The sequence below is a fragment of the Crinia signifera genome, chromosome 6, assembly GCF_055691185.1.
Source record: "Crinia signifera chromosome 6, ASM5569118v1, whole genome shotgun sequence".
Lineage (NCBI taxonomy): Eukaryota > Metazoa > Chordata > Amphibia > Anura > Myobatrachidae > Crinia > Crinia signifera.
This window is the reverse complement of record NC_139222.1, coordinates 148,945,322-149,178,242: the sequence shown is the minus strand read 5'-3', so window position 1 is coordinate 149,178,242 and position 232,921 is coordinate 148,945,322. Positions and strand designations below refer to the sequence as shown.

The 232,921-nt window shown below is 43.7% G+C and overlaps 1 protein-coding gene across 2 annotated transcripts; it reads right to left on the bottom strand.

Annotated features, from left to right (window-relative positions):
• Positions 1-9,921: 9,921 nt before the first annotated feature.
• LOC146008378 (protein MTSS 1-like) lies at positions 9,922-161,170 on the bottom strand. 2 transcript variants are annotated; one of them, XM_083147586.1, is made up of 14 exons: positions 160,664-161,170; positions 107,756-107,817; positions 98,083-98,156; positions 78,286-78,370; positions 62,770-62,861; positions 57,796-57,870; positions 40,220-40,377; positions 37,883-37,990; positions 30,871-30,968; positions 20,382-20,496; positions 18,048-18,173; positions 16,798-16,948; positions 13,476-13,502; positions 9,922-11,801 (listed from the first exon to the last, which is right to left on the bottom strand). In XM_083147586.1, the coding sequence occupies exons 1-14, from the start codon at positions 160,733-160,735 to the stop codon at positions 11,071-11,073; spliced, it is 1,974 nt and encodes a 657-aa protein (XP_083003712.1). In that variant the 5' UTR covers positions 160,736-161,170; the 3' UTR covers positions 9,922-11,070. The 2 variants fall into 2 exon arrangements, with proteins under 2 accessions (XP_083003712.1, XP_083003713.1); XM_083147587.1 differs by lacking the exon at positions 13,476-13,502 and having other exon boundaries at positions 160,664-161,169.
• Between the last annotated feature and the right edge of the window lie 71,751 nt (positions 161,171-232,921).

The following is a 232,921-nucleotide window of genomic DNA, read 5'->3' as shown; positions in this document are numbered from 1 at the left end:
GAGGTGTACTGCTCTGCAATCAGGGACTGGGATGGGAGGTGTACTGCTCTGCAATCAGGGACCGAGAAGGCAGGTGTACTGCTCTGCAAACGGGGACTGGGATGGGAGGTGTACTGTTCTGCAAACACGGACTGAGAAGGGAGGTGTACTGTTCTGCAAACACGGACAGAGAAGGGAGGTGTATTGTTCTGCAAACACGGACTGAGAAGGGAGGTGTATTGCTCTGCAAACATCGACTGGAATGGGAGGTGTACCGCTCTGCAATCAGGGACTGAGAAGGTGGTGTACCGCTCTGCAAACACGGACTGAGAAATTAGGTGTACAGCGCTGCAAACACGGACTGGGATGGGAGATGTACTGTTCTGCAAACAGGGACTGGGATGGGAGGTGTACTGCTCTGAAAACAGGGACTAAGAAGGAAGGTGTACTGCTCTGAAAACAGGGTCTAAGAAGGAAGGTGTACTGCTCTGCAATCAGGAACTAATAAGGAAGGTGTACTGCTCTGCAAACAAGGAAGGTGTACTGCTCTGCAAACAAGGAAGGTATACTGCTCTGCAAACAGGGACCGAGAAGGAAGGTGTACTGCTCTGCAAATGGACTGAGAAGGAAGGTGTACTGCTCTGCAAACAGGGACTGAAAAGCCAGGTTTACCGCTCTGCAATCAGGGACTGAGATGGGAGGTGTACCGCTCTGCAACCAGGGACTGAGATGGGAGGTGTACCGCTCTGCAACCAGGGACTGAGATGGGAGGTGTACTGCTCTGCAAACAGGGACTGGGATGGGAGGTGTACTGCTCTGCAAACAGGGACTTGGATGGGAGCTGTACTGCTCTGCAAACAGGGACTTGGATGGGAGCTGTACTGCTCTGCAAACAGGGACTGAGAAGGTGGTGTACTGCTCTGCAAACAGGGACTGGGATGGGAGGTGTACTGCTCTGCAAACAGGGACTGAGAAGGAAGGTGTACTGCTCTGCAAACAGGGACTGAGAAGGAAGGTGTACCGCTCTGCAAACACTGACTGGGATGTTAGGTGTACTGATCTGCAAACAGGGACTGGGATGGGAGGTGTACTGCTCTGCAAACGGACTTGGATGGGAGCTGTACTGCTCTGCAAACAGGGACTGAGAAGGTGGTGTACTGCTCTGCAAACAGGGACTGGGATGGGAGATGTACTGCTCTGCAAATAGGGACTGAGAAGGAAGGTGTACAGCTCTGCAAACAGGGACTGAGAAGGAAGGTGTACTGCTCTGTAAACACAGACTGAGAAGGAAGGTGTACTGCTCTGCAAACGGACTGAGAAGGATGTTGTACTGCTCTGCAAACAGGGACTGGGATGGGAAGTGTACTGCTCTGCAAACCAGGACTTGGATGGGAGGTGTATTGCTCTGCAAACAGGAACTGAAAAGGAAGATGTACTGCTCCGCAAACAGGGACTTGGATGGGAGGTGTACTGCTCTGCAAACAGGGACTGAAAAGGAAGGTGTACTGCTCCGCAAACCGGGGCTGAGAAGGAAGGTGTACTGCTCTGCAAATAGGGACTGAGAAGGAAGGTGTACTGCTCTGCAAACAGGGACTGAGAAGGTGGTATACCGCTCTGCAAACACGGACTGAGAAGGAAGGTGTACTGCTCTGCAAACACGGACTGAGAAGGAAGGTATACTGCTCTGCACGCAGGGATTGGAAAATGCTCTGTTCCTGGACTTCCCTGGTAATGTATGATTGCCATCACCTGTGGTAAAACACATTTCTTACTCACTACTTGTTCTTCGAGATCTTTCTACTGGGTTTGACACGGTTGATAACACTCTTCTCATACAAACACTGCACTCCCTAGGTCTTAATGATACAGCCCTTTCCTGGTTCTCATCTTACCTATCTGATCGGTCTTTCAGGGTTCGAGTCTCTGACTACCTCCTATTCACTACCTCGGTCAGTTGGAGTTCTGCAAGGCTCAGTCTTTGGTCCTCTGCTTTTCTCAATCTATACCTCCTCTCTTGGCAAACTAATCAGCTCTTTTGGTTTTCAGTATCACTTGTATGCAGACGATACTCAAATTTATCGATCGACCCCAGAGTGGTCTTGGGCCGAGTATCTAAATGCCTCTATGCCATCTCATCCTGGATGTCTTCTCGCCACCTCAATACTCAATATTTCCAAAACAGAATTACTTATATTCCCATCAGCCAAGAACAGTTACCATCCTGATATCTCCATAACTTAAACATAGAATTTGACAGCAGATAAGAACCACTTGGCCCATCTAGTATGCCCTTTTTAAAATGTTACCTCAAACCATATTTGATCCTTATTTATTTGTAAGGATATCAATATGCTTATACTGAGCATGCTTAAAGTGTTCTACTGAATGTTCCTCTACCACCTCTGATGGGAGAATATTCCACTTATCTACTCTTTCTGTGAGGTAATTCTTCCTAAAATTTCCCGAATCTTCCTCCCTCTAGTTTCAGTGCATGTCCTCATGTTCTACTGCTCCTCTTCCTGTGAAGAATGTCTCCCACCTGTACCTTGTTAAAGCCCTTGATATATTTGAATGTTTCTTTCATGTCCCCCCTATCCCTTCTCTGCTCTAAAGTATACATATTAAGATCTTTTAGTCTTTCCTGGTACGTTTTGTTGGCCATGCAAAATTTTAGTTGCCCTTCTTTGTACAGTCTCTAGGTGAGGTTGCACAAATGACCTATACAGTGGCATTATTACTTCTTTCTTTCTACTGCTGTTGTCAACTCTGCAATCTAGCCTACCCCGCCCCACCCCACCCCACCCCACCCGCTCATTCCATTTTAAATGCTGCTGCTAGGCTGATCTTCCTAGCAAGATGCTCATTGTCTGCTGATCCGCTCTGCCAGTCCTTCCATTGGTTGCCTGTAATTTACTGTATTCAATATAAAATCCTACATCAGTGGTTACCAAACTTTTAAAAATCATGGCACCCCTGAGGGTACTTGTTTAGTTTCACGGCGGCCGCGTAAGACGCTCTAGCTTGAATATTGGCTGCTTGCCAGACTGCCTTAAGCTACGCTTGTAGCGTAGCGACTGTTTGAATTATGACAGCTTGACAGCTGCCTAGCCGCCTTACAGTATCAGGCTTCTTGTTTAGTTTCAGGGTGGCAGCACGTGCCGCCTTACGCTGACTTCTTCGTGGCAGCCCAGCGCTGTTATCCCTAACTTCCTGTCAAGTGAGCGCCTCTCACACAGCGCTTGTGCCTGCATGATATCCTCTCCTGTGGACGCGTAATATATGTGAGGTTATGCACGTCCGCTCGCCACAATATAAATACAACTCCACGCAGACGTGGATGGTATGAAAAGGTTGGTAGGACGCATACCGCTGCACTCGCTGTGCTTCGGGATGGCGTGGGTGTTTCAGGAACACATTCAAACCTGCCATATCATACATCTGAGCAATAGCTACTCAGAGGCAGGAGGGTATCATTGCATTGGTGGTTGAGCGTCTGAGTTGCTCAAACCTATCACAAACATGGAGCTGCTGCTGGAGCGTCTGAGACGCTCCTACGTAACACTAAGGTAGAGCGCCTCTCCACCGGCACCCTCATGATCCCCTCTCCACAGAAGGGCATATCATGCGGGCACAAGCGCTGTGTGAGGCGCTCACTTGACAGGAGGTTAGGGGTAGCAGCACTGGGCTGCCACGGAGAAGTCAGCGTAAGGCGGCACGCACTTCCGCCCTGAAACTAAACAAGTAGCCTGATAGAGTAAGGCGGCTAGGCAGCTGGCAAACTGCCAGAATTCAAATAGTCGCTATGCTGCAAGTGTAGCTTAAGGCAGTCTGGCAAGCTGCCAATATTCAAGCTAGAGCGTCTTGTGCTGCCGCCGTGAAAATAAACAAGTACTCCCATGAGTATCAGAATTTTTTTTTCAGCATCTTCTAGATGACATCAGGATACAAAATTAAATGAAGTAGACTGCTTTTATATCTCGCCCTTAGGGTCAATTATGTGGTAATGGACAAAATTCACTTCTGGTTGTGCATAATTTGCCTATTATATTGGTCATAAATAATTAGAATTGGTCCTGGACCACCAAACCAGAGCACCCGAGCAAGTCCTCCGAGGCACCCCAGGGTGGCATGGCACACAGTTTAGGAACCACTGTTCTACTCAAATATTAAGCTATTAACCATACTGCACCAGCATATATCTCTTTACTTATCACAATCATCTCCCATCTCAAGATCTGCATCTCACTTCTGCACAGATCACTAGCTTACATTCACTATTACAGGACTTTCATCGGGCTGCTCCCACCCTATGGAATGCCCTTCCACGCACAGTAAAGGTGGCCATACACACGGAGATTTATCTGTAGATCTGTCTGGTTGGAACAAAAACATGGTTATGGATGAGAGCAAATGACAGTTGACCATTTGCTTGGAAATGCTGGCAAACTGTCACTCATCCATAACCATGTTTTTGTTCCAACCAGCCAGATCTGAAGATAAATCTTACTAGTGTATGGGCACCTTAAGACTCTCCACTAGCCTTCAAACTTTCAAGCGTTCCCTGAAAACTCACCTCTTCAGGCAAGCCTATCATATTTAAGTTCCATACGCATAGGCACTTATGTATTGTATAGCTTCCCTTCTGGACCTACAAACTATGCTATTACTGGTGCCTGTCCTTGTGTTTCCCCTCCTATATCTCTATAGATTGTAAGCTTGCAGCAGGGCCCTCCAACCTCCAAGTCTGTGTTACCCAGTTTGTTTTATCACAGTATACAATTGTAAAGCGCAACGGAATCTGCTGCGCTATATAAGAAACTGTAAAAAAAAAAAAAAAAAATGGCATGCGACATCGGGTGCTAAAAAAAACACACACTTGGACACCACAAGATGTGATCGGATGAAATGGGATGTTGCATCGCACCCGGTCGCATATGTGTATGGGCACCATTAGAATTCTGAAATGTCCAGAACTTACCTTTTGGTCTTTTGACCCATATTTAATATGTTGTACATCTGCAAAATATGGTACTGTGAAGTTGTAGTCGTGTCTTAAACAACTACACTATCTTCCTTTTTTAAATTACGGCTACAATTAAGATTAATAAAACGGCTACAGAAATCTTTCCCCACCAACTCTGGTAATTAAGATGAATCAATGTCTCAAGGCACGATGTATCTTGGGTTTCAGATTTCCTGTGTAAAAAGTGTGTGGATCAGTTGGTCACCAGTAAGTTGTTACAGTCATTAGGTCTACACCTTAGATTATGCAGGTTGACCTGCATTTAGGTCGACATGGTGTTTTTCAGTTTTTTTTTTTTACCCGTATGTCGACATGGACGCCATACGTCCACGCGTTCACCATGCTATGATTGGCACACTATATTATTCTCCCACCATGCCCTAGTGTATGGTAGGGCATGAAATACCGCCTGTTGGCACATGTGGCTCAAAAAACAGTGAAAAACCCTATGTCGGCCTAATGACCCTGTCGACCTAGACTCATGTGGACCTTCCTGCATGTCGACCTAATGACTGAAACAACTTGCTGGTGACCCAATGAACGTATCCTGAAAAAACCCTCTAAACAACTGTGTAGACAAGACCGTATGGTACAAATGGGCACAGTAACAGTAACCTATTGGTAGGATTCTTTTCCCCCAATGTAACTTATCATCTACATACACTGCAGTATACATGTGGCTGGTCATTATTTCTGTTCTTGACACGACATAGATTTATTGTTTAGAATAAATCTAAGTGAACGGTTACCATAGTGTCAAAAATAAAAATAAGTGGAGCACGGTCTACTAAAAGTGGTTGGTAACTAGAATAGTTTTAGATTTTGACTTAATAGATGTATGTTTGTCCCACACCTTTCATGTGGCTGTTAAGTCTTTGGAGGCAATTCAGATGTTTTCCCCCAGGGACACTGGCTAATGGGGGTTAGGATCATTGTATAGACAGCAACTAGCTGGACAAGAGTGAAGGTTGACATGGCGTGAGGTCAACATGGGGAAGTTCTGCCGTCAAAAGGTCGACATGGAATATTTATTATTTTGCCCTGAATGTCAACAGACAATGAAAAAGTGCACCGCGTCCGCTCGCCATGCTCCAGACACGGTGCCTTGTTACGCTCGGCACACTATTTTATTCTCCCACCACACCCTAGTGGATGGTAGGGTATGAAATACCGCCTGTGGGCACATGTTGCCCCCCCCCCCCAAAAAAAATAATTTGAAAAACCCCATGTCGACCTAATGACCATACCCCCTAATGGGCACCTGATGGAGCAATGGGAAACTTACTTTTCACGGCTTCCTGAGGTTTTGAACAGAAATGTGCAAAAAGTGGCCCTTTGGTCACCCAAATGGCACCTTTTATGTCACACCCAGCACTTTACTTTGGTTTGTCCAATGCTGTTGCACGCGACAAGCGCAAAAATTGGACATGTGTGTGTGTGTATGCATGTATATATGTATAGCTCTGAAAACCCCACTGATTGACATTTACCTAGAAGTTCCCAACTTTACACCATTCTGCCAGTAATCTGGTCACAATGACTGATGGGTCAGTCTGCTTCAAAATAACCATTATCACAATGTTTTTGCAAGTGCATTTGGCAACTGAAAACAGACACACCATTTTTAATCTTCTTTAATTTAAAGCTAAAATTGCAAGACATTCATACAAAATAACAAAAATATACACAATTTACAATGTCCAATTAAAACAGATAGTAATTGTGCCAAATCCTGAATTATTAATAAATGGCTAACTTCAATGTGGTATTTATATAAAGAAATTGAAATTATCATGTGGTTTTGTATTGACTACTGATATACATGAATAATAATAATGTTTAATAATAGTGATCTCTACACCATTTTTTAATTGCAATGTTTATTATTGCCGTACAAGGCAAGTATCTTTTGAATTCTGTTTTGTTGATGTGGCCTGGTTCTGGTTTCTTTTTAATAAATAGTTCACTCCATTAGAAAGGAAAGATGTATTTTAAGATAGCCTTGACTGCTCTAATTGGCTAAAACATTTACTTTTTATTTTTTTACTTTTCTAGCAGTACACCTTTACCTTCTAAAATTGATGTCATACATTTAATGACCTGGCCTAACAATATGCTCTTCAAATTTAAACAGTTAAAACAGCACCCAAAACATAGATGAATAGTTTAAATGGATACCCAGACCTGCTGAGTCCATAATAATAATTATAAAAAACCCTACTTTACAAATATTACCTAAGTTTTTTCCTCCAGCACATTTTCAATTTTTCCAAGTGCACAATTAAAATCAGTTTCCTTTGTACAGTTTCATATATAATTATTTTTTTTTTTTAAATGGCAAATCACAAATAAGAAAAACTTCTAAAAACTAAATTTGGAAATACCAAACTTTGTTATAAAGTAATCAAAATGATCTCTACTCTAGATTATAAAGAAATATTTGTACATCCATTTTTAAAGATTTTTAGCCTTTCCCCTCAAAATAAAAGTTTAACTACAGTAGATGTGTTGCAGAGTTTTTTTCCCCCCACAACTTTTTTTTTTTTATGTTAAATACAATCTTAACAAGCTTAACGCAGAATCATGTGATAGTCATCCAAGTAAACTTTCTTGGAACCCCAAACTATAACAAGTAGTACGGAATCTATTCCCTATGCAGGAATACTTAAAATAAGTCAATAAAAATCACAAGGTCACAAGTATATTTACAAGTCCTTAACAGAGGAGAGAAATAAAAGCAACATACAAATATAAAACTGTAACGATCTGAAAATCCATGCTAGCATCTCTTTCTGCAGGGCATGATTAACACTTTTACAATAGAGAAGATTGGGGAGCTACGTATCAAACATTCTTAAAGTAGTAGTAGTGATTATCCATAACAACCAATTAACCATTAGCTACCATTTTTCAAATATATTCTATAAAATACGTAGAAGCTGATTGGTCGCTATGGGCAAATCCACCACTTGAGAAACTTTTATATAGCTTCTCCAATATTTTATATGTAATTCACAGAAATTACATTTACATCCAGAAATGCATGCCAGATTCCTTACGGAATAGCTTAGGTCACACCAATCTGCTGGTTTCAACCCCTAATGCCTTAAAAAAACGCATTGAAAATGAAAATCAATGGTTTAATACAATTTTTCCCACCATTATATTCTATCACTTTTATACCGTCTTAGGATATTAGAATGGTTATAACCAGGGGAGGCTTCATACTGTAAGTAAAGCTCCAGAACAGTTCAAAATTCCAATAGGGGAGGCATAGCAACTGTCACCAACTTCTCTATTCCAAACGGACTCACTGGCAGTTGGCGTGGCTCCCCTATTTGAATTTTGGACTGTGCTGCAGCCCCCTTTGGGAGCAGCCTGTGGTTATAGCCTATTACTACCAGTACATTATATTGTTAAAAGTGCATCCAGGAGTAAAATGCATCAGTTTCATGCATTTCTACCCATTTACCTAGTGCGTGTGTGTGTGAACAATGCACAATGTTAATTGAGGTGACAATGGAATATGGGATCAGCAGTACATCAGGAAAGGCTTTGACCTAGCTCCTAAATCCACCCTGCATCACAACGCATCCATAGTTGGATAGAACAATCAGTTACATTTTATATTATAACAACTATTCCTTTTAAAGACCATGTAGTGCCACCCATATATGTTTGTACAAGAGGCAAGGATGAAAAAGGGTTTATAAAGGTTTGTTGTTGGGCATTAATTAAGCAACACTCTGAATCAGCATAATGTCCAATATAGAAAGAACTACAGAGATTAACTGTATAGACTACATTTGTTTTGTTTGTTAGGGGGGCGGATATGTAACTTTAGCAAGTGATGGGATTGCAATCATTATAATTGATGAGTCTGAACTTGTGTAAAATGTGTCTTTGGGGAATGAGATGAAATCAACTCCTCAGAGTATTTTCAAGGATTGGTATTGGAAGTATCCCATCTGCAGCATTAGATTTCCCTGACTTGTGCTTAAGTTGGTCACATTCATAACTACAGTTTATAATGGAGCATCTGCTTTTATGACATAACAGACACCAATAAAGGGTCAATGGCCACATATGACCTGTTTGGATCCTACAGTCTAATACAGATTGTTCAGGATGGGTCCTCACATCATGCTACATTCATCTATTTGGTAAAATCAATTAAGCTGTCCAAATTCCTTGATTGTCTAATATAACTGATCGAAAGTAATATGCGGATTCGTGTGTGTGTGTGTGTATCAGTCATGATTTATCACAGAAGCCAGTCAGCTCCTACCTTACTTTTCAAACCCAGTCTGTAACTTGACAGTTAGGAGCTGACCTACTGGTGCATTGTCACCTTCCACTTAATCTCTTCTCCAGGCTTAATACATCTGCCTCTCAGTGATAACCCAATTTGTGAATTGGTCAAAAACTCTTACAAAAAAATCCCCAAACCCCTTATAGCCAAATTAATTTGCTACTATGCCACCCCTTTCATAGAATATCCATACACACGCCACCATCCATACAACTCACCTCTAACATGCCGCTACAATACTGATAGTGCATAGCCTTTACAGGACTGTTACAAAATTCTCCTTTATCCAATTGAACATACTGATCTCTCTAGCTAAATAGAACCGGCAGGGAGAAAGTGTTTATAAACCACTGAAGAGTCAAAAGCTTGCTGTACGCCAGCGGCTCCCAAACTGTTCACGTTTTCCTGGTCACCCGGTAGAGCACTGAGTATCACAAATTGTTACAATTTAAATATCCACAGGTGACCTGGGAACCATGATCAGTGTGGGGACAGATTTCGGGAACCATTGCTTTATACTTTATAATAACTGTTAAATAAATGTAATCTCTGAATGCTACTCAGCTTATATGCAGCTTTGCTGTGTCATAATAAACACACTAACCTCCAAAGGCCAAAAACTTGAATAATTTATAATGCAACGCAGAAAAAAAAAACTTGCGTGAATGCAACAGTGCAAAATAGTGCCATCAGTTTCACGGTTTCAATGTATGAAACTCACAGAAGGTGTTAGTGTACCCTGTGGTTTGCATAAAGAGGATTCTTTGATGTACGGTAGACCCTGTATTTTTGTTAAATAAAAATAAAGCAATTTTTTTTTTCAAATAAATAATTATGTTCTATAAAGTATCTCTGTGCAAACATAGTAACGTTTCTGTAATGCACCGTACTAGCCTCATATGGGAACAAGCTATCAGTCTGCAAACCTGAATTCCAGAGAAACATTTTTCATGTTCTGGAGTTGCGATTTCTAGCAGTAGATTCAAGGTTTTCCCTGTGGACAATACAAAAGCAGCGGTGCATTTCCTCATTATATAATAAATGTGGCCAGTGCTCACAATGCACAGTAACATAAAAATTTTTTGTGTTATAAGCCCAGCCCATTTTAAGCAAGCGGAGAAAGGGGACATTGCGTGGAACGATGGCACGTCAGGAAAGACCCCATGCTCATCATCAACGTACAGCAACCAATCTGGCAACATATGGCTGTAGGAAACTAGCTCTGCAAAATCTAAACTACATCTAGAATAAAGTTGAAAAAAACATAAGAGGAGGTGAGGTGCTGGTATTTAAATATTAGCATTTACTTTGAATTGCTTGTTACAGTTTTAAGTTAAGGATGTAGAGAACCTTTAAGACTTGCCATTACTGAAAAATGCCCCATATACATATGGGAAAACTTCTGGTTGAGCAGAGACAAAGAATGTATATGCTGCTTTACCTGGGCCAAGGCACTTTGCCATCAAAGCACCAACCTGAACTGAAAAAGAAATACACTGACTGAAAGCAAAAGAAACCTAATGCATAGTACGTAATTAAAAGCACACCATTATACACAAAAAATAAAATCCCCTGTAAACCAAAAGATTAGCTATCAAGACCCTGTGTAAGTGTCCGCTAGCTGAGCCAATGGCGATAAACAATGGGAATTTAAAAAATGTACATCTTAAGTCTTAAAAGAATAATAAAATTATTGTCTTTAACTGAAGCAAACAAAAGGCAAGTGTAATGCATAGGGCTGTCCACAGCAACGACCTTATTTGATTTGAGGGGCTGATCTATCATTGCTGATTGTTTTTCTAAGTCTCACTCCGCGTTTAATCAATGACAGCATGTCATCCTGTGAGACAGACTCCGCATTGCCAGCGCTCATGTTTTCTACACCACTCCCAATTTTCCCCTCGCTTGGGGCAGATGTATCATAAGCTGGGGTGCTAGGTACTGTACCAGCACTGTTTGCAAACACTTTTTGTGGGCTCAAGGATTGTGGATTGATACCTTGTGAATAGGTGTATGATTGCTTAGGTATGAAGGCACAATATGTTGTTTGTATGGCGCTGAGGCTCTGAGCGGAGGAACAAAGACCTGGTTTCATTTGTGACATATCTGATCTAGGATCCTGGATATAGGAGAAATGTTCGCTGTTTGTCCTTTCCCCAAATGAGCTTACAGGAGCCTCTGGAAAAGTGGGTGTTTTAACGGGCACCACAGGAGTTCGGATGGGAATTGGAACTCCGCTAATTGTGCCTCTCCTTATTGTCGGCTTGTTGGAGGGCTTTCTCTTTATGGTAGCGGTGTATGGTGATCGGACGAGAGGGTCAGGCTCAGCTAATAGACTGACAGTTGAAGCGGGTCTCTTAGCCTGGAACATTTTTCTGTAATTCTGGCTTATGTCGCTATTTCTGGGAATTGTGGATGACCTGTCGAAATCCAGCTGGTCCGCTTCTTCTTGTTCTCCATGCAGTGATATATAATCATAATCTGCAACTAAACAGAGAGAGGGGAGTTACTTAAAGAAACAGCACCAGCTGAGCCAAGTTACAAAATGAAACCAAAAATATTTAAAAGGGAATACATCATAAAAATAAATTGGTCCAAGCAATACCATAATTAGCACAGCACACATTCCCATTCTCACCTTTATATTAATTGAGTCAATGACTTAGCTTGTTTTTAAAATTACCCTCATTGTCTAATTATGTGTGACAAAACAGTATCCCATGTACCAACACATGTACTGGAAGTGAAGCCCTACTTATACTACATAAATATAAAGCACTTGGGGGGGTTTACAAAGGAGGATTGCCATATCACAGTATGTGATGAAAGTATGTCCTTTACTGCTCAAAACACCAATCCATTTTTACAGGACAGTTTCATTATAATTGTCAAAACCTTTACGGTAGAAAGTGCTGCAGAGAATGTGGAATGGAGCTTACCACTTCCCTAGCCCAGGAGAGAAGGACAAATAGGTAATCCATTTCCCTTCCACTATCATCAGAAGTAAGAAAGAGGAACAACTGGCAGCACAAAGTGTTCACACTGACCGTTCTGAAAGGGGATTTGGTTACCACAGGACTTATCAGGAGTAGCGTACCTGCTACCTTTGTCCCTCTTCTGGCTGACAGATGAAGTGCAGTTTGTTCTTGTAATGGTGTATATTTAACAAAAGTTTAACCTTTTGAGTGCCAATGTTGCTATGGGAGATCCTCAAAATATCCGCTAAAAATGCCAGCACCGCTCACTACGACTGTTCTTAGTTTGGGTGCAATATTTAACTAAACTTCAGTTAATTGACTTGGTTGTATTTGCATTTATTTATAGTAAAAGAACAGTCGCTGTGAGCGATGTTGGCATTTTTAGAGGATATATTGAGGATCTCTCACAGCAACGTTGGCACTCAAAGGGTTAAGTCAGTTATGACAACATTACTTTCTAAAACGGCTGCTTATTCTTTGTTCAGTGTGGATATTAAGCCAAGGAATCCTATCCCCTAAACAGAAGGCATCAACTATCACTTTAAATATTCTGGACTGTTCGGGGTCAGTAAATCCAGCGCTACAACACTGCCTAAAACACACAGCAAATCTTGTTTTTTATTTGAATAATAGCAATAAACCACATCTATCTCAAATAACTGACACACCTCTGTATATCATTAGGCAGGGACTCTCTTTCATTGCCCAGGGTGACTATGGGGTGTATTCAATGCTGCCTGCTCACTGTCACAGCTCGTAGGGTCAGTATTCATAAAACGAGCCCGAAGCGTGGTGAGCGGACCCGGAATACACGTCCAGTAATCCGTGTGCGCTCTCCACGCTTCGGGCTCAGTGGCTCACTGCACTCTCTACACTCTATAAAGTCAACTCCACGCCGATGTGGATAGTGGGGGTATGAACAGGTCAAGAGGACGCATACCACGTCTCCACACTTTGGGGAAGACGTGGATAGTGGGGGTGTGCTAAATAGCATTGCGTATCGAATCGTATGCAAATCGCATGCGATATTTGCATATGCCGCGATCTGCAGGGAACTGCCGCCATGAAACTACACAAGTACCAACTATACTGTAAAGACATGTGACAAGAACACCATATTATATATATATATATATATGATTGGAGCAACCTAGTCCAGGCTAATTAAAAAACAGTGTCTTACCAAAAAGAGAGGGGTCCTTCTTTAAGGCTGTGGAAAGAATGCACATATGTTGGTTGAGAGAGAACCAAGGAACTTATGAAGTAGATTTTTTTTTTTAAACACTAAGTTGACTCCCTTACTACAAAAAACCTCTCTGCTTTAGGATATGTAGATTTGTATCTCTTTTGGTAAACCACTGTGCTATGTGCAATACACAGACAATCCAGTTACTGCTGCAAGTACAAGTAATCTAATCTTTGTAGTAACTTCTTCCCTAACTTGAGGTTGAAAAACTGGATAGATCTATCTATCTTCATTCCAAAAGTATGATTTCTAAAAAGATACAAAAAAAAAAAATGATTTATTTTTAATGCTGGGTTTCTAGGGTCGTTTTTTAACTGTGGTGGAGATTCCAAAGATGCACACAAAACGATGTCCATCATCAAGAACCATGCAGCTTGCACTGGATATTAGATACAATCTACTATGAAGCTCAACCTCCTTAAACCTGTAGAAGTGGCCTGTTAAATGGTTGTAGGTAGTACCAACATGGAGCAATTATCGCCCAGTGGACACATTATTGGGTACACCTAAACAACTTCTGATTAATGCAAATATCTACCGAGCCACACCACATGGCAGCAACTCAATACATGCCAACAATGTCAAGAGGTTCAGTAGTGTTCATTCTAGCACCCGCTATCTTTGAAAACCCATGCAGTTCCTGTTCCCTGCCTGGGGTGTTGCTGTCTGCTGTGGTGTTAGCACAGGTGTCTAGCACAGGTCTGGTTTGCATATCAGTGATTATATACAGACCACACTGTGCTAGAAGCACTACAGCAGACAGGCACGGAAGAGGAACTGCATGGGTTTTCAAAGATAGCGGGTGCTAGAATGAAGGTTTATCGAATCAAGCACGAGAATCTAATGGCCGACTATGGAATGAATGTTGGTGTTTAGAGTACTCCAGAAACGGCTGATCTGCTATATGGAGAATTGAGGAGCAAAAAGCAAACCTCCAGTTATAGTAAATAGAAGCAAATTACCAGGTTAGGTTGGCCATAAAAGGAATAACTATATATTTTTTGAGTTACTGCGAAACCTGGAATGGGTTGCAGCACATCACACAGAGTTCCATCAACAGTTTATGTGAGCCAGTGCCCACTGAGGGAAAGGGGCTGCATTGGGCACAGACTCACCAAAAAAAGGTTCAGCTGAAGAGTGCTAAAGCATTGCCTGGTCTGCAAAATCTTGATTTGTGTTGTGTAAATGGAAGGGTGAGGATTTGGTGTAAACACAAACTCTTGTATTCATACTGCCTTGCCTCAATAGTTGAGGCTGGTACTTGTGGCATAATTGTTTGGATAATGTTAACTTGGCACACATTGGGCCTCTTAATACAAATGGAGCATCATCCCTGACCATGTGTAGCCCCTAACAGCCACAGTCTATCAATCTTTGAATGGCTATTTCCCTCAATAGAAAGTGACATGTGACAAAGCACACGTCATCTCAACTTGTTTTTAGTTTACTCCAACGGCCTCCACAGTAACCAGATATCAATCCGTGGAACATGAGATTTGCAGCATGACAAATGTAGCTAACAAATCTGCAGAAACTGTGTGTTGCCATCATGTCAATAAGAGCAACAATCTATAAAGGATGGTTTCCAGCACAAAGCCATACCATAAATTGAAGGAGCATGTTCTGGGGCAAGTGGTTCCTAATGTGTAGACAGATGTACCTAATAAAGTGGCCACAGAGTGTATCTCCAGTATCAAAAGGTGAACAAACCCCTACATCAAAATAAGTTGTAGGTGCATTTTATTTGCAGTCACTAACCAACAGTAAAAATAAATTCAAAAGGTGGCCATTTTTAAACAGACTTGCAATAGATCTACAATCCTGATGTGTGCCAGGATAGTAAGCAGCGCGATGCAGTAGGTGTGGCAGGCACCTCGTCATTGAGCAAGACTAAAACAAATCAAACTAAATATCGGAGTGAGCAGGTGCAATTTCTGTATACTAAAAAGGTATTCTAAGAATTCCACATTAAAACAAAAAACACTAGAATTTACAATGGTTTGCTAAAACATTTGGTACTTGTGTATTTTGCAGGGCGCCCACTAAGCTATTTGCTTAGTGGGCTATTCTACGTAGTGAAATCGCATCGCACGTTTTCGTGCTGTGCGATGCGATCTCACTAATTAATTTATCACGGCACCCTGGCCGCAGAATCGCATGCAGTTTTGCGTGTGATGCGATTTAGCACAACACCCCCAGTGTACATGTCTATGTGATGCAATGGGATATAGTACACCCCCACTATCCACGTCACCCTGAAGCGTGGAGAGCGCAGCGAGTCCCGCGTAGGGATGCGGAACGCGTCCTCCCGACCTTTTTCATACCCCCACTATCCACGTCGGCATGGAGTTGATTTTATAAAGTGTGGCGAGCCCCACGAGGGGACGCGGATTGCTTTACATGTGTTCCGCGTCCCCTGAAATGGCTCACCACACTTTATAAAATCAACTCCACGCTGATGGGGATAGTGGGGGTATGAAAAGGTGGGGAGGACGCGTAACCGCGTCCGCTCGCCACGCTTCAGGGTGACGTGGATAGTGGGGGTGTGCAAAATAGCACACTATGAAATCGCATGGGTCCTTTTAAAATGAAGTACAATCACATCTCATGGATGCTTATACAATGAAAAATCGCATCGCACCGCAAAGGGCATGTGATGCGCGGGCAGGGGTGCACTAAAAATTAACTATGGAAAATCGCATCGCATTGCACCGCAAAATTGCATGCAATGCGATTTTCCTACGGTGCCGTACGTATGTAAATTGGGCGCCCTGCAAATACACAAGTACCAAACATTTCTTCAGAAAAAAAGGCTACACACCTTGCAGTTTCCTTCAATATATGCTTTTTTTTTTTTTATTGCTCCCTCCATGATGAACCATGCATTCTCACAGTAACAGCCATGTAGCATTCTTGCAGTGCAATCGCCTCACCCCTGACTAGCAGACCGCGAATATCCATGAGAATTGGTTCAACTACAGTGATGTCACTATTTTCATAAATAATGGTTCCTTTTTATAATGTTACCTGTACAACATTGTACAGGTAACAGATGAGCTTCAACATAAGACACATCACACGCTTTATCTTCAAGTATGTGGTTGTGTGCATTCTACACTACTTTTAAGTGGAAGATGTTAGTGGACCTGCGACTACATATAGCACATGTGTATTCTATTTGGTAAACAGAAGTAGATTCCTAATACAGAAGTACCCAAAGAGCAGCTTCAATATGTATTGACTCATTGGCACAACTCACCGTGAGAGGGAATGGTGTCTTCGGAACATGACGGGGTGGTGGTCTGTGTGCTGTATCCACTGGAACAGTGTAGAGAGTCCCGGCTAAGTTGTATTTCTGAACTCAAACCGTGACTTAAAGCCAAGGCCAAGTGATCGCGTGCTAGTTTTGGCTGGAATAACAAATGAGAAAAGGTAGCATTAGCACCAAGATTACTTCTGGTCCTCACAGAATTTGCTGGACTGGTGAAAATTGGCATTCACAATACTAAATACTACAATTTTAAAATCCATTGGGCAAAAAATAGACAAAGAAAAAAACAAAAAAACCAATGACTTAAAGCAGTGGTTCCCAAACTGTGTGCCGTGGCACCCTGGGGTGCCTCAGAGCACTTGCAGGGGTGCCCTGGAATTTTGGTCCAGAACCAATTCATTTCATTTATGGTCAATGTAATAGGGAAAAATCAGTGCTTGTGGCATCCAATCATACAATATGTGAACAAACCGATATGAATACTGTCCCTCACAACATAACTGGACCTATGGATCACATATAAACACTATTTCATTTAATATATATTGCAGGGTTGCCGACTTTTTCTGTCTCCTCTCCGGGAGAAGCCCGGAGAGGAGACTTCCAGCTGCAGTTCGGGGGGCGGGGCTTGAGCTTACATCATTAAGCCCCGCCCCCAGAATGTTAAAAACCCCAATTCACGGATCTCAGTGGAGGGGGCGGGGCTAAAATGTCGCGATTTTAGCTCCGCCCCCTCCCCTGAGACCCACGGATTGACGGTTTTAAATTCAAAGGTATGGGGAAGACGCCACAATCGGGGGGTGGCGTGGGGGTCCCCCGGAATCCGGGAGGGTTGCCCACCTTTCCGGGGGGCCGGGAGGAGGACCCGATTTTCGGGATCCTCCCGGTAATTCCGGGAGGGTCGGCAACCCTGATATATTGTACTCAATAAGAAACTTTTGGCCTTGGGGTGCCACGAAAAAATTTCTGATACTCCAGGGTGCCGTGTTTCCAAGAAGTTTGGGAACCCCTGACTTAAAGGAAAAACCAACTCTTAAATGTCTGCCGCATAGGCACAAATGAAAAGATACTCCAGTATAGGAAATAGGACAGCCTGCATTTTTTTTTTGTTCACTTAATGTAAAATAATATGGTCCATAAACTGTAGTCTTTGTACATAGTTTTCAAATTAGCAAAAAATAATTGAACAGTAACCAAGGTATGCTATTGGATTAATGGTTAGTGTTATTGAAAACTACCTTAGCCATGACTTGTGGTGGTGGAACCCTAAAGCCATCATTGGTCTGTTTTGATTTTAAAGTGCCGTTATTTCCACTGGGTCCACTAGATGGAGACATCTGCTGATTGTTATTCATCTTGGGATCCTGTACAGAGAGTAATGGTTAAAAGATATATGTTGAGCTAACTCTTTTTGTGCATCTAAGCTATAGGGAGAAATGTAAAAGCCTGCAACGTGTAGGCATCGGATCAAATCACTGGGAGCCTACCAGATGTTTTACTGTCACAATTATAAAGGCAAAAAACAGGCAGGTTTGCCATTTGAATGACTGCCACTTTAAAAACATTAGCCAGACTTGTTGAAATCTCGCTGATAACTGCAAGACTGGCTATTACATTTACTCTATGTTTTATAAATACACTTGCTTAGTCAGGAAGGAATAGAAAACTCACAATACTATCAATATACTTATCTACATTTTAAGCCTCTTCTCTGGGTGAAGACATCTGAAAGCAACTTCAGGGGGCAGGGCCAAACGGTCGTCATTGGACCCTGCCCCCAAACAGGGAAGCATCTGTGAGTCAAGGGTGCAGGAACAAAGCTAAAGGACATGAACCATTTAGCCCTGTCCCTTTTTCCATGGGCCCCACAATTATCGTTGATTATTACACAATTTTGGCCACCGTGCAAGATGTAAGAGGACTTTCTAAAAAATCTGGAGCCTCCCGTAACTTTCAGGAGGGTAGAAAGTGTGACTTATGTAGTTAAATACCCTATTCATATAGATGAAAAACTGTAGAGAACAAGTCTAAAGGCCCCCCCATACACTATGCGATTTGGTCCCGATTTCACCCAATTCAGAGGGATCAGGCCGTGAAATCGGCCCAAATCGCATGTCCAGACAACCGGTCCGACCCGATGCGCAGTCCCGTGCACATCGGAGTCAGGAGGTCAGACCGGCTGCACATAAGATTTGCTAAATCTTATGTGCAGCCGGGCAGGGGATGCCGGAGCAGGGAGCTGTGCTCTGGGAAGGTGGAGGGAGAAGGGTGGCGGGGACGCTGCGGGGCGGATGGCGGGGGATGCTGCTAGTATGCTGCGGGTGACAGTGACAGAGGCGGCAGTAATGGAGAGCAGGACAGGGGGAGCTGGGAGCTGTCAGTGCTGGAAAAAAAAAAAAAAGAGCCCATACAATGAATGGGCAGCCTGTGATTGGCTGAGTGCTCTCTTAGCCAGTCAGCAATTGGCTGAGAGAGCGTTCAGCCAATAACAGGCTGCCCATTCATTGTATGGGCTCTTTTTTTTTCTCAGTGCCGAAAGCTCCCGCCTCCCCCTGCCCGGCTCTCCGTTACTGTCACTGTCCCCTGCACGCTGCCTCTGCCCTTCTAGCAGCACACCCCACCAGCAGCCCAGCAGTGTCTCCCGCCGTTACACTAGACCCTGCGGCGAGCGGGAGAAAATAAAAAATCCTATTGAAAAGACTGGATCAGTGGCCGCCCAGTTTTTGAATAGGATTTTTTTTCTATGCTCCCGCCGCTGCTGACTCTCTGGTAACTGCCCCCTGCCACGGACCCTTTCCTGCAGCCCCCCCCCCCCTGCTTTCAGGCTGCTCCCCGGGTTTACATGTGATAAATTGAGCAGATTTATCACATGTAAAAAATGGCACATCAAGTGCCAAATCTTATCAATCTCTCCCGGGGAGCTGCCGGGAGAGCTCAGGACAAGTCGGCCAAATGTATGGGGGCCTTAACTCATTGCAACATTACAGTGAGAAAAATAAATATTTATATACACGGCATTTATATACACGGAATGTCATTACTTCCGCCAATGGGAGATAGAAATGGTAGTAACAGAAGGCACTCTGCACTCAGACGTGCAAGCAGGTCGGATCTGCAACTAGGCGAATGGAACTGCGCATCGGATCCAATGTCAAACACATGCGATTTGGCCACTTTTCACCCAATTTCGCGGCCTGATCCATCGAAATCGAGTGAAAAGTGGCCAAACTTTAGACATAGCCTAGTGCGGAATTTTACGCTGTCCCAAAACCAGCTATTAATTTATCTCACAGGAAATTGCAATTTTCACAAATAAAAAAAGGTACATATCTAAAATGTCCAATAAGTTATTTATGTCTGTGCTATGTAGTTAATAGCCAATGGCATGTTGCTCTGCTCATTCCTTAATATCACATTCTGAAAATGACCTGTGTTTTTTCTTCAAGATTTGAAGAGAAATATGAAAATATAAAAATACAAAGTGTCTTCTTACAACACAACGCTTGGTAAGGTGGTCTGTAAACAAAACGCTCCAATATTTTTGCAAAAACATATAATTTTTTATCTCCTACCTGGAACATGGTCTCCAACATTATGGTAGAAGGAGGACGAATATGTAGGGCTTCCACTGAGCTTGAGATAGAGTCCATAGATGGAACATGCCTTATGGATCCATGTAGATAATTACTGTTGGGAAAAAAAATAGAGAACATCATTCAACAAGCATTGAAAATAAATTAAAATGATTGTCACAAACATTACAGATTGGTATGTTACACTGAACAGAATCTCGGAATACATTAGTTTGTTAAACGGTCCTATAGCACATTTTTCTAAATGTACCTGAGCAGACGTCATCGCTGCAGACTCTGCCAATGCCGGGTGTTTTTTTTACAATGTGATGCAGCTGTGATGCACCAGGAGACTATTCTGATTAATTTAATATGTAACACTTAAGTATACAGAGTCGTCTATGAATCTGCATACAAATAGCTCCGTTGGGTGCCCATTACGTTCGGGCACCCAACAAAAATTGAATCGGACACTAAGGGTCATTCATTTGTTTGCTTTTCCATATAAGCATCTACTTTCTTAAAAGGCAGTTTAGATGCCCAAATGGGCGCAATTTGTGTTTTGCTGTTTATTTCATGTGTGTTCATGTTAAGTGTGATCACTTTACAACTCTCACCTCCTTATGTTGTGCTTTCATTATTTTTTTATTGTATTAATTATGCTTTATGTTGTGCCAACTGTAAAAAAAATTGTAATAGTTTTAAGTTAAAAGGTATTTTTATCAAGAAAGGATTATGAATTGAAATAGCTTATTATTCCACTGAGATGACAAAGAAAAACTGGGACAATAGCCAGAAAATGAAAATCTTCTACAATTGGTACTACTAATGCTCAAAATATAAATAAATTAGTGTAAAGGTGCCCATACACGGAACAATTGCTGGGTGTGATGAGATGCGTGCTCCTGCGCACGTCGCATTGCACAGCTCAAAAAGTATGTGCTTAACATACTTATTGAACTAGATTGCATCGCATGACTGATGTGAGTGTTCAACTATACTCTGTAAAGCGCTGCGGAATATGTATGCGCTATATAAGAAACTGTTAATAAATAAATAAATAAATAAATAATAGTCCAAAATGCATACAATAATTGGACCATGTATGGCCACCCTAAAATATGTCATGTTCCTTTGAAATCCAGATCACCCTAAGTCATCACTAGAGGGAGCCCAGACACATAAGAATTAAACTACTACAGAGCTGGAAACACAAATATGAACTCCGATCTGCAAAAGGTACCAGTTATAAAAAAATAAACAAACAAAACGTTGCCATGGCAACAAGCAGATATGTTCTACAAGAAAAGCTGTACAAATCTGACACATAAGGGCAAGGAAAAAACAAACACATAAAAAAAGCCTTTGAAACATTTAATGTTACTAATATGAAGAACAGGATGAAAGGTAAGTGACTTTTGTTATGCAGTAAAACAAACAATGAAATAATGGAGAGAAGACATGTTTATGTGTTTAGGAGACAAAGTACGTTTTTCGTAGGCTACTGTTGCTTATAGGTTTGTGCTGGATCTATATAATTCACAAGAAATTCACCTCTTTGGTATATTTATGAAATTGCATTATTAGAGAACAGCTAAACTTCAAGTAACATCGAACAAGAAATGTTTTTATTATTTACAGCAAATCCTGACAGCTGTGCCCCTTCCTCATATCACAATAGGTCTTACCTAGTAAATATAACCTTCTATCGGAATGTACAAGCAAATATCACCTGAGAATGGAAGAAATCAGATACACATTGTGCTGACCTATAGTAACCCTCATTGATTAAGCCTCTCTGGTATAGAGGATGGGGGATTCTGGGAAGCGATAAGATATTGATGGCAGTATACAGTTACAAAATGTTAGAACTAAAGAAGAGTTTATTCAGACCATCTGTAAAAGGCTGTGCTGATGTAATTCTGTTCAGTGACAATAGCTGCTGACAAGCCACAAAAAACTGATCATGCCAGGAATGTTTCAATGCACTCATGTAAACTGGTTGGTGACGGTTTATCCACTAGATGTCACACGCATTCTATTCTTACTGATGAATAGGCTACAGGGCAGATATTTGCAACTTGAAGCTCCTCAGCTTCTGTCAGACCGTGACTTTCAGGACATGCAGTGTTCCTAAACATAGGATGCTGTTCCAGATTGGCTTAGAGAACTGTAACACAACCACAATGAGCGCAACAGTATAAGGCACAGCCAAATATCCTGGATTACAACTATTAGAAGAAGTGTTACAATATGGAATAAATGTTCTATACCATATCGAATATAAAAAGTCATTAATGCTCTTAAGGTGCCCATACTCTAGTGCATGGGTCTTCAAACTCTGGCTCTCCAGATGTTGTAAAACTACAAATCTCAGCATGCCTTGCCACAGTTTTGCTATAAGGGAGTGTTAAAACTGTGGCAAGGCATGCTGGGATTTGTAGTTTCACAACATCTGGAGGGCCACAGTTTGAAGACCCATGCTATGCAAAACTTGGCACATCAAGTGCCTAATCGTGTGTGACCCCTCCCGGGAAGCTGCAGGGGAAATCAGGTTCTGGGGGCAATGGGGGCCTTTAATCCTTAATAGCGGTTATACAGGAGGAAGAAAAAAAAAGGCACTGTGCCAACTTGATTCAGTCCAGCAAATGCTTCAACTTCTAATTTATATAATATGAATTAATTGTTGTCCATACATGCTGGGCAAAATCACCCAACATGTATGGACCATTACTGTTGGAGTATGTTTGGGTTGAACAATGAATCCTAAAACAAAGGTAAAGATGAAATACATTGATTGCAACGCTTCAACGTTTCATCAATTTGTGCTACAGCAGCTTCTTTTGTATCGGAATTGACTGGATAGCCTTCGCATTCCCCCATATCTATCAAAGTGAAGGGCACCTGTGACCCTATCTCCAGTTCATCAGTTGTCTTTCCTTGCACCACTTTTGGTAGTTACCTCCACCTAGATTGTAAGCTCCTTGGTGCAGGGCTCTCTTCCCTCTTGTTCTCACAGTACTCTTCTCTCGCACTTTAATTACAGATCTCTCCTACTCAGCTGCCATCTATACCAACATTTCCTCTCTCTTCCAACAGATGCCCGACCCCTAGCAGTACGTGAACAACTCCTTTGCTTCCTAACAGCTTAGCTATATCGTGTACTGAGAACTGTGGCGCTAATTGTTACCTCAGCTCCTCAGAGACAACACATTTACTAGGGGAAACTCAGTATGTTTCTCACACCAGCCAATGATGCATTCAACTTCCTCACGCTAAAGATGGCGGTTTGTTCTTTTACTTGCTTCACTAAAATAGTCACTGCTAAGCTGCCTTTTGTCAAAGATTATTCTCTGTGTTTCTTCTCATCAGCAGCCACCAGCCTTGGAGAGGGGGCACCAGCACAGTAGAGATGGTGGCCGAGGCAGAGAGTTACAGATAGGGAGAGGGGGTTAGAGCTCTGCACTGGCGGTGTCCCAATCCTGAATCAACTTTAGGAGGGGGTTCTGGCATTTGATGGAAATTATTGGGTGCCCTGAAGCTTTCCTCACACTAACTGAATCTCTTTACTTGAGGTTCTTGATGATCCAAGAAGTAATATCTTTGCCTGTGATGCCATTTTGTTCAAATCAGTGTCATGGCAAAGAGGGATTCTGCAGTATATGTAAATTACCAACGTACAAACTGAGACAGAAGTAAAAATACTTATGTAATCCTCAAAACTTTGGCCATGGCTACAAACACACACACATACATATATGGTAGTAGGCAGCGGCACTCAGGAGACTTAGGCTTCAAGTATCCAAAAAACGATTTATTGACCAATTGGTGTCATCTCAGTGTATCCACATTTTGGGTCCTAGCATGCCCTGTTTTCAAGGTGAGAGAAGTGTGTGTAAAGCAAGTCTTACCTTATATCCCATGGAGAATCCCTCCTTCAACACCCGTCCCTTCGACTCCTGCACAGAGTCGGAGCGAAGGGACGGGTGTCGAAGGACGGATTCTCCATGGGATATAAGGTAAGACTTGCTTTACATACAGTTCTCTCACCTTGAAAACAGGGCATGTTCGGCCCCGAAACCTCGGTACACTGAGATGACACCAATTTGTCAATAGTTTTTTGGATACTTGAAGCCTAAGTCTCCTGATTGCCGCTGCTTACAACCCCCTCTATTGTTTACATTGCGGGAGGCACCGGAGCTGTTGTCAACAGAGAGCAACGGTGTCTGACCTATACACAGACATATACACACATTATATATATATATATATATATATATATATTATAATATATATTCCAGGTAGCGGCACTCATCAAAAAATCAGGCAAGAGAACAGCATCAAGACGCCAACGTTTTAAATGTATTTCACATTTTTCGTCAGGGCAAGGATAAAATTGCTTATGTTGGATAATGGTCGGAGGTTAGATCCCAACGCGTTTCAAGGGGTGAAGTCACATTGATAAAACGCAAAGAAGTCACATTAACGAAACGCGTTGGATGATCTAACCTCCTACCATTATGCAAGATAAGCACTTTTATTGATTCTTATATTGCAAATAATCTTGTCTATTTACTATAAGTCCGTTTTTATTATATGTCCATTTTTTACCTTATGTCCTCCTAACTTTATGTTCTTGTTATACCAACGTGTCATCTAATAAATTTCTATATTTTATATATATTTAAAAATATATATATTTTTTTAGATACATAGCCGTAGCTATTAAATTACAATAATTAGTCACCAATATCTTTATTCATCGCTTTATGTTTTTTAAGTAACATAGCATTACTTTAACTTAAAGATTGGCTGACACCCTATATAACTAAGGGAATATTATTGTTCATATTAATATTATCGAAGCACAAGTGGTGCCACTCATCATATATATATATATATATATATATATATATATATATATATACACACACACACACACACCGTATATACTCAAGTATAAGCCGACCCGAATATAAGCCGAGGCACCTAATTTTACAACAAAAAACTGGGAAAACTCATTGACAAGTGGGAGCCGAGGGGGGGCTTTTCAGCATACAAAATGGTCTGAAAAAGTAGGCTTATACATACATATACGCACACACACACACACACACACACACACACACATATATATATATATATAGACACACACAGACATATATGCAAAATTTATTTATTTTTGGAGTTCAACGACTGCTGCAAGCCTCAAGTCACCCTAGCGTACTTTGTACTATGCAGCCATAGGTCTGTATAATATTCTGTTGAGCGTTAACATGTAGTCAGCAGGAAATGTTGAAATTGAAGGCTTAACAGTAAATGTGTGTGAAGAGATCCATTCACGTGTTATTTTTAAGCTTTCATGGTTACCGTGTGTATACCAGAAGGCTGAACGTCTTAATGCACGTGTTTGAGGCCGTATATGGATGAAAACACCTTGACATTTCCTAGCTTCTCTTCAAATAATAGTTGGAGAGCAAAAAGTTAAAACAAAGAATATCCCCCCCCCTCCCCCAATAAAGATAGTGTTGGCCGCCTTCCAAATTTTACTGTAGTAGTGATTAGACTAGGGAGAGGGATGAGCACACTCCAGCTTACCCATACAGATCCCCAGGTTATACAGTACCCTAATTCTGCAATAAATAAATTCTCCAAAGGATAGTTCTACCACACATTGCTTATTAATGCCTGCAAACAAAAATGTTTTAACACCATTATATTTGTACTGTACTTTTATGTTCAATCAGTGATTTCCTTATGCCGCTGTAATTTCTAATGCACACACAACATGCGCAGTCCCCCTATGAGCATTTGCACAGAGGCACTAACCAACTTTATTATATTCTTATCTTCTGTACCATAAGTTAGCAACATTACCACAGATTATGGCGTTATTTATCAAAGCAGGGAGAGAGCTAGAGTGGAGAGACATAAACCACACCAGCTTCTAACTTTTATAGGCTGTGTCTGAAACGGGACAATTCAGAGCTGATGGGTCAGTGCTTTATTCCTTTCCCTGCTTTGATAAATACCTCCCTACATAAAACTACCGCAAGTTACAAAAGTCAATAAATTTCAAATTATATCAATTTAAATATGTAAGGAAATAAACTGTATGGTATTGTCACTTCTAATGTGCCAAATCATTACCTGTGAAAATCCACCATATCACACAACACAAAATGTGAATAGAATCGGAGCCACATGGTTGTTACAGACCATAACAGATGTGTCAATAGATCACTATACACAACACCCAAAAACAGTGTATACAACTAGAAAAAAAGAGAGATATGTGTGGAACAAGTTTCCTGAAGATTCATATACCCAACACTTCAGTCAAACAGCTTTTGCTAACTGAACCAGTTCCCCATTTGCCTTTACTTGCTGTGCAGATCAGAGGCCCTAAGGCAGTATGAAAATATTCATCCTTTATAAACACCCTGTAGGTTTCCTACATAATCCTAACCGCAAGAAGTAGAAAAACTGCTCTGCCAAACACTGCAGTGCTGGTGGATCCTTAAATGGCCATATTGAAACAGGACACTATAGTCAAATGACTGAATCATCCTAAGGGAACAAACTCCACCTTGTTAGAACACGGCTGCAGTTAAAAGATTTGTGAATCCTGGCTCTGTTTCACAGATTGAGGAGAATAGTTAAAGGGGTTAAAAAAGGAGAAGACTACTAATTGTGGAATCACTCTTGCATGTATAAATATTTGTGTGTGTCTATACCTACGGCTTTCCACATATATTTTTTCAATCCTACAGACATTCTCTACATTGATGACAATGCATTACTTACACATATGTATAACGAACTACATACAGTAGGCAGCACTTCGTGCACAGTACTGAAGATGATGGTCATAATGGTAGAACTGCAGACACTGTAGTCCCTGTAATAGAATTTCAATACTTCCCATGTTGATTTAAGTGTGTTTAATCAGACTATGCCACCAAGGTCCAGTTGTTATGCTCATGTGGATGTGCATACAGACACGATGCACTCTGTGTTAGGACACCTTACTATCATAGCCAGCATTAACTTTTTCAGCAGTTTGTGCTACAGTAGGTCTTCTGTGTGATCGGCCAGATGGACCAGCCTTCACTCCCCACATGCATAAATGAGCCTTGGGCGTTCATGATTCTGCCACTGATTCAACAGCAGTATTTGTACCTCTTTGGTACCTACTAAAACTGCATACCAGGAACATCTCCACAAGGCCTGCCATTATGGAGATGGTCTAACCCTGGGGTAGCACCCTAGTCCTCGAGAACTACCAACAGTGCATGTTTTGCAGGTCTCCTCACAGAATCACAAGTGAGCTAATTAGCTCCATCTGTGTATCTTTTAAAATGTGTCAGTGATTAATGAGTGCAGCTAGGTTGTCTGGAAAATGTGAACTGTTGGTAGCTCTCGAGGGCTAGCGTTGGCTACCACTGGTCTAACCCAATCCTCTAGCCATCTGTTTTCTTGCTTCAACACATCAACTTAAAGAACAGGCTGTTGCGGCATAATATATGCCCACCCCTCAACAGGTGCCAAAGTAACGAGATATTAAAATGTTGTTCACGTTAACAGTCAGTGGTTTTAATGCGAAGGATGATGGGTAATATAAATGTTTATTTGCATAAGGAATGCATTCCAAAATGACCCATTCCAGGAGGGATAAAATGCTCTGTTCCTCTACTTCCCTATTAACCTTTGAATGGCATCGCCTGTAGTGAATTAGCGTATTGATAAGAAAAGAGTTTCACCACAGGTGATGGCAATCATAAATTAAGAGGGAAATCGAAGAACAGAGCATTTAGTCTCTCCTAGAATGGGTCATGTTGTTAGGTATGATAAGGCAATAGTGTCAGGCCTCTATAGGACCTTTATATAAATATCTGCCTACCAACAGTCTTAGGTGACACATTAAATAATGTTTGCAAAGCAAAGTGTAGCAGATCTTTCTTTCCTGCCTAGTTCAATCCCCACATCCCCTCATTTCAAAGGGGTTGCACAAATTGTCAGCAAGAGCTACCAAGAGGTCAGGAAACATCTCTCCTCTGATGGAGATCCTGAACTCGTCCCTCCCCTTCAACAGTAGTGACATGCCTACGTGCCCTCAAACAGCATCAGACTATCAATCAGCAACGAGTCTTCCATTGCAGGCCTGTACTGTACATGTGCAGTACACATCTGACGGATGCACAAAGTTCCAAACGTCAGTACAGTACTTTGGGAAAATGTGTTACCCGGTCCGTCAGTACCTGACTAAGACCCACTGGCATATGAAAGGTCGTGTTACATTGAGAGAACTGGTTCATCATCCCCTTACACCTTTCCAGGTTATAAACCTTTCAGCATTTGAAGCTTCCATTTCTAAAACTGAACAAAATTTGTGATTTAAACATTAAAAAGATTTTTAACGCCAGAAACAAACAGTTTGGTGGTGGCTGCGGCTAGCTATCAGCTATTATTTGTGTTCATTCTAACACCCGCTATCTTTGGCAACCCATGCAGTTTTCTCTTCCCTGCCTGGGGTGTCGCTGTCTGCTGTAGTGCTACTAGCACAGTGTGGTCTGTATATTAGCACTGGTATGCAAACCAGACCTGTGCTAGAAACACCACAGCACACACGACAACCCAGGCAGGGAACAGGAACTGCATGGGTTCTCAAAGATAGCGGGTGCTAGAATGAACACTAATTATAAGCACCCTCCCGTAAGCTGTATATATTTGGGCTCAGAAATTGAGATTATTCTGTACTTGCTAGGAAGTGAGAGCATCTTGACCCCTCTCCTCAGCTATGAGATTCCAGCCTATGACAAAAGGGTCAGATGCTATTTTTAACAGCTGCAAGAAAAAAAAAAAAAAAAAAAAAAGGTTTTCCATTTGCTCTGTTACTTTCCAACATCTGTTAAATCTCTTCCTCTCAAAGAGGCTTCCGGCTAATTGGCAGCAAGTCAGAGAGCACGACCATGTGCCTGGATCTATGGGCTTGGTCCCAATTAAAAACAAAACAAAAAAAAAATCTCTGGATACAAAAACATAAAACCTCACAACAAAAACAAAGCGACAAAATCCAGAAGCTGGGAGAAGGGCAGGGTTTGAAAGGGCTGTGCTTTGTTGTAGAGCGGTTGGATAACAAAGGCAGTGTGTGCAGCTCCCAGATCCTCATAGAAAGGCAGGAAGTGAAATACACCCGTTTAGCCTAAATCTCAGTGACAAAGCCCTGCAGATTTAGCTGGCACTACTCAACTGTTAAGTAAAGCCGAGATGTACAAATAACATGAAAAATATATATTTACACCTCACACACAACATTATATGCTGCAGCCTCACTAAACACATCATTTTAATCATTACTCAACTGAAAATAAACTAAATTGTCCAGAAGTTACTGTCTTTAATAAAAAAAAAAATCATATTAGATGCATCTCAGGGCCATACAATTAAACTAATATGAACCATTCTTTACAATATGAGATTTTAGAGGAGTTGTACTACTGTGGCACTGTAAGCTTGTTTCAGCTTCTCCACTTATCCAAGCAAAGCATGGAGCAATAATGCAGAAAACGTGATCCCTTAAGCAATTGCTCTAGTTCCACAGCCCATCAGCCTGGTACTAATGCACCGTGCCTAGCCTCCTGGTTAGCTCCATTGCAGTTGTAAGAGAACTCACAAAAATTGACTGTTCGAAGCCGGACCCCCCCATCGTCTCCTCTGTGAAATATTGATAAGCTACAAAAGTGTGTTGTTCCCCAGCTGCAGAGTGTAGCAGCCTCTCAGGAAATATAAGATCACACAAAGTTCATGTATTCAGAAGTGCTTGATCCACCTGTATCAGACCCTGGATATCGTACTACACTGTTGTTTGTCGTTCATTTTACATGAGAACACTTTAGAGAAGACTACTGATAATACTGGATATCTAGGGTCTGATAAAGGCGAACAAACACTTTCGAAAACATGAACTATGAATGATCTCTCAGAAGAAACTTTGTACATGAAACAGAACTGAGCGCCATCCCTGTCTGCATTGTTATTTGTATGTTCAAAAGGATTTAGTGGTCCTCGTTCTGATAACAAGAGATCGCACCAGTTTTGGTTTTTACCTTGGGACTTACTTTAATTATTTCACCTGCTCCTCCCTGCAGCTGTGGAAATTAAAGTCCCAATAGTGATGTTTCGAAGTTTTACAAAACAATGTTTTAATTTTGATGTAAAATACTTTTATAAAAGAAAATAATAATAAAATAATGTCGGAGCAGTTTTTGGAATTTTTTTTTATCACCAGTTTAGTAGTTAACGCAATGCGTTAAGGACTTAACCAATGTATTATGTGGGATAGTAAATATAATTAACCATTTCAGCAAACATAAGAACAAGTCTGGGTGTGAGTGACAGATTCATGCAACAACGTAACAGGAAAGTAATATCCCCGTGGCTATACACTTTCACACAGACTGAATGCTGGGGATTCTCAGCATAATACCTGTTGGTGCTGGCCTTTCGTGATAAGGTTCCACTTGGTGAAGCGGGTGGGGTTTGGTAAATGAAATTGTAATCTGAGTTCTTCAGATCGTGTATCACCTGTGGAGAAAAAGGAAAAAGCACAGAGTCACTTCTCACGATTCTTCCGATAGATCAGGGTGCAGATAAGGTACTGTTCTGTTAGTGGACAACACAAATAAAAGCACTTTTAATGAAATGATTTTGCTACTTAATGATGTTGCCTACACAGAAATACAGCCTCATCAGCAATTGTCTCAGTAATATTTTCAGGGACTAATGTATCAAGCAGTGAAGAGAGTGGAGAAGCTGCCCATAGTAATCAAACTGCTTATTTCAGGTCAGAAAAGAAAAGCTGATTGGTTGCAATTGGCAACTTCTCCACTGGTCCACTTTTCTTTGCAGAGATTGGGTGGAAGCTATTCATTGGCAGTTTGGAGGTACAAGTTGAGTATCCCTTACCCGAAATGCTCGGGACTAGAATAATGGATAACAGATAATACCATATTTTGTATTATTTTGACATTTTCATACTCACCTGGTTGAAGCTGGGACCTCTCCTGAAGCCAGACACCACGGATGCACAGAGACATCCCTGGTCCCAATGATGCATTGTGCGGGTGACGTCACTGGCGCAATGCTTCATTGGTACCGAAAACCACTGAACAAATAGACAGGCAGTGGCACATACATCATCTTCCGGCAGATAACAGACAGCAAAAAGGGACACTGAACCTGTACTTTGAAAAAGTGAAGGAGAGGTGGGGAAAGTAATGCACAACTAAAGGCAAAAGGGTCAGGAAAAGATCAAGTAAAGGAAAGCCTGTGTATTTTACAAAAGAACTACCAACTATTTAAAAAGCAAAAAAAATTGCCTTAAAGGAAATACAAGCAGACTAACAATAATAAAGACAAAGAGGTGTATCTTGCCAGAAGGAAGGAAGGAGGCTAAGAAATTAATTAGATATGCAAAAACTGAAGACAAAATTGCCCAGTCAGTGAGTAAAGGGGGCAACATTTTTTTAAGAAAATGGTACTTGTGTATTTTGGCGGCGCCCCCGATGTCCGTCGTACGACGAACAGATCGCATCGCATCGCATGCCATGCACCCGATGCGACGCGATTTTGACCCCCTATACGACCAAAAATCGTATAAGCACCCTAAAGGGTGCTTTTGAGCACCCAAATGGGTGCTTACAATGTTAAATGCAGCCCCACGCCACCCCCCACTATAAACGTGAACCCGAAGCGCGGCGAGCGCAGCGAGCCCGCGAGGGGCGGCGGTACGCGTCCTACGACCTTTTCATACCCCCACTATCCACGTCGGCGTGGAGTTGAGAATAGAATAGTGTGGCGAGCGCAGCGAGCCACCGAGCCCGAAGCGTGGCGAGCGCAGCGAGCCCCGCGAGGGGACGCGGATACCTTCACAGTTATACGCGTCCCCTCGCGGGCTTCACAGATGTCCGTGGCGACGCGGACACCTGTGAAGCCCGCGAGGGGACGCGTTTACCTGTGAAGGTATCCGCGTCCCCTCGCCACGCTTCGGGCTCGGTGGCTCGCTGCGCTCGCCACACTATTCTATTCTCAACTCCACGCCGACGTGGATAGTGGGGGTATGAAAAGGTCGTAGGACGCGTACCGCCGCCCCTCGCGGGCTCGCTGCGCTCGCCACGCTTCGGGTTCACGTTTATAGTGGGGGGTGGCGTGGGGGTGCCTTTAACATTGTAAGCACCCATTTGGGTGCTTAACATTGTATAAGCACCCATTAGGGTGCTTATACAATGTTTAATCGCATCGCATCGTATGGCATCGTATGCCATGTACAATGGCATACAATTTCAAAATTGTATGCCATCGTGCACTATCGTACGATATCGCGTCGCATCGCATACCATCGTATGTGTTATGGTATGCGATGCGATGGGCGCCGCCAAAATACACAAGTACCAAGAAAATATAAAGAGAAAGGCGAAAATAAAAATGGAGGAATAAAGAGGCTTAATAGAGATTAAGGGAGGTATTCCATCATGGATTCCGACTGTTGGAACATCCCGACAGTCGCAATCTTGCCCGTTTTCAATGGCTTCCGACAGTAATTCAACTGTTGGTATTCAAAGTACCGACATTGTCGGAAAGTCCTGAAATCTGCAAAAACAGACAAGAATTGTCGGAAAACGGCCGAGTATTTAACAATCCACAGCCATTTCCTACAAAACAGATCCAACTTAAAAAAATGTCGGATTTGACAGCCTTCAATTCTGTCGGCAATGACAGCATTGAATAGGTGAGTGCAGATATTTCCTGTCAAGAAATATCGGCACAGATTGAATACCCCTCTACGTGTCTGACCGATGGAGACAAAGCAATAGCAGATCTAATTAATTTTTGCTCTGTATTAACTACAGAAGTAGAATGGAAGGGGGTCACATTTAAATTACATGGACCTTTATAAAAAATGAGGCCAATAAAACATATTTATACATCTAAAAAACTGAAAGTGTAATCTATGAGACCACATGGGATACATCCCTGGTAGCCCCAGTAACAGAATTACTCAAACCAAATTCTATTTGCAGGAGTAAAGCCAGAATAATGGAAAAGAAACAATGTAATCACACTGCGCAAAAGTGGAAGCAAGGAAGAGGCAAGTGACTACTGACTAGTGAGCCATACATCATTAGTAGGGGAAATAAGGGTAACACTACAAAAGGGAAGAGTTTTGGAATCTATCAAATCACTCAATTTACAGGATCACAAAAAGCATGGATTTACTGAGGGGAGATCATGGCAAACAAATCTTATTGACTGGGTCACTAAAGTAATAGTTCAAGAAGATGTAGCGATGTAGGTTATCTAGACTTTGTAGCGATTTAGACGTGGTGCCGCATTGCTAACTGCTAAACAAACTGGAAAGCTTGATATTGAATTCTAGGATTATCGAATGGATAAGATCTTATTTGCAGGATAGGAAACAGAGTTGGAGCAAACAGAGTATATTCACAGGAAGGAGAGGATACCAGTGGAGTTCCAAAGGGATCTGGGGAAGAGCTTTTATATCTTTGTTAGTAACTCTGAAAATAATATTAAAACGGTAAAGGTTGCATTTTTGCAGGTGAAACAAAAGCATGCAACGTGTTATGCTGTGTACACACGGTGAGATCTGACATTAGATTTTGTCTATATAGTCAAAATCGCATGCAGATCGCACAGGTTTTTTTACCTTGCGATCCCGATGCACACCCCCGGGACACACAAATTGAAACCCAGATAGACAGGGCAGGAATTACGATATAGTGCAAATCAAATGTAGATAGCATGAACTGTATATAAATAGTACAGAGATAGCAAAGATTGCATAGCAATCAAATCTTAAGTCGAATAGCAAGGGAATCTCACCGGGTGTACACACCATTAGACAAAGTAGGAGGGGTAAAACAAATGGTTGAGGATCTCGGAAGACTAGAGGAAAAAAAAAAAATCACGCACTTGGGTCTCAAAAACCCAGTCTATATATAGTATCAATGGCAATAAATGTAAACTACATACGAGGAAAGGAATTTAGGAATCACCTTTGATTTAAAGCCAGGCAAGCAATATAACAAGTCATGTCAGATGCTTTGTTGCCTAGGAATACTCAGCAGAAAAAAATTAATAATGCCACTGTATAGGTCATTGGTACGGCCTCATCTAGAATATTGTGGCAATATGTCCAGAAGGATATAAAAACATTAGAGACCTAACAAGAAAATCAACTAAAATGGTGTATGGCCTACATAAAAAACTTGAATAGGAAAGACTAAAAGATCTTAATGTGTAAAGTTTGGAGAAGAGAAAGGGCGGTTATGATTGAAACTTTCAAATATATCAGGGGTTTTTACAAGGTACAAAAGGGAGACATTAGGAAAGAAAGAAAAGTATTAGAATCTGAGGACATGCATTGAAACTGGAAGGAAAAAAGGTTCAGAGGAAATTTGAGGAAAAGTAGGAAAGCCTCCCACCAGAGGTGGCTGAGTCTAAAGGCCCCCATACACTAGGGCGACTTGTCCTTAGGACAAGTCGCCCCCGACTTCCCCCTGAGCTTCCCCGGCTGCTCCCCGGGGGAGCTTGATTAGATTGGCACTTGATGTGCCATTTTTTACATGTGATAAATCGTCTCGATTTATCACATGTTAAAAACCCGGGGAGCAGGGGGGGGGGGGCTACAGAGGTGGGAGCAGGGGGGCTGGGGACGCTGCGGGGGACAGCGTCTGTGTCCCCCGCTGCTGGGGACAGCGTTTGTGTGCCCCGCTGCTGAGGACGCTGCGGGGGACAGCGTCTGTGTCCCCCGCTGCTGGGGACAGCGTTTGTGTGCCCCGCTGCTGAGGACGCTGCGGGGGACAGCGTCTGTGTCCCCCGCTGCTGGGGACAGCGTTTGTGTGCCCCGCTGCTGAGGACGCTGCGGGGGACAGCGTCTGTGTCCCCCGCTGCTGGAGACAGCGTTTGTGTGCCCCGCTGCTTGGGACGCTGCGGGGGACACAAGCGGCATAGAGCCGGGCAGGGGGAGCTGTCAGTGTTGAATAAAAAAAAAAAGCCCATACAATGCATGGGCGGCCTGTGATTGGCTGAGCGCTCTCTCAGCCAATTGCTGACTGGCTGAGAGAGCGCTCAGCCAATCACAGGCCGCCCATGCATTGTATGGGCTTTTTTTTTTTATTCAACACTGACAGCTCCCGCCGGCTCCCCCTGCCCGGCTCTATGCCGCTTGTGTCCCCCGCAGCGTCCCCAGCCCCCCCTGCTCCCTCTACCGCAGCAGCGCCGCCCCACTAGGTCCCAAGTCGGGTGGTCGGACGTGCAGCAGGTCCGACCACCCGACGCAGATCCGATGCGCACGGGACCGCGCATCGGATCTGAGGGGACATCAAAACTAGCCGATTTTGGTCCGATTTCGGCCAGATCCGACTGATCTGGCTGAAATCTGACCAAAATCGGCTAGTGTATGGGGGCCTTAAGACAGTAGAGCAATTTGCACATGCTTGAGATAGGCATGAGAATATACTGACAAAGACCTAAAGAACTAATAGGGTTGAAGTTGCTAAAAAAAGTAATAAAAAAAAAGAAGAAAAAGCAGCTTCTTATCTGGCAGCAGATGAGACAACAGAGCTATTCAATTGTTGCTCCATCGAGTGCGATCAGCATTCAGCACCGACATTTCAGCTCACACCTCCCAGGGGTGGCGAGGTGAAATAAGTGAGTAGTGACCAGTTTCAGTGCTAAAACAGGATTTTTTTTGTCCCGAGATCATTAGTTTACTTGGGTTTAACTGCCTTATGTGGCTACACCCAACCCTAATGACAGTGATCAGTGTAATAAATAGAATCAATGGACTATTGCTCTGCAATCTCCTGTCACTTTAGATGGAAGCTCTAGGGTCATAAACAAGGGACTATATCACCCTATGTTCAAGTCCAGGGCACAAAAACCCCCAGGTCAGCACACGCCAACTGCACAAGGAATCACACTTGCTCCTGAGGAAGCCGAAGGTGTATATTCCAGGGAAACGCGTTGAGCACATCGAATTCAGATGACTTCATCCATCCACACATCTCTTGTGACCTGTCCATCATCCCTCTGACGTCCCCTACAAATATCTGGATACAATTTTTTTTTGTGTTTCTGCAATATCCCTAATTATTCCAGGAAAGGGGAAGATTGTCAAATGGGAAGCTTGAGCCTTTGAAAATATAGGGCAACCCAGGACTCCCGAGTCACTAATTTCTGGACACTATTCTCACCAGAAGAAATTGGATGGTAATATACTCACTTTACATGTCAGCCTTGTTTATTGATCAAATTATTCATAACGCAAAAAGTATCCCTGGGATATCATTTTAAAGAAGTGCACAATTACTTTTTAAATGTCAAATGATTCACCCATTTATATCTACATTTATTTTATTCTAATTTTTACTTTTAAGAAAATTGTGTATAAGTGTTTATAGAGAACTGTGTTGTCTAATTATTGGGACAGCCAGCGCTGGCACTTATCTTTCTTTTTATGCACAAGGAATCACATTAGTGACCGGCTTAAATGTTAGAAAGTATAACATTATGAAGAAGCAACAGCTATGTGTATCGAGTGGTACACCCTACTCGATATGCTGTCTGGTCCTACCATCATCTTGCTCACTGTGTATACACATCCCTGTCACTCGTGTGGGGCTGGCTTTACACAGGTAAGAGGTAATAAAAAGTGTGTTAAAAAGTGTTACATTGGTAAAAAAATAATTTAAAAAATGAAGTTCTATAAAAGTGCTATATTAAGTGTTTTAATATTATCCCCCAAAGCAGCCAGGCTGCACCAACCCAATAGGCCCTGTGCCCTGAACTTTTTTTATTTTAGGTCAGTTAATATCCTTCAATAACTTTCTTTATAGTCTTAAGTCTTCGGGCAGTAAAAGGAAATATTTTTATGTGTCAGTTTTATACTGTCTTCTATGTGCTTTTGCTGACAAGGTACCAAACGGTTAGTCTCAGAAAATGCCCTTATCTGGTTTGCAGTCACAATGTCAATGATCCCCATATCACCAATGCTATAATGTTGACATTTCCAGGCAAGTTAGGGTCAGAATGAGAACCACAACAGCATGGGGACATATTTACCAATCTCGACATGCCAACGGTGTCAACATGCTGAATCATTAACAGGTCAACTTGTTCAATGTTGACATTACAACCGTGTCAACATTATCATGCCAGCATGATGACGGAGTTTGACAAACATTGAGTTTGTTTGATATATACACTTAACCCTGATAGCTGCAATAGCACCATCAGCAGTGTCCACATCGGTTGCGCAGATGAGACTATGCTCAGATAACAATACAACAGCAATGGTCTAAATCACAGAAAGTTTTACATAGAAATATATTACTGCAAGAAACATCATACAAGAAGTATTTACTATTTACAAATTCCATCAAGATTGAAGAGAAAAAAAAAAAAAAGTTTCACCTCACCTGTTCACTCAAGGGGGGCAGTTTATTTGGTTCAGTCGTCAGATTTGTCAGGTCTTCTAGGATAGTCTGTAAATGTGTTATTTCTCCAAGCATGCCTATCTCCTCATCCTAATAATACATAGATAGAAACTAATCACTGCAACAGTCAACATCTAAAAGGCACTTATTATGATTAATCCCAAACCATGGGCCAAAAAAGTGTAGCAATTAAGCATTGTTGTAAAAATAAAGCTGGCCATACATCAGAACGATTCTAGGCCTGAATGCAAGATTTTGACAGTTTGCGCAATCGATTGTGTGCAACTTGTGTGGTTTTTCTGTGCGATGCGGGTCGAGGGGTCACTCCACTGATCATATGTGCAGCACATATAATCAGTCGGGATGGTTTGCGGTCGTAAACAGATTGTATGTGTTTTATAGCACATACAAATCAATCGATCATACGACCTGCACCGTATGCAGGTCGTTCTAATGTGTGGCCAGTTTAAATGCCAATGAACAGCAGTAAAAGGTAGGCAGGGAATGCTGAGACTTTTAGTGCTATAACAAATGAGGAATTAACACCGAATGGTCAAATTTTCAGCTGTCAAAGCAACTGTTATGTTAAAAGCACTGTGGGATTAACAAATACAACATTAGACACTAAGAGAACATTATGAAAAACACTGAAACATATAAAGTATGCATCAGCTAAGCGGTCATGTGGAGTAATATCTCTCTCCATCTGATCACTACTAGACTGTTTCTTCTGTACCATTTCTTCTATTCAACGTTAGGTGCCTTTTTTTGGTTTTTCTTTTAAAAACTTTTCATATATTTAAAATCTTCTATTATATCTCCCATCTAACATTTACTGTATGCACCAAGCTATACTAATGGATTTATCAGTCTTACCTGATCAGTTTTGTGGTGCACATGCACCATTTTAATTGTCTCAGCTCACCCAGGGGCAGATTTATTAAACTTGGAGAAGAGATAAACTGGAGATAAAGCGGAGAAAAGGTAAAAGGAAATAAAACACCAGCCAATCAACTCCCAACTGTCTTTTTCAAACACAGCTGATTGGCTGGTGCTTTATCTCCTTTTACATTTTCTCTGCTTTATCTCCAGTTTATCTCTTCTCCAAGCTTAATAAATCTGCCCCTCAATCTGTAATTTAAGGGCAGACTTAACAACAAGTGAAAGTCATGTTATCGCTTACTTTGAATGATAAATCATGCCCCAACCAATCAGCTTCTATCATGTGTGAAAAATGACAGGTGGTGATTGGCTGGAGCAGCATTTTTTATTTGTCTTGAGTGATAAGATTATCACTTATTGTGAAATCTGCACCTTATTTCTAAATGTCCTCCTGGATATATGGCTTCCTGAATGGAATTCTAGAATAGGGTAAAATAATGTCCTACATTACTACATAATTGTATGCTATAATTCTTCTCCCCATCCTTCTGGTTTGCTACATTGAGCAGTATCCAGTTATTTACCACACAGTGAAACAGCACATTTTAGCCCAATAGTAATATGGGGATATCCAATTATCGGCCATTTTTATCATGCCTCAAATTACAGATTTTTGGGCATTAACACGTGCGATCCAGAATAGGTTCCATACCATGTGCTCTTGTTGAAAAATAGGTATTTGAATGCCGATTATCGATGATACTGCTTCTCATGCCAAACCCTGATTAATGCCGGCGGTCTTGGCTCATTGGCTAGCCCTTGGGGGATCCATTAGAAGCGGTAATTTACCACAGCTAATAGAATACCCCCACTGTCTACAGTGGCAACACCTAGATCCCCTTTCTTCACAATTTCTATTTCTGTACCATTACACCTATATTCTACCTTTGGGTTTTTGATACACAAGATACACACTAAACTATACTTCCAACCTACCTGGGCAAGTGCTTTTCTTACCCCTGCCCTGTGTGTATAGCCATGAGATATTGTTGTGTCATGTACATAAAGGCTTATCCATCAATACAATTAGTAATTCCACCATCTAAGACAGTGGTTCCAAACCCTGGTCCTCAAGTACCCCCAACAGTGCACGTTTTCCATGTGGCTGAATAATGAGTGCACCTGCTGGGTGACCTGGAAAACCTGCACTGCTGGGTGTACTTGAGGACCAGGGTTGGGAACCACTGATCTAAGTTATCAAGGACTGGTCAAAAAGCAAATTCTTGAGATTCCCATAGTAACATTTCCCATCTATAAAGGTACTTTATTTAATTCATTGTCTGTCTTTCAATCTATAACATTTCATTTATTATTCCTCAGGTGTGTGATTGTGTGATTGTGTCACATGAGAAGAATCTAGATTAGCTAAGCACTTACCAAAACAGGCTTTAGGAAAGACACAAACATACAAAAGCGCCCTCGTTCCTCTACCAGTGCTCGATAAACAGCCCTTTTCTCGGTTTCTTCAAGTAGTATGTACTTGTCATTCACATCCTGCAGAACACTATCTAGCTGCATGCGCGCATCATCTTTGCCTGTGGGAGCAACACAGTGATATCAGATATTGACACCTAAGACAAGACATCAGCAGACAGGTGAAGACCGAAGCGGATGTGCTGAATCCATTATTGCTTGGTCTCCAATTAATTACCTTTAATAAGATTTTTTTATATGCATACAGAAACAAACATAAAAAGTAAAACGGTGTACTATTTTAGAACACCAAAAAAAGTCCACCCTTAATATGTAGGAGTAATGGTTCATCAAAACAATCTGTTAGTAGTCTAACCTCCTTTTAGTTACAGAAGTCAGAGTTTGAACTGCTGTCTGTAGAAAGCATTAGACTGATGGCTAGAATGCTTTGCACAGTACTAAGGGCCAGATTCTCTAAGCTTCAAAAGTTATAGAATGGAGAGTGATAAACAGCCAGCCAATCAGCTCCTACCTGCCATGTCACAGACTGTGTTTGAAAAATGTCAGACAGGAGCTGATTGCCTGGTTGTTTATCGCTCTCTATTTTATCACTTTTGAAGCTTAGAGAATCTGTCCCTTAGCATCGTAAAGTGGGCCACATGCAAGTTATAAAACAAAGGGTGACATATTGGAAATGACAGTGAAAAAATAGTAAGGCAACAATGCTCTCTGATTCTCTTCTACATATCCATATTCAAAGGAAACAATGTTTTGTCAAACACCAATCAAATCCTCCTCAAATAATTTGGAGTAGAATTGCACAAAACATTCTCAGTACAGCGATGGGAGCATTATATACACCACACCAACATAAGTGGAAGTATCAATTATACTGAAATGTAAGTCAAAACTTAAAGAGATTGTTTATTACCCTTGCAGAACTACACAAAATGTGGCCTAACTACTCTAAATTATATCGGCAGAACTGTAATCAGCCCAGCCACACTATGTGGTATCATTAATGGTTTTCCCCTTGAAATGCCTGTACTCCTCGACAACCGATACAGTGTATACAATATTATTCAGCGACCCCACCCAGAAGTATGCTGTCCCGGACTAGTAAGAATTTGGCTGTATTTGCAGACAACAGAGGGGGTCATTAATGGCACTTGTGAGTGCGCATCATTGGTACAGTGAGAACATGCAAGACAATAATATAATTAACTACATAGTTATCTTGCTTATCATTAACAATTGTCGCATAATGTACATGCACCTTTAAATAAGCGGAAATCCAGAGTTCAATTTACTTTTGACATGTTGCCTTATTCCACCTTTACAAAATTATTATATTGGTCAAATTGCTTGAAAATGACACCGATAGAGAGAGCATCATATTATTTGGACTACTGTAAGTCCACACCTCACATCCAAATGAGCACCGATATGCTCAAGTCATACGGTTACTGGGTAGAGGTAGCCTTGAGTGTTATGATAAACTGGTCATGGTCTAGTCCTACAATACAACGCTTTCATATCCCCAGTAATTAAATATCCTCCATTTTCTTTTATAAATCCCTATAAAATAGAAGCTAATAAAAAGGTATAATAGGGAAAGGAATCCTCAACATGTATAAACTGTACACAACCCAGAAAAACAAATAAAATAGAACAAAATAAACTAAAAAAAAAACTTTATTTTTTCCCCAGCATGGGCACTGAAAAGCCCAAACTATTATTCTTCCATTATCTAGCAACTGAATTTAAAGAAACACATGGTTCACAGCTTGCCCTTTAACACAGCTGCCGTGCAGCAGTTGCCTAGTTGTATGTATTACTCAATAGTAAAAAGAGAAGTAAAGAACATTTTTACACAACATCATTTTTTTTCCTGAATATTTATATTCTGACTGCCAACCTTTGAAATTAGACAAAAAAAACCCCAATGCTTATACTTTTACCAAGGAGCACCTGTCGCCTATACACAGTTTAGACAGCAATTAGTGTCCCGAGAATGTAGCCTATCAAGGGAAACCCCAAATACCTCAGTGACGTCTAAGGTTCCTAGGGAATTGAAGGCTTCATGCTCATGAACATTCACAAAATAGGCACATCCAAAGCATGTAAACAGGTGTACCTTACCCCCTATAAACATGCCAAAGCCATGTCCTCTTCCCACATGCAAACATATATAATTTATAGGATGTTTAACGGAAAAATACATTTGAAACAAAGCAAACTACTAATGGGTCTTTACATTAAAAAGTGCATATAAAGGTCTCATGTTACGAAAAAACAAAACGTAGCTGTGTAACATTAGAGTTTAACATATGTTGACAGGTTCAATTATAGCTCTAGTATAGTATAATTTGAATAAACGTTGTTTTATTGTTTTCAATATTTTCATCATAAACAATGTGTACATTTGACAGGGTTCCAACGTCGTGAACAAAATGGACAAACATAACATAATCTTGACATAGTATTGGATGACATATTTGTGGCTTGGGTGGGATACACTGTATCCCCCCCCTGATCTTAGCATTGCCAAGTTAGTATTTATTTAGTATATGGTTCTGACCGATGCTTGTGTGTCAAACTAACAGAAGATAACTACTTCGTCGGTCAGATCCTCCATGTTGTCCATCATGTAACAAACATTCTAATTATACATTATTAATAAGAAATAGAGATAGAGGGAGAAGGGAGGGAGGGTAGGAGGGGGGGAGGAGCAGAAGGGGTTTGGTTACAATTATACACAACTATTTCTCATTATTTATGCGATGTCTAGTGTAATAATACTGTGGTCTGAACAGATAGGAAAATTTTAAAACACTATGAACCTAGCTGAACCTCAAGAGGGGTCGTGGGGCCTGGTCAGGTGATTGGTTTTAGTTGTGGCTCTTTACATCGTGATGAGGGTGTTCTTATAGATCAGGAACTTTGGCTCGGTTAGGGGCAAATGTCCAATTTGTTATTTCTGACATTTGTGTGATTTTTTCCCTATTCTCTGGGTCAAGAGAGTTGATATATGGATCCCATTTTTTGTGGAAATTGCGTGCCGAGCCTTGGGATAATGTGAGGGTTTTTTTGTCAAAATAAATTTGTTGGAGCATCATGGAATGAAGTTGGTCCATAGACGGAGAGGTTTTAACCGTCCAGTTCTTTAAAATTAGTTTCTTTGCCACTGTGAATATCATAATAAACATTGGGATTAAAGGCTTTGCTGGGGGCAGGGCTGCCCATTCATTGAATACAAGGCATAAACTGGCACTAGGTGAGGGTCGTAGGGTGAGGCAGAAGTGATTGTTAATAAACATGTATACCTTATTCCAGAATCTTCTTATCTTCGGACAGTCCCATAGGCAGTGGTATAGATCAGCTCTCGATCTCCCGCACCTGGAGCAGGCACCATCAACTGCGGGATCAAAGTGAGCACGCACGGATGGGGACATATAAGCTCTATGAGTGGTTTTCACATGAACTTCTTGCAAGTATGCTGAACCCAATATTTTGAGGGAGGAAGCGAAATTTGACAGAAATATATCAGGCGAAGGCATAGACGGGATGTCTTTTTTCCAGGCATCGGTTAGTGCCTGAGAAAGGGGCTTCGCCTGGTTGGAGATTAGTATATCATAGACATTTTTCAATTTATGTGGAAGTTTGGTCCATTTGTATATGAGTGATGGTATATGTGAAGATTTAGTGTTGATTGGAAGTGTGAGTGAGAGTGATTGTATGTAGTGGCGCATCTGGAGAAACATAAAGAATTGTGAATTTGGTAGGTGAAATGTGGTTTGTAGGGAGGCGAAAGTCAGTATGTGTCCTCCTGGGTCAAACACTTGGTTTGCAGTATCGAGCCCCTTCATCTTCCACTGTAGGAAGAGTTTGTTGGTCAGAGAAGGTGGGAACGAAGGGTTGCCCCATATGGTGACATAGGGCGAGGTAGTGTGTTGTCCTCCTATCTTTTTGTGGAGTTTTATCCATGAATAATAGGTGTCGTGAAACAGAGGATGATTTAGGACTGTTGGTGGGATTAAATTTTTCTTTGTATGTAGGAGTGCATTTAGGGAGTAGGGATGGAAAATATTCGATTCTAGATCGTAGTCAGTGTATGTGCTTCTTCCTATAATCCAATCTGCGGCATATCTCGATAGGATAGACAGGGAATAACGTGAAAAGTCTGGCATGTTTGTGCCGCCATCATCCTTTTGCATAATAAGTTTATTGTAAGCTATTTTAGGTTTTTTCCCCTGCCATATGAATTTAGTGACTGCCTGTCTTAATCTTTTTTCATCTGTGGGAGAAATAGAGTACGGGAGAGTTTGCATAACGTATAGAAGTTTAGGAAAAATGATTGTTTTTATTACTGCTATCCTACCAAGTAGGGAAAGTGGGAGATCTTGCCAACCTTCTAGTTTTGTGATAAGTTTGGTTATGGTGGGTTTGTAGTTTAAATTATATAGTTGATCTATCTCTCCGGAGATCTGGACGCCTAAGTATTTGAAATGGGAGGTAGTTATTTTAAAGGGAGTGGAGGCTATTGTGTTAGTTAGGAGTGTTTGTGAGAATTGTAGTGGTAGTAATTCGGATTTAGTAATATTAATCTTATATCCCGCCACTGCTCCGAATTCGTCTATAAGGGTAAGTATTTCTTGTATGGAGGATTCCGGTTCAGACACAAATAATAACATATCGTCAGCAAACAATGAGATTTTCAGTTCAGTCTGCCCAATCTGTATTCCTCTGTATACTGTGGAGGCTCTTAAGGCTAGCGCCAATGGCTCCAGAGCTATTGCGAATAATAAGGGCGATAGGGGGCATCCCTGCCTAGTGCCCTTTTCTATTTCGAAAGGCATTGAGAGGAAGCCATTGCATGAAATTTGTGATTGGGGGTGGTGATATAGGAGGCTAATTATTTGAATAAATGTTCCAGGGAAACCGAATTGCGTCAGGGTCTTGTGCAGGTGGGGCCATTCTATTAAGTCAAATGCCTTCTCTGCGTCCAAAGAAAGGATAGCAGAGGAGGCATCTTTGTTGGAATTTTTAGTCTGGGTAAGGGCGGCTATGACTTTGCGGACATTGACTGAGGAGTGACGTCCAGCGATGAACCCCGTTTGGTCCGGGTGTATGATTGAAGGGAGCATGGGTTTGAGCCTGTCGGCAATGAGCTTTGCTAGAATTTTATAGTCCAAATTAAGGAGCGATATTGGCCTGTATGAACCAGGGAGGGATAGATCTCGCCCTGGTTTTGGGAGAATTTTGAGAACTGCCGAATTGAAATGTGGAGGGGGTGTTGTGGAATCGAGAAGAGCATTGAAAACTTGTGTTAGTATTGGGCTAATTTTTGGTGAGAGGAATTTGTAGAATGCACTGCAGTACCCGTCTGGGCCTGGGGCCTTGTTGGGTTTTAGATGTTTGATTGCTGACTCAATCTCTTCTTGTAATATTGGGGTTGATAAGGATTCTGACATAGCAGGGGTGATCTGTGGGTAAGTTATGGAGTCCCATAGAGGGGATTGGGTGTGAGAGTCTGTATGTAGATTTTGCGAGGATGTATTATCCATAGTTATATTAAGCCCATCTAGGTGGGGTGGGGTTGGGATTGGTGTTTCTAAGTTGTTATTTGCTGTGTCTGGGGGAGATTTTAGGGAGGTGGAGTATAGTTCTTTGTAGAACTGTTGCATTGTCTGGGCTATTTCTTTATTGCTTTTTGTGAGAGAGCCATGTGGAGTTTTTAAAGGTTGAACTACTGCTGGTTTCATTGTTCCTCTCAATAGGCTAGTGAGGAGTTTGCCTGATTTATTTCCGAAGCGATGGTATTTATAATTTACTGCAAATAGATGCCTATCTCCCATTTCTGAAATATATTGTTCAAGTTGTGTTTTGGCCGTAGTGTATTTCTGTTTTTTGCAGGGGGAGGGATCGTGTTTATATTCAAGGAAATGTTCCGATAGCGAATTTTGGAGAAGGAGGTATTTTTTTGTGTAATCCCTATTGGAGGCGGCAGTAAACGAGATCAGTGCCCCTCTTATAACGGATTTCATAGACATCCAGAAGAGGACTGGGTTATTGGTTTGATGCTCCCTGTTTGTGTTGCAGAAATCATCCCATGCTGCCTCCAAGAAGGACTGGAATTTTTTTGATTTTAAAAAACGGGAGGGGAATCTCCATAGACGTGAGGTTCCCTGTTCTATGGGGACATGGAGCGTAATAGTGACCAAAGCATGGTCTGAAATGATTATAGGGTTTATATGGGATTCTGTGATTAAAGGAAACAATGAGTGGGATACTAAAATAAAATCAATGCGGGAAAAGGTTCCATGGGCAGCTGACTGGCAAGTATAATCTTTATCTGTCGGATGGGTAGCTCTCCACGTATCGACTACTCTTAGCGTTTTTAGTATAGTATAATTTGATGTCGAGTAAGTAGAAGTTTCCTTCAAAAGATAGTGGTAGGCTTGTACCATCCCATAACAATTTTGTGTTATAATGGAAAAACAACAAAGATCGAACTAAAAATAAGCCTAGTTAGGCAGTTTGAGATTACATCCATCTTTGTGCAAATTTTAACAAAATACACTGTAAAAACTTAATTACTGGTTATCTTTTTGGCTACTGTAAGCAAAATTAGTCGTCAGCAACTTTATGTGAGCTATGTTTTGAGTACACAGCCCTTGGCCATTAGTTACTGCTGGAAATTGTGAAGTAGGGCTTGTCCGGAGCTGCACATAGGTTAGCTGATTTAATTACATTCTGTAACATACATTTCCAATGCTCAGTCAGAAAAAAAAAAAAACGCTTGAAAAGTTCTAACCTACTGTACTTCTCTTATCTTGCTCTGCACTACCTGAAGTAGAAGTATGACATTGCTAACACTGCTATAAGGAAAGAGATCAAACACGGCACCTTAAGGGCTCAGAGAACACGTGTCCACTTGATCTACAGTGGCGGAACAATCCGGAAATGCCAGGCTGTGAAATAGCTTTACTTTATTGCGATATGATCAGGGTGGTTTTTCCTCATGACATTTTATCATAAAGGTGGACAAGGACTCCTGTAATAAAATAAATAAAAAGTGGATACTGCTGATACACCCTCTAATCAGCGTTGGGGTTCCAATGCTATTATTGTGCTAGGCAGCTCCTCTGAACGGGATCACACCAAAGCACACTAGGAAGCCCTGCCTGTCAATATTTAGGTTGTATGTCTATTCAGCATAGTTTTACAGGAAGGCTGGCCACTGCATACACAGCATGCCTGGAAATCTGAACTTTAGAAATCTTGGAGGGATTGCATGATTTATGAAACTGTGCCAAATTCAGGAATGTGCTACATTTTTAGCTTCTGGAACATTTCACAACCATATTACTAGGTTATTTTTCTGAAATTGTTAATTTCAGAAAGATTACCAAACCCAGAGCAATGAAAGTGCATTGTATATTATGTGCTTAAAGGACCATTAAATGTTAACATTTATATATTAAGAAGTCAACCATAGAAATAAAATACACTATCCATTCAGTCCATATTCTGTATAAGAGCAAAGTACATCCTTTAGTCTACCACTATAGAAGCTGAAGCTCCACCCCACACCTTTATAAACAGAGTCCTGATAGCTGTAGTGTCTTGGCCTGTAAGTTCCTATCTCCGTTAGGGCGGGATGTATTAATATACATCACTGCCCGGCCGCCACATATGTACTAACCGCGGCTGGCAACGTGGTGCGGTGACGGAGGTCCCCCGCGACACGAGAACTGTGGTGTGCTGGGGGTCTCCGTCACCTCCCAGCCGCCTACTGCTCCCCTCATGCCAGGACAGCTCGGCGGGGACAGAAGGACGTCCGGCTGCCTTGCTACGGGCAGGATGGGTTTACCTTCCGGGATCCAGGAGGACCTGCTGCAGGAAGGTAAGCCAGGGGGAGGCAAGGCGGTGGAGGCCCAAAGGTGGCAATTCCCTGCCCGGCGGTAACGGTGCGGCCGGGTTTTAGTACATATGAAAATGCGGTAAAACTGGGGTTTTACCGCATTTTCAGCTTAATACATCCCGCCCTTACTGAGACAACATTGGCTCTACTTTTGTAGGAAATTACTAAATCCACAGTCTGTTTCTGGTGTCAGTCACTGTGCACCAGCTTAAGGTCCCCCATACATCTGCCCACACTTGCATGAAACATCTGGACTTGCGGGAACACCATACTTTTGCTAGATGCACACAGATTTGCAGTTCAATTTTGTTAGCTGCCAAAAGTAAAAGTCTCTGTTCATTATACATATATGTACGTAATACTACCACACTGAGTACCATGGACAATATTAATAAAACAAAACAAGGGAAAATGCATTGTGTACTAGTCTGAAGGCCTGTCCAATGGGCGAAAGTTTATGCTTATGCAATTATTGTTCCACCTACCCTTCCCAACCACAACAGGGCAGAAGCTGCTGCAGCAGCCAGATCAAGTATCCACTTACCCTTGCCAACCACAGCAGGGCAGGAGCTGCTACAGCAGGTACAGAAGATCCCGAAAACCCTCAATGAATAAGCAAACAATCAAGAGAAGAAAAAAAAAAAAACTGACTGGGGATCGATTTCACATGGATTTTACAACGATATCTACAGCGTTCGATTCACAATCCACTCTGCCAATGAGACGCTTATTAATTTCAGTTTATCAGAAGTTTTCTAAAGTGAAAATGTTTTTCACATAATTGACCCTTATAGGCCTTTAAGAGTCCAGTTAAGGAAATCTGTTTATTGTGTTGTATTCAGAAAGTCATAAGCTTTCCAACGATATATACAATGCATGAAAACAGAAATAGCATGGACCCTTATGAAAGCACCCTTAAGGGCCATCTTCAAACTTATATCATCCCTTAAGACAGGGGTGGGGAACCTCAGGCCCGGGGGGCCGTATGCGGCCCCAGTAGTTTGTCTTAGTGGCCCGCCCGGCGGCTTTGCCGGGAGTCAAGTACAGGGGAATTCTCGCAAGAGGTTGGAAGTTCTTGTGAGATTCCTCCTAATCAACAGCAGCCGAAGACTGTCAGTCCTAGTCAGCGGCAGCCCCGGGGCGTGGGATGGCTCCAGCAGGACAACTTTTAAGATACATTTTTACATATGGCCCCCGAAGGATATTTTTTCTCATACAAACGGCCCTTGGCATAAAAAAGGTTCCCCACCCCTGCCTTAAGATAAGGTAGTGTGCAAAGTTTGAAGACGATTAGTTAAAGCGTTCCAGAGTTATCATGCAACATCCATACACACAAATATCATTTAATCATACTTACGTAGATATATTACATATTTTTTCCGACTGCCATTCAAAAGCTGTATATGCGATACGAATTAGTTTGGTCTGAAGGACAGATGTTAAGGCCCCCATACATCAGAGCCCTATTTCTCCGACTGGCACCACTGATCGATGATTGGCAATCCATTTAGAAATTGGAGAAGTTCTTATTTATAAAAATCCATGATTTTGCTAGTCTGCTTTCAGTCAGGATTGGGGAATCGAGATTGTTAAACATTCGAAATTCTCCAACACAACTTTTGAGGCTATACGGACACTACAGCAATATATCTGTAATGGTTATGATATAAAGGGTGGACGCTAACAAAGGGACAACATAAGTTTTTCATGTTATGTTGGTGTCCGGTTGTAGATTTCATCACAGGAACTACAAATTAGTGTACTTTGTCCCCTCACCATGCTTTAGGCACTTTACTATTTCCTGTCCACAGGGCCAGTAAAGTATGAAAAAGTCTACCAAAAAAAAGAATATATATATATATTCTTTAAAAAAATGGGGTTATACTCAATGGGGGCAATTACAAAAAAAACTGCTAATAAGTACAAAAGGCCATCTAAAGTAAAACTAAACCCTATAGACTTCAATTTTTCTCTAATATGACAAAGCTATATATGGTGTAAATAAAAAAAAATTCTTCACATATTCTATGATATCGCTAGTGTGACAGCAGTGACTTAGAATGATGGGAAGTATACTGTATTCTAGTGATCTCATTCAGCATAGTAGTATTCTACCGTCACCTTGAGCATGTGCCAGAGACCTGGGTAGGAAAATGCCTTGTGGAGGAGTAGAACGCAAAGTCAATTAACAAGCCATATATTCATGCAAATGGAAACCTACATAGGAAAAGCAGCAGAGTTAACAATGTGGTTTTTAAGAGATGTGTTTTCTAACACAAACTGGGTGGTTGCTAAAGGGATTTTTCTTCCAGTGAAAAACACATTCATCTTTATGCATTTTCTGAAGAACATCTTTGTGTTCATGAACTGGCCGGCACAGTGTTGCCAAGAAAAATCCAACTCCACGACAAAAATCTCTTTCAGGAGAAAGCCCGTGAAGTAATTCCTCAGGATGGCTTTGGAAACACACACTTACTGGCCAAAGAAATAAAAACGGAGGAACACCAGTCAAATCAGCAACCATGCTGAGCTAGTGATAGAAACATTTAATGAGACTTAAAATCAGGATTAGCGGTACATATCTTAACCACCAGCGAGGCCTAGAAAAGACTGGTATTTAGTTTCCGCAATAACGGTCAAGTGGCATTCACTGCCATGGGAACCACAGGGAAACTGCACAGTAATGCACCGATTATTTATAGAATTTATTTAATACATTTTTAATAGTGTTCCCCATCTTAAGAGCTAGATGGAAATTGTTGCTGGATATCAGTCATTAGCATAGTGATCCTTAAACACTGTTACATCACCATTTTAATGCAAGTGCCAAGTACCCAAACAAATGTAGAAATAAATTAGAGAACTTTCAGCACTCAATTAAAATACACCCCTAATTTTAGAATTATATCACAATCATCTGTATCAATATAACTAAAGCAGCTGATAGGGGGATAGTCAACCACCGGCGAGAATCTCCCGTCGGGGAGATGTCCACCGGGCCCTATTCAATGCTATCTTCCCCGACAGCATTGAGCAGGGTATCTCGGCAGAACGAGCCCGACATCACAAGCTGTCGGACTCGTTCTTCCGAGAATGGCCGGAAAGTGACGAGCTGCCGGCTGCAGCTCGCCTTTTCCCGGCCGCAACTCGCGGCCACACCCCTTCTCGCTCCCCGGTAGGCGGGACATTGAATCCCGCCTGCATGTTCTTGGTCGAACTGACCGAGAACGGTACTGGGTCATGGCGGTCGAGCAAGCTCGACTGCCGTGTCCCCCACATTGAATACCCCCCTTAATCAGTTGAGATCTGTGTATTCTGACTGTTAATGCCCCCATGGGCCCGATTTCCCAGGCAGCTCCCCGGGAGGGCTCAAATACAAGTTTTTCATGAGATAAATTGCATGATTCCCGGGAAGCTGCAGGCGGAGGGTGCTGGACTGGGGGTTTCACTGAGAGCTGGGTAGGGGTAGCCAGGAGCTGAGTTGCAAAAATAAAAACCACCATACAAATGAATGAGAAGCTGCTAACTGACGAATCAGAGTCCTCCCATATGTTTGTATAGGTTGGTTTTAGTTTTACAAGTGCCCGCCGCCCAGCTCCCCCTGCCCGCTCACGGCATCCCATGCATAAATACCCTTTCATATCTATATCCATGAATGGTAGAACAGATAAGGGAATCTTCAATACAATATCAATGCAGTGCACTTATGTGGCAATGTATTCCTCCTCTGCTGCTAGTCTGTCCTATCTCTGCAGTGGAAGATATTGAATGTGGTAGTCTCTAAAGTGGAAGAAGAATGTATCCCGCTCACCCATAGATGCTCCAACTCTCACATTACTGTAGGTAGTGGTGAACCAGCCCAAGCTGTGTAGCCTGTGGATGATTCGCACTATAATCAGGGTGATCCACTCTTCTTGTCCCCTGGTTTTACCCCCAGTCTTAGCTGCCTAGTGCTGGCACTGATTGAATAATTTGTTGTATTTAATAGGGTAGTTTCTCCCATTCATTGCAAAAGCTTATTCATTTGAATGCTTTTTTCTATATGTATAGAACATGAAGCAAACCAAATTGAGGTGAATGGCAAATGTTCTGTCACTAGCTTTCTGGAAGCGTTCTTAAAAACATGCAAACTCATCTACTACATATAAACCACATGTATGTGACTCACACCAACACATGTTCAAAAACTTTTCATGTGCAGCAGGTAACAGGCCTAAAATGTGTTTAAGAAACTGGACTAAAAACATGATTGCATTGATATTTAAGATCCAATCATTTATTTTGGTCCCTTGTTAATGTCTTTTTGATAGAAACTAAAATAACTTCTTTGTTACAAAATATTCCAAATACATGGTTCATGTTCTCAGCAAATCTCAGAGAAAGTTTAAATTATATAAATCATTACAAATAAACAGCAGGATTATGCAGATGTCTTTTGATTCAAGTAGTTTCTCTGTATTCATGAATATATACAAGGAACACTGAGCAAACGTGTAACTATGCTCAGCCATCAGTATGAATCTAAAATGTAAATTTGGAGCCAGCAGGCCTTATGTGAACTCTGGGCCTGATTCAGACCTGCACGTTTTGCTGTAAATTCGCAGCACGGATGATCGTCGGATAACCGTACATGCAAATGGTATGCATGCTGTCCATAGACAGCCAGTGAATGCTAGTCTTCACTGGCTTCTGCAGCCTTTTGGGGGCGCTAATCAGTAAACACAGGCAGTCCCCGGCCATTGATGTCATCAGCCTCCTCCTCCTCCCCACGGCCTTTGTAGCGCTGAGTAAGTCTAGACTTTCTATGTGCTTGCAAATGGGGGAATCCATTCTATGGCAAGCGATTCCAAATGGATCTCCCCCTATGAGCATGTGTACATGGGCGGGATTTCAATCGTGTGATGCTGTCTTTACCTGCTCCTGAAAAGTGATGAAATAAAAAATCGGTTGTTTCACGTATACCTATATGCCTTTGGTATATTATAGAAAATTACTAAAACTATGGAGAGAGATATATTATTCCTATTTCTCCAAAGAGTGGCCTTGTAATATGATGGGTTGTTTTGTTATGGTAGGGTACCAACAAATTTTACTATATCTGAATATATCATATACTGTATACCTGCTTTTAAAATACATGTTTAAAAGTGAATACACATGAAGACATGCATTGATCGCACACAAATGTTCACCTTCAATAAACTGATGAATTCTCCTTACATACATTTTTTTTTATCCCTATAGAGGTCTCTGAAAGGCCCACAATTTCCTGCCTTTCCTATTTCCTCTGTCAGACTTCCTTCCCAAAAAAACAACTCTATTAATCTAAGCATATACTAAAAGCAGGAAGTTTAATTTTGAGACATAAATTCTGTGAAATATACTAGGTATTTGTAGGTGCTGCTTTTAACATAAATGAAAGGAAATATACAGTAGTAAAAATGTATATTATATGTATATTAACTAAAACATAGTTACATTTATATCAATGAAAGCTATATATATAGCATAGAGTGTTCCTTTAGCATTTGGTAAAATGCCAATTCCAGTGGTACTTTGAAAACTAATTAATGATTTGGACTTTACTATACTACAGTAATAAATTAATTCTTAGTCTGTGCGGATCTACACCCTCTCGTTTGTATACTACAGTCGATCAGTCAGCATGGGAAATTAATTTATCTCAACCTAAACTTTAAAATAAATAGTATGCATTTATTGTGTCAAAACTGCACTCACACCACAATTAGCTGTGGTAATTTACAAGGGGCCTATAATCTTTTATTGAATTACTGTTTTTTTGTACATATGGGACTATGAAAAAAAACATATATAAGTTAATGTATATGTTTTTGGCTATAAGCATATGCACATCAGGAGCAATAGACTTTAGAGAGGTATGTGATATCACAGTAGGTCATTGCAGTAGTCTGAATTTAACTTGGAAATATCAATATGATCATATTGGCAGGTCACAAGCCGCTTCAAAGTTAATAGGGGAGCAATGACAATTGCACAGTTTGTTATGGTAAGTGGCGAGTCACCCTTAACCCCTTCCCGACATTTGACGTACATGTACGTCATGGTCGGGAAGGACTTCCCGACATTTGACGTACATGTACATCATGACTTCTAACTGTCACTGCGTCTAGAGACGCAGTGACAGTTAGGTGATGTCTGCTGTCCCTGACAGCAGACATCCCCCCTCGCCGCCCAGGGGGGGCAGGGGTGCCCCCCCCGGTCGGCGATCGCTGTGATTGGCTGTTCAAATCTGAACAGCCATTCACAGCGTTTCCTGTGTTACCGGCGGCTAAGCCGCTCGGTAACACAGGGATCGGTGGTGATCGGTGCTGTCAAGTACAGCACCGATCACCACCGATGTGCAGCCCCCCGTCGAAACCGCCGGGCACTCACCCGGCAGCAGCAGCAGCTCCCCCGGCGCGTCTGGAGCGCACGCAGCGCTGCCCTCCCCCCCCTCCCCCCGCAGCAGCAGCAGCAGCAGCATCAAGCTGCAGAAAAAGTAAAAAATGAAATATATGCACTGAAAAATATATTTATATATATATATATATATATATATATATATATATATATATATATACACACACATATATATATATATATATATATATATATATATATATATATATATATATATATATATATATATATATATATATGTGTGTGTATATATATGTATATATATATGTATATATATATATATATATATATACACACATATATATATGTGTGTGTGTGTGTATATACCGCACCGATTACCACCGATCGCCAGCCCCCCCCCCTCCCACCCGGCAGCCCCCCTCCCTCCCACCCACCCGGCTGCCGCAGCGCCAGCACCCCTCCCACCCCCCCGCCAGCCGCAGCGCCAGCCCCCCTCCCAAAGCTGGTGACTAAAATGGGGTCACTTGTGGGGGGGTTCCACTGTATTGGTGCTTCGGGGGTCTTGCTAATGCGACATAGCACCCACCATTCATTCCACCACCAAAAATCACTCCTTCCCTTCTGAGTCCTGCCATGCACCCAACTGGTATAAAAAATTTTGAGCCAGAACTGCATTTTTCTGTAAAAAATTACATTTTTTTACACAAAAATGCAGATCTGGCTCAAAATTTTTCATTTTCACAAGGAATGAAGGAGACAAAGCACCCCAAAATCTGTGCCCCAATTTCTCCCGAGTACGGCAATGCCTCACGTGTGACCAAAAAATACCAGTTGGGTGCATGGCAGGACTCAGAAGGGAAGGAGTGATTTTTGGATTTTGCAGCACAGATTCTGGTTGAATGACCCCCGAAACACCCATACAGTGGAACCCCCCCACAAGTGACCCCATTTTGCAAACTACACCCTTCAGGGAATTCATCAAGGGGTATAGTGTACATTTCAAACCCCCCAGGGTTTCACCAATTTTGATACAACTGAGCTGTGAAAATGAAAAATTAATTTTTTTCATTTTCACTGCCCAGTTGTACCACAATTGGTGAAACCCCTGGGGGTTTGAAATGTACACTATACCCCTAGATGAATTCCCTGAAGGGTGTAGTTTGCAAAATGGGGTCACTTGTGGGGGGGTACCTAACTTTTAGCATCTTATGGTGCCTAGAAACCTACATTGTGCCTAAAAAATAATCTCATAAAAAGGAGGCTCCAAAATCAAGTAGGTGCTCCTTCTATTATGAAGCCTGTGGTTTGGTCACCGTGCACACTAGGGCCACATATAGGATATTTATGAAAACCAAAGAATTGGGGGAATCAATTTTTAGTCACATTTCTCTAGTAAAATCTACTGTGTTCCTTAGAAAAATGTATTAAAATTGCAAATCTGCAAAAAAAATGAAATTTTGAAATTTCACCTACACTTTCTTTTAATTCCTGTGAAACACCTAAAGGGTTAACAAACTTCCAAAATGCTGTTTTGAATACTGTGAGGGGTGCAGTTTTTGAAATGGCATCATTTATGGGGGTGTCTCACATACAAGTCACTCAAAGTCACATCATAACTGACCTGGTCCCTAAAAAAATCAGAGTTTGAAATTTTCTTGAAAATTTGAGAATTTGCTATTCATATTTGAAGCCTCCTAGTGTCCAAAAAAATGAAAAGGAGGTTGAAATAATGATGGAAACATAAAGTAGACATATGGTCTTTGTTAGTTATTAACTATTTTGAGTGGTATGTTTATTTGTCTCACAAGCAGAAAATGTGACATTTTGCAAATTGCTAAATTTTCCATTTTTTCACGACATTTTGGTATTTTTCACAAAAAAACACAGACTGTATCGACCCAAATTTACCACTAACTTGAAGTACAATGTGTCACGAGAAAACAATCTCAAAATCACTGGGATAAGTAAAAGCAAAAAAAAGTTATCCCCACTTAAGTGAAACATGTCAGATTTGAAAAAAATGGCTCTGTCAGGAACGCAAAAACTGGCTCTGTCAGGAAGGGGTTAATGGCCATAAATCCTTCATATCTATAGATTGTAAAACCTGTCTGGGTTAATACCCAATCTCATGTTGTTAATGTTTGTTAAATTGCAAGAGAAAATCCAGCCACAATATAATAAATAATAGCCAATAATATTGCATGTTTGAGCTGTGTACTGATCCCTGCTGTTCAAGGACAGAAGATGATTCTATCTGTTTTTTTTTAAGAGTTGCCAGATACTGAATATATATTTTATACTAACAATTGCAGAAGTAGTAAATACCATAATTTCAATGATACCATTGTTAGGGTAATATTTGTGGGGAAACCACCAAATCATTACCCCTTTAACATTGCTTTGCTGGCTCCGGCCCTTTCACATTGAAACCTGGGTCACCCAATATACAAATCCCCCTTTCACATTGAAAATGCAGGGTCACACCCAGAATTTGGACACACTCTCAGGAGTGACCCGCTATTAGCAATGTTTAGCTCCTCACAGCGAGCCGGAAAAAAGACGAGTCGTTGACATCAGACAGGGGTGAGGGAGGAGGCAGCGTTTGGAGTAGACACGATCTCCAAGCGATGTCCCTCTCCATAGTGTTAACAGGACACGGGTCACTCGACCCGGGTTACCTGTTCACACTACACAAATTAACCCTTCTTTTAACCTGGGTTGAAATGCCAGGTTGGTGGACCCAGGAAATATAAAAAGGCTATATCAGATCACACAGAGACCTGGGCTGATCAGGCAACAACCCGGGATCGACCCAGGTTATTTTTTTGATGATGAAAGGGTATAATTAATATGTTTGGCCTGTTTATCACACTTATACATCATGTTTAACCATTTAATTTGCTTGCAAAATAAAACCTGCTATTTGTACCTAGACAAACATCAACAAACACACTAAAACAAAACAACAAAAAAAAGCGTTGCCTATCAACCGAAGAGATGAAATTCAAAATCAGCCAGAATTTAGAAATTTTAAATCAGCGCCGGGCAGGGGAAAATGGGTCAGTGTGTATGCCCAGAGCAGCTTCCCCCTAGCGATGGCAGAGGTCATCACGGTCCATACACACTAAGCATAATTGCCCAGTGTGTATGGACCTTAACAGTATCAAAACTGAAAGATTTTCACTCGAAAATTATACACAATATCAATTACCTTTCTTCACTTTCTTTTGTAGCTTTATTGTGTCAGAGGACTTCTTTTTTATCTCTGCCCGGGCCTTCTTGTACTCTGCAAGCAGATCGAGAACAGTAAGAAGAAAGGCAGAGGATAGTTCATTAAAGTACAACAACCAATAGTAATGTTATATAGATTTATTTCATATGAATTAACATAATATCCTTTTAAACCAGGATACTGATGAATTACACAGGTTCTGTGGCTGCTGAATTTAAGCATATGGTATTAACCAGCTACAGAACCTGCGTATAATCCATGAGTGTCAGATGTTTGCCCTCTATTGTGTTTGGCATTGGGAGTTGGCGTTCTTGACGCTTTTTATCACCTAGCAAGAGAATCAGGTGGTGTTTCAACCACTAATGTGCTGGAATTACTAATAAATAGGCTATTACTGTTCAATTGTACACACTCTTAATAGCATAATTGTTACACTGTAAATATAGGTGTACAATAATGGGGTAAACTTACTATAAAGCTTCTAAAAATTTAAATAGGTGATGTTGCCCATAGCAACCAGATTCTATCAATTCTCTATTGCATCCTAGAAAATGATAGACCCCATTTGATTGATTGCAGTGGGCAACATCACCTAATTTTTAGAAGCTTTAGTAAATTTACGGCAATGTCTTGACAGACGAGGGGCAAAAGCAATAGCATGCAAACATCAGTGGGTTCCGTGCAAACCTGTCCGATGTTTCAAAATTGAAATATTTAAAATAGCAAAACCATGTCAGAACCCATGGATGCCTGCAGTTTTACAGGCAATTGCATTTACTACCACTGTTACAGTGTTCATAAAGGTCCATACACACTGGGCGACTATACTCAGCGTGTATGGACAGCGATGATCGCGGGGGGGGGAGGAGGAGGACGGCATCGCAAAGCGGAGCACTATGCAAAGCCGTCTTGAAAGCCGCTCATCTGCTGGTATAACAGGTATAATAATAGCAGATGAGCGGCTTTCCCGGCGATGTTGCAGGGCGTGCAGCAGCGCTCACCGCCGGGCCATACACTCTGGGAGGCTTTGAGCTGAAAGCCACTAAAACCTGCTGTTTTGAGCGACTTTAAGCTCAAAGTCATACGGTGTTTATGGGCCTTTAGAAAAGAAAAACACAAAATTATTTTAGTATATGTATATAAACATTTACCATTTCTACTGCTTTTTATTATTATTATCAAATGTGCATACTACCTCTTTTTAAATACGTTAGAGACATTAAATAAAAAACTAAACAACTATATGTAAAGTCAATCCAAACTCATAATTTGACCAATTATTTATATTTTTACATGGTTTAGCGCTGCTTCCACATTCTTGGTTACTGTTCTGCACATGTCTTTCTTCAGCCTTTACAGGTTTGTACATAAACTTATATAATGCACACATAAAAAAAACCCAAAAACGTATGTGTTTTAACCCCTTCAGTGGAGCGTTCCCTTTAAAAAAAAAAAACCACCACAGCCTCCCTGGGTTCGGGCAGCGCCGCTGAACTGTCAATCAGCTGCTGCCCGGCCCTGCACCCCAGCTCCCCGTCCCTACATGCTGCGACCTGGCTTGTCATAAGCCGGCACCTCAGGCTGACTGAGTTCAGCGATGATTACTGGCAATCCCGAGAATTTTCCGTGCTTGCCAGCCTGGGCATTAAGGCATAGCCCGGAAAATTCTCGGGATTAACAGTGAAGGGGGTAATGCCCATAAACACTGGGCGACTTAAAGCTGAAAGCCGCTCAAAACAGCAAGTTTGAGTGGCTTTCAGCTCAATGCCGCCCAGTGTGTATGGCTCGGTGATGGTGCGCTGCACTATGCATGGGCCCGTGCCAGGGGAAAGTCGCTCCGTGTGTATGAGCAGCTTTCTCCCCAGCGATGACAGCGGTCATTGCTGTCCATAGATGCTGGGTATAATCGCCCAGTGTGTATACACTATTACTTCTAAATGAACATTGTTTTCAGTTATTGATAAACATTATAGGAGATAAGAGGACGCCACTATCACCACTTAAGGATGAATTCAATGGTTTTGGCTGTTATATAGACAGTAATGAGGTTGACATTCAATAGGTTGATTACTATTGGTGGACAGGCAAATGGTTAATATTGACAATAGGTCAACACAAAACAATCAGTCGACATGGCAATGATCAACTTAAGTTTTTCTTACTAAGATAACATTTATACTTTACAATACACATAGACTACAATACAGAGTAAAGTGTGCAGAGTGAAGCAAATCAAGGGTATACGTTACACTAATTGGGAGCCCATGTTAACAGATGTTGACATACACACCAAAAACCCACAGAAAACTCATGTTGACCATTTCCAATTCTACCTTTTTTCCTGTCTACCAATAGTGGTTGACCTACTGATTGTCAACTCCCAACTTCAATTAGCCGCCATAAGTCACTGTGGCCAACTGATCCCCCCCAGGGGCTAATTAAGAAGCCCAAGTAGCCAGTGCTACTGGAGATTTTTTTTTGTTGGTCTGCCAGGGTGCAGGAGAACAAACAATCTGTGATAACAGAGGTGTTTATGAGGCAGCCTTAGTACAAAATGCAACACACATTCAAAATATTAGTAAAATAACTAATAAATGAGGAAACTATCCCTAAAAAAAAAGAGAACATCCTTTGTGATCTTTTGGCTTATTTTGACACACTGACCAAACTTTGTTCTAGTAAACAGCACTGATCAAATCATGAGCAAACCTTTGTCTTATGCAACTCTGCAAATATTTATAGAACAGCTCAACCAAACAGAACATCCAAGTTTTTGTGCAACAGTATTTCATTAACTAATATTTGAAATGGAGCAGGCGCTGTAATTACAGGATTAGAAGAGATCACGTGACTGCCATTCTAGCTGACTCATCTAAAGCCAGAAATGCTCTTCTAGGATGTTGATTGGTCAACGGGACTGAATTATTTCAGTCAAATTAGAACTTCAAAACAAAAGCTGTATTAAACAAATCCTGAAAGAGTAAAATGACCCCTGCACCCAAAAACTCAAATTACATATATGAACCATAAAAGGTCAAAGACATTGTTCAGTGTAAATCTGACTTTCCATTGACTACTATGAAAATGTGAAAAAGTTGCCCCAAGTCAACAGTTTTGGGACACTGCTCTAAAGAATCTGACACAGACCTAAAGGCTGCAGAAGTATGTAGGGTGATTTGTTGCCACCATCCAGCCTCGGTGTACTGAATGCAACAATTCTCCCAGTGCATTTCTACAGAGCAAGCCAACCAGACACTGGGCCGTATACAAATATTATCACAGCCCCCTGGGTGGCGAGCTGCAATGCATGAAGAGTCACCTGTCCGAGAGCTAAAATTAGACTTTGCTGCACGTTATGCGTATGTTCGGGTTTAGCCGTTATGTGAAGCAAAATCCGACCGTAATGAGCGAGAACAGAGTACAGAAAAAAATCTATTTAATATCGCTCCATGATCTCCCGTATAATATGGGAGATCGGGCGCAACATATCAATTTAATACAGCCCACTGCGCTTTGCTATTGAAGTACTTTCCATCTACCATGATGAAAATAGGCACGATGTACATACAGTTAGTTGTGCACAACAAAAAATGGAAATCCTTCAAAACATGACACCATCCAAATTAATTAAAGACAAGGGCTTTTGTGTGTGTGTGTGTGTGTGTGTGTGTCTCATTAACTAAGCAGATATCACTAGTAATTCATGCATTAAGGAGGTCTAATGTCATGTAAGCACAGAAAACAGAAATCATGAAGGGAAGTACATGCCCCAGATTTTGGCATCTGTACAGAAGTCAGAATTACAAAGCAAAAACTACAACGCAGTAGGGATATGGTCAAAAGGTCGACATGGTGTTTTTCACTGTTTTTTTGGAGCCGACAGGTGGTATTTCATGCCCTACCATCCACTAGGGCGTGCTGGGAGAATAAAATAGTGTGCCGAGTGTAGCAAGGCATCATGCCCGAAGCGAGGGGATGTGGTGCACTTCAAACTTTGTCCATGTCGACTGTGTCGACATTCGGATAAAAGAAACAGTGAAAAAATTAAACCGCTTGATGCACACCACCGCGGGAGACAGCAGAACAGCTGACACTCCCACAGAGATAAGTGGGAAGGTAGTCTGGAGTCACTGCGAGATGGAGAGGGGATCCCTTGGAAGTTGGGCAGACAGGTACAGGGACCACATGAGAAACTAGCACTAAAAACAAACATTTTTAGTAGCTCTTCAAGCAGTTTAATTTTTCTCGAGTAGCTCACACCCCAAATAAGGTTGACGACCACGGATCTAGTGGCAGCTTTCATGATAGTTTGCAACCGGACAATTCCAAGAAGGTTGAAAATGTTTATAAACACAACATTTTTAAAGACAAATAGCTTTGGAACAAAAAAAAAACATTGCAAAAGCAAATCGTGGGAAATAGAAGTATAGAGCATTGATAAACACCCATTTTATTGTCGTTTTAATATATAGTGAGGATTCCGAATAAGAGATCAGTTTTTGGCTCTAAGTTCTGGGATGTAAAGAACAAGATACAATACCAACTGACAATGGTTAATCACATACACACAGGATGAACATTCTGAAATGATCGCGTAGTGAACGCCTACAATATTTCCATGTTTCTCCTTGTAGGTAAAGAACAAGATACAATACCAACTGACAATGGTTAATCACATACACACAGGATGAACATTCTGAAATGATCGCGTAGTGAACGCCTACAATATTTCCATGTTTCTCCTTGTAGATTCCTATATAAATGAGTTATGGACAAGTTCCCTGATAATTGTGGTTCTCAAAAACCAGACACATACACTACATTAATCTTTAAATTTAGCAGCCACAAAACCAACTTTTTTTTTTTAAATATCACTTTCAACTAAACAATTTATTTTTTGGTTGGACTCTGTAAGCAGTGAGGTCCAGCTGAGAGTAAAGGTACATTTCTTACCTTTTGCATGGTCCTTGTCCAGCTGGCTTGCAATTTTTTTCCATTCCTCAATTTTTACTTCTAAGGGATTTATTAAGCTGTCACTTAGCGCTCTGCAGAAAAAAATAAAATATATTTTTAACATATGAGGGGAAGTTGACATTAGGTGAACTATATACATTCTAAGATTCAATTATATAATATACACAAATAAACACACATCTTTATATTCACATCTCTCTCATATTATATATCTATATATACACACACACACACACACACACATCTATCTATACACACGTACGTACACACACACACACACACACACACACACAGTAACAGAGTGTACTGCGCAGGTCTCCGGAAACATGGCGCCATGTTCTGAAAACTAAATTCACTACCGCTCAAGCATAATGGATGGGACTCTGAAGAGGTGAGTATTAAAATCTGGGTAGAGTGTGGGCCTCGATGGGCTCAGGGGCCCATGTGCACCACACACGTTCCACCCATTATAGAAATGCATATGTGTACTGGCCAGTCTTGTTCTTTTCTACTGTGGTAATTTAGACATAGCCTAGAGATATAGGTTTTGGTCATTATCTTGCTTTAGAAAGAAAAGAAAACTAAAACTAGGGATATAAGACGATATTTCATGGTTCTGCAAATGGCAGCCATTTTGGTTCAGGAGTGCCAGTCACTCTGCACAAGTCAATGACCCCTGATACAGCAAAAGTGCCCCAGTATATTACACATCCTTCTTCAGGGTTTGGCGTCACACAGAAACCATCTGTTGACTGCTCAATGGCATACAAAAACCAAAGATGTTGATAAATAAGACCACCTTTCATCATTCATAGTCCACTGGTGGAGCTTCATGAACCAGACAAGTTTTTTTTATATCATTTTGTCATCTTTTGCAATGGCTTTCTTACGGTCGCTAGACTTGTGAAACCTGCAGCATAATGACTCTTCTTCACAGCTGAAATTGAGACTTTCGTATTTCAACCAGGTTTATCCTGCTGGACTCTGCAGCCTACCTCATTCAAGGGGATGACTCTCAGAAATTTGCCTTGTTATTCTGTTGTGCCTTTAAGGGGGGTAGCAATGTCCTGCTGCTATTTCCGATGGGGGAAATAGCGACAGCATTGAAGAGGGATCACGGCAGAACAAGCCCAACTTTAGATGATGCCGGACCCGTTCTGCTGATAATGGCCATGGATTGTCGTGATCCTGGCAGCAGATTGACAAGCCACGGCGGGTTCCACTGCCAAACCCCTTTTGTGCCGATCGGCAGGCAGGACATTGAGTCCCACCTGCCGATCTGCTGTCGATCAGACCGCAAACGGGCCATGATCTGTCTGTCTGTCAGATCTTTTTCATTCATAGTTTTCAGGTGCATTTTGTTAGTGTAGGAAACTACATATTGACACCTTTGCTTTCCCTGCAATTTATCTTAACAAAATACTTTTAGAGTTAAGCCCCGTACAGACTCGGCCCCGGGTGAACAATATTGTACATACACACTTGGAGATATTGTCAATCGACATCACCTGCGACCACTGAACATGCATGTAGACGACTGCATAGCCAAAATTGAGGTGTTCATTAGCGATACGCAGGAGCACAAATCATTAATTTTTTTGGTACTTGTTTCCTAGCACCGCGCCCAAGATTTCCATCACATGCCATATAGCCGCATACGATGCGATTTTTTAATTGTATAAGCACCCTAATGGGTGCTTACAATGTTAAATGCACCCCCACTATCAACGCGAACCCGAAGCGCGGCGAGCCCGCGAGGGGCGGCGGTACGCGTCCTCCGACCTTTTCATACCCCCACTAGCCACGTCGGCGTGGACATGATTTTAGATAGTGTGGAGAGCGCAGTGAGCCCCGCGAGGGGACGCGTATTACTTTACATGTATTCCGCGTCCGCTCGCCACTCTTCGGGCTCGGTGGCTCGCCACATTATCTAAAGTTAACTCCACGCCGACGTGGATAGTGAGGGTATGAAAAGGTCAGAGGACGCGTACCGCTGCGCACGCCACGCTTCGGGTTAGCGTTGATAGTGGGGGGGCATTTAACATTGTAAGAACCCATCAGGGTGGTTGTACAATAAAAAAAATCATATACCACCGCATTGTATGGCATACGATGCCATACAATTTTTTATTGTACATCATCGCGTCAAATCGCATCGCATACCATATTTCGTCTTATGGTATACCATGCGATGGGTGCCGTGCTAGGAAAGAAGTACCATTTCTTTTTAAATAAAAGATATGGCCCAGAAGGAGCTATATCTTTTTTTAAAAATAATTTAGTGAATGATTTAAAAAAAATCATTGGTTGGTTGGTTGGTTGGTCTGTCTTTTTTTCACTCTAATGATAACTATATATCACATCTTTCTACACAGCAATACAGTCCAAACAATGCCCAGTCTGCCCCTTGATGGAAAGCAGTGGAGCAAGTTAATTGTTGCTCTGTTCCGGGATGCATGCAGCTGGGTGACAGATTTTAGTTTGCAGCCTTATGAGGTGCGGACTGAACTGTGCAAGTCTAAAGCTGGCCATACATCATAAAGATCGATCTTAAGATCGATTGCGCTCATGATTGTGTACAATTTCCCTTGAAATCCCCGGCAGTCCTTGGTGGTTTTTGGACACACAATCTACACACAATCCATCATACAATCCATCTGCTGCATGCTTGTGTACACAAGATGTGCACACAATCTGCATACAATCCATCTTACAATCAGTCATACAATCCATCTTATGATTGATTGTATGATTGTGCACATAAGATGTGCACACAATCTGCATACAATCCATCTTACAATCAATTGAGATTGTATGATTGGGTACAATATATTTCTGATGTATGGCCACCTTAACTGTCCTAGCCTAGACTATAGAAGAGTCTAACTGCTTTGCCAGGCTATACCCAGTGCCAATGGGCGCGCACACACGTTATGCATGCACATGGGGGACGGACACAATTAAATCGATTCGGTGGACACCCATTACATATGGGCATAAAACAACTGAATTCCCACTATGGCATTAAAAAAGAAAAAGCTAACTTGCAAAACACAATAAAAATATAACACAAGTATTTGTTTTACTTTGGTGTGTTTATTATGCCAGATTGCAAGTAAGCTGTCACGAGCTGGGCACTATGTACTGTTTTTGTTATTTACTTGTATATAAAGTCTGTTCACTCTAGGCAAACAAATGACTTCTAAATACTGTGAAATATGAATAGATTTCAGAACGTGTTTATAATTCTTAAGTACCAGATGGTTCAGGAACAGTGTTTCTTGTCTGATTGGTGTATGCCAAGACCACAATTAGTGTATTTACAGCATTTGCCAGAATGAGCTATTATACCTATATTAACAAACACTCCAGCAACATCACAGTTCTTTGGGGGATTACCAGCACCACCTTTAAATTTCAGGCTCTTTGGTTCTGAATAAGGGTGTCCTTTTGTGCGTTACATTAGCTGTGCTATAACTGTTAGTATGTAAGCATGCTGAAACATCCCCAGAAAAAAAGTTGCCATCTCATCAAAAGCTGAAAATGACAGCTTGCTTTATATAGTCAGGCAGGTGTTTTTTTAGGTTGTAATTCAATGGTAAAACGTATAGAAAAGTTTTGACAACTCATATGATGTCAGCAATTAGAAAAAATAACAGAAAACGCCATAAATAAATTCAAGACATTTCCAAGCAGTGAAGTTGTTAAATTGAGAGATTGCCGGCAGGCTCCTAGCAATTACAGAGGGACATGTTGTGAAGAGAGAGTCTTAAGTGGTTAGACACACCAAATATTCAGTTTGCTCTTTACTGCTTCATCTATAAATAACTACAGGAACTACATGTAAAACGGCTGGTTTATGGATTCCCCTCACACTGCACCGTTGTCATGAGAACACAGTGGGGATGTTACATTCCAGTGTGACTGACACACAGTCTTCCACCGTCTGCTGCCTTATATTGCTAAAATCAGAGCAGTCTTCACACTGAGTATAAGCATAAACTGGGTACACACCTAAATATTTATCTGTCCAATCTATCTTGTGGGAACAAATATTTGGTAATGTATAGGAGCATACAGTATATGAGAATAGAGAATTTGTGTGTATGTATAAAATGTACACACACACACACGTACACACACACACACACACACACACGTAAGCCTGCTCAAAACAAATGCTTTAAAAGCTAGTCTGCTACCTTGTTATTGCCTCTGTGTATATTCATGTGTGTGAGATATAGTTCCACCCGCTGCCAACAGATGGCAGTGTTTCGGAGACACACAATCACGCATTAGAGATAGAGATGGTCGAAGTGGGCCGGTATGCTGCGCATACCGGCACTTCTTTTCCAATGATCCGGAAGCCCTGCTGGAAAAGAAGACCTGACACCTGGGAGTGGAATCTGCTGGGGACGCTGCACTGAGGAAAATAAGACCAAGGGAGAAAGAGGAAAACGCGACTCGCGCCGGGGGGAGAGTGTGCAGCAAACCTGGGAGCAGGGGCAGAAAAAATGGTGCTACCATTGCTGTTGACCGTGACAGGAGGTACAAAGTGCCAGCTTGTACTGCTTTCTCCCTTCTCCTCCACATGTCCCCTTCTTCTCATCCTCTCCCCTCTTCTCCCTCCAACTCTCACCCTGCTCCTCCTGTCCACACCTACTCTTTCTCCTCGCCTAAGCTCTCCCACCAACTCCCCCTCCTCTCCCCCCTCCTCTCCCTTCTCCACTCCTCCTCCGCTCCCCCCCTCTCTCAATCTCCTCTTTTTTTCTTCCCTGCTTTATCTTTCTCCTCCCCACCACTTTCCCCATACTTCTCTCTTTCTCTCTGCCGGGGACCCTGCACTGGGGTGCAGGAAGAGAAGACCCGTTGCTGAGAAGAAAATGCATCGCCAGTGAGCGGGAGCTGCTGGGGACCCTGGGCTAGGGTGCAGGAAGAGAAGACCGGGAGCCGGGGCAATGGAGGAGATAACTAGCACCAGGGAGTGAGAGCACAGCAGACACGTGAGCAGGAGCAGAAAACACAGCGATACCGTCGTTGCTGATCATGCAGTGCTGATGACAGGAAGTACACAGCACCCATTTGTACTGCTCTCCCTTCTTCGCTCCTCCTCTTGCAACACACCAACACTCCCCCCTCCTCTTCCACCCTTCCTCTGCTACACCTCCCCTCCTCCTCACCCCCTCTCTTGCTATCCATTTTCTGCTTCTCTTTTCCCTCTCCCCCACCTCTTCCTACTCCGCTCCCCCCCTCTCCTCCACCTCCATCTGATCACCTCTCCTGCTCTCCCTTCTATGCTCTTCTCCTCCACATCTTCCTCCGCTCCCCCTTCACCTTTCTTCCTCCTCCTCCGTTTCCTCAGCTTCCCCTCCTCTCCCCCTTTAGTGTAGTAAGTTCATGGAACTCCCATGCAGGAACAAATAGCTAAATCAGTAAGTTATCCGCTTCTAGCGGAACCGGTCAAGGGTTCTAATACAGGGTGTGAGACTTGCAAGAATATATTTAGAATAAAGAGTGTGTGCCGTCTATTGTCCTGCTAGGAGGGGAAATCAGCCACAAAAGCAATATTGACGGCTTTAAATTAACGGAGTCAAACTCGCAGGGGCAGACTACTTCCATTGCATCCAGGAGTTACACTTCTGGCTATGACACAGAAGGTTAAAATAAATTACATTTTACAAAATTTCAAACAAATATATGCATGCATAAGAATCAACTAAAAATTGATCAGTTCACAACTGTAAGAACAGGTTGAGTCTCCCATATCCAAATGCCTTGGACCAGAAGTATTTTGGATATCTGATTTTTCTGGATATCTTAAGGATAGGACCCAAGTCTAAACATGAAATTAATTTATGCTACATGTACACCTTATACACACACAGCCTGAAGGTAATTTTAAACAATATTTTTAATAACTGCATATGGAACAAAGTTTTTGTACACTTAACCATCAGAATGCAAAGATGTCACTATCTCAAGCATGCTGATTTTTTATTGCTAAATGCTGTAACATTTCCAGAATAAATACAGTAACAGCATTTTGTATGCAGAAGCGAACTGACTACAGTCATGCTGCATATTATTTTAATCAGTAAAGTCTATGGGGTTGATCCTATTAGAGGCGGATGATTTGCACTTGCAAATCATCACAGCATCAGGCGCACTTTACAGCAGACTGAATTCAATTAAAAGTGCTCGCACCACTATAGGGTTGTGAGCATTTGTAAGTGAATTCGGCCCAACTAAGGGTGCAAGATCGGCTTCATTCGGGTGCCGTTTTCAGCATTTAAATGACACCTCGCATCCTTCGGCGCGAATAGGATCAACCCCTGTGTGTCTTATTTGCAAAACAATGCAAAGATGACTAAACTTAGCAAAGTAGAACAAGAGGCGCTAACAAGTCTATAGGAAGTAGCTATGGAGCGCCATTTGATTGCTATTTTAATATGGGCAATGACACCAGATACTAGTAGATGCAATAGGAAGCTGCAAGCTCCAGAGAGACAGTGTGCTTGGTCACATTATCAATGGCCATGTGCACAGCCACTGCTTTTGTGGGCTCTGTACTAAAATAATTATAGAAGCTCAGGTAGATCAGTTTTAAACTATTATACATTTTCTTCCATTTGCTATCAATAATAAACATCCAACCTAACTGCCTTGAGACTTATTTATTCAGAAACAAATGAGGTGTGTCGGATGGAGACTCATAGGAAACACCAATGTAATACGATCATAGGGTGTTCAGATTGAGTAGTTTTATTTATGGTACAGCTATTGTCAAGTCCTAGATACTCCCCTTCCCTGCCCTTAAAGTAGCCGCAACACTAAAAGTAATTTTATCTTGCCACACCAACAAGGAGACATGCTGGGCTATTTTATACTTCCAATGTTGGTTTCAAATTCAATCTTCAATAAAACCACAGTGACCCATCTCATGGGTGAATTATTCTCAACAAATGGAGATACAGTATCTGTTGAGCTTCACTTACCATTCAGAACAGGAACATTCTAGGGAATACGGTAATATATAAATGGATTACGAATTCTTAAGATTGATAAAACAGGTAAGGATATCCCAAGTACAATATGAAAAAATAGGAATTTGGTACTCACCGTTAATTCCCTTTCTCCGAATCCGTAGGGGATACTGAAGACTACGCTGGGGAATAGAGTGGTGTAACGGAGGAGTCGGCACTTTAAGAACTTGAACTGTGGTATGGCTCCTCCCCCTCTATTCCCCCCTCAGACCTCAGTCTTAGTTGACCGTGCCCGAGAGGAGAAAGAGACCAGGGAATCCCCAATAGAGAGAGACATTAAGAAACAAAAAAAAAACGAACAACCATACTACTCAGCAGGCTATCCCAACACCCAGACGCATGCATACCAAACATAACTGCATGCGCTAAAAATAAATCCCCCCTTTAGGCCTGAACAGTGCCGGGAGGGTGTTCAGTGTCCCCTACGGATTCGGAGAAAGGGAATTAACGGTGAGTACCAAATTCCTATTTTCTCCTTCATCCTTGGGGACACTGAAGTCTACGCTGGGGACGTCCCAAAGCCATCCCCACGGGTGGGAAGGCACTGGGCATCCTGAAGCACCGCACGGCCGAAACTGGAGGCAGAGGCCGCAAAGGTGTCAAACCTATAAAACTTAACGAAAGTATTAGGGCCCGACCAGGTGGCCGCCCTACAAAGCTGTGTCAGGGAAACTCCCCTGGCTGCGGCCCAGGAAGGCCCCACCGAACGGGTGGAATGGGCCGAAATCCTGACTGGCGGTGACTGTGAAGCATGAAGGTAAGCCTGCTTAATGGTAAGACAGATCCACCTGGCCAGAGTCTGTTTAGACTGGCCAACCCCGCTTTGCCGAAGAATAAAGGACAAAAAGTGAATCCGACCTTCTAAGCTCCTTGGTCCTATTCACATAGACCTGCAAGGCTCGGACCACGTTTAGCGAGGCGGAATCTCCCGTAAGAGCTGGAACCACGATCGGCTGATTTAGGTGATAAGAGGAAACCACCTTAGGCAAATAATTCAACCTGGTCCGAAGCTCAGCTCTGTCCGGATGAAACACCAGGTAGGGAGACCGGCATGAAAGAGCGCTAAGATCGGACACCCGGCGTGCCGATGCTAACGCGAGCAGTAACACCGTCTTCCAAGTTAACAAACGCAAATCAATATCGTCCAAGGGTTCAAAAACACTCGACTTAAGATAATCCAAAACTAAAGAAAGATCCCAAGGTTCCTCCGGAGCCCGCACTGGGGGCTGAAGCCGGAGAACCCCACTCAGAAACGTCTGCACCTCAGGAATGACGGCAAGACGCCGATGAAAGAAAACTGACAATGCAGACACCTGTACTTTTAGGGACCCTAGACGCAAACCCGCCTTAAACCCGGACTGCAGAAACTGCAGCAACCGAGACAAAGAAAAAACAGCCGTGGGCAAGTTACGGCACTCGCACCACGCTACATAGGCCTTCCAAATACTATAATAATGCCGAGAAGTAACCTCCTTCCTGGCTCTTATCATAGTGGGAATCACTGACTTAGGGATTCCCCGTCTGTTTAACAGTGCGGCCTCAACAGCCATGCCGTCAAACGAAGTTGCCGTAAGCCTTGGTAGGCGAACGGCCCCTGCTGTAGAAGATCATCCCTTAGAGGAAGCTGCCAAGGATGATCTACCAGGAGCCCCTGAAGCTCGGCATACCAAGGACGACGAGGCCAATTCGGGGCCACGAAAATGACCGTGGACCTCTCCCGTTTGATTCTTTTGAGTACTAACTGAATCAAGGGCAACGGAGGGAACAGGTATATGAGGGAATAGTTCCAACTCGCGGTCAGCGCGTCCGTCGCTACCGCTTCTGGATCCCGAGACCTGGAACAGTACAGCCGCACCTTCCGATTGTTTCTGGAGGCCATCATGTCCACCTGAGGCATACCCCACCGGTGGGCGATCTGGGCAAATATCTCCGGATGTAAAGCCCACTCCCCAGGGTGAACATCCTGGCGACTCAAATAATCCGCCTCCCAGTTGTCCACCCCAGGAATGAAGACCGCTGACAAGGCCAGAGCATGCCGCTCTGCCCACTGCAGGATTGGACGCACCTCCTGCATGGCCCCGCGACTGCGCGTTCCGCCCTGCCGGTTCACATAAGCCACAGCCGTGGCATTGTCCGACTGAATGCGAACCGCCCTCCCCCGGAGGATCCCGTCCGCATTGGACAAGGCCAGACGAATCGCGCGAAGCTCCAAGATGTTTATGGATAGCTTCGCCTCCTGAGAAGACCACCGACCCTGAAAGTGCTGTCCCAGCACAACCGCCCCCCAAACCCGGAGGCTGGCCTCGGTCGTGACTATGGTCCAATCCCAGATTCCGAAACGTCGGCCCTCCAGCAAATTTGCCGGCAGCAGCCACCACTGGAGAGAGAGACGGCTGCAAGGTGATAGAATCACCATCTTGTACATATGCAAGTGGGAGCCCGACCACTTCCTGAGAAGGTCTAACTGAAAGGTCCTTGAATGGAATCGGCCGAACTGGAGAGCCTCGAACGAGGCCACCATCTTGCCCAGTAATCAAATACATAAGTGCACCGACACTCTCAGAGTTCGAAGTACCTGCCGAACCAACTCCTGCAGGGACAACATCTTCTCCCGAGGCAAAAAAACCTTTTGAACCTCCGTGTCCAAAATCAATCCCAGGAATACAATCCTTCGCGAAGGATTCAGTTGAGATTTCTGGTAGTTGAGGATCCAGCCATGGAGTAATAACGTCTGGCAGGTCACCTGAATCGCCTGCGTCAACTGATCCCTGGATCCGGCCTTGATCAGTAGATCGTCTAAATAAGGAACGATCTTTACTCCCAGTGAATGAAGTAACTCGACCATCACTGCCATTACCTTGGTGAACAGACGTGGTGCCGATGAAAGGCCAAAGGGCAGAGCCCGAAATTGAAAATGGAGATCCTTTAACGCAAAGCGAAGAAACTTCTGATGAGGAACGTAAATGGAAATATGCAAATAAGCATCTTTGACATCCAAAGATGCTAAAAATTCCCCCGGTTCCAGACCTGCAACCACAGAACGGAGACTCTCCATTTTGAATCTGTGGTACGTGATGTATTCGTTTAAAGCTTTTAAATTCAAGATTGGTCGAAACCGAACCGTCCGGTTTCGGGACCAGGAACAGGGGAGAATAAAACCCCTCCGTGCGTTGTTCGGAAGGAACAGGCATTATAACTCCCACGGCCAACAGCTTCTGAACTGCTTGAAGAAGCAACTGGCGGTCCAATTCCACGTGAGGCAAGCCCATTGTAAAAAAACTGGTGAGGAGGAATACCGGAAAATTCCAGTCTGTACCCCTGCGAAATGACGGACAGAACCTAAATGTCCTTGCAAGACCCCTCCCAAGCCTGCCGGAAGTCCAACAGGCGAGCCCCTACTCTGGGATCCCCCAGGTAGGAGAGCCTGAAGTCATGCTGCGGGCTTTTCTGTTTGCTTGGCTTCTGCGCGACGAGCGCCTGGTCCTGAGGAAGTGGTTGCGCCACCAAACCCTCTGCCTCTGCCCCGAGAAGCGGTAAAGGACCCCCTGGACTTACCCCTGAACTTAGGTGCCCCCCGAAAGGAGCGAAAAGCCGGCCCCTGATAAGGCTTTTTGGTAGGAGGAGCCGCGGAAGGCAAGAAAGTGGATTTGCCTCCTGTGGCCAGCGAAATCAACTTGTCTAATTCCGGCCCAAATAGGACATCTCCCGTAAACGAAGAGCCTCTACCACCTTCTTAATGTCGGCCTCCGCTTGCCAGGACTTAAGCCATAATGACCTCCTGGCCGTAATGGACTGAGCAGAAATCCTCGCCACCAGAGCTGCAGAATCCCTTGCAGCCTCTCCAATATACATCGCAGATTCCCGCATCTGTTCTGCTAACTGAATGAACGCTTCAGACGAACCCTGGTCATTCAGACCCTTTGACAAATCCTCCGCCCATTTCTCCATGGCCCTACTAACCCAGGAGATCACAAGGATGGGGCGAAGTGACACACCAGCAGTCGAAAAAATCTGCTTAAGGCCCGCCTCCAGACGCCTATCTGGCGCTTCCTTAAGGGCCACTGCCCCTGGAATGGGAAGTGCCGCTTTCTTGGAAAGCTTTGACACTGAGGCGTCTGCCAACGGAGGAGTCTCCCATTTTGCTCTTGCCTCCGGAGCAAATGGGTATGAAGCCTTAAACCGTTTAGATAACTGAAACTTTTTTTCTTGAGACCTCCAAATGTCCAGAAGAGGTTTCTCCAATTCCATAGACTCCGGGAAAGTGACTACTGCCTTAGTAACCCTCCCAATAAATAGAAACCTGCGTCGGCGGCTCCTGCTCGCCAACATTGAGGGTAGACTTAATAGCCTGAATGAGGGCCTCTATACCCTGGGCCTCCTCCTGAGAGTCCTCCACAGGAGCGAGAGGATCCTCCTGAAACATATCCCCTTCTAGAGGGTCCCCCGGTTCATCCTCTGAAGTATCTCCCTGCAACACTAAGGGAACACCTCTTTTCCTCGGGGGAGGAGGAGCACTTGCGGACCCCGAAGGCCCCGCAGTGGCTTGTACCAAAGCCTTCACTGACGTAATAAGATCTCTGGCCCAGGTAGGCTCCGCAGCAGACATGGAAGCCAGTTGCAAATGCAATGATTCCCTGTCCCTGCGAGACGCAGCCATCTCTGATGCCAGAGTGGCTAAAACACTGGTAACTCCTTCAGTGTTCAGAATAGGGACCTGGCTCTGCCCAGCCTCCCCTTTAAAGCAATCCTTACACAAGGATACACCCTTCACATGCTGCGTAAACTGTTGTTCACACTTAGTGCAGACAAACAGTTTTGGAGAAGCTTTTGACTGAGCCTTGGTTGCCATACTGCACACACACCCCCCTTACACACCCACAGGTGAAAGGAAGTGAAATAGTTAACAAGGAGAACCAACAAGAACCCCACACCAAGAGCAAAAGCACCACACTAATAGGGGGAGAGGAGCGTACCTTCCCCGAATTAGGCCCACCTGAAATTCTCTCCAGCGGGGAAGTCTCTCAAGAGAAAATCCCCTCCACTCACCCAGCGCAGCATTCAATAATATCCAGGCTGAAGAGGGAGAGAAAGCGTCCTGCTGTCCTGTTCTGGTGAACCATAGAGGCACAGCAACCAAGGGCAGCAGCGTGGCAGGTTATGGCGTCTGAAACGCTGAGGACCGCAGCTAGGAAGCGGCAGCTCAGTGACACGCCCCTTCCGTCCTCATCACAGCGCGCGCTGTACACAGAGGCGCTGATTGGTTAACTGCTCCCAGCTGGACCAGCGTATTAACCCTGGTCCAGCAGTCACCCAGCGCTATGCGCTCACGCGCCCTGCTCTCTCCGGCGGGCGACGAGGCCGCGGCCCCGTAACACAAGCCGCAGGCGGCTGTGGCGGGACCCCGATGCCGATGCATCAGTGGCCGGAGTCAGCAGCGTGCGCCGCAGGCGGTGCCGCTCTGACCCCTCCGGAGAGCTATCCCACGACGCAGGCAGCCAGCACGCGCTGGCTGCCTGTTCCATCATTCAAATTAAAAATAAAAATAAAACAAAGAGCCCCAAACGGAGCCCCTTGCCCAGGTCTGAGGGGGGAATAGAGGGGGAGGAGCCATACCACAGTTCAAGTTCTTAAAGTGCCGACTCCTCCGTTACACCACTCTATTCCCCAGCGTAGACTTCAGTGTCCCCAAGGATGAAGGAGAAAGAATGAATGTATACACAATGCACCCTATGACCACATGCTGCCACATCTTATCCAAAAGTCAGGTTTGTCAGTAATTTGGGCCAGAGACCAGATCTGGTGTCCACTCAGGCCATTGTCCAATGGCGCCCTGTTGGCATTTAGCCTAGTCTGGTGTGGACATATCCGACGAGCAGCTCTAGAAGAAAAGCCTATTATAACCCTTTCACACCGCATAAATAACATGGGTCCAACCCAGGTTATCTCTGTGCAGTGTGAAAGCACCATTTGGAAAAACTCAGGTCCAGCAACTCAGCATTCTGACATGGTTAAAAGAAAAAAGTTTTACCCCGGTCGGACCTGGCTTCCTGGGCAGTGTAAACTGGTAACCTGGATCGAACGACCAGGGTCCCATTTACAATATAGGGAAGCAACAGCATCAGCTCCAAGCTCTGCCTCTCCCCCCACCCCCCCCCACCCCAGATGATGTGCCACTGCTCCGCCCTCATGTGACATCAGTATCCCGGTTTATTACTCACAAATGCCGGGTCGCTCCTGGAAGGGACAGGTGTCCAAATCGTGGGTGCGACCTGGCATTTTTGATGTAAAAGGGTTAGTATTATTGACAACTTTGTACCCAGTAAATCCTGCTTGGCCCATTCCCCCACAAGGTTTGCCAAAGTAAGTGACTTAATTATTGGAAGGTAAGGGCAGTGCTAAAAGGGGGTGGTGGAAAAGGGGGTGGGCGTAGGGATGAAATGGAAAATGGCATGTTGTGTACTGTGGATGAGTGGTTGCTGTGTGGGTACAAAGGACCAATGAGGGAGATCTAGAGGAAATCATTTTATTTCTAGTATTCTGATTAAGGCACAGTGCTGAGAACTAGACAAATCGGGTGTCTTCCTTTAAGGAGCATCTATTATTTAATATAGTGGTAGGTGACCACTATATTCCCCAATTATGAATGTGCTGGAGAGACATCAGAGGATTCTTAGGGAATCCCTTTAGGTATAGCATTGGAGTGTAAATAACTCCCTGACCTGTGGTCTAGGCCTCTTATCTGTGCCCCCTGGAGGTTTCTCTGTGGGAAGTTGGTGTGGGCAGTGCAGGTGCTCATACTTGGAGCATCACGCAACTGCCTACAGAGAAACCTCCAGGGCTGCAGGAGCACAGATCTACCAACAAAGCCTGCTGGTCAGACACAAGTCAGGTGTGGCTGCACAAGTACTGTTAGAGCCGGATCCTTCTTGATAGGGTTAAGTATTTTACCTAATACTGGTTATACTATTTCTAGTGCAGCAAGTAAACTACTTTATATATACACACACACACACACCAATAACATACAACAGGTAGGGAGTAATTTACAGCAGCACCAAAGGGATTCCCTAAAAATGACCACATGACCTGTTTCTCAGCAAATACATAATTGGGTAGTACAGTAGACAGTTACAGCAATATTAAATATAATGATATTAATGGGAAATCATTTTCATTTCATTTGTCTAGATCTCAGCCATGTGTATCAAAATATTACAAACATAGAAAACAAAAAATCCCCCTTACATCTGCCCCATTTGCACCCACACATAAAAACACATAACCACATAATACACAATGATACACACTGCGCGATCCAGCCCATATGTAGTTTCTGACCAACAACATATCGGGCAGAGATCGTTCGATTGTGTACCTGGCTTTACCCATGGTCACGCTTTGTGTGCCCTGTACCATTTGAAACTTGAAACATTTTTAATGTGCCCCCAGTAATTGAAAACCTACCCTGTAATGTGTATTAGATCAACATATTGCTTTATATGTTGAAAGCAATAAATCACTCTATTTGGTTGTATATACAATGTCTCTAAAAACTAGTGATGCTTAACCTGGGACCACAGTATCGTTGCACAATTAACCTTGGACCCATGAATATATAAACTTTATGAAATAATAAATGTTAGTTTACAAAGGTAAAACATAAATTGTGCACTTCAGGAGTGCCAACCCACACAATTTGAACAACTATGCTTAAATTATAATTCCAAACTTAACAGGTGATAGTAATTATTCGATCTGTCTGAGGTACCCCTGGGGGAGCATATGTCAGAGGTGACAGAAAAGGACAGAATTACCCATCCGCAGCTGTTCCTAGGAAAGCTACACATGGGGGTGTATTCAATGCTTTCTGGGAGATGTGACAGCCAGCAGTGCCGCCTGCTCACTGTCACAGCTCGCAGGGTAGGTATTCGCCTCGCTGTTTAGGGGAATCCAGCGAGGATTTCCCCGGTGTGTGAATAGGTTGAGCGGCCAGCGCTGGGGTTAAATGGTGAGGATCGCTTGTTTTCGGCAACCCCCACCATTTACCCCTCTCACTAGCCGCATTAAATAGACCCCATGGTCTTATTTGTGTTTTGCATCAATGAACAAAGAAATCAAGGTTATATTAATATACAAAAGTTGGTACTATATATGGTTAGTAGTTACCAGTCCATCAAAATGACAGATCATAACAGTAACGGATTACAAATCACTTGGGGGTTGATCCTATTTGCAAAGAGTGCGAGGTGCCATTCCAATGCTGGTAATGGTATGTGAATTAACCTATCCCACTTTTTAAAATGCACAAAGACTAGGCCCGTTCATTTGTGACATCATCTCCTTAATTCTTGTGCATAAGTTAGGATGTAAGAAATTGCTTCAATTAATTTTTTATATAAAAAGTGACATTTACAGAACCCGTCTACAGGTAGTAGAAACATAAACCACTTACACTGTTAGATGCTTCAATCGGGATTCAATGTTTCGGTGTCTCATACACATCCTGGTAAGCGCAGACCCAATTTCTTTTGTTGCTCCTAGAATATAGGGGAAAAATTGGACTTTCATTCATGTCCCTTATTTAGATGGGGAAAATCATAAGAATACATAATACACACACACACACACACACGCTTTATTAGCATTCAAATTGTTGATAAAATGCACAACCTAGCATGATCTGCCACAGTTTTAGCATATACAAACCATAGAATTGTGGTAGGGCATGCTTGCACAACAGCTGGAGAGGCATTGTTCCATTAATGACTTTATGGTCATGTGATGATGGCATCTCCTCATTTTAAAGATCCATACACACTGGATGACTATGCCCAGCGTGTATGGACAGCGATGTTCGCGTTCATCGCTGCGGAGAAAGCCACTCAGTGCATACACACCGAGTGGCTTTCCCCCTGCCCAGCGCAGTCAGTGGGGAAAGGACAGCTTTGCATAGAGCAGTGTTATGCAAAGCGGTCCTCAAAGCCGCTCATCTGCTGGTATTACCAGCAGATGAACGCCTTTCCTGGCGATGATGCAGGAGCGCACAGCAGTGCTCACCGCTCATCACCGGGCCATACACACTAGGTGGCTTTGAGCTGAAAGCCGCTCAAACATGCTGTTTTGAGCAGCTTTCAGCTCAAAGTCGCAAAGTGTGTATGGGCCTTAAGAAATAGAAAGTTGAAAAAAAAATGCCTTGATACATTTTAGAAAACATGTCAAATGTTCTAATTTTTTAGATGTTTGAAAAATGTATTCTATTTTATAAAACAAGGAGCCTCATTGTAATAGGCCATAGCCGAAGCCAGAGGTGGACAACATTCTTTTTATAGAGCGGCATATACAGACATTTACAAAACTTATAGATGCCTACTAAAAAGTTGGTGCTTCCTTTTTAAGCTAGATTGCTTAGAATCAGGTTGACCATTTGTAGTCTGGGCATGAAGATATGCTGCAGAATTTTGTAGCTCACCGGCTGTGAGCAGGACACTGTGGCAGAGATCACTAAGCAGGGTAAACTGTGTATACATGGCACATTTCAGCTTTTTGTTCTCAAAAGAGTCTAGACACTTTTTGATGTGAAAGAAGGATGCCCAGTAAGAAAAGGACTAACACCATTAGTGCCACTCAAAATTATTCTTTAGTAACACATTGTGACCCTAGTGGCTAGGGTTACCTACCTGCAGGCCTAAAAGGTTCCCATACATTATAGTGATATACAAGCAATTTGGACACTTTTTATGCAATTGCCGTGATCCATAACATAAAAAGCATCCTAAATCGCATGACAGCAGTTCCAATGCAATGCACGGTCTCATGTGCATTTTCCCAGTCTGTGCAAAGGTGAGTAATTCTAACCCTCCCACAACTCTGGGCTGATTGAGGCCGGCACTGTCACACAATTGAATATCCCCGACCCTTCCCCATTATCTGTCACTTAAATGGGAGATTGGAAACGACAGCGTTTTTGGACAAATTTAGGTAATTTTTCACACAGAATAAATGGGCTACATTTGAGTAAGCCACTTATAACAATTGGATAAAAAGCGCGTTAAATGGTAGTTTCTTCCATGCAAAAACGGATTGCAGCTAATTAGATACATCCCATAGATTACGGCTGCCACAAATAATGTTTACATTTGCACGCATCCAGTTAACATACCATATTAGGATAATGCAGTGAAACACACACACACACACACACACACACACAAGATATAAGGGAGGTGATTCAGATAGTCTGTTAGCATCAAGCTTCTCCCCAATATTCATGTACTGTATTTCCCATTATTGAACAACTTCTGACTGTTGAATCATCTTCAGCTAGTGTAGAAATACATTTTTCTTCTTGGTTTAGTTCATTTAAAGCTTCAAAACAGGGGTAAATTTACATAGATAGGAGTTTTAATGCAGATGGGATGTTGCCAACAGCAACCAGAGTATTTTTTTAGCACCTTCTAGTAGACAATAGATAAAATCTGATTGGTTGCTATGGGCAACATTGCATCTTCAATAGAACTTCTATTTTATACCTCTTTCAGTCTGCAAATGCCGGGTTGCACTCAGTATTAGGACACTGGCCCATCCCAGGAGTGACCTGGCATTTGTGTTCTGAAAGTTTGCTTCCGACCCAGCTTGTTGCCGAATCTGTGGTGTCACACGGGATGGGGCTGAGCGGCGGTGTGTCATCGAGGGGCGTCAGAGGAGGCAGCGCTTGGAGCTGACAGCGCTGCCTCCTTTATATTGTGAATAGGACCCGGTTTACCAGTTCACACTGCACCTTGTCCCGGGGCAGAGCAGTGTACAACCCTGCAATGGTCCTCAGTATTATGAACAACCGTGATTACTTTTTTCTTTCATTAAAACGTTAATGCATATAAACAAAAATGGCTTACACCAAAAAAAAAAAAAAATGGTTTGAACTAAAAAAAAAAAATTTCTTTTAAACCTGTTTTTTCCCCAACCCTGTTAAAATGGCACATATACAACTGTATCAACAATGCTATCATTGTCATGAGTCTTCTAATAGTGGGTACACACGGTGAGTTATGCACTATATTTCTATTCAATTTTGCTTAAAAAAACAAACAAAATCGAATAGAAATCTAATTGAAATTGAATGCACATCAAATGCCTTTATTAGTATTTGATGCAGATTAGATCCCAATGCGCACTCCCGTGTAATGGAAATCGAATAGAAAGAGTGTATTGGCAGTCAAGCCGATCTAGTAGAAATCTAATAGTAGATCATGCAAATCTAATATGTTCACTGCTGCATTCGATTTGATCCAGATTCGATTTCAGTCTCCTGCCTGAAGGATCAGGAACACTGAGACCGAACTGAAAATCGAATAGTACAAATCAAATGCACATCGAATAGTAAATTGAATGGAAAATAATAAAAATTGAAAAGGAGTAGAAAAAAAACTTCAGAACAGGTTGAATAGGCCAAATGCTACAATTATAGCTGTCAGGCAAACATTCCCATAGTCCAACATACATGTTTGAAATAGCATAAAATAAAAGCAGGGCCATGAATAGCAAACAACTGATTTCACAGAGAACTTCCCAGTCAAATATACTGGGCAATGTCCCAAACTGTCTGTTATTGTCATTTACCTGGGGGCATTGCACAACTAAATGAAATCCAGAAATCAATGTCACGTGCTGGCAAAATTGTTCTCACTGGAGAGACAGAGACAATATGGTCATCTGTCTATTATAGAAGGAATCCAGCATATATGAATATGGGAAGCCTCTCCATGGGATAGCAGTTGTGCCAGCCAGAAAGCTTGGTGCACATACAGCAGACTACAGAGCACCATGAAGCTTGTAACAAGAGAATAATTTATCTGCATGCATTGCATGCTTTACAAAAATGCACAAAATTACTTAAGTTGATAGTCTATAAAGAGTACCTGGAGCTCTGACCATGTACAAAAAGGGTTCTGCATATTGAGAGGATTTCCATGAGGCCACTTCTGAAAGCGCATGAAAAAGGAATCCATATAGAATATTTTAGCATTGTATAGTATTTTTTTTTAATATATGGGATATATCTGATATAGAGGAGATGCCATGAAAACCACTGGTATGTCTTATGTAATGTGCAAATGCAGCACAGGTTTTATTACACCAAATAAGGAACAGAACCTGTGGTCAGCCACACTGCATTTATTCATGAACCATCAACATACTGTAGCTATAAAACTGCTAAACTGCCGTATGGTGCGTTATATTTCTGATCATGTGTTTGGATTGAAATGTTAGTGTAGAGGCACTGAGGTTACAATTGGCATTACCAGAGTATGTACCACTCCTGTGCCAGTCTCATTTCCTACCGATAGCCTTCTCACACAGACTGTATAAGATATTTACCCATAACTGGATGTTTAGGTCAACTCAAATTGTGACACAACATCATTTCTATTTTACTCTAGTGAAGGCACTGTGCTATTACAGTTAAGAACATGACCACTAAATCAACAATACCGAGGTGGCGCAAGGGCTAAATGTTCTACACATATAGTATCTATTGGCTTCAGTGTAAGTTAAAAGCCTGAAAACTGTATGGCAAAATTTCATCCAATATGGCCACCAATGTGTGCGGACAAACTGGACATATATTCCAAACAATCTCTTTGAAATGATTATTGAAAAGGAGGCAGGTCTGATGTATTATGGTCTGCTACAAAAACAAATGTTGGTAGTAGGAAGAAATCTAAATGAAATCACATATTAAATGCTTGTAAAATAAATAAATGGAAGGCCAGTATCACAATACAGATATTGATAGTACACATAGCAAAATGTAAAGATCAAATTCAGGATACTTAGGGTGCAAATCAACTGAAAGTATGTTTAGGTCAGTGAATAAGCACCCAGATCTATTCAAATGGCTATGCCAGGGGTTCCCAAACGTTTTTTGAATCATGGCACCCTGAAGCATCAGAATTTGTTTCACGGCACCCCTGGGCTAAAGGTTTCTCATTGAGAAAGTCAAACAAATACTAAGGTAAATAAATTGTGTTTACATCTTATCCTAGGAATCAGTTATGTGGTAATGGACAGCATTCACTTTTGTTTGTCCACAATTTGACTATTATATTGGATATAAATAACATGAATTGGTCCTGGACATCAAAACAGGGCACCCCTGCAAGTACCCCCAAGGCACCCCAGTGTGCCACGGCACACAGTTTGGGAACCACTGGGCTATGCTGTAAAACCTGCGAGTAGTGGATTTTTGCTCACACCCTCCTAAAATGGAAAACAGAATAAATGGTGCCATAGCATCATGTCCAGTACTGGTAAGGAAACACCATTTACCACAACCAAGCCACGGGGGGGAAGACCGCGGCATCCTGCAGGATAACCAGTAACCCAGTTTATGATATAACAAAAATATAATTGCAGCTGCCTGATATTGAGATCAGATCTCACTGGCTTTCCTCTTTCTCACTTACTGTTGTGATTAAAAGGACCGCCAACATTAAATGCACTACTTTATTGTGCCAGCTAGTGCCATTCTGTGTAACAAGCGACTGTACAGGAAATAAATCCAATATAAATTTATATTCAATATTCCATTACATACAATCAATAAGCCATGCCCTAACACTTCTTGGTCTGAATACAATCTCTGCTCCAATATACCGTAGCGAGGGCAGAGAAGCAAATCTCTGCATCTTTGCATACCTCCCAACATGACCCTCTCCAGGAGTGACAAAATGCTCTATTTCTGGACATTCCTCTTAATTATTGATTGCCATCACCTCTTTTAAACAGGTTAATTGAGAAGAAAGGTGTTTCAGCACAAGTGATGGTAATCATACATTAAGAGGGAAGTCCAGAAACAGAGCATTTTGTCCCTCCTGGAGAGGGTCATGTTGGGAGGTATGTCTTTGAAAGCCTAAACATGGCCATACACATACAGATTTATCTTCAGATCTTGCTGGTTGGAACAAAAACATGGTTATGGATGAGAGCAAATGACAGTTGACATTTGCTTGGAAATGCTGGAAAACTGACACACATTCATAATCAGGTTTTTGTTCCAACCAGCCAGATCTGAAGATAAATCTTACTAGTGTATGGGCACCTTAAGAGCATAGCATGTTCTATATAGATATAAAACATTGGTAGCCAAACCTAGCCTACGAGAGCTGCCAACAGTTCACATTTTCCAGACAACCTAGCTGCTGCACAGCTGCACTCATTAACCACTGACACATTTTAAAAGATCCACAGATGGAGCTAATTAGCTCACTTGTGATTCTGTGAGGAGACCTGCAAAACATGCACTGTTGGTAGCTCTCGAGGACTAGGGTTGGCTACCCCAGATATAGAACTTTATATTTACAAAAACATTATACTATGAACATTTTTGGGTGACTTTCTTTGCATGTGAGATTTTGTGAAGATGACACAGTCTGCTAAAGAGGACATGAACTCTGTCTTCCACTAATCATAGATATACGTAGCTATTATTCATTTTTTGTCGTTATCTCTTGTTTTGTAATACAGAGCGCAATTAGGAATCCACCTTGTATTCTGTTTTGTGGGATTGAACTGCCCCTCACTAGGTGTTTTCCCTACTGCAGCTCTAGGCGCAGTGGAATCTGTGGAACCTCTATTACATTGTAGGCAGTTTTAGTATAAAATCAAACCAGGACATTGCATCATGTATGACTCAACAGTCCACAATGGAACTTAAACCGTGCTTCATTCACCTATTCATCCGCCTGCGGCACCAAACCTGCATCAACTTGCATGCTTCAGAACTGGTCTTTTCAATGGAAACATAGGAAGGTCACAAAAATGTTGCTGGTTTCAAAATGTAGAATGACAATTAAAATAGATTTAGCAACGTGTTCCATTTTCCAGCTAAACAAACAAATTAGATAAAACTTTAAAATCATGTTTTGTTTTTTAGCAAATCTTTGGAACAAAGTATAAGATTGTGCAGATAACTGGCAGCGTACCCGTGACTGCATTCTGACAGATTGTGTAGATAACTAGCAGTATACCTGGTCTTTATCTGCGACTATACTTAACTGACAGAATCAAGGTCCTTTTTGAATGCCGTGTGTTAACAGTAAACATGCCATTTGAGAGGATGTAACATACCTCCCTTTGTATAAATATTTCACTACTCTGTTACTCATGACACAAAGATGGTAGAAGGTTTGTTAGGTGTAAAATAGGACATGTCTTGCACAGATATAACAGAGTTTCTGCTTGTAGTAGCCAAGTATAATACAGCCAACATTTTCACAAGGAAAAATACAGTCGTTTTTAATTTAGTATACATTTTTCTTCTAAATTTGTATCTGCAACTGTTGCAAAGATTGGATTACATATGAAAGCATCGTTTCAGACTACCAACATATTAAGCAATCTGCTATCACAATAGCAAGAACTAAACACCCTGATGACACACCCAGATAGACATACTAGTTACACAACACTGAATAAAGAGAATAAAAAAGAAGGAAATGCAGGTTGGTAGTGGCACTGTCAATACAGAATATAAATATAAGGAGGTACTACAGTCGTACAGTAATTAGACTTGCTCCTAATGCTCTTAGCCTGCAATCTTTTACACATTTTTAAGGCAAGATAAATACAGAAGCACCAAGAAGTTTCCCTGAAATCTACCAGACAGATGAAGCAAGGGATATGAGTGTTGTGGGCATAAGATGAACAGCGCAGAGCTGGTGGCTTGATGCATGGTCAGGTTATGTCACATGTTACTTCAAAGTTTTACAGGTTGAGACAAATGTTGCTAGTAGCAAGCAGCAGATTAATCTCCAGGATGTATCAAAGCATTGTGGGAGCTTAAGTTGTAGAGTCGGGTAAGAAAAAGCGTTAAGACGAAAACACACGCACACACACAAAACCCCTAAGTACCCTGAGGTGCAAGCAGAAATTGCAATAGGGGCTGGTCACGCAAATGATGAAACTACTTTAGACTGAGGCTAAACTTCCACAAAGAAATGAGTCTATACAGGCGTGCGAATACAAATCACTCCAATTCGGTTTTAGATGCTCTAGTTATGTGCAGTTTCCAGTATTAATCACAAGATTGGAGCTGTGTTGGTGAAAAAACAGCTGTGAAATTCCATTGTGCTATGCATATTTCAGCAAGAAACTGCTCTGTACTAGTTTTACCTGGGTGCAACAAGGTAAACCGTCCAAGTTTATTATTCAGTGATGATGGCAAACAGTGGCTAACAGGGCCCAGCAATCTCCTGGTTATTTTGGTGGGGTGTTTATCAAAGGGGAGAGATAAAGAGGAAAAGAGAGAGATGAAGCAATAACCAATTAAGAGCTGATTGGTTAGACCTTTTGCTTCTCTATACTTTATCTCTCTCCATGATATGCTAAATGCTGCCTTTAGGGGAGTTATTTATTACAGCTGGGAGAGAGATAAAATTCCAAGAGAAAGCACCAATCCACACCTGTCATTCTGTAACACAGCCTGTAACATGGCATTTCGATAAAATACCATCCAATCACATTTGCAACACAACTTTATCTCTCTGAGCTTTGATAAACACCCCCCCCCCCCCCCCCCTTAGAATGGAAACAAGCCACAGCAGAACATTTTAATTAAAATAGACAGGATATTCCTAGCCACAGAAAATGAAAACAGAAATTCTATTGACAGCAGCTACACACCCTAACAAGACACATAAAAACAGGATACACCAGCACATACAGTACTTTGAATTGGGTTTAGAATGAACACATTCTCCTAACCATACAAGGGGCACTTTACACATGTTATAACGGACATTTTGCAAGGAAGATATTCCGCTGTGGAAATCTTCCATTTTTGCATGGAGGAAAGAGAAATGATCTTCACTTTCCAAAGGTGCTTTTCCATTAATGACAAACTACATAAATATTTTCTTACTAGCTTGGCTCTACTCGCGTCAGATCACTAACTAAATTTACAGTAAACTGCACAGCAACACTCATTTTAGTGGCAAGGGAAAACCTGCACTAAACATACAGAATCTGATGAATCAAGGGAGACAATGTGTAAAAGTGCCGTAACCAATGCTTTATATTAGCAGTATGCTGGTGCAATAACTGGACAAACCTCGCTTGTAGAAGGTACAGCATCTAACACCTTCTTCAAATGCAATCCATAAATAAAAAAGACCCCAGAGTACTTGAACAGCACATTCTGTATACACTATTTATTAATCAATCACATTGTGCCTTGGGCGCAGGTGAAAGCATCATGCAGGCAAATGAAAACGACCGCAAAACAATTTGGGCTGGATTCAATTGTTTCATTGTGACAGATCTTCCATCTAAAGTGATGGGAGATCACGGGGTAGACATTCAAATGGCCCATCAACTCACCCCAAAAAAATACATTGTCCACCAGAATATATCACAGCCCATTACTCTAAACTGTTCAATATATAGTAAATAAAAAAACAAACTGACTATCTAGAACATGATAGCTCACGTTTTTATACACGGCAACATTATCCACTCCATAACACTACTGGGGATCACAGAAGCATACAACATATCCTAATCTACAAACAGCCTGATCAGTTATAAAACTCCATACACACTGGGCCCGATTCTGGTTCACTCGCAAAAGCAGAGTCTCTCTCTTATGGACAAAACCATGCGCAGTGTTACATTTGGGTGGGGTTTGTACTTCAAACTGATATCTATATTGCAGTGTAAAATGAAGGCAGCCAGTATTTACCCTGCACAGAAAGAATAACACACCCAAATCTAATGGGCCCTACACACAGAGGGATTTGTGCCAGAGATTCATAACAGGAGATTCAGCATGAGAGATTTCAAATCTCTCACCTAGGGCTGTGTGCAAGCCTCCCGCTGCTGCTCGGATCTGGTTAATATGCATGAGGCTAGCACACCCGCACTGGCCCGCGAAAGGATGTTACTGTGTAACATCTATTTGCATGACCTGCGTGCGAATCACTGTATGGATCTACTAGATCTCTCAATGCGATCAGCTACTGTATGTCCCTGTAGGCATCTCCAGATCTCCTTTATGGATCTCGCGTGTCACTGGTTTTTTTTTCTGTGTGAGTTTCTCTGTGATCCGTAGGTTATATATTTAGATAGTGTTGTAATATCTTATATATTCATTGTAGATGGTTCTGTAGACCTGTTTCTGAAATGCTGACACCCCCTTTCCTCCTCCCTGTTGGTCCCCCCCCCCCATAACTAATTTTTTTAAACAGTAATAAAAATATTTGTAAACAAATAAGTTTCTGACACTTTGGGCCTTATTTTGGTTCATTCTTTCTGACAAAATCCTTCTTAGATGGGCAAAACCATGTGCACTGCAGGTGGGGCAGATGTAACATGTGCAGAGAGAATTAGATTTGGGTGGGGTTTTACTTCAAAGTGAGATCTATATTGCAGTGTAAAAATAAAGCAGCCAGTATTTTCCCTGCACAGAAACAAAATTACTCACCCAAATCTAATTCTCTCTGCACATGTTACATCTGCCCCCCTGCAGTGCACATGGTTTTGTCCATCTAAGAAGGATTTTGTCAGAAAGAATGAACCAAAATAAGGCCCTTTGTAACTTCTTTGCTTCCTCTGCATGTTCTGGTCTGACTTTTGTCTGCCACCACCTGAATGTGGATAGAGCCCCCTCTTCCTAAACCGTATATAGTTCCGTGGAGCTCAAGGCAAACTGCATAGTGTAGTGGTTCCCAAACTTTTTTAAATTCACAGTAACCCTTGAGTATCAGAACTTTTTTGAGGCACCTTTAGGCCAAAAGTTTCTTATTGAGTACTTTAGAAAAAAAATATTAAAATGAAATAAATTGTGTTTATAGGTCATCCATAGGTTCAGTTATGAGGTGAGGGACAGGATTCACTTCTGTTTGTCCACATATTTTCTGATTGGAAGCCACAAGCACTGCCTTTGCCTTTTACACTGACCATAAATACTTTAAATTGGTCCTTCCTGGATGTCTAAAGGCCCCCATACACTAGCCGATTTTGGTCAGATTTCAGCCAGATCAGTCGGATCTGGCCGAAATCGGACCAAAATCGGCTAGTTTTGATGTCCCCTCAGATCCGATGCGCGGTCCCGTACGCATCGGATCTGCGTCGGGTGGTCGGACCTGCTGCACGTCCAACCACCCGACTTGGGACCTAGTGGGGCGGCGGTAGAGGGAGCAGGGGGGGCTGGGGACGCTGCGGGGGACACAGGCGGCATAGAGCCGGGCAGGGGGAGCCGGCGGGAGCTGTCAGTACGGAAAAAAAAAAGCCCATACAATGAATGGGCGGCCTGTGATTGGCTGAGCGCTCTCTCAGCCAGTCAGCAATTGGCTGAGAGAGCGCTCAGCCAATCACAGGCTGCCCATTCAAACATAGCAGCAGCGGGGACGGGCAGCGCAGTGGCGGCTATTATATTTTTAAAATACTTGTCAAATGACCGGCCGCTCTCTGATTGGCTGAGAGCTCTCCGGCCAATCAGAGAGCGGCCGGTCATTTGACAAATATTTTAAAAATATAATAGCCGCCACTGCGCTGCCCGTCCCCGCTGCTGCTATGTGTAAGTACACTGCCCGGCCAGGTCAGCAGCGCTCACCGCACCCGCCGCCCGCCCCCACCACCGCTGGCCGCCGCTGCCCGCCCCCACCACCGCTGCCCGCCCCCACTACTCCTCACCGCCCTGCAGCTCCCCGGGTTTTTTTTTTACATGGGATAAATCGCATGCGATTTATCCCATGTAAAAAATGGCACATCAAGTGGCAAATTGTATGTGAGCCTCCCGGGGAGCTGCCAGGCGGCTCGCAGGTAAATTGGGTCCGACTTGTCCCTAGGACAAGTCGGCCTAATGTATGGGGGCCTTAAGCGCTTTCCCAACTTAACATGTCCAAGATTGAGATGATCATCTATCCACCCTCCCGCACAACCTCAAATCCCACAATCCCACAATCTCATTATCTATTGATAGCACGACAATCACCTCTAGCCCCCCAAGTATGCGGTCTTGAAGTTATCCTTGACTCCTCCTTCTCCTTCAAAACCACATATTCAGCACCTCTCACAAACCTGCCAATTTCATCTCAAAAATTATTTCCAGAATTAGACCTTTTCTCACTCAGGATGCCACTAAGACCATTATCAACTCACTGATCATATCCAGACTGGACTACTACAATCTCCTCATAACAGGTATCCCTGACAAATGCCTGTCTCCACTCAATGCTGCAGCCCGGCTCATCTTCCTCACCAAACGCACTACCTCCACCTCCCCTCTTCTACAAGCCCTTCACTGGCTTCCCTTTCAGAATTTAATTCAAACTTTTCACGCTCACTTACAAAGCCCTCACCCACTCCTCTCCCCTTTACATCTCTGACCTTATATCCCTTTACACTCCCACTTGTCCCCACGTTCTGCTAACACATGCTGCTCCCTTACTCTGGAATTCTCTACCACTCCCCCTCAGACTATCCACTTCTATACATAACTTCAAACGGGCTCTTAAGACCCACTTCTTCACCAAACCCAGCAAACTGTCCTCCTAACCTTCTGTTCCTCGACCTGTCTACCCCTCCTGTGTCACCCATCTGTCTGCCCCTCCTCTTTAGAATGTAAGCTCTCACGAGCAGGGACCTCTTACCTCATGTACTTATCCTTTCTTACTTTAGTAGTCTTCGACTGCACCAAAGCATGCTGTTTGCTGCCACCTGGATACTTATGTTGCAGTAATCGCTGATGTTCCTAGAATCATTTACCCTGCATTTGTCCTGTATTATCTTCAACTGTAAGTCAGTTTTCCTGTTTTGATTATGTGTACTCTGAAATTGGGCGCTGTGGAAACCTTGTGGCGCCATATAAATAAAAGGATAATAATAATAATACATTTCAAACTTTATGCTGGGTACACACCTACAGATTATATCTGGTGGGAACAAAAACCTAGTAATGTATGGAAGGAAGCAGTGGATAATCAAACATTTGCTCCCAAACACTGGAAAATAGTCAACGGTCATTCAGACAAATGAATCCGAACAATCGCTCCCCAATTTTCCAGCATTTGGGAGAAAATGGTTGATTGTCCTCTGCTCCCAGACTTTACCAGATAATTATTTCAACCAGGCAGATACATATGTAAGTGTGCACCCAGCTTTGATCATTAAACTATTGGGATGGGCAAGAGAAGGTCACCTCCTCTATTGAGAGAAAAATATAAGACTAAAGCTGCTTCCCTTTGTACTATTCCAGCTAACAAACATGAACTACAACTTCAGGTATGGAGCTCCTGAATGGAGTGAATATTTATTGAAATAGTAGAGGTTGGGCATCTTTGCATTGAGTTTAATAAGTTCCAGTATCACTAATCACACAATGCCTTTCAGAAAGGTTATCAAAACAATACCACACCAGTCACTAATGTTGTTAAGAACTACCAACTACCTACACATTGTTTTAACAAGCTTGGCTCTAGAGATCACATGCATGTTGCAGGACTTTCATATGAGAAGTTTCACCTTTCAGAATGCTAATAAAACTATCCAGCAACATGAGTGCATAATCATGTGCATACAGCCAGGGCACAGAAAGGACCCCTTGGGGGTTTTAACCCCAGTGTATATATCACAATCAACTTTATCTAATCTTTTAGCTCAGTGGTTCTCAACGCTAATCCTTAAAACACACCAGGTCCTCACACCTGGTCACATTTTGAGTATTTTTGTCTGTGGAGCAGGTGGGATAGTTACATATTCAGCAAAACAGACTGAAGGCCCCTATACACTAGTATAAATTGGTCCGATTTCACCTGATTGATCGGGCGAGAAATCGGCTCAAACCAGATGTATTGGACATCCCCTCCAACCCTATGTGCGACCCTGGATATTGTCCTTGCTGAACATAAAATCTATCAGATCGGACCCATCAGCAGGTGCTTTTTAATATCCTGAAGAAGGGTAAAGATCCCCGAAACTTAGATTTAATAAACTACATGCTTGTGATTCACCTGACTACAAGCCACCGAGTGCCACATGTCTACATTGAGCTCCCGTATCACACTCTGGTTGGAGTGACCGTGAGGAATGTTCCTGGAGTGCAGGAACTTCGAAACATAATTATTAATTATTCATTTGTTTTATTGCACACGATCTTCCGTTCTAAATCGATGCGAGACCACGGTGTGATATGCAATTGCTGTTTCTGCTCACACTGATCGTGCCCATCAATGTCTATTTTTGGCTGCAAAATAGCAATTAAACCCAACTAAATAGGCTGGCCACGAAAAGTCCCGCTTGCGGACTCAAACAAAAAGCTGACTTTTTGCGGCTTTCAGCTCGCCACCCCTAGTGGTTGCTGGCAGCACATTGAACAGCTCCATTGAGCACCTTCTAATGGTTGCTGGCAGCACAAACAATTGAATCTGACCCACACATGTAGACACACAACTATACTGCAAATATCGCACTTCAAATAACAGTGGTTTATTACATTTCAGGTTCTTTAAGTTGCTGGGTCGATCTTCTAGTCACTCAGAAGGGATTGGAATGATAAACAGATGACTAGGCCCCTTGTGTTATAAATTGCCATGTATTGTGGAATCTAGAAGAGGTATTCAAAATACATGGAAACCAGAATGTGGCAAGACACTCATACCAAATTTCATATGCTGCATTCTTTGGAAAATAACATTTTGTATATTTCCTAAGACAAGAAAGAGCTCCAAGTAAAAGCACATTTATATTTAGACTATTTTTGATGACTGAACTTCAGGCAATGGAATAAAAGAATGTGCTCAAGTTATTTTATATGGCACAGGGTCAGGTCTTGCTATCCTCTTTCTATGTAAGGCGCTAACATCTTACAAATAGAAAAAAAGGCTGTCATTGTTACCTTCCAAAAATTTACATTAATAATAATTTTACAACTTTTATAAGGTCAGCAAAAATGTTCTAAGTTGTTTCCACACTGGGGGAGGAATGGATGCTGTAATGCTCTTGTGAAAGCAGTAGCTGACATCGGACGCCTCTTGAGGCTAATATAATAATGTGCTCAGTCTGGAGGAGCTGAACATTGTAATACAGACCAGCTAAAAAATGATATTTTATTGTTTAACTGTCCAGGTTTGTCACAAAAGAATGGTATATTATTTTCAGAAGAAAAACATAGATGTGGCACAGCAGCACCGGATCTCATACCATACAGATAAGATGGAGATCAAGGACAGACACATTTATGTATTGCCACCATAATGGTTTTAAAAATAAATAAATAAAAAGACCAAAAAAAAACCACATCAAAATAACTTAATAGCTTAGCATTTTAGGGTTAAAGCTTAGGAAACAAGACTAATTGTCAATGCTACATTGCTGTTTTTCCATAAAGGCAAAGGCTTGAGAGCTACCTAGGTTGCTTTAATGCATGGGTCTTCAACCTGTGGCCCTCCAGATGTTGTGAAACTACATGTTCCAACATGCATTGCCACATGTTTTCCTATAAGAGCATGCCAAAAAACCTCAGGGCATGCTGGGACATGTAGTTCCACAACATCTGGAGGGCCACAGGTTGAAGACCTGTGCTTTAATGTATGGTAGTAAATATTCCTCTACTCTGTAATCAATGAAACAATGGTGGGCATACCTGACATTCAGTCAGAATGTTACCAAGCTGTAGTTTCTCAATGGTTTTACCAAGCAACTCTGATAACCACATAAAAGATGCAGCATATTGCTCTAGAACAGGTACTATGGCCATCTAGCTGTTGTGAAACAGAAAAGTCCCATCATTCCTTGCCACAGTTTTGCTATTAGGGAATGCGAAAAACTATGTCAAGGCATGCTGGGATGTGTAGTTTTACAACAGCTGGAGGGCCACAGTTTGGACATGCCTGCTCTAGAATGTCCCCCATAACAAATTTCACAACAGGACAACATCCCATTAATAAAGCAAATCCCCTGTAGAGACCATGGGGCCTGTCTTTTATACTGCATTATAGCTTGCATACAGCTTGGAGCACACATATACTGTATATGCATGCATTAATAACATACTGAAGCTACAATGAACAGGTAACCATTTTGTATCAAGCTTCAAAAAAGTAATAAAATGGTGTGATAAACAACCAGCTCCCAAATGTAATTTCTCAAACCAAACCTAACAGGTTAGTAGCCGATCGGCTGTTTTTTTTATCACTCTCCATTTTATCACTTTTTTGAAGCTTTAACATCTGTGCCCTGCGAATGGCACAAGTGTTTTTCCAGGATCAACGATCTTATAGCTTGCGCCATCTTACCAGCATTTGTTTTCAATCTATAACATGAGAAAAGGTTATGTTTCTCTGAATGGGCCCTGTGTCGTCTGGGGCATCGGGACACAACTGTTAACACTTTCAAAATACTAGTTTACACGTAGATGCCAAGATTGAAGGTCCTGACAGAAGATAACTACAGCTGCCCGTTACCTCTTGGCAGCATAACATTTTCCATACGTCATCGATGTCACAAAGTAAGCCTGCATTTTCTTTGCTATGTGACAATCCATTATGACTAATACCATTACCCATGCTGGCAGCACACACTATGACAAGATATGTAATACAGGAAGGCAATATTGAGCAATAATTGAATCAAAATCAATCACCTTATTGACAAAATAAACAATAAGAACACTGCCACTATTGTGCAAATAGCTGAATGCAATCGGGGAGTGTTATCAGTGAGTTCGTACATCTTCCAAACACACTAACCAGAGCCATGCTGGAAGAGTTACCATGTGCCGACAAGCCGATGGCCACATCTCATAGTTTAGCTAGGTTTAAGTGCGTCACTACCAGGCAGACCCTATTAAAATCAACAATTGCACTGAGCTGCGGAATGGTCAATTCAACAAATGACTACACCTTTAGGTTTTAGCAAAAACAAAAAACAGCAAAGACATGCTCTATATTGTACATCACAAAAAAGGACTGAACAAATTTCCATGACTATGCCATCTACCAGTTTAGCGGAAACTAGTGTGCCTCATGGCGCAGGCAGCTTACGCCTTTACTTCTTGAACTGATGGAATGCATGAATATAGGTTTAATCTGCAACATGGCGGTCTTCACTGTGCATAGAAACAGGTAAGCTTCAAACAAGAAACGGTCTATGAAACACTAACACAACCAAATATTTATCATGTGGATGCTAACACACATATGGCCTGATTCACTACCGCTCGCTAAGCAGCGGTTGTTCGTCGAGCCGAACGGAGTTAATGGATAGCTCTGTTTATGCGCAATCAACATTGGCATTTCAGCTAAATGTTACTCGTTTCAGTGCTAGAACAGGACTTTTTGCATTGCACCCATTGGTTTAGTCAGGTTTGACTGCATTATGTGGCAACACAAATGATTGCTGTAAAAAGCATCAATTGAATTCCACCCACTGATCTGCCATCACTAGATGGGATATTGAAGGGTAATAAATAATTGAATACCGCTCATTGTGTCAGAGCAATGCTGGGCACACACCATCAGATTCAAATGTCTGTCAGATTTTTCATGCATACACCATCCAATACCATTGCCATACACAGCTTATGGCAACAATAATAATAGATGCTTTCAGCCTGTCAGATCTTTCAGACATGCTAGATGATGTTGTGTGTCTTCAAGACCTATAATTACTACTCTGTCACAGGAACACACTGTTTAATTATCACCACAATCAGCTGACTATTGGCTAACTGGGACAAGAACAGAACAATGTATGGTCACATAACACTATTGCGTTATAAAAACGGACATGGACAACAAATTGCTGCGTTTTTTTAGGAAACATGCTTTTGAATGTTTTGCTTTACTTAAAACAGTTAAAGAACTCTTTTTTTCCCCCATCCATAACACAAAATTATACAGTGGGGCAAAAAAGTATTGCACCAATTGTGCAAGTTGACCAACTTAAAAAGATTAAGGGTATTTTGGCCCAATCTTCCATGCAGATCTTCTCTAGATCGGTCATATTTTGGGGCTGTCGCCGGGCAACACAGACTTTCAACTCCCTCCACAGACTTTCGATTGGGTTGAGGTCTGGAGACTGGCTAGGCCACTCTAGCACCTTGAAATGCTTCTTATGCTGCTTTCCCACTGCAGACCCGTTTTAAGTACTGGTATTTTTAAACGGTATTTAAAACGGTATTAGCATTCCCACTGCAGCAGATTACCGTTTTAAATACCGTTTAAGTACCATTCCTATTGCAGTGAACCGTTTAAAATACATTCCAGTCCAGCACCCAGAAGGACACGGACACTTGCCAGTCTTTACAACATCCAGTGTGCTGCGCTGTGCAATCCCAGTCGGTGACACTGAGACCAGCCGACCCCCTGTAACATCGGGCAACCCACAGGCTTCAGCACCGCTTGCATAGCAAAAGGAGCTCCATAGCGCTGTTCGCTCCCGGTGACGTCATCACTTAGCGCCCCGGGAGTTTGTGCACGCTTTGTCTGAGCTCCGGCGCCCTGCAGCACTGCTTACAGCCGCCTGTCAGCACCTGCAGCCCGGCTGTAAGGGAGCACACACCAGGCACCACCCTGTACCATTAAAGGAAAGCGGCGACGAGGGACCGACTGCGCAGCTGAACTTATTGTAAATGACTTAGGAGCACTGTGCACTGCGGGAGAGTCCGGGACGCCAGCTCCCCGCACCACAGCACTCCTCATCATCCTCCCTCCTACTGAGCACCTCAGAGACCATGAGCGCAGAGCATAATAATGAGCCGCTCATTACATATGCACATATGTAATGAGCGGCTTATTATTATGCACGGCGCTCATGACACATGCCAAGTGGGAACTTACTAGTTCTCATTAGGCTCAGGGACTGCCTGGAGTTTAAATACCGTTTAAAAGGCATTCCCACTGCCTTAAAAAGGACTCTGCTTTTAAAACGGGTTGAAATACCGGTTATCTTTAACCGGTATTTCAACTCTGGCACTTTCCCACTGCAGCCTTAAACGGTAATTTGCGCTGAAAAATCGGCAAATTACCATTTTATACCTGCAGTGGGAAAGGGGCATTACAGAGCCACTCCTTAGTTGCCCAGGCTGCGTGTTTGGGGTCATTGTCATGCTGGAAGACCCAGCCACGTTCCATCTCCAAGGCTCTTAATGTGGCTGTCCAAATACTTTTTTGCCCCACTGTATACACACACACACACACACAATGGGGTGAATTCAATTTGTATGCACACTAATTGGTTTGGTGGGGTTTAGCCTCACAACATAATGAAAATCAATCAGTGCGATATCCACCATCAATTCAACATTACCCCGCGTCACATTAGATGGGAGATCAGGTGGCAATAACATTACCCCCAAGTGCATTAATAAATCTATCACCATCACTGTACTTGCCACAAGTGTTCAGTCTGAAGTCAGTCAGATCTCTGTGTAGCTCCTAATAACTCACAATTCCACCTCCATTTCTATAGCACACTTATCCATGTAAGAACACCCCTTTGCCACCCAGTTTCACTGATTTAACCAGGAACGGAAATCCAGCTGACTGAAGTCGGAAACATCGCAGATGTGACCGTTTGCATACAACTCGGATTTAGGGCTTAAGTTTGTATACTGCATGCACTGCTTCAGCTGTGTACACAACTGGCACTTGTACACACAGCTGCTATATTCTAAGAGAGACTGCTTCCTTTAAAATGCGTGGGACACCATTTTCACACACAAAATCAAGATACGGTTGCTAGGTCAACATTGCAAAGGTTGACATACCTTCTGTCAACCACTAAATATGGACAGGGCTTAGTTTGACGCATGAAATAGGTTGACGTGGCTGAGGTCGACACAAGCATTAGGGCAACAGGAGTTTTTCACCATTTTTTTTCGTGCCAAGAGGGTCATTACAAATCCTACCATGACTAGGGCGTGGAGGGAGAATACAATAGCATGCAGAGCGCAGCAAGGCACCATGCCAGAAGCATGACAAGCGCAGCGAGCCATTAAAGGGGGAAGCGGTACACTGATACAGAGTCGATTTATGTCTAAAAAAAAAAAAAAAAAACGAGAAAAACTCATATCGACCTTTGATGAACTAATGCTTGTATAAACCTTCTGAAGCTTTCAACCATAGCCATGTCAACCTACCTAACGTAGTATGGTGACCTTCATACGGCTGACCCTATGACCCATACCCCATAAAAACGCCTACAAGCTGTATAAAAGGAACACAATGATCAGTACGGAAATTAGAATATTTACCTCTTGTATTAATGGCCATATCTGCTATTTTCTGAAAAGCATCCAAAAAGGATCCGGTTACAATTGTTGTAGTTCTAAAAACAAATAAAAACAAAAAAAAGAAATAACGACAGCAGTTAGTGTGTTACGGCTTATGCAGCAGACGCTCTACTCAAAATATTGGCCTGGTTTTTATTCTTCAGCTTAAGTTGAATACTGTATGTTGGCAAGGAAATGGACATTGCTTAATTTTCCAGAGACCCTGGCAGACACAACAAGAAACATAAGTGGCATGTGGCCACTTATTTAAAACAACAGGACTACGAAGTTTGTAATAATTGTAGAAAATACCCTCTGTACTGTATATTTATTTTTCTCTTTGGCAAACAGTGCTGCAGCATTGGCTTATCTGTGTCGGTTTACTTAATACATTCAATTGTTCTAATGCCATTCAGAATATAGTTTTCACATTTGTTTGATCTAGATTACATTCAGATTATAGTCTGAAATAGACATTATCCAAAAGGAGGTACAGTACACTGTTACACAATGAAAATGATTGTTTTTACAAAACGGTCTAGTTATACCATTCACACCAACCTATTTTTCCAGGTTTTCCCAAGTTACCATATATACTCGAGTATAAGCCTACTTTTTCAGAACATTTTTTATGCTGAAAAAGCCCCCCTCGGCTTAAACTCGAATGAGGGTCCCACTTGAGTCAAAGTTTTCCCAGTTTTTTTGTTGTTTTTTGTTGTAAAATTAGGTACCTCGGCTTATATTCGGGTCGACTTATACTCGAGTATATACGGTATTTAAAAAGACTCTAGGTAGACTCTCTTAGCAAAAATATAAAGTTGACACAGATTTATCAAGTTGCAGTTTTTTTTTTTTTTGTAGAGGGCCAATACCACTGTGTTCTCGTCACCTGTAAACTAGCAATACTAAATGTTGAGATTACAAATGGCGAACACACAAACAGATTGTGGCACAAACTTGTGGCTACGATGGCCACAAAATATATTGTCTGCGATCCCTATATACTGAAATGTCCAGGCAAAAAAATTCCCAGTTGTGAAACAAAACAAAAAAAGACAAGACCCCTGCACTTTGTAAAGACTTATCACACTGTATTCTCATAATTTACAGGACAGGCTATGGAGAAGAAAAAAAAATGTATCTGCTCTTTTTCTAGACTTTAGATGTTAAGTGTTGGAGGCAGGATGTGTGACTGAGGATGATGTGGTTCTTAGATTAATCATCTTAGAAGCAAAGCTTGGTCACAACACTGTGTTGCCATGGTATTATTGCCAGATACTCAGTGATAAATCTAACTGGTAAAAAATGTAACAATCTACTTACAGAAAGATTTCTATAAATGAAGACTAAAAGCATCATAGCTCCAACCTGAAATTGTTTCAGTGCAACACAAGACATGACCATACATTACTCCAGTGTGGCCTATTAAAGCTGAACTAACAACTACTGTAAAGGGGCATACACACAGGGCGATTTCAGCAGTATTTCTAAGTGATCCAACTACATCTAGAAATGGAGCACTGATCACTCTGTGTGTATGCCCTGCAGCGGGGGGAGAATATACAAACTCCACAGAGCTAGAGCAATGGTGGGAATTTAACCCATGACCGCTCCATGTCTAGGTTGACAGTCAATCGGTTGACTTAGACAAAAGTTAGACATGAGTCATTGTGGACCGCTTCATACTTTATCTTCCTCATGGATTCCGATTGGGAATGACATACCTGGCCAGAAGCATGGTGGATGAACGCAGTACACTAATTAGAAGTCCTCATGCTCCGTTGTTAACATGGACACAAAAAAAATGAAAAACCATGTTGACCGGTTTCATGCATCAACCTTTTGTCAATGTTGATTGTGCATGTCAATTTATAACTGTCGACACAGACAGTCCATGAGCTATAATCACACCCATATTCTGCAATGGATTTGGTATGAAATCCGGACGGTCAAAATACAGAGGACAAAATCCCGACAAGGTCAAAATACCGACAAGGTCAAAATACCGACATATAGAATGTACAGGTGAAACAGTCAACATGACACTCTGTCGACAGGTCGCGAGGTCGACATGGGCTTTTTCACTGTTTTTTTACCCAATGTTGACACGGTAGACATGGACACAGTTGGAAGCATAGAGGCTCACTCGTCCTGTGTGTACAGGGCATTAGACAGAATTCTATTCTAGAGCAGATTTTGGAGATCACTGCACTCTTTACGTTTTAACTGTAGAAAATCACAAGGTTCACAAAGCAAATAATTTGATTAAACCTGTTCCACACTTAAATTTGCATAATTATTTTCCCAGGAGGAGGGGTAATTTAAATACATTTCTAAAAAGACGTTTAAAATGTTTAATTGGCAAAACATTTTAATAAATATAACCATGTCTGTCATGTCAGGTATTTGCTTAGTTTTCCTCATCCCCTCACGGGGATCGCTACGCTTACCACGCTTCGGGCTCAGTGGCTCGCTGCGCTCGCCACACTATATAAGATCAACTCCATGCCGACATGGATAGTGTGGGGTATGAGCGTACTAACTATAGTGGGCACCCAACTAACATAAGTACCGTTGACAAAGTATATATGTGACAGATTTGCACTCACCTTCGTGCCACGCCCTAGAACACATAACATGAAGGTTGTTCTCATGTGTACAGGAGCAATGATATATATTGCATGCATCCAAACATTATTATATGTTGTTCAGTTAACAGCAAGATTGCATTGTGTGTACACTCATTTCAGCTAGTTCAGAGCTCAAGGAAAATAAATCAGTAAAAGGCCATACTACTGGCGGGCACTCCATTATGTAATAAGCGTTACCCACTTGTTCGGTCTGTTCTAATACTTTGCAGAATGACAGAATACAGAGCCAACTGAATTCAATATACAGATGGAGCTCCTCTCTTCCTTATCTGGGGATTGCCAGAATGTCCTTGCTGGCGCAGAGGCGCTACATCTGACTGGGATGCACGCATCCCAGTTTCAGGACGCCGCCGCTGCGGGTCCCTACCCGTCTCCACTTCAGGGAGACTGGCAGGGATAGGGGAGACAGCAGGGCAGCGAGGGGCACCGGGGAAGGCGGCGGGCCATGGGGCGCGTGAGTGTCTCGTGCGCGCACGCCCCTGGCGGGGGCTGGTGATACTATCGCCAGCCCATGCAAGAATGAGGCCGGCTCTATCTGTAGCGTGAAAAATGACAAGTGGACTCCGCTCAGCATTTACAGCACAAATATTTTGAGTGGTCTAGTTCAATGAACATGTTAAAATTGAATATTATAGTATACATTCTTTTATTTTAGACACAAAACCTCTAACATGGAGTGAAATACGGGTTTGTCTTTTTAAAGACCACACCCTTTATTTTATTTAATTTACATTGGTTTACTTAACTAGTACAAAGTCTGTAGTGATAGCAATAGGTTCTCCATGACAGCAGCTGTTGTTTATTCAGGCTCTCTCCATTATACAGTACACATTATAGTACAGGTTGAGTATCCCTTGTTTCCTAGCACGGCCGCAATCGCGGGCATCGTGTGCCTTAACTTTAAGGCACACAATGCCCGCGATTTCCCCATAGGCTTCAATGTTAAAATATTTTAACATTGAAGCCTATGCGCGTCCGACGCGATGCCCCCGATTTCTCCATAGGCTTCAATGTTAAAATATTTTAACATTGAAGCCTATGCGATGGACCCGATTTGTCCATAGGCTTCAATGTTAAAATATTTTAGCATTGAAAATGAGTGCATTTAACATAGGAAAAAAATGGGAAATGGCCCAATATATAATGTGGCGAGCGTAGCGAGCCACCGAGCCTGAAGCGTGGCGAGCGTAGCGAGCCCCGCGGATAGCGGTCAAGCCCACGAGGGGCGTCCCTCGCGGGCTTGACAGGTATCCACGTCCCTCGCGGGCTTGACAGGTATCCGCGTCCGCTCGCCTCGCTACGCTCGCCACACTATATATTCTCAACTCCACCCCGTCGTGGATAGTAGGGGAATGAAAAGGTCGGAGGACGCGCACCGCTGCGCTCGCCACGCTTCGGGTTCGCGTCAATCGTGGGGGTGGCGGCCACAATGGGGGGCCATTATTTTTTTACACACATGCCGGGGCCATAGCCAATGAGAAATGGCCCATATTGGGCCATTTACCTTTTTTTTCTATGTTAAATGTACTCAGTTTCAATGTTAAAATAATTTAACATTGAAGCCTATGGAGACCCGATTTCTCCATAGGCTTCAATGTTAAATTATTTTAACATTGAAGCCTATGGAGAAATCGGGTACATCGCGTCGGTCGCGTCGTGTGCGTTTTGGTATGCACCCGACGCAATTTTTTCCGACACGACCACCACGATATAAATCGTGGTGGCCGTGCTAGGAAACAAGCACCCAGGTATCTTCTCCAAATTATTCCAAAATCGATAGCTTCTGTAACTGGAACTACTGGGGGCATGATCTATGACTGGAACTACTGGGGGCATGATCTATCTATAACTGGCACTAAATATGTGTAATAAAATGATTGCTTAGCATTCAATTTCAGTACCTGAGATCGTACACAAACTGTTTCATGCACAAACAAAATATATTTGTGCGTATTTCATGTGTTTATACAACATAAATGCATTTTGTATTCACACACGAGTCTCTTAATCAAGACACCCCATTGAAATATGAAAATATTCCGAAATACAGAAAAATCCATTGTCCAAAATGCCTCTGGGTTACAAGCATTTTAGATAAGGGATACTGTATGATCATCTCCAGGACTCAAAAAGTAGTTCCTTCTGGATTGTGCAATGAGATTTAAGGAAACAATGACTTCATAAATGGTGTTCTGATATAAAGACTTGTTTTATAGTGCCCTTGTTGCCTACAATGTGCAAACTTTATTCAGAACTCATCCCATCAATTTAATAGGAACTATCATCAAGCCACAGGCAACTCTACTGGGCAGTGATTTGGATGTTATCATGGTAGTTTAATGTACCAAAAAAGAACAATATATTCCAGAGTTCTTCTGCAATGGAGACATTTTAACTTTGCCTTCTGTATTTATCACTTACTAAATTTTTGTAATAGTGAGGGCCTAAATGACCGATTTCTCTTCGATCACAGAGGATTACAATCATTTTAAAACTAAGCACTCCGTTCAATGAAAGTATGGTTACAAAACTCAGAAAACAGTCTGCAATGTCCCTAATCGTTTTTCCATCTCTTAGGTAATCCTAGTGAAGACGCTGAAGGCTGTGTGCTGTCATGAGATTCCTGTTTTGGCGGACGGTGAATGACTTTCCGCCTGACCCACTTAACACAGTGCCTGTATCTAATAAACACTACTAACTTTGTTAAGCCATTAGTATTGGGAGAAACACTGGTTCGTAAACATTTGATAGAATTTTAATACATTGCTGCTGGCTTCTTTGGTGCCAAATTATTCAATATGCATGTTAGAACACTCTCCTCAATGGAACCTGGCTTCTAACTAGCCAATCAGGGATGTATTCAGACAAGATTTTTGTTTCTCTGGTTGAAAGGGAAAGAGTTTCTAAGGTAGGGAGGAGCATAAATAAAATCTCATGGGCGGAATAGGGAGGAAAGGCAGCGTTCATTTGTGGAGCTAAATCAATGGGCTGGGAAGGAAGATTAGGTCAGAGAAATTGGTGAGGGCCTGGTAAAAGAGAAGTTTTGAATTAACCCCACTAATTGTGTATCAATGTCGACACGGACACAAAAAACGGGGGTCAATGTCGACATTTTGACCCTTTAACCTATTTAGGCACGTCTAATAATCCACACCCATCCCAATAGGCAGTCTCAAGTCTACAATACCCAGGATAAGAAAAGTTAATGTGGCATCTCCTTAGCGAAGTTCAATGCAGTCACGCCGCACCAGGCATATAGCAAAGGAGAAGCATCCTAAAGTGGCTAACCTGGGATATTCTAAATAGCAATTGAGACACTACTGTTACATTTAGATAACCCCATTAAAATGCTGCCACACACACTCCACGGATAGGTGATTTATCTGTGTCCAACGTTTCGGGGAGTGGTTACCCCGTTGTCAAGGTGTACAGTCTTGACAACGGGGTAACCACTCCCCGAAACATTGGACACAGATAAATCACCTGTTTGAAAATCCGTGGAGTGTCGCTGTTTGTTTCTGCAATCCTGTACTATTCCCACCTGAGGGCAACCACAGTAGATATCTGTTCTAAGGGAGTGCCGGGCTGAAGATAGAACATATATACATACATACACACACACACACACACACACACACACACACACACACACACACAGAGTGGCCAATTATTATGACCACCCCCTCAATACAATGTTGGAGCACGTTTTTCCCTTAATACTGCATGGACTCTATGAGATGTTTGTAGGTGGTATGAGGCATTTGAGACCATATCGGATGAACTGCACTTTCCAATTCCTTAAGATTTGATGGTACCGGATGATGGCCTTTTCGATCTCATCCCACAGATTCTCAATTGGATTGAGATCTAGCAATTATACAGGTCAACTAAGCAAGGTAAAGTCTCTGTCATGCTCTTGGAACCATCTGCGGACAATGCCAGCTTTATGACGGAGCAATGTCCTGCTGGAAGTATCCATCCTCGGCAGGGTACACCATTAACATAACAGGATGTACTTGATCTGCGATAACACTTAAATACCCTTGGCCATTCAGATGTTGTTCCACAGGAATCAAAGGACCCATACAAGGCCAAGAAAACATCCTCCAAACCATAATATTGCCTCCACCAGCTTCAAGTGTTGTGGCAATGTGGTTGGGGTCCATGCTTTCGTGCGGTTTTCTTTATATTCGCACCCTGCCATCTGCATGGTGTAATTGAAAACGTGATTCATCAGACCATATGACCACTTTCCAGTCATCTACTGTCCAATCATTGTGCTCCTTTGCGAACTGGAGACGTCTGCTCTTGTTCAAGGCAGACAGTAGAGGTTTTCGAAAAGGTCATCAGCTTCCATAGCCTTCCATAGTAATATGTGTCGAACAGTTAATTCAGAGACCTTTGCAGTTGCTCCTTGATTAAAATTTCAAGTAATTTGATGTACTGTTGCTCTTCTGTTGGACTGGACAACTCTGGCAAGTCTCCTTTCAGATCGAGCATTCAGTAGCCTGTGACAACCACAAGCCTGACCGTGAGACCCGGTTTTCTGCTTGATAGTCCACTCTCTGTAAACATTAATCACTGCTGCTCTCTAACACTTCACAAATGCAGCCGTTTCGCTGATACTGGTTATGACGGTTCAAAAGCCTACAATACATATATATATATATATATATATATATATATATATATATATATATATATATATATATATATATATATATATATATATATATATATATATATATACATACACACATACACACACACACACACACACACCTTACACAAGACACTTACACCAGACACTGCCAAAACTCAAATCCATGCTCTCATCATCTCACGCATTGATTATTGCAATGGTCTCCTTATTGACCTTCCCCAATACAGACTCTCACCACTACAGTTCATCATGAATACAGCTGTGAGGCTAATCTTCCTAGCCAGACGTTCATCTGTCAGTCACTTCATTGGTTACCTGTATTCTACAGTACTCAATACAAAATTATTTTACTTACACACAAAGCCATAAACCAAACTACACAAACATACATCTCTTCTGTTATCTCAAAATATCATCCAACACGAACTCTACGCTCCTCCCAAGATCTGCGTCTTTCATCCACACTCATTACTCGTTCCCATTCCTGACTGCAGGACTTTCTACGGGCTGCACCCACTCTGTGGAATACCCTCCCAAGCACAATAAGACTCTCCTCCAGTCTCCAAACCTATAAGCGTTCCCTAAAAACTTATCTCTTCAGGCAAGCTTATCAAATTCCAGAACCAGTCACACAACCTTGCATTCTGGTGGAATCGATGCAACAAAGAATACAGTATCTATCCTTATGGATCAATGCCTATTTCCCAATAGATTGTAAGCTTGCGAGCAGGGACCTCCTACCTTTTGACTGTCTGTAAATACCCTGTTTGTTGTATCACTGTCTCCTTTGTAAAGCACAACGAAATATGCTGTGCTATATAAGAAACTTAATAAATAAATAAAAATACACACACAAATTCTATTCCACTTTGGTAAGACGCAAAATCAAATTGAAATCAAATGGGAATCGAATGGTTTTCCACATTCGAGGCAGATTTTATCCTAATGCGCACTCTCGTGTAGCGTAAATCAAAAAGAAAAATAGTCTTGCCAGGCACGACTATATAATAGAAATCAAAATCGAATCAATATAGAATTCACATCGAACCGTGTAGAACACTTTCATTAATATTTAGCATGTTGTTACAACAGCATGAATGTGTTACCCAAATATTTGCATATGTTGCTATGTATACTCTTCAAAAAAGAGGAACTAGAGCTCATTTCAATCATGGACAGCTATTTATTGCAGGTTGGGGATAGAATATTTGTATATAATGTATACTGCAGAAAAAGGACTGACTTGATGCCTGCAACATTAGTTTTGTTTGTGTGAATGTTTTTATTTCTAAGCATTCATTAGAAACTCATGATATCTGCATAATTCTCAAAATTAATTCTGATCCAATACCGCTAAAAAGTATCTTGTACCAAAATCCATATTAGCTATCCTGGATTTCAAATGTAAGGATCCAGGAAATTCCATGTGGAGGCAAATGCATTGACATAAATAGCCACAGACTACAACATTATATGGCTAACGCCTCTTTTTGTGACACTGTCTCCTAGCCACTTAAAAAAAAAACATTTTAACAGGCTGACCAACCACACTTGATCTCTAGGGCCTGCAAAGATAATTCTTTCTCCTAAAAGCCCCCATTATACTATGCAACTTCTCCGAGGGGAGAAGTCGCATACGATCTCTCTTTAACTGGCCGGCAACTTCCCATATGATACATCATATGTGGTACTTTTGCAGACAATGTATCCAGCTGTTAAATCTTGATGGCAGCCCTTGCAATCTCCGTCTCCAATTCAATTCACACAAGACCGCGCATTGGATCGAAAATTGAGGTGAAACACATGCGATTTTATACTTGTCACTTAATTTCTCAGCCAAATGCTTCAGAATCAGGTGAAAAGGGCCCAAATCGCATTAGTGTATGGTTAGTGTTATCAGCACATATATCTAATATATATATATCTAGAAAAAAGAGTGAGATGGGCGCCTTCTGGTGCAGTAGGTTTATACTTCAAAATGGATCCCTTCACCTTTAGTGAATGATCACCCCAAATGTGTACATGTGTACCGTCATTGGTGGATTCCAACCACTTTGTTATGAGCGTGTTTACAGGTAAACATCCAGGACACCTTGGGTTTTCTTATCCCCATGTTCTTGTCTCTCAGACTGAGCCCACAGACAGTGCCAGACACCCTCTGCCTCTATATGTTACACAGCAAAGACACAGCTACTCACCAGACACACCAGGTCTGCTAGAGTCCTAAATAGTGCTTTACAACTAAAAACTAAAGCATATTAACCAAAATATCTGCACTTTGTGTAAATTTCTAATCCATTGCTTTTGACCTGTTTATATACACATGGACAAAAATACTCACTTTAACTGGGACTGTAACTTTATAGCTTTGCTGATGAAATCTTCCCAGGTGGGATAACTGGCCTAAAAACAAAAACAAATTTATAATTTAGAGAAAGAAATAGGTTACATTGCAAAATTATAAAAATACAAAAATAACATTAACATTATAAGTATATTGTGCTAAATCATCATATGCAATATGTTTTTGATTGATCATTTGCAAAGTACAAGACAAAAGACACTGTCTTGTCTTTTTTCACCTTGTGGCACATCGTTGAAAAGGACTTTTGACAAATTGCCAAGGCATACCATCAGTACCCCACAAGGAAAAAAAAACACACAGGCCTCCAGAGTAATACAAATATTTAACCCATAGTAAAAGCGAACACTGGCTTCCAAAGTATTTTGACACCGCGCCCCCACAGTGATTCCATGGCTTATTGACTCCCTTACCACCAGAGCTAGTTTATATAGCTCGGCGGGTGGAAGGGTTTTGAAATGTTATTCCCCACAGCAAAATCCTCCCTAGCCAGGACTTTTGACAGAATTAGCCACTATTCACAGCCATCGCATCTATTTTGGAGCGATCAGAAAGATGAAAAATAAAATACTGAATTGCTACCGATCTCCCATTGCTTTAGAAAAAAAAAATCTCCTTTTTTGAAAATGGAAAAAACGTAAAAAAAAAAAAAAAAGTTTTCAAGGCTAATTGAATATACCTATTAGTGTATACAAAAAGAGAAGGTGTGTTTTATAGAAATGCTGCAAGAACGTAGCACAGATGCAGCATAGATGGCCAGAGTTTAAGGGCGATATTCAATCCCGGGTCATGACTGTCGGGACATCCCGGCACCCGTGACCCTGTCCCGTTCTCGGTCCGTTCGACATCAAATCGGGATTTCCAATGTCCCGCCTGCAGAGTGCCGAAAAGGGGGCACGGCCGTGAGAAGCGAGCGATATCTGTCAGCGAGCTTGACAATTCACGGGCGTTCTCAGCAAAATGAGCCCAACTGCTTTTAAAGTCAGGCTTGTTTTGCTGAGATGCCTCTTTAATGCTGTTGGGAAAGACAGCACTGAATATGCACTCGCCGCTATTTCGCCGAAATAGCGGCAGGGGGATTGAATACCCCTCTAGACACTTAAATTACATCATAGGATCGGTTTACTACTCCATAGCCATTTTTTAAAGTAAATTTCTGCAGAAAACCGGATATTCCATCTTAAAATCATTTCTCGAAAAATGCTGGGGTCCCAATGCTTGGGCAACTACAAGTGCATTTATTTTGGCTACTGCACTCCTATAATATTCAAAGAAATGTTACCACACGATGCAAGTGCCAAGTGTGCGCACACAGAAGTACCAGATTTAGCCACGAAAAAATGGCTAAAGTTGACTAAAGAACTGCTGCAGGTAAGAACAATTGAATTATTCTCCAAGAATGAAAAAAAAAAAAAAAAAGTTCAGAGACAAGGTAAAATATTTATCATTACTGTATATTCTAGTAAAAGACACACAACTTTTGTATGCCAGTACATTATACAGATCACAAATAACTTCAAATCCTTGCATCTTTTACTTCTGCCAGAGCTGATAAACTGCATTCCCATTTCTTGTGTAAATCACTATATATTTTTTTTTACTTTGCAACCAGTAGCAGCATTCAGATACAAATACAACTGCAAGACAGTACCTTAAACGCAAACATAATTAAAAGATTTCAAAAGCTTTCTAAACTATTACAATGCTACAAACTTGGTAACTTTTGGTAGAGGTACACAGACCAAGTACATTTTGAAGCTCTCACGGAAACCATTAATGCCATACAAAAAAAAAACATCTTAAATCACAAAATTCTGATGTATTAAAGAGGTAAATTACTCCAACTACAAAAGAATATGGGAAAAATCATTCATACTAGTAAAAAAAGCAATAAAAATTACGTATGCATACTGGAATGATGGTACATCTTCTATCGGGTCCCACCTTAAGCACTTGTAGATGAACACTGCTTATTATTAAAAAAAATGTTACCATTAAATTCCTGTGACAAGAAATTATTATTATAGTTTATTTATATGGCGCCACACGGGTTAATACATAGATGAGCAAAGAACAATACAAGAAAGATTGTGATTTACAGTACAAATGCAAATTAGGACAAGTACATGGTAAATAAAAAAAAAGACCGTTGCGACAGTGGACACTGATGCAATTATAACAGTGGCAGAGATAAATTCAAAGAAAAGCACATGAAGAGAGAGGGCCCTGCTAGTTAGAGCTTACATTGTAAAGGTACGGGGCAGACAAACTGGGGTGACACAGCTGGGATGGAAGCAAACAGACATAGGGTTAGGATTAGTGCTGGGCGGATCATGGCGATGGCTGCCTAACATTTATCTGCTGAAGGCATTTACAAACTAGCGCTAAGTGGCACTGATGCTGGAGCCATGTTCGACCGCTATGGGACTATAAACAATATAAGTAATCAGCTGTAGAGGAATCCCTTTTGGCCACAGCAGCACTGAAGTTATTTATGCAATGGTGCTCGTGAAATAATTTGTATAATTGCAGGGCGTAATATTCCATCACAGTAATTATTTCTCATTATTGTTAATGGTTTATTTTTAATTCAAAACAAGGAACTAGAAAGTCCTTCCAAATTGCGCCTCAACTTAGATTTTTTAATCTATTTTGGGTTGTTCCAGAATACTGCAGCAAGATTCTCCTTCTAGCAGAAGGCAAGCACAAACTCACAACTAACAGTAAACCAGAAATGGACTGTAAAGACCCCCCATCCACTAGGGCAAGGTATCGCATGCGGAACCCAGACATTTCACCCGGCAACTTCCGGGAGCCAGGCGTGCATACGATACATTGTATGCTGTCCTTCTGCATACAAAGTATAATCTGCAATCCTAGCAGGGGCTACAGACCACGACAAATATTCATGGCAGCCCGTACAATCTGTGACTGCGATGTGAGGTGCACGGTGAGCTGCTTTCAGTTCAAAATCGCCCAGCATGTATGGGCCTTTTGTCACTTAAGGCCCATACACACTGGGCTACTTTCATGTGAAAGACTCTCTGTTTTCTCATTTGTGTATGGACCATACACAAACGTGAAAACAGAGCGATGTGATGAGCGGTGATGTGCGCTCCGGCATCATCGCCGGATATTACCAACAGATGAGCAGCTTTGCATAGCGCTGCACTATGCAAAGCCCCCCCAAGCTGTGACAGTACCGGGCAGGGGGAAAGCCGCTCAGTGTGTATGTACCAAGTGGCTTTCCCCCACAGCTGTGATTATAGTGATCATCGCTGTCCATGCACCGGTGTGTATGGACCTTTAAGAGATCACATGATGGAGGGGCACAGAGAACACAGTTTCTTAGCTGAAGCAGCCCTGTTTCCATGAGGATTGCTCAGACTCAAGACTACACTCAAAGGGCCAGATGCACAAAAAGTAAAAAAAAGGGATAAACAACCAGCTCCTGTCATTTTTCAACCCAAGCTTGTACATGAAAGTTAAGGCCTCCATACACTATGCAATTTGGGCCCAATTTAATGGTTATATCAAATGCAGAAGTACCACATGCAATGTATTGCATGTGATCCTTCCATCCTGGGAGGATCCCGGATAGCTGAAGGGGGATTGGATGTGAATTCTCCAAGGGGAGAAGTTGCATAGTATATGTGGGTGCCTTTAGGAGCTGGTTGGCTGGTTGTTTATCACTCTCCACTTCATCACTTTTTGAAGCTTGGTGCATCTGGCCCAAATATACATTTATAAATAAGGGAGAGCGTTTGTAAATGAGAAGTAAATAGTTAAACAGCAGTCCCAGCACATCATAAGACAATAAAATGCTTCACTAGTGCATTCCAGCCTATAACTAATAATATACTGCATAGCAGCTAGAGGCCATCTGCAGCTGCAATACACTCCTTCATGTGAAAAAATAAAAAAAAAATTGAAAAAATAAAAAGTTTTCCAACTGTCATTTCCTCTTTATGATGAAGACTTAGAGCTGTTCTAAAAATGGAAACGTGGATTTGTTTTCATGCCCTCAGAACAAGAAATCCCAATAGCTAATTCTAGGCTCTTCTCGCAGCTGCAGTTCAGACATTAATCGCTTGATCATATGAAATTAGCTTTTTGTGTACATTTAGGGAGTGCATGGTGATTTCTCATTTCCACAAAACTGAAAATGATAGTGTAAAGTTCAAAGAATGTTCGCTGCATCACACACAATTAATCCACAAATCCTTTATAGGTTACAGAATCTCCACATACCATAGATACATTACAGCTCCTATTCTGTAATCTAGAATTTTCTATTGCCTTCTTCATAGACTGACAAGTGGTTAATATGCAACTTTTAGAGCCATTATTGTTTTAGTGGGAGCAAGCTGAAGTAACTTTAATGTTCCATTCATAAACCAACTATGTATAGGAAACTATTTTTAAGATACAGTATTGACTTTGCACAGAAAAAGGTGACAGATTGTGTTGGGTGTATCGGAAGCAAGAACTGGACCACACCCCATTTGTTTAAATCAATTCTGCTTCAACTGTATGTCTCGCAGTATTACCTAGTTTTAACATTAGTATGACGTTCTACTTCTAGTCTTACTTCCTTTAATGTGGGAGTATTTGCATCATCCTTTAAACACATGATTTTATCATCAGAACATCAGTTGCCCATTTTTTACATTTAACTATCTGCTAATATGTACAGGATGCTCGGGACCAGAAGCATTTTGGATAACCGATTATTCCGTATTTTGAAAAGAGGAATTTGGTACCTACCGGTAATTCCGTTTCTCTGAATCCGCAGGGGACACTGGCGTTCACGCTGGGTAATAGAGGTGGATGGCTGGGAACTGGCACACTGTAACTTTAAACAGCTGGCTCCTCCCCTCTAGTACCCACAATCCCCAGTTAGGAAAATTGGAACGAGAGGAAGGACACCAGGCTTACCATTAAACTATTCACGACATATATACAATACATATATACAATACATATATACATATATACAGACCACAAGAACTGTACACACCAGAGAACATGACCAGCAGGCGACCAGAGTAGGGAGGGAGGCCAGTGTCCCCTGCGGATTCAGAGAAACGGAATTACCGGTAGGTACCAAATTCCTCTTTTCTCTATCATCCGGCAGGGGACACTGGCGTTCACGCTGGGGAGGTTCCAAAGATTCCCCCTTGGGCGGGAGAACTCGGAGGAGCCTGCAAGACCAACCGACCAAAATCCGCCGCTGAAGAGGCGAACGTGTCGAACTTATAAAACTTAATGAAGGTGTGAGAGGACGACCATGTAGCCGCTCTACATAGTTGAGCTGAAGATGCGCCTCGACGCGCCGCCCACGAAGTACCCACCGAACGGGTGGAATGAGCTGTGATAGAGGGAGGCGGAGCCCTCCCCTCAGCCAAATAGGCCTGCCTAATAGTGAGCTTGATCCATCGAGCTATGGTCTGCTTAGAGGCCGGCCAACCCCGTTTAAGGGCGTCGTACAAGACAAACAGGCCGTCTGATTTCCTCAATGACGCTGTTCTAGACACATAAAGTCGCAAGGCTCGGACCACATCAAGGGAAACCGACTGCGGGTCGGAATCCGTAAAGGCAGGGATGACAATCGGTTGATTCACATGAAACGTAGTAACCACCTTAGGCAGAAAAGATGCTCTTGTACGAAGCTCCGCCCTGTCTGAATGAAAAACAAGAAAAGGTGCCCGACAAGACAGGGCACCCAACTCTGAGACCCTCCTTGCCGAAGCCAGAGCCAATAACATAACAGTTTTCCAGGTCAAGAATTTTAAGTCTACCTGCTCCAAGGGCTCAAAAGCATCGGACTGTAGGAAACGCAGAACTAAAGGTAGATCCCACGGTGGTGTAGGAGGGACAAAGGGAGGCTGGACTCTGGCCACCCCTTGTAAAAACGTCTTGATTTCTGACAATGAGGCCAGCTTCTTCTGGAACAGGATGGACAGCGAGGAAACCTGCACCTTCAGGGAGGCTAGACGAAGCCCTGAATCTAACCCCGACTGCAGGAACCGAAGTAACCTAGGCAGATGGAAACTCCTGAACGGGTAACCCCGAGCGGAACACCAAGTGGAATATGCCCGCCATATCCGGTGATAATGCTTAGCAGACACCGGCTTACGGGCCGCCATCATCGTAGGAATTACCGACGCCGGTATCCCCTTCTTCCTTAAGATGTCTTCTTCAATAGCCACGCCGTCAAACGGAGAGGCTTCAGCGCTGGGTGCAGGAAAGGCCCCTGCAGAAGGAGATCCGGCCTGTCCGGGAGTGTCCAAGGCTGGTCTATGAGTAGCGACTGAATCTCGGCGAACCAAGTGCGTCTGGGCCAGAAGGGGGCAATCAACACGGCTCGGACCCCTTCCCTTCTTATCTTTTTGAGGATCCTTCCTAGAAGTGGAATCGGAGGAAACAGGTAGACGAAGTTGAAGGGCCACCGAACCTCCAGAGCGTCCACTGCCCAAGCTCCCTCGTCCCTTGTTCGTGAGACATAACGAGGAAGTTGATGGTTGTGCCTGGAGGCCATGAGGTCTATCTGAGGTAGACCCCATCTCCTGACTAGCTCCTGAAACACGTCGGGATGCAGAGACCACTCTCCCGGATGGAACTTCTGTCTGCTCAGAAAGTCGGCCTCCCAATTGTCGACTCCTGGAAGGTATACTGCCGACAGAATCACCTCGTGTCTCTCCGCCCAGACTAGGATCCTTGCGGCCTCCTTCATGGCGCCCCTGCTCTTGGTGCCTCCTTGTCTGTTTAGGTACGCGACAGCCGTCGCGTTGTCCGACTGGACCTTGACCGTCTTGCCCTGAACAATGTCTGGAACAGCCAGTAGAGCATTGTGAATCGCTCTGAGCTCCAGGACGTTTATGGGCAGACTTGTCTCCCACTGATTCCAGAGACCTTGCAGTCGACGATCCAGGATGACTGCGCCCCAGCCTGTGAGGCTTGCGTCTGTTGTCAGAACTACCCAGTCCCATATGGCGAACCGCCGGCCCTGAGTCAAATTCTGTCTGTGTAGCCACCACAGCAGTGATGACCTTGCTCGACTGGATAGTTGTACCCTCCGATGTATGAACAGGTGAGAACCTGACCATTGACGAAGCAAGTCCAACTGAAGGGTTCGAGAGTGGAATCTCCCGAACTGAAGCGCCGGAAAAGCTGCCACCATCTTCCCTATCAGCCGAATGCAAAGTAGGATCTGAACTCTCTTGTGGAGTAGAATCTGACGCACCAACAACCGGATGGAAGCAATCTTGTCCTCTGGTAGGAATATTCTCTGTGCTCTGGTATCCAGCAACAGACCCAGGAATTGTAGGCGTTGGGACGGCACTAACGATGACTTTGGATAGTTCATTATCCACCCATGCTGCGTCAGGAACAGAATTGTCTTGTGAGCATGCTCCTGCAGAAGAGACGGAGATGTTGCCTTTATCAGAAGGTCGTCCAGGTACGGCACAATATTGATGCCCTGAAGCCTCAGACAGGCTAGCAGGACTGACAATAGTTTCGTAAAAACTCGAGGGGCTGAGGACAGCCCGAACGGAAGGGCGCGGAACTGAAAATGCTCCAGACCAACAGCGAACCTGAGAAAAGATTGATGATGCCTCCATATAGGGACGTGGAGGTACGCATCCTTTATGTCCAAGGAAAGTAAGAACTCCTGAGGCTCCAGAGAGGCTATGACAGAGTGTACAGACTCCATCTTGAATGGATGGTACTGGACGTACAAATTGAGTGCCTTGAGGTTTAAGATGGGTCTCGCGGATCCATCTGGCTTGGGAACCGTGAATAGATTCGAGTAAAAACCTCTTTCCCTCTCCTCGAACGGCACCGGCATAATCACTCTGGATTTCAGGAGCTTCTCCATAGCCCCCTGCAACTGTATTCTTTTCTCCTGCTCGCGAGGCAGAGCAGTTGTGAAAAATCTTGAAGGTGGGGGACCCGCAAACTGAATCCTGTAGCCGTCCGAAATGAGCAGACGGACCCAAGGATCCGACGTGGTGGCAAGCCACTGTTGTCGAAATCCCAAAAGACGGGCCCCAACCTGGGAATCCCCCAGCATGGCTGGAGGATAGTCACGCTGCAGGCTTCTCCTGGGGCTTGGGCAACTGGGCCCTGGCTGCAGGCTGACCTCTTGTCTTTCCACGGGACCCACGAAAGGAAGAGGACGAACCTCTTCCCCTTCCGCGAAAGGACTGCTGTGGACGAAAGGAATTGAACGAGGGCCCCGTGTACTGACGTCTCGCCGGAGGAGGGGCAGATGGCAGAAAGGCCGACTTACCTCCCGTGGCCTGGGAGATCCATTTGTCCAACTCAGGGCCGAACAACATGTCCCCAGTAAAAGGCAAGGCTTCTACCGCCTTCTTAGATTCCATATCCGCTTGCCAGGACCGCAACCACAAGGCTCTTCTGGCGGCGATAGAGTTGGCCGAAACCCTGGTAGCAACCGTAGTGATGTCCTTGGATGCGTCTGTGAGAAAATCTGCCGACTCGCGGATATGTTCCGCCAGTACCTTCAGCTCCTGGCGAGGAACTCCCGCATCCAGACCCTGGACTAGCTGGTCAGCCCATTTAGAAATGGCCTTACTTACCCAGGCTGACACCACCGCTGGACGCAACTGGGTTCCTGCTGCCACATAGATGGCCTTCAGCGTGTTCTCCAGCTTCCTATCTGCAGGGTCCTTTAAGGACGTGGCCCCCGGAACCGGCAGGGTAGTCTTCTTGGACAACCTCGAAAAGGAGGCATCCACAGGAGGAGGTGTCACCCACTGCGCGAGCGCAGACGGTTGAAACGGGTATAAGGAAAGAAATTTCTTCGGAACCTGGAAACGTTTATCCGGGTTTTGCCATGGTGAATTAAGTTGTTCCTGTTTAGGAAAAGGAAAAACCACCAGCTGCTTAGGACGTACCTCAAAGAGCTCTAAATCCTGGGACACGGGTTCCGGCTCCTCCGGGAAGTTAAGGACCCGCTTAACAGCAACTATAAGCGCCTCCACCCCTGCCGGGGCCTGTTCTGGCTCAGCTGCAGGCTGGACCTGATCATCATCCTGATCCGGATCCATGTCGTCTGCTAGAAACTCCTGTTCCTCCGCGGAATCATCCGAGTCCTGCAGAAGCAACGGCCGTTTTGGCCGCCTCTGCTGTAGAGAAGGAACAGACATAGATGACACAAAAGAATCCATGGATCTAGTTAAAGAAGAAACCCAGGCTGGCTGAGCCACTCTGGATTCAGCCAGTTCAGAGGAAAGCTGAGACATGGCCCCCACTAATGTGGAAGCCCATGCAGGAGGAGCAACAGAGACCTCAGAAGGACCCTGTGATAAACCCCTGCAAGTTTCACAAGTAGTAGCTTTCCCCTCAGCAGAGGACTGTGAAAACTTTACACCACAAACGATGCATATGAAGGCTTTCTGCGCAGCCTTAGTGGATGCCTTGCCAGTCATGTTTTCAAAGCACTTACACACACCTCACACACACAAAAGACAGGATGGGTGTAAGGACCCAGGGACTGTAGGTACCAGAGGGAAGACTAAGCCCCCCTTGATAGCAACCCAAACCTTCCCCCCTACACAAAGCTATAAAGCCACCAGAGGGGATACAAGGGTTAACGTCCCACTGTCTTGTACACCTAAGCAGGAGAGAGGTGACAAGCAGAACAATGCCTCAGAATATAGCTAAACACAGCGATATTCCCACATTTGAAAACTAAGCACTGCCAAGTCCCCCTCACCGCGGCATTACATTTAAAATGGCGCCCGCCGCGTGCGGTACCGCGTCTGAGCAGTCTCCCACAGCGGTATACCGCTATCCCCCCGCTACGCTGAGCCTCCCAGCCAGCAAGGTTTTAACCCCTCTGCACCTGCTGGGAGACGCGACAGCGGGTTAACACGCGGCGCGCTGTGCGAAACACAAACAGCCCGCCCCGCTGAAAGGGTACTCACTGTTGGTGACTCTGTCCTTGGGGCTCCCGGCGTCACAGGCAGGCAGAAACGGTGTCTGACGGTCCCTTTGGTGGGGGACCGCAGGAACACAGGATAGGCTGGCAGGCGTCTTTTAGTAGAGACCCTGACAGACAGTGCTGGTTAAACCAGCGCGCCAAGCTCCCTTACAGGGAACAAACACTCAGAACTGAGATAACTTCCCTAGCAGGGAATGTCAGAAAAAAAATGCCCAAAAGAGATGCAAATACAGGAGAGATCTCCTGCGTGGCCAGCTCCCGAGCACAATTTTTCTAACTGGGGATTGTGGGTACTAGAGGGGAGGAGCCAGCTGTTTAAAGTTACAGTGTGCCAGTTCCCAGCCATCCACCTCTATTACCCAGCGTGAACGCCAGTGTCCCCTGCCGGATGATAGAGAAATATTTTTATATTTGAATGTGGTATCTTGCATTTAGGTTGTATAAACACATGAAATATACACAAAATATATTTTATTTGCGCATGAAACAAGGTTTTAAAACATGAAACAAAGTTTGTGTACCATCTCGGACACTGAATTTGGTACTTGTTTCCTAGCACGGCCACAATCTCGTCCATCGTGTACCGTAAAGTTCAGGGTACACGATGGACGCGATGGACCCGATTTCCTTTGAAATCAGGTCCATTTTGTCGGCCATTTTGCCGGCAAAGGCAAAATCGGGAGCATCGCGTCGGTCGCGTGCATGAACATGGCCCGCGTCGCGATGGATGCGATTTTGCCATAGGCTTCAATGTTAAAATATTTTTAACATTGAAATCGGGAGCATCGCTTCGGTCTTGTGCCATTATAATGGCACAAGATGAGATGGACTTGATTAAGTCCATTTTACATAGCAAACAATGTGAAATGGGCCAATATGACCCATTTCACATTGTATATGGCCCTGTCATCGTTAAAAAGTTAAGCAACTTCATTGTGAGCGTCACCCCACGATTGACGCCAACCCGAAGCGTGGCGAGCGCAGCGGTACGCCTCCTCCGACCTTTTCATACCCCTACTATCCACGTTGGTGTGGAGTTGAGAATATAAAGTGTGGCGAGCGCAGCGAGCCCTGCGAGGGGACGCGTATACCTGTGAAGTTATACGCGTGCGCTCGCCACGCTTCAGGCTCGTTGGCTCGCCACACTTTATATTCTCAACTCCACGCCGACGTGGATAATAGGGGTATGAAAAGGTCGGAGGACGCGTACCGCTGCGCTCGCCACGCTTCGGGTTGCCGTCAATCGTGGGGTGCCGTTGAGGGGGGAAAATTTGGGGCCTGGGGACTACTTTACATTGAATCCAATTTAAAATAGAGTCCCAGGGGTCCTATTCACATTTGATTCAATGTAAAAATCGGGTCGATCGCGTCGCATGCGATGCGACCGACGCAATTTTTCCGACCCGATCACCCCGATACAAATCGGTGTGGCCGTGCTAGGAAACAAGTACCCTGAATTTGAATGCCAAGCAATCATTTTCTTGCACATATTTAGTGCCAGTTACATGTCATGTATTAGTAGTAGCAGCTACAGAAGTAGCCAGGAGGTAGTAACCTCTGCATTGCATACAACTTTGAAATAAGCACATAGATGCCAAGTACTGGAAACATGTACATATGTATATAATTAACATAAAGCATGCAACTTTAGATCAGGACCATAATTAATGTTCACAATGACATAATATGTAATACATTTTAATCTGGAAGCTTTGATGACTAGGGCCTCAGAACAATGACTGATTAAGACATATGGGGTCCCAGAGCAACAGTTCACTAAAGGTCCATACACACTGGGCGACTATGCCCAGTGTATATGGACAGCGATGATTGCGTTCATCGCTGCGGGGAAAGCCGCTCAGTGCATACTGGGGGGGGGAGACGGCGTTGCATAGCGGAGCACTATGCAAAGCCGTCCTGAAAGCTGCTCATCTGCTGGTATAACCGGCAGATGAACGGCTTTCCCGGCGATGTTGTGGGAGCGCGCAGCAGCACTCACCACTGGGCCATACACACTGGTTGGCTTTGATCTGAAAGCCGCTCAAACCAGCTGTTTTGAGCCAACTTTCAGCTCAAAGTCGCCCAGTGTGTACGGGCCTTAAGACAGGCTGTATCCCAGGACAAAGGCCTACTGACACTTTACCATAGATTAAACTAACTTGTCATAAAAATAGGAATATCCTCTTTCATTAACCTTGCTGCAGCCAAATTACAGAAGAAGGCAGCAAGATGAGAAATGTGTGTCATTAGGGTGAAGCAACCACTGCTATCTGAAACAGATAACCTCCCACTCATACACTACACCCAGATTTGGGAGGCTCCATGCCGCCCAGGTTCTTAAGCTAACTTTGGAACTACACCTGCCAATGCTGTTACACAACATTCCTCCAAACCAGTATACAACAACACTGCAGCCCGATAATATTGCTTAGTCCCAGAAAATCTGTTCGTATAAACAAAAACATTAGTCCTTGCATATACAACAACACAATGCCTATGGTCTATGTAATGGCTATTGGTGCCCACACACTGTGCGATTCTCTGAACTTTTAAGCACAAAAAAAGAAAATCCAAAATGTAAGTCCCTGATAAAAACAATTACAGGCTGCTTACTTAAAAAGTTCAACCATGACATTTCACGATAGGATTACATGCCTTACAATATAAATAGGGGCAGCATATCAGTTTACACGCAGCCTGTGACCTCACCCGGGCCCCTGGGCACAAAGTGATGTCACATTGTCTTAGACTGCATTCTAGTTCAGTCCACAAAATGACTGCGCTGTGTGTAAACCTAAATTAATTACAGGATAGCACTTAACCCCTTCCCGACATTTGACGTACATTTACGTCATGGTCGGGAAGCACTTCCCGACACATGGCGTAAATGTACGTCATGGATTTAAACTGTCACCGCGTCTATAGACGCGGTGACAGTTTCAACATGTCTGCTGTCCCTGACAGCAGACATGTCCGTGCATGCCCAGGGGGGGCTGCGATGCCGCCCCCCCGTCGGCGATCGCTGTGATTGGCTGTTCAGTGTGAACAGCCATTCACAGCGTTTTCCTGTGTCACCGGCGAATAACGTTCGCCGGTGACACGGGATCGGAGGTCATTGGTGCTGTAAAGTACAGCACCAATCACCGCGGGGTGTAAGGGTGACACTGGTGTCACCCCACCTCACCCCGCCCGCCCCCAAAGGCCGTGATTGGTCCGTCGGACCGACGGACCAATCACAGCCATGGAGGGGGGTTTAAACTAACGGTGACTGCACTGCAGACGCCATTCCGGTCTGGAATAGCGTGCAGTGCGGTCACCGTGCCCACCTGCCGCCATATACTGACCAGAACCTTGCTCCATACTTACCTGATCACTGCTTCATCACTGCTTGATCACTGCTTGATCTGTGCTTGTAGTGCGCTGGATGCTTCCTGGATCCTGTTGCTACTTGTGCCTTCCTGTGCTGTGAAATTGTGCTGCTGCAGTGTAATAGCTAGATAGAGAGATAGATAGAGAGAGATAGAGAGATAGAGAGAGATAGAGAGAGATAGAGAGAGAGATAGTGTCAGAGAGTGCTATATTTTGTGCTGCTGCAGTGTGATATAGTTATAGATAGAGAGAGAGAGATAGAGAGATAGAGAGAGATAGAGAGAGAGAGATAGATAGAGAGGCCTAGTGACAGAGTGCTATATTTTGTGCTGCTGCAGTGTGATAGTTATAGAGAGATAGAGAGAGAGAGATAGAGAGAGATAGTGACAGATTGTGCTATATATTTTTTATATAACTGACTGCTGCCCCCTCCTTTTGTGCTGATCAGTATAAATTAACTGATCAGCAACTTTTTGGGGGCGCAGGTTTTTTTTTATATATAGATATACCTGTCAGTGCTGCTGCTGCAGTGTCATAGAGTGATAGATAGTGAGAGATAGAGAGATAGAGAGAGATAGTGACAGAGAGTGATAGAGAGTGCTAAATTTTGTGTCTGCTGCCCCCGCCTTTTGTGCTGATCACTATATCTGAGGTGATCAGCAACTTTTTTGGGGGTACAGAGGTTTTTTTTTTTTTATATATACCTGTCAGTTGCACTGTCAGTTGCACCAAAGGTTGTGCACCTGCTGCACCTCACTGGTAATCAGTGTCGCATCACTGATCACCTTTTTTTTTTTTTGTGAGTGCTGTGGGGTCTTTTTTTAATTTTTTTTTACACACACTGTGATTTTGTGGGTGTCCTGTGGCCACTGTGCGCTGATCAGTGACGTACATCACTGATCAGCTTTTTCGGCACAGGGTTGATCTATTTTTTTTTTTTTTTTGATCAAATTCCTGTTGCCTTTGAGCGCTGTTCAGTGACAGACGTTACTGACCAACATCTGTGCTCAATTTTTGGCGCAGGACCTTTTTTTTTTTTTTTTTTTTAACCCCTTAAATTTTTTATTTTTAACCCCTTCATTTTTTTTTTTTTTTATTGGTATAAAGTATTTTTTTTTTTTCTGCACTACATACACACTACACACTACATACCCCCCGGGTTGAAATAAAGTTTGTACCCCCCCCTACACTATACACGTGTTGAAACATTTCACTACCAGTAACACAAAAATAAAAATGGCATCCCAAATGTCCTCCCAAATGTCCTCCCAGTCATCCAGGAGAATGTATTCAGTGGAGGAGGCATATGCCATGCTTGCCTCTGACTCTGACACAGCCAGTGATGCAAGCGGGGAATTTGAAGGATTCGTCTTAAGCTCCTCTTCCTCCTCTGGTGATGAGGGACCCCCTCAAAGACGCCCCCGTAGAGCAGCTGAGACCCCCCCCCCCAACAATTGATCTCGTATGGACCCCACCACCAGACAATTTTGAGCCCCAGGTTCCTGAGTTTTTGGCCATGCCAGGAATCCAATTTGATTCCACAGGTCTCAGAGAAATTGACTTTCAAATTATTTTTCTCTGATGATTTTATAAATTTAATGGTGGACCAAACTAATTTATATGCCCAGCAGTTTATTGCTCAAAACCCCACGTCATCATTTGCTAGGTGGACCCCTGTAGATGCAGTAGAGATGATGACGTTTTGGGGTCTGGTGTTTCATATGGGCATAGTAAAAAAGCCAGAAATTAGGCAATATTGGAGTACAGATGTTCTGTACAGTACTCCATTTTACCGTATGGCCATGACCCGGACTCGATTTGAGACAATTCTTAAATTTATACATTACACCGATAATGCACAGTGCCCACCCAGAGATGATCCCACCTTTGACCGGCTATTCAAAGTCAGGCCGGTCATTGATCATTTCAGTGCCAAATTTGAAGAGGTGTACATCCCTGAAAAATTTATTTGTATCGACGAGTCCCTTATACATTTTAAAGGAAGGGTTAAATTCCGCCAGTACCTTCCCAGTAAGAGGGCAAGGTATGGCATAAAAATGTATAAACTGTGTGAAAGCACCTCAGGGTACACCCACAGGTTTAGGGTTTATGAAGGGAAGGATTCAAGAATTGAACCGCCAGAATGCCCCCCCTCCCTCGTAGGTGTTAGTGGGAAAATTGTCTGGGATTTAGTGCACCCCTTCCTGGATAAAGGTTATCACCTCTATGTGGATAACTTTTACACTAGCATCCCCCTGTTTAAGGCCCTTGGTTCAAGAGGTACAGCAGCTTGCGGTACTGTGCGCAAGAACCAAAGAGGCCTCCCAAAAACGCACATTGCCCAAGTAATGAGAAGGGGTGAAAGCAGGGGAATATGCAACGAAAATATGTTGTTGGTCAAATATAAGGACAAGAGGGATGTCCTTATACTGACAACAATTCACGGAGACAGTACCACCTCCGTCCCTGTACGAGGTACCAGTACCCACACCTCAAAACCTAATTGTATCCTGGATTACAATAGGTACATGGGCGGAGTGGATCTTTCAGATCAGGTACTGAAGCCGTACAGTGCCCTGCGGAAAACAAAAATCTGGTACAAGAAGGTGGCCGTGTATATCATCCAGATGGCACTGTATAACGCTTACGTGCTATTCCGTTCTACCGGCCAGAGGGGGACATTTATGCACTTTCAAGAGGAAGTCATAAAGGGCCTAATATTTGGGAACCAGCAGGCAGAGGGCCCCAGTACTTCTAGTACTGGCCCCCGTATTGTACCAGGGCAGCATTTTCCTGATGAAATCCCCTCCACTGGAAAAAAGGGCAGGACACAAAAAAGGTGCAAAGTTTGCTATAAAAAGGGAATAAGAAAGCAAACTATTTTCCAGTGTGACACTTGCCCCGACAAACCCGGCCTATGTATAAAGGAGTGTTTTAAAATATACCACACATCTATGGAATATTAGGTTCATAATTTCACCGTGCTTCGGGGGTCTTGCTAATGCCACATAGCACCCACCATTCATTCCCCCAGAATCTGAGCCGCAAAATCCAAAAATCACTCCTTCCCTTCTGAGTCCTGCCATGCACCCAACTGGTATTTTTTGGTCACATGTGAGGCATTGCCGTACTTGGGAGATATTGGGGCACAGATTTTGGGGTGCTTTTTCTCCTTCATTCCTTGTGAAAATGAAAAATTTTGAGCCAGAACTGCATTTTTGTGTAAAAAAATGTAATTTTTCATGTTCACTGCCCAGTTTTATCAAAATTGGTGAAACCCCTGGGGGTTTGAAATGTACACTATACCCCTAGATGAATTCCCTGAGGGGTGTAGTTTGCAAAATGGGGTCACTTGTGGGGGGGTTCCACTGTATTGGTGCTTTGGGGGTCTTGCTAATGCGACATAGCACCCACCATCATTCCACCAGAATTTGTGCTGCAAACTCCAAATATCACTCCTTCCCTTCTGAGTCCTGCCACTTTTTGGTCACACATGAGGCATTGCCGTACTCGGGAGAAATTGGGGCACAGATTTTGGGGTGCTTTGTCTCCTTCATTCCTTCTGAAAATGAAAAATTTTGAGCCAGAACTGCATTTTTGTGTAAAAAAATGTAATTTTTCATTTTCACTGCCCACTTGTATCAAAATTGGTGAAACCCCTGGGGGTTTGAAATGTACACTATACCCCTAGATGAATTCCCTGAGGGGTGTACTTCGCAAAATGGGGTGACTTGTGGGGGGGTTCCACTGTATTGGTGCAACATAGCACCCACAATTCATTCCACCAAAATCTGTGCTGCAAAATCCAAAAATCACTCCTTCCCTTCTGAGTCCTGCCATGCACCCAACTGGTATTTTTTGTTCACATGTGAGGCATTGCCGTACTCTGGAGAAATTGGGGCACAGATTTTGGGGTGCTTTTTCTCCTTCATACCTTCTGAAAATGAAAAATTTTGAGCCAGAACTGCATTTTTGTGTAAAAAAATGTAATTTTTCATGTTCACTGCCCACTTGTATCAAAATTGGTGAAACCCCTGGGGGTTTGAAATGTACACTATACCCCTAGATGAATTCCCTGAGGGGTGTAGTTTGCAAAATGGGGTCACTTGTGGGGGGGTTCCACTGTATTGGTGCTTTGGGGGTCTTGCTAATGCGACATAGCACCCACCAAAATTCCACCAGAATCTGAGCTGCAAAATCCAAAAATCACTCCTTCCCTTCTGAGTCCTGCCATGCACCCAACTGGTATTTTTTGGTCACATGTGAGGCATTGCCGTACTCGGGAGAAATTGGGGCACAGATTTTGGGGTGCTTTTTCTCCTTCATACCTTCTGAAAATGAAAAATTTTGAGCCAGAACTGCATTTTTGTGTAAAAAAATGTAATTTTTCATGTTCACTGCCCACTTGTATCAAAATTGGTGAAACCCCTGGGGGTTTGAAATGTACACTATACCCCTAGATGAATTCCCTGAGGGGTGTAGTTTGCAAAATGGGGTCACTTGTGGGGGGGTTCCACTGTCTTGGTGCTTGGGGGGTCTTGCTAATGCGACATAGCACCCACCAAAATTCCACCAGAATCTGAGCTGCAAAATCCAAAAATCACTCCTTCCCTTCTGAGTCCTGCCATGCACCCAACTGGTATTTTTTGTTCACATGTGAGGCATTGCCGTACTCGGGAGAAATTGGGGCACAGATTTTGGGGTGCTTTTTCTCCTTCATACCTTCTGAAAATGAAAAATTTTGAGCCAGAACTGCATTTTTGTGTAAAAAAATGTAATTTTTCATGTTCACTGCCCACTTGTATCAAAATTGGTGAAACCCCTGGGGGTTTGAAATGTACACTATACCCCTAGATGAATTCCCTGAGGGGTGTAGTTTGCAAAATGGGGTCACTTGTGGGGGGGTTCCACTGTATTGGTGCTTTGGGGGTCTTGCTAATGCGACATAGCACCCACCAAAATTCCACCAGAATCTGAGCTGCAAAATCCAAAAATCACTCCTTCCCTTCTGAGTCCTGCCATGCACCCAACTGGTATTTTTTGGTCACATGTGAGGCATTGCCGTACTCGGGAGAAATTGGGGCACAGATTTTGGGGTGCTTTTTCTCCTTCATACCTTCTGAAAATGAAAAATTTTGAGCCAGAACTGCATTTTTGTGTAAAAAAATGTAATTTTTCATTTTCACTGCCCACTTGTATCAAAATTGGTGAAACCCCTGGGGGTTTGAAATGTACACTATACCCCTAGATGAATTCCCTGAGGGGTGTACTTTGCAAAATGGGGTGACTTGTGGGGGGGTTCCACTGTATTGGTGCAACATAGCACCCACCATTCATTCCACCAAAATCTGTGCTGCAAAATCCAAAAATCACTCCTTCCCTTCTGAGTCCTGCCATGCACCCAACTGGTATTTTTTGTTCACATGTGAGGCATTGCCGTACTCGGGAGAAATTGGGGCACAGATTTTGGGGTGCTTTTTCTCCTTCATACCTTCTGAAAATGAAAAATTTTGAGCCAGAACTGCATTTTTGTGTAAAAAAATGTAATTTTTCATTTTCACTGCCCACTTGTATCAAAATTGGTGAAACCCCTGGGGGTTTGAAATGTACACTATACCCCTAGATGAATTCCCTGAGGGGTGTAGTTTGCAAAATGGGGTCACTTGTGGGGGGGTTCCACTGTATTGGTGCTTGGGGGGTCTTGCTAATGCGACATAGCACCCACCAAAATTCCACCAGAATCTGAGCTGCAAAATCCAAAAATCACTCCTTCCCTTCTGAGTCCTGCCATGCACCCAACTGGTATTTTTTGGTCACATGTGAGGCATTGCGGTACTCGGGAGAAATTGGGGCACAGATTTTGGGGTGCTTTGTCTCCTTCATTCCTTGTGAAAATGAAAAATTTTGAGCCAGAACTGCATTTTTGTGTAAAAAATTTAATTTTTCATTTTCACTGCCCAGTTGTATCAAAATTGGTGAAACCCCTGGGGGTTTGAAATGTACACTATACCCCTAGATGAATTCCCTGAGGGGTGTAGTTTGCAAAATGGGGTAACTTGTGGGGGGGTTCCTAAATTTTAGCATCTTATGGTGCCTAGAAACCTACATGGTGCCTAAAAAATAATCTCATAAAAAGGAGGCTCCAAAATCAAGTAGGTGCTCCTTCTATTATGAAGCCTGTGGTTTGGTCAACGTGCACACTAGGGCCACATATAGGATATTTTTGAAAACAAAAGAATTGGGGGAATCAATTTTTAGTCACATTTCTCTAGTAAAATGTACTGTGTTCCTTAGAAAAATGTATTAAAATTGCAAATCTGCAAAAAAAATGAAATTTTGAAATTTCACCTACACTTTGTTTTAATTCCTGTGAAACACCTAAAGGGTTAACAAACTTCCAAAATGCTGTTTTGAATACTGTGAGGGGTGCAGTTTTTGAAATGGCATCATTTATGGGGGTGTCTCACATACAAGTCCCTCAAAGTCATATCAGAACTGAACTGGTCCCTAAAAAAATCAGTGTTTGAAATTTTCTTGAAAATTTGAGAATTTGCTATTCATATTGTAAGCCTCCTAGTGTCCAAAAAAATTAAAAGGAAGTTGAAATAATGATGGAAACATAAAGTAGACATATGGTCTATGTTAGTTATTAACTATTTTGAGTGGTATGATTATTTGTCTCACAAGCAGAAAATTTAACATTTTGCAAATCGCTAAATTTTCCATTTTTTCACGACATTTTGGTATTTTTCACAAAAAAACACAGACTGTATCGACCCAAATTTACCACTAATTTGAAGTACAATGTGTCACGAAAAAACAATCTCAAAATCACTGGGATAAGTAAAAGCAAAAAAAAGTTATCCCCACTTAAGTGAGACATGTCAGATTTGAAAAAAATGGCTCTGTCAGGAACGCAAAAACTAGCTCTGTCAGGAAGGGGTTAATGTACAGTTGTCAGACATTGCATAGCTCAGTGATTACACAGTTTATTTAGCTATATATCAAGTGTGCAGATTGGCAATATTAAAAACAAACCAAATGGAAAATGTAGGATAATGATACCAGGAAGAAAATTAAACTTCAAACATCTCAACATCAGTAGTTCTATGCAGCCCAACCGACTAAATTAAAAAAGTTTTCCTTCCTCCGGAAAACCAAAGCTTATGTGCCTGACATAAGGAAGAAAAAAAAAAAAAAAAAGACATGATGTGAACATGAATTCCATCATCTGGAATCAAAGTTAAGCAGTAGCATGTGGTTGTTCTATACAGTGAGCAGCAAAATGAAGTATAAGCTGACCATTCAATGTGAATTCTCCATGGAACAAGCATACAAAACATTCCCAAATAGTACCCACCAAGGGACAGGTGACCTTTGTCAACATTTCTATTACAGTGCTTCAGTGTAATAAGGAAAAGCCGTAACAGAACATGGAAGCTTCAGATAAAATCATGTCAAAATTTGCTCCTTAGCAGTCTTCAATGTACTGTAAAAAAGGCAAGTTCACAAAGCTGGGGAGGAAACCGGGTCTGTGTATTAATATTTTGTTTAGTGACCAGACATACTTGGTCTTGTAAAACAAACCAAACCCACACTGATTAAGTGGACTCCTATATACAAAATCCGCAGAGGAAATATGCCAGCTTCCACAAAACCTCTGTACGTTTTCAAAGGATTCAAAGCTCAAGCAATAAATGACAGGCACATGATTGTTGGACAATCAGTAATGCCTACTGGCAGGTTATATGTCTGCCCTTTAACACCAGAGGAGTAGAAATTATTGTATCTACCATAAGGACAACACTTCCATCACAGATCTGTCTGATTCAAGAAGGTTCACGTGACAAGCACCAGACACAAGTCATAATCGTGCCCAGCTTGTATTAAGCCTTTGAGTGGCAACATCTCTGTGAGATGCGCAAAATATCAGCATCGCTAACATTTGTTATATAAAGTCAAATACAAAATAGTGTATACAATTATATTTTCTATATAAAAAGGTAAACATTACAGATCCTTTTTATGAATAAAAAAGGTTTGCTTGGCAATTTTCACACCTATTTTACCACATTCACTTGGCACTCAAAGGGTTAATGTAGTGGCAAGGAGTAACAGTGGACTGTTGGATTGCCAGGCCATCATCGGGGCATGGGAACTGTAGGAAGATGCATAGGAATGTTTCCACCTTCTTCCAATATTTACTTCTACACAAAACTACGGGGTTAGACTGGCTGAGTGTGTACCTGTGTAATCAGTATAACTATAATAATATGAAGAAAGTATAATATTCCCCATGACATACATAAAGTAGTGTCATGTGATTGACAAAGTAACAAATGAGGAATAGGTAGGCTGGTAGAGACACTGTGAATGTATAAAAGGTTTCTGTAATACAAAGGTCTTTATATACCATGGAGGAAATGAATCTGTACTAAGGTGAATATCATAAAGTTAACACGTACTCTAAATTTCTCATGAAACTCTAAACCCTACATCAATAGTCAGATAACTTAGAATTTGCATGCATGAAATAACACTAGAATGGAGGAACATTTTAACAGAACGCTTGAAATTTGACTTTAATTATATGCCTCAATCACAGAGAGAGAACAGAGTGCCACATGATTTTATACAGGGTGGAGAAGATTTTTTGTAACCACATGATTCATGCTTATCTATTAACAAACAGCACACAGTGAAGTACAGTTTTCTGAGTCACATTTAGGAACCCATGATCCATATATGAGTAAGCCAAGATTAATGACCAAAATATGAGAACATCTAAAACGGTTTCTTTAGTAATTCTATCAACCCCAAAAAAACACTGCAAGCCCTGTATGTACATTTGATTAAAGTGTTAATATAATTGTATAATGTTCCTGTTCCCCTACAGAACAGAAACTTTCTACTTCTAGGTATTTCATGCATACGCCTGCTTGTAATACACATTACTATATTATATGGACCTCATGGCAGTGCCTTATGCAACCCTAAAGTTTTAGGGATGAATTATGAACAGTGCATATTCTGCAATTACCCAGAAAATCACTAACTAGCCTCACTAGAGGGAAATATCCTAAAAAACCTTAAGGGCATTGTACGTCTGGCAAAATAGCATTTTGGTTGTTTAACTTCAGTAGAAGTGCCAAATACATTAAGGCGTTCACGCAAATCGCTGTGTTACTGCCTTGATAACCACTTATCAGGACAGCTGCTGTGCCCATTCAATGCTGGACTACGGTACCTACACCACCACAGCCCAAGCACTGGCACTGCAAATTCCATGGAATTTTCTTAGAAACGGCACAACAAAAATGGAGGCTACCTTGGATGAGACAGATGCTAGAGGTCCTACTGGATGCCAAGGGTTTCAGGGTGTGCCGTAAGCCCCTAAAGCTCTGGCAATGAGCATGGAAACCCTGGCCATGAGAATACAGCTAACAAAATTATAATTATTATGGAGGTGAGGTGTTGCGCCACTGGGTGACTGATCGAATTGATCCAGCCGTAACATATGATTGTGAAAGAAATTGATCCCTGGGAAAAATCTGCAGACAGACAAATCCGTTGTGTGTGTGTGAGAAATAGCTCTTATTCTAGAAGTGTTGGACAAGATAGGCAAATAATTCTAACTAACCTGTAAAATGTATTCCACATTTCATTACTACAATCTGCCAACACATAGCTCCTGGCTACAATAGGTGTATTTCCTATTCAGAAATACAGTCATGAGGCCACAAGCAGAACAGGATACCCTGCCAGACACATTTAGAATGACTAAAGATTAGTCACTGGAAAGATACTTTCTGAATGTGAAAGGAGATTAAAGACATAGAAGAGCAAATATTTTATTTTCCAAATGATTCTTATTAGTAGCATTTGCCTGCTTTCCAATAAAAGCCATGTCAGCCACCAGAACAAATGTAAAGATTACAAGGATCTAGAATGGGCCCAAGATACAATGGGCAATACATGGAAAACACCACTGATGGAGTTTATTCAAGGTGGAGTCTCTCAGTTCTTGCAAAGCATGCTCAAATACATGCGACCTGTGGGAGTGAGCTACTGGCATGCACCTGGGTGTGCGGAAACTAACTTGATTTATATCACACTTAATGGTCCTACATTACTGTGGTAGTGGTTTATTGGCTGATAAAACAGGGTAAATGGTATTTGCTTCTATGCTGTATAAACAAGTCTATCGAGCATGCTCCGAGCCAATAAACGATTCCCCCCAAAACGTCATACTGCACCCTGTCTGCACAAATACTAGGCATGAGAATGTATAGTCTCTAGACATGGGTTACATCTTATGTTTTGTTGGGCAGAAACGGTCTACTTCTCAGCTGCTTTCTTAAAGGGTGCCCCTGTCAAGAAGGAAAGATTCCCTGCCTACATACACATTACACAATTACCATTCTGATATGAATGATACAATTCTTGAGGTGATGTTTTTACATGCACTTTTTTAGTTGACATCGCCATACTGCATTACATCTGCTCATCAGGACTGACACCAGTTGTGCAGCATGATGTCAGCAGCTGATCTGATGGGTGTGAGCGTATGTTTCATTGGGGGGAAGGGGGGGTGGGGTGGGGATGGTGTAAAATGCAATGAGTCAAGTGACTCATTTAAGCACTCAAATGAGACTTTTTCATAGGATTCGGTATGAAATGCTGGCGGTCGGAATCCCGACGGTCAAAATACCGAGGTCGGAATCCCGACCGCCGCAGTGCCAACAAGGGGGGGCCGTGGATCGCCGTCCTTTGCAGGCTCGCTGCACTTGCCATGCAGCAGGACCGGTGCCTCGCTACGCTCGGCACATTATTTTATTCTCCCTCTATGGGTGACGCGGACACCCATAGGAGAGACAAAGTGCCGGCATTGCGGCGGTCGGGATATTTACCACATTCCTTTTCATATTGTGCTTAACAGCTTAGTCGGGTTTAGCTAGCTTTACGCTTGTCCACATACCCATGCGTGCCCACCGGCGATATTCAATGGTTTCTGGTGGGTGCACGGTCATTTCAGGTTGTTACCTCAGGGGTGGCAAGCTGAAATCCAAGAAAAGTCATCCGATATAGCGGTCAAAAGTCCCCCCCACCCCCTCACACACACACTATGTGCTGTTCAGGAATAGCACATCTCATGGAACTGAATCACCTAAATTACGGCCCAAGTGGAATTTGCGCGTTAGCCACAGTTGTGCCATTACGATGTGACACGACTGAGCTTATCATCTTCCCACCCTGCTGCATAACCTCATCTCCAACAATTTCACATCTATTGATGGAGCAACCATCTCCTCTAACTGCCAAATACTGTACCCTTTGTTTTTCTAGAATCCTCGGTCTCCTTTAAACCACACATTCAACACCTCTCATGGCCCTGCGGTTTGCACATCAAAAATTTTTCAAGGATCAGACCTTTTCTCATCAAGGATCCCAGGAAGACCCTTATCCACTCATTGACTATTTAAATGGGACTACTGTAGTCTCCTCCTTTCTGGCTTCCCTGACTAACATCTCTCTCTACTTTAATCTAGATCAGTGGTTCCCAACCCTGGTCCTCAAGGAAACCCAACAACCCAAAACCCAACTGATCTAGACTCAATGCTGCTGCTTGGCTCATCTTTCTCTTCAAATGTACTATGCCCCCCCCCTACAAGCCCTACACTGGCTCCCCTTCAGAATACTATTCAAGCTCCTCACACTCACTTAAAAAGCCCTCGCCCATTCCTCCCCCACGTACATATTTGACCTCATCTCTTTACACTCCCACCTGCCCTCATTGCTCCACTGCCTTTCCTGACAACTGGTTACTTCCTCCCATTCCTGCCTTCAAGATTTTGGCAGTTGCACTCCTTAGCTCTGGAATTCTTTACCCCTTTGTATCAGACTCTCCATCGCTATGCAAACCTTTAAACAGGCTCTCAATACCAACTTATTTGATTAAACCCAGCTATAAATCATCCTTACCTACTGTTTATGCTCATTTCTACCCCTTCTGTGTCATTCTTAGAATATATTTTAAAAAATTTTTACTTCTAAAGGTTCATACACATTGGGCGACTGAGTTGAAAGTTGCTCAAAACAGCAGCTTTGAGCGTCTTTCAGCTCAAAGCCGCCCAGTGTGTATGCCCCGGCGATGAGCATAATCGGCGGGAAAGCGGTTCATCTGCTGGTAATGCCATCAGATGAGCGGCATTGAGGACAGCTTTGAATATGGCTGTGTTATGCAAAGCCATCCTCTCCCCGCTGACGGCGCCGGGCAGTGGGAAAGCCGCTCAGTGTGTATGCACTGTGCGGCTTTCCCTCCAGCGATGAAGGCGATCGCTGTCCATACACGCTGAGCACAGTCACCCAGTGTGTATGGTCCTTAACTCCGTTCAATGGCATCTAAACGTAGGTCTCTGCCACCCTGATAATTACTTTAGTGTCATGTCCCCTGATGTAACCATCTTTATTTACCATGTACTAAATTGCCTAGTACTGTAAGAAGTGGTTTTCTTGTTTTTGCTGATTTATGTATTCTTGTTAAGTGCTGCGGAACCCTTATGGCACCATATAAACAATAATAAAGTTGTTTGGTGGCACAGTCCCAAAGATTGTACAATTATGTTTTAAATAAAGCAGACATGACCATGGCGTCTTTTCACTGACCTGACTTTCCAACTTTAAATGATGGTAAGTGTGCAGCTTATTTCCACACCGCTTAACTACAAGCCTTGATTGCACTTTCCATAACCAAAACAACTGATATTATCAAAACTTAAACTTGTTCAGCAATGATTAAACTTCTAAACATATGTCAAGCAAACAGAGGACATCAGTGCATTGACCCGTTTGAAAATACACTGGTTATTGGCAATTCAATATTTAAAGATCCCCAAGGGAAAATATTACAAAATGACCCCAGTTTGTACATGAGGAGAGCCTTTAAATTCCATTGTAGAATGTTTTGGGGTTGGAGGGTTAGAGGAAGAGCAGAGGCATCTGGTCTATATGCTTTTTGGATATCTCCTTTCTTTTTGCATAAGGAAAATGCCAAAAAGACAGTTGTAAAGTTTCAGCCTTTTAAATAGCTGGAAGGGAAATATTCTAAGAATGCAACCTTTTCTAAGGGTAAGCTATGCGTGGCTTCAAAGACATACAGCAAGCCTGAGAGAAGTCAGGACTAAACTCTGGGAAAACCTGATAAGCTGTGGAATAGATGGATGCACACAGGGCAAATAAATATTCCTGACTTAATTCATTGCACCTTTATATTGAAATATATAATTATCTGGATAAACGCAGAACTGGAGCTTTTGCTTAAAGCTCCGGAACTTACCTTTCTAATCTTTAACCCTTTTCCACACCTGATCACGAGCGGCTTTGAGGACAGAAACCCCACAACATATTGTACTACAAGAACATTACAACACAGAGATGGATAGGGGAACTGTGGAGATAAAGGTAGTGAGGGAAGCAGAAAGAAATGACAGCAACAGTAATGAAAAGCAGATTTTAGTAGATACAAATAAAATACAAAAGGTCTTGAACAATAATATCATATACATTCCTCTTATTATTTACATAAGACACGTGTAAAGGCAAAATAGAAAAGCAGGGTTAGAGACCATATAGGGGCAGTACGGATGGTGTAATGGTTAGCATTACTGCCTCACAGCGCTAAGGTCATGGGTTCAATTCCCACCATGCCCCAAACTAGTTTGTATATTCTCCCCGTAATTGCCTGGGTTTCCTCCGGGTACTCCGCTTTCCTCCCACAATCCAAAAATATACTGGTAGGTTATTTGGCTCCTAACAAAATTAACCCTAGATTGAATGTGTGTGCGTGTATATGTGGTAGGGAATATAGACTGTAAGCTCCACTGGGGCAGGGACTGATGTGAATGTTCAAATACTCTCTGTAAAGTGCTGCGGAATATGTGTGCGCTATATAAGAAACTGTTAATCAATAAATAGTAAATATAGGTAATAAAAAAAAAAACCTGTAATCTAATATTTAAAATGCTTTCGCTCATTTGCCATTTACCCCTTGAGTGCCAACATTGCTGGGAGATGTGCAAAATATCTGCTAAAAATGCCAGAGCCATAGTCGAGGAATATAATTCACTTTAGTTCTTGCCAGCATATTTATTTATTTATGTACAGTTTCTTATATAGCGCAGCATATTCCGTTGCACTTTACAATTGGAAACAACAATGATTAAAAAAACTGGGTAGATACAAACAGACATGGAGGTAGGAGGGCCCTGCTCGCAAGCTTACAATCTACAGAAAATGATCCGTAGTCAATTAATTGAAGCTTATGCAAAAAATAAACCAACTGCTGTAAGCCAGGCTGATATTTTTAGGATATATTTGGCACATCTCTCACAGCAATGTTGGAACTCAAAGGGTTAATAAGCAGAATTCCATGATATGCTGGCGCAGTTAGTTGCTCAGATATGTACATTCCATGGAGGTTGTTCACCAGTAAAAAGCTAATGTGCAATGACCCTTGAGAAACAAACAATTAGCTAAAAGACTAACTATGAAAGCAAAATATAGGATTAGATAAAATTAATTTTCTGCACTCGTTTTTGCTGGAGGGTCATAGTCTCTAGAAATAAAAGGCAACTTAAAGCACTTCATATATTTAAACTACAAAGTACCCAGATTGGAAGAGAGAAAAAAAAAAATGTCTGACAAAAATGTTTCTGCCAAATAGGAAGTTTTGTGAACAATGGTGGGAAGAGACCACAAAGGAGCTAGCAAACGTTTGTGCAAATTTAATTATATAATATTTCCCGTTAGTGAAGAAAATTTCAAAGCTAGACGGATAACGGTCATGGTATCAAAAAGGCTGGAATGTCCTGGAAAATAAGCAAAGACCTAGAAAAGTGCTATAAATGCATTTCCTTCAGTGTGCAGGTGGGGGCATGCACAACGGAGGAGGGCAGGCCAGTGTGTGCTGTGCAGTGTGACCTCTAACCTCACGCTGCGCAGTGGCACATGTTTTCTCGCCAGCACCGGAGCGGAGCACTGCTGCCTAGCAGAAATGGATGAAGCGTACATTTCGATCACAAAATCCAGGGATTAGAGGCTCCGATCCAGATATTGAAATCCTGGCCAAAAAATGCCTGAAATCAGCATCCTGAATTGTTCCAGACACCATGTAATTAAGCACATCATGCCCAACTAGTCCAGGTTTAGCCTTGTGTAGCGGCTAAACTCATGTAAACTCCTGGTAAGGACACCGAAAGCAGATGTATCACACATTTTCTCTGTCCAAACCACCCCACCCCCTCCCCTCCCCGAATGGAGAAATAATTGAATGGCTTTATTAGGCGATATTTATTTGCAGCCATACGCAGTTGCAACTGAGGTGTCAAAATAAACAGGGTTTAGCAACAAATAGCAGCTAAACAAATCTAAACTCTTGTTTAGGGTGCCAAACCATGGGGTTTTTACATTTCTTCTCATCACCCGAGGATGTGAACATAAATGTGTCCCTCCATGGCATGTAAGCCCATATGGAGCAACAATTGAACTGCTCTAATGTGCAATAAATTATACTCTTTAAAAAAAAAAAGCTAGGTATGGATCTTTTAGAGTAGAATATCTCAGTCAGGTTGAGGGTGATGCTGTGAGACACACTGCATAACAGCCAGTGTGTGTTACTGCAGATGAGGCTGTAAACACATAGGGCGGTATTCAATGAGGCTGATTCGCCATGTTTTTATGGCGATTTCGTGCTGTAAGGCGAATTTTTGACTAAAACGGTGAATCACCCTATTCAATGACAAGATGGCGAATACATTTCAAGGTTTTTTTCGCCATGATTCACCGAGTAGCAATCGCTATCTTTTTATGGTGAAGTGGAATGTGAACTTTTAAAATAAAGTGTTTTGTTTTTTACATTTGGTGTCAAAAAATCAGGAATTTTATTCTGAGGAGGGGCATGCTATTTTTATTCATGTGCTGTAAGCACATGAATATATATATATTTTTTGACACAGACCAGCCAGCATCATATCATTAGATATTCATATATTCACTGCACCCGATCATTACATATGCATGATCGGGTGTAGTGAATATACCGGTCCCCTGCTGGCACCCCCAGGGGGCAGCCTGTGCTGCCTGGCACCCGGGGAGCCCACCTCTCCCCCACAAATGTTCTGGGGCAGGCAGGGAGACTTCCATCTCCCTGCGGCATCGCCGCAGGAGTTAAAATTCGCCAGTCAGGGGCAGTGAGCCCCTGACTCGTTGAATACTGGAGCCGGCGAGGCTCCGGAACGCAGCGAGCAGTGGCGAATGTGCAGCGAATCCTAAACAGGATTCGCTGCACGTCATCAGTATTCTCATTGAATACTGCCCATAGTGAAGAGTTCTTGCAGCATAGGCTGTTGCTGCAGTGTAGGGTACAAGCCTGGTATTGCTGCTTCTACTGTGCTTTTCCATATGCCCTGTGCAGGTCTCCGGCAGATGACATCATCTGCCAGAGCTTCAGAAGTGCCAATCCGCTTCTTGCGACATTCACTGGGTAAAATAACCCAGGTAAGTACCATTTACACATCCCCTAACCCCGGATAAGCTCTGTGTCCGTCCCTGAGCATTTCCCATGTCAGATTGCTGGGGCAGCCATCACCTGGGTCGAGGCTCTGGTGTAAAAGATGTATAATAGACCCAAACACTGCATGTGTTGCAATTTTTGTATGAGACACCTATAAGTTTTGTTTGGAAAAAATTCCAATAAATTTTGCAACAGAATTAAATTACTACTTCTAAAATCCTATTTGATTTTACCCCTTGCATGTAACAAAAGGTCTACCATAATGGCAGGTATCCAATGCTGTGGGCGAGCGGCGACAGTGAGCAGAGCTTCCCGCTCGCTATCACCACTCACCCTGTCAGTATTCAACGCAGTCCCCTCATACGCCAATTCCCCCTCTCTCCATTTTTTGAGCGAGGGGGGAATTGGCGTAAGAGGCTCCAGAAGAAGTGAGACTCGCGGCTAAATACAGCGAGTTTTCTGCATTATCCGCGGGTCTCGCTGTTTTGGGGAATTCTCGCTGTCCTGTGACGGCGAGGATTTCCCCAGAACATTGAATAGAGCGAGTGGCCGGCGCAGGGGTTTAACAGCGAGGATCGCTGGTTTTCTGCAATCCTCGCTGTTTAACCCCCTCGCCGGCCGCATTGAATACCTGCCATTTTCTCAACCTCTGCAACTAGGAATCATACAAACACACCTGTATTTATGGAACAAACATACACATTAATAAGTTAGTCTGTTTTAAATACAAACCACCACCCTTCTACCTGTCTTTATGTGCATGTCAACCTCAAATTCTAAGTAAACAGACGAATGACTAAGTAGCTCGTTCAAATTGAAGTCTGGCTGAGACTGACTGTTCAATATTTTTCAGCTTTTACAGGCATAAAATAACATATTACACTGGAGTTTTATATTTCAATAAAATCTCAATGTATTGGTCACAGCATAGTTTACCTATGCCATCAGTAAAAGAGCATTATTGGTTCACTTTTATGGCTTTGTTATTGTGACAATAACTTTATTACTTTTTGAGAAACATGCAAGGCTCATAAAGCTGGAGACACTCACTGAGTGTAATATATCACTACTTTTATTGTCAAGTCTTAATACTATTTATGTACAGCCAAGCTTATATTTATCAAGATTCAATTAGGCTCATAGAGGAGCTTGCGGGACATGTTACAGCAAGATGTTAGTTAGAAACAGTGCTTATATCTGCTTACAGACTAATGATGTTTAAGCTGGGTACACACTAGGCCTGGGCTGGCCAAATCGGTCATCAAGATCTACCAATAGTTCATTGTCGGACGGTGTAATGGTTGGCATTACTACCTCACAGCGCTGAGGTCATGGGTACGATTCGGACCATGGTTTAAGGTGGGTTTCCTCTGGGTACACTGGTTTCCTCCCACAATACAAAAATTGACTGGTAGGTTAATTGGCTGCCAAGATAAATGAACCCTAGAATGGGTTGTGTATCCATGGTGGGGAATATAGATTGTAAGACTCACTGGGGCAGGGACCGATATGAATGTGAAACCTTACCTGTAAAGCGCAGTAAATTATGTGTGCGCTATAGAAATAACTAGTAATAAATAAATAATAGGTTTTCCAGACCACCTAGCTGGTGCACAGGTGTAGTCATTACCAACGGTCACATTTTCAAACATGTGCTGCATTTTTGCCTAACAAACACATTCTACAAATCCACAGTTGGCCTGGAAACATGGATTGTTGGTAGACCTCAAGGACCAGTTTGACCACGACCTTCACTAGACAATGTGTGCACCCAGATCGGGAGTGACTGGGTTCCGGCTGTACATCATGAGTAATAGCTGGGAGAGAGGGTGCCACACTGCATTCCGCAGCATGGTCCTTGTTAGTGAGCTTGGTGTGTGCAGTGTCCACGACAAACTTACATACTGTACAATTCTTTAGATTTTGTGGTTCTGGCCCTTCGGAATTGGCATCGTTAGAAATTGATAGGAACATGGAAAAAGTCAATTATACCCTGCGCATGAAACTCCAACGGTAAACAGCTTCATGAGCTGTGTGGAAAAGTCCAAGAGAAAATTGTAAAAATATCAGGGCCATTGGGCCATATTCAATTGTTAAATCATGCCCGATCTCTTGTCTAAAATGGTGGGAGTTCCCGGGGTAAACCACAATTGATGCAAGGTTTTTTTTGCTGATCGAGCTTATTAAGGTCAGGTTTAGCTGCACATAGTAGATAAAACAGACTAAACCAATAGACGCAGCAAGAAAAATACTCTGAGTGCTAAAATAGGTGACACTTCACAGATTTCCGTTAAAAACTCACTTGGGATTCAAGCTCAAATGCCAGCACCGGCAGCCAGACTTGTCCGAATGGAGCTACATTTGAACAGATCTATTGGGAGCCCCATAGGGGCTGCTGGTGAGAACATACTTCAATATTGAGCATTGATTCACGCGTAATCAGTGGGTTTCTCCACATAAACCCCGATTTTAGGAGCAGGAAAGAAGCTATTCCTGTGCCACAGGGATTAGGCCAATGGAACAGGCCTAAAAGCATCACAATATACATTATGTACAGAACCACAATGTGAAGCTCCAATGCAACTCTTTTTCAAAGGACACAAGACCAGTTTTTTTTTTTTTTTTAAGTATAGTCTGACAGATCAACAACATGCTGCAATACCAACAACATGCACAGGATTGCAGCATACTGTGGCCTTAAACATGCTGGCAAATGTGGTCAAAAAAGGACCTTTATCAGCCCTTGTGTGTAGTCATATACTAACACCACTCACAGAAGATCTATCAGTGCATGTGTACACGTGCAATAAGAGGAGCTCTTGTCTGTACTTACTGGGGTTCATTTATTAAGAGAAGAGTTCTATTAAAGATGGGATGTTGCCCATAGCAACAAATCAGATTCCATCTGTTGTTTTATAGAAGGTGCTTAATAAGTAGAATCTGATTGGTTGCTATGGTCAACATCCCATCTTCAATAGGACTACCATCTTAGTAAATTCACCCATTTGCCTGTCCCGAGTTTGAGCCTCGTGTCTCCAGCACTCAAAAGTAAAAGCAGAACTGGTGTCCATAGTAAGCAGCCAGTGGGGAATTAGCCATGTCAGGTGATTGAGCAGTAGTATGGTGGTGGCAGTGACTAAAGATCTCAGGATGCAGTAGGAGGAATCAGTAACAGGTGGTAACTAATAGAAAGGAATCTCTATACTCATGGTATGCAAAGTCAACCAACTCATGTTGCTCAGAATAGTGACTGTATCGGCTGGTGAAGTAAGATCATCCGGTCACAACATAGTCTGACCCCACTAACAGGTGCCCTGTCAGTCACCTACTGACCCCACTAACAGGTGCCGCAGATACTAGAAGCGAACTGGATGTTATCCAACAGGAATACTTCTAGTAGCTTGTGCCAAGCAGTGGGAACAACCGGATTAGTATGCAACGACTATTCGATAAAAAACAACTAAAAAACTAACTAGAATGTAGCAAGAGTTGGATTCAATTTGCTGCAGTAAATTGCTGCACGCTAATTGATCTACGGGGGATATTCAATTAGAGGCTGCAGTTAACATGGATTTTTGTTTGAGCCTGAGGGAAACTCACACAGAAATCCATCTTAAAAGCCCTGATCAGGGTGCACCAAATATGTTTGGCTAAAGCTAACTTTGCACAGATTCTATGGTTAATGCACGTTAGCATGTAATTTGCAGCACAAACAAAAGGGTCAGTAATTGAAAAGTCCCATGCATTAAAAGCCCAAGGCAACAACCATTTCTGCATCTAATTTTATCTGACCCCAGATATGTGTGTTTCACAGTGCAGACAGCCATCTTGGGAGACAATATTTACCAGTATGTGGTCCATCAAGTCATTTGGAACTAGCACATCACTGAAGAGCTGGGCAATTCTTCTTAATTAAACTTGATATCTGCATTCTTTCAAAAACTAAATTATCCCACAACAGACAGAAAAACATAATACAGCTTTTTTGTTGCTACCAATATGGCTGTTACACTTCTCAAAATACCTCAACGTTATTGCACATGAATGTGCAGCAACACAGGATATTGTGCAGTGGAAATGCACCCAGATGAATTCTTCCAGGTCGAGGACATTTGAACCCGACAAGCGAGCAGAGATAAAAACGGATTCAACCCAGGTCGCAGTGCAAACAGATAACAAATTGATACCACCTGGGACCCGTTTAGGGCAATTGATTAGCCGGTGCTGGGAGATTACCTCCTCGACAAGCGCCAGCTCAGAACCCGCTTCCGCCATCACCCGCCCAGCATTATGCCAGGTAGGGACGGCAGTGGAAAAAAAAAGTGTCACAAGCCGGGTAGCACCCTGGCTGAAATCCGGTACAAAATCCCAGGTGCAACGAAGTTCACCAACAGCATGGAGGCTTCCAGCAAGAAGCAGAACAAGGTTTTTGAAGAAAACTTTAGAGTTAGTCAAAGGATTTGTTAGGTTTCAGTAAGCTGCATATTTTAACCTAGGTATACTAAAACAATGTAATGATCAGAAGGTTTGCACAGCTGTCACAGCCAAAAGGATTTCTGTTTATTGAAGAGAGAAACACAGTACTTAGGGGAAGTGCTAAATGGATTACCAGTGCCAAACTACTTGTTATTTTAGAGTTACAACCACACTATAGATAAAATGACTATTAAAATAAAAAAAAGTGGATAAGAGTTTAACATTCACGCAATGTCCAATGTCTTTAAAAAAAGATGTCAAATGTAGGCGTTTGACACTACTTGATCTACTCAATGCAACCCAGTCCAATGTGCAGATATAAACAGGCTACTCCTATGAAAGAATCTTCAGTTTTGACATGTTTAAGAAATAACCAACTTACTGATGAGGCGGCCTCCTATGTTAGGGAAAACTATCCCATAATAAACCTTCAATCTTCACTTCTGACAGGCTACCCAAAAGTCTGCTTATGTTTAAACTACTGTGTCTCTGTTATGTGAAGAGTATTTAAAGAAGTGCCTTTTATTTTACAATTAGACTTCTGTAGTAATAAAAAAAAAAAGGGAATAATCATAGAGAAAGTGGGTCGCCGCACTTGCTCAAGACTACTGTTGATTTGACTGTTAGCAGGTGAAAATTTTTATTTTTTAGGGTGACCTCCATCTGATTGAGCAACTGAAATGTTACGATTCAGGCGCCAATACAGTGGATGCCCAAGATTTGTGGTCCCCCCATCCTGAGAAGAAGAGCAGAAGTGTGTGATAAATCTGGCTTTTCACTTTTTTTTTTGGTGTCTATAAGCTACTATAATTGATTCGACCCTTTTTGAGTCCAGCCTCGGAGCCACATAATGGGCACTTCTGGGTGAGGATCCCAAACTGTTGGCCATGAGTATTTGAATCTTGTTTCTGTTTTTATGTAAGAATTCCTACATAGCATTTTTCGGTACTCGTTTCCTAGCATGGCGCCCCCGATTTTGATCGAAGTGCATTTTATCGTATCGCATGCAATATAGCGGCATGCGATGTGATTTTTAATTGTACAAGCACCCTGATGGGTGCTTACAATGTTAAATGCACCCCCATTGTCAACGGCAACCCGAAGCGTGGCAAGCGCAGTGAGCGGCGGCGCTACACGTCCTCCAACCTTTTCATACCCCCACTAACCACGTCAGCATGGAGTTGATTTTAGATAGTTTGGCGAGTGCGAGCCCGAATCGTGGCGAGCGCTCGTGGAATACGAGCCCGAAGCATGGCAAGCGCATGTGGAATATGAGCCCGAAGCGTGGCAAGGGGCCGCGGAATACATGTAAAGTAATCTATGTGCGCTCGCCACACTTCGGGCTCACCACACTATCTAAAATCAACTCCACACAGATGTAGATAGTGGGGGTATGAAAAGGTCGGAGGTAAGCACCCATGCTTGTAAAATAAAAAATCGCATCGCCTGCCATTTGCTGCCATGCGATTCTATGCAATATTTCATTGTACAAGCACTCCTGTTAATTTAACAGGATAGATCTCATCGCACACCACTAAATACGGTATGTGATGGGCGCCGTGCTAGGAAACAAGTACCCATTTTTCTTGCAGTTTAACTACATTTTGGATTATAGACAGATACTGCAATCACATGTTTGATGACATCACTTCTGGTATCATACCACGTGGTTTTCTTTGAGGTCAATTCAATTCTCTGCATTATGTCGAGGGAGCTCCACCATTTTCCGACATCGCACTACAATATAAAACCGCATAGTCGCCGTAGCGTTGTCAGGTTTCTGGGAGATTTAGTAACAGGGGAAAACTTGTATTATCAGATTCTTTGGTGTGGTTTATATAGTGTTCATCCTAGGCTGTTTTAGCAGGGTGCTGCTCTCTGCCCGATTTTTAAGGGGCAAACCACACCCTGCCCGTTTAGCAGCACCCTACTAGACCAGCCAGGCCCATCTGTCCCCGCTTCCCAAAGAGCTAGGAGAAAGCACAGCACCAATGCAGGTGACTGGATATTCCCAAAAAAGATGTTGGAAGAGGGGGCGCCCACATTTGTGATGCTGGTGGGGGGCCCTCACATTCATGACGTTGGAGGGCCCGGACCGTTGCATTCAAAGTACCCTCTTTCCCCCGGCGCCCTGACATGTTCCTGTAGGGATCACGATGGATAGAGGAGAGTATGTTGACATAGGTGGGGACATATTCCAGACAAGCTGAAGCATTAGACAAGATTACAAACAGACCAAGAAACAGGACATACAATAAAGCCAGAGCAGACATACAGTCAACTAAACAGAGATAAAGACAACATTTGCCAGGGGAGCCTTATCCATTCACTCATTAATGACTTCTTAACGAAAGCCATGAATGGTTCTTCTGTCTAATAACACAGTGCACTCCAAAGCTGAGAAAGTAGGGAGGGGGGTACTCCTTACTCTGAGACTTTCCCCTGTCAGAGAGGTGGTAGGCTTGAGCTCACACAGAGTATATCATGAGCACTGAAACCTCCAATAAGCAAAAGGGAAAAAAAAAAAAAGCCTACATAGGTGGTCATGATGGACTTCTGCCACCCTAATGATGGAATTACAAAAAGGGCATAGGGGGAAAAAAACGCACATGCACTTCATCATCATTGCATATACTGTATATTTATTGCTGTTGACCTTTTATATAGATGACCACTTTTGAGCTTATCAAACACTCTACAGTAGCCTACAACAAGTCATACAGACCCTCTTTAAGAATAGAATAAGAAAAAAAAAAACTGGTGGGAAGACTGGACGGTCCATCCTTTCGATAATTGGCAGGTAGTCCTCCCACTTCTGTAGCTGCATGCTCCAAAAGGCATGTAGGAGTAGCAAAGTTTCAACAAGAGTTTAGGACAGAGACATGGGTAAGCCACAGACACTGGCGGCCACTTTGCAGCTCACTGATGAGAGCAGGCTTGGGTGATCATTGTTTTAGGTTCTCTCAGAGAACCAAGCGAATGTGACAAAATATGTGTGAAAATTGGCAAGCAAAATTTTTTATTCATAATGACCTGTAATGTTTAACTTCTGTAGGAAATATAATATTTTTTTTACAAAACATTTTTTTATTTGAATTTATAAAACAAATGTGAGTGACCGTGGCATTTTTAGCTGATATTTTTCACATCTCTCACAAATGTTGGCACTCAAAGGGTTAAAAAAAAAAAAATAGAGGCACAATGTTAACAGTACACATTTCAAAGACAGAAAGTAGCTTACAAATCCCTTTTTATGAAGCATCTATATCCTAGATACTGTATATTAATACTGCTTTAAAATGAGGTTGTGAGTCCATGACATGTTTACATAATTTAGCATGTCACTCCCTTCTGAGGGATGTGTGGATGATCAGCAACTGCTAACACAGAAAGCGGTGGTAAAAAAAATAAGTAAAAACACACCTCTCTAAGAATTGGAGATTAATGCAGCAACAAACCACTAAACTGACAACATATTTGGAACATTCATACAACTAGACAAAAGTTCCAAAATATACTCGGAATCCCTACATACAGAATAAGGCACCTATGGTGCTGGAATCCCTACATACAGGATAAGGCACCTATGGTGCTGTCAGTCCTGCAACAGATGTACATAGTCAACACTATGTACAATACAAGAGGGGAAAACGAACACCACCAGCAAACTTTTCATTCTTTAGGTATAGAATACTACAAAACTATAACAGTTTGACGTGACTAACGGCTTACTACACAACCTGTGTAACAGCATATGGGTTTATCCAACAAGACAAAGCGTTTTTCCGGTATCTGGTTTCATATACTGTAGAATGTAATGGCAGAAAACCCTTTACCTTAACAAGCATTAGTGGTGCGTCAATGTGCACAAATAAAGAAACCTAACCAAACAAGGGGCCTAATTCAGATCTGATTGGCGAGTGCAATGCTGATGCCTCGTTAAAAGCAGCAGTGATAAGGCCCCCATACACTATGCGATTTTGGGACGATTTAATCCGATTTTGGCACTTTGGGCCGATAACCGGGTGAAATCGTCCTAAAATCGCAGATGTGTGACATCTGATCTGATCCGATGCGTGGTCCCGTGGGCATCGGATTGGATCAGGGATCGCATCGGACGGTCAGCACAACCTCCAGACTGACCGGGGGGAGCAGTGGGATCAGCAGCGCTCATAAGGGGGACACCGGAGCTGGCAACGGGTCCTGACGCTTTAAATAGCTGGCGGCACCGGCGAGTGCTGACCTGGCCAGGCAGTGTGAACAGCAGCACTGCGGGACGGGCAGTGCAGTGGCGGACTGGCGGGTATTAGGTTTTTAAAATACCTGTCAAATGACTGGCCGTTCTCTGATTGGTGGAGAGCTCTCAGCCAATCAGAACGGCCAGTCATTTGACAGATATTTTAAAAATGTAATACCCGCCACTGCACTGCCCATCTCCGCTGCTGATGTCTGTGATCACACCGCCCGGCCAGGTCAGCACTCGCAGCAGCCGGCGCCGCCAGCTAGTTAAAGCGTCAGGACCTGCTGCCCACTCCGGCATCCCACTGATGAGTATCACCGCCCACCCTCTGCAGCTCCCCGTTACATGTGATAAATCGCAAACGATTTATCACATGTGAATTGGCTCATCAAGTGCCAAATTGTTTGTGAGCCTCCCGGGGAGCTGCCGGGCGGCTCACAGGCGAATTGGGTCTGACTTTACGCGAATATGGTAATGCATCAGGTGTCTGATATTAGTAGGTGCCTCTTGCAAGCATCAGTCATCACTACAGCATCCTAAGGTGATCCTGGATTCCATACTTTCCCAAAACACAGGAGTCACTAAACAATCGCTGAAAAAATGCTGTAAATTAGTAAATAAAACATAATGGGCCAGATTCTCTAAGCTTCAAAAGAGATAAAATGGAGAGTGATAAACAGCCAGCCAATCAGCTACTGCTGATTGGCTGGCTATCACTCTCAATTCTATCACTTTTGAAGCTTAGAGAATCTGGCATCTAGACTCAAAAGTAATGCAAAAGTTAAAAACAGATGTATTATGAATAATCCATAATAAATACATTCGGGCATAGTTATCAAGCACAGTTTACTTAAAATCATATAGGAAATTGCAGGTACCACATGATTTAAGTGTCTGGGCTAATAAGCGCTTGTGATCATACTTCCTGTAGTATATTTCAATTCAAGTGTACGGCACTATCAAGCTGATTTGCGCATTAAATAAAACTTTCACCAAGCCAATCCTTTCCAGATGTAAAGGTTAGAAGACAGATTTAGGAATTCACACATCTTATCTTTGGTTTAGGAGACACTCTGTTCTGAGAGTGCTTTATCTTTAGCAGACAGTACAAGGGCACTGCAGGGAGGTCAGCCATGGGCTACTTCTGAGTGTTGACTGTAATTCCAGAGCATTGTGTTTTTCAAAGCAGACGAACACCTCCAACACATGCTCTGTTTTTCCCTGTGCAGATTATAAATCGCTGATGAAAAGAAAGCATTATATTTACAACAAAATGTATTAAGTGCCAATTAAAAGATAAAATAAAAGAGTGGGTCCAAAATGAAACGGAATCTTGTCCCAAATAAAATTTGTCCACATACTGTATAAGCCAGAGTCTTTCATCAACAAAATAACCTCACAGCACTTCGATGACGGGTTCAATTCCCACCATGGCTCTAACTGTGCAGAGTTTGTATATTCTCCCTGTGCTTGCGTGGGTTTCCTCCAGGTACTCCGGTTCCCTCCCGCAATCCAAAAAATACTGGTAGGTTAATTGGCTCCCAACAAAATTAACCCTAGAATGCGCATGTACATGTGTTAGAGACAGTCACTGAAGTAATAGGATGGGTACACACTGTAGCAACGGATCCACAGTTAGGCTAACCCGCTGACTGACTGATATTTTAAGAATGCTGCACAGCGTCTACACCAGGCATGGCCAAACTGTGGCCCTCCTGCCGTTGTGATACTACACATCCCAGCATGCCTTGCCGTAGTTTTAGTATTCCCTAATAGCAAAACTGTGGCAAGGCATAATGGGACTCTTACACTTTCTGACCGACCAATATGTTGGCCCACAGGATCCGGAAGGGATGTCACTATTGGCAATTCCTACAAACAGCTTATGGGTCGGTCGGTGGGTTGCAAACATATCTGCATGATATATTGCCAATTGCTGTGCTGCATGGTTGATGGGATAGGTCTGTAAACAACATCATTCACAGACATATTGGATGTATCTACCCGCCTTAACAATAAATTGTTTGTCATATGTACAACCAATATTGCATAGTGTGTACCCCAGCCTTAGACTGAACAACCAGAAAATAATTACATACACCAACAAATGACAGCATTTCAGAGAGAAAATGTAATGATTACATAATTTTGTATCTTAACTATATCAGTTAGGCAGCACTCTCCTATCACCACTTGGGACAACATTTCTCACAGGCTCAAAAATGGAGTTGGTGCTCAGCTGACCGTATTTTCATCCAGCCAAATCACACTGGACTTCATTTTGTTCTTCTATATGCGGCTACCATTGTTGGCTGCATAAAAGGTCACATACCACGACAAAAGTAGGTACTTCTGCTATGGAGCCAATTGTAATCAATTTTCTGAACTGATATAAGCTATATGTGGCCCAATTCACCTAGAGAATTCATTATTTACATCCGGCAGGGCCGGGGGATGGTCGCACACATGTGGAGCTCCCGGATCCCATCGCCGGAGCTCCCTTCCCCCGGCCCTGTGAAGGGACGCATCCATCGCTTGGCCGGAGAGGGTGGCCAGAGGAGGGAAGAGGACAACGGTGGACGGAGGAGAGGGAGGTGGACGGCTTCTCCGGCGCGGCAGCTCACCCGGCCTGACAACAGGGACAGAGGCGGAAGGCCCCCAGTGCAGCAGACCCCCCCCCCCCCAGAGACACGGCCTAGACACAGGCGGTAGTGCGGGCGGCCCCCACCGGAAGGATGCAGGCCTGGAGGTCACCCAGCATGCCCTGTTTGGAGTGCAGAGGGGGGCCCCGGCCCAAATCTGAAGGGCTGCCCCGGATGAAATATGATGGGCTCCCCCTCCCTCTGGGTACAAGGAGGAGGCCTGGAGGAAAGGTAAAGCTCCTGCATCGATGTGGGTCCCCAGCCCTGCGAGGGCCAAAATCAACCTCCTGCCCCCGGCCTCACTGACTGACTGACTCTCCCTCACTGGCAGGTATTGATGCTGCACTGTAATCTGTAAAAAATTCTGAGTGTGCGCAAGCATACATGGCCAATAAAGTTTATTCTATTCATAGTAAGCTCCTGCAATAGAATACAAGGCAATGGGGTCGTTTCATTGTAGTGTGCAGTGAATATTGCCGAGAGCTCCAGGCGCAATTCAAATCAGCATGCTTCTAAGTTGGAGAATACCGGTACTTGTGGGTGTTCCCGAGCGGCGATGTTGATTGTGCCATGCTAGGGCTAAAACGCTATTGCCACACCCTAGTTTTGACGGATGTATTGAATTTACCCCAACGTTTCACCACTCATTCCCCCCCCCCCCCCCAACACCTAATAGAGGTGAACAATGGACATGTGATATTTAGTAATGCACACAAGAAAATATCACAGTAGTACTTTGTGGAGAATTTAATTTCCAGTATAAAACGTTTTCTTTCTCAGCTATAGATTAGCCAGAGGGTATTTTACCACAAGTTTACACTTGCTGAAAAGGTACTCCTATTACATCAGGTCACGCACTTCACCCCCAAATCTCCTTTCAGGGATTTACAGAGATAATTTTGTATAAAATGAAAATGCCAAAGACAGGAAGTCAATACTGTATTATTGCTTGCTTTATATTCTAAAGCAAGGTATTGAATCAATTTGTTCAAGTAAATATAATTCATGTACTAGGACTCAATGCTTAGCTCCCAAAGTCATATCGCCTTACTTGCTTTACTCCAGCCCAGTGCCACTATCCTAAAGACCACATACACACAGATGTCACGGGACCATGATCATCACCTTCAAATGACTCCACTGTACATAAACATAACGTCTGACTCGTCACCCTAAAAGCAGAATTATGCTGTGTACACACTGGGCTATACCTGCGGCCACCGATATAGTGAACTATAAATCAGCGGTGCTGCAGGAGAGCGATATAGTGCATACACACGGGCCAGTATCATTCACTATGTCAGTGACGTCACCCACCCCCACTCCGTGCATGCAGTAGTTGACGAGATTGTCAGATTGAGCAGCATGTACAGATGACGGGCATGGTTGTGGTTCGCATAGATCATTAATATTGACCGTACTCACTGGACGATATGTACGAGATACCGTTAACATTGTTGTCCACAGTAGAACACATACATATATACACACACACACTAAATATATAGCTTATATAGAGCACCTTGGCAGTGAGATTTGATCCCATTACACAGTGTTTAATGCAAAATTGGTGTATACTTGTGCATTGTGGAGAGGCTTCTATACTTCAAACAGCCACAAACCCACAAGAGCATTCTTATACACCTAACAGGAGGAAGAGCAGCCCGTGCTGGTCACCTGTCTGTCTATGTCTGGAGGCTCCCTGTGAGAGCTACACATGAAACCAGACAAACAAGTTTTCAGATTTTTTTTTCAAAATGTTTAACACAGGCAAGAAAAATACAATCTTGAGAACATATGATGGAACCAAACAGAGCCCTCAAGGATTGTTTGAGATACAAAGCCAAAGCAACACTTTCACAAGGAATCCCTTATCAGTGGATTGTCTTTCTTCTTAGAACCATTAACAAAGTACAATAGCATAAAGTGCAATCACAGTCATTCAACCTTAACGCCCTTTTCATGCAGCTCCATTTTCAGTCCAATTAGTTTTGACTTGTTGAGCCTAAACATTCTGGCAATTCAAATGCTTTGAGTGCCTACTACACATTAGATGTGCCCAAAAAGATGGTGTTTAGCTGCAAATATTCTAAAGCCCTGGTTAGGGCGCTCAAACCGAAGACTTCGAATCACATTTATTTTTGCTGCTAATAGGCATTTAAAACAGAGTTCCATTTTGCACCCCTAAATGTTTAATGAAAATATCTTCTATATACAGCACCTGTACAATGGCAGACAGCAGATTTTAACTCATTCATTAACGTGGTGCCCAAAACAATTGAACTCCCCCACACAGCCTCAAACAAAAGTCAACCCAGGTACAATAATGCTAATAAGGGAAATCCATTTTAATTTTGCGATCTAATATTTACGATTAGGTCTCTTTAAAAAAAATATAAGGTCATTAGGTCAATATGCATTGGGTCGACCACTAAAGGTCGACACAAGCATTTGGTAGACTTACGTTTTTAACGCTTTTTTGAGCCGACAGGCGGTATTTCATACCATCCACTAAGGCATGCTATGGGTAACCAATCAGATACTAGTATCTTCTAAAAGGTGCTAAATAAGAAGTAGATTCTGATTGGTTGCCCATAGCAATAGTCCATGTGAAATAGAACTCCCATATTAGTAAATTTGCTCATTAAAGTCTCTATAAAACACAGGTCTTCAACCTGTGGCCCTCCAGATGTTGTGGAACTACATTTCCCAGCATGTCCTGACAGTTTTGGCATGCTCTTGTATAAAAAAAAATGTGGCAATGCATGTTGGAACATGTAGTTTCACAACATCTGGAGGGCCATAGGTTTAAGACCCATGCTATAAAACAAGCTCATTTTTAAAAAGGTCCTAATAGGACCTTGTAAAAAAAAAAAATGCCATTTTCACATCTTCTTATGCATACATTTTGGGCATGAGAGAAGAGACTACCATACATCTGACCAACTTTCCTCCAACCAGCTAACTAGTTGGTTGGACAGAATAAAAATCTGGTACTGTATGTGAGGAAATGTAATTTTACCAATTTGGGCCAAACATCGACAAATGGTTAAAAACTGTAACTCAGATAAGGTACTGTAGTTAAATCTGTTTGTTTAAAACATTTTTTGGTACTTATGTAGTATCTGGGCTGCCGATTTTTTGATTGTATGCCTTAAGTTAAGGCATACAATCAGATGCGATGCGATGCCGCATCGCATCGCATGCGACCATCGGATGCGATGACCCGATTTTTCCATAGGAATCAATGTTAAAATGGACTGAGTCCATTTTAACATGGAATTCAATGGGAAAAAGGGGTCCTTTTCATACCCCTACTATCCAAGTGGGCATGGAGTTGGATATAAACCTGTGGCGAGCGTAGCGAGCCACCGAGCCCGAAGCGTGGCGAGCCCCGCGAGGGGACGGTATTCTGTGTCCACTCGCCACGCTTCGGGCTCGGTGGCTCGCTACGCTCGCCACAGGTTTATATCCAACTCCATGCCCACTTGGATAGTAGGGGTATGAAAAGGACCCCTTTTTCCCATTGAATTCCATGTTAAAATGGACTCAGTCCATTTTAACATTGATTCCTATGGAAAAATCGGGTCATCGCATCGCATCCGATGGTCGCATGCGATGCGATGTACCCGATTTAGAAATCGGCAGCCCAGATACTACATAAGTACCCTTTTTTTTTTTTTAAATAATAATCATCTACTGAATGCTTTTATCCATTTTCTGGGGTTTCTGTTTGTCATTTGCACCCATACAGTACACAGATTTTGGATGGTTGGTTGAAAGTTGGTCTAGTGTATGGCCAGCATTAGGTCGGTATTCAATCTCATGTCAAGAGTGTCGGGCCGGCCCGACAGTCGTGACCCGGTCCCTGTATCTCAGCAGGCGGGATTAAAAGGGGGCCTGGCCGTGAGAAACAGCCGTGGATCGCCGAGTTCTCGGCAAAACGAGCCCAACTGCTCTTAAAGTCAGGCTAGTTTTGCCAAGATGCCTGTTCAATGCTGTTGGGAAAGACAGCATTGAATAGGGGCCTGCCACTATTTCCCCTGTTGGAAATAGCAGCGGGGGATTCAATTTCCCCCTTAAGCTGGGTACAAATCTAAAAATGTATTGGTCCAATGCAAAAAAAGCAGAGAACAGTCAGACAAATTGGTTAAAGCAGTTGGACTTAAATTTATGCAATTGTTTTTATCTGCTTTCCAGCAAGTGGTTGGATGTCCTTGGCTCCCATACATTACCAGATTTTTGTTGCCACCAGACAGATTGGACAGATAAATCTTTCTGTATGCACCCAGCATAATGGTCCGTACACACTGTATGATATGCGGCACCACCGATATCATTAATAATATCAACAGTGTCTTGGCATGGGTAAAAAGCCACATCCATATACAGATTTCAGACTGTCGCACATAGACATACAAATTAAGCAGCAGTCCCCTGGATGCATCCTAGTCACTTCACATTGTGACTTAACCCTTAAGTGGCAAGTGAATTTGTCAAAATAAGATAAGAATTGGCAAACAAACATTTGTATTCTTCATTATGACCTGTAATATTGGCATTATATAGGAAATATATAATTTTATACAACATTTTTAATTTGAATTTATATCACAAAGGGACGCTGGCATTTTTAGAAGAAATATTGAACATCTCACAAAGATGCTGTCATTCAAAGGTTAGATGAAGTTTCAGGAAAAAAAACAAGGTGCAATTTGGTTGCTCAGCAATTTTGGTTTGGTTTTTATTATCTCTCAGCAACCAGCGACCATAATGCTCAGTGTACCGCTTTCATCAACGACCAGCTATTTTGGCTGAATTTTGTAAGCTATTTTTTTTTTAAACCTCTATTCTATTTTGACTAGAAATTGCTGGTGCACAGTGCATTGTGCACAAGCGATTTTTAGCCATAATTAAAGGAGCATGCTCCTGGGACCATTAAGTGCTGGCTGCAGGAGTGCGCTCCTAGCCATTTATCGCCCACTACACAAAAACACAGGCAATATGGTTGCTTAGCAACCATTTAGCCAGCGATACTGGCTAAAATTGCCCTGTGTGTACAGGCTTAAAAAGGGACCTGGTGCACAGCATCAATAAAATATGAATACACATCTGTAGGTTGCCGCTTTGATCAGGTAGTAAATCTAAAGACGGAGTGCCACGATTTGTAATGATCTTCGTCATGGGGTCAATTCTATTCAGAACGATGCAAATAGCGCTGGTCAGAGTTTCTGGGGGCATTCTAATCAGAGCACTATTAACGCTGACTAGAGATTTAAGCGCCCAGACAGATTACACAACAGCATCATAGGACCTAATTATGTTGGATGTTTGCTTGCACACCAGAGAGAGAGATGGGAAATCATGGAGCAATATTCAATTGATGTTTTTTTTATTGAGTTGCTGGCAGCCGATTGTAATTTTGCTTCTTAACCAATTTTAGTGAAAACAAAATTCAGCTTCTTGACACTAGATGCTAGTGTTTATAAAAGGCTTCAACGCCTGGAACTAGGATAACATGAGAAAATCACCTGCTCGTTAAAATAAAACAGTGTATATATATATATATATATATATATATATATATATATATATATATATATATATATATATATATATATATATATATATATATTTTTTTTTTTTTTATTATTACATTGCTATTATCAATCAAATACTTTCTTACTGGCTTCAAAAACCACTCCCAATATCTTAGCAGCTGATGCAAGCAAAAAAGAAGGAACAAAATCTAATTTGTGCCTCTATGACTAAGGTGCCCACACACTAGAACGATTTTTTGGCCGATTTCCGATATTTACCGATAATCAGGCGATATTGGTCCGGTGCGCGCTCCCGTGGATCTTTTACTAAATCTTCTGATCTTTACATGCTGCACGAAAGATCAGAAGATTTAACAAAAGATCCATAGGAACGCACACGGGATCTTAAGAAAAATCTTTAGTAAAGATGTGCACTTGCCTGAAATCTTTTGTCCAGGACACAAAAAAGATTTCAAGGCTAATTTATGCGCACATCTTAAGATCACAGTCCACAACAAAAATACAACTAAAAAAAAAAAAAAAATGTAATAGCTCTCATTTTGATAACATCAAAAACCATAACTTAGAGAATAATTTTTCACCAGTACAGGTTGGTAATATAGGTCAGTTCTAAACTGTTAATTCAATTAAATTTGCTGTGAACAGCGCTTCCCATTGGGATAGTAAAGCATGAAAGAATTTAAAGGAAAAAAACACCTGAAAAAAAAACCCTCATGTGGACCTTGTCTAGGTCGACCATAAACTTGTGTTGACCTTTTATCAATGTTGACCTTGGGAATATCAACCAGTTCAAGGTGTCGATCTAGTCACTTTCAACCATTATTGGTCAACCTAGACATTGTCTATCCAGTGACGCAATACCATATGGCCAATATGTGCGCAGCTAGGCATTACTATGCATACTGTACAGAACTGGCCCCTAAATATCATGACAGTTTGTGAGATTAAACCGTGTAAGGTTTCAAAGTAGTATGTGCTACTTGACAACAAAAACAATACTCAATTTAAACCATGCAAGATCTTTATACACTATTGCTGCTATATTGCAGTTTGTCGATTTTGACAGTGACAGAGGGAGAATAATAGCAATCAGTGGCAATGGGAAGCATACTGTACTATTGAGTGCGTGCAGGCCCCTAACAATTTTCACATGCCAGGCAATGTCAAAACCTTCATTTTTCTGAAGAGTCGTGATAGGATCAGTAAAAGATAAGACATTTCTACACTGCTGTATATCAAGTGTAGCATTGTTTAAATCTAGAGACAGTGACAATTTACTTTGATGATTAAAAAAACAACAATAAAATGGTTGTAAAGCACAGTTGGAAGCATGAAAGAATGCAAAAAATGCAAAGTGATTGTTACAATTTACAGGAGGGCAGGTACAAGCTAATAAAAAAGCCATCCAATAATTGGAAACTCCTATGACATATTTATAGAATAGATGCAAAATGCTAGAATGCACATATTGGGCCTTATTTTCAAACCATGGTCATATCTGTCCATAGCTCCCGTCTAAAGCAACGGAATATGCAGTGATATGCAATTGCTCCCTTTTTCTGCGCTAACCATGCACATTAAAGTCGGGTGTAGCCATGCAAAGCAGCTAAACTCGATCAAACTAAAGGCCCATACACACTGGGCGACTGAGCTGAAAGTCGCTCAAAACAGCAGGTTTGAGCGACTTTCAGGTCAAAGTCGCCCAGTGTGTATGGCCCGGCGATGAGCGCTGCTGCGCGCTCCCGCAACATCGCCGGGAAAGCCGTTCATCTGCTGGTTATACCAGCAGATAAGCGACTCTCAGGACGGCTTTGCATCGCCATCCTCTGTCGGCGCCGGGCAGGGGGAAAGCCACTCAGTGTGTATGCACTGAGCGGCTTTCCCCGCAGGGATGAACACTATCATCACTGTCCATACACGCTGGGCATAGTCACCCAGTGTGTATGGACCTTTAAGGGCATGCCCTGAAAAGTCCTATTTGTGTGGCAGCAGAATTGTTTAGACACTGGGCAGCCCTCTGATTGGATGAGCTATCTCAGCCAATCAGAGGGCTGCCCAGTGTTTTAAACACTTCTGCTGCCACTGCTGACCGCCGCTATCGCTACTTCTTGACCTACATTACAACACCACCCTCTGCCCACCCTCTTCCAGCACCCTATGTGCCATCTCCAGATGGCATGCGACATCGGGTGCTGTAAGGGGACACTTTTTGCACCACAAGATGTGATCGGGTTCGATGGACATCGCACTTCAATGTCGCATGGAATCTGATAGCATAAGTGTATGGGTAGCATTATACAGACTCCCAAAGACTATACACGGTGTGATTTCAGCCATATCACCATGTGTACGGAGCGACTGGCGCCGGGAGCGCGCTCCACCGACCAGCCCTGGGGTTGTCGCTGCTCCTGCGACCAGAAGCTTTCCTCGGCAATCAGCTCTTTCCCTGTGCGGCTTCCCCCGGCAGTGCCTCGTTTCAGCAACGTACATCTCTGGTCGCTGATGAAAACGGGACACAGAGCAATATATTGCTCCATGTGTACGGAGCTTAACCTAATCTCCTGACTACATTAACTGTGTGTCTTTATATTCATTTTAGACATCACAGGTTTGCTAAATAGGGTGTGGTATATTAGGTCACCAATGTCTAGGTGGACACCAAAATGTCAATGTGCACAAAATCAGCACTTGCAAAAGGACTACACAAGTTTTTGACAAGTTTTCTGGTGTGTCAATGTCAACACTTAAGCACGCGGATTCCCAATTAATATATCACATTCAGTTGCTTGGCTTGCTTTATTCGCCCTGGTTCAGGCCAAGTACCTCGCTGAACTTTTCCTTTCCCAATTGTAGTGCACAGAATTTGAAAAAGTATGAAAAAGTTAAAAAACAATGAAAAAAAATAAAAAACCTGAAAAACCCCTGGCAACCTTTTCGACCATAGCCAGGTGTGTCAACCTTTTTGCTATGTCCACCATATGTATGTTGATATATTGACTTTGACCTAGATATGGTCTGTCAGCCATCTGTATACTGCTAGGCATTGTTGCAATACATAAGTTGCATAATACTTAAACTACTGAGCTATGTGTACTTCAACCCATTTTCTGCTGGCAGGACAGACAGAAAAACATAGTGCACACACTCCTAACCAACAAATGGCTCAGACAGCTGTTCTCTGTACTCCTGGTGATCATGTGTTGGTGATTAACATAGCTACTTTACACAGCTGCAGATCCTTTTAGATGTATCCTTCCAACTATAATATTTAAGATTTCAACAGTATATCAGGGCAACTAGTACACTACACAGAGCTAGCCTAAAACACACATCTGAAAGAAAAATAAAATTAGTAAACTCACTTAACTTTGGTTTCACTTTACAATTATAGAAGGACTGACAGTAGAAAAAAATCTGGAGAGAAAGTCACAATGGCTGATGCTACATTTGTGTCTACAATAATTTCTCTCTTGGCTAAGCTTTGAAAAAAAAAAAAAATCCAAATTTTGCCTTGATGGCTTTCCCTGCCGTATTGTGTCCTACTGTTTTACTGACAGCAAAGTGCACACATGGAGAAGTGAATTAGTTCATTGCTGAATCAAAACACAGACTGTTTATCCAACAAGAGGGTGTCTGAAAACCAGACGTGTAGTTTACACATAAAACCAGCAAAAAAGACAGACATACAGATACAAATCGTAGATGCAGATTTAGACAAGAGATTGAAGAGGTGAATTAAAAGAACAATATGTTCTTATATAGCATAGAAAAGGGTCAACATTATCCGACCATGAACTAAAAAATGTAAAAAAAAAAAAAAAAACTGTATTAGTGTTTTGGACACAAGTACCTTTGACATCATAAATATTCCTGAAAGAATAAACATACATTGGATCTGACCAGTTAAGAGTATTGACTGAATTGTGTCATGAACTTATGTGAAAGAATTTTAATGTTCAGCTTTCTAGACATGTTTCAAAAACAGTGTATCTTCACCTAAAGAAACCATTCATTAATACTTTGTATCATGTGAGCAAGTGTGTAATTCTTGTGCAATGTGCAGGGCTGTTCAAATCGGGAATATTAAAACTACATGTGACACCCAGCATTGATGCCCTTTCAGGGGCACATATGCTACACCCTGCAATAACGCCCTATCAGGGGCAGGCACGTGACACCCTGCATTGGTGCCCCATCATCGGCGCAATATGCGTGACACCCAGCATTGGTGCCCCATCATCGGCGCAATATGCGTGACACCCAGCATTGGTGCCCCATCATCGGCACAATATGCGTGACACCCAGCATTGGTGCCCCATCATCGGCACAATATGCGTGACACCCAGCATTGGTGCCCCATCATCAGCACAATATGCGTGACACCCAGCATTGGTGCCCCATCATCGGCACAATATGCGTGACACCCAGCATTGGTGCCCCATCATTGGCACAATATGTGTGACTCCCAGCATTGGTGCCCCATCATCGGCACAATATGTGACACCCCACATTTGCCACCTGCATTAGTTCCCTATCAGGGACACATACACGTGACGCCCCGCGCTGGCACCCTATCAGGGACACATACACGTGACGCCCCGCGCTGGCGCCCTATCAGGGACACATACACGTGACGCCCCGCGCTGGCGCCCCATCAGGGACACATACACGTGACGCCCCGCGCTGGCGCCCCATCAGGGACACATACACGTGACGCCCCGCGCTGGCGCCCCATCAGGGACACATACACGTGACGCCCCGCGCTGGCGCCCCATCAGGGACACATACACGTGACGCCCCGCGCTGGCGCCCCATCAGGGACACATACACGTGACGCCCCGCGCTGGCGCCCTATCAGGGACACATACACGTGACGCCCCGCGCTGGCGCCCTATCAGGGACACATACACGTGACGCCCCGCGCTGGCGCCCTATCAGGGACACATACACGTGACGCACCGCGCTGGCGCCCTATCAGGGACACATACACGTGACGCCCCGCGCTGGCGCCCTATCAGGGACACATACACGTGACGCCCCGCGCTGGCGCCCTATCAGGGACACATACACGTGACGCCCTATCAGGGACACATACACGTGACGCCCCGCGCTGGCGCCCTATCAGGGACACATACACGTGACGCCCCGCGCTGGCGCCCTATCAGGGACACATACACTTGACGCCCCGCGCTGGCGCCCTATCAGGGACACATACACGTGACGCCCCGCGCTGGCGCCCTATCAGGGACACATACACGTGACGCCCCACGCTGGCGCCCTATCAGGGACACATACACGTGACGCACCGCGCTGGCGCCCTATCAGGGACACATACACGTGACGCCCCGCGCTGGCGCCCTATCAGGGACACATACACGTGACGCCCCGCGCTGGCGCCCTATCAGGGACACATACACGTGACGCCCCGCGCTGGCGCCCTATCAGGGACACATACACGTGACGCCCCGCGCTGGCGCCCTATCAGGGACACATACACGTGACGCCCCGCGCTGGCGCCCTATCAGGGACACATACACGTGACGCCCCGCGCTGGCGCCCTATCAGGGACACATACACGTGACGCCCCGCGCTGGCGCCCTATCAGGGACACATACACGTGACGCCCTATCAGGGACACATACACGTGACGCCCCGCGCTGGCGCCCTATCCTGGACACATACACGTGACGCCCCGCGCTGGTGCCCTATCAGGGACACATACTCGTTATCACAGCCCAATATATGTTAAACTCTGCGTTGGTGCCCTACCAGGGACAAATATATGTGACACCCTGTGTTGGTGCCCTACCAGGGACATGAAAGGATTAATGCTGTAGGCAGCTAGCAATGCGCTGCAGCACGCTGCTCAGTGGCTCACAGTCACATCTCCAGCACTGTCCATGGGGACACGCAGCCCTGGTCATCACAGTCACACTCCGATGTAGCGGAGAGCAGAGCAGGCGGAACAGGTTGCATGCTACCCACACTGCAGCATTGTCCCTGCTTCCTCCTTTGTTATGGAAGTTTCCCCGGACACGCCTGGCAGACATTCTCACCTTCATATCGTTCATTATGGTCTGGAAGAGTCCTCCCAGCGCGCTGCATTCCTTCTCCATGCCGGCGTCCATGTCTGGCGCTGCTGCCCCGGGCAGAGCCCCCTCAGTACGTGTCCGGTGTGCGGGCTCCTGCCGGCAGAGCACGGATAGATAGCCGCTGATAATGAGAGCGGAGCGTCCTCACTCTGATCTCATGCCGCGGCAATGCACTGGAGCTGGGAGGGGAAGACCAAGCTTCGGGAATACGCTGCTTACGCAACGGCGCAGGGCCCCCTGCCGGCCACACACGTTGCCAACGGAGACCAGGCCCGCCTTCTTCCACGACACGCCCATTTAGACAAACCACTCCTTCGTTTGCTCCCTCACATCTATAGGTTCCCTCCCCGCCCCTTTACTGTTGCCGCCCTTCTCATGGTAAATAAACGTCCCGATACTCATTGGGGCGTGGTTCGTCAGTTACGTCACACACGGAGCTGCGTCGTTGCATTGTGACGGTTGCCAGCTCTCTCTGGGAAATCAATGTCAGTGCCGCCCCCAGCTGTAATCCGTCCGGGCGTGGGGCGGGACGCTGAGTACACAGACGGGGTGTAGCCACGCCCATAGGTATGAGAGCAACAGCAGCAGCAGCAGCAGCAGCAGCCTGTCTCCCAGGTGTGATTGGTGTATGCATGTTCTGTGCTATAGGCTGTCACACGATCAGGATGCAGGTATTTTAGGAACAGTGATGAGGAAGTATGTGGGCAATGTTAATGTTATCAAATGCCATTGCTGCGTCCTGTTACATCCTCTAACGAGTCCAAAGGCTTCTGTCCAGGGAGCAGATAAGCTGGCCATACACCTGAATAATGTTAACACTGCACGATTTTGATGTTGTGCAATGAATTGTGTGCACTATACGCACAATGCGTGGTCGCCCCTCAGATCAAGCTGCACCTCTGATCCGACAGCTTCCATTGCAGTCGTCAGCAAACCGTATGTGGTTTTACATACAAGTACATACTGTACGATCCAGAGGCGGAACTAACGAGTTGTGGGCCCAGGTGCAAAAATATGCTTCGGGCCCCCCCACTGCAGAACCGATTACACATTATGCTGCACACTGTAGTGGCCATTACACATTTTCCTGCACACCGTAATGCCCATAACACATTGTTCCCCACCATAATTCCCATTACACATTGTTGCACACTGTATTGCCTATTAACATTATGCCACACACCGTAATGCCCATTACAATATGCCACACACCATAATGTCCATTACACATTATGCCACACATGTAATTGCATACCTCCCAACTTCTCTGTTGGGGAAATAGGGACACTCGCGCGGCCCGAAAAGGGGGCGGAGCGTATGCAAATGAGGGTGTGGCTTATGCTAATTAGCCGCAACCTCATTTTCATACGAGAATAGATGCTGTGCATATGCGCACAGCGTCTATTCTATTAGATTGGGGGGTCTCCCAACTGCCACCCCCCGCAGCGGGACAATGCCTGCCGCGGGTGGGACAGCGGGACAGGACCCGAAAATCGGGACTGTCCCGCTGTAATCGTGACAGTTGGGAGTTATGTAATTCCCATTACATATTATGCCCCCAGTAATGTTTACACATAATTCCCCCCCTGTAGTTCCCGTTCCCCTTAAACATTGCTCACATTAGTGCCATATAAGATGGGAGGAGAGAGCTCACCTGTGTGGTGTGCACTCAGCTCCTATGCTGCTGAGTGGCTCATACAATCGCTGATGGTCATTTGAAATATGGCACAGGGTAGTGAGCCAATTGGAGCTGATGGTCCGGCAGAGGTCCGCTAACTGCGGCTGCTTCCGGTCCGTGAGCTCTGATAGGCTGGTGGGCAGGAGCCATATTTCAAATGTCTGTCGGTGCTGGTTTGAGCCCCTCAGCAGCATAGGAGCTGAGAGTACACCACACAGAGCCATGGTGATGGGCAGTGAGTGGTTGTGTGCTGCTGCTCTACACGCCCCCCCCCAGGACCCAGCACTCTAGGCTGCAGTCTGCCTGATCATCCTAATGATATAGTATAATTACTATATATCAGCCCCCTCCCTGTAGTATAATCAACAGCCCCCACCTTGTAGTTGTATTAATATTAACAGCCCCCTCCCCCATAGTATTATTAATATTAACAGCGCCCATGTCCTCTAATTAAAATGTCTGCCCCCCCCCCCCCTTTATGTACTTTATATATAGCATACTTACAGGCAGCGCGAGTGAGAGGATACAGACCCTGAACCATGCAGCTGGAGGAGCAGGGAGGATGCAGCATGGGACCACAGAGCCTGCATATGCCCTCCAACAAGCTCGGACTCATGTCCTAGCATCAGCAGGCGCCAGCCAGCAGCAGGGCTCCCTTCCTCTGACATGTAACAGCGGGGATCAGGCGGCTCTCAGCACAGCAATCCGCGGCAGCAGCTCCAGATCCTCGTGCGCACCCACGTCAGCATCTGCGGCAATCAGCCTCAGATGCTGTTGTGGGTGCACCTGGCATGGGATCTACTGCAGCGGATTGTTGAAGTGGGTGCACACGAGGATATGGAGCTGCGCCATTTAGCCCCATCACCTCACTGGAGAACTGCAAATTAAGGCATTTATCGTAATTTTTGTGGGGCTTAAAAACGGCAAGCTCCGTCCCCAGCCCCAGAAGTGCTGTAGAGAGTCTCCTCTCTGGGCTTCTGCCGGAGCGGAGACTCAAAAAGTAGGACAGGTTACAGGGGCAGTATCTGCATGTCCTATCCATTTACAATATAGAATATGGTACAGTAAAGTCCAAATATTTTTCGGTACTTGTGTATTAGCACGGCGCCCACTAAGCAATTTGCTTAGTGGGCTATTTTGCGTAGGAAAATCGCATCGCATTGCATCGCATCGCATGGGCCATTTTAGTGCCATGCGATGCGATTTTCCTATGTAATTTATAGGGTGTGCGATGCCATGACATTAGGTATACAATAATATGATTGTATGTCCCCAAAATAGGTTTAACGCACCCCCCCACTATCCACGCCACCCCAAAGCGTGGCGAGCGGCGGCGGAATGAGTCCTCCAACTTTTTCATTACCCCACTATCCACGTCGGCGTGGAGTTGATTTTATATAGTGTGGCGAGCGCAGCGAGCCACCGAGCCCGAAGCATGGCGAGCGCACGCGGAATACATGTAAAGTAATCCGTGTCCCCACGCGGGGCTCACCACGCTTCGGGCTCGGTGGCTCGCTGCGCTCGCCACACTATATAAAATCAGCTTCACACCGACATGGATAGTGGGGGAATGAAAAGGTCGGAGGACACGTTCCGCCGCCGCTCGCCACGCTTCGGGGTGGTGTGGATAGTGCGGGGTGCGTTAAAACCTATTTTGGGGCCATACAATCATATTATTGTATAGCTAATGTAATGGCATCGCACACCCTATAAAATCGCATGCGATTTTGCAGGACATGCGATCCGATGGCTCGGGGCTGACAGAGCAGTGAATAAATGACACTAAAAAATCGCATCGCATCAAATGACCCTTAAATGGCCCATGCGATGCGATGCGATGCGATTTCCCTACGGTGCCGTACGTAGCAAAACTGGGCGCCGTGATACTACACAAGTACCTATTTTTCAGTAACTGGTATACAGTATTTCAAGCTGACAGTTCCATCACAAGACTCCAAGTGCCGCCCCCAAACATGTTCTGCCCCATGGCATGTGCCTGAAGTGCCTAATGGGAAATTTGGCACTGCTTAATTGCCCACTTGAAAAAGGGCAATGAGTTCTTTAAATACTAGATGGGCACCAGTCCTTGGGTAAATATAATTCTTCACACCAACTATACAGTAGCTTGTTTGCCAATGTTTCAATTGTTTATTACAGTTTTCATAGGGCATTCATATTTAACCTGAGGCATGCTGCCCATCGCTATCTACTACGAACAATAAATATAAAACGCATATGTTTTGTATGAATAAAACAAACACATTTATAAGCTTTACATGAAAAAAAGCCTCCCATACTGGATAATCGAACAGTGTTCTCCAACAATTCACAATAAAAAAGGGGTCTAGACTCACATGGAAGGGTTGTGGCCACATGTTAGTATCCACAATTCAAATGATGACACGCAGTAGTGCAATCTTATTCACATGACACCACACATAGACCCTTATTCTGATTCACTTGCATAGGCAAATTCCTTCTTAAAATGGACAAAACCATGTGCACTGCAGGTGGGGCTGATGTAACACGTGCAGAGAAAATTAGATTTGGGTGGGGTTTTACTTCAAAGGGCGAGATGCTCCAAACGAAAAATGCTGTAAAACCTTTTTTTCGGGGTTTTTACCGCATTTTCATATGCAGCAACGCCCCACCGACGGGGTTTCGCTGCGGGGGGTTACGCCAGTTCTAGATGCAGGGAGGAGGAAACAGAGCCCTCACAGCCGGGTTAGGGTGCAGGGAGGGAGGAGGGAACCCATTGCACATCGCCGGCCATCCCTTTGAGTTAATAATCGCATATGTTATTGCATATGCAATTATTAACAATGCAAATGTCGGCGATGTGCGGCAGGGGTTATTAGAGAATTCCGCCCAAAGTTCTATATTGCAGTGTAAAAATAAAGCAATCAGTATTTTCCCTGCACAGAAACAAAATAACTCACCTAAATCTAATTCTCTCTGCACAAGTTACATCTGCCCAACCTGCAGTTCACATGGTTTTGTCCATTTGAGGAGTTTGCATTTGAATAAGGGCCATAGTGCCCCAGATTCATATTACACTACATACTAGTGACCCTTATTCACTTTACAACACACATAAGTATCCCTTATACATATGGGGGTAATTCAGACCTGATCGCACAGTGACTGATTATTGATACGACCCATAGTACGCATGCATGAGGCCATCCTGTGATGAAAGTAGTAAGTAAGTTTAATTTATATAGCGCACTTTCTCCAACAGGACTCAAGGCGCTAAAAGCCTGCTAAATTTTTGGATCCCTTGCCATATTCAAGGTGATTGACAGGAAGTAGGTGTCTTTGGTTCGTAACTGGCCGTTTCATGAAAGTGCCAGAAAAAACACTGGGAGTGACAGGAAAAACCCAGGCTGCCAAAGTGTTTTATGGGAGGGTGTGTGACATCAGCAACAGCCTGGATATGCCTCTTTTCATTGCAGCCACCGAGTATGTCTCTGGCTTCTCTGAGCCTACGATGACTGGTGCCCAGCGTAAAAATCATTCCATGGTGAAAGTCTAATGAATTTTTTTGAACATATTCACATGACTGCGAATAAATTTGCAGCCATACACATTTATTTGCATGATTTACTTGAATGCTGGCAGCTGCCAATATATGACCATGTGAGTAGGTCTGAATTCTCCCCATAATGCCAACATACACATGACGCGTTTTGGCGGCTTTTACCTTTGATAAAGCAGCCATTATAGTATATGGCGAAAAGTGTCAGGTGGTGCATCACTGACCCTGGAGGAAACTACCGCTTGAACCAGCCCTGGACCAATTCTTTTATCAATCCCCCCAAAAAAGGACCAACGCAATCATTGAGTTACCATACTGCAATGAGAATTGTCTCATTTCAATTGGACGCTTACTGTCCCAGAAGGAGCAAGAAATTGGTTACCACAGAACAATGGACTGCAATGCCGATGTATCTTATTTGTCGACCAATGTGGCAATTATAAATCCCCAAAAAATCCTCTACCAGTTGAACTGCATCAGTTAAACTATAAGGGCTTTTCATAATTTATTATTCAAGACTCTACATAGCATAATAAGGAATGAGCGGTTTCACCTCAGGAAGAGTTTTATAGTGTTATTATTTTACTGATTTAAATAATCATGTTTACATTGTAAATTAATTGTTATTAAATTGAATTAATCATTCATGTGTGTATTGTCTGCTTGTACAGATATACTGTTTATTACTGTATATATATACCTATACCATTTTGCATCTCCTTGTCCTCACAGTTATCGACCGTAAGACGGGCTTAACTCTGGCAGGGGTGGGGGTGGCAGGGCTTACGGAAGGTCCCAGGCGGCTCAGGGGGGGGGGGCAAGGGTGACTTCTCCATTGAGAGAAGTCACCCTAGTCCAGTGGTTCCCAAACTGTGTGCCGTGGCTCCCTGGGGTGCCTCGGGACACATGCAGGGGTGCCCTGGGTTGGTGGTCCAAGACCAATTCAAATTTTTTATGGTTAATTATTTATGGGCAAAACCAGTGCTGGTGGTTGACAATAATAAAATGTGTACAAACAGAAGCAAATCCTGCCCGTTACTACATAACTGACACTAGGAATCGCATATAAACCCAATCTATTTAATTATTGGGGGTCCTAGGGGTGCCGTGAAAACATGTTGATACTCTAGGGTGCCGTGATTCAAAAAAGATTGGGAACCACTGCCCTAGTCTATATCCAGCTTTTCACAGAATTCTGGGAGAGTCAGACTTAAGCTGGATATACACTAGGACGACTTCTCTCCTCAGATAAATCGCACGCGATACCCGGGTGGCAGGATTGGATAGAAAAAGAAAAGAATGGTGGCACAGCGCTAGTTTGAGGAGGAATAATCACCATGGGATGTAAAAATATTAAATTTTAATAGAAACACACATAAAATTAGTACAATGACAATAACATGAATTAAATGTGATAATAAATTTGATAAAGTGATCTCACTGTCAGGATGGATGTTGAAGCCACCGAGGAACTGAAATTTGGTTCCTATTGGTAGGCGCAAAGTACCGTAGCCGCTGTTTTTATATTCCACTACTTGGGAAGGTGCCAAAAGTGTTGTGTCCACTCAGTTTTGTGGATAGCCCATTAGAGGGCCGCAGGGGAGATCGGTGCGATGGAACGCATGAGGATCCAAGTGGGCCTGGAGGTCCTGTGGCCAATGTGTGGCCAGTGGAGGGTGGACCGCAATCGATCTCAATCTGATGACCTCCTTTAAATATCTGTATCTTGTGTCCACCTCGAGGTGTCAGGAGGTTATTGCTGCTGGTTATACCAGCGCCTGTCTGTCCCCTAGGGGACCAACTTTGACAGGATTGGATAGGACTGTCATTTTGCTCGCAATATACCGGTGCAACTCACAGGCTGCAGTGTTATCCGGAATTGCTGTCAACCACATGCAATTTGGATGCTTTTCATGCGATTGATCGCGGCAATCACAAGAAAAGTGATTGCCTAGTGTATGAGGACCTAAAGAGACGTTACTGTTTTTCCTTACTAATAGTTAAATTGTTATATGTTTTTACATGTATAAATGATTTGCTGTCATGGTTTCGTTATATGGCACTATATGTGTTTTTTTATTTTATTAAATTCTATATCTTTATAGTGTGAAAAGGAAACACTGATAATGACACACCCAAGGTGGATCAGATGGCTCACTTAGCATGACACATAGGTATCACTGATCAACAAATGAACAATGAAATTCTGATATATAAAATGATTCACCCTGAGTATGTGTTCTCAAAAAAAAAAAAACTAGAACGTTGCTAGGTCAATTGCACAATACGAGTAATCCAGTTAGACGGTTGAGCATGCAAGCTCACAATGGCAAATCTTAATTTTGTTCTCTGTGTATATTTATTTAGTGTATGCCAACTTTTTTCACTAAACCAGTTATATAACTTTCTCTTAACACAATTTACAGAATACAAATAAAAAAAAAAAACACTTTTTGCACATAATGCATACCCTGTGAAACAAAATATATTAGACAAATATATCATCTATACATAAAAGTTAAAGTATGTATAAACGTTTTTTTCTTCAGAGGCTCCTACATGCCTAGATGGATCTGAACCAAACTTGGTACACATACCCTTCATTATCCAACTTAAAACACTGGTGAAGTTTCACATGAAAAAATGCATATATGTATATATAATGTGGAGCGGCACTCCTGGGTCCAATGTTGCAAGAATACACTAATGAAAGTGCTTTGTTTCAACGTTTCAGTTTATTGATTTAAAACCGTCATCAGGAATCCTAAGGTACCCAGAGTTGCTCGGGTTTGGTTGTACAATTACCATTACTTGAACTTTATCCTTTCTTTTGCTTTAAGCTTAACCGCTCACCATGCTCATGGTGTGACCAGCATACACCTGTCTGTGGTGGGCTCCTGGATCTGAGCACATTTGTTTTTTCTTAAACTCCATGTCCTTTACCCCCTCTGTGTTATGCAACTTTGCCATATGTTGCTGCCCTGACCTACGTTGTGGCCGGACCCCTTTTTGGAGCCCTGGGACCCTAGATTGTAAGTCATATGTATAACAAGTTTGGTGTAAATTGCAACAGTATATCTGCTAGAGTGTATGGATCAGAACAAACAGAGTAACTGAAATCTTGTGCCCTGTTAGAGAATACTCCTCTTTGGAAACTCTTGTGCAGGATTTCTGACTTCCGAGGTTCGACTGCCTCCGCCTTGTGAAAAGGGCTTCATAGTATACTGGCTCTTTCTTTATGATTGATCTTTGAGGTGTCAGAATTGTTGGTATTAATGGTTGTGCATAGCTGGATGCATAAAGATATGATGTACATTCCCAAGCTGTTCAATAACCCTTTGATGTTATCAGTGATGGCTGATGCTCCTAATGAATAGTCTGGGAAGGATACTGAAATGCATTGAGCTTTGAATCAGTTATCTTTCCCTCTAGAGCAGGAGTGGGCAATAAGTGGCCCTCCAGCTGATGATGAATTACACATCCCAGCATGCCTTACCTTAGTTTTGCCATTTGCCCATGCTTAGACTGATGCAAGGCATGCTGGGACGTATAATTCCTCAACAGCTGGAGGGCTGCTTATTGCCCACCCCTGCTTTAGACTCTTCTGTACTATACCTACCTGTGAATTCATCCAACACTGTTAACATCACTTTGTTCTTAATACTTAGTAGAAAGAAACACTTAAAATACGAAGTTCTTGGTTATGAAGTGGTCTTTCCACATAATTCACACATTGTACTCAGAGGCGTAGCGAGGGTGGCTCTGACGGAGCACCAGCTCCGGGCGCCGGAAGATCAAATGGCGCCGGAGCCGTGCCTGCATTGCCTCCCAGCCCTGCACCGCCAGCCCTACCTGGTCCCCCAGCCGATCCCGCCTTCCCGCTCATCACTGTGTCGGGTGACAAGCAGGGCGCCGCCAGCCCTGTCTGCTCTCCCGCCCGCTCACTATTTACCGCTGTGCCGGGTGACATGCAGGGCGCCACCAGCCTTGCACTTCACTGCACCGCCAGTCAGTGAAGAAACCGCCGAGTTCCGTGGAGGACCTCACCACCGCGTCTGCAGAAGAACGACAGCCCTGGACAAAGTGCGCAGCCTGGAGCGGTGCTCAGCATCCTGGGCAGCGCTGAAGATCACAGGAGCTGGAGATCGAAGGGGGCAGATGCGCCACACCAGAGGGTAAGACTCCACATGCCCTTCTGCTGCACCACTCTGCCCTTGTTACCCCTTCCGCTGCAAAACTCTGCAAATTCAGGACACATTATAGGGGCTGGGCTCCCCTCTTTATCCTCCCTGCCCCGCTGTTAGTTTAATAAAAGAACTCGGCAAACATAGGGGGTGGGCTCCCCTTCTTCTGCTGGCCCGATTGTAATTAGGTGATTATGAGTTTATACCTGTCTGCCCTGCTGCTGCCAAGAGGCAAATGGGGGTAACTTACCCACAACCATAATGGGGTTATTACAGCAGTGATACCCCCACAATTCTGTAAAAGGACTATCTACTATGGGCGTATTACACATATAACCCTCTGGGCAAGGAGCATGTGATCCCTAATGGCAACTAGCATGAATTTCCCATGGCAACGAGCATGAAACCCCTGGCATCGTGCATGTAACTCCTGGCAACAAGCATTTAGGTAAGCCGCATTTGTGTGGCATAATATATAATAGGCATTACAGTGTATGGCATAATGTGTACTGGGCATGATGGTGTTTGGTATAATATGTAATAAGCATTACAGTGTGTGGCATAAGGTGTAATTGCCATTAGAGTGTGTGGTATTATATGTGTTGGGCATTACGGTGTGTGGTATTATATATAATGGACATTACGGCATGTGGTGTAATGTTAGGCCACGCCCCCTATTCACTGCGCAGGAGCCTCACCTACTACAAATTGGGGGGCGCCAAACATGCCCTTGCTCCGGGCGCCGTGGCACCTAGCTACACCGCTGATTGTACTGCTGTTACTCATATGTTATTTACACACACACACACACACACACACACACACACACACACACACACACACACAGTAGTACTACTGTACATACACCACATCAAAGTAAATTCTGCAAATACAACATGTATTTAAAGTACTTTTATTTATGTTGCTTTTTCTTCCCTGAAACTTTAATTGGATCATACAGATATCCATTGGTTTTTATTTTTAGAGAATTGGCTGCCATTCACTCTTTTAACACTGTGATGGTTTTTCCTTGGTTTGTGCTGTTGGAAACTGACACTACAATACTGCGTAAGGTGAGAAATCTGTTAGCATAGAGCTCTGCTCAGGAAAATTTGAGCAAATTTGTTATGAAGATTTTCCAACCTTGGAAAATGGGCAAAATGTGGTAGGCAGTTTTAGGTGTGGTTAGTGACGTCACATTCTCAAAATGTAGCAACTGAATTTTAGATGTGAAAATTTTAAATATATTCATGACATTTTTAGTGCACTCTACAGATCTAAATTTACATTGCATTAAATGTACTACAGTTGTTTAAATTGATTATACTAGGTTTATAGCTTCAAATTGTAGTTTATTCAACCATTAAAAATAATTGTAATATTTAAAGTGTAATACAGCAATGATTCGGTAGATTTTCAAGGCTTATGAATGGCAACAACATTTATATGTTAATAAAATATTTAATAATGTATCTGTATTTGTAAGTAAAAATTCAACAACTGATTTTATCTGGGTCCTATGTAAAATGGGTGTGGATCAGGTGGTCACCAGCAAGTCATTAGGTCGACACCATTAGGTCGACATGCATTTAGTTCGACATGTGTCTAGGTCGACGCGCAGGAAGGTCGTCATGAGTCTAGGTCGACATGGGTCAGGTCGACAGGGTCATAAGGTCGACAGGGCCATTAGGTCGACATGGGTTATGTTGACAGTCACATGGTCGACATGGGGGTTTTCACTAGATTTTCACCTGAATGTCGACACAGTCGACATGGACACAGGTTAAAGTGCACTGCGTCCCCCGCATGGCTTGCCTCGCTACGCTCGGCACACTATTTTGTTCTTCCACCATGCCTTAGTGGATGGTAGGACATGAAATACCGCCTATCAGCACATGTCGGCTCAAAAAACATTGAAAAACCCAATGTCGACCAAACCCATGTCAACCTAATGACCATGTCGACCAAACCCATGTCAACCTAGACTCATGTCGACCTTCCTGCATCTCTACCTAGACACATGTCAACCTAAATGCATGTCGACCTAATGGTGTCAACCTAATGACTGTCCAACAACTTGCTGGTGACCCAATGACCGTATCCCTGTAAAACTATGTGGCATAAATGGAGTCTGTGCCAGATGCAGAGACTGCTAAGAAAATCGGCTTTAAAATCTTCAAGGGTTCTATAGATGACCCAGAAAAAACCTTATCGATAATTCTGTTCTGTATGCGTCAGGGGTATAACTGGCAAATTGGCTGCTATTTGGTATTAAGGGCTCAGAGATAGGTCTACAACATGGGTCTTCAACCTGTGGCCCTCCAGATGTTGTGAAACTACATGTTCCAACATGCATTGCCACATTTTTTGGTACTTCTTTACTTTCACGGCGCCAGCATGGCGCCGCGCGTACTTCCGGGTTACGCTCGCCACTAATTAAGTTAAATAAACGGAGTTAACGCCATGCCAACATGGATAGTTCATACCTTCACTATCCATGTTGGCATGGAGTTGATTTTAATTAGCGTGGCGAGCGTAGCGAGCCACCGAGCCCGCAGCGTGGGCGAGCGAAGCGAGCCCCGCAAGGGGACTCTGACGCGCGGCGCCATGCTGGCGCCGTGAAAGTAAAGAAGTACCCATTTTTTCCTATAAGAGCATGCCAAAACTGTCAGGGCATGCTGGGACATGTAGTTTCACAACATCTGGAGGGCCACAGGTTGAAGACCTGTGGTCTACAACTTTTGGGGGTCCCCTTCTGAGCATGTACAAGGATTTTGGTACATACACAGTGGAGCATTTTTTGGGGCTTTAGGCCTCAAATCTCCACCCAAAAATGTGTGATGTGGCCCTGTAATTGCCAGTTGCATCACTGTCCCTTATTATTACCATTCCTGAGGAGCTTCTGAGTTTATGTTTATGAACTTGCAAATGAGGTCATAGCCGAATCGAGGTTCACTACAGAGTTGGAACATCACCATTATATTGCATTGGTGTTTTTATCCTAGTTCTTACATACTGTGCTACAATTTGATCTTTAACAAGCTTAATTTTGTTCCTCCGTGAAAGTGTCTAATTTCATAATGCATTCAGAAGCAGGTTTATCCAGCCTAATATGTCAATATTTTATCAGTCATGGAGCTAGTTGTAATAGGAGGCAATTTTTTAAAACAGGCAATTTTTTTGGTCCAGTAATCGGCAAAGGGTATGGCACATTAGGTCGACATGCATTGGGTGCCCCACTGAAGGTCGAGATGGCTTAGGTCAACACATAAAATAGGTCAACATGGCTAAGGTTGACAGGGTTGGAAGGTCAACAATGACAAGGTCGACAGTCTTAAGCAGGCATTCCCAACCACGGTCCTCAAGGCACACCAACAGTGCAGGTTTTAGTGATATCCAGGCTTCAGCACAGATGGTTTAATAAGAATCCCTCAGATACTAATTAAGTCACCTGTGCTCAAGCCTGGATATCTACAAAACCTGCACTGTTGGTGTGCCTTGAGGACCGTGGTTGGGAATGCCTGGTCTAAAGGCTGAACCCAATGCTCTTTTCGATGCAAATTTTTATACCTAAAATATCAACCCAGCACCTACCATCCGGGGTGTCGGGGATAGCCCCAGGCTTCAGCCTTGGAGGAGATGGCCTGGGGGGGGGGGGGTGACAACCCTTTACTGTGGGGGTTCCCACTCCGATGGGGACCCTGGCCAGGTCTGACCAGTCACATTGCTAATACTTTGGCTGGGTGAAGTCTCCTCTGTCTGTGGCATTACACCGCTGACTGTTGGAGCCCGGTGCTGGTTTTGAAATAGGGAGTGTCCACCTACTCTTTTTATCCCCCTGTTTTTATGAAACCAGGACCAGTTTAAAGAGCACTGGACTGGTTATGCTCGTGGTGGGGGACCCCACCAAAAAAATGCACATTCTCGTTAATAATACTCACCAGAAATCATTAAGGATTTCTGGCTTGTCCTAAAATATCGCACATGTGACATGTGCCAGCTACACTGCACAGGGATCCTGGATGATGGGAACACCTCCCATTGGGACTGCCGCAGTCCTGTAGCCCATATGTAAAATCCACCACTGGTGAAATCAGCAAATGTTGATGATCATTATAAATATACCTCAAAATGTCAGGTGACCTAACATTTATTTTAATAGATTTAGCTAAAATGCTGTGCCATGCCTTACCTTGCAGCCCAATATGACTTCTATGGGCTGCAGTGTGTGCAATCCACAGAAGCAGAGTGTTAGCGCCTGTGCAGTTGAATAGCGGTGATTATGCATGTACCAATCCTGTCACCTGCTACATAGATCGCACAGGTGACGGCACTCAGTGACTCCTCCAGGTGAGGGGGAGGGAAGTGGCAGCAACTCTGATAAACTTAATCAGGCACTGCAGCCTCATAACCAATATTGCATTTTTCAAAACAACATTGGATAATTTTATATCTACACTTTGAGATAACTTTAGCTGTCAGTTTACAGGCTGTGTTAAAAAAATTAAGTTAGGAGCTGATAGGTTGGTATGTTAACCAAGCATTGATGCATGTGCCCCTGTATCAACCTGAGACAGGACAGCTCTTTCAGAAGCCCTTTAAAGAAGACCTGTGTTTTCTGAAGTCCATCACATCCAGCTATCGCATATGCAAAGTTTGCATATATTCTCTTGGAATTTGCACATGTGCCAAATCAAGGAAAATCTGGGAAGTAGTGAGAAGTGAAGAAGTGTGCCAGTGGAGAGGTTGCCAAGCAGCTTTTCAGGTAGAACTTATCAAGTTCATTCTCTATGATTATAGATAAAAATTAATGGGTTGCCATGGGCAACTTCTCCACTGGCACACGACTCCGTTCTTTTCACTGCTTCATACAATTCCCAAGTTCAGCCACGTTCATAGAGTCAGCCAGTTTCCACTAACATAGAAGTTACTATACCTGCAGTAACTTGGAAAAGGTAAGTTTAACTATTTAAGCTAGGATAAACTAATTCATTTAATTATTTAACATGAGTTAAATATGCTATATTTGCTGTTGAGAGTGATAGAACAATAGGACAATAGAACAACAGATAAACAAAATCACTTATCTGATCATTCAATATAAATTCCTCCAGACTACACACAATGCACTTCATGTATACACAGTAAGGTTATGCTGACTGATTAGTGAAATATATTATGTTTACTTGATTAATTACCAATAGTGTCCTGAAACACAAAAGATCCTTCATCACCATAGTGTTTTTATGAAATATTTAAGATACGATTCGTGATCATCACATATGTGTGTGTGTGGATGAGATATAGGCCCTTATTCAGATTGATTCGCATTCCCTGTTCACACGGGGGACCGATGGTGTGCGTCTGCACATGCATAGATATGTTTCTGCGCATGTGCGGATGCATGAAACAGTCTGTTCGCCGGGTGCACACGGGACGTGTGTGTGTGTGTGGAGAGGGGCGCGGGGCGGCGGCCTGCCTCAACACCATATGGGAACACCCAGTTCATGGTAATGAGGCTGTGGTGCGGGGGGCGGGCAGCTGACATCACCGGATGTGACTTGAAAGTCACTTTTATATGCATACACCTTCCACATCTTTCGATGGTTGGCGACCATCGAAAGATGTATGTGTTCCCCGCAGCATGCGAATGGATGTTTATGTTAAACATCCATTCGCAGCCTGTGCGTGGGGGCACACGCTGCAGGGGGGAGGCGGGCGGCCGGGCATTCCCCGGGTGGGGTTTGGTGGACTTGCAAGGCTGCAAATTCGCAGCCTTGTGAATTAACCAGAATAACCTCCATAGTGTATGCATGGGCATGTGTGTGTATGTTTACATCACAATTGCCTACCCTCCTTGAATGGGTGTGAGGCTCCCGAAAATCGCGTCCACCTGCCATCCCCCATAAAGCTGGGCAAGTCCCCCATAATACAAAAAAAAATTGTTTCTCTCCAGAATAAGATCCTTTTCTTGTAGAACCAAGCCACAGATATTTCTTCTGGCTCACAGGTTAAGAATCATACAGTATCACAGAAAGGGGATATCATGCTGTAATACAGCTTTTAATAACATATAACTTCAACACATAACAATTGATCACACTTAAAATGATTACAAACAAGGCTATGAATGATCCTAAATAATTACAGATTTGAAATAGAACTGTGGCAAAACAGCTCTAAATGCGCAACAATGCTATAATAATGCTATATATAATAATCCGTCCTACAAAAGGATCTCATTCTGGAGAGCGCCAGGTTTCTTCTACTATTTTTTTCTGTGTGATGTTTGGTTTTACTATCTCTTCATATTTTGTCTTTGCTATTAAAGTCCCTCATAATGCCAGCAGTCTCCCACAACCCCCCATGGGGAACAAATGACACAAGTCAAAAGGTTGACACATAAAAAGGGTCAAAATGCAAAAGGTCAGTATGAGTTTTTTCATTTTTCAAAAACTAACTTGTTAATACATTACCATCCCAGTAAGCATAGAGGGAGTATACAATAGTGCCCAAAGCATGTTGTTTGCAACAAGCCACGCAAGGAAATGTGGTACCCTTATACGGTGTTCATGTCGACCTATGTCAACATAGGCACCAAAAACTCATGTCGGTCTTTGTGTGTTGTTCTTTTGACCATGTCGACCTTTTTCATGTGTCAACCTTTTGACTGTCGACCTAATGACCCATACCCATTCAAACACACGCTTGTACACCAAGCATTTGCATATTCGCACAACTCCTGGCAACAGACACGAGAGGATCGGCAGCATCCACCTCTGTATCAGGCCCCATCTCAAACTGTTACATATGAAGCATTGTATTTGCCATGTTGCCTTTATAATCATTATGGGGCTGATTCTGAGTCAGGTACATTGTCGATGTCAGGCACAGTGGAGCACTTTTTTCAATGCATGTGTCTAGAGTCACAACTGCGATGCACAATCTCACACGTGTAGAAGATGTATTGGACGTTCTTTAGTGGTGACAGAGGTGGGTAAGTGGATGCATAGAGTCAGTCCATCTTATGTGTGAGTTATAGATGTGTCATAAATGTGTTGCTGAAGTGTGTGCAGATGCTCCAGCTCTCACACTGGGCCTTATTCTAATCCACTCTTTCTGACAAAATCCTTCTTAGATGGGCAAAACCTTGTGCACTGCAGGTGGGGCAGATGTTACTTGTGCAGAGATAATTAGATTTGGGGGAGGTTTTACTTCAAAGTGAGATCTATATTGCAGTGTAAAAATAAAGCAGTCAGTATTTACCCTGCACAGAAACAAAATAACTCACCCAAATCTAATTCTCTCTGCACATGTTACATCTGCCCCCCCTGCAGTGTACATGGTTTTGTCCGTCTAAGAAGGATTTTGTCAGAAAGAGTGGATTAGAATAACCCCCACTGTCTGGAGGCCATACTACATTAAGAATCCAGCCGCCCTAGGCTGATACAGAAGTGGACACCTGCCTTCCCCCCATTCCCCACCACCAATTTTTTGGCTCATATTTAGCTAAAAATTAATATTGCCACTTCCCAGCCTCAGTGGTGGAGGCAGCCACGGCTCTCAAAGTATCTTCTGTTGCCAGGCGTCCTTTGCGAAGATGACGCTGGCAAACCTAGCGGGCACCGCTGCTCCTACAGTACCCAGGGGAGATCTTGCCCAGCCCCAACTCCAGCAGCACCAGAAATCTCTTCCATCCCAGCGCAATATATTGTGCCAGCACTCCTTCTGGCAAATTCCTTCTTAGATGGAAAAAACCATGTGCACTGCAGGTGGGGTAGATGTTACTTGTGCAGAGAGAGTTAAGACCCCCATACACTATGCGATTTTGGGCCGATTCCACGTGATTTCGGCACCTGGGCCGATAAATCGTGTGAAATTGGCCCAAAATCACACGTGTGTGTGACATTTGATCTGATCCGATGCGCGGTCCCGTGTGCATCGGACCGGATCAGGAGGTCGGACGTGCAGCATGTACGATGACGTCCGACCTCTTGTAGCGGGCGGGCAGCAGCGGCTCATAAATGAGTGGCCAACGGGTGCAGTGGTGGGTGCAGGTGAGGAAGCAGTGTGGCCTCGGGGGTGATCAGAACAGTGGGGCGGGCAGCAGTGTTCATCAGTGTGCTGTGCAGTGGGCAGCAGCAGCTATTACAACTTTAAAATAATGATGTGTCAAATGACTGTCCGGCTTCTGATTCGATGAGAGTGCTCTATCTCAGCCAATCAAAAGCCGGACAGTCATTTGACACATTATTTTAAAATTGTAATAGCTGCCTTGCGGCACAGCACACTAGTGATTACCACCGCCCTATGCTTTCTCGCCAGCACCACCTGCTGCACCCACGGGCCACCCATTTGAGAGCCGTTGCCCGCCCCCACTGCTCCACACAGGAACCGCTGCTGCCCTGCCTGCTCCTAACCGGCACCACTGCTGCCTGCCCCACTGCTCCTCGCCAACCTGCAGCACCCCCCGGTTTTTTACATGTGAGAAATCACATGTAAAAAAATGGCACATCTAGTACCAAATTGGATGTGAGCCTCCCCGGGAGCTGCCAGGCGGCTCGCAGGAGAATTGGGTCTGACTTGTCCTTAGGACGAGTTGGCCTAATGTATGGGGGCCTTTAAATTTGGGTGGGGTTTTACTTCTAAGTGAGATTAGTAAAGTATATTGCAGTGTAAAAATAAAGCCTGTCTGGGTTTGTGACTTGCAATCAATAGATGGAAACATGGCAAAGTCTAATCACAAAATTCACAACCATTCCTTATGTTAAATTATTTTATTTTAACTAATTTAAATTAGGTTCTTTTCTTCTCATATATCCACTTTTAAGGCCCCCATACACTATTGAGATTTGGTCCGATTTGACCCGATTCTGATGGATCGGGCCGATAAATCGGACATCCCGGTCCCCCTGAAGTGGGGTCCAGTCGGCCTTGTATTTTTGTCGGACCGGCTGCACATAAGATTTTCTACATCTTATGTGCAGCCTCGGGACGGGGGATGCTGCAAGCCAGACCAGAGAGGCGGGCAGGGGCAGTGGACACAGTGGCGAAAGGCAGGTGACAGCAGTGAGCCAGCGAGGTGAATGGAGAGCCGGGCAGGAGAAGCAGGGATCTGCAAGAAATAAACCCCAATACAAATGAATGGGCAGCTCTCTGCCAATCACTAGCTCTCCATTCCCTCTTGCCGGCTCACCGGTGTCCCATGCCTGCCGCCTCTATGTCCGTTGCTTCCCTTCTCCCTCTACATGCAGCTCCCTGGGAGTTGCATATGATAAATCAGATGCCATTTAAAATATGCAAAACTTGGCACATGAAGTGCCTAATCTTGTGTAACCGCTCCTGGGAGCTGCTGGGGAAATCAGCTCTGACTTGTCCTTGGGACAAGCCGGACTAATGTATGGGGGCCTTTAGAAAGAAAGTTTACCTTGTATATACACAGAACTCTCCTTATCTAAATGGTGCTGTATACAATCTACACCACTGAATAGTATCATATACAGTATGATTACACACTGTATTCATGTATATTGTGCTAAACTCTATCTGTCCCGTTCTACAATATTGTATTTGTATGGTTACAGCACTTTAACTAAACTGCCCTGTGAACTATCTCCACCATTGTGCCGTTTGTATTTACATTTGCAGCAGTATTTATTTTCTACCTAGATTGCAATGTATTCTATGCTATGGTATTGTATATGTACGAGTAAGCCTGCTCAAAGCAGAAGCTTTGAAAGCTAGCCTGCTACCTTCTGTGCTTGTGCATGAGTAAGAGATGTAGTTTCACTCTCTGCCAGCAGATGGCAGTGTTTCGGAGACTCACAGACACTAGGCATATATATATATAGAGAGAGAGAGAGAGAGAGAAAGAGAGAGAGAGAGAGAGAGAGAGAGATGAATGTGACAATGTGACACCCCAATAGAGAGAGCCCAAGAAAGAGCAGGTGCACTTAGGGGTACATTTACTATAGCTTCTAAATGTGAAAGATAGGAATGGTGCCCTGTTCAACCAATCAGATTCTAGCAATCACTTCTCTATTGCATAATGATAGACATACTGTAATCTGATGGGCAGCATCACCCCACTATTCAGGCCATGATTTCTGGTTGACTCAGTAAGCTGAATGACCTGTCAGGCAGAATAATGGCCACAATGGGGCAGATGTATTAAGCCTGGTAAAGAGATAAACTGGAGATAAAGTGGAAGGAGATAACGCACCAGCCAATCAGATCCCAACTGTCATATTTTAAACACAGCTGATTGGCTGGTGCGTTAACTCTTCGAAGTTATCTCCACTTTATCTCCAGTTTATCTCTTTTCCAGGCTTAATACATCTGCCCCATTGTTCCTTGTGTATGTATGATGAGCGATGTGGCAATAAGGTGGTATACTTTTTTCAAGATAAGATGGGTCTGATCGTTTACCTAATTGTTCTATGTGTGATAGTATATGGTCACTAGGTCGACAAAAGGAAGGTTGACAGTCATAAGGTCGACCAATAAAGGTCGACATGCATGAAGGTCGACATGACTGAAGATCAACATGAGGTTATGGCAACAGGGTCATTAGGTTGACACAAGCATCAGGTCGACAGTCTAAAGGTTGACATGGGTTTATTCACTATTTTTGAGCCCTCATGTTCCCATAGGCGGTATTTCATGCCCTACCATCAACTAGGGCATAGTGGGAGAATAACATAAAATAGTGTGCTTTTTGTGCATGTCAACTGTGTCGACATTTGGGACAAAAAAAGGGGGAAAACCCATGTCGACATTGTGCATGTTGACCTAATGGGTTGGTTGACCTAATGTCCCTGTAGACCTAACCCCATGTCGACCTTCAGTCATGTCGACCTTCAGTGGTATATTTCTGTTGGTATTGACTCGCAATCTTGCTTCCAACGTTTGAACCTCCAGGTCTGGTAAATAATACAGAGGATAAACTCCATATTTTTTTGTTTTCTCTTTCAATGGTCCTGGTGACACAGCTCAACACTGGGATGTAGGAGGGTCCGAAGGAGCCAGGCACCTATCCTAAAGCTTTAGAGGGTAGGCTCCTCCCCTACTGCATCCCGGACTCTTCAGTTCGTGTTAGGTGCCCACTGGAGTGGGTGCTATTCTAAAGGGCTGCAGGAGCAGCCGAAGAATTAGAGTAGTTAGGGAATTTTTATTGTTTTATTAACTTTCACCCTAGCTAGGTAGGCACAGTGTGAGGATTCTCATAGTGAATCCTCACACTGCTAGCGCAGCAGGAGCTGACAGAATCGCGTCCTGTCAGCTCACTGTGCACAGAGGAGACGCTGTCTGGCCTCCCTGTGCAGCGCTTACAGCTTCTATTAAGAAGCTGCCTGGGCTCTGGAGTACCCTGAAACCGGCTCCACGTTTAGGTGGGGATCATGGGGGACAGGCGCTCCGTGATGGCGGCGGCCATTTTATGCGGAGCTTACACGCTGAGCTCCTATATGAGAGGACAGCAGCGTTGTGACAGGCATGTTCCAAGTGGTCCCCAGTCGAGGGGGAGATACTGGAACTAGGAAATCCTACCTAGGGAGCGGCTGACTGGGGGTGGTTGGCGCCAAAAGTCACGGACCCCGCAGCAGCAGGGACTTTTGGTCTCTTCCCTCACTCTGTGTTTGGCGCCTTTCAGAACGCTTGCAGCGGAGCTGAGCTGGCTTACTGATCCTGGCAGAGTGATTTGGATTTCCTGGGCATCGTTTCCCCGCATCTGAAACCAACAGACAGCTAAGTGACTGGGTGCATTGACTCTGTATAAACGCTGGTACATTGTTTGCACTGTATATATATATATATATATATATATATATATTTTCACTTGCATCATGTCTGAGCATCAGGCTGTGGTTTTGGGGGAGGGAGCCCTTATTGCACTGAGCGCGTGCAATGTATGCACACAGAAATTTGTCCCTGAGCAGATGGCCAAGGGGGGCTTATGTGTTACTTGCGCTGCTGTGAGACCCATGGGGAGTGAACCCCATAGGGCAGAGCAGATTGAACCCGCGTGGGCCAGTGCCCTAGGCAGGTCAGTGAATGCTTTGGTGCAGCTTCTGGACAGGCAGAGTGATGTGTTGGTAGAATCACAGAGACCTATGCCATCATCTCAGCAGTCTTCTGGCTCCTTGCCTCTTACCCAGGCAGATCCTGCTCTTATTCAGGTGATGCAGGATACTGCTAAGGGGATCAACAGGTTTAGTGAAATACTAGACAAAATGGATGTTGATGTTGCAGGGACCCCTAAAAGGTCTTATGCTATGCCTACTTTGGCAGATGAGGAGGAGGGAGCGTATACTGACATCCCCTGGGATCAGGGTGATGATTTTGAAGAGACCTCTTCTGCTGGTATAGAGGATCTTATTGTAGCTGTGAAACAGGCTTTAAAACTGTCTGTGGAGGATAAGACTCCTGTTAAAGGTGTTTTTAAACGACAGCGGAAGGAGGCTGTTACTTTTCCTTCAGATGAGGGGTTACAGGAATTGTTGGAAGGGGCTTGGAAAACTCCTGATAAGAGGCTACAAATGCCTAAGAGATTCCTTAGTCTGTACCCCATGCCAGAGTCTCTTGCGGAGCTCTGGGAAAAGGTGCCAGTTGTGGATGCTTCAGTGGCACGTTTGTCCAAGGCTACTGTATTGCCAGTACAGGGCGGTGCAGCTTTGAAAGATTCTGTGGATAAAAAGCTGGAGGGTAACCTCAAGGCTATTTTTGAAGGGGTGGGATTCACGCTACGCCCCCTTATTGCTTCAGCCTGGGTCTCTAAGGCTATGATTGAGTGGGCTGGTGAATTATGCACCATGCTGCAGGCTGACCCTGGTGCATTGCTGCTGGCAGAGAAAATTAAGGCAGCTGCAGAGTATGTGGTGGAAGCAGAGGAGGAAGCTCTTAAAATGGCGACCAGAGTGTCCACAGTCTCTATTAATGCCAGGAGAGTGCTCTGGCTTAAGGCCTGGGAAGCGGACAATGAGTCCAAAAAGGCCCTAGAAACTTTAGCTTTCAAGGGGAAGTTACTATTTGGAACTGAACTAGAGGAAATTATTAAACAGGCCACGGGCGGCAAAAGTACATTTCTGCCGGCTCCCTCGGCTAAGCAGACCTCCAGATTCTCTGCTTTTAGGCCGTCCTTTCGGCCCTCCCCTAGAGGTGGTGCATCCTTTCGAGGACAGTCTTTCAGGGGAAAGTTTCAGTCCTCTAGGGGCAAGACACAAAAGTCCAAGTTTGGTTCCTTTAACAAGAAGCCTGCCTCCAAAGGAGAGGACAAACCCTCCGCATGACTGTCAGGGGTTTTGCCCGGCAGTGATAAAGGTGGGGGGGCGTCTCACACACTTCAGGGACGCATGGGCTTCTCTAGACCAGGATGCCTGGGTGTTAGATATTATAACCCAGGGCTACAAAATCCCTTTCAGAGGTCCGCCTCCGAAAAGGTTCATCCCCACATCCTTACCAAAGGAGGCGCTGCTTCGTACAGCTCTTGTGAGAGCAGCTCACTCCCTTTTGGAGAAAGGGGTGGTTACCCCGGTTCCCAGGGCAGAGTGGAAGAAAGGCTTTTACTCCACTCTGTTTCTGGTGCCCAAACCAGACGGGTCTTTCAGACCAATACTAAATTTGAAGTCCCTAAATGTTCACTTATGGGTAGACCATTTCAAAATGGAGTCCCTACGGTCAGTACTCCTGAGTCTGGACCAGGGAGAATTTTTGGCGTCCATGAATGTCCAGGACGCATATCTGCACGTCCCTATACACCCGGAGCATCAGACCTTGTTGAGGTTTGCTATAGGAGACCTGCATTTACAATTCCGGGCGTTACCCTTTGGGCTAGCAACCGCGCCAAGGGTATTCACAAAGATAATGTCAGTGATGGCGGCGGTGCTGAGGCTCAGGGGAATCACAGTAATACCCTATTTGGACGATCTCCTGTTCGAAGCAGAGTCAGCAGCCATTCTTCAGAGTCACTTGGCAGAGGCCATCAGTTTTTTGCAGGCTCACGGCTGGATTTTAAATTTACAAAAATCTCAGTTGGTACCATCACAGAGGCTCCAATTCTTGGGAGTCATACTGGATACCCATCTCCATAGGGTATTTCTCCCGGAGGTAAAGGCCAGGGATCTGGTCACCTTAGTCCAGGAGATTCTCAGAGCTCGGAGCATTTCAGTATGGAGGTGCCTCAAGCTCCTGGGGAAAATGGTGGCGTCATTCGAGACGCTTCAATTTGCCAGGTTCCACTCTCGGGTGTTCCAATGGAGCATTTTGTCAGCCTGGTCAGGAAACACTCTGACCATGAAGTCGGAGATGATAGTGCTGTCTTCGGACACTCGAGACTCCTTGAAATGGTGGACAGAAGTAGATTCCCTTCAGTGGGGTCGGTCATTACAGACCTGGGACTGGTTGGTAGTACCTACCGACGCCAGCCTCAGGGGCTGGGGGGCAGTAGTCCTGGATCTCAGGCTGCAGGGCCTGTGGACGGAAGAGGAATCAGTGTTACCAATCAACATCTTGGAGCTGAGAGCTGTCTGGAAAGTGATTTCCTTGGCGGGAGACAGGTTACTGAACCTCCCTTTGAGGATTCAGACCGACAATGCCACAGCTGTGGCGTATCTGAATCACCAGGGAGGTACACGCAGCAAATTGGCCATGTGGGAGGTGTCCAGAATCTTCCTATGGGCGGAACAGAATGTTCCAGCTGTATCGGCTATATTCATTCCAGGAGTAGAGAATATAGAAGCCGACTTCCTGAGCAGGGAGGAGCTCAAGGAAGGGGAATGGAGCTTACACTCTCAGGTGTTTCACCAGATCACCTCGATGTGGGGAACTCCGGATGTGGACCTGATGGCATCCAGGTTCAACCATCAGGTGCCCAGGTTCTATGCCAGAACGAGGGATCCACTAGCGGAGGCAGTGGATGCCATGACTATTCACTGGCAGGGAGATCTCCTCTATGCATTCCCACCAGTACCAATGTTAGCGAGACTTTTGAAGAAAATACAGGGGCAGAAGGTTCCGGTGATCTTAGTGGCCCCAGATTGGCCAAGGAGGTCCTGGTACTCGAGGCTTCAGAGGTTGTCTGTGGACTCATGGCGTCTACCTCTGAGGCCAGACCTTCTAAGACAAGGCCCATTCAATCACCTGGATTCCGATCGATTGATTTTGACGGCTTGGCTATTGAAACCGCCATTTTGAAAAGGAAAGGGTTTTCTGAGGCAGTAGTACAGACTATGATAAAAGCCAGAAAAGCTGTATCTTCGGCAAATTATTATAGAGTCTGGAAGACTTACATTCGATGGTTTGAGAGAAGAAAGGCTCACACATCTTATTTTAAGCTATCAAGAATGATGGAGTTCTTACAAGATGGTTTTTCATCGGGCCTAAGCCTTCAGTCATTGAAGGTGCAGATTTCGGCCTTGTCCATCTATTTCCAAAAAAGGATAGCCATTTTGCCGGAAATTCAAACCTTTTTGCAAGGGGTATCCAGGTTGAAACCTCCATACAAGCAACCAGTAGCGCCTTGGGATCTGTCACTGGTTTTGGAATGCCTTCAGAAGGCACCCTTTGAGCCTTTAAGGTCGGCGGACTTTAAGTTTCTCACATGGAAGCTAGTGTTCTTGTTGGCAGTGGCATCTGCTAAAAGGGTGTCAGAGTTGGGAGCTTTGTCATGCAAATCTCCCTTCCTAATTTTTCATGATGACAGGGCAGTTCTGAGAACAGTGCCTCAGTTTTTACCGAAGGTAGTCTCTACCTTCCATTTAAATCAGGAGATAGTTCTACCTGTGTTTCAACCCCCTGAGGGTTCTAAGAAAAGGGACAAGTTGAAGAGTTTGGATGTTGTGCGTGCTTTACGCATCTATGTGGACAGAGTAAAGAGTGTCAGAAAGACTGATACTTTATTGGTACTGTATGACGTACACAAAATTGGTTGGCCTGCATCTAAGCAGACTATTGCTAGGTGGTTGCGATCTGTGATAGCCTTTGCATACACCAAAGTGGGTAGGCCTGTACCGGTCAGAATAAATGCGCATACCACCAGGTCAGTTGCCACCTCTTGGGCGGTTCGACATGGGGCCACAGCTGAGCAGGTTTGCAGGGCTGCCACTTGGTCATCTGTTCATACCAAATTCTATAGATTCCACGAGTTCGCGTCGGAGGACGCATCATTCGGGCGAGCAGTGCTGAGAGCTGCAGACCTGAGCGTACCCACCCAAAGGACTGGCTCTGGAACGTCCCAGTGTTGAGCTGTGTCACCAGGACCATTGAAAGAGAAAAAGGGATTTTTGTAAGAACTTACCGTTCGAATCCCTTTCTCTGATATGGTCCTGGTGACACAGCGATCCCTCCCTTACGCTCAGTAAGTATGCCAGAAGTTTCATGATGTTCATGTTAAAATGGTTAAAAGTTAACAGTTACTGTTATAAAATGTGCATATAATATGTGCAGGCGTTTGTACTGAGTTAATGTATTCCAGTGGCTTTGAAAGATTGAACTGAAGAGTCCGGGATGCAGTAGGGGAGGAGCCTACCCTCTAAAGCTTTAGGATAGGTGCCTGGCTCCTTCGGACCCTCCTACATCCCAGTGTTGAGCTGTGTCACCAGGACCATATCAGAGAAAGGGATTCGAACGGTAAGTTCTTACAAAAATCCCTTTATAACTATTTAAGAAAACAAACCACACACTGCATACATACTGTATCTACACACATGGCATACTCCAAACATACAAATATATACCATACTTGCCTACCTGCTACCTGACCCTCTCCATGAGGGAGAAAATGCGGTACTTGTTTCCTAGAACGGCCACAATCGGGGGTAATCATGTACCTTAACTTAAGGTACACGATTACCCCTGATGGACCCGATTTCCTTTGAAATCAGGTCCATTTTGCCGGCAAAGGCAAAATCGGGTCCATCGCATCGGTCGGGTGCATTAACATGGCACGCAACGCGACCGATGCGATGGACCCAATTTTGCCATAGGGTTCAATGTTAAAATATTTTTAACATTGTAATCGGGAAAAAAAAAAGGGAAATGGGCCAATATGGGCCATTTCTCATTGTATATGCCCCTCCCCATTGTGAACGTCACCCCACGATTGACGCCAACCCGAAGCGTGGCGAGCGTAGCGAGCCCGCGAGGGGCGGCGGTACGCGGCCTCCGACCTTTTCATACCCCTACTATCCACGTTGGCGTGGAGTTGAGAATAAAAAGTGTGGCGAGCGCAGCGTGCCACCGAGCCCGAAGCGTGGCGAGCCCCGCGAGGGGACGCGTATACCTGTGAAGTTATACGCGTCCCCTCGCTGCGCTCCCCACATTTTATATTCTCAACTCCACGCCGACGTGGATAGTAGGGGTATGAAAAGGTCGGAGGACGCTTACTGCTACGCTCGCCACGCTTCCGGTTGGCGTCAATCGTGGGGTGCCGTTGAGGGGGTTAAAATTGGGGTCTGGGGAGAATTTTACATTGAATCCAATGTAAAATAGGATCCCAGGGGCCCTATTCACATTTCAATCAATGTAAAAATCGGGGCCATCGCGTCGGTCGCATCGCATGCGTTTTGGTCGCATGCGATGCGATCGATGCGACCGACCCGATCAAAATCGGTGTGGCCATTCTAGGAAACAAGTACCGCAAATGCTCTGTTCCTGCACTTCCATGGTAATGTATGATTGCTATCACCTGTAGGGAGCTAGGTAATTGATAAGAAAGGTGTTTCACCACAGGTAATGGCAATCATACATTACCAGGAAAGTCCAGGAGCAGAGCATTTTCTCCTTCTTGGAGAGGGTCAGGTAGGCAAGTATGTATAATATATACAAAACAGAATACACACACAAACACACACATCAAACAGCACTAACCGGTGACAGGAGAACAATCACTGCAGGGGTCCATAATAGAGATGGGTCATTCGCGAATGAAGCAGATCTTTTTGGATGGATCCCATAAAAGAGTGAGTGAGCCACCAATCACAAAAACGTGAACCTTCGTACTTTTACTTTCAGTTTTGTTTTTCATTACAATGCATTTACCTGATCTCAGAACTGCCACCTGTGGCAGCTGAGATGTACTAACTCTGGAGACTGAGTACAGTGCTGCGACTGCAAGTAAAAGAAAGAATAACAAGGCTGCTGCGACTAGGGATGGCCATTGGTGCAGCCGCCATCGATGGTTGCTATCGATGGCGATTCTGCACCCAGCCATCGATCAGTGTTTTACATGTGAAAAAGTTAGAGTGGGTTATCATGGAATGCTATGCCTACATAAATACATGAGGCAAAAGAAGGCCCAACTATTACAGCAATGCCAGATTACACCGTACTAGGGAAGCCAATCCCGGGGCATTTTTTCAATCCCGGGATTCGGGATTGAAAAATGCTCAATCCCGGAATTCCAGGGATCCCGGTATTGGCTTTCCTAATAAAAAGACACCCTGGCTGCCCCACATTTACTTACATTTAAGGGTGCAGCAGGGTTGCCAGGAGTCCGGTTACTGGGTGGGGGGATGGCTCGTCCATGCTGTTGGCTGGCTTCGCTCTGGGCTTGCGGGGCTTGCTGGGCGGGCGGGTGGGCTTGCTTGCTGAGCAGGCGGGCGGGTGGGATTGCTTGCTGGGCTGGCGGGCTTGCTTGCTGGGCTTGCTTGCTGGGCGGGTGGGCTTGCTTGCTGGGCTGGCGGGCGGGTGGTCTTGCTTGCTGGGCTGGCCGGCGGGCAGGTGGGCTTGCTTGCTGGGCTGGCGGGTGCGTGGGCTTGCTGGCTGGGTGGGTGGCATCACACTGCCGGGCGCGACCTCTGCCTGCACAGCGTGACCTTTGATCTCGTCACGCTGGGGCAGTGCCATCACAGAATGACTCCATAAAACAGATTCACTAACATTACAAAAATAAAAAATGGTGTATTTGCAATGTTTCCTCTTCTGGCTACTCCCCAATGGGATCTGGATCCAATGTAGACCTTGTGGACCTCATCTGCCTCCGGTCCAGATCGTTGCAACTCTTTATATTTCTTGTATAATTTCAAAAACACGGTCCTTAGATTCTTGACCCAAGCCCTGTCTGCGAGGGGACACTGTACACTTATATGGTGTCCATGTCAACACAGACACAAAAAAACAGGAAAAACTCATGTCAACATTTTAAGTGTCGAACGTGTACATGTTGATTTAATATTGTGTCGATCTGTCACTTTCAACCTTTCAATTCTTAGGTGTCGACCTAGTCACTGTTGACCTTGAACCAACTAGCTCCAGAATAAAAGATATTTTTTGTGAAAACTTTTAGTTTTCATCTTCAGTGGAAAATGGGATGGCCAATCCCTGGATTGTGATCGCCAGGATCCCGGGATTTGGCCACAAAAACGCTGGGATTTCAATGGGGATTTACACTGTGCATGCGCAGTCTAATGTCAGGCAGCTTTTGAGCAGCCACTCAGACACTGTCCGGCTTCTTCCGTCCCCAGCTGTGCGGCTCTGCGCAGCGGATATGGTCAGAGGTCAGGCAGTGCAGCTAGAAGCTGCACAGTCACACCACCCACCTGGCTCCCGTTTGCCCGGTTCCCAGCTGCACTGCCTGCACCACCCACCTGGCTTCTGCACTGGCCGCCTGCCTGGTTCCCACCCGCTTAGCTCCTGCACCTCCCGGCTGCACTGCATATGATAAGTAAATATGCGGTCATTTTTTTAAAATAGGGAAACCGCTATAACCCCGGTTCTGATCTCACAATGTTACTGTGGACACACTAGAAATGTATCCCTTACTGGTTACCTTAGCACTTTTAGTTTACTGTTTGTTATTTGTATTCTTACCTTAAAAAAAAAAAAGAATCGAGGTACAGACGTTTGGGATGACCAGTGCTCGCATGATCCACCATTTTAGGTGGATACGCTTGTCCTAGAGGCTAATGTTAAGCTACTGCATGATAGCCATACCTTCTACTTTTCTGAATGTTATTATATATGTTATGGACACCCCTACTTCCTCCTCTCCCTCACCCCTAAACCCCACTCACCTCATAGAGCACCTGTGGCGGGCGAATTGCACAAGAAAAACCTTACGTATTCCTTTGTTTACATGGTTGCACTTTTTCAAATAGTTACACATCCTAAATGATGTGTTTGTTGTTCAACAATATTTTTGGAAGTCACCATGACAATATATTTAACCCCTCCCCTTTTTCCACTTCTCCCCCCTTCCCCTCAACAGTATTATTGAAAAAAAAACTGTGAAACTCACACCACGGCGCTTTCACAATGCACCAGAGTGGATACGGTGAACCGTGTCTCAACGGTCTGGGTCTTCTTGTATGTGGCTGTGCTGCTCACAGTGGGGAGCAACCATATGCAGCTGAAGATAAGAACCAGGCTGTGATCTCCTTCACCTGCAGTTTGCATTCAATCCGGGGGACCTCCTCATCTGCGTCACAGGGGGAGCAAGTCTCTAGCACCAATGCCCCGTGCATACGCTAAAACCGGGCACCTCTGGCAAATTCACTTGAGTCCCCTCCTGCTTTTTCAGTTTACTGCCTTATTTATAGACAGGACCTGCCCAGAGAGACGGAGGTTGTTTCCTCTGAGTTGGGGACCCAGCATCTAGCGTTATGTTCAGCGGGCATAGGCTTCAGCATGGGATCTGGCTGTGCCTGTACGTCCCCAGGTGCCGGATAACAGCATCATCCGCCTGGGCTCTGTGTGCGCTGATGGAATTACAAGCCGCTCGTGGGGCCGGGAGAGCGCCCAAAGGGACATCACACGTCCGGGGTCATTGGGGGAATCACCGCCGCCTCTACTCAGCACCTTCATCACATGGCAGCACACAAAATCGCTCCCGGACTTCCGCCCTACGTCATCCGTGCCGTGATCACGCCCCAAGACCTTGATCGCCCTCACTATAAGTATACTTACCCGAATGTCAATGTAAACTGCTACTGTCGGTATTCCTTTAGTGTGTTGTGTCTTCTGATATGTCCAATATATAGGTGTAATCAGTCCCTCTGTTAACCAGACTTCTTTGAATATCTGTGTTTTTCCCATTGCTCATTTAAAACAAATGGACATATGTTACCATATACTGTACTGACCTCATTTTTTCTTTTAAGGTGATTCAGGATATGGGTGTCTCCCGTGGCTCATGACACCTCTGCGTTCCTCGCAATGCCCGGCACAACACTGCTATAACGAAGCACACGTTGCCACCTGCAATGTTGTGAAACGCACCTTCGGGGTGCTGAAAAGTCGTTTCAGGTGTTTGCAGGGCTTAAAGTGGTCATGCAGAGGTGGAGGAACTCATTTCTCTATGCCACCTATTTACCCCCCACCCCCCTTCCCTCCCCCCATGAGACAGGGCCAGTGGTAGGGTTTTTGGGATCCCCCTGCAAACTAGAATGCTTTTCTGTGAGAACTACAGTGCTGGGCCAATGTGGAGGTTAAAATGTTCCACCTCACCATTAGAGGTGGTGGAACTCAGTTCCACCCCGTTCCCCCTCACTTTAACCCCTGGGTGTTTGGACAGATCATCAGGAATACTACTTTACCACCCAGCAAAAGTAGTGATGATTGTCCAGGCTTGCTGCATGTTACACAACATTGCCCACTCCCAACCTTCCTATGTTGAGGATGGCGATGCAGCAGTCATGCAGGAAGCTGAAACTACCCCACCTACGGTAGTTTGCAGTACCTAGAGGGGGATCTGATGTGCAGAGAGATCATAATGCGCTATTTCTCAGGTAATTGCATTTCTAAACTATCCTACCATGTACCTTTGGTGTAAGTGTGTTTACATACCATAAACCATTTGCCAAACATTATCACCAATATGTAGGTGAGTAGTCAGAGCCCAATGCAAGAAGCTGCTTAACCTGAGGTATCCCTTGGTGATGACATGCTGGTAAGTACATTTATACAATGATGTATGGCAATTATAAAAATGACCTAAAACACCAATATATATTAACACCCTAACTGCATAGTACCATAGTGGATTACAGCATTTTAGTTTAATTACCCAAATCATTACGACGGAAAAAACCACAGACACATTTTACTGTAAAGGAACGTCTTTACTTATGTAAGAAATGCTTGTTTTGTGCAATTACTGGTCCATAAATCTTCACAAAAACATTATGCTTTCCAAAACTGTAGTATAACAAAAATACACATTTGCAACTTTCACAATCTTTTTTTGGAACCTGTGTACATCCCCCCTTTGCCCCTGACCCCAGGCCACCCCTGGTTTGCACACTCCTACGTGGGGGTGAAGTTGGTGAGCCACTCAGTGGTGTACTTGACACCAGCAGTGTAGCTACGGCGCCGGAGCTGTGCACTCTGCTGCCGGCTCCCCCAGTTCGCCGTTCCCCGCTGTGCAGTGTCTTGGGCCACCTGAAAATGCAAGAAGAGCTCTGGTGGTCCAGTGTGTCCTGCGGAGAACTACTGCCGGTACAGTGGAGCAGTCTGACTCTGCACCACCGTTTCCGGGTTTTTCTGTAAGTGCGGTGGAGGGCTGCAATCAGGGGGTACTCCGTCCCTCCCTTCCCGTATTCTGGATACCCCCTTCCGCATGGCAGTGTGCGGCCGACCCCCTCCCTCCCCCCTCCGCTCCGCAGCATCCGACTGCCGAATGGTGAAGTCAGCCCCTGCTCACCCGGCACTGAGAAAAAGTCAGCCCTGGATGAAACAGAGTCGCCGGGGACTACACGCTGAAGCTGCCAGTTCTGCCTACAACTGCTTAGTGGACTTTTTTGTGAGTACCTGCCTGCTGCCTGTGGGACAGTGTTCAAGTTTGGCGTGGAGGAGGTGCAGTTTCCACACGTGTGTGAATAAGGGTAAAAATTGTTGTGCTGCTGTGGGGGATAGAGGAGCAGTGCCTGGGGGGCTGTGGGAAAAGGACAGAGGAGCAATGCCTGGGGGGCTGTGGGGAAAAGAAAGAGGAGCAATACCCAGGGGGCTGTGGGAAAAGGACAGAGGAGCAATGCCTAGGGGGCTGTGGGAAAAGGACAGAGGAGCAATGCCTGGGGGGCTGTGGGAAAAGGGTAGAGGTAGCTGTATATATGTTGGAGCCAGTATCTGTCTACATGTATGTGTCAGTGTCACCATCCCAGTCTGCCTCACCGCCCCCATCAGGTTAATGGCATGCCCCCTTTTCAAGAGCATGGAATGGCTTTTACATTTCCATACCCCCCCCTTTAAAATGTGCACTTATAAGAGAAGTAAATAAGTAACACCAGCCTCCATTTTGCTCTTTTTTTTATGGGCCGGTGCTCTGCACATGCCCCCCTAGCTAAAAGTTGCCAGCCAGCCCCTGCCGCTGTGCCGGCTGGAGACAGAGTCCCTGGTTCGCATGAACACTGACCAGGGTCTCCGGTTTTAAAAATGGGTGGGTCCCCTGGGACGCGCCCCATGCTGAATGTTCGGGCAGGGCAGGATCCTGGATTCCTGGGTGGCAGCAGTGCGGGAACGCAGGAGTCAGTCACCGGCTGGGAGGGGGAGCCAGGAGCGGCAGTCGGGGAGGACGACAGCCCTGTCACAGCAGGTTGCTGGGGAAGAGGCCGACTGCTAGTGTGCGTGTGCAGTGAGAGTGACTGGCCTACTGTAGAACGTGTACTGTCTGACTGACATGCAACGCCACCTAAGTTGCAGCGTGACTGACAGGTTCCTGCCTTTAGGGGCAGGAGTAGGCAGGGATGGTCAGCGTTTCTGCAAATGAGAACATGTTGCCCCCATTTTCCTGGAGTGCTGGGGTCTGTGTCTTCAGATGAAAAAGTCCTGGCCTCAGCTGGTCACATTCTGAGCAATCTTTGTAATGAAGATCCAATGCCGCGTTTCCCCCAGTTAGGACCCCGTTTTTGGGATGTGAGGGGTCCCAGGGACCCACTATTTTTTGGCACTTGTGTAATGGGCATTATGGTTTGTTATATAGTATGTAATGGGCATTACGATTTGTTATATAGTATGTAATGGGCATCATGTGTGGCCTTATGTAAATTGGCATTATGGCATGTGGCTTTATGTGTAATGGCTATTACAAAGCTCACTAAAATGTGCAATGCGCATTACGCATGTGGTATAATGTTAGGCCACGCCCCCTTTAGCACCGGGCAAGAGCCCCGCATACTAAAAACCGGCTCCTTCTCAACCTCCCCTGCGGCCATGTCCCCCTCCTCCTCCAGGGCAGCATCACCCTCCTCCTCACCTCCATCTTCCTCCACCTCAGGCCAGTTGACCTCAGAGATGTGGCCCTCCTGCAGCTCCTCCACGGACTGTGTGCTGAACAGGTCCTCCTGTGTGAGGGGATGAGATGGGGAGGCAAGAGGGTCCTACACCTCCTCCTGCTGTGCCTGCTCCTCCGGGGTCCACCCTGACTCAGGCCTTGTTGTGGCCATGCTGGCTGGCAAAGTGCTGCCTCTCCCTCTCACACTGCTGGCTCTTAGTGTGCCTCTGCTGTCTCTCCCCCTGGCTTCTCTGACGCTGCTGCTGCCTGTAACTGGCCCACTGCTGCCTCTGCCACCTGCACTCAATGTCATTCCTCCTCTCCTATCCATTCTCCTCACCTTACTACTTTTCAACGGTCAAAATGGTGCCTGTGCCCCTTTATATAGGGGGTTTGATGCATATTGTAGGGGACTTAGGTGGGCCAATAGGTTATTTGGCATGCGGAGGCAGTGTTGTAATTCGCATTCCGGTTGGTCAGAAAATCGCACATGACCTGCGCCGGAAATCGCATATTATTGTTTTATAAATTCACACCACATTGTATCATTTCTAGAGATGTGCACCGGCCACTTTTCAAGTTTTGGGTTTTGGGTTCTGATTACCTTGAGGTTTTGGGTTCTAATGGGTTTTGCCAAAACACCTCCTAAGTGTTTTATTGTGTTTGGATTTCTTGGGTTTTGGGTTCTGATTTTTTTGTTAAAAAAGCATAAAAACTGCTAAAATCGCAGAATTTTTTATTTGTTTTGCTCCTACGCTATATTAACCTCAATAACATTCATTTCCACTCATTTACAGTCTATTCTGAACAGCTCACACCTTACAATATTGTTTTTAGGGCAAAAGGTTGCACCGAGGTAGCTGGATAACTATGATAAGCCACACAAGTGTGCGGCACAAACACTAGACTGATATGGCACACTTAGCATACCCTCTAGGCTGATACTGCACACCTAGAATTACCCCTGGACTGATATGGCACAGGTAGCATCACCCCTGGACTGATACAGCACATTTAGCATCACCCCTGGACTGATATGAAACACTTAATAGCACCCCTGGACTGATACGGCACACAGCATCACCCCTGGACTGATATGGCACACAGCATCACCCCTGGACTGATACAGCACATTTAGCATCACCCCTGGACTGATATGGCACACTTAGCATCCCCCCTAGTCTGATACGGCACACCTAGCATCACCCCTGGACTGATATATGGCACACCTAGCATCTCCCCTGGACTGATATGGCACGCTTAGCATCACCCCTGGACTAATACAGCACACTTGGCAGCACCCCATGAATTATACGGCAGACTTGGCTTACCCCAGGAATTATATGGCACAGATGGTGGCACCCCTGACCTGATACAGCACACATGGAATTATACGGCACAGATGGCGTCACCCCTGGACTGTTACGGCACACATGGTGGCAGGCATGGAATTATACGGCAGACAAATTCCTGCAGTAAAAATAAAAATGTGTATTCTTTTAATTATAAAAAAGAGCAGCACACCTTACTTAGCAACACCCCATGAATTATACAGCACTCTTGGCTCACCCCTGGACTACAGCGCATTTAACAGCCCTTGCAGTAAAAAAAAAAAAAAAACACATTAAATTTATTTTCATTAAAAAAAAGGGCAGCTCCCCTGGTCTGATATGGGACACATGGGGCACCCCTGGAATTATACGGCACACATGCGGGCACCCCAGGACTGATACAGGACACATGGGGGCACCCCTGGACAAATACAGCACACATGTGGGCACCCCTGGATGGAAACAGCACACATGTGGGCACCCCTGGACTGATAGTACTGGTAGCCAGTGGAAACAGCAGATTGGAATTATATACTGCAATAAATACTGGTAGCCAGTGGCAACAGACTGGAATTATATACTGCGATAAATACTGGTAGCCAGTGGAAACAGCAGACTGGATTTTTATATACTGTGATAAATAATACTGGTAGCCAGCGGCAACAGCAGACTGGAATTATATACTGTGATAAATACTGGTAGCCAGTGGCAACAGCAGACTAGAATTATATACTGCAATAAATAAAATACTGGTAGCCACTGCCAGTGGCAACAGCAAACTGGAATTATATACTGTGATAGGTACTGGTAGCCAAGGGCAACAGCACACTGGAATTATACACTGCAATAGGTACTGGTAGGCACTAGCCAGTGGCAACAGCAGAGAGCAGACTGCAGCAGACACTAGGCAGTGCAGGGCAGGCAGTGGCACTAGCAGCACCAGTGGACTATCACACTGTGACTGACTATACAGGAGCAGACTCAGCAGAGGCAGGCCCCAGCACAAAGGAGAGACAGAACGCAGCACCAGTCATCCTTGCAATGGTGATGTCTTGATCACTGAGCAGTACACAGCAGCACGGGCCCCAGCAGAGACCACACACAGCAGCAGCACACCCTTCCCTACCCTTCTCCGAGATTGGAGTGAAGATGGCGGCGTGAGGTTGCGGAATTTAAGGGTTCCGTGATCTCGCGAGAATCCGACGCCGGGCGATGACGTTTTGCCCGTGCGCCCGGATTCGAGTCAGGCGGGAAGCGCCGAGCGCTGCTCGTATCCGGGCCCGGATTGATGACGTCCGTGCTGGCTCGGATCTGAGGAATCCGAGCCCGCACATCTCTAATCATTTCACACCTCACCGCACTTTTTGGGCACATTAGTGCATCCCCTTGACTAATCGGTTTTGGGGGAAAAAATTCCATTTGAAAAAGTGCGATATGTTACTAAAACTTGCATCCTATTAAATGTCACCCTATATGTCAACCACCATAGAAGGGTGACATTTAATGGGATGAGAGTTTTTAGTAACTTTTCAAAATCGCCCATTATCGCACTTTTTGAAATCGCATTTTTTGCAGCAAAATCGCATATTTCATGAGCTGCATGTTCCAGGCAAAAAGGTGTGATAAAGTGCGATAATGGGTGATTTTTAGTCATGAAAATTTGAAAATTTGTGGAAATGTGCGAATTTGTGTTTAAAAAATTAAAAAAATGGCGTGAGGTCCTCCCTCCTGAGCATAACCAGCCTCAAACTCATTGAGCCGGATCTGGTTCCAAAAATACGGGGGACAAAAAGCTTATGGGTCCCCCGTATTTCTGAAACCAGCCCCGGACTCTTGGACCGGTCCTGGTTCCAAAAATACGGGGGACAAAAAATCTGGGGGTCCCCCGTGTTTTGAAACCAGCACCGGGCTCCAACAGCCCGCGGTGTCATGCCACAGCCGGGGGACACTTTTTACATAAGGTCCCCCGGCCGTACCATGAGCACCGTGGCTGGTCAGCCTTGGACGGGGTGCCTGAGGGAGTGGGGACCCCCCCAGGCTTCACCTGTCCAGGGCTAAAGCCTGGGGCTGTCACTGGCGTCCGGGTTAAAACAATCATACATAACATTGCTTTATACAGGTGAACTACAAGTGTCAGCAGGCAGGGCATTGATGGTCCTGCTGGGACTTATAGTCCACCTGTAAAAAGAATGTTAAAATAAAACACACACACACAGAAAAGTAGAACTTTATTACACACACACCTCAATTTTACACCAGGGTCCAGCGCTGCCCTCCCTTCTCCAGAACCAGCTCACCCCACACAGGGCCGGGTGAGCCGGCTTCCTCCAGCGCTGATCACAGCTTCTATAGCGCTGTCCCAGCGCTATAGAGGCTGCTAGTGTGGTTGGTCGATGCATCTCCATGGAGATGCATAGCTCAGCCCTCATTGGCTGAGCCCACAGCCCACAGATGCCAGTTACAGCCACGGGCTTTAGCCCTGGATGGGTGAAGCCTGGGGGGGACCCCTTTATTGAGGGGGTCCCCACTCCCCCAGGTACCCCGTCCAAGGCTGACCAGCCACGGTGCTCACGGTGCCGGGGGACCTTATGTAAAAAGTGTCAACCAGCTGTGGCATGACACCGCGGGCTGTTGGAGTCCAGTCCTGGTTTCAAAATGCGGGGGACCTCCAGATTTTTTGTCCCCCATATTTTTGGAACCAGGACCGGTCCAAGAGTCTGGGCTGGTTTCAGAAATACGGGGGACCCCTACGCTTTTTGTCCCCCCGTATTTTTGGAACCAGGTCTGGCTCAATGAGCCCAGGGCTGGTTATGCTCAGGAGGGGGGACCTCACCTCATTTTTTTTAAAATTAATTTTACACAATGATCTGTGGATATTTCTGGTAAATTCGCCTGTCAGAACCTGGTCTGTGTGGCGATTTTTAGTAACATTTTCCCATTTTCGCATCTCATTAAAATTGCAATTTGTATACTTTATAATAGGAAAACATCTGGATGCGAGTTCCGGTGGTACTAAAAATTGCACCTTCAGAATGTGCGGTTTTGCGGCAAAATCCGCATTTTTTGCATCTTATTAAATATGAGATTTCAGAAAACGAGCAATTTCGCCCATTTTTGGCGAAAAAAATCGCACAAATCACATTTTCGCATCTCAATAGATGTCATCCTTTGTTTTTAAGTTTGTAATGTCTGCTCTATTATCATCAGACTTACAGTTCCACCTTGTGGTTGTTTCTGATATTGCAACAGCCAATTCACATGTAATTCAATACTCCAGGTAGTCAGCATCCTTTTGCTCTCAGAGGGTCATCTAAAATCCATTAACGCTCAATGTGCCAGTAATTCTCAAGAGTCTGGGTGATAGAGTAGTACTTGTAGTGAAATAAGGTTCCTTGATGATCCTTGCAAGCTTAAATGTATTCATTAATCCATGAACTAAAAACCCATTATTTATTTACATATTTATAGATTAAGGTAAGTGAGTTTACTATGGTGAATGCTGAGCTCTGTTTTCTATTTATTAAAGCAATGGAATGGGCCGAGAAATCTGCCGAAATCGGATGTGTTTGACACCCCGATGTGCGGTCCTGTGTGCATCGGAGTGGGGAGGATTAAATTTATCGTATCGGAAGCGTCATTGGCACATCGTGGGGTCCGGGTAACATGATCTGACCCAAGAACAGACTCACACCACTGCAATCCATTTTAAATGCTGCTGCTAGGCTGATCTTCCTAGCAAGACGCTCATCGTCTGCTGATCCGCTCTGCCAGTCCCGGCATTGGTTGCCTGTATTTTACCTTATTCAATCTAAAATACTTCTACTCACATATAAAGCTATTAACCAGCTTATTTCTCTTTACTTATCACAAAATATCTCCCATCTCGGCCACTCCGCTCTGAGCAAGATTTGCGTCTCTCTTCTGCACAGATCACCAGCTCCCATTCACTATTCCAGGACTTTCATTGGGCTGCTCCCACCCTATGGAATGCCCTTCCACGCAGTATAAGACTCTCTACTAGCTTCCAAACTTTCAAGCATTCCCTGAAAACTCACCTCTTCAGCAAGCCTACCATATTTAAGTACCACACATATAGGCCCCCATTTACCATTGATCGCATTTACAATGCGATCTGGGCGGAATATTACCGCCCAGGATCGCATTGTAAAATGCGATCATTTCACCCCAATGTATTACCGGCCAGGGGACTGGGACAGGGCTCCGAAAAGAGCTCGTCCCTGGGAAACCTATGGGGGATGCGATCAGCGGCATTGCAGGGGGGGATCGCAGCAGGGATCGGAGTTTCCTGCTGTGGTCCCCTGTGATACATTAGGGGGATACTTAATATTTGCGGTTAACCCCCCCGGACGGGTGTTTTCGGGGATTTAGCCGCAAATATTATTTGATAAATGCGGCCCATAACCCTCTGAGGCACTTATGTATTATATAGCTTCCTTTTGGACCTGCAACTTGGTGGGACTGCTATGCTATTACTGGTGCCTGTCCTTGTGTTTCCCTCCTATGTCCCTATAGATTGTAAGCTTGCAGCAGAGTCCTCTTATCTCCAAGTCTGTCCATTGTTACCCAGTTTGTTTTATCTCTGTCTACAATTGTAAAGCACAGCGGAATCTGGTGCACTATATATAAGAAACTGTAAATAAATAAATTATAAATACAATAAATGTCCTCGTGTTCTGCTGCTCCTCTTTTTGTGAAGAATGTCTTCCCCCTGGACCTTGTTAAAACCCTTGATATTTTTGTACAGTCTCTAATGTATTTATATCTACAACAAACACTGTACTCTAGATGAGGTTGTACCACTGATCTATACAGTGGCATCATTACTTCTTTCTTCTTACTGCTGATTCCTCTCCCTATGCAACCAAGCATCTAACTTGCTTTCTTCATTGCTTTGTTACATTGCCAGTTGCCTTTAAGTCACCTGAAATAGTGACACCTAGATCCCTCTCCTCCTCAGTAGTTTCCATTATAGTGCCTTTTATACAATATTTAGTATTTGGATTTTTGAGACCCAAGTGCATGATTTAACATTTTTTGGCATTAAACTTTAGTTGCTTTATCGAGCTGATTTCTCAGCGAAATGCGTCGGTGGGCCACTGCACCCCCCTCCGGCAGTATATCCAAGAATTAAGGACTTTGCAATTCACCATTGGCGATTTTCAAAAATTTGGCAAGAAAATTCAAGCTTTATCTGAGAGAAAGGAAACAAAGACACCACCAACTGGGAAGTTCCACAAGGCCCTTGATATTCCTCCAGCGGCTGTATAAATACAGAAAACAGAACATCACCGCAGAAATAGTGAGGACCATGGACCCAAGCCCAGACATAATCCCTAACATCAAGTGGTGAGATTTATTCCAAATGCTCCCAGACTAACTTTCCACTCACTTGCCAAGATTTGCCACCATTACCATTTTGCTGCTAAAAATTGTCCTATCTTCAAAAAGGATTGACTGTATTCAGTGGCCAGAGGAGGGTACATATGCATTTCATATTTTAAATTGTTTTATTTTTATGTGTTTAATTATGTATTAGTAAATAATTAATTAACAGGCAAATCCCATATGTGTAAATCTCTCTGCAGCACTGCCATTGTTTTGTGTTTCTGTTAGATATATCCAGTGGTTTACTATAAACCACCCCCTGGCAGCTGCTATTTATTTTATATTTTTTTCATCCAAAATAAACACCTCATAACAGTGCCCGGTTTATTTACTGTTCTCTTTGTAAATACACCCCCTTAGCGGTACAAGTGCAGGGGTGGGGCTATGTGTGAAGGGGCAGGACCAAGCAGCAATGCCCCTAGTTTTGAGTTTTTCTTGGGTGTGCCCAATGCTCCCTGGGCAGCCCCCAGCTCCATCACTGCACTGATATATAATATTTCTATTATAACAATAACAGAATTATACCTGGTCTTCAGTCCATGAGTCACAAACCTAATTGTTTTGTTTATTAGAACTAGGCATTTTCTTTTACTACCAACAACAAGAGAACTCACAGCTTCAGCGGAAAAACAAGGATTAAATTAATTGTATCACAAGTTACCACACAAATGTCAGCCAGTAGTGTTGCCACAGAACTGAAATAGACTGACTCACTGAATGGAATCATGCCGAGAATAGAGCAGCTGAGAGTGGGGGAAGTAGTGATAGAGGAAGGATCAAATAGTTGGTGGCAGGCGGCAAGCAGGGGCGCCGACAGTTCTGCCAAGCTCCAGTAAAATGAGGGGGCGTGGCCATGCCCCTGTAGAAAAACAAAACTTAGCAGGGGCTCTAGCGGGAGAAAGAAGGGGGCTGGATGGGGAGACACTAAGAGCATACCACCCAAGAGCATACCTCCTATCCAGGAGGAAAACAATGCTCTGTTCCTGGACTTCCCTATTAATGTATGATTACTATCACCTGTGCGGAAACACATTTATTTTCAATTAACCTCTTCAAAACAGGTGATGGCAATGATACATTAAGAGAGAAGTCTAGGAACAGAGCATTGTTTTTCTTCTGGAATGGGTCATGTTGGGAGGTATGTAAGAGCCTGATGAGAAAGAGGGGGGTGAAACAGAGGGGGCTGACTGGTTGGTGAAAAAGAAGAGGGCTGGCTGGTGAAGCAGAAAAGTGCTGGTTGGCTGGTGAAATATAAGAGGAACTGTCTGGCTGGGCTGGCTTTGCTGGGATTGCATGCGACGTGCTCCAAGAACAAGAGATGGCAAAACAAAGAGCATGAACTGACAAGAAGCAGAATATACTGTATAAAGAACCAGGTTTCCCCAAAGGAAAACTCATGGACTCCTGAAGGAACCAGGAGCTGATGGACGAATCACCAGGATTGCTGACACAAGCCCAGCCGGGACTGAGTAGAGCAGACTGGAGGAAAGATGGACAGCTAATGGAAGCTGGTTGCATGCAGGCTGCATGCACAGGGAAACAGGCCTGAAACACAAGACACCAAATAGAACAAACTGGCCAGACTGCTGGAAGCAGTAAGCAAGAAGCTGAAAGCTGAGAGTAGGTAACTCAAAACTAGAAGCTACTAACTGGAAGCTAGCACCTGGGAACAGAAGCTGAAGCTATAACTGGCAGCAGGGTCTGGGTCTGCAGTGAATATAACAGGAGCAAGCACCAATCAGCACTGATGAATCGGCACAAGCCTCCTCAAGCACAAATTAACTCCAGGTGAGCTGCCAGACCAGATAATGAGCTCAATCAACCTAGTATGCAGAACAATCACACATAATTGAGCTGCAATAGCACAGACTCCCCACAGGAGGCCACCAGAGAGTCCCATACCAGAAACAGAATCTTGGAAAGCTCACAGAAACTGACAAAAAAATAATGAGCCACAGTGGTGGCTCATGACAATCAGGGCTTGTTCATGTATGGTGTTTACAAGTGGTTCTCAATAAGTGCCCACTAGAAACCTTATTTAAAAATCATATAGCCATATAGATTATTGTGCCTTATAACCAAGGAAGAAAATACCACTGATGATTATATGTGAATGTATGTATCTCAGCCCCCCTCCCATCCCCCATAACATGTAACATCTGTATAATATGGGTTAGGTGAAATCAGTGAGATTCCTGGACCTTTCAGGGAGACAGAGAGATTGATAATGTTTCAGGGAGTCTCCTACAGAAAGCAGGAGGGTAGGTAACTATGGGCCTTATTTTGGTTCACTCTTTCTGACAAAATCCTTCTTAGATGGACAAAACCATGTGCACTGCAGGGGAGCATATGCAAAATGTGCAGAGAGAGTTAGATTTGGGTGGGGTTTTATTTCAAAGTGAGATCTATATTGCAGTGTAAAAATAAAGCAGCCAGTATTTTCCCTGCACAGAAACAAAATTACTCACCCAAATCTAATTCTCTCTGCACATGTTACATCTGCCCCCCTGCAGTGCACATGGTTTTGTCCATCTAAGAAGGATTTTGTCAGAAAGAGTGAACCAAAATAAGGCCCTATGTCTAAGCAATTACTGCACTTTTTCACACTCTAATGTTTTGATTAAGCTCTTTTCCATATTTCGGTACTTATGTATTATCTGGGCTCCCATGTTAAATGCACCCCATTTTTTCATACCCCTACTATCCAACTACGCATGGAGTTGATTTTATATAGTGTGCCCGAAGCGTGCCCGAAGCGTGGTGAGCGCAGCGAGCCCGCGAGGGGACGCAGTCTCATAAGAAAAACGGGAGTCCAGATATTACATAAGTACCCATATTTCTGTAGTAAGATATAAACAGTAGGGCGGAGTGAACATTTGAAATTGAGATATTCAAATTCAGCTAGTGTGGAAAAGTTGTGACTTGACCTGAATAAGAAACGTGCAAAAGCATTTTGCTCTAAGTCAATGGGGGAAATCTACTAAGATGTGTATTCTACTTCACATGTGATGTTGCTATGGGCAACCAATCAGAAGATACTATTTATTTAGCACCCTCTAGAAGATAGTAGACAGGATCTGATTGGTTGGCCATATGTTGCATCCCATGTGATGTAGAATACACATCTTAGTAAATTTCCCCCAATGTCTTCTGTTCCGGCAAGACACCTAAAGTTTTGCTTTTTAGATGAAAATAACAAAATGTATGAAGAAGCTCCGATCTAGTTAAAATTATGTCAGGATGTCTTAGAGTGGTTCATTAATATACTTTAGCATAATAAAATAAGAGTACGAGCTTGTCCTACTGACTTTAACGGGAGAAAAAAAAATCCCTGACTTGTTTTCATGGTCACAATTGTGAATATTGTGTGTTTTCACCCGAAAGTGTTTTTTTTTTTTTTTTGGAGAGGATGCTTTGTAATTGAAGTGGCGAAGAAAAAAAACTTGGGGCAATAAATCATGGTAAATCCCTTTTGCTTGGCCTTAATCGAATGGTGCACCTCTGTGTCTTCTATAGTTCAACTCTTTACTGAATGCTACAGTAAGTTCAGTAAACAATGCATTATGCTCTGTTATTTATGTGCAGTATTTTAAACACTTCTATTTATTGTCTTTAATTGTGGCAGTTTATTTTAAATATGAATTGGTCTGTAGCAGCGTATTCAGTGGGCAGTTAGGAGGCCCAGGCTCCTAACTGCCCACTGAATACGCTGCTACCCACCTTCACCATCCACTACCCACAACCAACTGGAGATCCACTACTGCGAACTACCACGGCACACCTGACCTGGAGTGAGGCACTCACCTTCTGAAGGCAAGCCGCCTATCTAATACCCACCCAGAGTCATCTTGCGGAAGTCTCGACCTAACTTTCCACTCCGAATTGGGAGGCTCGCTACCCCCATATTACATCTGGATAAAGTTATCACTGAGCACCGCTGTGACCAAGCACTACAGGATCTCACCATCTTTGGGTACCCATTGAACTGTGGACATATAAAGGTGATATCATTACCCCAGTGGATGCAGCATTTCAATTCCCTTCCCCCCTCCCCTCCCTTTCTTTTACTGTGTATATTGTATTTTATGTGTATGGTCTGAAAAACATATGGTGAGGGGGAAGCCCGGCGCCCCCGCCCTTCTCCGCCCCCACACGCCATGTAGGGTGCGTGTACCCGGCGAACCGAAAGTTTGCCATGGGTGCACGTACCCTATGTCTGCACATGCGCAGAAACGCGCCTGCGTATGCGCAGATGCCCAACATCGGTCCTCCAAATGCACGGAGGACTGAATGCACTAGAATAACCCCGATTGTGTGAATTTAAAATAATAACAAAGTCTACTGGATATGCTATTGAGAGTTATTCATTCTATCAGTGGTGTCCAGCAGTACATACAGTATACGCCAATCATTGTGTTAACACCTAGGCAGGATTGATCAGCAATACTTAATTTCCTTTTTATGTCTAATAATAGTTGACTGTTAGACTTTTTATGTCTAATAATAGTGGACATCAATCACAAGTGTTTTGTTTAAAACTGAACTCAAAACACAACATAAAAAACAATAAGAGGACAATACTGTATGTGCAACATCTTTGAAACCTGTTATTTTTGAATCAATGTTCTTGATTTTGTCTAAACATTAGCTTTATTTATTTATCACAGCATAATGCACTTTAACATATTTAACTGTTAATATATGTTCTAATCTTTTGCATAACTACAGATTGAGCCCCTCTGTTCCTGGCTGGTGGAGAGGGACTCCATCAGACTGGGACGCGTGTGCGTCTCACATGAACACGCGTCCCAGTATCTCGGCAGCTGGGTGGCTCCTTGAAGCGGAGATGGGCAGGGTTAGGGGGGTGTGGGGAGATGGGGGCAGGCGTCGACGACTGGCAGCGAGGACCCGGGGGAGCTTCATCGGAATGGGCCATGCAAGTGTCTTGTGCGTGTGCGCCCCCTTCCGATGGCTGGCGGTAGAATCGCCAGCCCCTGCAATGATGGAGGACGCTCCATCTGTACATGCTCTAATGCAACCCAGTCATGTTCTCAGCATAGGGGATGCAGAACGGTTTTTAAGACCAATTCATGTTTAAAATAAACTGCCACTGGGGATGCAAAACAGTTTTTTTAAGAACAATTCATGTTTAAAATAAACTGCCACAATTAAAGACAATAAACATAAGTATTTAAAATACTGTACCTAAATAACAGAGCTTAATGCCTTGTTTATTGTAGCATTCAGTAAAGAGTTGGGCATTAGATGACACAGAGGTACACTATTCTATTAAGGGCAAACAAAAGGGATTTACCTTGATTTTTTGCCCCAAGTTTTTTTGGTACTTGTTTCCTAGCACAGCGCTCACAATATTAAGTTGTATGACATCGCATCGCATGCCATATGCCCGCATGCGATGCAATGCGATTTGAAATTGTATAAGCCCCTATACGATTTTTAATTGTGCAAGCACCCTAATGGGTGCTTACAATGTTAAATGCACCCCCACGCCACCCCCACTATCAACGCCAACCCGAAGCATGGTGAGCACAGCGAGCCCGCGGGGGGCGGCGGTACGCGTCCTCTGACCTTTTCATACACCCACTATCCACGTCGGTGTGGAGTTGATTTTATATAGTGTGGCGAGCGCAGTGAGCCACTGAGCCCGAAGCGTGGCGAGCGCAGCAAGCCCTGCAAGGGGACGCGTATTACTTTACATGTATTCCGCATTCCCCTCGCCACGCTTCAGGCTCGGTGGCTCGCTGCGCTCGCCACACTATATGAAATCAACTCCACGCCGACGTGGATAGTGGGGGTATTAAAAGGTCGGAGTATGCGTACCGCCACCGCTCGCCACGCTTCGGGTTGGCGTTGATAGTGGGGGTGGCGTGGGGGTGCTTTTAACATTGTAAGCACCCATTACGGTGCTTATACAATTAATTATCTTATAGGGGGCACATTTAACATTGAAAAAACTCATTAGGGTGCTTATACAATTTTAAATCGTATACCATTGTAGATGGCATACAATGGCATACAATGGGATGGTATACAATTTAAAATTGTATAACATCGGCTGCCATCGCGTAACATCACATTGCATACCATCGTATGCCTTATGGTATGCGATGCGATGGGCGCCGTGCTAGGAAACAAGTACCTTTTTTTTTCTTGGTCACTTCAATTTCAGAGCATCCTTTACCAAAAAAAACACGTTCGGGTGAAAATACCCAATATTCACAATTGTGACCATGAAAACGAGTCAGTTATCAGGGATTTTTTTCTCCCGCCAAAGTCAGTATCTTTGCACTAGGAAAAGCTCGTACTCTTTTTTACTATGCTAAAGTATATTAATGAATCACTCTAAGTCGTCCTGACATAATTTTAACTAGATTGGAGCATCTTTATACGTTTAGTTACTTTCATCTAAAAAGCAAAACAAAACAGAGCAAAACATTTTTACAAGTTTCTTATTCATGTCAAGTTACAACTTTTCCACACTAGCCAATTTCGAATATTTCAATTTCAACTTTTTCACTCCGCCCTAATATACAGAATTGTTGTTATGGAGATCTGATTTACTCTTGCTGATTCTGACAGACTATTACTGTAAAGTACCTGAGCAGAGACACAAACCCTTTGAATAATCTGATTTTGAGGATCTGTGAAGTTTCCCAACTTTGGTGGTGCCATTAAATCAGAATTACACCATCATCTAATTATGGTTCCCTTTTTTTACAACTAGAATAAATTCTTCAGTATAGTACTACCTGCAATTGTCAATTAATGGTATGAATTTCTTTGTGCAGATATTGGATAAAATAAGTGTCAGATGGTAGGGCACTGGAACATACACACAGTGTTCGGAGAAAGGATAAAGTCCAACACACTCAATTTGCCTACACGGGAGCATGAAACATTTGAACATCATAAAAATGTTCTGAGCACAAATATTAATCCCTCCTTCAAGTATGGGTTGTTCAGGTCCCGGAGAGGGGGGTAAAATGCTTTTGGAATATTAAGCAACTGATTTTGTATTTTCCATACTGCCATCAACCTTCCTCTTCAAACTTGATAAAGTGCACACATGTACCAAGTCTCCAACAGCCTGTGCGATCTCCAGGAAGCGGCTTCATACGTATTGGCTCACCAATAGCAAGTTTGGGAAACTCCTAAGTAAACCTATCATACCCCAATTAAAAAATCTGCTTCATCTGCTATAGCAGTGATTCCGGTCACCCAGCAGGTGCACTCATTATTCAGACACATTTTAAAAGATCCACAGGTGGGTCTAATTATGTCATTTGTGATTCTGTGAGGAGACCTGGAAATCGTGCACTGTTGGGAGTACTTGAGGACCGGGGTTGGGAACCACTGTGCTATAGCATTTGTGGTACACCTTGTGATACACTTGGATAAAGTCAAGTACTGGCTATTGGCAAAGATGTCTTAAGTCACCTTGACATTAGACGCTGTGCAGGACTGGTCCCCATGCCCTATTTTGGTGTATTCCTCCAATGTAATATGGCTTTCCATGCATCACTGCTAGCCTTTTTGCACAGATTCTTCACTATCTTAACTGCTGACTGAGCTTTACCGTTCAATTTTGGATGATGTGGGAATGAGGAGAGGTAACATGCTCAAACCTCCATTCAGAAGCAAATCGTCTAAATTGCTGGCCATAACATGCACATTGTGCCTTTAGAGCTTTATTGTGGTCTCTGAGGATAAGTCTGGTAGAAGCTTAAGTTAAAAAAAAATGAATGCTCCACTATTAACAAAAAGTCTTTGCTTGAATAAGTAAATAAATCCATGCTGACAATCTGCCATGGACGTATTGGAATCTCATGTGACATCATTGGCTCTTTCTGTTGTGCATGTGCATATTCATTACATGCTGGGCAGTTACACACATAGGGGCAGATGTACTAACCAGCATTAAGTGCATTTCTGCAATTAAAGCTGGTTAACGGGGGGGGGGGTTACGTTTACCCCAATGTATTACTAGCGCACCTAACATGCGCTAGTGACAGCCCGCCGAGTTACGTTTGGCGGGGCTGTCCCCTGCAATCCCCCCCCAATGATTAGCAGCCGGGGCAATGTATTAACAACCGCTCAGGCGTTAATTCGCCCTGGCCGCTTCACCAGCTCAGGGCTAGCATTGTCCTATCCACCACTGTGGGGACAACGCTAGCCCTGCTTCTGGCTTGGGCTGCGCTTGAGATCTCGTGGTTTTAGTGAGATCTCGCGCAAGTGGGGGGGAGCTGCAACTGTGGGGCACCGGGGGAGCCGATAAGGAGAGCTGTTCACTCTGGGCATAACGGCTCTCCTTATCGGCTTTGGGGGGGGGGGGGGGGTTAATGGTTAATACATCTGCCTATAACGTTTGCCTCGTTATTTAAAAAACGTTATAGGCAGATTGATACATCTGCCCCATAGTTCTTCTCACTTTGCATGTTAGGCCATGACAATGATTACCTTGCTTGTCTGTAACATGCATCGCCTCCAAGATGGCTGGAATGTACTGTATGTGTGCCAGCATTTCAGATCTCAAAAATTTTGGTATGATGAATCTTGTTTCCCTGTACAAAATGCTATTCTGTACGCTGATCTCATCTCTAAAGGACCAATAGTCCCTAACACTGAGTGGTGTCTCTTCTTTCGAATCTGTTCATCCTGTCCTGGCACATTGAACACATCATCATAGGCATCTATTATTTGCTCTTTCCTCAATGGTTCAGACAAATCATGTTCCATCTTATTTAGTTTAGCAGGAATTGTAAAAGTAAGCATGTGGGTACATCCACTAACAACACATTCTGTTCTGTACCGTCCGGGGACAGAGCTGCAGCTCGCGGGGACAGTACAGTGACTACAGATTTTAGCAAGGCAGCCCTGGCATGCCTGCTCTTGGAGAACCACAAGTGTCAAATTGCCTGGACATTAAGGGCCTGCTTGCACCTGTAACCCATATGTAATTAAATAGTAAAATAAAGACACAGCACCTAATTTTAAAATAATTTCTCAGATAACACCTTCAGCCTTTAAGCTGGGTAAGATCCTGCTGCTGCTCACCCTGGCCCAGCAGTGGGACCAGTTGAGCGATGGGAGAAGGCAGTGGGAGGCGGCAAGGAGAACGGCACCGGGTGAGATGCTGCTGCTCACCCGGCGCCAACCTCCCTGTCTCATGTTCTCAATCCAACTTTTTTTTTCATGTCGGATTGAGATTGGCAGAAATGGGCCCAAAACCTGTCGGATTTGGCCGTGTTTCCAACAAAAGCACGTGGATTGGCGGCTATTCCGCCAGTCTGCGTATTTTCCAACAGGTTGGAGCATTCCGATCTGTTGGGAAAAAACAGCCCTTATTGAATAGGTCGGAACCCCTTCCAACCTAAATCAGTCGGAAAATGCCGTCATTCCGACAAGATGGCAGATTCAACTGTAATTGAATATACCCCTAATATGGATATAAAGAATTTGCCCCTGCTATATGTAAATGTCCAGTGAACATTAAACTGTGCATTATTATTAGTATGCTTGTCCTTTAATGCTCGTAAATCCAATATCTCCTATATTACTATTTATAATATTGTACTGCTAACAATTGTCAAACTATAACAGGTTATACTTTTAAAGTATGAAAAATATCTTGCAAATGGTTTCTTCAAGGTTATTTTGTGCTTAAGTGTTTATTTTGCAAAAGGAGAGATTCCTTGGAGGCATTTTGCTTATAAAATAGTTTACCCATAATTTTACTTTGCATATATAAACCTTGACAGCAATCGAATAGTCTTTGAGCCAGGGAAATCTGCCTGTGGGTGTAATTAGCATAAAGCCTCGGGTGTAATGAATTATATTGTACTGTATTTTAGTTTCTGTGTGTGCTGCTTATACTTTCTATTATCTTTGAAAATTAATGAGCTGATATTATTAAGTGTTTAGAGGCAATGTGAACTGAACCATTTACTTAATTCCTATCGTAAGTCAATGTGATTTAGATCTTTTGTGCTGTGATAAATCATACAAATGATAATGAAATGGAAGGAATATATTTTTTCAATAATACATTTGTACTTAGTTATGATAACGCACATTAAGGGAGTACAGAAAGGAAAAAAGGGGACCAATAGAAGGGGTATTGAGGTGCAAAGGAATAAGACATTAAGCACAAATGCTACCAAACAGCATAGGTAAATAATGTACTTAAAAACAAGTATATTAACCATATAGAAATAAACAGAAGCCTTTCAGGTTGGAGAATCAGCTTCTCGACTTTTGTTCAGGATGGATACTAAACTTGACCAAGGCTTAGGGACAGTGGCGGATCCATCAAGGTGCGACTAGGCCCCCAAATATCAGGGGCCCCCACACTCCAGGTGGGTAGGTGGCAGGCAGTGGGGTGCAGGCAGTATGTCCCTGGGGTCCGGGCAGTGCAGGAAGGCCAGGGGGTCCCTGCGATGTCTTGACAGTCAGCGACCTGCTATCTTGTCACACTGTCTCCGGGGTGACCTACCCCACTCTCCCCGCCTGATCACCCCGTGTCCCAGACACAATAAAGCGACCATGCCTGTTCAGCAGCTCCAACTCCGATGGACAGTGAGAATAACTACTCGCTGTGCTTCGGGGGGGTGGGGGGGTTGAGAGGAGAGGAAGAGGGGGGGGGGGTGAGAAGAGGGGGCCCCCACATTTTTTGTTGTCCAGGGCCCTCACAGACCTTAATCCGGCCCTGCATATGGAAAAGCTCCCTTACTTTATAAAACATAACAGTGGCAGTGAAACTGCTTAATGAAGTGCAGGGCATCGCTGGTTTCCATCTGAAAGTGAAATTCTGTCTTGGACTTTAGCAAATGGGGGAGGAGATGAGCATTTCCGGTGTTGAGCAATAGTTCCTCTGTCTGAAATCAAGATATGTCCAAGTATATTTAGTGACCATCATTATGGACCACCAGGGGATGCCATAGTAGGATCTGGAGAGTGAGGTGGCATCCCAAACCTTCAGGATATCTCTAACATAACTAGGGATTAAACAGTAGGTAGGGTGGAGCATGCTAGGAGACCAAGGATGATCTGGCAAAGCCAGAGACAAGGACACCTTACAGGTCTACCCAGGGCTACAAGCAGGGTGGAAGTAACCAGTTGCAAAGTTGAGAAAGTGAAGCATTCTCATGGTAGTGTTGGAGATCAGGAAGAGCTAGACTACCTAGATATCTGTAATGACCAAATGCTAGGCGGTGAGGTTCACACTTCCAGTGTTAGGAAACCATCAGCCATTTCATAATGTGTCCAAGATAATGTGAGTGATAGTGTACAGGAGGACTTGAAACAGATACATCATAGTTCATCCAGATACTCAGGTAGGCCAGTAAGGAAACATAATTAACATAAAAAAACTTTGAAATACTGTACAGGGAGGGATATGGATTTCCATATAGGTTATACATAACTCATTCCAAATGAAAGTATTGGATAGCGCCTCCAGAGACTTTAGGGATAAGGGAGGTATATTAATAGGCAAGGCCACTATTTTAGTGGTGTTGAATATTAAGAATGAAGATTTAGATTGTGAAGCAGTCAGTGATGGCTTGGGGTTGGAGATGAATAAAAGGACATTGTCTGCAAAGAGTCATAACTTGTGGAAGGTGTAGTGCACATATCTTCAACCTGTGGCCCTCCAGATGTTGTGGAACTACATTTCCCAGCATGCCCTGACAGTTTTGGCATGCTCTTAAAGGAAAAAATGTGGCAATGCATGTTGGAACATGTAGTTTCACAACATCTGGAGGGCCATAGGTTGAAGACCCATGGTGTAGTGTATGAGTAGGCTTTGGAAGTCAGCCAATTAACAGAGTACAAACCCAGTACAAACATTTATGGTGTCAAAAGTAAGTCCTGTCTAATAATGTTTGTGATTGGAAATGGGATGGGGGAAGAAAGGAAGATATTGAAGTTAATATATTACCCTTAAAGCTGAAATTAGAAAAAACATGATGCATATACTGCCAATGTAACTTATCGAATGCCTTCTTGGCATCATGGGATAGGAGGAGCACTTCCAATCTGCATGGGTGCCAACTAAGTCAAGAACCCTACTGGTAGTATCCAGAGTCAGATGTCCAAGAACAAACCAACCTGATCAGGAGGATGGATCAGCTGGGGAGCAATGGATTGAGAAGGTTGGCAAAAATCTTAGCAAATATTTTCACATTTTTGTATTAAGAAGAGCGCTAGGTCTGTAATGTCTACTGTCAGTTGGGTCCTTGCCCGACTTAGGAATATTGATAAACTGGGCTTCAAACATTTCTGATGCGACTTCGGTATTGGAGTTTTCAATAATAAAATAGTGGCCGCCTATGTGCGTGGTTGTTAATGGGGCAATGCAGCTACTTTCATTGACACACCGTGACTCTCCCATAATACGTCCATTCAATGGACCATTTTTTCCTGCACAAGTAGTCGCCATGAGGAATGCCCATCACATTTCTATCACACTTCTAACACCATCTGTCCCAAGATTTCAGAATTTCAACACGTGTCCATTTGAAATTACTAGCTGAACTATGTGACTGTTACCATTGTGTGCATGTGCCAGACCTATTTGGGTTAGAGTCTTAAATTAGATTTTTTTGTCACTTTTTTAACTGGTTGTTGTTGTTGTACAACCTGTTAAAACTTTTTTTTGCTAATTTGATAAAAAAACTGACTGCAGTTATATAAGCCACCTACTCATGTACAAAGGTCACTTGTGCAAGCTGGGATGGGTTTCCTTGTGAGTCAGCTCAGTACAGCATACTTACCAACTTTTCTTCCCCCTCCTGCAGGATAAAGAACTCTGGCCAGTTTATAGGGGGTGTGGTCGATCGAAAGGTGGGCAGATCAGGGGTGTGGCCATAGAATTGCATCATCATGGCCCCATGCTGTACAGCGCCATAAGGACAGACATTGTATAGCAGGAAAGAGTCTAAGATGATGCAATTCAACACAAATATTGGCTTTGGGCCCCCATAAGTCCACCCATATGTGCATTGTAAGTGATTAGTTGAGGGGTGGGAGTCTTGGGTAATGTGGTAGACTTGCCCACCTTTACCAACATTCGGGAGACTCCTGACTGTTCCAGGAAGGTAAGCAAGTATGTAGTACAGTAAAATGTAACTGATGTATTAGGAGAAGTATATACTTAATATAGTAAACATAAGATCTAGTTATGCACCTGTCTAGAAGATATATGCTCATCAAAAGTGATAGTTTCAACTATGAGTAGTTTACTTTATATTAGTAAACTTAGGAAACTGTTCAAATGAAGAGGGCAAGTGAAGACATTGACCTGAGTATAGAAATGTGCTTTGTTCATGTACATAACAATATGTAGTAGAGAAATGTCTGCAAGCAAAACCTGTAGTCAGTTCTCTTGTTAATTATTAATAACCTTGGTGTAGACATGGAGAGAAAATCCTTGCTGATGAAACTAAATTGTGTAAGGGATTAAAAAGCAGAGAACAAATGTAAAGATGACCTTGGATAAACTACATTTATGTCTATAGATTAATATTGTGTCTCTCAAGGACGATTGCACGGTACAGGCTAGCCAAAGCATATAGAGTGTTGTAAAATGTCTCTTCATTTCCAATAACCGCCACAGACAATTTCCAATAATTTTGAGACAGATTTACTAAGCAGGGCCAGGTGCCAAATATTTATCACAGTAAAGTCAATTTCAGCCTAAAGTTAGGTTTAATGAACATTAGCAACCGGTTCCCTGGTGGTGATAGAGATCTTAGGAATCTATGTACTAAGCCTTGGAGAGAGATACAATGGATGGTGATAAAGTGAAAGCACTAAGGCGCATGCTATAACACAGCCTGTGATTGATTCTTAACACGCCACCATCGTAATGCAGCTGCATTCAGTGACATGCCTACTACACTCCCATAACAGTCTATGATACTGTTTGCATTTGTCAGGCCATCTTGCATTCACCACCCAAGATACGGTCGCTAGGTCAAAAGGTCAACATGTGTTTTCACAATTTTTGAGTTGACATGTGCCGACAGGCAGTATTTCATACCCTACCATCCAGGAGGGCATGGAGGGAGAATATAGTAGTGTGCCGAGAACAGCATGGCGAGCACAGCAAGCTACACTAATATGGTGTCCATGTCGACTTACATGAAAAACTCATGTCAACCTTTTGACTGTTGACCTTCCCATTGTCGACCTAATGCTTGTGTCAACCTTAGCCATATTAACCTATTTTGTGTGTCAACCTAAGCCCTGTCGACCTTTAGTGGATGACCTAATGTATGTTGACATTCATACAGTCGACCCTATGACCCATACCCCACCACCCAGGTGCACTCATCACTTCTCCGACTCATTTCTGAAACCGTCTGTGTCATAGGGTTTTAAAAATGTATCACACATCGATATTGCAAGTAGATTTTGATGTCTGGTTAATGTGGGGAGGCCTGGTGGTATAAGAATATACTAGCGGTATAAGAATGTATAGGATCGTAAGGAATGGGGAAATGAAGCAGTCCTGCAATAATTGATGACCTCTTTCCAGAGACCAACTATCTTAGGACAAGACCCCCAAATATGGAGGAATGATCCTTCTGTGAATTCCGTTTGGAAAAACTTAAATGAGATAGTGGAACCTGAAGGGTAACTTCATATCTTGGATTTTGTGCATTAATGCTCAAATGAATGTCCTTGTAAATTTCATCTATCTCTTTCAGATGATTCCAGTTTGAGTCCCAATCCTTTTTATGTCTAATATCCAACACTTTGAGATAAATTAACTTAGATGGGAGTTATATTGAAGATGGGATGTTGTCCATAGCAACATCCCATTTACTCAGAAGGTGCTAAATGAATAAGAAGTAAAAAATTATTGGTTGCTATGGGCAACATCGCATCTTCAATAGAACTCATATTTTTAGTAAATTTACCCCTTTGGGGGTATTCAATGCTGATTTCGACTGTCACAACATTTCCGAAAATTGGAATATCAGCAAATCAGATGTCGATTCAACTGCTGGAAGTCAATCTTCTGACTGTCAGAAATGGATTGTCATCAGTGTTTAAGGAAGTTAATATTTAAATGGTTAATTACAAATGTTAATTGCTTATTCTGAATTTTGCTTTAACATTGAACACACAGCCATCATTCCCTAGCATGAACTATACCTACACTAACTCTACTACCTACTTATTTAAGTTTAAGCAGTGCCCCAGCAAAGTGTCTCCTTTTCTTCTTTAAGGCCCATACACACTAGACAATTTTCAGCTAAAAGTCACTCAAAACAGCAATTTTGAGCAATTTTCACCTGAAAGTTGCCTAGTGTGTATGTCCCAGCGATAGCCGACTGGCGATGATGCGCACTCCCGCATCATCGCCAGTGAGGTGGGCCATTGGCTGGTTTTACCAGCACATCTAGTTTTTCAGCCAGCATTGCTAGGTGTGTACGCAGCGCGGGCTGAAAGATGATACACTTTCAGCCCGGCTGACCACCCCGCTCCCTCCCCCTTCTCCCCTGCCGGCTCCAGTCATACTCACCGCCACTGAAGGACCCATCTGCACCACTCCGCCCGGCTTCTGCTTCTACTCCTGCGGTGGCTTTCCAGCCCCGCCACACAGTCAGCTGATGTCCCGCCCCTCCTGGCTTCTATCCGCCCTGCTCCCTCTACCTCCCTCCAACTTGCTCCACATGGAGCATAGTCTTTTGCCTCCTGAAAATCTTTTGCTCTTTGGGAAAATAGCTCAGTGTGTACGCACTACTTTGGTGACAGATATATCTTTCAAAGATTTCGGCAAAGTCTTTTGAAATGAAAATCTTCTAGTGTGTATAAGCCTTAAGTCCTGCATACTACATCTGACTCAGGGAGCACTATCTATTAATGTACATACATTTGTTACAAATATGATTATGATTATGACTAATATATATATATATATATATTTTTATTTTAACATCCTCCTTGGATACTAGCCTACTATGATTTGACATTTTCAAGCGGCTTAGGAGGAATCTAGTGCAGATCCTCAGTTTTTTTTAACCTTTTGTGGAATACTAAGGTGTTTCCATCCAGAGTTGACCCCAGACTATTTGCCTTTTTGGACCAGACACAAAATGAAAACCTTACCACTCCAATTGTACTCTCTGAGTTCTCCAACCTTCAAGAAAGGTTTGGTTTGCCCTCCAAATGTTTTTAGAAATATCTCCAACTATCGCCCCATTACTGTATATCTCTCTCTTAGGCTCTCGATGCCACCCCTTCTATGCTTCTCTACAAACCATTTGCCGCCTTAGGTTTAATCCAAATCCTTATATCAACTTTTTACAATCTTCTGATTGGTCACATTCACCCCTCCAAGGACCTCATGAGCTGATCTGGGAGAAGGACATTGAGAAGACTGTGAAGCTGGAGGAACGGATACCCATCAACACTTATATTAATCAAAGCTTTCTGCTATTGTGAAAAAACATGAATTGATTTCGTGAAACCTTTTAAATTTAATGAGGAATTTCTTTTGAATAATTCTCATCCAATCATCTACAGTATGTGCATAGATTAAGCAGATCCTCTTTTTTTGTTTTCATTTCCAATAAACCAGATTCTTACTATATTTAAATGAATGTGTTACTGAATTGCAACTTCCAGGGCCGGTACTAGGGTATCCAGCGCCCTCCTGCAAACCATACATTTTGCGCCCTTTCACATTGCAACAAGCTGCAGCCCGATTGTGGGAGTGTATGCAACATGCGATCCTATGGAGGATCTCATGTGCATGTACATGTATGCATACACCATCTCAGTGCTGTGTCCGCAAAATGTTGCAGGCACTAAAGGTGCCCATACACGCTGCGAGAATCGCATACGTTATGGGCTATATTGCATCGCATCTCACGGCATACATGCAATGTGTGTGCGATGCGATCTGAAAGCAGTACAAAAAGTATGTGCAGCACTCGTGACTGAGGGGAAATGGAGGGGAGAGAAGGAGGAGATGGAAGAAGAGGGGAGGAGATAGAGGGGGCTGAGTGTTGAGGACTGGCAGAGGCACTGGCACAGCACACTGAGAAGAGGGAAGGAAGGGGAGGCGGCGCTGCTGCCTGTTCGTCATTTGATTGACAGGCGCAGGGAGCAATGGGTAGGGGGCGGATCCGGACATGACATGTCATCCAGGCATTTACAGACAGCGCTACATGCCTCAGCGCAAGTGTCCGTGAGGAAGGGGGGGCAGGTCGCAGGAGGTGGACAGTGTGTGAGCGGTGTAGGGAGCTACTCAGCCTCTCCATACTGCCGCCTGCTGTCAGACAGGCGCTGCGGGCGGCGTGCAGGAGGCAGTGACAGTGAGGGCTGAGGCAGCTTTAGCAGAGCAGGGAGGGAGCGCCTTTTCAGCATGGCGCCTCCCTGCTTTGCAGGAGCTGCTGAGTGGGTAGCGCCGGCCCTGGCAACTTCCCCAAAATTCACCTTCCCAGACTTTTACCTCCATGACTTACAACATCATTGGGGGGACAACATCATTGGGGGGACAACATCATTGGGGGGACTTCAATTTATGACAGGAAATGTATAAGACGTGCGGTGCTGCGTTTTTTTCTAGTTTAATCACTACATCGTTTTTCTTGCACTCCTAAAGCAAATCTGCATTTTCCTAAAGTGTCTTCCCTTCCCTGGAGCTGGCCACTAGGAGAACTACATCTCCCAGCAGCCCTTGAGCCTCCTAGAAGCCTCCTCCCTAGTGGGAAGATGGAGGGTAGACCATTGGGCAGGCGGGTATCCTTTTTTTAAATATTTAATTCACATGCTGCAAGGTTTTCAATGCTGAAAATCCTGCAACCACTTATTAAAAGCTGGTTATTACAATTATCAGGGGGTGTGCATACCCACCATAATCAACAAATTAGAAATAAGATACATAAGGATTTTTTGTTTACTAAACCTTAAGCTCAATTTAATTCCCCCCATTGTGTCTGATTTTGTTTCTGACTTTTAGTAAACTTTCTGTAAGCATTTAAATATTAAATAGAATTTCTCTTCTGTGTACCCCTTTGTCAAAAGGACAGACAGTTCTTTAAATGGGATACGGTCACTAGGTCTACAAGCATTAGGTCAACACCACTAGGTCGACATGCATAGTCGATTTGACTGAAGATCAACATGGGGTTAGGTCGACAGGGTCATTAAGTCGACACACACATTAGGTTGACATAGAGAAGGTTGACATGAGGTTTTTCACTTTTCTTTGTGCCGACAGGCGGTATTTCATGCCCTTTCATCCACTAGGGTGTGGTGGGTGAATATAATAGTGCCCAAAGCATGGCGAGCGCATGCTGTGCACTGTTTTAGTGTCTGTGTTGACTGTGTCGACATTTGGGTAAGAAAAAGTCAAAATGTTGACATGGGGTTTTTCATTGTCGACCTTACCCACGTCGATCTAATGCTTGTACTGACCTAATGATCCTGTCAGCCTAACCCCATGTCGACTTTCAGTCATGTCGATCTTCATGCATGTCGACCTACTGTAGTGGTGTCGCCCTAATGCTTGTCGACTTAGCTGCTGTCTATTTAATAATCCATAGCCCTTTGAACATTGCTTATGCATTTATGCACAACAAGATGATTGCAGTCTGCATCAAAATTATACACAACTATGTTCAAGAGTTTGTCTAAAACTTCCTTTTTCCTTTCCTTTCCTGTGGCGTTCATCTAAAAGTACCAATCCTTTTACCTCATATGGGACCTGATTCAGAGTCACAAGTACTTACTTTCTTATAGTGCTACGAGAATCTGCTTGCGTATAATAAAATGTGTATCTGCATGTGGGAGCCTACCCCACCCACTGTTCATTTGTCCCAAACTGCAACTGTCATCATTAACCCCTTCCCGACATTTGACGTACATTTACGTCATGGCCGGGATGTACTTCCTGACGCATGGCATAAATGTACGTCATGACTTTAAACTGTCACCGCGTCTATAGACACGGTGACAGAGGTCCCTGACAGCAGACATCTTCCCTCGTAGCCCAGGGGGGGCAGCGATGCCCCCCCCATCGGCGATCGCTGCGATTGGCTGTTCAAATGTGAACAGCCAATTACAGCGTTTTCGGTGTTCTGTGTAAAATTTTGTCTCTGCTGCCCCCTAGTGTCCAAAAAAATTAAAAGGAGGTTGAAATAATGATGGTAAAATAAAGTACACATATGGTCTTTGTTAGTTATTAACTATTTTGAGTGGTATGGTTATTTGTCTCACAAGCAGAAAATGTAACATTTTGCAAATTTTTTTACGACATTTTGGTATTTTTCACAAAAAAAACCAGACTGTATCGACCAAAGTTTACCACTAACTTAAAGTACAATGTGTCACGAGAAAAGAATCTCAAAATCACTGGGATAAGTAAAAGCAATAAAAAGTTATCCCCACATAAAGTGATACAGGTCAGATTTGAAAAAAAGGGCTCTGTCAGGAAGGCAAAAACAGGCTGCGGCGGTAAGGGGTTAATATCTGGACTTGTTCTATTTCATGCTGGATCCAAAATATTTGTCTAAAACAGAAGTCCAATTTAGGTCCACATGCTAAAATCCAGCATGGAATATAGCATACATGCCCACATCATTCCCATGAAATTCCCACAAGACAGAAGCATTTGGTACACTCACATGGTCACCACCTAGTTGATCCCCAAAACAACTATTTCACCAACAGTGTACTCCATCAACCCTTGGAATGATCTGGACAGTGGCATAACTCCCAGAGACATTGGAGACAGTGGCCGATGGGCTCCAGCTGTCAAGAGAGCTCTAAGAAGGGGGGCTGCTGGACTATTACAGATCTTTCTTCAATCATTTCATATAGAATTGGTACAGTCACTGCTGACTCACAAACCCCTTTTGCAGCCCCCTTGACCTGAATAGAATGTGAGATGACAGATCAAAGTGTGCTAGTTCTCTGCTGCTGTCTCTTAAAGAAAGGAGAGCAAATATATTTTAAGGAACTGCACTAATTATAAGAATACAACTTTGGGGGAATTATTAAAGCTTTGAGGGAGATAATAGACTTGTTTCCCCTAACACTGCACCCCCCCCCCCCCCCCCCCCCTCATTAGGCAAAACCTAGACCAGTGCCAGGGAATTTGTGCCCTACCTCCCATAAAGGAATAATGGTGCCGAAAGGAAAGGGTGTGGTCGCACAATAGTAACTCTAATTAGAATTACATCACAAAGTATATACACATTACACCTCATATAGGCCCTTATTCTGGTTGGTGCGGTAATGTCCGCCGATGTTTAGTGTCTGCGCATGTGCAGAGGCGTCTCTGCGCATGTGCGAATGGGACGCACGTCCAAATGCCACATGAAATGTGTACACTACGAACAGGGGGTGGAGAGGGGCGTGAAGGGCTGTTTGGGCTCATTAACATATGCATACGCCCCACGTTTCATGGGCGTTTCCATGAAAACGCTGGGCGTACGTATGGTAATGCGGTCGTGACGCACGTGCAGGGGGCGGACATATGACATTGCCGGATGTCAGCTGCCCGCCCAGATCCCTGCTTTTGCACGGAGAAATGCCCGTGTGGTCTGAGGTTGCGGGAGCTGCCTGACCACTCGGTCCTGCATTCGATGGTCTGCGACCATCGAATGATGGGGGAGGTTCCCTGAGATGGAGGAGGTGTATTCATCAGAAATACACTTGCGGTCCGTTCGGACAGCTTCTTACCGCATTCGGACGGAGTGAGCGATCCGTACGAAAGGCGGGGTTTAGGACGCACGGTCCTGCCCGCATATTCGGCTCTGTCCGCACAGACCAGAATAAGGCCCAAAGGTCGCTTGATTCCTATTAAATCACACAGTAGTGCCCCTTATACACATGATGTCCACTGATGTGCAGCTTAGAAACATCTGTGTCTGTCACCCCAGCAGCTCACTGTCCATGACCCTCAGCAGTTACATGCCCTGTGTCCCTCCAGCAGCTCCCCCACCTCTAAGTCTCTCCAGCCTCCTCTCACCCTGTCTTCAGCAAGCACAGAGACTGCTCCTCTTAGTGGCTCTTGTTCACTACAGTGGCAGTGATGGAGTGACATCACATACACTGTGCCAGAAGGAGAAGCTGCTGGGACAGACTGTCTGTTGGAATTACTGTTCAGGGCTGTGGTAGAGGTGGAACTCAGTTCCCTCTACCATTAGAGGTGGTGTAAGTCAGTTCCCCCCTGTTCCCCCTCACTTTAACCCTTGCCAGGCACCTGATTTGTTCTTACGTCACAGCATTTGGAAGCATTTTACTGACTAATGTCCATATGTGTATAACTGATACAGGACATGCCGAATGGTTTCTTTTACACACTCGTAGTATGCTGATATCTGCAAATTAACACTCAGAATCGGGCTTATACAGAGGTTGACACCTGTCTTTAATCACCAAGGTGTTTGGAAAAAAAAATTTGATTCTCACTTCAAGACCTTGGCTTTTTACAAAGCATATGTTGGAAGACGTCATTGACAAGATCCTTATGCTTGTGACTCTTTACGTAACTATTAAGTACAGTCATTTTTTTTAAACTAAGCTATATTATACTAGAGCTTGTTAATTTTATTTATTTGCACTTGCTGCCTAATGCTTTACAGATTCTGATATATTCCATGTCTCAATCCTTTGCTGATCAATTAATTTTTGAAGTCCTCTTAAAAATATATGGAGCTATTTTTGCAAATGAATAAAGGGGGGGGGGGAGGATTCACATCAGTTATCACTGATAGCTTGCTGCATTAATCCCTTGTTACATTTACAATCTATATTCCCTACCACATGTACACGCACACACAGACATTCTAGGGTTAATTTTGTTGGGAGCCAATTAACCTACCAGTATATTTTTGGATTGTGGGAGGAAACCGGAGTAAACCCATGCAAGTACGGGGAGAATATACAAACTCCGCACAGTTAGGGCCATGGCAGGTATCAAACCCATGACCTCAGTGCTGTGAGGCAGCAATGCTAACCATTACACCATCGTACTGCCCGTTAATAAATATACTACTATATATATATTTTTTTAAATTCGGTCATTTTTATTGGTTTTCAAATAAACATGAATAAAAGTAAACCCCCCCCCCCCCATAATAGACATAGTAGAAGAACAGTACAGACATTGAGTTATTTGCATGTTAGGATATCATCACAAGGCACTCATGCATTACTGTGTACATTATACAGGATATCTGAAATGGTAGAATGTTGAGCGGAATCAACAGTATATCAAGGATGATATGTGTAGAAGTTGCTATTTAGATCACCTCATTACAGGATATAACCGTTCCCATCTCCCAGAGGCGCCTTCTGGGTTCCGGATCCACGGCACATAATACACATATATGAAAAGCGACCTATCACACTGAAATATATCAGAAACTCAACACCACCAAAAGAATAGTTTGATATGATATTACATTCCTCAGTAAAGAGATATGGCTAGGATACCTTCAGCTTCTTAGAATAATTAGCGTTACGGAATCCAATGTCTGGACAAACATAAGTGATAGGAAAATAAAATAAATGAATTAACAAATCCCACCCTAAGGACCCAAAACAAACCACCCCTATATCCCCCCACCCTGTACAACCTACCCCCAACTAGGCGTACCTGGATCCCGTAAACATGTCCCCCCAACTACCTATGCTAACTACCCCCATCTCCCCTCCCCCCTCCCACCCCCTCCCAACACATACATACATATGAAAAGGAGAAAACACGTATAATATCTGGGCGAAATTAAAGGATATTTATCTGGGTTAAATCTGGCCGGCCTAAGCAATTATGTAACTGAGACGAGCAATCCCATCTAACACTTAGCAGAAGCAACAGAAATAAGAACTGGGGGATGCTATTCCGGTCAGGCCTGCATCCTATATCAAGCTGCATATAGTACAGTTCCACCATCGAATGTCCAAATACGCATGTAAAGCAAACGGTAGTAGAAGGGTAAAAGTTCCATAGGTGACCAGTCCATCCAAGGATATGAAAATGAGCACACATAGAGGCGGTCATCCATTATCAATTCACCTGTTAAAGGTGTAGGACGAGGCGCTATGAGATCAAACACATGATCTGGAGACTTCGCAGGAGTGTGAGGGGGATCCTCCATTTGACGAGGCAGCTCAAGTAGTGGTGTCTCTACAATGGGTATTTGTGGCTGCGGCGCAGGATGGGAAATAGCAGTAGTATCGTCATCAAAGGCATCAAGGATCCTCCACATGGAAGCTGTAATGGCCTCGAGGATACGGTATAGAGAGTCAGACATCCCTTACATATTATACTCAATGCACGTTCCAAGGCAATAGTGGAGGCAAGGTAGTGGTGGCTAGCACACCGCCCACCGCCTCAATGTCAGGGTGCAGTAGCAGATGATAAGAAATAAAGCAAAGGAAATAGTTCAGAGCCACTTACAGGAGATCACCAGATTGCAGGGGGCACCAAAGAGGCACCTCACTCCCGGGTGTATACAGTCCAGCATGTAACTAATAAGTGCAGCAGGAAACAGCACCTCGCCACAGCACAGACCCCAGTTTGCAGGGTCCAACGAGATCCGGGACACCCGCGGAGCCCAGTAAAATCAAGAGAGCGATCCCAAGTCCCCCAGCCCAGGAGCCAGGCGAGCAAGATGGCGCCGGAGTCTCCATACGGCCGAGCAGCGTGCCTCCGCAGAAGCAACTCCCGCTCTCCCCGTCACTCCACCAGAGGGTCACCAGATGTCCTCACCTGCCGAGACACCAGCGCAGTCAAGGCTCGGGGCCGCGCCCCAGAAACACCGGAGCCCAGCAAGGATCGTCGGGGTATCCAAGATGGCGCCCGCACTCGAGGGAACGGACTCCCAGCAGGCCCAGACAGTCACCCAGATCTCTGCGTGCCGCAAAGGAGAAGCTCAATCAACTCTGGGGACACAGGCACAGCTCCGGAGCCGGTGGGGGTAAGTATGCGATGTCCAGGGGACCCGGGGCAGGATATTTATAAAGGATTGTGTCGGAGCTCTCACTCCCGGCGTCCGCTTACTTGGCCAGCCACAAATATACTACTATTTTTAAGGTGTGTAAAGGTTTTATATGTATTTAAGGATTACTTTTTAAGAAAATGTATTTCTTTTGCAGTGCACATTTTTCTCTAAATGCTCCAATTTTTGAACCTCCAATTAAATTAAATTATATGTGGAGGAAGTATTTTGTGACATTGATTAATGTGAAGACTTCTATTTTCAGCAGAATATTCAAAAAGGTTTTAATGATACTATATGCTTAATGAATTTGCTGCCACTTAAAATATTCAGTATATATTCAATATTTTTTTCTTCTTTTTTGGCTCCTTGGTCATTACTTCCTTTGTCATTAAAGACTAAATTCAAATTCTGGGTTATTTAGAACAGGTGCTAATGACGACGAGTTGCCTGATTGTAATCCTCTGAGACACACGTAACTATGAATCTAAATTGGATTTTATGATTAGATTAATGATCACTGTATTTGTCCTAGATTTTTTTACCTTAATTTCCCCAAGGACCAATTTTTGACCACGCAATGGCAAATAATCACTTTTTGTCCAATAATGTTTTTCTGTTTTTTTTTCTGGTTCTGATTTGTATGAATATTCATAAAGAAAAAGAGTTCAGTGTTTATGGGACTAAAGCCCCGTATACAAGTGCGATTCTATCAAGAATCGCCAGGGATATGGTCGCTGAGCAACCATTTCCCCGTGCGTACCATTTCCCCGTGAGCCAATATTGCTCAGCAATCATATTGCTCCATGTGTACAGAAGCAGGGCCCTCTCTCCTCATGGGCTTTTCTTAGGATGCTTTTCTATATACATATATGTAAAACAAGCTGTGGCAAATTAGCGCTAATTGGAGTCCAACCATTTGGAGTAATGAAAACCCAAAGTTCTATGCTCTAGGTCAGTGGTTCCCAACCCTGGTCCTCAAGTACCCCCAACAGTGCACGTTTTCCAGGTCACCCAGCAGGTGCACTCATTATTTAGGCACATTTGAAAAGATCCTCAGGTGGAGCTAATTATAGCACTTGTGATTCTGTGTGGAGACCTGCAAAACATGCACTGTTGGGGGTACTTGAGGACCAGGGTTGGGAACCACTGCTCTAGGTGATTAGCACCAAGTCCTTAATTTTCTGGACTGCAGCTCACTACAAGAGGTTTCCCAGGATTTGCGGAAACAAAAGTGGATCTGTCAAAACAAAGCAAAGAAGGAGCGCTCCATAGTGTAAAACCAGAGTTTAATAAGCATGAATAAAAGCTCACAGGTATCAGCCAGTAAGTGCTTGTACCGAAATACAAACTGCTGTGGACTGGCTACCATATGGTGTCAATATGAAAGATACCAGACAAATCTCCTACCACCTCCGGGGCTCTGAGGGAACTCTGCAACCCGCACCGGTCACTGTGCTGAGGGACAAGGCGTGTCGGAGACCCGTATCAGGAACAGCGTCGGCTGGGGGATGCCTGGTTCAGAGGGAGCACTGGTCACCAGGCTCCGCCCTAACGCGTTTTGTATCACACTTTGTCAGAGGGTGTGCCTGGTGACAGACGGCTCAAGGATTATGAAAGAAGCAGCAACCAATCAGATAGCGTGTTTGTATACAAACACAAATATCAGTGCTTAATCCCATCTGAAATATATAAAATACTAGAACAAAGATTTTCCATAAAAATATAAACATTCTTACAAACTTTCAATGGTATATTAACCTTCTCAAAACGATGTTTTCACTATCGATAGCCTAACGGGCATATCCAGATGCCGGTTTAAATATACATTGTAGCACAAAAAAAAACATTTTTAGATAACATAATACAAAGAAAAAAATATATATACAATACACAAAATATATATATACGATACAGAACCAGATTTATTTCAAGAAGGCTCAAAAGTCAGATTCAATATACACTATAAGATATATGAGAAAAGGAAACATTTAATTATTAAAAAGAAACACATATAGGATATAATAAAAATGTATTAAAAATATGTTTATCGATTAATGAACAGGGTAATTTCATAACCCTCGTTCAAACCTATAGGCGTGAGAGTATTGAGGGACAGGATCCAGTAAGTCTCATGTCTCATGAGGGCTCGATCTCTGTCTCCTCCCCTTTTGTTGGCTCCCACTAGTTCTATTCCTGTGAATTTTAAGTCTGCTGGATTACAGTTATGAGCATTTTTTAAATGTCTAGGGACACTATGATTAAGAACACTGTATGGGGGCGGTCATTTTTGTGGGTCTGCCAGGAGGAGAGCCGCACAGGACCGAAGACAAGAGATAAGAAGTATCTGAGGGGTCCCGGCGCCAGCGGCGGCGAACAGAGGGGCCCCAGCAGCAGGTTAGAGCATGATAGCCCCGCAGACCCCCGGCGCCCACACTTAATCAGCGCCTCCCCGCGACCGCGGGGTCTGCGGGGCTATTGTTACGCCATTGAGAATGGGAATTTACATTACAAAAAATATCTTAACCTCTCTGCTGTTTTTGACACTGTGGACCACCCTCTCCTTCTGCAAATCCTTCACTCCCTTGGTCTGAATGATACTTCTCTCTCCTGGTTATCTACCTCTCTGACCACTCCTTCTCTGTCTCCTCTCATGGCTCCACCTCCAACTCACTTCCACTGACAGTAAATGTCCCCTAATGCTCTGTTCTTGGTCCTCTGCTTTTCTCTCTCTAAATTTCCACTCTAGGGGCCTTATTTTGGTTCATTCTTTCTGACAAAATCCTTCTTAGATGGGCAAAACCATGTGCATTGCAGGTGGGGCAGGTGTTACTTGTGCAGAGAGAATTAGATTTGGGTGGGGTTTTACTTCAAAGTGAGATCTATATTGCAGTGTAAAAATAAAGAAGTCAGTATTTTCCCTGCACAGAAACAAAATTACTCACCCAAATCTAATTCTCTCTGCACATGTTAAATCTGCCCCCCCTGCAGTGCACATGGTTTTGTCCATCTAAGAAGGATTTTGTCAGAAAGAATGAACCAAAATAAGGCCCCTAGGTAATTTCCTCATTTGACTTCCAATAGCACCTCTATGCTGATGATATTAAAATCTACCTCTCCCCTTCTGATCTCTCTTCTGATCTCCTCACTTGTATTTCCAACTGTCTCTCTGCTAACTCTTCTTGGATGTCCTAGTTCTTACTTAAACTTAACATGTCTAAAGCAGCCCATACACACTGCGATGCGGGCTGTGCGTTCTGTGCTTTGAGGTGCGCGCTCCCGCGGCACCTCATCGCACAGTACAAAAAGTATGTGCTTGCACATACTTTTTGTACTTTGTTTTCATCACATTGCATCGCATTGCATGCACAATGCATGCACAGGCAATGCAATGCAATGTGATTCGTGCTTGTTAAGCACGGAAAGCACGCCCGTATCAGGGCGTGTATGGGCAGCTTAAGACTGAGCTGATCAGGTCTGATGAGGACAATTGGCAGAATTCTTGCAACTTTATCTCAAGCGTTGACCAGTGTTGGTAGTGGTGCAGTTGTTGGGGGTGGTACACTAGTTCTATTCTTGTGCAGGGAACCATGACCAAGCTCTATGAGCGGCAGTATGTAAATTACTGATATCTGCTTTGTACTGTGCAACTTATAATTTGATCACCAACGAGTGGCACACCAGGATGCCTAGGCACACAGTTTGGGAACTTCAGAGTTAGATGTTTAAAAAAATTATTTTCTGTTGGAAACAAGTGTTTGCTGCACACAACAGTGGATCATACTTACCTACTCTCCTGGAATGGCTGGGAGGCTTACACAAATTGTGTGATGCCCCTTCCTCCCTTAGGACAGTAGGCAAGTCTCCTGCCACACAGCTGCCTGCTTACAGAGTAAACTGGGAGGACAGGATCACTGATGATAAGTTTCACACTTGATGGCTTTATGGTAGCCACATCCCCGTTGTACCATCCCAGTAATCTTAAATTTGCTTAATACATTTGTGACGCCACATCCTTGCCAGTGGCCTGCTACGTCACATCATGCCTAGCTTCTTCAGTTTCGGTCCTAGAGGGGGCAACCAGAAAGCTGGAAACTATGCAGTGGGTGCATTACAACTAACAATGACCTGGCTACTTAACCAGTGGAGTGGTTTAAGTGGAGATAAAGCAGGTACAGCCATGTTCACTGTAATACACACTTGTAGATGGAGCAGAACTTGAGAGTTGCAGGGTGTCACACAGCTCACCAGTTGGTGAATGTATGTAGGTACTGGAACAGCGGCTATATTACAGGTAAACACGGGTCTCAGTGGAGCTAAGTGAAAGACTACTGTCTTACTCTGACAGTCTCAAGATGGCTCTGCAACATACTAGGGAATACTCTTATTGGCAATCTTGGTACAGGGAATGACCTGGAGGAGTAGCAACATGATGTCTGCATAATACGACACTCCACTTTACACATTTCCACACCAGACTCCTAATTACTACAGAACATTTAAATAAAACTTTCTAAAATAATAATAATAAATCAATCAATCAATCAATCATCATCATCATCATCAATATTATAGCTATGCACATAGGATCAAAGCCAGAACTTAGGAAATCCATGAGATATCTGTCGCTTGGTTGTCTTGCCTTAGGGCAGTTCTGACTGGCATGTGGTATGGAGGCGGAATTACTATTTTTACTTATACATTTTTTATGTTATTATACAGTCTCTCCAATAATGATTTGTAACATCACTCAGCGAAGAAACACTGTCTGAAAATAATGAGGTATTTCTGTTTGCAATATAATAATACCTGAAAGGTGACACTTTTACCGACCTTAATTTTAGGGGGACATTTTCCATTATAATAAAGGGATTTGTGAAATCCTAATGCAAATAAATAATCAGCAGTATGATTTGATTTAATTAAAACTCTTGGTGCTATGTTTTTTTGGTTCATTCTGCCAAAAACAAGTATTACTCATCCTAGAGTAGGTAGGGCAGGGGGTGTAGTACCAGTAATCTAATGCCTAATCTGGGAACGCTTGTGACTGTGACTAGATCTGTCACAAATATTCAAAATATCACTTAGAGATCCTTATCTGGACAATTTAAATAAATAAAAATTGACCCTTTGCATTCAGCTTATAACAATCTATCAATCAACAATACAGTCCTAAATCACTTCTTGCAAGTCGGTCAAGACTAATAAAAAGCCCTCATTAAATCTTTCTCTTATAAGGAAACCACTTACTTGAAGTATGTTAAACCTACTGTATTTGAACAAATGGCTATCAGGGCCAGCTCGAGGTACTTTCTAGCAGTGTGGCCTAACTGGGGCACCAAAGCTAAAGGAGTGCAACCGTCCCTGAAACTACAGAGAAGTGCTTGCTGTATGTAGCTGCGCACAAAAGAAGAAGAAGCAGATGACACAGCTGTATGTTGTGCTACGGCTGCCTCCACTCTGCCATCCTGTAACATGCAGATCTGAGTTGCTCTCCTGTGCTGAACATCATACAGTATCTCTGGATGTCATCCCACTGGGCCGCCAAAGGAAAGCTACGATTAGGAGCATGTAGACAAGTGAAGCCAGGAGGCAAGAAAATAACAGGGCGCTGCAGGAAAGTATGTGATGAAAGTGATATAGGAGGCTGGAACGAACACAGGAGGCATTAGGCTAGAAGGGACATAGTATACATGGGGTTGGAAAGGATGCAGGAAGTATGAGGCTGCATGGTACACATAGGGCATGATAAAGTAAAGGATGTAGGAGGTGGCCTGAGACTGGAAAGACACAGCTAGGGGCAGGACTAAATTATGCAAATTAGTATATTTTAGCTCCACCCCCTCCATTTGGCTTCAGGTTTCCCCTGTTAATCTCCTTATTCTGCCCACTTCATTAGGAAGAAGCAAGTGGTAAGGTGTGGTACAGGGGTCTGACAGTCAGGATCCCGACAGTCATTAGCTTCGCTGCACTCGCCACGCTGCGGGAACCCGGCTGTCGGTGTTTTGACAGTCGGGATCCCGACATCTGGTAAATGCCTGTCGGGACTCCGACTGTCAGGACCGCGTCCGGCACCCCAAGTGGTATGCTGGGTATGCTTCCATTCTTGGGTGCGGGGTTGTACCCCCAAAAATTGTGAATCTACCGCAGTTGGCAAGCATATGTTAGCTGCTGCCGCTCATCCCCTCCTGGCACTACTTCCTCTGCTGCAGTGGCCGGGAGGTCGGGGGCTGGCAACAGACGGTGATCGTTGCTCCGGGCGGGTGAAGGCGGCGGGGACGTTGCCGGGCAATGCCCAGAGCCTCCGCCGGGTGATTGATTGCGGCTTTGCATCGGTACATTGTTCGGCAACGTCCCCGAACTTCTGCCCGGTGGCTTCCTGACAGAGCCCCAGTGCTTGCTAGAGCGTTCCCATTTCCCAGGCTTCAGTGTTCTGCATGTGGTGTGCCTCAGCACAGCTTGTTCCAGGTTCCAGATTCAGCCTGTCAGCTCGCTTAACCCCTGTACTCCCTGTGGATTCTATCACCCAGATAAGTCAGGGGTTGGGTGCATTTATAATCTTGTCCTGTTCCATCTTGAGCATTGTTGCATTACAGCTCTTGTGGTATTCCTTGCTACGGTTCCATCTTGTGTATTGTTACACCTGGTATTTGGGGTTATAGCGTGTCATCTTTCTGCATTGTTGCTGTTATTATTGTGCTGCATGTGTGTGTACTATAGCCAGGTACTCATGCGGCGTCTCAGCCTCCTGTAGCAGCCTTGTCACTAGTAAGAACAGGTGGCACCGGGGTTGGGGTGGAACTAACCCTTTGAATGTGGATGTTATTGGTGAAGCCTAGCTCACAGGAGGCAAACAGGACAACCAGGGGCCTGCAACGGTAGGCTGATATATACCCTGCATAACATTATAACCGGCCAAAAATAAAGATACAGGGGAAATTTTTGTCTTTTCTCCTCCTGTATCTGTTGATCCATCATGGATCCTGCTCCTGGGAACCCTACGCAGGTTCTTTCTGACCAAATTTGTTTACTCACCCAGCAGATGGTTGATCTTTCACTGCAGGTAGAGATACAGGAGAAGGTCAAGAAGGTGGTGCCCGCTAGTGTTGCTCAGTTAAAAGCAGAAAAATGAATTTGCCCAATCGATTTTCTGGGGATCGGAAGCAATTTTGTAATTTCAGTCAGTTGTAAATTGTATTTCCGGATGCGGCCCCAGTCCTCAGATTCAGAGGCTCAGAGAGTGGGTCATATTATTTTGCTATTACAGGGAGATCCTCAGATTTGGGCCTTTGGTTTGTCCTCGGATAATCTGGCTCTTCACACTGTGGATTCCTGTTTTTCAGGCTATGGGCATTGTATGATGACCCTGATAAGGAAGCGTCAGCCGAGGCCCATCTCAGGGTCCTCAAGCAAGGCCATCGCCTCACTGAGAATTACTGCTCGGAATTCTGGCGATACGGCAATGATTCCGGTTGGAATGACCTGGCTCTGCGGAGTCAGTTCCGGTTAGGGTTGGGTAATCAAATCAAATATTTTTTAGTACAGTACCCTGCCCCTAGCTCATTAGACGAGCTTATGCAACTTGTGATCCACATTGACAGGTGTATTCGAGAGAGACGCTCTGAGCGGGATGTTCCATCTGTCTCCTGCTCCAGTTTCCCTGGTGAGATCAGCAGTGTCGCTGAAGAACCCATGCAGATTGGAGCAACCCCATTGTCCAATCAGGAGAGAGCTCACAGACGATCCTTGGGTCTCTTTCTTTACTGTGATGGCAGGGGACATGTTGTGAAGGCCTGCCTAGAACTTCAGGGAAATGCCAGGGCCTAGGGATGCAGGGGGTGATCCTCTCAGGCCTGTCTGAATTATCCCCTAACAATTCCCTATTACGTCCAGTAC

Bases quoted from the DNA above. Each gene is read 5' to 3' on its own strand.
- LOC146008378 (XM_083147586.1), bottom strand. From the start codon at position 160,735: ATGGACGCCGGCATGGAGAAGGAATGCAGCGCGCTGGGAGGACTCTTC. The intron at 40,378-57,795 runs GTAATTGATATT...TTGCTCCCACAG, and splicing joins ACAAAAGAAAGTGAAGAAAG to GCAAAGATGATGCGCGCATG. The intron at 16,949-18,047 runs GTAGTTTTCAAT...TTGTTATTCCAG, and splicing joins CACCACAAGTCATGGCTAAG to CCAAAACTAGCACGCGATCA.